General features: G+C 44.3%; 3 protein-coding genes and 2 long non-coding RNA genes across 11 annotated transcripts; 4 read left to right on the top strand and 1 right to left on the bottom strand.

Moving 5' to 3' along the window:
- The first annotated feature begins 37,356 nt into the window (after positions 1-37,356).
- On the top strand, positions 37,357-47,282 carry HMGB3 (high mobility group box 3). The gene is made up of 5 exons (XM_083721501.1): positions 37,357-37,498; positions 40,736-40,894; positions 41,835-41,974; positions 43,234-43,408; positions 46,095-47,282. The coding sequence occupies exons 2-5, from the start codon at positions 40,745-40,747 to the stop codon at positions 46,245-46,247; spliced, it is 618 nt and encodes a 205-aa protein (XP_083577627.1). The 5' UTR covers positions 37,357-37,498; positions 40,736-40,744; the 3' UTR covers positions 46,248-47,282.
- Positions 47,283-93,839: 46,557 nt separating this feature from the next.
- On the top strand, positions 93,840-137,584 carry GPR50 (G protein-coupled receptor 50; the record flags this gene model as incomplete). The annotated part of the gene is made up of 2 exons (XM_083723055.1): positions 93,840-93,996; positions 136,047-137,584. The coding sequence occupies 2 exons, from the start codon at positions 93,840-93,842 to the stop codon at positions 136,910-136,912; spliced, it is 1,023 nt and encodes a 340-aa protein (XP_083579181.1). The 3' UTR covers positions 136,913-137,584.
- On the bottom strand, positions 114,807-217,819 carry LOC310837051. Of its 6 annotated transcripts, XR_014560377.1 has the most exons (6): positions 217,362-217,452; positions 215,928-215,975; positions 166,397-166,493; positions 164,347-164,451; positions 116,908-117,388; positions 114,807-114,967 (listed from the first exon to the last, which is right to left on the bottom strand). It is a non-coding gene; the product is annotated as an uncharacterized lncRNA (long non-coding RNA). The 6 variants fall into 6 exon arrangements; XR_014560376.1 differs by lacking the exons at positions 166,397-166,493; positions 217,362-217,452 and adding an exon at positions 217,788-217,819 and having other exon boundaries at positions 215,928-215,999; XR_014560378.1 differs by lacking the exon at positions 217,362-217,452 and having other exon boundaries at positions 215,928-216,392.
- Positions 217,820-217,899: 80 nt separating this feature from the next.
- Positions 217,900-226,689, top strand: VMA21 (vacuolar ATPase assembly factor VMA21). Of its 2 annotated transcripts, none has more exons than XM_083723157.1 (3): positions 217,900-218,084; positions 222,462-222,571; positions 224,794-226,689. In XM_083723157.1, the coding sequence occupies exons 1-3, from the start codon at positions 218,032-218,034 to the stop codon at positions 224,934-224,936; spliced, it is 306 nt and encodes a 101-aa protein (XP_083579283.1). In that variant the 5' UTR covers positions 217,900-218,031; the 3' UTR covers positions 224,937-226,689. The 2 variants fall into 2 exon arrangements, with proteins under 2 accessions (XP_083579283.1, XP_083579284.1); XM_083723158.1 differs by having other exon boundaries at positions 217,981-218,209.
- Positions 226,690-240,918: 14,229 nt separating this feature from the next.
- LOC310837045 lies at positions 240,919-245,289 on the top strand. Its single transcript, XR_014560370.1, has 3 exons — positions 240,919-241,607; positions 243,269-243,748; positions 244,768-245,289. It is a non-coding gene; the product is annotated as an uncharacterized lncRNA (long non-coding RNA).
- The last annotated feature ends 10,991 nt before the right edge of the window (positions 245,290-256,280 follow it).

The following is a 256,280-nucleotide window of genomic DNA, read 5'->3' as shown; positions in this document are numbered from 1 at the left end:
CTGGCAGTCCTAGGAAATAAAAATGGCCCAGCAGTTTCATGTAGGTGTTAAACAACGTGGAGGATAAGATTGAACCCTGCGGACCCCCACATTGAAGGTTCCACAGGGCTAATTCCCCAAGTAACACACTCTGGGAACGACCATCGAATGAGGACTGGAATCACTGCAAAGCGGTGCCACCCACCCCCAGTTCGGAGAGTCACTTCAGAAGTATACCTGGTCGATGGTATTGAAACTGCTGAGAGGTCAAGAAGAATTAACAGGGACATGTTTCCCTTGTCTCTCTCTAGACAGAGGTCATCACACAGGGCGACTAAAGCAGTTTCTGTGCCAAAACCAGGCCTAAACTCCGTTCCAGGTAATCAGTTTCTTCCCAAAGTGCCTGGATCTGGTCTACGACCACTCACTCCAGAACCTTGCTCAGAAAAGAGAGATAGCAACTGGCCTGTTCTTAGTTAGGCTTTCTGAATCCAGGGAAGAGTTCTTAAGGAGTGGTTTTACCACTGCCTCCCTCAAACAGGCAGGGACCACCCCCTCTTGTAAAGAGACACTGATCACCTCCCTGGCCCAGCCAGCTGTTCCCTCCCTGCTGGTTTTTATCAGCCAAGAGGGGCAGGGGTCTAGAGCGCAAGTGGTCGCCTTGACTGATCCAAGCATCATGTCCACATCCTCGAGCCTTACCAACTGAAACTAAACCTAATGTAGCCAGGGGCGAAGCAAGGGGATGCGGTAGGTGCGGGCTGCCCTGGGTGTCATCGCTGAGAGGGCACTCACCACGGGGCCTGCAGCGCACCTGAGCCATGTGTCTCTCCTGGGAGAGATGTGGTGGCTTTGGTGCACGCAGGCTCCGCGCTGCGCAAATGGTCCACCTGCTGCCTCCCCCCAGCTGTAGGGCAGCTGAGTAGGAGGAGGCAGGCAGACTCCGGAGGCCCCGTGGTGCGCCCTGCCCATGCGCCGTCCCAGGCACCAGAGCGGCTTCTACCCAGACATGTATTTTAATATGCAATTGCATTTTATCATGCACATTCTTAAAACTGCTGATTTTAACCTCTCTCTTTTTCAAGAATGGAACGGGCTTGATGGACATGGGGCAGGGGAGGAGAAAATGCAACAACTGCCAGGGTGTTGCAGCAAAAAGACCTGGAGCAGCACTGTTGGCAACATGTGACAGCAGGAGGATCAAGCAGACCCTGTGCTGCTCAATCCAAGCCCTGCTTCCCACCCCATGGAGTGGGGTGTTTTTGGAGTTCTGCTGGCTTCCAATAGCAGGGATGACACCTGTGGTAGCTTCTGCTATAATTTGGGCAAGCGCATTGGGGTGGCTTTTGTTGTTGATGTTTCCCCACCAATGGTGGAACTTCACAACCGGTAAAGGGTTTGGGGGGGGGGGCTGAGCAGAGGGGCACTTCAGCTCTGCTCCATCCAAGCCCCTCCAGCATGCTGGATCTGGGGGTCTGCGTTTCTCTCCCCAGCCGTTTTGAACTTGCTTGCCTTCTGCATCACATGCAACCATGTTTCAGGAAGCTTTCTGCAGCTATTGCACGTTGCCTGCAACTATAAACAAAACTTGTACGAGAAAATGACAGTATAATCCAATTTCCAACAGGCTCAGAAAGTGATTTATTACACACACAGAGAAAACTAATTGTGGTATTTCTTTATTAACTGAATGTAGATCAATACATAGTAAAATCCTGTGACTTAAATGCCATCTCATATGTTTTAAGGGTATCAAGAACTTTCTCATGAGCCCAGTCAGTTTTTCAATTAACTCGTGTGTTTTCAAAACTGAAATCAATTAAAGTTATCCAGCTGAAAAGATTAAAATTATATGCTAAGATGGATCGTCATGCCACTTCAAACCAAATTTGGGCTTAAAAGTGCAATAAGATTCATACCAAATATATTTTGCATCCCATGCTAAACCCATTCAGGGATAACAGCGGAGTGTTGGATACCAGAGGCATTTTGCTTTAAAGCTGCAGGGTTTTTGATGACCAGACTGAATAAAAACTGGCCATTGTGGTATTCATTCATTCCTTCATTCCTTCATCAAAAACCCACAACAGGAGCAGATGATTTCAAAAAAAAGAAGCAGCCAAGAGGAGGAGTTGCTGAACCCCTTCCATATCTTAGCGCTTCTGTTCTCCAAACCCCACTCACTCCAAGTCCCTCTTGTGCCCCTGCATGGTTCTAGATGAGTATTTCCAAAGGAGGGGAATAAACAGGCTGGAGGAAAATTTGGAATAGAGTAGCAGGGGTGGGGAAAGGGTTAAGCATGTAGCACCACCTCCACCCTCACTGAAGACCTCTCCTCTCCTGTAGAAGGACTTGGGGCAAAGGGGGGTGGAACAGTGAGGAAATGGGTGAGTTGTAAAGGGAGGAGGGGTTGCTCAGGTGTGTGCGAAGAACCCTGGAATAAATACCCTTAAAAAGCATAGGCTTATCCTCCGTCCCAAATAGCTATGGCCTGGTGATATTTCCAAATTTTGTTGCTGTTGCTTTGTTAGTGTGTTTGCTTCTTTGCACAGTAAATGTTCACTGTTCTTAATTTGCCATACAGGATTTGGGTATCATGCCACAAGGCAGCACTTCAGATGCCATGAAATTACATTTTTCGTGCATATTCCCCCCCCCCCTCACTTGGGAGATGTGAACCTTCCCCAGGGAATCTGCTGCTGAGGAATGAGAATCACAGGTTCCTACTGATCTGTATCAGTGACCTCCTCATGGGTGACACGACTCCCCAGCCATTTCTGAAAAAACATCGCAATATTCGTGAGTTCCTGATTCATTAACCTAATACACCCATCCTTCCTCCAGGGAGATCAGGGTGGTTGGTGCCTGTTAAGTCTTCCTCAACCCATTTTACCTTCACAGTAACCCTGTAAAGTATATTAGGCTGAGAGGTAGCGAGTTGCCCAGTAAGATTAATGGCTGGATAGGGATTTGAACCTGGCTCCCCCCAGAACTAGTCTGACACTCTGAGGCAGAGTGGAAAACATATTTCAGCCTCAGGGCTGCAATTCCCTTCTGGAAAACCAGAGGGCCACATTCCAGCGTGGGTAGAGCAACAGATGTGAATTTTTGTGCAGTAGGCTAGCTTTTTACAAATGTGCACCTTTCTCTCTGCCTTCCACCCAGGAGTGAAAGAGGCACAATCAGACTTCAGGGGCACATTCCAGCCAGGCAGAAACACTCAAGGAGGGTGCAAAGCAGGGCCAGAGTGGATGTGGCTTGGGGAGAGTTCCAAGGGCCAGTCCAGAGAGGCATGGAAGGCCGCATTCAGCCCTCAGACCCGAGGTTCCCCATCCCTGCTCTTAGGCTGCACAAAGGAGAAGGGACAGGTCAGTCAGTACAGCATGAGCCTCTTAATCTGTCGTGGGTCAAAAAGGTTCTTGTATGGCAGGCGGTTGGAATAGATGACTCTCATGGTCTATTTCAGCTCTACAGTTCTACAGCTGTGGGTTAAGAAAGATTGTTGCTCGCCCTTTGCTATTGTTGGTTGGAGTCAGTCCCGAAAAAAAGAGGATGTGTTTGTGTGGGAAGAATCACGGGCATTCCAAGTAACTATGCCTAATCATTTCCCCACCACCACCCCTAGGTTTGCCTGGGGCAAAATGGGAAGCTGCTGACCCCTGATGAAGCCTTGCTGGGGGCGGGGAGGGTCGTGGCACATGAGCAGTCCAGCCCTGCTGCCCAGGCAGTGCACATCGATCCATTTCCACTAAGCCTCTATCTCTGCGAACCTTTTGGTGAAAGCCAATGTGGACAGCCATCCTTCGCCCCTGCTTCCTTTTCTCGAGGGGGTGAGAGTCGGGGGTGGGGTGGGGTGTGGTCTGGGTCTCCTGCTAATCATACTTTGGTTTCACCTGTCAGTGAATCGTGGCAGCTTCTTAGGGGCCCAGCGCCTCACCTCTTACCTGGGCACAGAAATTATCGCACAATGGCAGGGGCTGTGATATAAAAGCACCATGTGGAGAGAGGGAGGAAATGCATGCTGGATGAAGCTGGGGTGTTGGCCCTGCAAAAAACACACGTTGCGTTCATTTCTGCAGCCACTCAGTTGCCTCCTTGCTTCAAAGATGCTGATGTTAGCAGTGGGAATGCAGCAAGGCCGGGGAGACTCTCCGCAGAATACAGAGCAGCCAGTGTGAAGGAGTTGCTTGGCAGGTGGTCACGCGGGTTTGTCTAGTGCCTCTCCCCCTTTCATCTCTTTTTATGAAAAAATAATGGGGGTGGAGAATCAAGACTCCCACTTCAGTTCAGCCTAAGGAAACTAGCTGGGCGACATTTGTGTTGCTCCCGTCTAATTCCCCTCCCTAACCTCTGTGTATCCAATTTGCATCTCAATAGACTTTGCTTCTCCCCCCCCCCATTTTTTTCCTTCTTTTTCTTCTCCCCCCCCCCTTCCTGGAGCTTTCAGGAATCACTGAGCAGCCCCTAACAGGCCATTATGCTACAGTCAGGCCAGCTTGTGAGAGCCGAGCAAATAAGAGCATCCAGCAGCAGCAGCTGACAACAATTCGCCAAAGCAGATTGCTTGCTTTCCCCTCTGACACTGTCCTTGTGTTTCGCAACCATTGTTTGCAATTAGAGAATTTGGTCACAGCAACCTCCCCACCCCTGTCCCGAACCATGAATAATTTGAGCAAAAGCACAGTAGCAACAGCACATCCAGTGACCCTGGAGACTAGGTCAAATCTGTAGAAATGAGGAAATACTATTTATTTATTTCAGTTTATGGCCCTGTCCTTCATTATAGCATCCCAGGATGCGTTGCAACCATTGAAGAACATAATAAGAACAGCATAATGGCCCATTTAGTCCAAAATCCTGTTCTCACAGTAGCCAGCTAGATGGCCATTTTGGGAAGCCCACAAACAAGACCCAGGCAAAAGAGCACTCCTCCTATTGTGGTTTCCAGCAACTGATGTTCAGAAGCTTTATTGGCCTCTGTATCGCTAACATGGCTAGAAGCCATATTCAGTCTTATCTCCATGATCGTCCAGACCCTCCTATTTTCTAGGGACAGTCCTGGATTTACAGAAGCTGTTCGGGTTTCTGATTTGATCTTGCTTTTCCTTAGGACTTCCCTATTTTCATCAGAGAAATGTTGGATGGTGTGAAATAGGACGTTCCTGATTTCATCCGAAGAACGTTGGATGGTATGGTCCTCTTGGAATTTGTCCAATCTTCTTTTAAAGCCATCAAAGTTTGTAGCCATGGGGAGCAAGTTCCAAATGATATGCACAAAGAGTAACTTTCTTTTAGCTGCCCTGAATTTAAAATTCAGTGTGAGAAACAGTTTTAAGCAAGCCATGGTTACAGGAACAAAGCCTAGGTGCTCTCTTCAACGTAGGGCAGGATCTCGAAGGTGCCAGATGGACCTTCATGGGAATGGAATTTCACAACTTTATCTGCCATCCTCTTGAGCTTCTGAGGGCAGAAGGTAGTTCTGTTGAGTTTAACACCAGAGAAGATAAGAAGGTGGTCTTTCAGATATTTGGGACCTAAGAAATCTAGAGCTTTAAACCACAGCTTTTTTTCAGCCAGAACTCACTCTCAGATGGGCAACACTGCTGTTTATAAGAGAACAAAGGAGGTGTTCATGGTGAGTTCCAGCACCTCTTTTTCTAGAAAAATAGGACTGCTTTGAGTCCACTGACTTGGGCACCAAAAAATGGCAATCGACTAATTGATTACCTTCAAAAAAACAACAACTACTACCTTTCTCATGCCTCCCAGGCATACAGAGTTGAGTACCTGGTTTAGGAGCCCTTTCACACACATATACAGTATGATTACAACAACCCTTTGAGGTAGGTTGCATTAGGTTAGGCCAGTTTCACTTGGGGAGCTTCATTCCTCATTGGGGATTAGAACCATTTATTCTCACAACAGCTTTGTAAGGTAGCTTAGGCCGAGAGACAGTGGCAATGCAAAGGGTCACCCAGTGATCTTCATAGCACACCCAGTCCTAAACTCCCCCCACCCCCACCGATCCAAGACACACATACATCCCTAGTATATAGTTGATCTTTAAGATCTTCCAAGGAAACCTTGCTAGCTGGTCCAAAATCAGAAGACAGTCACCTGGTGACAAGGAAGCAGCCCTTTTTGGTGGTAACACCCACTCTGTAGAATGCTTATCCTTGTTCCTGAGGTTGGAGACAGTAATTCATAGAATCATAAAATCATATAAATGGGACCAGGAGAGTCATCTAGCAATGCAGGAATCTTTTGCCCAAGGTGTGGCTCAAATCCACGACACTCTCTCTCTCTCTCTCTCTCTCTCTCTCTCTCTCTCTCTCTCTCTGTGTGTGTGTGTGTGTTCCTGGGCCAAGCTTTCTTGGGCTCTGATTTTGTTGTTGTTGCTGCTGTTTTAGTATTGTTTCAAGACCTATTTTTAAGTCTTTCTTAATATATAATTTAATACATTATTGTAAATCGCCTTGCGGCTTATGTGAAAGGCAATTCGTTAATTATCCATTTCTGCTTCTGTTGATTGATTTTATATCCTGCCCTTTTCCTGCAAGCAGCTCAAGGCGACCTACAGGACTGTCCCCCCCCCTTATTTAAGCTCCTTGACAACCCTGTGAGGTAGGTTAAGTCAAGAGGCAGTAGCCGGCTCAAGGTCAGTAGGGGGAATTGCACAGATAAGGACAGAGAGTGAGGCAGAAGTGCAGAAGAAAAACGTTAAGAGCCTGCCCCATCTAATCCAGTATCCTATTTTCACAGTGGCTGACTATATCCCTGTGGAAAAGCTCAGAGGCAGGACCTTTCAGCCCTGGACATCAGAACAGACAAAAAAAGGAAGTATTAATTAAAGGGGTGCATCACTGTTAACTTAAGGAATTTGCTGACAAGAGATATGGAGATAGCTTTAAAGGGGTCTGGACATATATACTAGTCATAACTAGCTATATACAGCTTCCAGGTTCATCCTGACTGGATACTAGTTGCTGTTGAGCACAAACCAGAGAGAGTTCTTACCTTGTTTGTGGGCTTCCTGGAGGCACTTTGTTGGCCTCTGTAAGAAGCAAGATGGACTTTTGGTTTGGGTTCTTAAGTTTTTATCAATGGTGGTGGGGACTTTGGCCTTCCCGATGTTGTTGAGCTACAGCTCCCATCGTCCTTGACCACTGGCCACAGTACAGAGATGGGAACAGTAGGGCACTGTATTCGCCATCCCTGGTCTAAACCACCCAAAAGGCATCAGATTAGGAGGATCTGAACTGCAAACTGCCTACTCTTGTTCATGATACAGATACCTGTGTTTTTTTAAATAGAAATGGTATAAGGCTCCTTCTCTTGATTTGAAGAATAATTCAGAGATAATGGGAGTTGGAGGGCTGCAGGTTACCTGTCCTTGGGATCAGTAGGTAGCCATGTTGGTCTGCTGTAGTCGAAACAAAATAAAAAATTCCTTCCAGTAGCACCTTAGAAGCCAACTAAGTATACGAAAGCTCATACCAATAACAAACTTAGTTGGCAGGAATATTTTTATTTTGTTTTGGGGAAATCACTATATTTTAGCCAAACCTACTGAAATCACACACGTACACATGCATACCTGCTGCTTGGAACTCATGTCAAACATACAGAAGGGCCTGGTGTATTCTCTCTTGATTTCTTAAAAAAAAAACAAAAAACCCAGCCAATCTGTTCTTTATCTCTCCAGTTTCCCCTTAAGGCAGGGAGTCCTGGCTAGCAGCGTGTGCACTAAGTCCAAAGAAAATGTTAGCAGTAAGCTGGCAAATTGCTTTGGGCAAAGTTCAGAGTTCCTCTTCAGCCCAGCGTCCAGCTAAACACTGCAGGGACAGTCAAAACCATTACAGAAAAAGATTAATTTCCTTTTACCTTGTGTTGAATGACAAAGTGCCAATCTTGACTATTTGCATTGTTTATTTCTATGGGTCGTGCCATTAATGCACCTAGCATAAAGTTATATACTGTATAAAATAACTTGATATACAAAGACCCTCAATGGCCCTGGTTCTAGTCCTTATCTTAAATGTGACCTGAAAGGCTATAAGTAAATAGCCTGCCCTCCTAATACTGAATGTAGATTAGCATACTAATCTTTGCTACCAGCAAAGTTTGATTTTCACCCCCCCACCCCCACCCCCCGTAGGAAAGAATTGGGTTCCTCTTAGCCAATGGAATATTCTGCCAAAGGCAAACTCATGCAGCAATAAAGCTGCTAGCACATTTGCAAAGCTAAGCAGGTGTCTGGTCTGGTTTCAGACTGGATGGGGAACCACATGTTGTCATTTCTCACTAGGGTCATGTCCTTGCGACATCAAACTACTGTAAATGGAATAGCAAATAGACAGGATCTTGTAGGAAATAAAACAGTGGTATAAAGGAATAAAGGTGTTATTAACATTCACTCATCAAGGCAGACCTGGCCCCTCTCCTACAGAACAGTTGTCTCCAAATCGTACTTAAACTCCAGCTTTGCAATGGTTGGGTAGTTCATGTCTCCGATGGAACCCCCTCTTTGCTTCCCAAGGAACAGCCGTATGCTTCTCTAAACCACACACCAAGGAATAGGTGAGAGGTTTCTGTTCCCAGGATTTTAAAGGAAGAGCTCAGCTTTTCTTGCAGCTCGGATCTCTGATCCCAGACTTTGTGGTCCATTAAGCTCCAAGTTCAGGTATACCTCCCTTTATCCTCTCTTCTGTTAGTGTGGGTACTGTGGCAAATTGTCACGCTCACTCTTCAGACTCGGATAATTAGGGACTCCTTTACTCTTTAAGGTCAAAGTGTATTTGTTTTGCTCTCTGCATAGATATAGATATAGATAGATGATAGATACATAGATAGATAGATAGATAGATAGATAGATAGATAGATGATAGATAGATAGATAGATAGATAGATAGATGATAGATAGATACAGTAGATGATATAGATAGATAGATATAGATAGATAGATAGATAGATAGATAGATAGATAGATAGATAGATAGATGATAGATAGAGATAGATGATAGATAGATGATAGATAGATAGATGATAGATAGATGATAGATAGATGATAGATAGATAGATAGATAGATAGATAGATAATAGATAGATGATAGATAGATAGATAGATAGATAGATAGATAGATGATAGATAGATAGATAGATAGATAGATATAGATGATAGATGATAGATAGATGATAGATAGATAGATAGATAGATAGATAGATAGATAGATTGATGATAGATAGATAGATAGATATAGATAGATAGATATAGATAGATAGATAGATAGATGATAGATATAGATAGATAGATAGATAGATAGATAGATAGATAGATGATAGATGATAGATAGATAGATAGATAGATAGATAGATAGATGATAGATTAGATAGATAGATAGATAGATAGATGATAGATAGATAGATAGATGATAGATGATAGATAGATGATAGAGATGATGATAGATTAGATAGATAGATAGATAGATAGATATAGATATAGCTAGATGATAGATAGATTAGATAGATAGATAGATGATAGATAGATAGATAGATAGATAGATAGATAGATAGATAGATAGAGATAGATAGATGATAGATAGATATAGATATAGATAGACGATAGATAGATTAGATAGATAGATAGATAGATAGATAGATGATAGATAGATGATAGATAGATGATAGATAGATAGATGATAGATAGATGATAGATGATAGATGACAGATGACAGATGATAGATGATAGATAGATAGATGATAGATAGATAGCTATCATCTATATCTATAGATGATAGATAGATAGATAGATAGATAGATAGATAGATAGATAGATGATAGATAGATAGATAGATAGATGATAGATAGATATAGATAGATAGATAGATAGATAGATAGATAGATAGATAGATGATAGATAGATAGATAGATATAGATGATAGATGATAGATAGATATAGATAGATAGATAGATAGATAGATAGATAGATAGATAGATAGATAGATAGATAGATGATAGATAGGCACCCCTATGCTCCTCTGCCTCTTTCATTTCATTGAATAAAACAACCTTTCTCTATGTCCTGGTGTGTGTGACTTCTTCATGAGGCATAAGGTTATGGATAAACATGTCTTTCATAATGGATGCATGTATTGACTCCAGCAAAATATTCCAGTGCTGTCAGAGTTCTGTGCTGAATGCACATGGACAAGCACGTGCGTTCAGACATGCACCTTGGACCAATGGAAGTTAAAGAGTCTTTATGCCATAGATTTAATAGCAAGTCAGAGGAAGATTTAAGTGGAACAGAAATCTTGCAAACAAATCCTTAATTTTCAGTATTTTTTTTTTTTACTTAGTATGCCAGAATATTGCTTATTTTGATGTCTGTGAACATACACATTAGGTGCTGTCAAATCAAGGCTGTGGATGAGGGTTGTCCCCCTCTTGCCTTGCTCCCCAAGTGTATCTGGTTGGCTTAAATGGAGGCAGGATTCTGCACCAGTGGACTTTATTCCAATCTAGCAGTGCAATGCTAGCCAACGTCTCTGTGCGTTTAAACCCATAGCTCTCATTTCCATTTGGCAGCTTAACTTGAATCCCCATGCTATGCTTTTCTAAACTATGTTTGTGCTCTAATTTCCTTTGAAAAATATGTTTTAAGAGATGGCACTGAAGACAGAAAAGGGGGAGTGTGTGTTCAGACCACAACAGAGTATGCAATGACACAATCACAACGTTGTGTGATGCAAACTTTTCAGCAATGGGGATTTTTACTCACTACTCTCTGTGTTTGGGATTGTTGCATTGATAATGATAACAGGGAGAGAAGCCTCTGGGTAATGTAAAGCAATTGATCAGAACACCTTTATATATATATAGCATACATTGTCATGTGAAGTAGGTAATCTGACCCCTGCTGGTAGAAACGTGTAATGGAGCTGGAAGATAGCTGGAGGTTCAACTTCCAAGGTTTCCCCTCTATTAATGAAGATAATAAGGTCACCTTGATGATAATGCAGTTGACCAAAGCATACAACTTTAGATCCTGGGGGAACTTGTCATCAAAGTGATTGAACTTTACAGGGATCTCAGGTGCTTGTCTGTGTTCACTACTGTCTTTTAAACCAAACCACAGCTTGCTAATGGAGAGCTCCTGCCACCCTTAGGATTTCATTCATTTATATTCTATTTCAGTGTTATCTCCCTCTGTCTTTCTCATGCAGAGATATATGTATATATATGTGTGGGTGTATCTCAAAATGTTTCTCTAAATCCATCTGATTTCCTGTTCAGTGCAAAAGACTGCACGTTGTGTAATTTAATTCAGGTGCTTCAGGGTGAAAGGTGATGAAACGGGCCTGGAAGCATGAACAGATCCTGGCCATGTTCCAGCGGGAGGGATTTGTGGTGAGTTCATCATGCACGTGGTTTGGGGGAGGTGACCTGGGCTGCATGCAGCCCTTCCACATCCTCACCAGCTTTCAAAAACTTCAGGGGAACTTCAAATAGCAGCCTACAATATATTTATTTACCGCTTACCTGTTAAAAACAAACAAACCCTCAAAGCAATCTACAAAAAGAATAAAGCAATGAAATTATCCGTTTAGAAACAGTAAAAAACAACAATTAAAAAACTTTGTTATAAAGATCAATGATAAACTAATAACCAGATTAAAAACACATGTCCATCTTCCATGGGTCAAGATAGGCTTGCCTAAACAAAAATGTTTTCAGCATTATTTTTCTTTAAAGCAAGACTCCTTGGACTCTGCTCTGTTCCCCCTTTCTTCCTGCCCAGGGTTGTCCTGCCCTCTGCCTGCACCTCAGAGCTGGCTCATCGTGCAGGGCGTAGCCTCTCTTGCTCTCCAGCAGCCCCTATGAGCTGCCCAAGGGAGGAGGCCGGCGGCAGCAGCCATGGAGAGGCCATGGAGAGCAGTTTGATGCTCCCTCACCGCTGCCACTGCTGCCACCACCACTCAGGACGAATGCCAGCTCATCCTCCTCTCTGAATTCAGCCCTGGAGGGGGAAAATAGGGATGTTCTGGGATCAAATCAGAAGCCAGGATGGCTTTTGTAATTTTGTGTTTCTCCCTGGAAAATCAGGACGCTTGGAGAGTTTGAGGAAGTTGCAAAGGTGACACTCTTCCCTCACTTACTCTTTTATCTCCATGTGCTTTTCAAGGCACACACACACACACACACACACACACACACACACACACACACACCACCCTCATTCTTAATTGCCCAGTCATCTGTACATATGCAAATTTACATCATGAGACTGTGGTCTGAGTCTTGTAACTGTTTAGCAGCAGCCCACCCCCCACCCACGCCCAGCACTGCTGTTGAACTTCCTGACCATTGGCTGTCAATCTAATTGGTTCCATAGTGGTACATTTTGCTGCTAAAAAGGTATTTGCAAAACAGACGACCCCCCCCCCACGGCCTTTCACCCCTTCTGGTATCTGTTGGGGTGTTTTTGTTCCCCTATACATTGCTATATCCACCCTCTTCCTAAACCGAGCTTGTAAAAAGACTTGCTGCTGCTCCTTCCAAAAGGAACCTGATCATACGAAAGGAAAACAGCTGGGAAGCCATAAATTTTCCCCTTCTCCCCCCCCCCACAGTTGACAATGAATGAGAGTTATGTCTGGCGCTCTCAGCATTGACTCAGAAGCTGCATCAGCATTTGCTGTGGCAGAGAAGCATCTTCTGAATGAAGCCGAAGGAGAGGCAAAAGGCACAGAGAACAGAACGAGCATCTATTTCTATCTCTCTCTCTCTATCTCTCTCTCTCTCTCTACAACCACCCACCCCTGCCACCCACAGCATCCCAATACTACGGTGCCAGTGGAGACATCAACCTTCCACAGCTCCGTGCAAGCTTTTGGCACTTTAAGAAGTTGTGAAAGCCAAGCTGATTACTCCCAATGACTGGTGCTCTACTTGGCGAAACAGAATTGCTCTCCTGTAAGTAAGCAAAGACCATCTGGCATTGCAGTTGATCAAGGTTTCCCTCAAAGCAGTGCTTCCAGGAGAATACTTAAGGGAATGTACAACAACTCGAGCCAAAACCATACTTAGAAAAGACTTGTTAGCAGACGAGTGTTGAGAACAGATTTCCTATGCTCATCCACGCTTCCACTTATCACATGCCTAGAAAACATGGGTCCGAATGGTTCCCCCTTGGCCTGCTCCTTTCGAAGGAAAACCTACTCTTTAATGCAAAATCGGATAAAACATCAATCCAGATTTCCATAACCACCATTGCTAGTATCCATAGTTAGCGTTATATCTCACAAATTTGTCCAATCCTCTTTTACAGCCATTCACCTGAGGGTGGCGTTTTCTACCAGATCATAGTCCTACCTACAGTAGGACTCAAGACAAGTTTGAATCCTTCTGTACTCTTCTTGGGACTTATCAACCTCCCAGGCTTCCACCCTCTTCTTCAGAAGTGGAGCGCCTTCAAGGAATAAATATCTGGCCTGGATCCTAACAGTCTTCCTGTTGGTAGCAAGGGAAAAATAGGTATAGAAGGAGAATTCCTGGATGGCAAGACCCAAATTTGGAGATGGTACTCTTTGGTGAGAGAGCCCCAGTAGAGATTTAAAATTACAAAATATGCAGCAAAGCAAAGGGGGGAAATATAAGCTGTTAGACCTTTTAAATGCCCCCTTCTAAGCTAAAGTTCCCCTTCTCTCCAGCATAGAAAAATAGCATGTTTAGTAAGTTAAAAATGGTTTACTTACAAACTCTCCATAGGTCAGATTCATGTGCTTTTCCATTTAGCTAAGACCTCACACATTGAACTTCCCTGGTAGGAGAACAAAGGCTTGATAACCTAATCGATTCCAAGGTGAGCTATCCCTGGCAGGACAGCTTACTCTATGGTCTTAATTCCTTCACGCATTGATAAGACTTAAGCATGTTGGTTATATGAGGCTGGTTATCCCACACTTTCAGCTCCACTTAACTCCCACATAGTTCATTGTCAGCAATGGCAAGCTGGCTGGAGAGGAGATGGGGCTGATTTCTCAAGGGAATCATCTGGTCCCAGGGCTGAGAAGCCCAGCTCAAGAGACTTCTTCCAGGTGTGAGTACATGATTCTATTTATAATGGTGGAGAGCTGCAGTCAGTCGCTGTTGGCAACCAACAATGGACAATGGCCTTGCCAGAGAAATTATTGAAATTATAGAATGAAAATTGCAACGTGTGAGAGGGACTGAGCAAGTGAGGGTTGGAATGTCAGGGGCATTAGGGAAGGATTGTTTTTCGAAGACACCATGAGAAAGGGACAGAGAGGGCATATACACAGTGGCCTTTTGCATATCCTTGGACAAACAGGAGGCCAGAATGAATAGATAAGGCAGCTCATTGCCATGCCTTGTGCTTGTAGCTATGCCTCGTGATGAACCGCCTCTTCGCTTATTTGAAAAGTATATAAATACTGAATACTGCTGTTTGATATGCTTGTGTGTGTCACACCCTTACTACTTGCTGGTTGCTGAGGTTGTGGCATACTGGCCTTGCAGTGCCTAAATAAACATCCTGTTTTGCTGAGCTCTGAAGTCTGGATTTTATTGACTGTGCAGGCTGAACCCACAAGGTGTAAGGTATTGAACCCAAATATGTCCCCAACGGTACCAGTGTTGTTGAATGCTGAAATGCAAGAGTCCCCATGTGCTGGCATTCCATCCACTTCTGATGACACACTTATTTACACAAGCATTCCCCTCATCTCTTGACCCAAATCTCCTGTTTAAATTGCTGTTTCAATGTGGGGTGTTTTCCCCCCCACTGTGATTGTGTCTCCCATTTTCCTGAACAGAGAGAAGTAGGAGTACAAACGTCTGGATTTTGTAAAGCTTAAAAGAAGCCTACTGCACAAAAGTAATAGTAGCATCAGTTGCTCTGCCCATTTTTTTGTTGCTGGTAGCAGCTCTCTGGGGTTTCAAATAGAGGCCTTTCTTCATTTTGCTGGACATTGTACCTGGGGCGCTCTGCACACAAAGCATATCCTCTGTCAGTGCCACTGAGCTATAGTCCCATTCTACTGAGTTCAGCAGGTCTTATTCTCAAGGAAGTGAGCTTATGGTGGCGAGTTCATACACCTCATTGTTCTGATGCAGCATGATGGATTATGTAGTGTCAATCAGATGGGCCTTATGGAAATTGTAGTCAAAATGTCTGCATGCGCTATGCCAAGGGCATATAATTCCTTTGCATCGATTGTTCACTGTGATGTCTAAGCAACAATAAAGATTGGTGGACCTTTGGCTTCCTTCGTGAGCTTATTGTAAGCATTTATTTTGTGCCCCCCTTTAAAAATACACAATGTATGTACATTTTTAAAAAGATGTCATATGAGAAAGGACACTTGGTTTTTTGTTGCTACTTAACTGAGTTTGTGTTTATTTAATTTTACATGCGCAATGCAAAGAGTGGGGGAAGTTCCTTGTGGTCGCTGGAGTCGCTTTGTGTTAAGAGCCATCAGTGTTATGTGTCTCCCTAGCTAACATTTTATTTGGGGTGGCTGCCCATCCCATCTCCTGTACTTTATGTAACCGCTGAGCATCGCATAAGGAGCCCATTTAATTTTTGACCTTTTGTCATCTGATCTTCCACTCATGCCAAATATCTGTGGGCACCAGAGGAATGCTTTCAACAAACAAAAACAGAAGCAGGGAAAACTAGCAAAAACTTCATCTTCTTTGGGTACATATGTATTTAGCCAAAGCCTTGGTCTACGAAGTTTATTTTTTAATATATAAATTTTATTTTTCAGTTTTAGAGATTTTTTACATACATACAAATTGAATAACTTCCCAATGAACACATTCCCTCCACCCCTTCTGTGGTTTCTTATAATTTTAATTTATAATACTGCATTTCCTATGTTTTTCCATTTATTAGTTACTGCCTTCTTTGTTAAAGAAAAAGTAGGGAGTAACTAATAAATGGAATAACATAGAAAACTGCTTGTTTTACGTTAATCCTGATAATGACCTCAATTGTATATGAAAACTTTTAAGATCTGCAAAGTTGAAAACTACATACAAAACACTGAAGAATGCTGGTGGGTGGGGAGACAGGGAAAATAACAACAACTCATCATTATTTATTTATTAAATTTCTATCTCCCCCTCAAAACAATGCAATTTAAAATAAAGACATATTTAAAACATACTGCAGAGGCACAAAAGCTACATCTTATTTGTTGAGGGCACTTGTACCCTTCTCCTCAAAGTCTCCCAGAATGGTTTACATGCAATCAATTAAAACAAAGCTTAAAAAAACAAGACACTAGCAAACAAGTCACACAAGGGGAAAAAAATAGGCTGGGAATGGAGGGGGTGGAAATCAAAACTCAGGCACCTTTTCTTAAACAGTTTTTCTTTTAATGAATAGCTGGCATGGTTAAGGGGCAGGAGGTACCCAATGGAGCTACTCCTTTGGCAAAGCAGATGGAATGAGCCTTGCTTCCTATCTCTCCCACTGAGATAGTTTGATGGAACAGGTGCCCCCAGGTGATGGTTGCTGGAGAGGTGGCCAATTCTTCAGTTGCTCAACTTCAGTTCTTTCATCTTGTAAAAAAACATGACTTGGAAGATTGGATAGCTAGACCGTGTTGGGAGCAGATTGAATAATAAAGTTGTTTGCATGATGAATTCGGCTCTCAGCATGCAGAATTTTGCTTCTTTTCTTTTTTTAAATGCACCATCCATATAACCTTATTTCTAAGGTTTGAAATTACCAATATGTTTAGAGTAAGCAGTGCTTTTCAAGTTTGTGGACCCCAGATGTCATCAGACTACAACTCTCCAAAATTATGGGCGGTGTAGATGACAAGACACCCACCCCCTCGGCCTCACGGTTTTGGTCCAAAGGAAAGCAGAACAATATGTTTGGCATCAGCTTGGCTGCAGGAGTTGCCAGAAGGAGGCGTACAATGCGTCTTAGTGACTCCACTCAGATTGGTGTAGGGTGTACTCCGTAACTGCTGCTTCTCCCAAAGATACCTTGCAAGGCAATGGGTACGGATTGTTCCCCAGGGTTTATTCCTGCAGCCTTTCTCACAAATGAGTATAGCTGCAAGGCTGAAGATGTTTAGGATCAGATCACCACCATATAATTAGCTACCAGAGAACAGGTGAGCTCTCTCTCCTTTCAACTTGGAAAGGTACTGCTTGTTCTCCTTTGCTTTTTGTTACTCTTTATTGTTACAGTGGTACCTCGCAAGACGAAGTTAATTCGTTCTGCGAGTTTTTTCGCCTTGCGAATTTTCCGTCTTGCGAAGCACGGATTCCCATAGGAATGTATTGAAAATCAAACTTGCAAGACGTTTTCGTCTTGCGAAGCAAGCCCATAGGGAAATTCGTCTTGCGAAGCAACTCAAAAAACGAAAAACTCTTTCGTCTTGCGAGTTTTTCGTCTTATGAGGCATTCGTCTTGCGAGGTACCACGGTACTCAGCTTTGCAGAGGGAAAACATTCTCAGTTTTGGGACATGTTCAAGGTTAAATGGGGGCATAGGTGTTTTAAGAGCATTTATTGGAATGCTGTTACTAATTACTCTGATAATGTTGTTGATCAAAGTGCAAACTAGTAAAAGTGCAAACTTTATCCTCTCTTGCTTTTATATTTCTTTATGCTTTGGGAACACAATTCTAGGCTCATTTCTTTGCTCGGCACAGTTGTCCCTGTCCATGTAGAACCTGCAACAAGAAATATTGACACTATTGAAGAATAAGCACCTGTGGGCCAAAACATGCTGTGTATGTGTTTGTACATACCACCTCGAGGAGTACCCACTAATGGGAGGGGGGAATGTTCTAGTCTTTTTTCTGCCTTTTACAGCAGCCTGGGAAAGCTGCAGATATCCGTGATTGAAGCTTTTTTTTTAGCGCATGAAGATAAAGTGTGACCAGATAAAGCAGCTGAGAAAAAGTTGACAACAACAACCTGCATTCCAGCATGTTTTTTTTTTTAAAAAAAGACTGATAATCTCCCTTCTTGTTTCCCATTTAATTTAATTGGGAGCCCTTTGTACTTCTAGATTGCTGTGCCAAAAAAGAAGAAGGGAAAGGGAAAGGATGGTCTGCAGCTGTGATGCTACTTAATACAGTGTAAAGGACATTTCTAGCTAGGATTCGGAAACCATTAGGAATTTAACAGTCTAGCTGCACTTGCAAAATGTTTCCAGTTACTGTTTTATGCTATCCCACTTCCATCCCTCCCCCTGCTCATCTTTTCCCAATGGCTGACAGAATTTCCTGTGACTTTTTTGGGGGGTGAATCACCCTCCCTCTGTCCCTCTTCTTCCAAACTAAATGCAAAGTGGGCACCTGGACACCTTTCAATCTTGCTTCAAGCCTGGATATGGCACTGAAAACTCCCTTGGTCACCTTGGTCTGTTGGGGAAGTGCAGTTTGATGGTTTTCCTTGACCTCTCAGTGGCTTTTGATACCACAGTATCCTTTTGAAGTGGTTCTGAATGTTGGAAGTTAGGGGTACTGTGCTACAGTGGTTCTGCTTCTGAGGTGGATTTCAGAGAGTGGGAACGTGGGACTGCTGCCTGGCCCTTTGGGAGCTAAATTGTGGGGTTCCTTGTGGGGTTAGCCTTGTCGTCCCCCCATAGATGAAGTTACTAGGAGATGTTGTCAGGGGAAGTTGGATTAAAGTGATGACACTGTGCCCTATCTCTCTGCTGCATCTGAATCAGGAAAGGCAATTAAGTTGTTTCACTGTTTCCTGTAAGTGGAAATGGGCTGGATACAGCCCAATAAATTGAAACTGAACCTAGGCAAGATGGAGGTACTGTGCATTGTAGACTCTCAACTTCAGGAAATAGGGAAATGACCAGTTCTGGACAGAATTGCACTCCTCTAGAAGGAGCAGGTGCATAGCTTGGGGTACTCCTTGCTCCATATATATTGTTTGAGGCCCATGTAGCCTTGGCTATGACTACGTTATTCCAGCTGTAGTTGGTTTGCTAGCTGTGGCCCCTCCTGAAAAGGAATGGCTCAAGCACAGAGCTCCACACTCTGGTAGCTTCCAGATCAGTCTATTCCAATTTGCTCTGTGTGGTGCTGCCTTTGCAGAAGGAGTTCAGAAATTGCAACTAGTACGGAGGGTATCTCTGGCCAGACACTTGTGCTGGTCTTGAAAGATCTGCACTGATTGCCAATTTAAGGTTGTCATATAAAGATCTAAATGTCTTTGACCCAAAATATCTGAGGGAGTGCCTTTCCCCACATTGATCTGCCTGGGTGTTAAGATCAGCAAGGAAACCCTCCATGGCTCATGCAGATGGCAGTACATGAGAGGGGCTTCTTTGTGGTGGCCCCCAGGTTCTGGAATAGCCTAACACCTGAAGTGCATCTTGCTTCTGACAACTGGTGAAGATGCACTTCTTTATCCAAGCCTTTGTTTGACTAGATACCTTCCTTTCTGCTGCATTACTGTACACCGCTATCCTGTTATTCTGTAGTTTAATTGCACGACTTTGACGTAATTTGTACTTATTTTTAATTGTTATTTTTTGTAATGTGCTCTTGGAGCATTTGGTGAAGGGCAGCCTATATGTTTGAGAATTAAAGAAATCTCACCACCTTTTCCCCTGCCCAAACCCACAAATAAGCCAGATTTGGCCAACTAACAGCAAGTTACTTTTAAAATTCAACAAGTTAAGACTGTGCCATCCAATAAACTAACCTCAAAAAAAGTAAAAGGGAAAAAAGGTGTGCATGTGAAAATTCCAACCCCCCCCCCCATTTGATCTACGTCTGGGAAGGAAGTAAATGCTGACACCAGAGACTCATTTTATTTTAATTATGCTATTTCTTCATTAAGAGCTCAAATCAGGAAAGATCTAGTTATGATTTCAGCATAGCAATTGCTTTTTGCTGCAAAGGTAAGAAAATGTGGCAGATAAAAGCCTTTCATCCATAAACACCCTTCCCACAGCAATGGTCAACCTGACGGGACTTAGAGTCCAACCACATTCAGAGGGCCACAGATTTCCCATCCCTGTGTTAAGTGATGGGGAACAATCCATGCAGAACTGAAAGGGTCAGCCTCAAGAACATCTGGAGACTGGATGAGGGCAGACTGACACTGGTGGGGCAGTGCCCTAATGGGACAGCCTCCACTGTTATTTCCTTCTGCTTCTGATGTTCAGTGGTAAGTGTCCACATCCATGTATCCAAAATGGCAGCACCCCCTGGCACATGAGGGGGAGAATCCCAAAGGTTTGCAGAAGCACAGGAAATATAGATTTTTTTGGGGGGGGGGAGAGAATCCCTAGAAGAGGAGGAGACAGTGAAAATTGCCTATTGAGGTTGAGCATACACTCAAAATGCTGACAGGGTTTTTTTGGGGGGGAGGGACAGGAATGGAAAACCAGTTGCAGGAATGGGGCACCTGGAAATACAAACAGAAATGCTTCAAACACCAACATTTTGTTGCAGGTCTCCCCTTGCAGATCTTATATAGAAGTCATTGGATATGTTAAAATGGGGGGGGGGAGCCATTTTCTGGCACTCAAAGATGCTACATAAAGCAGTGACATACCTGTCCAGTTGGCTCTCTTAAACATCACTTCACACATTTCTGAAAAGTGTTTGTTTCTTGAGAAGTATTACATTTCACCAGAGTGTTCAGTCCCATGTATAAGAAAGATCTGAAGGGGTGTTTCCCCCCCCCCTTAAACTGTTTAATCAACTTTGGAAGGAACAGGTCATTGTGGGAACTCATTACCAGCTCTGGTTGGGATCCAAAGGTTTATGTCGTCCCACGCAAGCCTGGTGGGATTTATTTTTAATTTTACTTTCAGCAGCTGAACCCTCCATGTATCGTATAGCAGAGTGCTTTTGAAACTCCCCCTAGTTTGAGTTTCTTTCTTTCAAAGAATTTTGGTGTGCAGTATGGTGTCTGAGAAAAACAGGCTCATTTATTATGGGGAGATATATATAACATAAAGTCTGTAAATTGGGGTAAGGGCTGTAACTCAGGAATGAGGCATCACACTTCATCTGTTTCATTTTACAAAATTTACCGGTATATACTGCTTGATTTTAATGAAGCCTAAAAGCAGTTTACAAAATGAATAAAATAATAAAGCCAACTCTTTAAAAACATCCAAAAACAATTGCAATCAAAGATAAGCTACAAACGAGAACAGAACATTCTACATGTATGGGTAGGCTTTCCTAAGCAAAGATGTTTTAAGTAGGCATTGAAAAAGAGTACACAGTGAGTACAGCTACCCCAACCAGGGTATTCAGGACTGCATTACCTCAAGGACCACCTCTCTCCATATGAACCTACCTGGACCCTGAAATCATCCTCCGAGGCCCTTTTCTGTGTGCCTCCTCCACAAGAGGTCTGGAGGGTGGCAACACGAGAACGGGGCCTTCTCTGCAGTGGCTCCCCATTTGTGGAATGCTCTCCTGAGAGAGACTCGCCTGTTGCACCTTTGAGGCAAAAACATCCCTCTTCTTCCAGGCCTTTGGCTAATTAAACAATCTATGGCCTTTTAAGCTGTGTGTGGTGGAAGGTTATTGGTTTGTTTTGGTTCTTATTTTTATTTTGCATTTTGTGCTGTGTTTTAATATTGTAATTTAATGTTGTGAGCCGCCCTGAGATCTGCAGATGAAGGGTGTTATACTAATTTAATGAATAATAACAATAATACTACACAACTGACCAATTTCTTGGACAGAGGAATTTCTTGGACACAGCACCTCCCTCTTGCCAGGATGCAAGCTCAGCTTGTTCTTCCATGTCTGCCTCACCACTGCATCCAAACACTGAATCAGGGATTGCACAGCCTCTCCTGATTGAGGAGAAATAGAGCCGAGCATAATCAGCATACTGATGGCACCTCGCCCCCTAATGACTGCTCTCAGTGACTTCCTATAGATATTAAATAGCATGGGGGATAAGATAGATAACTTTCCCAAAGCCACTCTCTGGACTTGGTCCCGAAGAAGGAAGCAGAAGTACTATAACACACAGTTTCCCATTCCCCAAAGCCACTACAGGAGGATATCATGGACGATGGTATCAAAATCCAACAAGAGATCAAGAGGCAAAAGCAATAATCACACTCCTCCCCGTTCCACACTTTGCACGCAGATGGTTCTTCGGTCCAAACCCAGTGTGATGGCCTGGGATTTGGACTCGGATGCTGAACCTGAGGGATCCCAGCCTGCACAGGATTCCCCGCCTCCAGGACCAGCTGAGCCGGGGCTGGGGCATGAGCCTGAAGGGTCCTCACCTGTGCTGGATCCTCGGTGCAGGCATCAGCTGAGTCTGCTCTGGCTCCTGAGGTGATGGAGGACCCATTGCCTGCAGGTGCTTCCCCCTCAGTCCCATCAGAGAAAGCTGAGGTTGCCTCGGGTCAGGTAACCCTCCAGTCTCTCCTGAGCTGCAGAGGCTCAGGGCAGAGAGGCAGAGGGAACTAAGTTCCCGCAGGAGGAGTGCTCGCCTCCGGGCCAGGAGAGGCGAGTCACTAGAAGACTGGGGCAGCCCTATGCCTTGGGGCAGATAAAAGCCAGACAGCCCCAGTCCCAAGTTGTGAGAGCAGCATTGTTGGTTGCTAGTTCCTGCCTGAACCCTGTCCTCCTTTTCTGCCTGAGCTCTGGACCCACCCTGGCTCCCTGCTTGCATGCCTGTTCCTGACTTCACCAGACTCCCTGCCCAGCACTCAGCTTCAGCTACTACGGACTGCCTCCATGTTGCACCTTTGACCACGGACCGGACTTGGACCTCACCTCTCAGGTAACCCACGGGACCAGCACACCCAGCTCCTTCTGCATCTGGGATTGTAGAGAAGCATTCCTAGTCAAAGTAGACTTCCCTGGATGAAACAGAACAATTGTGTGACTTTGGGGTGTGGAAATCTCCTACATTCTCCTATGTAGATTAACCTTGAATCTCAGAGGTTGCTCTTATGAGTGGAAGCACTTCTAGACTGTTTGGGGCTGAGATTCAATCACCTATGGCTTCCACAATTATATCTGATTGGGAGGTCTTGCGAGAAGCAGGGGAGCCCGACCCATTAGAGCAAGTAGGGTGTCACCCCACCAACCTCAGTCTGCCTTCAGCCAGAGCTCCACCTACAGGAAAAGCCATAGTTCAGTGGCAGAGTATCTGCTTTGTATGCAGAAAGCCCCAGGTTCAAGCCCCAGCATCTCCGCGTATGACAGAACTCCTGGAGAACTTCTGCTGCCAGTCAGAGTAGAAAATACTGTGGGCCAATGGTCTGACTCAGTGTGCGGCAGCTTCTTCTGCCTGCCTTCTGACTTACACAACCAGTCCAGGAGACAGACTGCTTGCCAGCTTCCTCCTGCTTAATTTCAGTATTGCAGCCCAATAACTCTGCAGAGAAGAGGATGGGGGCAGGACTGGCATTAGTTGGCTCTGCCTGTTTCCATCTACTGCTGTCATCTCTGCCTTCCACCCACCCACCCAGTCCTAATAGGCAACAACCACTGCTGCCCAGAAGCTCAGACTTTTTGAGATGTGGTAACTAATGGATGCGGGTGGTGCTGCAGTCTAAACCACAGAGCCTAGGACTTGCCAATCAGAAGGTGAGTGGTTTGAATCCCCACAACGGGGTGAGCTCCCGTTGCTTGGTCCCTGCTCCTGCCAACCTAGCAGTTCAAAAGCACGTCAAAGTGCAAGTAGATAAATAGGTACTGCTCTGGCGGGAAGGTAAATGGTGTTTCCGTGCGCTGCTCTGGTTCATCAGAAGCGGCTTAGTCATGCTGGCCACATGACCCAGAAGCTGTACGCCGGCTCCCTTGGCCAGTAAAGCGAGATGAGCGCCGCAACCCCAGAGTCGTCTGCGTCTGGACCTAACGGTCAAGGTAACTAATGCGTCTGGACCTAACGGTCAAGTAACTAATGGGAACATGCACTGTGGAAGTGCAGGATAGCACTTGCCTGGGTGCAACATCATCTAAACTCCTCACAAACAAATCAGAGCAAGGGTTCAGCAAATAGTTGACACTGTCAGATCTCTCTGCAAAGAAAAAGGAAGAATGACGTGCCCCAGTAGTTTGGTTGGAATATTCCACTAGTTTTAGCAGGAAAGTACGGTATGTGTCTTTCTCTTTTTCAGCACCAGGAGCTGTTCACACACAAAAAAGTGAAGCCCTTATGGAGTTCCCCATAGTAATGACTTGCGTTTTCATTTTTAACCCTTATGCACAGATTGATTTACAGATGCTACAGTGGCCAGCTAGTTCTTTGATTAATGCCAAAAGTGGTCAGGTGTACACTGGGGGAGCAACTCTATCCTTTCCTGTCTGAGTCCCTTGGCAGTTAGGTTTTTGTAATCAAAAAAATGCAATTTGTAGTAATAGCTGCAGAACTTTTAAAAGAAGAGGAGGAGGAGTTTGGATTTGATATCCCGCTTTATCACTACCCAAAGGAGTCTCAAAGCGGCTAACATTCTCCTTTCCCTTCCTCCCCCACAACAAACACTCTGTGACGTGAGTGGGGCTGAGAGACTTCAAAGAAGTTTGACTAGCCCAAGGTCACCCAGCAGCTGCAGGTGGAGGAGAGGAGACGTGAAACCCGGTTCTCCAGATTGAGTCTATCGCTCTTAACCCCTACACCACACTAGCTCTCCAGTGTAGTGTAGATCCTAAATCCTAGAAGGAGGAAAGAGAGCATTTAAATAATTTGCACAAATTCAGTGCAGTCCTCAATAGACATCCCAGTGTGTGTCGAGTCTCATGGCAGGGAGGAAGATATGGATTTAAGAGGTTATCTGTATTTTAAAATGAAACATCATGTTTAGTGTATGGGGGGTGTTGGTGTTGGTGTGTGTGCTGGTTGAGTCTGAAAAAACAACAAAAAACAGCAGTTCCCAGACTTGAACTGCCATGATAAATACATTAAAGCAGCAATACTAACCCCATTGTGGCAAACTGGATGCTAGTCTGGGACACCTTTGGTCTGATCTGACAGTGCTCTTTTTAATTTACTGAAACTTTTCTAGAGCTCAAGGTGCCTTTCTGAAGGGGAAGCTGCTCTCTACACCCATTGCTCTGGTCTTGGTCCTTTCCAGTTGGGAAGCATATCTGGAGCAGTAATTCACACTGAAGGGCACACTGAAGGGCTAAAATTCTTACCCAGTCTCCAAACTAGCCTTTCCCTGCTTCGGCGCCCTCCAGAAAATTCTGGACTAAAACTCCCCTCAGCCCCAGTATAATGTCCACTGGTCAAGAATGGTGGGAAATGTTGTCCAACAGCATCTGGAGGCAGAGCCGACCCACCCCTTGGACAAGGTGTGGTGACTGCCTCAGGCAGCAGGATCCAAAGGAGGAGGAGATTCTGATAGGAGTTCTTTATTTTCTCTTTGTTCCTGGTGGTGATCTTCATTCCCCTCTTCTTCCTTTTGTGGCTTGCCTCAGGTGGTAAAATGTTTTGGGCTAGCCCTGCCAGAGGACACCAGGTTGGGAAAGGCTGTGCAAAATAAACATTTTCAGGTATAAGAATGAAGCACGCCTCCAATTTTAACTCAGGGTTGGGGGAAGCTAATTTCAGAGATGAATCCACAGCTATCATAATTCTTCAATGTCTCAGTCCAGAGTAATATGTGTAGCTTCTGAGAGGCTAGTGCTATTGTGACAAACCATTCTTTCCCATCATTAAATTTCAAACTTCTCTAACTGTTGAGTGGTCTGGAGGACCATTTTAAAGCAAATAATGGCTTGCTAGAAACCCAGAAGTGTTATTTCTCATTGGGGCTAGGAGGACTCCTGAACTACAGCGTTATCAACACAGGTCAAACAGCTATTTCTCTTTCAAAGCAAGGAGTTGAATGCACTTAACCTATACATCTCAACAGTCCTGATAAAACCAGGACACCCTGCTTTTTCCACAGGAGAGCATGGTGCCCATTTTGGGCAGTGCAATCTCATGTTGCAATCTCATTCGGGCAGGATGCTTTTGGGGGGCTGCAATCCCACACAGCTCACGTGACTTGTGCAGGAGCACTGCCCCGGAAGACGTGCATCCCAGTTTTTTCACCTCAACATGTTTGAGGGTATGATTAGCCCCCCACCCTTACTAAATACTTAAAGTAATATCATACCATTTAAACACTTACAGCTTCCCCCTGAATCTGAAGAAGTGTGCATGCACACGAAAGCTCATACCAAGAAATAACTTAGTTGGTCTTTAAGGTGCTACTGGAAGGAATTTTTTTTGTTTTGACTATGGCAGACCAACATGGCTACCTATCTGTAGCTTCCCCCAAAGAATTCTGGGAACTGTGGGTTGTTAACGGTGCTGAGAGTTGTTAGGAGACAGCTCTCCCATCTCTCTCACAATTCCTAAAGTGGTTTAACAATCAATCAATCAATCAATCAATCAATCAATCTTCCCAGGGAACTGTATCTCTGTGAAGGAAAGAGAGGTTTCCTAACTACTCTCAGCACATTTAAAGACTACAGCTCCCAGAATTCTTTGGAAGAAGTCATGATTTTTTAAACTGGTTATAATACAATGGTACCTGAGGTTAAGAACTTAATTCATTCTGGAGGTCCGTTCTTTACCTGAAACTGTTCTTAACCTGAGGTACCACTTTAGCTAATGGGGCCTTCCACTGCGGTCACCGCGCCACTTCTGTTCTCATCCTGAAGCAAAGTTCTTAACCCAAGGTACTATTTCTAGGATAGCGGAGTCTGTAAGCTGAAGCATCTGTAACCTGAAGTGTCTGTAACCTGAGGTACCACTGTAGTGGTTTAGATGTGGTCTTAATTGTGCAAAAGCATTTGAGGAGGCTGTGGTGAGTAGTGTGGCTTGAGGGGAACATGGCCTAGGGCCAGATTCAGAAGTCTGCATTTGACCTCTGGGTCTGAGGTTCCACTACTCCTGGCTTATGACAAGAGTGATTCACTTAGAACTATAGGTGAACTGGAAAAAAAAGTGTCCCTCATTAATTATGGCACCTGTTTCTGAATGTACTTAAGACGGCTAACTCATTTTACTGCCCCAAGTCTTTGATCGTTCCTTGCCATGGATAAATTAAGCAGGTTTAGCTTTACCTGACTGCCAAAAAAACAAAACAACCCTCAATTGTTTAACTTCTGTTCCCATGTGAAATCCCTTGCTTTTTGATGTTTTATCTTGCTATGTATAACAAGGCATTAGTTCACAAGAAAAGCTGCTTCCCCTGTTTGTAATGCCAAATGAAAAGAAAAGTGTGTCACAAAGCTGATGGTCAAGGAAGTAGGCATTAAATAACAGTTAGAAAAGTTATATACAGTATCACCATTTACATATTGGTACTGAAATTTTAAAGTCTGAAAACATATTTATTTAATTTCGTTTTAATTCCAGCCTTTACATTTGTTCCCTTCCTAAGACATGTGACAGTGCATTAAAGTAAGATACAACTAAAAGGCTAACACTTCTTGGGAGAACCTTTCCACTATTACTTGTTGACATCCGCCTGTCTCGAGAGACAATGGAGTGCATTTCTGGGGGTGAACTCAAAATGCTGTGCGGGCAGCACTAAAGTGACCTCCACAGGGTGCAAGCCTGGGTAGTGTGCATGGAGATCCTGGACTGCCCAGATGACAAGACCCCACTCTCGGCCTTGCTGGTGTGGTCCAAAGGAAAGCAGGGCAAGATGTTTGGCACCAGCTTAGCTTCAGGAGTTGCTGGGAGGATGTGTACAAACTAAACATCTTAGGGACTCCACTCTGGATTTGTGTGGGGGTTACTCCTTAGCTTTTTCTTCTCTTGAAGGTGTTCCATAAGGTTTAGATTAGAGTCTTTCTTCTCTTAGATGGGCTACCTTCCCCAGTTGACAAGTCCCACCTGCCCCTCATTTCCCTCTACAGCACATGCAGAAACCGTGCCTGTGGACATGGTTCAGGTATTGGCAATGGCAATCAGCATTCAATACTTTAGTGTATGAAAGTGCAGTCGTGTGGGGGGTATGCATCATTTACATTTTAAAATGTGACTTTTAAAATATTGTATAAGAATAATCTCAAATGTTTTTGAGTGCCAAAACATTTGAGTGAGGTTTTATCATACTGCATTGCCAAAAAAGGCATAGCTGTTCTATACATTGTATTGTTATTCATATTAACATATCCTATATTGGTGTCTGAATCTAACTTTTTTTAAGAAAGTTGGATTTTTCTTTTTGATTTTGGTTGAGATTTTTTTAAAAATATGCAAAATGCCAATGAGATTGAGGGGTGTATGTGTGTGTGCGCAGTGAAATCTTTGCTAGATTATATTACCATATTGTGAATAGGCAGAGCTGTTTCAGTTGCCATAATAAAATGTAATTTTCCCACAAATTATGCAATCCCAGCTAGCCCTCCCTTCCCAAATCATTTTAAGAAGTGGCCCATTGAAAAATTTACAGTTCAATCCTTTACATGTCTATTTGGATGAGAGTCTCATTGTGTTCAGGTTATTGATTTCAGGTAAAAAGACTGTAGCCTCAAACAGCACGAATCAAAGTATTAAACAAGTGCTTACTGTTATTTTCTGTTCATGCCAAGGAGGCTGAAATAGGCTCAACTTTGGCTAGCGTGGCCTGATTTGTTTTTCTGTAATGGCTTACCAAACTGAGCTTGGACTGGGGTTCATTTGGAGATTCATTACAGACTAATTGCTTTAGTGGTGTTTTGAGTCAAGATATTGCTGAGATCTGCAAACCATTTGTTGATGCATTTGTGAATGGTCAGACTCCTATTAAAGTTAATCAGCTTAAGCTTGCTTTGTGGTCTGTGGTCCCCAAGTATGAAATGTCTTAATGAAACAGAAGTACTTTTCTTTGGCTGATTATTCTCCCACAGCTTTGAGCGAAACACTTTGTTAAAAGAATTTGTCTATATTTTAACTTTTCTGAAAGGAGGCAGTGGAATTTCCTTTAGTATAATTACCTCTGTCTCACCAACCTTCATCCTGGTCTCAAACTGTCTCTGTAAAACTTCATCTCTGGTTTTCTTTCTAATGCACTGAACCAGGACATCTCTTGGCACCTTTCTTAATTTTGCACAGAGTGAGTTGGTTCCGTGTGCCTTGTCTATCTCTCTTCTTAAAAACCGAAGTCCAAGCTTTATTTTTCTTTTTAATCTCACCTAATGGGAATTAAATAAAGGAAAATTATGAGCACATTAAAACCAATTTTAATTGGGGAATAAAATAGCATTTTTATTTTCTCTTTCTAAGTGTGGCAAAAAGCATTTGTTAAGTCTGTTTTGGTGAAGTGATCCAAGACTTGGAGACTGGAAAGCACCTTTTTCATTAGGAATGGAGTACATTTTCATTAGGAATGAATTTGTCACTCGCTCTGACAGATGAAAGGGTGAAATCTCACCCATGTTATATACAAGCATCTTATTAGCAGCACAAGTTCTTTTTTCTGGGGGGATGCAGGGGTACGCAAAACATTGTGTGAATCTAAATTTGGCCTCATTGAGGGGCAGTATTTCAATATGAGTAGGAAAATGAGAGTACCCCTAAACATTTTTTAAGAAAACCCCCCTGAGCTTATTTGCTCTGTTTACATGTCTGTCTGTCTGTCTGTCTGTCTGTCTCCCTCAGTTCCACATTGATACATGTCTATATACAATGATGGTAAAGAAATAGCCAACTTCTGTATTTTGGGGTCCCCAAGATCAAAGGCAGCATGCAATACATTTTCAGCACCTACCCATAAGGGAAGGGCGAGGGGCTTCTGCAACCCAAAATGTTTTCAAGTGCAACCTTCAGGGACAGATTGTGTGTATAGCAAAGGTGTCAGAAGACTGCCCTGGGAGCCTGTCTTTAACTTTGCCTCTGCACATTCAGTTTTCATACAGAGATAATTCTAACCTACCTCAGCAGAACGTTCGTAGTTTTAAGTCCTTGATGGAGACAGTAGCTGACTCACTGATAGATGGAAGGGAGAGTACTTGGCCCCCAAGCAAGGAGGAGGAACGGGTCACAAATCTTGACTTGCCATGTCATCTGAATGTGGTTTGTTTCTTCAGGCCACAATCCTATGTTTGGGTTTAGTGGTGGGTTGTCCCACTTGCGCTGGTGGAGGGGGTGGCTGCAGTGCTTTGGAGGGGGGAGTGGTAGCATGCATAGCTCTGCTGCTTGTTCCTAGTGGTTCGTGGTTTATGGCTTCCTGTAATGTGCAAATGTGGTCGGTGCATTAAGGCAAGCCATTTGATAAAGATGGGCATATGTTTCAGCTCATTTTAATACTGTATTTTTATAGCCCATCCTGGGACCTTAGGGTGAAGCACAGTGAAGAAATCTGATTAATTAAATAATATACAACACAATGCACACCTTTTATCTGTTACCATATGTCCACGAATGGCAACAAGAAAAATAAGATGAGTTTGACACCAACTGCTGGCAGCTTGCACCCCCCCCTCCAAAAAAAAACCTACTTGATAAGGGATGTGGCCCTTAACTGCCCATCCCTAATTGAAATGTCTGGGCAATGTTTTGAAGTCTGTATAAAAGTCCATATTAACCCCTAAGAGAGCAATCCTAACTATGGACAGCTGGTGTAACTTACACTAGTGTAAGTTACACTGGCGTAAATTACCCTTATCCAAACTCCATTCAGGAAGAATGTGGAAGAACTTGACTTGTAGCACCCTTTTTAAGGGCTATGTCTTGCCAGGTTGCTAGGTAAGGAGACTGAGGAAAGACGTTGTCCCTTCCCAGCTCCCGCAGCACCCCTGTTTTGGCATTTATGCAAGTTACACTGGCTGAACCTCAGCAGACTGGTTTCAGAATCAAACCACCTTCTTGGGGAACTCTGCGAATTGTTGCTCTGATCTGAGGAATAGAGGACTCCTAACAATTCTCAGTGCATTTAATAAATGCCCCATCAATTTGTTATCTCAGGATAGGTTTGCAGCATAAAATAACAACATCCAAAAGAGCATAGCAACCAACAGAATGAAATGGCTTAAAGTGTCCGCGAAAATTAAGCCTCAACACTGACTACTAAAGTATCTACTGTTCAAGGACACATTCCTTGAGCAGAAGCCTTTGAAGGTGCAGAGCAGGGCTGGCAGTGTGTGTGTGTGTGTGTGTGTGTGTGTGTGTGTGGCTTAGGCAGCCACCCTGAGACCTAAGCTTGGGTATTGTGTACAGCAAGCAAATCTGCAATGGATTTCTCGAGCCAAGCAGAATCTGACTAACACGACATTCTCTCACCCACGCAAAAGTTGCGAGGGATTTGACTTCCGAAACTACACCACTCATCTTTAAGCTTACTTCTCATATGTAATAAATTCTTTAATTTGTAGTTTGATTACTGGCGCTACTCATCTTGTCACTTCAGTGCAACATTATCCTGTGCTTCTACAGAATATAAATTAGCGACATCTCTCCTCCAGACGGAAGTTTGATAAATTTTCTAACTGATATACATGCAGAGCAGAATCCTCCAGGAGTTGCCCAGAAGTGATTTAAATGACAAGATTTTGGACTTTATTATTACGATTAAGTTCCCACCATCCCTGCCAAAAGAGAAGTTTTTTATTTTATTTTATTTTTTGTCAACTCCTGCACAATCCCAGAGGGCTATAAGTAGTATTGTTTTATGGTGGTTTATTTTACACATATTGCCACTGGATGCAATCGTGTATCTAATATTTGTAGGAAGGAAATAGAGGTTGTGAATAATTTCAGTAGTAGTGCTTCCCCATGACAGCCATTTGTCTGGCCTTGTGCACTTTTGGATCAAGGCCCCCAGAGCTGTCACTGTGCAGCAGGAATGATGCTGTCATCTGTCAGAGTGCCAGGATAATGGACCCTCCTTGAGTTGACAAGTGAATTAGGTGATACAAGACTCCTAAACTTGTTTGTGACAAAACAAAAAAAATTCCTTCCAGTAGCACCTTAAAGACCAACTAAGTTAGTTCTTGGTATGAGCTTTTGTGTGCATGCACACTTCTTCAGATACACTGAAACAGAAGTTTCCAGAGCCTTCTATATAGTGAGAAGGTGGGGAGGGGTATTAATCAGAAGGGTGGTGGGAATGGGTGATTGCTTCTGAGTAATACCCCTCCCCACCTTTCTCACTACAGTGGTGCCTCGCAAGACGAAATTAATCCGTTCCGTGAGGCTCTTCGTATAGCGGTTTTTTCGTCTTGCAAGCAAGCCCATTTACAGCTTAGCAGATTAGCGCTACAGCTGTCAAGCGGCTTCCAGCGATCAGCTGTTAAGCGGCTTATCAGCAGAACAGCTGATAAGCGCTTAGCGGCTTAAGAAAAGGGCGAAAAAAGCGAAAAAAACCCGCAGGGGATGCAAGATTTTTTTCGTCTTGCGAAGCAACCCCATAGGGGATTTCGTTTTGCGAAGCGCCTCCAAAACGGAAAACCCTTTCGTCTAGCGGGTTTTTCGTCTTGCGAGGCGTTCGTCTTGCGGGGCACCACTGTATATAGAAGGGTCTGGAAACTTCTGTTTCAGTGTATCTGAAGAAGTGTGCATGCACACAAAAGCTCATACCAAGAACTAACTTAGTTGGTCTTTAAGGTGCTACTGGAAGGAATTTTTTTTGTTTTGACTATGGCAGACCAACACGGCTACCTATCTGTAACTTGTTTGTGACAGTTTGGTATACAGTGAGGATGGGAGCCTGCGGGCCTCTAGGCGTTAGCGGACTCCAATTTCCATCAGCCCCAGTCAGCATGGCCAATGGGCAGGGGTGCTGGGAAACGTAGTCTAGCAACATCTGGAGGATTCTGTCCCTCTGGCACAGAGCAAGTGTGAGAGTGAGAAAAAATCAACAGAGGTTGGGCTGGGCACCTCTTTCCCTTTCTTTCCTGCAGTTCCTACTTCAGACTAGCAGTTTCAGTGGCAACACTCCCCTGTAAAAATGTTTGCATTTCTAACGAAAAAGCTTTAGGTTTCTGCAATTAAGTTAGATTAAAGCACTCATTCGTCCTACCACATCGAATCCACTTCAAAACAGCAACAGGCTTTCTGCTATTGTGAAAGTGATAGTGCAATCCATTGAAAAGTGTGGGATGGTCAAATGATGAATGGGAAGATGCAGAAACACCTCATAAGCAAATCAGGATGAATGCTCACCATGACTTTGCTTCACAGGGGCCAACCAGATGCTTTGGAAAGCCAGTAAGCAGGACCTGCGCACATCAGCACCCTTATGCACTTGCAATTCCCAACAACTGGTACTCCGAGTAGCTATTGATAGTCTTCTTGTTCCTGACTTTGCCTGATCTTCTTTAAAAGCCATCCAAATGGCTTGTGGCAGCGAGTTCCATAGTTTAACTGTGCATTGTGTTTAGTAGTATTTCCTTTTATCTGCCCTGAATCTTCCAACATCCAGTTAATTGGATGCCCATGAGTTCTAGTATTATGTGAGAGGGAGAGAGAAAAAACATATTTCTCTATCCTCTTTCTCTACCCCATGTATAATTGTATACACCTTTGTCATGTTCCTCCTTACTCAATCTATCTTCAAATTTTAAAACTCCAAAAGTTGCAAAGCTTTCCTCATAGGGGAGTTGCGTTGACAACAATATTATCCTCTCTACTAATTGCTGTGGGACGCGGGTGGCGCTATGGGTTAAACCACAGAGCCTAGGACTTGCCGATCAGAAGGTCAGCGGTTCGAATCCCCATGACGGGGTGAGCTCCCGTTGTTTGGTCCCTGCTCCTGCCAACCTAGCAGTTCGAAAACACGTCAAAGTGCAAGTAGGTACCGCTCCGGCGGGAAGGTAAACGGCATTTCCGTGCGCTGCTCTGGTTCGCCAGAAGTGGCTCAGTCATGCTGGCCACATGACCCAGAAGCTGTAGGCCGGCTCCCTCGTCCACAAGTGTCTTTTGTACAGATCCTGTAATGAACTGGGATTGCAGGTAAGACCTCTCCCTTACAGCAGGAGCTTCTAATCTCAGCTCATTACATACAGTGAAGATACCAGGTAGCCTGACACCTGGCTGGTTGATAGGGGATCAAATACTTATTTCACTCATTATAATGCACATCAATCTCTGACTTTTGTCTTCTGGGTTTCTGGGGGGTTTACCTGTTGTTATTCTGTGTCTCACAGCTACAGTAAACCTACCATTAAAATTATGGACTGGTCATTTCTTCATCAGGGCAAATGGGCAAATTAAGCAGGGCATCAAATACTTCCCCCCCTCCTCACTGTATGTTAAGAGGCTTGTTTATAATATATTTTGGGGGTGTTTCATGTTACTATGTAGCTGCACTGTTTTATACTTTCTGGATGTCCCAAGATCACACTACAAAGTAGTTGTGTTGTCTGTTATAAGTCAAGCACTGCTGGGAGTTGTTTCTTTTTGTTTTCCAGTGGATTTATCCAATTAAAAAATTGGTGTGGCACAATCAAATTTTTATTCTGAAAGTGTGGCCCAGAGAAATAAGTTTGAGAGCCAATGCCTTAAACACAGATTATCTTTTTGAGGGAAAACTGTAGGGTGGGGTGAGGAGACAAGGAATGAAACACAGGGTGCAGGGAGAGGTTCAGCTCAAAGGCCATATTAACTCATAGGCAGTTTGGGGGCACCGTATGACAGTTATGGGTAGAATCAAAGCTGAAATTGGAAAGGGCAGTGGCTCTGACTCTCTTGACTTTTTGAACAGTGGGCTACTTGTCTACCCAAGTCCCAGAAGTAAATTTCATTGAATCCAACAGGGCTTACTCCCATGTAAATTGGGCTAGGATTGCAGCCTGGGTTTTCTCGCTTGCTTGCTATTGCTCCAGTTCAAAGGTTTGGAAAGCTTTGCTTATCTGCTCATGTCAGTGGGAGTTTTGGTGGGAAATGAATGAAAACTCTTTCAAACCACACATGGCAGATAAGCAACTGGCACATATCTCTCCCCCTCACTTTTCAGCAAACATTAATAGGGCAGGTGTGGCAATTACTGGGAATCTTGGAACTACCACTTGGAGGACTGGCAGGGTGAGAGAGGAGGGGTGTTAAATAGAGTGTCAATCCCAATGTGAAAGAATATTTAGATTATTGCCACATTAGGCTTCTCATAGATTTAAATTAGAATCGGATTAACCTCTGGCTTTGTAAGCACATGGGGTCTGGCAAATTCTACCCTGCAGATCACTTTTCTTCTCCATTCATAGGGGTTTTTTTTAGCTACAACAGGGAATATGTTTAGCTATGGAAGTTAAGAGGGAATGACCTAAGTGGCTGGACACCCAGGGAGCTGTTGTACCTAGAACAGAAAAACAGAGGTCTGGCTTGAAAAGAGGCACTGGCCATTCCAAGTGGGGAAATCCTCTAAAAAGAGGATTTAGTACTACAGTTTTTCACTACCCATTGCTTTCCAACTTTTAGCAAGCCAAGGCAGATTTTTCTGAATATATTGCTCCTCTTATTCCCATCCCCTTAAAGATGTGAAAGAACGAAAGGTGTGCACGCAGAGGAGTCCACCTACAAGCATTTCCCTGAGGCAGTGTTCTACCCAGAACAGTGAGTCATGCAGGGTTGCAGCAGCAATTCTCAGAGTTTGTCTTGTACCTGTTTGGAAGATGGATGCTGGATTCATTGGCCAACAGAATCCTTATGTGATGGCTCCGCACATCAATGTCTTAACAAATAGTGCTATGGATACAACCCTGCCTCATATTATAATAAAATGAACACTTAAAACCATTACATATTTAATAATGAGTAATAAATCTTACAAAATACAGATAATCTGTACCTATATCTAGCTTAAAGGTAAAGGTAAAGGGACCCCTGACCATTAGGTCCAGTCGTGACCGACTCTGGGGTTGCAGCGCTCATCTCACTTTATTGGTCGAGGGAGCCGGTGTACAGCTTCCGGGTCATGTGGTCAGCATGACTAAGCTGCTTCTGGCGAACCAGAGCAGCGTACGTAAATGCCATTTACCTTCCCGCCGGAGCAGTACCTATTTATCTACTTGCACTTTGATGTGCTTTCGAACTGCTAGGTTGGCAAGAGCTGGGACTGAGCAACAGGAGTTCACCCCCGTCGCAGGGATTCGAACTGCCGACCTTCTGGTCGCCAAGCCCTAGGCTCTGTGGTTTAGACCAGAGCGCCACCCGCGTCCCTATATCTAGCTTAGTTTGTTCAAAAGCACTTCCAGTGATGTCCTTTCATAAAGCTCAGTAGGCAATCTTGAACCCATCACAGTTTCCCAGCCTAGACTTCCTTACAGGGTTGTTGTGAGGATAAAATGAAGAGTTCCTTGTTGGAAAGACAGGATATACAGTAAATGTACGGTAAGTCCTGTAAACGTGTGAACCCTGCTACTACGGTTACAATCTTAAAAACTGCCTCTAAACTTATTTGGAGGAAAGCTTCACGGAGCTCAGAGGAGCTTCCTTCCACCTGCACACAACTTGGCAGATATACCTTCCTCAAAAAAATATATTTGGTACTTTTATAAACTTTGTTGGGTCAGTAACTTTCTCCATAGTGCCACGCTCATTCGGGGTGACCTAACTGAAGTCTTATTCAGTTAGAATTTGACTTATATTTGGGTGTTGGGGCAAGCTGAAGTTCTGAACTTATTAAAAAATGTGCATTTTTCTAGCTGTGTAGTTTAAGCGTGGATGGGGAACATGACAGATGAACGTTCAACCCCATGGCATCATGCTTCGGTAATAAGGTTGTCCTATTGCTGCCCGGTTCTCTTTTCTCAAAACACCTCCTGCGTGTTTATCTCCCCCGCCCCCCGCAGCCAACAGAATTCGAACCCAAGCGTGTCAGAATAGGACTGCAACCGGGCATCCGAGGAGATCCCATGAATACACACCCCACGTTATTATCAGGGTATGCATTCCTAAATGCCGCTCCAAATCATTAATACGCATTGCCCCATCGGAAGAAAATCAGCTGGGGTGGTTTCTGCAAATGTTCTGGTGTGCTGGGGCGCCATAAAAGTCAGACTAGACTCCGAGAGACAGGTGATTTGCGTACAAGCCCCTTGAACTCTGCGTGGGCTTGACTTCCCGAGCAAACACAGGTAGCGATCTGGATGCTTACTAAGATCTCCGATCTTGCAAATATGAAGATGATGAAGAAGAAGCGCCCTCCAAACCTGTCAGGGTCAGGTGGGCTATGAGACGATCGCCCTGCAGCAATTTTACCTCAGCTGTGTGTGCTGCTATTACTTTACTACTGGCAACTCCACGAACTTCCCACCCCTTGTTTTTCCCCTATTTCCAGAGTGGTTTGTGGCTTGGGTTTTGTGTGTGTGCTCCCATTCTGTCAGGCGGGTGTTCTTTTTGAATGAATGACTTAACCGCTCGCGGCCAATAGGCGCTGGGCCCTGCTTAATATTCAGGAGCCCCTTGTCCAGTGGCAGGGCGAGGAGGTTGTTTTAAACGGCAGAGCCCCGCAGCCAATCAGGCCGCTCTCGTAGGAAGCCAACGCGAGGCTGAGCCACAGCTACTAGCGCTGAGTCTTAGCGCGTCGTGTGTGCGCCTCGCTCTCTTCCCTTGCATATCGCCTAGGTTAAAGCGAACAATACAGGTAGGTTTCGTGGAGCACTTTGCAACTTTTTTCCGGGGGGAGCGGCTGCTTTGCTAGCCCTTCTTTTTAATTTCCCCTTTTAAGAACAAAACAACGCGCTCCATTTTCAATTGGGGGAGGAAAAAAAAATCTTGTGCATTTTTATTTTATTTCATTTCTCTTGTCTCTCAATATCCCGATCAACTTTTATCTCTTGGCTTCCCACCCACCACACCGTTTTTTAACTAAGCGTGGGAAATCAAGACTTGTCCCGAATCCTGGTGTAAATGGAGCTCGGTTTAATTTTTATTTATTTATATTTATTTTTAATGGGGTGGTGGTAGCAAAAAGGAATGGGGGACGGAGGGCGACGGCGCACGGCAAGGCTATATATAATGCATTCTCGTCTCTTACTCTGTAAGGGGGGGGGCGGCGGGATAATAAAGATCCACACACAAAGTAGGTGCCGGGGCGGGGGGCACGCGTGGATTTTCCGCTGGTGCATTAACTTACCCCGCATGGGCTGCGGGGACCTCCCGCTTAACGGGCATGCCAGCCCGGTTCCCCGCTTCTCCTCCTCCACGCGTGTCGCCTCCTGCCCTTCTCTGGGCTCGCCTTCTTGGGGATCCGGGGGGGAGAGAGGAAAGTTGCCTTAGCCGTGCGCATTGCTGGTGCCTTGCTGTTTATTCTGCATTAATAATGGCTGTCGCTTTAGCAGCTGACAGGGATAAGCTCTGCGCGTCCCGGAGAGAGAAGGGAGAGATGATAACATACATCTCTCTTCTCCCTTCGCCTCTTTATTCCTTTCAACTACAATTTTTTTTTTTGAAAAAATGTATATTTTTGTTCCCTTTCCCTCTCCACCGCGCCTTCCGACCCATCCCGAACCTTTCGTTTCCTCCCCGTCTCCTTTTCCCCTGTCCGAAAAGGTGCCCCTCGTCCCCCTCCGACCGCCGCTAAGCCCCGGACCGTTTCCCTTTCGCCCCTTGCTACATTGCTTTTTGAGCTGAGCTCTTGTGTGCATTAATATGGCTGGCGTTTCGGTGGCACCGCTGAAGGAAGAAAGACGCGTAAAGGCAACAGAGAGGCGGGGAGGGGGAGCGGCGCTGGGGAAAAAACCCCGTTGGGAGCCCCCAGAGCCACCAAACCTTTCGCTTCTTTCCCCGGTCCTCCTTCTCTATCCGACCGTGCCCTTGGCGGGCTGTTTCGGGGCCGTTTTGGCTTTTTCCAGCACTTTTATCTCCTTGCGATTCGGCGCGGCTGTGTGCTGAGCCAGGGCTTGTAATGGCTGCATGGCAGTCTTTGTTATACAGGCTATTGCGCTAAGCAGGGACATGGGAGGAGAGGGGGGGTGGCTGCTTCAAAGCTGCTTTTCCCCCCCTTCCCGACCCCCGGGCGCCCCCAGACCCCCCTCATAGGAAAGAGCAGAGCTTTTTCTACAAGGCTGGCTTCTTTTGGGGAGCCTTGGTGCTTCGGTTTCCTTTCCTGGGGGGTTCATCCGAGCAGACGGGTGCCGGTGGCTTTGTTAGGGATAGCAGTCTCGCTGCCTTGTAGAGAAGCCATTTTAGCGAATGGAGCTGGCTGGCTATGGGCGAGGGGGGAACTCCATATCCCTGCCTTAGCAAAGCACCAAGACTATAGAGATAGCTATAGCAAGGGCAAGAACCCCGCCGCCTGCCCCAGCTCCAGCCGGCTTTGCCCCCTAGGGCTAAAGGCACCCCGTAGGAGAGCCGAAGGGATTATTTGAGGGGTACTTTCTTTCATGAGTAAACATTACACAAAATGGAAGATGAATTATTGGTGTCTTTCGTGACCTGTCGTTTTCTCTCTCCCCCCTTCTCTCTTTTCACCCAGCTTACCGGAGCCACTCCAGCAAATATATAGCAATCCCAGGCATATCCCAGCTGCGTTCGCTAAGGCAATAAAAGGGGCTTTTTTAAATGCAAGTTGTCCCAATGTAGTAAAGCAAAAAAGGAGGACGACGCGGGGGGGGGGATTCCCCCCCCATGACCTTGGAGGCGGGGGGAGTAAGGGGCAGAATTCATTTATTTTTTTGAAAAAAAGAAAGGAATAAAGAAACGAAATGTGGGTGGGTTTTTTTCCCCTCCTTCCTCCGAAACTTTTTCAGATAGTCATGCAGCCTTTTAATAAGGGGCTGAAATAGGATTTTTTAAATAAAAAAATATTTTTTTTCAAAGAAAGGAAATTTGAAAAAGGGGGTGTTGAGCTCTTTTTTTCCTGGGGAGGAAGAAAATTAATTCCAACTTCTAAAGACAGCGTAGTACAAATGATTATTTTAAATAAATATTTTTTTAAAAAAAAAATCACAAAGAGTTTTTTCTTTCCTTTTTAACCCCACGAATGGTTGCTTTTTCAGGAAACGAGATTGGAAAGGTGCATTCATATCTAAAAAGTTAGCAACTGCTCTGGAAATTAAATAAACAGCGACCAACCTGACATCAAAAGTATGATGTTGCTTTACCAAGAGAGCCAGTCTTATAACTTGTGCTGTAATAAATAAACTCTTCAAACATATTTTAAGCTGTTTTTCGAGATATGGGTTTTAAAATGCTGACGTGCCTACAGAAGGTGCATGACAGCTACTCTGACATGAAATGCATTTTATTTTATTTTTAAGTTCTGAAGCAGTAGCAAGGGAGTTTTCCTACTGGGTGGGCCAGCCAAGGAATGCAAGTCACAACTATGTGTATTAGTTAACCCTTTTAATACTTTGGTATTATGGGCTAGTTCACACATATGCTTCACATTGGAAGTTGGGAAGCTGCCTTCTGTTGAGTCAAGTCCATCTAGCCCAGTGTTGTCTTCACTGGCTGGCAGCAGCCCTCTAGTTTTTCTGAATGGGGTGCATTCCCAGCCCTACCTGAAGATGCCAGGGATTGAACCTGGGACTTTCTGCATGCAAAACAGATGCTCTGCTATTGAGTTATGATCATCAAATGTAAGCAAATCAGCTGGAAGTTGATGCTCACTCAGGTGAAAATACCATACAATAACGATGTGTGCAAGCCAGCAGAGGACTTGCATGATGTCCATGTCGACTCAAAAAACACACACAACTTCCCAGTGGACAGAAATGGGCACGTTTTGGCTGATAACTTTTAAAAGTGGTGCGTGCATGCATGCATGAAAGTGCAAATACGCTTTGGGCAATGCAACCTATGTTTTCTTGCCTGGTATACGCAACATAAATCGCCTGTTGCGGTGGTAGGTGGTGATTTTTCCCAAATGTCTTTCCAGGGAGTCAAGATGGCTAAAGGTGACCCGAAGAAGCCGAAGGGGAAGATGTCTGCTTATGCCTTCTTTGTTCAGACCTGCCGTGAAGAACACAAGAAGAAGAACCCGGAAGTTCCTGTCAACTTCGCAGAGTTCTCCAAGAAGTGCTCAGAGAGGTGGAAGGTACTGTCTGCAAGACCCAAATTCTTATACCTGCAATAAAGACAGCAGCCTAATAAGAGAAGAATGTGTGCTTCCTGCACTTTAAAAAACACACACACACACTTTCAGCTTTAGGAACAAAAGCAGCCTCCATTAATTCAACTCATTAAGCCCCCACTTTGAGCTTTGTGACACTTGTCTCAAATAACTGCAGAGAGATTTGCAGCCCAAGTCAAGAGGTCTAAAACCCTGCTTGAGTCATCGCTTTCAGCAATGAGTATTCATTGGGCATTGCCAGAAAACTTTCAAGCATTCTTTATATAATCTTAGAGGCTACAAACTTATAAATGAGAATGGAAGCTCTCAGGAAGCTGAATTCTGCATCCTCTGATTTTAAGGGTGGGAAGGAAACGTGGCCCTATAGGGACACTGGCCATGTTGGAGTTAGAGCCCTAAACATCTGGTGAGCACCATGTTGGCTACCCATGCTCTGTTTTGTCTGGAATGGCAGCATTTGCACAGGTCTAGCTACGGCTGACCAGTCAAGAAGATGGTCTTAAAATCAACATACAGTGTGCGAAAGGAGTAAAAAGAGGGTGCAAGTCACCATATCTAGTCTTAATTTGGAGCTTGCCTCCCATGTATACAAAGCATGCATAAGTGAGCTGGTAGTCCTACAGACTTGGGCAGGGGGCACTTGGAAGGTCATTTCTGTGTACACATGACTGAGGGCATCTCAGCCAGGTTTTCGGAACATAGGAATCTGCAGTGGCACACTAGCCTAGTGACGCCTACTTGGGAAGGCAGCAACTCTGCAGGGTCTCTTTCCCATTCAATAAATTTGTGCCTGGGACCTTCTGCATGCAAAGGAAATCTTGATATATGAACCTGCCTTTGTGGCTCTTTTGGGTGGGTGGGTTGTTGGAAGGCAGATGAGTAACTGCCTGCATTTGCCTTTCAGACCATGTCAAGCAAAGAGAAGGGGAAATTTGATGAGATGGCTAAAGCTGATAAAGTGCGGTATGATAGAGAGATGAAGGATTACGGACCAGCAAAGGGTGGTAAGAAGAAGAAGGACCCCAATGCCCCCAAACGGCCACCGTAAGTAACTTCCCTGCATCATTATACATACATAAACTTACTCCCAGATTTGTTAGGTAGCAAGATGCAACCTACATTCAAACAAAGTTAAGAAAGAAACAAGTAGATTTGGCAGTAGGAAGCCAAAACAGATCATTGGTCCACCAGTATTGTCTACACTGACTGGCAGTGGCTTCCAGGGTCTTTCCTAACCCTACCTGGAGATGCTGGGGATTGAACCTGAGACCTGAATGCTAAGCATGTGCTCTACCACTGAGCTATCCTCCCATACCCCCCGGGATATCAGACAAGCAACAATAAAGCACCTCTATTATTATTTTTTAACAAACCCTCTTCAGAGCTGGCTGCAACTTCTCACTCTGCTGCTTTTGGTGAGAGTTAACCCATTATCAACAACAAACAGTTAGAAAGACTTGAGAGTTTTCAAGATAGTCATGCAACTGCTAATTTAAAGCAACAGCAACAAAGTTAATGCTTTTGAAGGCTGCTAATGCCTGATCACTTAAGCTTTAAATCTTGGCACTGAGTAGTTGATTGAGAGTGGCACCATTTGCCACTTACGTGACTATCTTGGAGGTGGGGAAAAGGAGCTTGAAATCTTGACTTCCCTTAGTGACCCTGATCTCCTAATTTTATTATTTAATGGCGCTCCAGAGTGTTCAGTGTGTCATAACATTTAGTGCTTAACAACAGTCCTGTAAGATGAACCAGAAGTTGCGTCTCCGTATGACGGGGTGGGTTAGGGATGTGGGTGCTGAGGACTAGTGACTTGCCAAGGCCCATCTAGTGATGTTTTGTTTTTAAAAAGGTAGAATTTAAACCCAGAAATTCCTAGAAATTCCTAGGTTATATCTTCTCTCACTGGTTTCGTTCTAGTCAAAGTGTTAGGGATTTCTGCTATCTCACCCCACAGCAAATGCCCCGGGACCTATAATAGTGCGATGCTAAAACAGTGCTTATAAGGAGTAGCGCTGTCTCCTGTGGGTATAAGCCTCAGTCTCGTGAACTCCTCACTCGATTCTCTGCTGTGAGCAGGAAATGGGAAGCCTTTGCTTCCAGTCTTGCAGCAGCCATGTCCAGGGGAGCATTCAAGGCTAGGGCTGAGATGTGCAACGCTAAACCTCTGTAGTGTTGCGTCAGAACCAAGTAACTGTGGAGAGGAAGCTAGACCAGTTTTTTTGAAGTGTAGGTAAAAGACCCTTGGCCCACCACACCAGCTCTCAACTGTGGTTTGTCTTCTCCCTCCCACCCTCCACAAGGTCTGGATTCTTCCTGTTCTGTTCAGAATTCCGTCCCAAGATCAAATCCACTAATCCTGGCATCTCCATTGGAGACGTGGCAAAGAAATTGGGTGAAATGTGGAACAACCTCAGTGATGGGGAAAAGCAGCCTTACAACAACAAGGCTGCAAAACTGAAGGAGAAGTATGAGAAGGTAAGGCTCAGGTGGCTTCTGTCCAAAGGGTCCCTTGTTTGCATTTGCTCCCAAAACAAAACTTTGTCTCATGGCAAACACCTCGAAGCAGACTTCTCCAACCTGGTCACTCTCTAGGTGCTTCATTGCACTACTAGTTCCCTTCAGCACTAGCTAGCACAGGTAGGAGGGCGCACTAGTTTGGCGAAGCCTGCTTTAGAGGTGAACTGCGGTGTCACCAGTTTGGTGGAGTATTTTCCAACTTAACAGGGCATTCCAAGCCAGCTCCTTAACTGGGAACGAATTCCAGTGACATCTGCAAATGCAAACTTACCAGGAAAAGGTGCTTACAGGCATCTCTCTTGACTCCAAGGCCTTCTAGCACCGGCAATGTATGTTGGTCTTCATGTCACTGGAGGAAACCTAGGCTTTGGCTGGATTGGAATTAGCCCACCCCGTCCTGGAGGCTCAAGGCAGAAAGAAATTACTGAAACACTCTCAGTACTGAACATTTTAAAGCTTTCCCAACTTGCCCTGGCTCCTAGAAGCCAGCGTGCTTGTTTGCTTTTTAAAAATAAAGTTGTAAAGCTGCAACTTCTTTTTCCATCTCTTCTCCATCAGCCATCGCAAAGGAACAGTGATGGGCTGTGCTAAAAGGCTTGAAAGCTTCATAATTCTAAGTAAGAGAGTAGGGAAAACCCTGTTGGATCAGGCGTGTAGTGCAATATCCAGAGGTTCAACCAGATTCCTATAGGAAGCCTGCAAACAGGACCTGAGTCTCCACAAGAGATGATATTCCCAAGAGGTGGTATTTTAAAACATTTATTCCCCTCCTTTTTCTCTTCCCAAAAGGGAGTTGCTCAGAGCAGCTTACAAATATAAAAGAAAGCATAAGGCACAAGTTATCAAAGCTAAAAATGGCAGCAAACCCTCCACAAATACCAGCATTTGAATCAGTACAATTAAGCATCAACACACAATTCAAAAGCTTGGGGAGTGCTTTCAGTTGTTAGAAGAACACAAATAAATGAAGAGAGGTAAACATTGCTTCTTGCCGCAAGGAGTTCTGCAGATGGGGTGCCACCACATACAAGGCCCATTGCCCAACCTTATTTCAGAACACAGTGGTCTATGCAAGAGATGTGCAACAGCCAGTTTTTAAAGGAGAGGCAGATGTACAAGAGATCCCTAGGAACAATAACACAATCTTGAATTGCACTTGGTAATGGACTGGTAGGAAGATGCGTACATACAATTCCACATGTTAGTGAGCAGAGAACTGATACAGAGTTCTGATCTGTTTTTTTAAAAAACCAAAAAACCCTGTAAGGGGCTTTTTTGGGGGGGGGGGGTCTAAGCTCCAGAAAGTTACATGCATTGGAGGAATGATGCAAAGTTCTTAGGCATATCAGTTAGGTGTAAAATTACTATGGGAGAGGTGTTCTGACTTACGCAAGTCAGCAAAACTCTTAAGGGAAAAGCAGCAGTTAAGATAAGTTTCCAAGGCTATTGTTGAAAGCTTTTGGTTAAATACACACCATTTATATAAAGCACATGACTTCCCCCCACAGAATCTTGCGAACTGTAGTTTAAAGCTGCTGGGGATTGCAGCTCTGAGGGGCAAGCTACAGTTCCCATGACTCTTAAACGTGGTGCAAGTGCGTGTGTTTTTAGTATATGGTGACTGTGTGCAGAAGGGACCAAACATGAGTCAGTTGAAAGGGGCTGCGTGACATGTGTACACATACCTTACCTATCAAATCAGGACCACCAAAGCAGATCTCTTAAAGTAAACCAGTTAACACCCAGCACATTGAATTGGGACAGGGAACATACCAGAAACTAAGTTCTAAACTAAGGCTCTTACTCTAAACTCATGGCTTGCAATTTGGAAAGCAAAGAGGCAGCGGGTGTCACTGATCACCTTGTTCAGGGCCTGAGAGTTCTGGAGCATCTTTGCTCTCTTCTTCCTAACAGTTAGGGCTGGAGATAATGCAACTTTCCTTAGCTCGTGTAAATCTGTATAGCTGGGACAAGGAACATGTGGCTGTCCAGAGGCTGTTGTAGCCCCTAGCCAGAACACACCATTGTCAGGGCTGATGGGAGTTGTTAGTTGAACATCTTAAAAAAGGGGACCACTGCTGCTCTTTTTTTGGAAGGGGGTTTACAGAATTTTGACACCGAATCTTGACTTCTAAAAAGCGCAGAGTGTGACGTTGCTAGCTAGATGCCTAGAGCTCCTTGGGTGAATGGGAGGCAGTCCTCTTCATGCTATGCACACATCTCCAGGTGGAGTGGCATCTTATGGGGGGTGCAAGAGGCTTGGGGCCCCTTGTTCAAGTGGCAACCCACCCACTGTTCTCTGTAGGCAAGCCATTGTTTCTAAACGCAAGTGTTTATAGCCGCTAAGGACCACCACCAGCTTCCAGCTAAAGAAGTTGCAATGTTACAAAGTCAATCCTCCGTACTGACGGTTTTGTTGTGTGTGTGTTGTTGTTGTTTTTTAAAAAAAAGATCCAGACCCACCCTGGGCATCTCCCCACCTCTCGCAAGGTGTCCCATGGGTGACTTGTTCAATAGCGCTCTTACCTTCTTCCATGTGAGAGAGGCTATTCTGAGTCACTGTCCCACTTAAAGGGGGTTTGGGTGGGGGACACACCTGCTGATTATGCCAATGCCAGTGAAACTCACCCTCTTGCTGTTGCAGGATGTGGCTGACTACAAGTCTAAAGGCAAGTTTGATGGTGCAAAGAGTGCCGCGGCTAAAGCTGCTGCTGCAGCTCGGAAAAAGGTAGAAGAGGAGGAGGACGATGAAGAAGACGACGAGGAGGAAGATGAGGAGGAGGAGGACGATGAATGAGAAACTGTATAATATTTGTCTCCATGTGAATACCATAGAGTAGGGGAAACACCATTTGGAAAAAGAGAAAACAAAACAAGGCACCTGTTGCTTAAGACGGTGTCTTCATTTGCCCTTTTTATTAGGCTTAAATGACACAATTTGGATTCTGACCACGCCGTACGTAGCTCCTTTGGGGAAGGGAATTTCGAATAAACGTGCTCTAAGGGGGGAAAAGAAGGAAGGAAAAAAGCTAAAAAGCAACCAAACCACGGTTTACGTTAAGTGGCCATGGGCGCCCTTAGGCACCCTGAAACTGTAACAAAGTTGTACATATTTCCAAACATTTTTGAAACAAAAACGAAACAAAAAAAGGTGGGAGCAAGTCGCTCTTGTGTTCTCCTCAACTCTGTGCACTTTCCTGTTGGTGTAACAAAGCATTTAAAAATGTTTCTCAAGCATCTTATTTTTTAATTTGTAAGGTGGTGTTTTAACTATATGGTTATTGGCTAGAAAATCCTGGGTTATAAAACTGTACATATCTATAGTTTGTAAAAACTAGACAGATTTTTGTGGTTCATGCTTTGAGCAGTGATGCCCTCAAGGTGGGAAGGCATATGACTAACTGAAGGTTGTAATGTTCTTCCACGGAGGGGTCGTGTCTCAAAGCACGCTCTACGAAATTAGATCTATTTACACTACAGTGGGCGTCCATTTAGCTTAAAGTTGTCTTTCTGTATATAGTGAAACTAGCATTCTGCGGCCATTCTTAGTTGTGGAAGGGGAGGGGGGGGACTTCAGCTGGCATGAGAAAATGTATGGAATCTTTTTTTTCTTTCCCTTTTTTTAGTTAAGCGGGGTAGTTTTGAAACGGAAACTGTAGGTCTCTTCGTTGTCAGCTTAAAACGTGAAGAGAGGGCGCAGAAAACAAGTTCAAAAACACTCTGTACTTAAAAAGAGAAACAAATTTGCAAAAACGTTATGTTGGTTTTTTTTGTATGTTTAGAATGCTGAAATGTTTTTGAAGCAAAAATAAACAGTATTACATTTTTAAAACCTCTTGACAATATTCTAAAAAATTTCTGCTTTGAACAAGGTTCCCTGCAGCAGCAGCAGCAGCAGCAAAAGGAAACATTAGCAGTTCTGGCAGCGTCAACTCAGCCAGTGGACCAGTTTAAAACTTATAGCAGATATTTTCCCCCACTTTCCCAAGGATGAACGTGAAGCACAGTTTCAATACTGGTCTAGGAAAGGTGACTACTTGAGTTAAAGATGCTATGCAAGTTTGAGTCTCTTGCTCCTTTGAAAGTAGGAGGCTTGTGATATTAAATTGTGAGAATTTCCACCATTTGGAAAGGTAGGTGACTAAGGGGGAGCAGATGTTTCTTTCTAGCTGTGTTGGGTACCTTTATAGCCCAAATGCTATGCTTTGTAAATATTAAAATGTGCCTTTTTTGTCCTGTGTTTAAACTGTTTCAGACTTGTGGTGTTTTCCTGCCTTGTCCCTTGCCCACCAGCAGCCCGGGTATTGGTAGGAAGAATATTAGATGGCCATAAGTATTCATCGTTGAATCTTGCAAAGGCAGCCTTGGCCACCTTGGTGCATGGGTTTTCAGCACTTCTGCAAAGAGATGGGTTCAGTGCTCTTTGGGTGGGTGGGTGTAGGGGAGGAAGGAGGGTTGTAAGTGCTATGCTTGGTTGAGGAAGCCAAGTTACAGCATAATAACTAGATCTCAGCAATGTCTAGCGACCTAAAGGTTTACCCACACTTGCTGTACAGAATGAAGTTATTGGATGAGGATAGTGTCACATTGGGTTACAGTGGGATGGGGCCACACTAAGATCCAGGGTAAGCTAGGCTCTTTTGGGTCCTATTGGTATCAGCGGAATTTAAAAAGACAACTTCTGTTGATCTTTGTGGAAGTCAAACGCAGCTAACTTGGTCTCCACCCCACCCATTGTATTCAGAAAGGTTTGCTGTGCTTGGGTCACACCAAAATGAATAGGACAAGCTGGTCATGATTCAAATTCAGTTGGGGTTTTTTAGGGAGTCCCAAGTGCAACTAAAACTTCTGTGTCAACATTTAGCTGCTGTTCTGTTAAATTCTCACCGCTCTGAAGTAGATTTGGCTGAAATGGTGATGTGCCCAAGGCTATCCAGTTTGATTTAGGGCTGAGCAACAATTTGAAACCAGCTCTTGATGGCTTGAGTCAACATACTACTTTATTCTGCTATCTAGGTACACAGCTTTTAAAATAAAAGCAAGCGAACAGAGAATTCAAAATAAAATAAAATTGGAATTTAGTTTTAGAAATGCTTACTGAAATACATCTCAATAACCTACTCATTAAGAGTCATTTGTACCACTCTTGGGAGAGTGTTCCGTAATCTGCGATGATGGGGAAGATCCTTTCCATTTTTCTCACTATTTACTCTGCTCTTCACCTGGGTAAAAGAACAGAGACCAAACAGAACTTCAGCTGAGCACCAAGCGGCTGAAAAGTCAACTTTTGGTGGTAGTTTGAAACTTGAAATTTAATTCCTGGACTCCACTCCTCTCTGTCCCATTCTTACCCCAGTAAAGTGTGCTACCTACATGCATGTTTTGGGGGTTTTTTTGTGCAGGAGAGCCAGCTGCATATGTGCAGCTGGGAGTTCTATGAAACTGACCAAATTTGGGGAATCTGGAATCTGCCAAAGCTGGAAAAATGATGCGTTTGTGTAGGGTGAATACATGTGCAATTCCTTTTCTTCCATCTTGTGGAAGAATGCCACTGTATTCACACCACCAAAAATAAACTGGTAAAAACGACGCCATGTTCGTTTGTAGCTGTGGGTAGTTTTAGAGCTCCTACCTAGCATGGTTAAGACTGAGCTGCAAATAAGGAAATCTCCAGTTCAGTCCCTGTTTTTGGCCATCGGCTTGCTAGAGTGTCTTGCCTTACGGCAATCTCACTCCCATTTGCTCTATGGGGAACTTCAATATGTGCTTATTTTATGATGGGGCTGTTTGTTGAATTGAACTCAACAGCCTTCAGGGATACCCCTGACATACCCTGATAGGAGTTGCTGCATTTTGGTACCTTCTGACATGTCAGAAGCCCCAGGTGATCTCATGGGGAACAGTCTTTGATTCCTCTTCCACAGTAGTACAGTAAAAATGAGGTGGAAGATTACAGAATGGGTTCCTCTACCCCCTAGCAGGCTATAACTTCTCCCACTTTTGCCTTGCAGGCTTGGTATGCCTCTAATTTTACAGTTCTGACAGCAATGTGTTTAGCTGATTGCTAGCATGTTGTTTTTAGTTTGATTGGAAAAAGCTTCACTGCCCTAGTAATCAGCAGTGTGAAAAATGCTACCCAAGGGATCATCTAAGAAACATTACTTCTATCCCAAATGAAAGACTTGGCGTATGTGGACACACCGCTCTGCGTGGGATGGTAATGCCCAGAGGTACACAAGCAGCAACTAAAGGCCAGCCCCATGTTTAAAAATAACAAGGCTGCAGCTGTATACTGGGTGGAATAGTGGGATGTGGGTGGTGCTGTGGTCTAAACGACTGAGCCTCTTGGGTTTGCCGATCAGAAGGTCAGAGGTTTGAATCCCTGCGATGGGGTGAGGTCCAGTTGCTCTGTCCCAGCTCCCAATCTAGCAGTTCAAAAGCACACCAGCATAAGTACATAAATAGGTACCACTGCGGCGGGAAGTTAAACGGCGTTTCCATGCCCTCTGGTTTCTGTCATGAGTTTGCATTTCGCCAGAAGCGGTTTAGTCCTGCTGGCCACATGCCCCAGAAAGCTGTCTGTCAACAAACACCAGCTCCCTCGGCCTAAAGCGAGATGAGCGCCGCAACCCCATAGTCGCCTTTGACTGGACTAAACCGTCCAGGGGTCCCTTACCTTTGCTGGGTGGAATGAAAGAAAAAATCATGGGGAAAGAAGATGCTATTGAATAGGGATCAGCAAGTGCAGGGCCCCAACCCCTTAGAAAGGAATGAGGTTTGGGGGGGAAAGCACCATGTATGTAGCCAGGTGACTTCAGAGGGTGGGATTTGAGTTGTCTTTTTCCAGCAGAACCAGTTGCTGACCCAAAACAAAAATCTCTTGTGATGGTGGCGGGGGAATAATAAAAACTAGCGTTTTCCATGAAAAAGCAGTATTCGAAGCAGGATACTTTGTGTTTCAGGAGAACCCAATTTCCCTCCACTGGCCATGCTTCAGTCTATTTCAGGCTGTGTATGATTATGGGTCATTTCTAAAATATGGAAGAACTACTGATAAGAGGTGTGGATTCTGTAAAAATGCGTGGCTGGCAAGCTTTTGACACGGCTTTAAAGTGTGGGGAATCTTTGGCCCTCTAGGTGTTGCTGAGCTGCAGCCACAGCAAGCATGGCCAATGGCCAGGGTTGATGAGAGGTAGTTCAGCAACATCTGGAAGGCCAAAGTTTGCTATATCTAAATCATGGTGCAGCGCAAGAGTTGGAATGACTGCAAGCTCTGGGCTCAAAAACTCTTGACTTGAATCATATTTCAATGAGATTCTTGGCTAAGGACTGGATTGGTTGTCCATACATGGCAATACCCTAGTTTTTGGTTTATTGTGGTGTATGTGTTGGGAGATCTCTAAAGTGCATTGCACTTGCTGCGTGTTCCTCATTGCTTGAAAATCCTCAGGTGTGTCCTTACTTTTAAGTGCTTGCAAACGTTTCTGCCCATCCAGTTACCTGATCTGTTCCTTTTATGGGCTTAGCCAATGTGGAATCCCCCAGATATTTGTCCAGATTCCATCAGCCCCAGTCAGTATGGCCAAACAGTCAAGGGTGATGAAAGCCCAGCAACATAGGCAGGGACCAGGTTGGGTGTCTCTGGCTCAACTTCATACCTCTGCAAAGACCCTTTATTTTGCATGCTAATAATAATAATAATAATAATAATAATAATAATAATAATAATAATAATAATTAATTGGCAGGCTATCCTCTTTGGAACTAATGGCTGGCACCTGAATGCTGCCGGTTTTGAACTGAATGGAAATATATATATGGCTGGAAGGGACTGTAGAGATGGGGCTACCTTTGTATTGGAAGTGACAGGAGCGGTTGACAAGAGAGCCTTTCACCTACATGATTCTATGGGAAAGACCTCCATAAAGCAAACAAAAAAGCCCCATTTTATTCTATCTTCCCAACACTTCCTTACCTGTCAATTTTTGTGTTTTGCGCGATCTTTCACGGGACAAGAAAAGCCGCTTCTGGAAATCCAGCGGGATCTGGCAGACATTTAGCACTCATTACTGTGTTAATTGTTTCCGGGGTGGGGGTGGAAATCCCATTGCAACCCTGTTAACTCAGAAAATCATGGGAGCTTTTTCGTCATCTTCCTTGCAGTTTACACATCGTGCTGTTCCAACACCGTAGAAAAAAAAATTAGTGTGGTGTGCCAGCATACCGATCAAAAGCCACAATTGCATGATGGCTGGGAATTGCTATCTGTAGCCGATCTTCTGTTCTCGGTGGGGCAACTTGCTTCTCCATGGAGTCACATCAATGCAAGTCTCGGGGCAGTGTGTGTGTTCTCAGTGACTTGTCATCCACACCTCTCTCCAACCAAGGAAAATCCCTGGTTCTTCCTGCAGGGCAAATTCCTGTGCAATTAGAAGCCATTCCCATGCCAATTCTGTGTGGATCAATTCTGGGTCCCGAGTATCTAAAATATTGTCATCTTACAAACTTAACAGTGAACTTGTTGCTCCTTGTTCAGAAAATGGCATCATCCATGCACAAGCAGCATCAAGCTAGTGGGGAAGACCCAAGTTTTGCAGGAGAACAAAAATGGTGGGGTGGGGAGCCAGGTTGCTGGGGAGGGAGACAGTAGATGAAAGGGAGTCCGCTGGGAATGGCCATGGCCCTCTGGAATCATGAGCATATTTTGCTGGAGGTCACACTCATCATTTCCAGTGTATGTATTTCTACTTAGCAACAATTATTTGCCACTTAGAAAAATGAAAGAACTATTTACAGATGGGTAGGACCTCCTTGCCATAGCTTTCGTTTTGCGATTGGCTGAGTGGTGCAAAGACTGGCACAACCCTCTACGAATAGGTTTTTTGCAATTACTGTACTCTTATTGGGTGGGTGGGACATGCCTTGAAATGCAATCAAGCAATCTGTTGAAGGAATTATTGGTTGCACAAAGATGAATAAATATAGGAGGTGATGATGAGGGCAAGAGTTCACAAATAGAAAGTGCATAAGGAACAGTGGAAGCTGCCTATATTTTTCTGATAAACTTTCCAGAGCAGAGTTGAGGAAACTGATTAGCTCAAGTGGAACATCTTTGACAGGTGGGTAAACCCACTTATCTATCTCTTGACATCACTATGACATCTCATGATACACGGGTTGCCACACCCATCTATCTAATCCATTGCCTGCCATCCTGTCTGAGCAGGGGAGAGGGAGGACTGAGCTCTTTTGCAGCACTCCCCAGCCCCCTTTAAATTTGCTCTTAGAGCATCTAGACTCCAGAGCCTCAGGCAAGAGGACTTTTTGACACCACCTGCTACCTGATTCCTTTAACTGGAGATTTTTGGGTTGAACCTAAGACTTTTTGCTTGTAAATTAGGTTCTGTACCACCAAGTGATCATCCCTATGAATGACATATATGAGCTCAAATTATCTTTTTGTAAAGGAGGCTGCTTGCTGTGCACCTGTATGAATAGTTGTTCTGTACTACCACTCTCTCGGTCACCATTGGAGGATGTTAATTCTGTCCCATCTTTGCTTCAGGCATGACTGGAACATATGCTTGGTCATGTAGTGGGGCTACAGAAGGAGAAGGTGCCTGCTGTATCTCTGTGTGAGTTACCACGCTGAACTTGCCTTCTTTCAATCATGCAATATACCAGGAACAGTAAGTTACATAGGAACATGGCATGGGGAACTTAATGGATATCTGATAATTCTTTATGACTTCAAAATAAGGTAAGCTAACCTGGCTGCATTTGGGGATCTGCCAGCTCATTCTGCTGGGTGCCTCAAAGCCCCACCACGATGGTACCACTTTGCAGGTGTAAGACTGCGGTGGGTCTCCCTTTTTAATTTTTTTCGGAAAGGCTGTCCCAGTGGTCAAGTGTCTGGGAAATGTCAGTCAATGTGCATTTCAGAGGGGCATCTTGACACCTTTTTTTTAGAAGTTTATAAAACATGCAACTTTCCTCTGTTAATCATTTCCTTTTGTTCTTTGCAAACTTCGGCCTGCCAGCGTTATGCAAGAACCGGTAGCTGATTTGCTTGGAATCATTTTCATTTGAGCTATGGGAACCTCAAGAGACAGCTTAGAGATACACATAGCCCAGACGGTAGAAGCCCCTTTTAAGGTTTGTGCTCACGAGCTGGGCTGATCACTTTCTTTCTTTGCATTATTATTAGGCTTTAACACACTTGAAATTTGACTTGGAGTTGTGGGTTGGTGCTTAATGCCAGAACAGGACTTTGGGGGCAGAAGTCCAGGGCCTCGCTCAGCAGAATGAACAGAGGGCCCTGAAATACAGCAGGCCTTGATAACCACAGGTTGGGTAACCAAGCTCTTGCTTCATATGGGTGAAGCAATGCATGTTGCCATCTAGACCGACTATCAAGTTCAGAGTGTAAAATAACCTGATTGCAGCACTGCTGGTGTTTTTTTTGTATGGAGTTAAGTTTCCTTGGTATAGGAGGTTAAGCTCTTGATAACATAAAACTTGCTACTCCTTGAAATGCAAACAGGAATATGCCTGCAGAGACTGCAGTGGTTTTGTAACACTTAGGTTTGCTGGGCATTCTCAACGATTCTGGTATCAGGTTGTCTCTTGGACAAAATAAGAGGGTGTGAAGGCAGGGCTACAGGAAGCACGATGCTCTGAATCTAATTTTCCGAGCCAATATGATTTTTAAAAGAAAGGAACAGTGCCTTACCCTGAGTTAGTTCGCACATAATGCTAAACAAAACTATAGCTTAGTAGTGTCACTGTACCACTGTTATAAGTCATGGTTTGTTTTGGTATGTTGTCTGAATCTGGGCTTGTAGTTTGTCTTGTTCCGGATAAACCAAGCTTTGTTCTTGGGTTTACAACCTGTAGTTTTGGAGGAGATGACAGTCTAAGCCACATCCATTGTTTAACTCTCAGCAACAGGAGGAAGGAGGAAGGAATATTGCAGAAATACTTTGTAGAAGAGAAAAGGCACCGAATGAAAATAGAAACACCTAAGAACCACAAGTGCAAAGTGTTTTTGGAGGGCTAGTTGTTTCAGTAATAGGACGCAGAAGTATTTGCTTTATTAAGGCGATCTCTTTCAGCAAGACAAAGTAAAATGCTTTTCAGCAAGACAAAGTAAAATTTGCATGTGTTAATTTGCCTGTGTGTGATAATTTAAAGGTGTGCTATTGTCTAGTGCTGGGAGCCTAGGGGCTGATGGCTGAGGAAGACTGGGAAGAGCAGAGGAGGTGATAAACTAAGAAACAGGAGACCTGGAAGGGGTTGGTGGTTTGAGGTGAGGACAGGACAGGAGGCGCATCTGAAAAACCATCATATATACAGGAACCAAGACCAGGGAGAGTTTACTCTTTACAGGGAAGGGTAAACAAATGTGATATTGAGCATTGCTGAACTTGTATTGTACCCGCAACCATCTGGATTAGACATGGGGTATTTTGCAGGGCTGGTCAAAGAAGAGAATTCATGCACTGTCCAGAATACTCTGTTCATGAGAACAGAGCAAGCAGGGTGACCTCTGAACCTTCACGTGCAAAGTGTACATTTAAAGCAGAATTGCGTTAAACCACTAGAAACAGTCGTGGCTTCTTGGAACAATCCTGGGAACCCTAGTTTGTTACGGGCGCTGAGAGTTGTTAGGAAGCACCTCTTCCTCTCGCAGAACTACAGTTTCCAGCATCTACTCCAAAGGATTAGAAGGAGCAGAACTGGGGGAAATTAGTATTTTCTTCTTTTTAAGTGTGAATTCGTCAGCCATTATCTTTGGCTGCCGCTCTGTGTATATGACTGACTGTGTTGCCTAGCAGCCATACTTATCCATCTGCCAATGTTCCAAAACAACAACAACAACAACAACTGAGGGGGAAGGTTCTGGCTGACAGTGCTGGCTGTGGTGGATGGCCTGAAGTTATGCTAGACCAAAAAATCTTATGGAAAGGACAGCCAGGCTGCACATGCTATATACATTTAAAAACACATTTACCACCTTAAAAATTCTGGACATTGTAATTTGTTAAGGGTTGCTGAAAGCTGTAACTCCATGAGGGGCAAACTGCAGTTCCCAGAATCCTTTGAGAGGAAGAATGAGCTTTGAATGTGCTTTGAAGGCCCCAGAAACCTGGTTTATTGTGCTTTATCAAACAGAAACTATTTTATCCATATTTACAGAAAGGCAACTGAGTAGTCATATGCCTCTATTTCACCTGGTTCTAACTGGCTAAATCCTCTGGAAGCTTTAGGTTCCCTTCCCTTCCATGATGCTGCTTTCAAGGAGGGAGTAAGGTCTTACCCACTTCCTAAATTGCATAAAATTTATTCAGCTGCCAGCCAATCCCTTAACAGGCCCTGGTAAGCAAAAGGACTAGCATTGTTATGCCACAGCTACAAGAGACAATGAAGTTCAGGAGCAGAACATGTGCTTTGCATGCAAAAGCCTCAGGTTCAAATCCTGCCATCTCCAGGGCTAAAAAGAAAAAAACAATTGGAGAGCCATTGTTCAAGTGTGAACAATACTGAGCTTTATGAACCAAAAGTTTCCTATATGTCAGTTACAGGAAAATCTCTTGGCTCCGAGGGCCCAGATCCTTGCCAGAATTGGCCTCATGTGCTAAATGCATCTCAATCACCTGATGCTGCAATGATATCAGGTGACTTGGCACTTTGAATTCCTAAAGCTGGGACTTCAAAGCACCTTGCTAAAATGGAAGGGGGGAAAAAACCTTTGTTTTGGCAGAGGTTTCAGTGCAAAATCACTTCCTGATCACAAGTGATCTGCACTGAAACCCCTTTCTAAAACGCAGGTCTGTCCCCCCCACCCCCCCATTTTAGCAGGGTTGTTGTGGAGGCTAAGGGGTGTGTGTGCGTATAATGAATTGTGTATACGACAACAAGCTCTTTAGAGGAAAGGTGCAATACAAATGCAATAAATACATAAAGGATTTTTATAATCTGACCACAACGCCATCCAAGGTATTTTGAAAGGGCATGAAGAAAAATCATTCAGGTGGAGAATAAATGAGAATCTCTTTGATGACCAGAAGATTGTGGAAAGAGCACAGAAATGTTTAACTGACTATTTTGTGAACAATATAAATAAGGAAACAAAAATTAATATGGTTTGGGATGCTAGTAAAGCGGTCATGAGAGGTTTCTTCATTCAGCAAAATGCAATAAAAAACAGATTGAGAGAAAGAGGGGGAAAAGAAATCTTAAGAGAAATAATGGAGAATGAAAAAAAATTGATCAACAGACCTAAGGATGAAAAAGTTAAGCAAAGTATAAAATTACTTCAAACACAATTCGCTATGATAATCAATAAAGAAGTAGAGTGGAATATAAAAAGAATGAAACAAAAGAATTTTGAATTTGCAAATAAATCTGGAAAATGGCTGGCGTGGCAACTTAAAAAAAGGAAAGAACAAAATATAATTAAAAAGATTAAAGTAGAAGACCAAGACATTGATAATCCGAAAGGAATAAGGAAAGAATTTGTGGACTTCTATAGAGATCTATATAAAAGAAAAGAGAAATCTAAGATAAAGATGATAGAAGATTATTTAAAGAAGAAAGGGGTGCAAAAGATCCCAGTGACAAATAAAAATAAATTGAATGAACCAATTGGAATAGAAGAAGTTAAAATGGCTATAAAAGAATTAAAAAGTGGGAAGACTCCGGGACCAGATGGATTTGGTGCAAGATACTACAAAGAAATGAAAGACATCTTACTTGTACCGTTGGTAGAAGTTATGAACAACATTTTGAAAGAAGGACAATGTACTGACAGATGATATTGCTATAACCAAGGGTACAAGACAAGGGTGTCCCTTATCACCATTTACAGATAGGTAGCCGTGTTGGTCTGCCATAGTCAAAACAATTTTTTTTTCTTCCAGTAGCACCTTAAAGACCAACTAAGTTAGTTCTTGGTATGAGCTTTCATGTGCATGCACACTTCTTCAGATACACTTATCACCATTGTTATTCATATCGGTCCTGGAAGTCTTGTTGAGAGCTTTAAGAAGTAACAATTTGATAAAAGGTGTGACAGTTGGTTGCAAGGAATATAAGGTAAAAGCCTTTGCTGATGATTTGGTTATAACAATAGAAGACACTATTAAAAGTATTAGCGAAGTGTTACAAGATAGAGCAATTTGGACAAGTTGCCGGATTCAAATCAAATAAGAGTAAAACGAAAATAATGGTTAAAAATACGGACCAAGAGATAATAGAAAGAATTCAGCAACAAACAAACAGTTTGGAATAAAATTAGGAAGGACCTGGAAGTGTGGGGAAGAATGAAATTGTCATTTTGGGGAAGAATTGCAACAGTAAAAATGAATGTGCTACCAAAAATGTTGTTTTTATTTCAATCAATACCAATAATTAAAGGTGTTACAATATTTAAAGAATGGCAAAGAGCATTATCAAGATATGTCTGGCAGGGCAAGAAGCCTAGAATAAAATATAAGATTTTAACGGATGCAAAGGATAGAGGAGCATTCATGCCAAAGAATGCTCCAACTACCGCACAATTGCACTCATTTCACATGCTAGCAAGGTTATGCTTAAAATTCTACAAGGAAGGCTCAAGCAGTATGTGGACCGAGAACTCCCAGAAGTGCAAGCTGGATTTAGAAGAGGCAGAGGAACCAGAGACCAAATTGCAAACATGCGCTGGATTATGGAGAAAGCTAGAGAGTTCCAGAAAGACATCTACTTCTGCTTCATTGACTATGCAAAAGCCTTTGACTGTGTCGACCACGGCAAACTATGGCAAGTTCTTAAAGAAATGGGAGTGCCAGATCACCTCATCTGTCTCCTGAGAAATCTCTATGTGGGACAAGAAGCTACCGTTAGAACTGGGTATGGAACAACTGATTGGTTCAAAATTGGGAAAGAAGTACGACAAGGCTGTATTTTGTCTCCCTGCTTATTTAACTTATATGCAGAATTCATCATGCGAAAGGCTGGGCTGGATGAATCCCTAGCCGGAATTAAGATTGCCGGAAGAAATATCAACAACCTCAGATATGCAGATGGCACAACCTTGATGGCAGAAAGTGAGGAGGAATTAAAGAACCTTTTAATGAGGGTGAAAGAGGAGAGCGCAAAATATGGTCTGAAGCTCAACATCAAAAAAACGAAGATCATGGCCACTGGTCCCATCACCTCCTGGCAAATAGAAGGGGAAGAAATGGAGGTAGTGAGAGATTTTACTTTCTTGGGCTCAATGATCACTACAGATGGTGACAGCAGCTATGAAATTAAAAGACGCCTGCTTCTTGGGAGAAGGGCAATGACAAGCCTAGACAGCATCTTGAGAAGTAGAGACATCACCTTGCCAACAAAGGTTCGTATAGTTAAAGCTATGGTTTTCCCAGTAGTGATGTATGGAAGTGAGAGCTGGACCATAAAGAAGGCTGATCGCCGAAGAATTGATGCTTTTGAATTATGGTGCTGGAGGAGACTCTTGAGAGTCCCATGGACTGCAAGAAGATCAAACCTCTCCATACTGAAGGAAATCAACCCTGAGTGCTCACTGGAAGGACAGATTGTGAAGCTGAGACTCCAGTACTTTGGCCACCTCATGAGAAGAGAAGACTCCCTGGAAAAGACCCTGATGTTGGGAAAGATGGAGGGCACAAGGAGAAGGGGACGACAGAGGACGAGATGGTTGGATAGTGTTTTCGAGGTTACCAGCATTACTTTGACCAAACTGCGGGAGGCAGTGGAGGACAGAGGTGCCTGGCGTTCTCTGGTCCATGGGGTCACGAAGAGTCGGACACGACTAAACGACTAAACAACAACAACAACAACAAGGATAGAGGAGGCTTTGCCCTGCCAGACCTAAAGTTATATTTTGAGGCTGCATGTCTTTGCTGGGTGAAAGAATGAATAAAGTTGGAAAATTCAGAACTTTTGGATTTAGAAGGATATGATAATAGATTTGGTCGGCACACATATTTATGGTATGAGAAAAAAAGAGTGCATAAAGGTTTTGAAAATCACATTTTCCGACGTCCGCTGATGGAAGTATGGAATAGGTACAAAAATTTATTAGAGTTTAAAACTCCATATTGGCTATCGCCATTGAAGGTAATGAGTGTTAAGAAGATCAATATGACGGGGAGCTAGATTACATATGAGAATTTAATCATAAAAGAAGGAAATAATTGGAAATTGAAGCCATATGATGGAGTTAAAGAATATGTGTTTGATTGGTTACACTACTTCCAACTGAATGCGATGTTTAAAAAAGAGATGCTGGAAAGAGGTTTTCAAGATGAAAAATCTAGATTTCAAAAAGAAATTGTGAATGATGTTAAAATTTTATCAAAAATGTATAAATTACTACTTGAGTGGCATACTAAGGAGGAAGAGGTTAAAGCTGCAATGATTCAGTGGGCCAAAGATTTTGGTTATAATATTCAATTTGATGATTGGATAAGATTGTGGAAAGAAGGAATGAAATTTACTGCATGTACTACAATAAAAGAAAATATTATGAAAATGTTATATAGATGGTATGTTACACCAGTAAAACTTGGAAAGATGTATAAAATGAGTAATAAATGCTGGAAATGTCAGGAGAAAGAAGGAACATTCTATCATATGTGGTGAGAATGTAAAAAAATGAAAGGTTTCTGGGAAATGATTTATAATGAATTGAAAAAAATGTTGAAATATACCTTTGTTAAAAAACCAGAAACTTTTCTGTTAGGAATACTAGGAAATGACATAAAAAAGAAGGATGAGAAGTTGTTTTTATATGCAGTAACAGCGGCAAGAATTTTGGTGGCACAAAAATGGAAACAGGAAGAAATTCCAACAAAAGAAGAATGGAGAATGAAGTTGATGGAATACGCAGAATTAGACAAGCTAACGGGGAGAATTCGGAACCGGCGAGACCAGAGATTTACCGAGGACTGGGATAAATTTACAGAGTATATTAAGAATATATGTGAAGGTCAATTAATGTTTGTAGGTTTTCAAGCAGCTCTGGGATAATAATGGAAAGAAATATTGTTTTATAATAATTGTTAAGATTAATTTGGTTAAAAAAACAAGACAATATAGATGCAAGAAATGCGAATAATTGTGAAAACATGAAAATTTCCAGATAGACTGAAGGAAGTCTGAAAGTGGAAAGATTAGATTTGGATATATAATTCAAATGGAATGTTTTTTTCTCCTTTATTATTTATTGTTAAATTTGAAAATTTTATAAAAAATAAAAAAGATTTTTATAATCATAATTGTTGTTGTTGTTGTTATTATTATTTATTTTATAGCCTGCCCTTCCCAGCCAAGACCGGGCTCAGGGCAGCTAACGCCAAGTATAAAACAATTGATTAAAATACAACTTAAAAACAAGATTAAAATACAACATTAAAATGCAGCCTCATTTCAGGAGAAATTCAAATCAAAAACTTTTTGGCGATTAAAACGTCAAATCTTCACCAAGGCCAACTATCCAGACTGGTCCTACGTGGGCCAGAAAAGAGCCGGGGAAGTCCCCAAATAGGAGTTCCATCACAGAAGGAGAAAGGATAAAAGGGAAGGGGATTAAGTTGATTCCAAGCCAAAGGCCAGGCAGAACAACTCTGTCTTACAGGCCCTGCAGAAAGAAATCAGATTCTGCAGGGCCCTGGTCTCATGAGGCAGAGCGTTCCACCAGGCCGGAGCCAGAGCCGGCCTGGCTATACCAGGCCTTATACCACCTTTCTTAGTAGTATCTCATGACTGTTCATTCCTCCCAAGGAAGAGGTGTCCATAGGACTGTAGCCTCAGTTGAATGGGGTTCAGTCCTCTTAAATCTGTTATGTTTCTGTAGCTCTTTAATTCAGCACATATTGGAAGAGGGACGTTCTGAGTGGCCAAATCTTATCTAAAGCAAGTGCAAAACATTATCTTGCTCCTGTGGTTTCAAAATGACCCACCACTTTCTATGGACCTCTTAATAGTATTAAGTGCCAAGACTGATACTCAGTGCAAAGTGTCAAGTGTTTTCTTTCCCTTTTTAAAAAAATGATCTTATCGATGAAACAATCTAGTGCTGAATCAAAGCTATGCACATGCTGTGCGTCCCCATTTCCATTGTATGTTGAGTGGCTGGGTACATTTGGTATTGAGTGACTGGGACACACACACACACTGTGTTCTGAAGACATTTCACACAGTTCCTGTGATATTAGGCTCTAAGGAGCACTTGGGTTGCTGGAGCACACTGAAGTGAGCTACTGCAGCGAGTGAAATATTGGAGCTGTTTAAAAAGGTGACCCCTTTTCTCGCGCACTGAAATAGCATGACCTACAGCAAGGAGCAGCTACTTAGCCTGCTGCGAGCTTGGTGTAAAATAAACCAACAGAGGACTCTTTCGTGCTCTCTGTGTGTTTAGAGGGTAAGGGGAGCACAAAATCATGTGGTGCTGGGTTCCGAATGAAGCAGCTAGATGTGCTACCAGAGTGGTCCCTTCCAACTCTACATTTCCATGATGGTGGCTTTTGTTTTCTGCAAAGTGCATGTGCATTGCCGGCAGCCAACCAACTCTCGCTTGAGCTTGCCACTTTCGTCTGTCTCACTCTGGCATTCATGCCTTCTATTTCGTCTAATTAATTAAACCAAAATACTGATATGAAAGGGACACGGGTGGCGCTGTGGGTTAAACCACAGAGCCTAGGACTTGCCGATCAGAAGGTCAGTGGTTCGAATCCCCGCGACGGGGTGAGCTCCCGTTGCTCGGTCCCTGCTCCTGCCAACCTAGCAGTTCGAAAGCACATCAAAGTGCAAGTAGATAAATAGGTACCGTGCGCTCCTCTGGTTCGCCAGAAGCGACTTAGTCATGCTGGCCACATGACCTGGAAGCTGTACGCCGGCTCCCTCGGCCAATAAAGCGAGATGAGCGCCGCAACCCCAGCTAATGGTCAGGGGTCCCTTTACCTTTACCTTACTGATATGAAAAAAGAACTAGCTTAGCTCCTTCAACAGTGATGAGAAGGTCTCTAGAGAGGAAGGAAGGTGTATGGGGAGGAGGGAGAGACTTTAGATTATTAATTGCTTCATGTGCACCCTGAAAAGGGCCAATGCTTCTGCATGCATCTGTTTTGCATGCAGAAGGTCTCAGGTTTAATCTCTGGCACCTTCAGTTAGGGCCTCGGTGGTGCACCTTTGGAGACTTCACCTAGGGCAAAAAGCATGTCTAGCTCTCCCCCCCCCCCCCCAGCTACAGTTCTGCCCAGCCCTAAGTGAAGGTGCCAAAGATTAAAGCTCCTTGAAGCTGTCAGCATGTGACAGTGGCCCCTCCCTGGGAATGGCTTTTGACTGGCTGGCTATACCAGGTGAGGGTAGCCAATGGGTCTTAAGCCCTTGGTCAGTTAAGGACTTTCCCTGCAAGCAAAGACAGGTTCTGACAGATTGAGCGAACAAGACTCAACAGTAGGTCCAATGGTCAAGAGGGCAGATTCTGCATGTGGTTTAGAGGGAAGTGAGGGGCAAAGGGGACTCGCCCATCTAGGAAAAGGAAATGAAATATACTCGAGAGTGGATTTCATACTCTTTATTCAGCTCATAGTGGTGAGGAGGAATGGAAGTTCCCCCACAGTATCTGCTTTATATACATTATTTACACAATGGGCTGCACGTGACTGGCTAATTCCGGGATTCTCCTGTAGGCCAATCAGGTTGTGGATTCACTTCCACCTGGAGCTGGATTGGGTGGCTCCTGCAGACCAATCAGACTGCTGCATTGTTCTAGGACCAGTCAGACTGCTGCATTTTGGATCCTATTGTTCTAGGACCAATCAGACTGCTGCATTTTGGATCCTATTGTTCTAGGACCAATCAGACTGCTGCATTTTGGATCCTATTCAACTCAGTACATAACAGGAAAGTTCTGGTCCTAAACTTCTGCTGCCTCGCAGGATATCTTTGGAAGAAGAATAAAGCTAAGGAGTAAACCCTACACAAATCCAGAGGGTGGGGGGTTGTTATCTGGGGAGCCCAGGACCTCCATACACACTGCCCAGGCTGGCTTGCGCCCCCTTGGAGGTCACTTCAGTGTTGCTAATGCAGCAATTTGACTTCAACAAATGTGGTTTGTTACGGGGACTGAGAGTTGTTAGGAGACCCCATTCCTCAGTTAGAGTGTCAGTTTCCAGAGTTCTGGGAATGTTAGCTCAGGGAGGGGCATGAGGGTCTCCTAGCAACTCTCCAACAACCCTAAACAAACTACAGTTCCCAGGAATTTTTTGACACTGCATTAAATGTAAGCTGCAGATGTGGCTATGGTTGTTGCGACTATTAAATAACTGGGAGTCAAAATGATTGCTGATCACCTGCAAATCACCCCAAGGTAGATCCAGGAGAACTTCTGCTCACTCCTAGATTAGAGGATGCAGGCAGACTGAACAGTACACATAGCTCTGTCACCAACACCTTGCATTCAATTCCTACTTCCTACAATATGCTGTCTGAGGTAGCTGCTTCACTGTCTAACAGTAGGGCTGGTCCTGCTGCTGTCTGGAATTTGTACCCCTGCCCAGCTAAGGATGAAGTAGACAGAGGTAGATCCCACCAACTAACACCAGTTGTTTTGCGATGCTTTGCAGGATGTGGGAAGGGGAGAGATCCTTAGGAAGCCAGCATAAAGTGTAAATTAGCTGCCCAACGGAGCACTTCTCTCTCCTCAGCTTGGAAAATGCAGCGTTCAGAAATGCCCAAACCAAGGCTCTGTAATGAAGAGGAGGTGGAGGGGAAATCTGCATATGGTGTGTGTAATGCCTTTATGAATTGGGTCTTTAATAATTTACATGACCAGTTTAATATGTTGAATACAAATTATTCCTCTCATATGCTATGCTGACAAACATAAAAATGGAGTAATCAAAGGCGTAATAGCACTACAGCAAAAAGACATAAAATGTCACTAGAAGGCTTAGGATAAGTTATTGCAGGCAGAGTGTGGCTCTATGACTCCCTGGTGCAGTTGGATGCAGTGCAATTTCGTCTTCGCACTTTGCATGCGGGTTCAAAAAGCCACTGCAGTACAGAAATACAGCATATGTTTTCACATGCCGTCATTGATAACAGTATTGGTTTTTTTAAAAAGAGAATTATTCTCTCTCTCTCTCTTTTATTAAAAAAAAGGCAAGAAGAGTGTCATAAAAAAAGGTAATTACAATGTTTTGCTTTGGCATCTTGTGGGTTGCAAAATAAAATAAAATAATTCCACTCCTATCTGCTAAGTGCATCCAATTCCCCCATCCCCATGATTTGACGGATTTAGGAGTGTGGTATTATCTTGCCATCTTCAGGTAGTTGCTGAGAATTGCATGTTGCCCTGACAGCCATCAGGAATACTGGGGATGGCAGTCTGTTAACAGTGCAATGGGATGTGGGATGTGTTAGGGCTTTTCACAGTTTCACACATCAGCTGGGGGGAAATGTGTGAGTTATCCTTTCATCTCCCAATATACTGGAAACCTTTGTTCCAGGGACATAGGAATTCTAAAACTATCTAGTCACATGTCCTTGGCTCCCACACAGAGTGCAAATTGTATTTGCTTAATAATAATAATAATAATAATAATAATAATAATAATAGCAAGAGTTGAGTAGAATACAGAACTGTGGAGTTGGAAGGGGTCCCAAGGGTCATCTAGTCCAACCCCCTGCAATGCAGGAATCTTTTGCTTAGTATGGGGATCAAACCCTGAGATTAAAAGTCTCATGCTCTACCAACCAAATTATCCGAGCTGTTGACCCGAGTTAACAGTGTGATGAAGCAGCAAAAAAAGCTAATGCTATTCTAGGCTGCAACAGAAGTATAGCGTCCAGATCAAGGGAAGTAATAGTCCCACTTTATTCTGCCTTAGTCAGACCACACTTGTAATGCTGTGTCCAATTCTGGGCAACACAATTTTAGAAGGATGTTGACAAGCTGGAATGTGTGCAGAGGAAGGCAACCAAGATGATCAAGGGTTTGGAAACCAAGCCTTATGAGGAGCACTTGAAGGAGCTGGGTAGGTTTAGTCTTAAAAGAGGAGACTGAGATGAGATATGATGGCCATCTTAAAATATCTTAAGCAACCTTGTTGTCTCCTGCTCCAGAGGCTAGGATCTAAACCAATGGCTTCAACTTACAAGAAAGGAGATTCTGACTAAACATCCGGAATAATTGTCTGGTGGCAAGAGCTGTTTAATAGTGAAACGGACTCCCTTGGGAAGTTGTGGGCTCTCCATCCTTGGAGGTATTTAGGCAGAGTTTGAGTGGCCATCTGTCATGGCTGCTTTATTTAAGATTCCTGCATTGCGGGCGGTTGAACAAGATGACCCACTAGATGTTAAGACTTTGGGTCTATTAAGACCCCTAGATCCTTTTCATATGTCCTACTGGCAAACCAGGTGTCCCCCATCTTATATTTGTGCAGCTGGATTTTCCTACCTAAGTGTAGAACCTTACATTTATCCCTATTGAAATTCATTTTATTAATCTGGGCCCAGTTTTCCAGTAATATTGAATCCCAATTCTGTCTTCTGCGGCATTAGCTACCCCTCCCAGTTTGGTTTCATCTGCTAATTTGATGAGAATCCTCTCAATTCCTTCACCCAAGTTATTCTGGGTTGATGAGGAACCATTAGTGAGCATTGTTGGGGTTCGGTCAGTCAACCAGGTACAAATCCAGCTAACAGTTACCTTGTCCAGCTCACATTTTACCAGCTTCCTCGCAGGAATATAATGGAGGACTTTATCAAAAGCCTTACTGAAATCAAGATACAGTACGTCCACAGAATGCCCCTGATCCACCAAGCTTGTAACTCTCTATCCAATGGAAGGGAGGGAAGGAGAGTCATCTGGCATTACTTGTTTTTCAGAAACTTGTGCTGGGTCTTAGTAATCATAGATAACAGGTAATGAATTCCATATGAATTAAAGAGATCTCATTTTTTAATATATTAAGGAAATAAACTATTTAATTCACATTTTGGAAAGCATGGTTCTTCTCTTACTCATAGTAGTGGCATGTTATTTGGTAGTGTTTTGTAACAGAATTCTTACAGACACAGAACAGGTATTACGTGGCACCTGCAGTAGTGCCAATTCTACTGATTGAAGTGGACGAGTTTGCATATGCGAGGTAAAGTAGTTAGGTTATTGCAAGACTTGGAATATCAGTGCAAACTAGACAACAAACAAACAAACAAAACAAACAAATAAACAAACAAACACCTTAAATAAAAAGCAAGCAACAAAATGAACAGGGTGCATATTATGTGAGCCTATGTGTTTGAAAGCTCACATTTAATACACGTACCTTTTGACATTTTATGAAATGTCATAAGCACATAAGTAGAGCCTGGCTGGATCAGACCGGAGACCCATTTAGTCCAGCATTTTTGTTCCCATGGTGGCCAACCTATGGCAACACCGGGACATGAGTGCAATAGCATCCCTCCTGCTTGCGGTGTTCAGCAACTGGTAAAAGATACCCAAGAGGTATCTTTTATACTTCCTGCTGTTGCTGTGCTGTTACGATGTTTATTGTGTAGGTAAAGAAAAACCTTGTAGTGCTGTGTAATATTGGCCAATCAAACTGGAACCCCTTGTAAAACATGTCCCTGCATGCAACAGGTAGCCATTTATTCCTTCTTATGGAGAAGGTGCACACTGCCGTTGTGTGGAACAATGTTTTATAGCTCACTAAAATGGTTTATTATTAGATCACATAGTCATGTCTAAGAAGGAAGCATTCATAGCTCCATTCCATAGTGATGTCTTTAGAGAGAAAGGGGGAAATCTCTCACTCAGCCCTTCGCATTCCTCCCCACAAAGTATTGTGAGAATTGTAGTTTTCTAGCAGGAGGGGCTAGTGCCAGGCTAATTTGTGCCTCAGGCAAGCCTAACTAGTCCCACCTTGTCCCCCTATATTGCTAACTTCAATTTTCAAAAACAGATGTCTTATGGGGGGAAAAGGAAACCACAAAGCTTGAAACTTCTAAATTTACAGTATTTTTCGCTCTATAACACGCACCCGACCTTGACACGCACGTAGTTTTTAGAGGAGGAAAATCCGTAGGCATGCCACCCGTAGGCATTTCCTCCATAACACGCACAGACATTTCACCTTACTTTCTAGGAGGAAAAAAGTGAGTGTTATTGTGCAAAAAATACGGTATTTTAAATTGCAAGAATATGTAATACAACAGCCTTTTATTATCTTTCTCAAATATGAAAGAAAATGTTTTAGCACACAAATCATTTTGAATAATCTTGTGATGTTAAGATTTAAGCCTCTTCAAAGTTTCAATTCCAGGCACATCAAAATGTCACTTTGTGCATTGTTTCCTCTGCAAATTTTGCCACCCATTTCTTCGGGTCAAGTGCTGATGCTTGGGCATGTTCAGCAGGTAATAGTTGCCAAGCCAACTAGTCTCTTTTGCAATATTATTCAGCGCATGCAGGTTTTTATAAGGTTTGAGAAACTGTGTTCCCCACTTGCCACTGACGCTGCAAGTGTGAGGAAGATCCTAAGAGCAACAGAAACATTTGGCGTGCTATTCAGGAGATTATGTTGTAGTATGAAGACAAGCATTCCTTGTGGCAGCATGGACTTTGGGAGTCTTCGAGCAATTGCTATATATTCACGGTACAGATCTTCAGCATCAATATCTTTGTTTCCATTGTGCATCAATGGTTTTTACAAATTCTTGCAGGCCTTAAGTACATCTTCAGTATATATAATTTTTGAAGATGCCAAATACAGGAAGCCAAATAGAGAATTACCATGGAATGCCAAGAACTCTGATAAAGCAATCAAGCAATCCATATATATATATATATATATATATATATATATATATATATGCTTTCGTAGATTTTCACGGGTACAGGAATGCAGGTTTTGGTGTCCTCGGGTGTCTTCCCGTGTAAAAGTTGGGGTGTCTAGGCGACGTTTCGACGAGGTCTCACTCGTCATCTTCAGGCTGGTGCTTTCGGCTTCTTGTTACTGGAACAGAGCTGTTCCAGTAACAAGAAGCCGAAAGCACCAGCCTGAAGATGACGAGTGAGACCTCGTCGAAACGTCGCCTAGACACCCCAACTTTTACACGGGAAGACACCCGAGGACACCAAAACCTGCATATATATATATATATATATATATATAATTGGTTTTCCATGGAGCGGTTTGTCCTGCAGGAGAGCCATCAAGAGTGCAGTTGGATCCCACATTCCCCTTTGGGTTCCGAGGTCCGCAGAGCCTTTGTGTGACTCCCCCCCCCCCCACAAAGCTTAAGGCTTCCCCGGAGGGCTAGCCTTGTGCTCCTTTCTGATGGCCACGACAAACCAGAAGTCTAAGCATTCCAAGATTTGTTGCCAATGTTGTTCTTGCCTAACTTTCTGCTAGTTAATAACATCAGCTGTTCTCTCACCACCACCCCCATTGATAAGTGCAATTCAAGTTCTCTCCAAGTTTGATAAATGGTCAGAATTGTTCTCATGTGAAAACAAAATTGCACCAATGTTCTGACAGTCTTTCGAATCTGTTTCTTGCAGGTTTGATGCACCTTTTGTGTTTTGCTGAACAATTTACAGCAAAAACAAAAACGAAAAACATATCTCCTTTGAGATTGAATATATCAACCATTAATGGCACATTTCTTCACCATTTACTAGTCTCCTAGAGATATCACCTTGCCAACAAAGGCCCGTATAGTTAAAGCTATGGTTTACTCAGTAGTGATGTATGGAAGTTGGAGCTGGACCATAAAGAAGACTGATCGCCAAAGAATCGATGGTTTTGAATTATGGTGCTGGAGGAGACTCTTGAGAGTCCCATGGACTGCAAGAAGACCAAACCTCTCCATTCTTAAGGAAATCAGCCCTGAGTGCTCACTGGAAGGATAGATCCTGAAGCTGAGGCTCCAATACTTTGGCCACATCTTCAGAAGACTCCCTGGAAAAGACCCTGATGTTGGGCAAGATGGAGGGCACAAGGAGAAGGGGACGACAGAGGATGAGACGGTTGGACAGTGTTCTCGAAGCTACCAGCATGAGTTTGACCAAACTGCAGGAGGCAGTGGAAGACAGGAGTGCATGGCGTGCTCTGGTCCATGGGGTCACGAAGAGTTGGACACGAGTAAACAACAACAACAGTCTCCTTTTCTAGTCTATAGGAGAAAATCTTATTTTTAGTCTTTGGGGAAATCATGTGATAGAACCTGCTGCAGTCCCATGTTGTATTATAAGCTGTTGCAAATTATCACTGCAATAGTTAAACCAGCCATAGCTCACTAGAAAAATGTAGACATTTTCTAAATAAGATTAATACATGACTGTAAGATTTAAAATTAACATACAAATGCTCTTAATTGTGTGTGTCTTCAATCAAAGTTCTGCAGGGTGGCAACATGAGAAAGGGCCTTTTCTGTGGTGGCTCCCCATTTGAGGAATGCTCTCTCCAGGGAGGTTCATCTGTCTCCTTCATTATACACCTTTTGGTGCTAGGCTAAAGAACCACAGGACCACAGGTTCCCTATCCTTGCTGTGCAGTCACCAAGTGGGGTTGGGCAAGATCATGGCTGAGGAACCTGTGGCCCTCCAGAATGTTGGATTCCAAGTACTATCAATTGCAACCAGCATGACCAGTGGTCAGAGAAAAAAAGAATTCTAGTCCAAAACATCTGGAGAGTCATAGGTTCTTCAGCCCTGGGCAGTATAAACATAGGTCGCTTCCTCTTCCATGCTCAACTTCCTCAGAGTGGTCAGGTGACAGCAACTGAGCTGTGATCGCACCTTCCTCTTGCTGCAAAGTGACATGAAGTAAGCTGAGTTGTTATTATTTATTGATAACATTTATACACTGCTTACTATGCAAAATTCATAAGTGGCTTGCATAAAACCCAGTAAGGTCAGTACTAAAGAAAAGGGAAATCCATACATAGCATTGTAAGAATGGAAAACGAAAACAGAGAATCCATCAATAGAGCATTCAGTAAAGCATCAATAAATAATGAAACAGACCAGCTTGTTGATCTGCTGGTTGTACAGCTAGGGCTGCTTGGCTGATTAGGATGATGACTTGGTCCAACAGGAGAAGCAAGGCTGGACAGAGAAAAGTGACCAGAAGCAGTGGCTGGCCTGGCAATCTGCTGTTGCAGCTGCCACCATCAGTCCCCAGGCCGGCTTACCAAATTTTCTGGCCACCCTCCTGCACCGCTGCTCCTGGTGTGCATTCTTTCTCCTACTTCCTCTTTATTTATTATTTTGACAATTTATACACCACTTAATTACAACGCTTTCTAGGTGGTATGTACATAAGGTAAAGTTAAAGGTAAAGGGACCCCTGACCATTAGGTCCAGTTGTGGCTGACTCTGGGGTTGCGGCGCTCATCTCACTTTATTGGCCGAGGGAGCCTGCGTACAGCTTCTGGGTCATGTGGCCAGCAGGACTAAGCCACTTCTCGCGAACCAGAGCAGCGCACAGAAATGCCATTTTCCTTCCCGCTGGAGCGGTACCTATTTATCTACTTGCACTGTGACGTGCTTTCGAACTGCTGGTGGGCAGGAGCAGGGACCGAGCAATTAGAGCTCACCTCATCGCGGGGATTTGAACCACAATCTTCTGATCGGCAAGTCCTAGTCTCTGTGGTTTAACCCACAGCGGCACCCATGTCCCCTGGTATGCAGGTAACTCAGTGCAATAAAAATAAAGGCTATAAAATCAGAATTCAGTTAAAACATTGCTGGAATAAAAAAGTACGCAGTAGGTGCCAGAAGTCCAACCAGGCGTGCGTGTGTGTGTGTGTGTGAGAGAGAGAGAGATCTGACCTCAAGTGGCAGGGAGTTCCACACACACACACACACACAGTTTTGGGCACAGAGTACTTGAAACCACTTGGTGGATTCAAGCTGCACTTCCAAGCCATGGCAATGCATCTGCCTCGGGCAATTTTCATTTTTGAATCCTGAAATGGCACCATATATTTTTTTGTTATTTAATTTCTGATGAACTTGTTTTTACTGAAAAGCAGATGTGCTTGTTGGATTTTCTTCCATGGCCAGGTTTGACTAATTTGGACCTTGATGTTGGGGAGAGGGTGGGGTTTCCTGTTTCACTTCAGAAAGCGGGGGCATAGTGTGGGGACTGCAGAGGGGTGGGGGGAGTCGTGACCTTGGGCACACAGTTTTTGAGGGAGTGCAAACCAGGGCCCCCCAAACAGGTTTCCCCAGCCTGGTGTTCCTGTCTGTCCGCCAAGGGCCAAGTCGGCTGGCCAAGCTCTTCTCTGCACAGGTGGGCAAGCGGCTCAGTGCAGCCCCTCTTTGCTCCGGTGATGGTGGGGTCATTCCGGTGGCATCAGTGGTGACAGCAGGGCTGGCATCCCCCTGCCCAGTGTGTGTGCGCCCTGCTTTCTCCCAGCATGTGAACATGCTCCCGCCCTGGGCACTGGCAACCAATGCTACACCACTGTCAGAAATCAAAATATTTTGGGAAGATGACACGCTCACAGTGTTCATGGCAAACTAGTTTAGTCATAAAGTATTTGCTGTTTTTTATTGTTTTGTTAATCCCAGAAACAACGTGCCTGCAGTACCATCAGCAAGACACTCCTCAGGCACACACAGAAAGCTCTGGGCTTGATCACTTTCCTTAATAAAGTTCAGATGACTTTACGCATATTGTTGTAAACCTCTTCATGCATGGAGTAAATGTCAGAATGTGACGCATCAATGTCTAGAGCTGGCCACCGTCTGTTTGCTGTTCAGCACTAGGCATTGGAAGGCTTGCATTCTGACAGTTAGTGCGAGATCTCCACGCAGGAAGAGATTTTTAATTATGTGTGTAAAGCTATCAGAATGTTATTAAGGAAAAATTCAGTAAACAAACAAACAAACAAACAAACAAACAAACAAACAAACAAACACATGCAACAGTTTTGCAGCCTCTTCTGCTTCAAAACATTTCCAAAGAGTAAGGAAACCTTCAGAAGGAAATACAGTTATCTATTCCAGTCAAAGAGCAGAAATGAAAAGCTTGCTGCTGCCCTGTTTCCCAAGCTGGCATGGTCTTATTTCTTCAGGGGAGCTAGAGGACTGCATATTGGCTTTCTGCCTTGTTTGGATAACAGATGGCAGATTGCTACTGCTTGCACCAGAATCTAAGCTTGGAAGTCTCTGGCTGTGGTGTAGGGCATTTTCCTTCTTCATGCAGGAGGAAAGACAGAATTGCAAAGCAGGGGTAAGGAACCTCAGGCCCAGCTTCTGAGACTCTGTTCCACGTGCTCCTTTACGTGCGTAAGATGTGTCATGAGACAAATTGATTAATTCACCGCTGTGTGACAAGATGCACTCTTGAACTGGGATCACAGCTCTTGCTTGCCTGGGTGAAGATTGAAGAGATGTGCAGATAGACATCTCTGGGTCTTGCAGGACTGGGATGGAGCCAACTCTGCGAAGGTAAGAGCTGTGTAAGTTGCTCCACCCAGTTTTTACCAGTTGTAAACCTGTGGTTTACAGGAGAGGAAAGTTGCTCCTGCGCTCAGGTCCTCTTTGCATGCATCCTGCAGGGATCTGGGTAGCTGCTGTAAAAACAGGTTGCTGGGTTAGAGGCTCCCTGGGCCCTGATCCAACAGGGCTCTTTTTACATTACACATGCAAGGCTTATTCTCTGCTTCCGAACGCCACAGGGACAGTTTGATAAGGTGGGGCTCAACAGCATGGATGTTGTTTCTTCTGTTTCTTTTAGAGTGACTTTGCTGTTCGTTGTCACTATCCTCCCCACACCCTCGCTTGTCCCCCATTTATCTCTTCTGACCTATGCATTTTCAGCAATGCCTTTTAACAGAGCCTGCTGCTGAGAACATAATTATGTTCTTGTGTACGTCCATTACGCTCTCACAAAGCAATTTGTTCAGGGCCGTAAAGCCCAGTTCTGTAATTGATGGAGCGGTTGGGCAGGGGGGCTGCAGAGGGAGGATCAGCAATAAATTCCATAAGAGGAAACCTCTCCAATAAAATAATAGTCACCTGCTCTTATCAGGTGGATTCTGATAATAAAAAAATCAGCATTGGAAATGTTATGCAGCCAGCCCACATTAGGGTCCCGTTTACAAGCACACTCCCTAATTAAGCGCTCAGGGTCTGTGAGTAGGGAGCGTGTAAATATTCTTCGCCTTAATTTCTCTGGCATGTTAGTGGCAGCTTTAAAACAGGATGCACGCTGCCAGGTCCTCATAAAGTTCCCAATAAACGGTTCCAAATCAGTCACCGAAGTCACTGGTGGTGGTGGGAATTCAGTGGGAACTGTTATCATTTGCCTGGGAAAATGAGCCTACACAAGTTGGCTGTTAGGCAGCTCTGCACCCCCAGGTGACTTCTGGGGGCTCAAATGCTGCCATAAGGTAAAAAAAAAAAAGGTAAAGGACCCCTGGACGGTTAAATCCAGTCAAAGGCGACTATGGGATTGCAGCGCTCATCTTGCTTTCAGGCCAAGGGAGCCGGCGTTTGTCCACAGCCAGCTTTCTGGGTCATGTGGCCAGCAGGACTAAACCGCTACTGGTGCAACAGAACACCATGACGGATGCCAGAGCACACGGAAATGCTGTTTACCTTCCCGCTCCTGTGGTACCTATTTATCTACTTGCACTTTGATGTGCTTTTGAACTGCTAGGTTGGCAGGAGCTGGGACAGAGCAACGGGAGCTCAATCCATCTTGGAGATTTGAACCACCAGCCTTCTGACTGGCAAGCCTAAGAAGCTCAGTGATTTAGACTGCAGTGTGTCATAGGGGCATACCAGTGCTTCTGTGCAACCTGCTTGTCCTGTTTGTTCCCCTTCGTGTGGCAGGGAAGCTGACCATTCTTTTGATTTTCCCACAGTGCACCTGATATAGCCTTGCTTTCTGCCATTTGGAAAATTGAAATTGGTGTGCGGATTCTCAGACCCAGGCACTGCCTCCCATCAAGGGAGTGGGAGTGTAAATCGACAGTCAGCCTCACTATTACAGCACTTTGCCAGGGACCTAGCATAGACCCTGCTGTTATGTATGAGGCCCCATATAAAGCATTGCCGTACACCTTTAAACAGTCATGAATCCCCTCCCCAAAAAAATCCTACAAACTAGTCTGTTATTCCCCTCAGAGAACTACTACATCCAGAGTAGCTTCACAGGCAGTCCCTCTTTCCAGGGAATTCTGGGAATTGTAGCACAGATGAGGGGAAGAGTAGTCTTTTACCAGCTCTCTGCACCCACAACCAACTATAGGGATTTTTGGAGGGAAGTTGTGAATACTTTCAGCAGTATGATACTGCTTTAAATGGGGCCACACATTCATACCCAACCTCTCCTCCAAGAAGCTCAAGGTGGCATATACAGTTCTCCCCCTGCTCCATTTCATGTTCACAACAACCCTGTGAGGTAGGTTAGGCAGAGAGACAAGAGGCTGGGCCAAGGTCACCCAGTGAGCTTCATGGCTGAGTGTACATTCCTGGTCCCAGCTTCTGGTACTGCTAGCCATCGGGGTCTCCCCTAATTCCTTGGAGTGGCAAAGGTGGACAAAGTCTCTGAGCACAAAGAGGCCATGCTATGTGCTTCTTGCCAGATGTTTACCAGTTGGAAGGTCATCAAACCCAACCTGCCACCAATGCAATAAATCTGTAGCCAGGATCCCTGAAAGGTAGCCATCCAGCCCTTCTCTAACGGGGGAGAGCCTACCCCCTTCTGACGCAGCCTCTTTTGAACACCTTGTATCATCAATAAATTATTCCAAGTGTCCATTCTTGCAATTCCAGCATATTGGTTTGGGTCCTAACCTCAGCATGGGACGCGGGTGGTGCTGTGGTCTAAACCACTGAACCTCTTGGGCTTGCCGATCAGAAAGTTGGCAGTTCGAATCTGCATGATGGGATGAGCTCCTGTAGCTCTGTCACAGCTCCTGCCAATCTAGCAGTTCAAAAGCACACCAGTGCAAGTCGATAAATAGGTACTGCTGTGGCAGGAAGGTAAATGGCTTTTCTGTGTGCTCGTGCACTTGTCATGGTTGTTCCATTGTGCCAGAAGTGGCTTAGTCATGCTGGCCCCATGACCCGGAAAGCTATCTGGTGGACAAATGCCAGCTCCCTTGGCCTGAAGTGAGTTGAGCGCCACAACCCCATAGTCGTCTTTGACTGGACTTAACCGTCCAGAGGTCCCTTACCTTTATCTTTACCTACCCTCTACAGCAAGTCTTCATCCATCTGATGCCCTTCAGTTGTTGTTGGACTACTGCAACTCCTATCAGGCACAGCCAACAGGCAAAGTTGATGGGGCTTGTAGACCAAATCATCAGAAGGGCACAAGACTGTTCCGAAACAGCATAAAACAAAATTGTTGTTTGTGTGTGCATCCCTCGGCATGTAACTTTCTGCCCCAAGTGTGTGTCTCTGACGGGAAGGAGCAACAGGGTACGTTCTTGCTACCTTGCCCTGTAAAATATCCTGGCGAGGCAGTTGCATGTTCATCTTCAGAGGCGGTAAAGTACTTCTTCAATTGATGGAATAGTTGATTGACTGTATTTCTGTGCTGCTTTTCATTCAAATGCATCTGAAAGCGGCTTGCAAACAATAAATAACAATAACAGAACAAAACAGAACAAATCTGGCATAAATCATATGAAATAATTTACAAGTCATCATTAAAATGATTGCAATCTATAAACCACTATTAACAAAAATAAGCTAAACATCACAATTGCAGCAAAAGTCATGTTATATTATTAACAAATCAATACGGCATTTATCATCTCTTGGGATCCGCCCCCAGAGAGGCTGGGGGAACCCAGCCGAATGGGAGGCATATACTAATAATACCAATACTGTACTACATACTACTACTAATAAGCCATATGAACAGCATTGCAGGTCTCTGTGTGATAACTGTATTTTTGTGCACATGGGGATGAGTGCTTTTCTTCCCTCAGGTAAAAGGGCCATGCCCACTGCAGAAGCTGTTGAAATATTTTTGCGTTAAGAGAGAGGAGCCAGGGAAGAAGGCAGGCAGAAGAAGAAGAAGAAAGGGAAGCATGAAAAAACGGACAGGCCTGTTGTGAGTCCTGCCTCCACACAATTGCTCTCTTGTCTCCTTGCCTATGCTCTTTGCATTCCGCTTATAAATGCATTCTCCTATGATGCGTCATGAAAAAGCCGAGGGAATGGGTAGCAAGCTGGTTGAAAAAGCTCTCCACTTTCTCTAATTGGAGACAGATCTTGAAGACAAATGGAGCCACTGTCCTTTCTTGTTGAGGAGAAGGAGGAGGCAGCCTTCTCATGTGACCAGCATAGCTTTCTCAGGCCCTCACAACTGGGCCATGTTGACAACCAGGACGCAAATTAAGTCCTGCAGTAAAATCCATTGTCAGGCAATTTATGAGTGGGAAAGAGAAAGAGAAAGAGAAAGAGAGAGAGAGAGAGAGAGAGAGAGAGAGAGAGAGAGAGAGTTTCCCCTTGATTTATATAGAACCATGGCTTGTTTTAAGCTTTATATGCCAGCCACAACTTTTCGCACTAGGCCACAGTGTGCCTTTTAATATGAGTAACCTTTAGCCTGTGCAATCCAGCAGTCTGCTATCATTCAGATTGCAGAACGTGAGGGTTTGTGAGTGATTGAGATGCTATCCATTCACTACTCTCCTTTCAAAAGTATGAACAGGCTTATTTTAGAGGCAACTGGCTCTTAGCAGTAACACCAGGCAGCTGGGAATCCTGAGAATTACACGGAAGAATCCACAGAGTGATTCCATCCTAAACAGTTTCCACCCTCCCCCTCAGTGTCAAACACATGCACTTTCGTATCTCTAGCCTAGAAAATTCACATTTTAAAACATTTAATTGTTTTTTGCCAGTTGCATAACAATCCCTTCCCTTGATTCCCAACCCCACCGACACAAATTAACGAAATAATTTTCGATCCAAAAAGCTACACATATGTCGGTGTGAAGGATGGGAAATCTTTAGTCCTTCAGGGTCACTTCCAGACTGTTGCCATTTTAGGTTGGTGATTCCGTCACATACCTGCAAATTCAGATTGTGCAGTTAAAACTGATGAGGTGGTCTTACACGACAAACCTCCTTCTCCTGCCAAATACCTGACTTTTTGCAGTAAGGAAAGTGATGGGGAAATGCACTGAAAAGTGTGGGATAACACTTGCTGTGATGCAACGTCATCTAGCCTTCTTGCAAGCAAATCAGAGTGAATGCTCATTGAAGTAGGTCACCTGGAAGCACCTCAGACGTAGCTGGACTCCCATTTGTAATGGAATAATTCCATCCCTGAGTGTCTGCGGTCTTGTCCATTCTTCTGCTTCTCCTATTGCTTTCCCCAGAAAAGAAACCTGCTGCCTACCACTGAAATGGAACAAACGTCAATTCCACCCACCCACCCCCATAGCTTGACATTTATTCTAATTCAGCGGTAAACAGCGAGTTTTTCCCAAGTAAAGCTGCAGGACACATGTTTTCTAAGCCTGGGTCAAGGGGAAGTGTGAGCGAGCCTTCTGTCAGCTCTTTGAAACAAATACTATAGGCAGAGGACCTAACTGGACCTAATACTCCATTCTGATGCACAGACTAAAGCAGACATTGACAGCTTCTCTATTTTTGTGGGAAACTGGAAGTCAGCATTCTGCAACCTGGTGTCCCCCAGACATCTTGCACTCCAACTCCCATCAGCCCCAGCCATCATTGCCTCTGGTCCAGGATGATGGGAGCTGTAGTCCAAAAACAGCAGGAGGGCACCAGGTTGAGGAAGTCTGGTGTATATGCTATATCTCTCACATGCTATTTTCTATTTGTTGGGAGCAAAAGTGTAAAATAATAATAATAATAATAATAATAATAATTCTACGTCTTTATCAAAAGTTGGTGGATTCATCATCAGAGACCAGATAACAACAGTATCTCCTTGACCAACTGTTAGCCACCTCTATGTCTGAAAATTGGATTTGCAGAATCTGGATTCGAATTTCTGCTCTGCTGGCATGTTTACTAGGCATCCTAATGTTTGGCTTGGCCAATTTTACAAGGTCGTTGTGAAGTTCAAAATGCTGCTCTCAGCTCTGTCCGGGAAGTGAAAACGAGGCAAACATTCCTCTGTTTAGCAGGAAGAATTAAATATTGAAGTTACTCTAGCAGCTAGCATGACCCTTGACAGAGAGAAATCAGAGAAACTCTATGTATAATTCAGCCATCACCTTACCGACTCTTCAATCAGTAAGAGCCTTTTGGAATGAAATACTAATTTGAAACATTTTGTCCTCAGTGTGCCGCCCACTGCGATTTCAGTGTGTCAGTTTGTAAAACTTCACATTAGAGCTGCTGTCGCTTCCTTTTAAACTCATCCCCTTTTAAAGTGAACTAAATCTGGGTCATTCCAAAAAATTATTTCTAATGGTGCTAATTCAAACCCACCTCCATAGACCAGGGGTGCTTCAAGACTGTCACCTTTCTGTGGCATTCAAGTGCATAGTTATTTTCTGCAATTAAGGTGGAATACAGCACTCTGTAGCTCTGTCACAACAAATCCTCTTAAAAACGACAACACTGTCTTTTTGCAGTTAGGAAAGTAACAGGGAAAATGTTCCAAAAAGTGTGGAATTAACAAATTGTTAATTAGAAGGTGTATAAATGCCCCCAAAGAAAATCAGGATGAATACTAATCAATAACCACCCTTTAAACAAATAATAATGAATGCTCAATAAAGACCAGGCACAGGACAATTCTGGACTGAGACTATTTTTGAATGGGATTCTGGCAAATTCAAGTTGCACAATTATAGTCGATGGGAAGGTCTTTATTGCAACACTCACTTCCTCAAAAGATTAGACTTTATGCGATAAGGAAAGTGACAGGAAAATGCACAGGAATTTGCAACACTTGCTTTGACATAGTACCATCTAACCTCCCCACAAACAAATCAAGGCAATGCTAATTAAATAGGCAACTTCATCTAGTCTCCCGGAAAATCAATCAGGATGAATGGATAAACAGGTGGTCTGGAGAAGCCCCAAACCTCAAGGGGAACAAACAGAGGAGTGTGGCTGTAGAATAATGATTTACAAAAGCCATTCTCCCTAAAACGACATGCATCATTTCAGAAATCCTGAGCTATATTTTATCCTTTATAGTCTCATTAAATGTGGTATGTTTGGCGTAGAAGAAGAGACAATGGCAGATTTTTCTGTTTTGATTATGAATTGTTCAGTGAAATGTTATGCTTGTATACAATCAAGTACAATGTCTTCTCTAGTGGGTTTGTTTAGGGCAGGACTGGGCAAACCTGTGGCCCTCCAGATGATGTTGGACGACAGCTCCCATCATCCCTGGCGATTGGCCATGCCGGCTAGAGCTGATGGGAGTTGGCATTCAACAGCATCTGGCTCCACATCCCTTGAATAGCCAAGGAATTGAGAGCCTTAACCTCAACCAACTGAGCTAACTGACGATATTATATACAAATGCGTTCCAAATGTCATTAAACTTGTCCACGCGAGGAGCACATCTATAAGCCGCAAGGGTCACCATAGCTTCCACCCATTGATTACAAATAGAGCCATACACTTATCTTTCCAGTGCATCAGTATCAGTTTGGCACCTTCATTGTACAGCTTTGTTGCATGCTGAAAATGCACCTCCTTACCTTGACCTTTTGACAGTTTCTCTCTTTTGTTTTGATGGGCCCACTTCTTCTGCTGAATGTATGTTGCTCTGTCCATTTTACAATTGCATCTGTTTTTTATCATTGTTGTTTTCTATTGCTTGCAACCTGCCCTGGGACCTTGGGTGGGTAAGAAACCTTATAAACAACAAACAAACAAACAAACAAACAAACAAACTTGCAACTTGGAAAAGACTGCATGGCACTGTGAGCTACTGTATTCTAGCCCTGGTCGGCTTGCCCGGGCTTTTAATTAGCTCAGATGTCTGTAGCGGCAGAACCAACATCTTCCCAGTTTGGCTACGAAGGCAGTGCTGGGGTTTTAGAGATGCACATGCCAAGCCGCTCATTTTCACAGGCGATTGCCCCACTGAGATACTGTATTTGTGAACTCAAGTGTTCCTCCAGTGTGTCTGTATATGAATGTAGGGACATTCTTTTCCTGGGAAATCTGCAGTTAGGGGAAAGGAATGTGAGGGCTACTGTCTACTGGAAGAGAGGGGGCTCATTGTAAGTTTCGGTCCAGCTCCATGTTGCATCAAGGTGGTGGTGAGTGTGCTAGCAGCAGGCTTAATTGTATGGGGTCTGCATTACTGCAGGGAGGACACACACGTATCCATGCAATGCCTCAGCACATGCGTCTCTGACCTGACCTGCTTGCTAGTTCAGCATCTCTTCAAGCCTCAAACTCTGCATCGGCCACCTGATTCTCTCTGCAGTTCTGCTCATCCCTTGGCCTTCCTGGCTAAGTTGCCGTAAACCTTTTAGGGTGTTGAGCAGTTAAGAGACTGGAAGCTGGCAGGGTTATATTTTGAGACCCTGGATCAACCTCTCTCTCTCTCTCTCTCTCTCTCTCTCTCTCTCTCTCTCTCTCTGCCTTCTTGAGAGACAAAGAAGGAGTGTAGCTTTGGGGTGAGGTCAAGCTGTTGGAATGTTGCAGCGCCTGCTTTGGCTGTAGAGACTGATACGGGAGAAATATGCTTTGTTGCAGCTGGGGCATAGGAAGGCATGCAATTGTGCTGCTGCAGATGCACCAGGGCGTTTCTTCTCTAAGTGCTCCTGCGACTCCCCACTTAATCAGAAGAATCCTACTGTTCTATTAACCCAGTAGGTTGGGATAGGGAGCTTTTGGCCATCCAGATGTTGCTGATTGACAACTCCCAGCAGCCCCACCAAGGATGGCCAATGGGATGGTGAGAGAAGAAGGGCAGAGGTGTTCCCCACCCCTGCAGAAGTTTGAGGCAGCTCTTGATTCTTCAGCTTTTTTATGCCAAGGTTAACTAGGGTACTGGGTAAGGATGAAGTCTCTCTAAAGCAGTGCTTCTCAACCTTGGGTCTCCTCCTGCTGTTGCTGGTCTACAGCTCCCATCATCCCCGACCAATGGTCCTGCTAGCTTGGGATGGTGGGAGTTGTAGTCCAGCAACAGCAGGGGACTCAATTTTGAGGAGGAAAGCTGTTCCAATGTAAGGGTGGGGAACCTCAGGCCAGTGTGCTGAATGTGTCCCCTCCCCAGCCTCTCTGTCTGGCCTTTGGGACTCTCCCAAGATCTAGAACACACTCCTTCTCCATGGACGCAACACCTCTGCTCTGCATCCCCTTTGAGTGCTTTTGCTTCGTTGGAATGTGTCTTTGCACTCAGATAGCACTTCTAGCTTGCCTAAATGGCAGATATGGAGGGGGTGTTTGTGTGTCATTCAAAAACTTCCAGATTTTATGATGCTGGAACGTAGCCGGTTGCACAAAGCTAAGAGTTCCACCTGTTCTTCCACCCACTTTTGGTTGTAGCCCCTCCCACTTTGCCCTCTGGCCCTGCTCCCCATTGCCAGGTGGCACCCCCAAAAGGTTGCACGTGAGGGAATGTGGCTCCCTGGCTGAAAAAGCCCCTTAAACCTGCTGCGAACCTCCCTGGGGACATCAAGGAATCTGAAGGAAGGTCACGGGCAATATGTTCAGGGAAGGAGTTTAATTGAAATTGATTCAATGGCACAATCTGCTCAAGGAGCAGTTTAAAAGGTTTAGCAACGGCACAAATAATGGCAGGGGTGAAACAAAGGTCAGCTAACGATTGCAAGATGCAGTCCTGCTTCTAAAAAGCGAGGGTAGGTAGACCCCCCTCTGACGCAGATTAAATTGCGGCAAGCTTTCTTTATATGTTTGTTGTGAAGGATTTGGGTTTGGACAGCAGAGATTTAAGACTGCTAGGATGAATGCTTTGATGTTCCTTAATGGTACGTGGTCCAGACACATCTTTTGCCAGGGAAATTACAGGTAAATGGCCCAGAAAGACTAGGAAATACTTGGAGAAGCTGACTGACCCCTCTACCAGCACTTGCAATGAAGGGTGATGTAACCCAATCTGTATCTGTCCTGGATTTGAAATTGTTTTTACCTATGAAATGTATCTTATTTTTTACATATGGAAGTGTTTTTAATTGTTTTTTAATTGTCATAATTGTGTAAATATTTTTATTGCCAAATTGTTTTGAGATATAGTCTGGGAAGCAATTTATAACTGTAAATGAATAAATCGTGTGTGTGTGTGTGTGTGCGTGTTTGTGCGTGCATGTGCCTGCTTGCAAATATCTCTCCCCCCACGCATAACTTGCTTTCTTAATCCATTCTTCTCCCTCTTTCCCCCCCAGTCAGTTCCAAAACTGAAGACTTCCTTGTCTGGCTACGTTATGACTGCCCAGACTCTTTTTCTCCAGCCCCTACCCAAGCAGGTAGGGAGATTTCATAGCTAGTAGGCACCAGCCATCACAAACCAGCAAGGAACATCTTTAGTTTCACTCATTAGCACTGAAGGAGAAAACATCACCAGCCATCAGCTGAAGAAAAGCCATCTGAAAGGTCATGCTTTTGTGGTTGCCTAGGCAATAGGTACACAAAATCAAAAAGGCATTGGAGAGCTGTCAAAGAGGAATTCCTGGTCTCCCCCTCCCCATAATTTCATATCTTTCCTATTTCTTTCCCATCTTTTTTTATCTGCTCCCACCCCCCCACCAAAAAGTTGCACTAATGTATGCTAAACTGTTTTCTCTGCCCTTCAACCTGGATTTTTATAGATGTTATTTTTCTTTGATTAGATAAGGATTTAGGATCAAAGGGAGGTATAAATAGCTGCTTACTAGATGGATCTAGATTTTGCGGGTATTGCAGTCATTCAGACAGAAAGCCCTACAAGTTGGACTAATGCAGCTCTGCATGTCTTGTGTGTCTTTAACTGGGGTTGTGGGGGGAGGGAGAAAGAGACCTTTGATAAGATGTAAATTGCTTTTCTTTAAAATAATAGTTAACAGATAGATGCAGATTTTCCATTCATTTGGCCTTAAGTAATACTTTTTTTTAAAGTCTGCTGCATTCTGTGGCTTTGCATTAAAAAATGGATTAACTCCACATCAGATGAAAAGGACACCCTTATTTTATTTTTCAAGCTTGCATCTTGGTAAACGTCATACTACGCAATTTGGCTACAATAGATTTCTTTAGATTCCAGTATATTCCTGCCTCAAGTTATCTCCTGCTTTTCTGATATGGGTTGCCATATTTTGAAGAGCAAAAAAGAGGACACATTTGCTGACTTCTGCTTTTAGCACTATGAAAACTCTGCCCATGAAAAAGAGTACATGTCCTGGAAAATGACAACATATGGCAACCCAGATATAAAAAGCTGTTGTGCTTCTTTTTACATCTGTGTGGGTTGAGGTTGATTTGGAGGCTTCAGCTGGTGGAAGAATGCTGTAGCTAGGTTGCTTGTGGCTACTACTGCCAGCGGGACGCGGGTGGCACTGTGGGTTAAACCACTGAGCCTTGGACTTGCCAATCAGGTCGGCGGTTCGAATCCCTGTGACGGAGTGAGCTCCTGTTGCTCGGTCCCTGCTCCTGCCAACCTAGCAGTTCGAAAGCACGTCAAAGTGCAAGTAGATAAATAGGTACTGCTCTGGCGGGAAGGTAAACGGTGTTTCCGTGCACTGCTCTGGTTCGCCAGAAGTGACTTAGTCATGTTGGCCACATGACCCGGAAGCTGTATGCTGGCTCCCTCGGCCAATAAAGCGAGATGAGCGCCACAACACCAGAGTTGGCCACGACTAGACCTAATGGTCAGTGGTCCCTTTACCTTTACCTTACTACTGCCAGCATGCAATTCCTTGCTTGTGGGATTTGCAGTGGCAGCCAGTCTGCTACTGGATCCAAGTACAGAGTGTTGTTGGTATTAATATGAAAGGCCCTATACAGCTCAGGATCATGCTGCTTGAGAGACACTTTCAACCCTTATATAAGCCTAGTGGGTCACTGCAGTATGTGGGAGAGCTTCTCCTCCAAGTCCCAAAGATATTGGAAGACCCTTTCACAGTGACTTGGAGCAGATCTTTCAGTGTGGCTGCCATTGTTGAGATAAGACAGGTGCCCATCAACTTAACTTTACAGAAACAACTGGAGATATTTTTGTTCTAATAATAATAATAATAATAATAATAATAATTAATAATAATTTATTATTTATACCCCGCCCATCTGGCTCGGTTTCCCCAGCGACTCTGGGCGGCTTCCAACAGAATATTAAAATATAATAGTCTATTAAACATTAAAAGCTTCCCTAAAGAGGGCTGCCTTCAGATGTCTTCTAAAAGTCTGGTAGTTGTTCTTCTCTTTGACATCTGATGGGAGGGTGTTCCACAGGGCGGGTGCCACTACCGAGAAGGCCCTCTGCCTGGTTCACTGTAACTTGGCTTTTCGCCGCGAGGGAACCACCAGAAGCCTCTCAGCGCTGGACCTCAGTGTCCGGGCAGAATGATGGGGGTAGAGACACTCCTGCAGATATACTGGACTGGCTTTTCCATGAGTGGCCTCTGCCATGGGCATGGTTTTTATCTAATGTTGCTTTTAACTGTTTTTGTTGTTGTTGAATTTTGTAAACTGTATGTGTGGAAGGTGATTAATAACTAACTAACAACATACATAACCTGATTTCTTCCTAACTTCCACTCCAACCATGCACCTGTGACTCAGGTTCATGCATCTGATGAAGTGCATTCTGGTCTATGACCACATATGTGATAATAAATTTGCTAGCTTTTAAGGTGGCATTTAAGGGACGTGGGTGGCACTGTGGTCTAAACCACTCAGCCTCTCAGGCTTCCTGATCAGAAGGTCGGCAGTTCGAATCCCCACAACGGGGTGAGCTCCCCTTGCTCTGTCCCAGCTCCTGCCAACCTAGCAGTTCGAAAGCACACTACCTTCAGCAGGAAGGTAAACGGTGTTTCCATGCACTGCTCTGGTTTCACCAGAAGCGGCTTAGTCATGCTGGCCACGTGACCCGGAAAGACTGTCTCCGGACAAGCGCTGGCTCTCTTGGCCTGTAAAGTGAGATGAGTGCCGCAACCCCAGAGTCGCCTGCGACTGGATTTAACGGTCACCTTTACCTTTTTTTAAGGTGGCATAAGATTCTTTGTGGCTTTTGTAGAAAGGGACTTTGCAGGTTCTCACCTCGGATTAAAAGGCAGGGGGAAATTAAATTACCGTAACCACTGTCCTCCTTAAAGCTTTTGAGTAGGCATGTTTCTTGTCTTCCAAGCAGCAAAAGAAAGCTCCCTGTCTCTGCTGTCACTCTCCCTTCCACCATGGTGTGGGTATATGTGTGGAGGCTGCCAATGAGAAGCCGAGATGATCAGAAGCCTCTTTTAATGGATCCCACCCCCACCCTCTCTCAAATCCCCTGGTGATTGTTTGACAATCCTGACCTAAATTAGGAAGCCATAGTCTTTGTATGCTTCATTCTCATGACTTCAAAGATAGGCACAGAACTCAAGCGCCTGAGAAAGAACAGAGGTTGCCAGCTTGATATAAAATCATAGCACTAAGGGACCCTGGTGTCATCTAGTCCAATCCCCTGCAATGCAGGAATCTTTTGCAGGATCCATAGTTCTGCTCCCCAGCAGAGATTGCGGGCTCTTTCTGCTTTTAAACACACACACACACACACACACACACACACACACACACACGTAGAAGCACAAAAGAAGCTTTCCTTCCTTTTTCCTGGTCAATACATTGATTGACTTAGGGATTTCCCCCTGAAATGTAAGCTTAGCGTAGAGTGATTTTTTTCAGTGGCTGCAAACTCTAAATTTAGAGGTGGTAAGTGGAGGAGACCTGCAACGAAGGTCACATCTGCACCAAGCATTTATAGTTCTCTTATACAGTGTTTTTCAACCACTGTTCCGCGGCACACTAGTGTGCCGTGAGATGTTGCCTGGTGTGCTGTGGGGAAAATTGAAAAATTCGAAAGATTTAAAAATAAAGTATTTTATAATTTTTCATATTTCTGTTTACTTACTATTTCATAATAAAGTAATTATAAAATACTTTCTTTGTGTTTATTTGATTCCTATTCAAGAGAATTACTTTATATATAGTCAATATAGGCACAGAGTTAATTTTTTAACATTTTCTAATGGTGGTGTGCCTCGTGATTTGCAGGGTTGTTTTGAGGATGAAATGGAGAGAAGAACTATATACGGCTCATTGGCGGAAAGGTGAGACAGAGATGCAACAAACCAATAAATATAGAAATCAGCTCAGCCCATCAAAAACCTGGAGGGAAGAAGGTAAGGCTTTGTCTGACACCGAAAAGATGTTAGCAACGGCACCAGGCGGGCCTTACCAGGGAGAGCATTCCCTTATATTCTTCACTTGTTTATTTTATTTCGTTTACAGGTGAAATAAACATACACCTGTTTATTTTATTTCATTTATTTCATTTCATTTACATTTAGATCGGGGCCCTCCAATCCTGTCTGCGGGGATACCCACTTTCACCAGGTCTTTGCTGCGAGTGATGCTGGGGTTCTCCACCTCTGTTTCCTTTATTTTCTTCTGCTGTTTGCGCTTCTGTGTGGTGTTTTATTTGTAATCCCTTCCAGGGCAGGGTCCTGTCCTCTTGTACTTTGCAAGGCACCACGCACACTCATGGAATGATGCTGACAATAGATACATAAGCAACACTTCTTTTTTGTAATTCTGCCAGGATGGACTGGTGCATTGTCATCTCAACAGTCAGGTGCAGAGGTGAGTCAAGGAGGCTAGATAAGGATGAACAGGGTGGCCCCAGTTGGAGGAAGAGAGGTGGGTAGGGGACACTGGGGTAGGGGACACTGGGGCTTACCGTAATTGATGGAACCAAGCAGGCAATGGCATGAACATTTAGGGACCACCAAGCAAGAGAACTCCCAGAAGTGCAAGCTGGATTTCGAAGGGGCAGAGGAATCAGAGACCAGATTGCAAACATGCGCTGGATTATGGAGAAAGCTAGAGAGTTCCAGAAAGACATCTACTTCTGCTTCATTGACTATGCAAAAGCCTTTGACTGTGTCGACCACAGCAAACTATGGCAAGTTCTTAAAGAAATGGGAGTGCCTGATCACCTCATCTGTCTCCTGAGAAATCTCTATGCGGGACAAGAAGCTACCGTTAGAACTGGGTATGGAACAACTGATTGGTTCAAAATTGGGAAAGGAGTACGGCAAGGCTGTATTTTGTCTCCCTGCTTATTCAACTTATATGCAGAATTCATCATGTGAAAGGCTGGGCTGGATGAATCCCAAGCTGGAATTAAGATTGCCGGAAGAAATATCAACAACCTCAGATATGCAGATGACACAACCTTGATGGCAGAAAGTGAGGAGGAATTAAAGAACCTTTTAATGAGGGTGAAAGAGGAGAGCGCAAAATATGGTCTGAAGCTCAACATCAAAAAAACAAAGATCATGGCCACTGGTCCCATCACCTCCTGGCAAATAGAAGGGGAAGAAATGGAGGCAGTGAGAGATTTTACTTTCTTGGGCTCCATGATCACTACAGATGGTGACAGCAGTGACGAAATTAAAAGATGCCTGCTTCTTGGGAGAAAAGCAATGACAAACCTAGACAGTATCTTAAAAAGCAGAGACATCACTTTGCCAACAAAGGTCCGTATAGTTAAAGCTATGGTTTTCCCAGTAGTGATGTATGGAAGTGAGAGCTGGACCATAAAGAAGGCTGATCTCCGAAGAATTGATGCTTTTGAATTATGGTGCTGGAGGAGACTCTTGAGAGTCCCATGGACTGCAAGAAGATCAAACCTATCCATTCTTAAGGAAATCAGCCCTGAGTGCTCACTGGAAGGACAGATCATGAAGTTGTGGCTCCAATACTTTGGCCACCTCATGAGAAGAGAAGACTTCCTGGAAAAGACCCTGATGTTGGGAAAGATGGAGGGCACAAGGAGAAGGGGACAGAGGACAAGATGGTTGGACAGTGTTCTTGAAGCTACCAGCATGAGTTTGACCAAACTGCAGGAGGCAGTGGAAGACAGGAGTGCCTGGCGTGCTCTGGTCCATGGGGTCACGAAGAGTCGGACACGACTAAATGACAACAACAACAGCAAGGGACTCTGCTCTATACAGGATTAAAACAAGAGTAGCATAAAGAAGAGCCCAATTATCTCATTTTACTCATCAGATTAAGTACACAACCAATAAAGGCCACATCTGTTTATTAACTGAAGCTAGATTAGTTATTGCGAAAAACTAGAAAACTTTTAATGCAAATCTTTTTGATGCATGAGTTTTGCAAGCCTGGGATGCTGTGCTTATGGACAAATTAACGATTTCACAAAAAGAATATCGATCTTGGGGGGGAAAGGACTCACACCTTCTGTACGACATGGTATCCTTTTATTGACTTTGTTAAGACAATCAAAATGGTTTTCACCCTCCATCGACTCACGGAACACGATGGAGAGACACTTTTATTTAATTGCCTTTCTTGAAACATCGAAAACTACAACCACCAGCCTCTGTTTTTCTTTCTTTTCTGTAAGCTGCTAAACTCTGTATTCATCATACAAGTATGTTTTGCTGCTGGAAATTAAAAATCAATAATAATAATAATAAAGAACAAAAGAAGAAGGTGAGCTAACCTGTAGGCAAACCTTTGTCATAGCAACTTAAGGAAAGAAGGAAAAGACAGCATTTATGGGGCTGGCTTCCCCAATGGTGAGCCAAGGAGTGAAATACTGCAATTGACTTAAGGGGGATGGTAATTACACAACTGATGATAGAGAGATTAACAGGGAAGAAAAACTGCTTTAATAGATCTCAGAAGAGCTCTAAACTGCTCTGAGTGAAGAGTTCTCCAGGGTTCCGTCCCCCCTCCCACCCAAGGCAATAGAATCCCCTAGGGCCCCAAAGCCCCTTGGGAGAGGCTCTCACAAATTTTATGCTGAATAATAATAACAATAATCTAAGAGCAAGTTTGCTAAAGGCCACACGGTGGCGCCATCAAACAGCTTCCTTCCTAGGATAAACTATCCTGTGTTCTGAGACTTCCAGCACTTTTGCTTGGTGAAATGTATATTCCCTCGGGGGCTCTGAAAGCTGCCTCATTCTTTTCTGATCTGTTTTATGGGTTACCTCTTCCCATTCACGTCTTCTCACCACTGCTCTCCTCTCTCCCCCATTCAGCACCACAAAACAGCTCTATGGCCAAGTGCTAGAGCAATTATTAAGGCAATAGGTGTTTTTGTGTGTGTGTTTTTTTAAAGAGAAGTGTATATTAGATTATGCTGAACAGCACCTGCAAACGAGAAACAAATGCTAACTTTCTCTTCTGGGAGAGGGGGAGGGGAGGACTAGGTGCTAAATATAAGTGCCAGCATCCTGGGTGATGTGACCCGTGCTTTGAAGATGAAGATAAACACTGGTGGTATTTTTAGCTGATGATTAATTAATGCAAATTAGTATCTGGGAGTAGAAGAGAAGTGGAAGCAGCAACATGAGAACGAGAGAGGGAGCATGTGCTCAAGGGCATGCTGTGAAATGTGCCAAATTTCCTACAGACAATTGCGGGAGGGGAGAGGAGCAGGCAGGGTGCGGCAGCTGAGAGAGGGGTGAGGAACCTTTTTGGCTTACGTGGGGCAACTTTGACAGGTGCATAGGACCACCACCCCTGTCCATCATCTCATGCCATAATGAAGTACTGATAAGGACTGAGCGGAGAGTTCAGCCCTGATCTCTGCAGTGGTCTGAGCAGGATTTAACCAGTTGAAAGGTGGAGATGAAGCTGTTTTGGCTGTGCACACCAGTTCCCTGATCACCCCATCTGCTGATCTCACCCCCTTATAGAAGGGACGCTACTCGATTGACAGTTGGGCATGGGTTTAGAAAAATGGCTTTACGGGCCAAATTTAGATGCCCTGGGGACCATGACCAGAGGTTCCCCACTCCTCCTCTACTTGTGAAGATAAAGACTAAATCACACAGGTGATATTCAGACTTGTTGCTCCAAATTCATTGTGCCCATCCCTTATCTTCCTAAGGCCCACCATATTTATTGATCATTCATCCTGATTTCCTGGAACAAAACTTAGGCAGAGGTTAGATCATATCTGGACATTACTGAGCAGTTGTACTGATTTGTTCACAGGGTAATCATATGGGCATTCCTTCTGATTCATTGGCACACTTTTCATCCCTGTCACTTTCCAAACTGCAAAAGTCCTTTAGAAAAAGTGGCTTTGTTTCAGCAAGACAACAGAGGCCTTTAATCCACTTTAACTGTACAAACCTAACATTCCAGAATGCACTAGACTCCCTCCTACAAAACACTGATAATCTGGAGGCAACCTTAAATGCTTTATGAGGGCTGCCCTGGTTAATTGGGCTCAAGTTTGTTCATATGGAATTTTAATTCAAATATCTACAAAGATGGTAGGTGCCAAAACACTGTCTTAAAAAAGAGATCTCCCTTTTTCTTGCACACAACAAAGTAAGTTCTTCTGAGATATGCCTGATGGCACATACATATGTATCTAAAAATAAAAAGGCTGCTTTCCCCCCACTTTTGGAATGTTTGTTTTACAAATATGCAAGTTTAATTGGTAGGCCGGTCCTACTATGAATCAGAATAATTCATCTGCCTCAGGTGGCAAATGCTGAAATTCAAGGAGTGGACAGACCTGTGTGTGCCTCCCTTCACCCGCTAAACTAGCCTACCGCTCTCAGGTGCAGCAGACAACATGGTCCTATTGCTAAGGAGAGTGTCAAAGGCCAATATGACTGGATTTGGTATGTGCAGTGGAGAGGCTTGCCCTTCACTTCAGGTAGCAAAATGTCTTGGACCAGCCCCTGTTAAAATTAATTTGGTTGGTTGAGCCACCCCAGTCTCATCTCACCATCTCACAAGAACAAAAGGAGAGCCCTTCTGGATCAGGCCAGTGGTCCCACATCTATCCCAGCTTTTCACAGGGGCAAAACAGAGGCTTCTGGGAAACCTGCAAGCAGGACCTGAATGTAGCAGCGTTCTCCCCTCCTGCAAGTAGCGTAGGGACAACCCGATCCAGAAATTTATCTCATTACCTTTTGAAACCATTTTTTTGTATATATAATTGTTTCCATTGAAAGATTTTCCACGGATAACAAAGGTACATCTAACATCTCTGTTTTTCGTTCATAGAGTCCTGTCTATAGGTCAGTTACATTTGGTGTTGAGACACTGGTGTGACTCGTTGGGAAGATGTGGGGAGAAAGAGGTGTGGGGGGGAAAGAGGTGGTGGTAATTATTTTTCCTTCTTCTGCATTGTGCATGCGTGGGGTTCTTTGGCTGATGGAAGCCAAAACATCAGTTGAGGAAGGCTGAACTAGATGGATCTAGATGGATCCAGCAGGGATCTTATCTCCTCCAAGGTTTGCACTGGGTGGCACAGCTGCAGCATTTGGGTTTGCAATGCTTGCTTGTGTCGCAAGCTTGAAGGTCTGCTGGAATCCGAAAGGACGGAAAGCTTGAAAGAAAAAACCTTTTCTCCCTTTTCTTCTGTGGGCCTCTGTCACCAGAGCCGTCTTTCCCATAGGGCTTAGTGGTGCGTCGTGCCAGGCCGCCGGCCTCTCAGGGGTGCCCCAGCAAGTGGGGGAGCTGCATGGCTTTGCTGGCAGCCTCCCCTTTCCCTGCACATCTGCCAGCTGCGCCCTGCCAGCTGCGCCCGGGGGGGGGGCACAGCTTGCCTCCCAAGCCTCCCAAGCATCTGCGGGGATCACTCTCCTCCCAAGGTGGCTTGGGAGGGGCGCAACTTCACTCCTAAGCCTCCGCGAGGATCACTCTCCCGCAGTGGCATGGGGGAGAGTTGCGTCCCCCCAGATGGCTGGCAGTGTGCAGCTACAGCCACCCCAACACTATCCATGATAATTTGGGGGTGCTGGGTGGATATTTGCACCCCGGTGCCATATCGGCTAAAGATAGCTCTGTCAGTTGCCTTCAACTGAAGTTGCCTTCAGTGTCGCTATTTACTGTGTAAGTATTCCTGTATCTGGTGCTGGATGTGCCCTTTCACTATTGATCCTCATCCTGCATTTCTCCTAGCGAGCAGACCTTTTGATTTCTACTCCATATTAACAAAACAAAAACAAAAAGGGATCCTGAGGGCGATCTAGTCCTACCCCCTGCAATGCAGGAATCTTTTGCCGACTGCGGGGCTTGAACCCAGGACCCTGTGATGAAGAGTCTTGTGCCCTACCAGCTGAGCGCTGCATGGCAATAAAAATATATTAAATATATTAAAACAATTAAAACACAACTCTAAATATTAAAAAAAAACCAGTTTAAAACTTAAAATCAATTCAGATTGAAGACAGATACCAACTGAGATTTTAGAAGGCTTGTTGGAAGAGGAATATCTTTAGCAGGCATGGAAGAGTCAATATGAAAGGCACTTTGCCTCTATGGACAGCATTCACATTTCACATTATTATTCCTGTTGTTATTGTATGGCCAGCCCCCTCCTCCAAGGAACTCAAGGAGGGTGTCACATGGGTCCCCTCCCACTGCCCATTTCCCCCTAAGAACAACCTTGTGTGGGCAGGTTAGGCTGAGAGGCAGTCCCTGGCCCACGGTCACCCAATGAGCTTCATGATGGCTAAGTGGCGAACGACCAACACTCTTAACCATCCTGGCTCTCTCCCTTCCTTTCTGTGGCAGAGGAGGAACAGGTAGAAGTGGGAAAGCATATTTGAGCCTGCAATCCTTGCAGCTGGCTAGAGAGCAGTAGATCATCCCCAGCTCCGCGCAACGCGGAAAGCCTGCAAGGCGCACGGCAAACTAGCGTTTGCCTTATTCCAGCAAGCTTCTCCAAAGTCCCCATTTTTACGCACGGCTCAAGGATAGGAAAGGAGGGCACAGCCGCGCTGTCCCAGGAGGGTAGCCCAAGGAGGCGCCCTCTGAGGTGGGAGGGTTTCCCGACTTATTCGACGCTCCTGGAAATAGGGGCGTGAGCGTCTGTGTGCGTTTTTGTCTTTTTTTGCCAGCCCGCGAGAGACAAAAGCGCAACGTTTGGGTACCTCCTTCCCGGCGCTTCGGGAAAGGCAGGTGACGGGAGAAACGCCCGCCTCCATGCTACCCCGCGCAGTTTGAGACGCTTACGGAAAGAAGGGGAAGGCACAAAGGGGGAGGACCCGTCGCTCTTCCCAGGCTAGCTAAACTTTTGGAGTTGGGAACCGGGCGGCTCAGGCTTTGCAGGCGCGCCGCGGGCGGGCAGTCAGGCGCGGGTGATTCTTTGCCGATGGGGTGGGAGTCCCGGGGAGGGCTTTCCCTTGCTCGGGACCTGCACGGCGGCGGCGGCGGCGGCGGCGCCGGAGCTGCATGGAGATGCTGGACAACAACGCGAGCTGCCCGGAATGCCGCTTCCACCCTGAGGCGCGCCACTCCCTGGCGGCCGTGCTCATCTTCACGATCGTCGTGGACATCCTGGGGAACGTCTTGGTGATCACGTCCGTGCTGAGGAACCGCAAGCTCCGCAACGCCGGTGAGTTTTGGCCCATGGGAGGGAAGGGAGAGTCTTGGCTCCAGCCCGCTGATTAAGGGCCTCTTGCTAAGACAGGGAGGGATTATGCGGGAACCAGCACTTCCGAAGGCCAGCACGTGGTAAGGTGCCGGAGGGCGCGGGCCGTCTGTGTGGCCCTGTTAGGGCAAATGCCCCCTGCATTTCTGACCGCCAGCTGTACAAAAGTATGGTAAGTGTCTCGTCTCTTGGTAAGACAATAATGTACATCAAGGGGAGACAGGTCATAGTGGTTTACTGCATGTTTACTGCAGTAGTTGGCTTTTAAAGTGTTTAAAGTCATTCACACCTACTTGACTTGATAATCCTTGACAGCAATTCTGTAAGGCAGCCCAGGTTTATTATCCTCCACTCCCATATTACGGGATGGGGCGGGGCGGGGAAGAGAGTTGAAGCTCAGAGTAAGGTTACCAGATTCCCCCCCCCCCCAATGAATCCGGGGACACTTTTCAACCTCAGTGGATTTTGTATGGGGGCTGATTTGTAAATCCGGGGACTGTCCCCGGGAAACAGGGACGTCTGGTAACCTTAGCTCAGAGGGAATTTCCTAGCGAAGAGCACCTCGTGTGTTTAATGATACAGCCGGTTTTCAAACCAAAGGGCTTCCGAAAAACCCATAGCTGACAGCGCATGCCTATACGTAGAGAAGCAATTCCCACTTTATTCAATGGGGAGCTGCCTGAGTCCTAGGAAGCGCATTTACGATTGCTCAAGGTTACAGGCACGTTTACTCAGAAGAAAACTCCAGGGCTCTGCTTTCGCGTACGGGTTTATAAGAACACCCAGGTTCTTCCCTCGAGGAATCCCGAGCACTGCAGTTTACTCCTCACGGAGTTACAGTTCCCAGCAGCCTTTCACAAACTACCGTGTCCAGGATTATTTGAGGGAAAGAACGTGACTTAAAGGTATAGGAGGGTGCATGCAACATCCCCGTGCAAACAAGACGAAAGAAGCACTATGCTGCTGCAGCAGCAGCTATCAGTCTTAAGTTGCCATTTGTCTATAGGGACCCCTCCTTTTAGCTTGGCCTGGAAGTTTGCCCTCCTTCTTGGAGTACTCAGTGCTAACCACACAAAAAAGATGCACGTCCCGTTCCAGGAAGGGTCATAGCCCAGTCCTGGAGCACCTTCTTTACCTGCAGAAGGTCCCAGGTTCAATCCCTGGCATCTCCAGGTAGGGCTCAGAGAGATTCCTGTTTGAAACCTTGGGGAGCTGCTGCCAGTCAGTGCAGACAACATTAAGCTAGATAGATCAATGATCTGACTTGGTAAGGCAGTTTTCTATGTTCCTTATGTTCCACTTCGGGGCTTCTTTGAGTGCGCACGTTCCAGTTCCTCCTTTCCCTTTATTGTTGCCTTCTTTGTTCCCAAAAGAAAGTAGGGAGAAAGCACCTTTCGCTTAGGGCATCACTGTAAATTTGCCCACAAAAGTTTCTACCCCACCCCCAATTGCAAACCTTTTGGCAGAGGAGGGACACAGAGCTGCAGAATTGGAAGGAACCTCAGAGGTACTCTAGTCCAACCCCCAGCCTGTGCAAGCAATCTACAGGTGATAGGGAAAGTGATTTGGGCTGCACGCCCAAACACACTTCCTTGGCAGTACGTCTCACGAACTCAGTGAAATTTATTCCTCACTGTATATGTATAAGACTGTGCAGCTCCAGTTCATGCCCCTGAGTTTGTGCAGAGCGTTCCCCTCATTGTCTGGGGTACCATTAGGAAAACAAGTCTTCAGAGAAACCTCTGTGTGCCCAGCCATCATTTCTGGTTTTTAGAAATAAAATCCTGCCTGCATGTAGGGTGAGAGCTGAAAAAGGGGCTTTTTAGAAGAAGATTTAGGCTCAGAACAGTCTAAGGACCCTGGATCTGTAGGAAATGTAATAGCCGGAACGCACAAGCATGAATTGCAGAGACAGTGCAATGCAGAGAAACGTTTCCTGGCGTGTGTGCAATGCATATGATCAGATCTTTAGACAGGGATGAGATCCCTAAGAGGGAACCAGAGTTTCTCGACTCCAACTTTCCTCCAATAATAAATTGACCATGAGATTGCTTTGAGGATGGCAAATCGGAGTAGGTGTGAAAGGGAACTTGTCGACAACAGCTTTAAAGTCTCTGTCTGGGTGCAGATGTGTGAGGGAAAACCAGACTGGTGGCAAATACCAAGAATGTTAATTTATTTCATTCATTTTTCTGTAGGTATTTATTTGATTTAACTAAGCTTAAGTACAGATGATTGAAATAATTTGCATATTCTTCCCCTGTTCATGCCGTCTAAACTTTTCTTCCTTCTTGTGTTGAATTACAGATTGAAACGCCTGCGTGTATGTTGTAAAATGCCACACACATATGTCTGGCAGAATAATAACAACACTTTTACTCAAACTGATACTGAGGAGAAAGAAACAACAGCACCAAAATTAAACAATAAGAGTGAAATAAACAATTAAAACACAGACATGAAGAGCTTAGAAAGCTCTGCCTTAGGGGACCATTTTAAAGGCTTATGGATCACACTAAGCAAGCCAGTTTGTCTTTGTCTCTGGGATGGGGAAGTCTCAGCCCAGGGGCCAAATGCTCCCCATCTCGTCAAGTGGCCCTTGTGATTCTTCCCAGGTCACAAACCCTCCAGAACCAGACCCATTATCAGCCCTCACTCTCCTGGAGTAGTCCCCCCCCCCGGCTGGGAACACCCCCCCCCCGATACAGTGGTACCGGGTTAAGAACTTACAGTAATTCGTTCTGGAGGTCCGTTCTTAACCTGAAACTGTTCTTAACCTGAAGCACCACTTTAGCTAATGGGGCCTCCTGCTGCCGCCATGCCGCTGCTGTGCGATTTCTGTTCTCATTCTGAAGCAAAGTTCTTAACCTGAGGTAATATTTATAGGTTAGCAGAGTCTGTAACCTGAAGCGTCTGTAAACTGAAGCGTATGTAACCCGAGGTACCACTGTAATGAGTTGTACGTACCTGGATGGAGGATAAAAAGGTGTGTGCCTGCTTGTAGAAACCTAACCAACTGTACAAAGGTAAATTTTGCATTGATTCCTCTGCCCACTTTTGCCTACTCCTGGCACATTGCCTAGAGGGGAATGTGTTCTTCAATCTGAAAAGGTTCCTACCCTTGTTCTGTCCCGTTTGCTTTCAGTTCTCAAGGCTTCAGGAAGAGCCTAATTTTTGACAGCATGGCAGTGTCAGCCACCAAGGGCCTTCTCACAGTAAACCCCTAAGTAATTTGAAGAAAGGCCCATAGCTAACCAAGGAAACTTGTGTGTGCAGCATGCCTGTGTTTGCAATACACAGCTGAGCATCTCAGGACTAGAGAGTAGGACCCATTCTGCTAAGAAGGTGTGCCTAAGGTTGAAATCTCCTGGATGATTCAGGTTTTAAATCACCGGGAAGCAGTAAAGAGCACGGGGCAGAGACAGGGAGAGAGAGAAAAAAAAGCAGACATCAAGTGAAAGCAAAGAAAACAATGCGGGGGGGGGGGGAATTGTAGGGAGTTGATCTTAGGGTATATTGAATGTTTCACTGAGTTGAGGAGCCTCAATGTGATGAAATGGGAACTTTACTTCTCTGCAGAGACACTGGCAGAGGACAGGGGTGCGGTGGGGGCAGTCCGCCCTGGGTGACATCACCCCCGCCCCCTGGGATGCTCGCCCTGCCCCTGCGGGCAGCTAGCCCCACCTCCGGGTGCACAGCATGTGCGCCACTCCAGGTGCCGGAGCAGCTAGCTCCGCCTCTGTGCAGAGAGCCCTCGCTTGTTATCTTCCTCCAGCAACTCCTCCCAGGCAGCATTTATTTTTTATGGCAAAGGACTAGCTTGTGGCAAAATTGTGTTTTTATTCTCTTCAGCATCTTCTCTTGCCTTTCTCCTTTTTAAAAAAATAATAATAACAGAGCATATGGAAGGCTGCAATTGTTCCATTTGTACACCCAATAATGAGGCACTCCTCTCCAGTTTAAAAACCCTTTGGAGAGGTATATAATCAGCTCACTTCTTAGGAGCAGGGTTGGGATTTCAGACTGAAGTGCCAGTGTACCTTATCCTTCCTCAAGGGCAATTACAAAGTTCACATTGCTTTGTAGACTTTGAAAGGCACTGTCTCTAATTGCTTCGTATAGTTTTGTTTCCTGGGAACTTTATATGTGAAACTTTTTGAAGTTGCATAAGTGTAAGGGGTTTCTCTTTCTTTCTTTCTTTCTTTCTTTCTTTTACTGAAGCAAAAGACAATTGAGCAAAACAGAGCAGGAGGTGCGGACCTTAATTCCCTGTGTATATAACATTGCTATTATTTATTACATTTGTTGGGAGCATTTTGCAAAAAAGAGTAGAAAAAAGAAGGCTTTAACTGAACAAGAGGTTAAGCAGTGGATAAAAAACACGATTAAAGCCATAAAATTTAAAACAAGGTTTAGTAACATAATAATGACAAGTGTTATCCATCCCACCCAAGGGGGCAGGGGGGGCAGCTTCCCCCTAGATCAAGTAAAACAATAGAAATATTTAACTAGCTAACCAATCACATCGGTTCTGTCCCCCACCCCCACAATCAAGTCCTTCTCCCCCTAACAAAAATCCTGGCTATGCCCATGACTGCCATAGAGGCATCTGTGCTATGCATTTGAAGCAGTGCCACACCCCTTTTGACCATGGGGGCTTCCACAAATAATCCTGGGAAGTATAGTTTGTTAAGGGTGCTGAGAGTTGTTAGGAGACCGCTGTTCTCCTCACAGAGGGTCAGAATCCCGAGAGTTGCCTAAAAAGAGGGATTGATGGTTGCACCACTCAGAATCTTAGCTCTCTCTAAGTGCCGTTACAAACTACAGTTCCTAGGTTTCCCTGGTGGAAGCCATGACTGTTTGAAGTGGTATGTCACTGCTTTAAATAATGCCGATGGGGCCTTAGTTACCAAAGGCTTGAATGAAGGAAAAAGTCTTAGCCTAGTGCCTAAAACCCTGATAATGGTAATGGCAGGCGTGTTTCCCTGGGGAGAGTATTCCATAGATGGAGCCAGCACTGAAAAGGCCATGCAGCCACCCTCCATACCTAACTTGGGTGAGCCACACAGAGAAGGGCCTCTGATATAGACTTCAAGATCTGGACTGCTTCACCTGGGCAACATTTATATCCTGCCTTTCCTCCAAGGAGCTTGCAGTAGTATACCTGCTTCTTCCCTCACCTCCATTTTATCCTTCAAGGTAGGCTAGGCAGTCACTGGCCCGTAGTCACCCACTTAGTTCCATGGCTGAGCAGGTCCCAATTTAGCACTTTGCCAAGGGTGAAGAAGTGGGACTGATGAGAGCTGAAGTGGAATGGCATACGAAGGTCCACAGAACCCCTCCATCCCTGCACTGTGCCACCTGGTTTCTCGTATTCTGTAATTATACACCAGCTGTCAAGTCCAGTGATTGTAGCATTAGAAGTTGCTTGGCCCCTTACAGTTTTTCCTCTGTTCTAGCCATTGCATCCAGGTCTGAGCACAAGTTCCTCTGTAAAATCTACAGCACCAGGGAAACGTGGGATTGAATTGCCCACGTCCACCACCACCCCGTTGCTTGTTGTCACTGCACTTGATGACTTTCAAAGGAGCGTGTGAACCGACAACCACTGAAAACAGTCGGTGTTCATTATCAAGGGTACAGCAACAGTAATTGCAATAAGTTACCAGATCCAGTAGGGGGCGGAAGGCATAAAGGTATCCTATTCCCTGGCTGATTTGTTCTTAAGTGACTACCTGTAGATTGTTTTCTTAGGCATTATTTCCTTCCTCCTTCAGTCGGTTAGCGCTGTGCCTTCAGTTGGTTACACTAATGACTTCATGATGGCCACATATCAGCTTGTACCCAGAATGGCTTTGTTTGCCTGGAGTATCACGCCTTCAGGTTATTTATTCTTTCAGTTAGCCGTCTTACCAGACTGTTTATTTCTGCACTTTGCTGCAATACACACACACACACACACACACACACACACACCAAACTCCAAAATTCATATTGTGTGTTTCAGAGTTCTACATTGTCCTAGGCTGGGCCTGTGCATGCAGCAGAAATGGACTGTACCACTTTGGATATTGTTTTGGAATCCTTCTCCCAACTGGGGGAGGAAACAATTACCTGCAAATTGAAAAAACACTGGGTGGTGGGGAACCCCCGGCTTCCTGGCCTTTTGGCTTCTGTGCTGGTTTTCCCTTTTTATGGGGAGGTTTTTGCACTGTGGAGTATCTGAAAATATAACACACACACACCCTTTCCACCTGGGCTCCCCATCTCATCCCACCTTGTTCTGTTGCTGCATGTGTTTAGACAAAATCCAGATAATCCCTGCAATAATTACCTGGGAAAGTAGGCGAGTTTCCTTATCACTGTATTACAGACAGGGAGACTGAGGCTGAGAGAGAGAGTCTGGTGAGGCTTGAATCTGGGGCTTTATTGCTCATGATCCCAGCTACTTCAGCAGACACAAGACTGCAAGGCAAGGTGAGAGGGAAGTTCTGCTAGGCCTGGCAACGGCCCATTCACACAAACAAATCGACACTGGCTGTCGCAACCTCCTTGGGCAGCCCTTGGAAACTTTGCATTTGTGCAAAAGAACTTTGTTGGAAAGGTGATCGAAAGTTCTGGCCCCACATGCAATTCGTCACTCAACATGGCAGTCACTGAGCAATGAGAAGATTCATAGGTGAAGTCCTCAGGCCGGAAGTGCTTTGTTTCTCTTGTTCTTTGAAGTGGGCTTGACTACTAAACCAGAGGTTAAGGCAACTACCTGCTGCCTATTCACCCATGGTTGTTTGGAAGGCTCTCCATCCTAACTCCTAGTTTGAGTTGGTCTTTAGCATGTCACCTCCTCCTCCACATCCTAATTATATCTGCTGCACAGGCAGATAGGCTCTCCAGGTAACAATGAAGAAGATGAAGGCAGCTCTTCTCTGATATGTACCTGGCAACCACAGTTCTTATTTCCTGCAGTGCTCTGAAACACAATCAGTCCTGGGCACTGTAGACACTTCCAATGACAGCTGTGCATTAGAGTACTGGAAAAAGGGGCCAGGCACGGGCAGCAGTGACCCTTACCTGAGAATACTGCCTGTTGCCAAGTTTCAGTGGACTGGGTGGGGAGAGGGAGCCCAGAGGTGGCTCTTGCACTGAGAAGCTGGCAGTAGCAATTCAGTGGCCCACCACACAGGGGAGCTATGCAGATGAGTCTAGTGAGCAAGGATACAGGTGTGTGAAGATTGATGGGGAAAGCCCTGGCTTTTATGCCTATTTTTAAAAACTTGATACTCAGTTGGGGAAGGGGGAATACCCAGGTGATAACCTGGTCACTCTAGGTAGGGATTATTATAGAGCAGGTGGAAGTATTGACCTGGAAGAGGTTTAGATGATGGATATTGTTGACCATGGCCATGGGAAAGGGATGTGGTTGTGTGTTTTCTGCCAAGGAAAACACACCTTCTGCTCATGAGTTGAAGCTGGGCTGGCAAAGCCAATTATCCTCCCTCCCCCTTTGTGTCATTGGTGTATGTAATAACTTTCCAAGTAAGATTCAGTTGCTTTTCTTGGCTGAGCTAAAGGAAAACGGATTAGAGTACATTCAGAAATAGTCACTCTTGGAGTTAATATTAAAACAACTGAAATGCATGCTGTCACAAGGTCGGAATATCCCATTATTTTTTCAGGACTTTTGCAGGCACCTGCTAAGCTTGAGATTGCTCTGGTAGCATCTGCCATTGAATTGTTCCTTTGCCTTGTACAAATTAAAACCAGAATGTGACAAGTTAGGAGGTGGGGTTGTGGGCAAGGCAGGTCCAATGGCTAACCAAAGAGATCTTGTTGCCCCAGTGTGAGCAGGAAGATCCAGTGGTCAGCTGGGTTGGGGAGAGTCAATCCAGAGCCTAAAGGTCTTCTTCTTCTGAGAAGCTGTGTGCTGCAGTTCAATGGTTCACCACACAGGGGAGCTGCACACCGATCTGGCAGCTGTTAACAGTCATACAGTAGACCTGGAGGTGGAGAAGGGAAATGCCAGTTTGTGTGGAAGCCAGTTTGACTTTCTTGTCATGGACAGATACTTTCTTAATGTTGATTTGGATTGTTAGTGACTGGCTGAGAGGATATCCTGGTAACAAGGAGTTTGGAGACGAACCACAAGAGGGCCAAGGCTAGGCCCACTTCAATACTTCCTATTCTGTCCCTGAATTGAAAGATGGGGAAAGGCAAGCTACATTCTTCAGGGGGCCAGGTTCAACACATAGGCTGCCAGTTGCTGACCCTTAGTTGAAATCTCAGTTAAATGCATCCCAGTGTTTATCACATTACAGTAACAACAACAAAATATTTGAAGATGCTAAGCTCTTTTAATTCAGAGAACTGTGGAATCCATCTTTCAAAAAAATCCTTCATTTATTCAGATACTTAATTTTATTACATTTTGTATATTTTTATTCTTGGAGCAAAGCATGTTTGAACAATGCCTGATTCTAGAAGGGGAAGAAAATATTTAAAATTTTGTAGAAATGAGTTGGCAACTATGGGAATTAAGAGGCAGGTTTCCTTCAATGCCAGTGTGTTGGCAAGTTCAGTTCTCAGACAAAGCATAAAATAAAGCAGATCTGAACAGAGGAAGGAACAAGAAGCAGCTAGACCTCAGGAATTCAGATCTACCTACCTGCTCTGAAATGCACAGTGTCCCTTTGTATAGGCTCTATGGTGATGGGAGCATCAAATAACCTTTTAATTGGACCTGCTTCTTTTAATAGCCCCGTCCAGATGGCAGTGAAAGCTGATCACCGTTTGCCCTTGTGATATCCTAAGAGCAGAGTTATCAGCTGCCATTACTGCGAAGGGGAAGGGAGCCTGAATCGAAACATCACAGGTCAGCTGAATGGCAACAGCGGCATATCTCCCCCTTCCCTAAATTAGATTACCGAAAAGAGGAAATTTAGAGGAGAAACAGGAGTTGATTTTCACGCAAAAGAGCTGTGTGAGCTTAACTTTATGGCACTGAAAACAAATCCCTATGCAGAGCACATCCACAGAGCCACTCTGCTCCTTAAAATTCGGAATGCATTTTTGTTTTCTTCATCTGGAGCAAGGCTGGGGGGACCCAAGGGCCACATTCTCAACAGGTCAACCTGTTGAGGGCCACATGCCTGTGCTGAGCGGGCCAGAGGCAAAAGTGGTCAGAGCTACTAATGTAAGCTTCCCCTTTGTGTAGTGGGCTGCAGAATTATACACAGAATCGCAGAATCGTAGAATTGGAAGGGGCTGCCAAGGACCCTCTAGTCCAACACCCTTCAGTGCAGGAATCACAGCCAAAGGATCCCTGGCAGATGGCTGTCCAACTTCTGTTTAGCAACCTGCAATGAAGGAGAGCCCATCACCCTCTGAGGGTGTCAGGAGAACCCAAGCACTTCCCCTTCCTGAAGTTTTTCAGCAACGGGCGTCCAGAATCATCTCTGCCTCCAACCATGGAGGCAGAGCGTAGCCATCAGGGCCAGTAGTCACTGACCGCCTTACCCTCCATGCATTTGTCCAATCCTCTTTTAAAGCCATCCAAGTTGGAAGCCATTGCTACATAAGGACATAGGAAGAACTTACTGGATTAGACCTGTTTTCTCAGTGGCCTCCTTGTCTCGATCCTCCATCCAGAGATGGAAGAAGCATCAAGGACACATCCCAGGCAGGCCAAAACCCTCAGGACCGAGCCCTGTGGGGCCACATTCAGGCCCTGGGAATGCTATTTCTTATCCCTCTATCACAGCTTCTGGGCTGCTCTGGTGCTGGAACTCCTGAGGAAGGTGGGGTGGCGAAGGCTGCGCCTGGTCTGAGATACACTCCTCTGTATTCCCAGCCTCTTCCTCTAAGGATGGGGAGTTGGGAGTCCTGGGTCATGTCAGCCGCCCTGAGAACTGTCATTAAAAGTGGATATAAATAACTCAAATAAACAAATGAGCAGGCACGGCAGCTATTTAAACCCTACCAATAATCCCCTGGAATCGCTCTCATCAAACAATGCATGCTAGTCCAGCGGTTTTCATGATGGGTAATCTTTTTATTAGAGGATGTTTGATTTCAAATCAATGTGCAGTCTGCAAAGCAGCACATACTGTTCCAGGTGCATTGAGAGGAGGTTTTCAGGAGGCAACGCTAGAGAAAAGCATAAAGATGGGCTTTAGCTCAGTGGTAGGGCAACTGCTGTGCATGCAGGAGTTTCCGGGTTCAGTCCCCATCATCTCCTCCAGGTAGGCCTGGGAGGGGCAATACTGAGCTGGATGGGCCAGTGGTATAAGTCAGCATCCGATGTACCATATTATAAGGCAAGCAAGTCCTTCCCAGGATTGCTGAACAATGCTTCCTAATGAAAGCCTGGCTAGCAAATGTCAAAAAAGGGAGATTGGGGCAGAGCCAGTCTCACTTTGCATGGGGTTGGTATCTACTTGCAGCCTCCAGTCATGGGCGCTTGGCAGCAGCAGTGCTTCTCTGAGAGAAGGGAATCCTCTGAAGATAACCAACACATTTCAAAGCTACAAGTATTGGGATTGTCAGCAGCTTGTAAGGAACCTATAGCACTGTGTGTGTGTGAGAGAGAGAGCGATAGAGAGAGAGAGAATTAACAAAGGCAAAAAAGTTGTTTTTCGTTTCAAAAGCTTTCCAGTCCCTTGACCTTTCCGTAAATAATAAGCACCCCACTTTGCAAAGCGGCATATCCAGTCATTAAAATGCATTAAACTACTTTAAAGAGAAGGAGAAGATGCAACAGTAAATTTACAGGAATAGAACAAATGCTTGCCCTCTTAACAGGACCTTTGAAATAGTTTGCTGCACACCAGCAAGTCCTTACGGCTTCTCCAGAGAACTCGCTCAGGAAGAGAAGCCTCCTTTTTGTTTCCCAGTGGATGGCCCTGTAAGGACTTTTTCCTGCATGGGAAACCCATTTTTCTACACAGAGGATTTCTTTTGTCCCTCTTCCCCCTTGGCATGGAGAGAAGAGCTAGAACAAGCAGAATTTTTATGGTCTGCTGAGAGTCCAGCAGGAGGTTTGACAGACCTAAATGTAGAAGTAGAATTGGGGGAGCAAGCTGGTTCCCCTTTAAGCTTTTGTATCATGTGCACAGCTCTCATTTCAGCATATTTGATGAGTTGATATCAGTCCAATGCCCCATCTCATGGATGATCTATGGCAAAGGTAGCCAATGTGTTGCCCTCCAGATCTTGTTGGACCACTGCTTCCAGCATCTCTTAGCATTGGCCAAACTGGGTGGCTTTGGTCCAAAATCTGCAGGAAACCATACTTGCTACTCTAGATCCATGGCATGCCCAGATCATGACTCACTATCATGGAATCAGTAGCGTGGCAATTGTTATCTTGGCTTGTTCATTATCATATGTATATATCCCACTCTTCCACCAGGTAGCTCAAGGCATTGTGCATGGTTTCCTCTCTCCGGTTAATCCTCGCCACAACCCTCACACAACGTTTAGTGATCCAGAGTCACCCAATGAGCTCCATGGATAATTTGAACCTGGGTCCTCCCAGTTCTAATCCAGTGCTCTGAGGCCAATGCCTGCTTGGTTCTCAAACCCCTTGGTACTCAAACAACTTGGAACCCAAACACTGCAAACCCGGAAGTAAGTTTTCCAGTTTGCGAACTTTTTTCAGAAGCTGAACGTGCTCCGTTTGGAGTGTTATGCTTCCAATTTGAGTGTTAAGCTGAGGTTTATCTGTTTTTACTATTTATTTTGCGTTTTTGTGGCTCTTTTTTGTTTTTGTGACTGCGTGGAACCCAGTTCAGCTACTGATTGATTGATTGATTGATTGTGTGTGGCTGCAGTACATTGTTTATTGCTTTCATTTTATGGATCAATGGTCTTGCTAGATAGTAAAATTCATGTTTCTTTTAGGGGTTGTTTTTAAAAGCCTGGAATGGATTAATCTATTTTGTGCTACTTTCTATGGGAAAGCGTGCCTTGGTTTTGGAACACTTTGGTTTTGGAACGGACTTCCGGAACGGATTAAGTTTGAGAACCAAGGTACCACTGTAACCTAAATTGAGCCTACACTGAACTTGAACTGAAAGGAGAATCCACACTTTTTAATTATAAGCTGACTTTTCCTCTAGCAGGGTTATACACTGTGGAATATTATATTTTTATATATTTTTACCGAAGTGGTTCATCAGGTGGGGCAGAGCTACTCTAGTGTCTGAGTAGGTGGGTCACTGCTGCTTACCAAGTGAGGAGGTTGACACAGTGCAAATGATCCAACAGTAGCACTGAATGGGCTCTGCTGGTGTGTTTGTACCATGCAGGCATTCCCACATCGCCCTCCTGCTAAGCAGCAGCAACCCACCTGATAGGAAGCTAGCAGAGGGGCTCTACCCCATCCATTGTGGTTTATCCCCTCAACAAAATAGAATTTACTCCAGGTTTGCTGCAGCTACATTGCTGGAGTAAGACTGGAGGAGAAATTTGATGGTTCACATTTAAAGGTGACCTTGCCTAGTTCATGCTTCCAGAAAAAATATACAAACTGAAAGGCAGCCTCCCTTCAAATTATGCACTTCTCTAAATTTTGCAATGCAGTTCCCTAGCCAAGTAATGAGCACAAAAATGCATATGCTAAGGTATACTGAAAAGTGCATTTTGTGTGTGAAAATAACATACAAAAATGCAACACATTAGGGAAAATTTCTCTACTAAAATGTATATATTAGGCAAAATTGCACAAAGAACAGTGTATATTAGGACAAAACTGCACTAATATGTTGACTATTCTTCTTTTAAATAATAATAATAATAATAATAATAAATTGATTGAATTCATTTATGAGGGGTTAAAAAAACCCTGCAGATTGATGTGGAAATATGTACAAGGGAATTTAAGATTGGAAAAATGAGAAATGGAGAGAAACCGAAACTGAAGGATTCACCCATGCCTATGAGTAAAGCTGAAATACTGAAATCTAAACTAAAATCTACAGAATTTTTAACACTCAGGTTCAGGTCTTGAGATGTTTTTTCAATATGATCCCCCTGAGATTTAGGTCCTGGCAACAGAATACTTTTGCTGTGCACTTGTTTTAGTTTCATCACATCCTAACCATAGGGTATATGCACTCGCTCCATCCAAAGATTGCATGTTTATGTGTACACTGAGGCCACCTTAGGCGTGTGCACCCAGAAAGGTAATGCATGAAGAGACGCCAAGCTAAATGTGGCGTGCATTCGCGTCTTGTGTAATAATCCGCAGTCCAGAAGACAACACAATAGCAGCTGGATTTACCATGCTAGGAGAGATCCCAGACACTAAAGGCACACAAAGCAAAACAAAAGAACATCAGGGTTTGATATTTATGTGTCATAATATTTTGACAATGCATTTCAAGAATGCTATGCTTGCTACTGGAATCTGCGCAAAGACTTGATTATTGCTTTTTATTGAATTTTAATGGGATAAATTGTTAAGTTTGGCTGAGTCACTTCTGCCTAGCGGGGTTGCCAGTCAAACTCTGGTGCTTTTGCACGGCTGTTTTTGTTTAGGGCTAATAATGCGTGAAGAGCAGGTTCCAGTCTTTTGCATTCCAAGACCAAAGCAAAGGCTTTTTATAGACATATCCATTTGCACAGAGGTCCATGGCATATTGGTCCTTGTTACGCACATAACAGAAATAATCATTCTGTAATGTTCTGCTTTGGGTGCTGTGTAGGAATGACCAGATGCACACCTTGGGATTGCTGAGTGGCAAAAAACCACACAGCTTTATTGCGATCCATAGATCCAAAATACACAGTACAACAATGATATCAACAGTTATTAATGTGTAAGAGTGGCCTTGCTAACCAACAGAGGAGCTTTAGTCCACATATACTGATTTCTGATCATTACTGCCTGTGAGAGAAATTTTGCTACAGCCAGAGTAATAGTATCAGTCTTATCCTCAAGGAGCACCTTAACATAAAAGGATTCAATTACAGTTAGGTAGCCGTGTTGCTCGGCCTTGGTCAAAACAAAACAAAACAAAACAAAACAAAAAATAAAAAAATCCTTCCAGTAGAACCTTAGAGACCAACTAAATTAGTTATTGGTATGAGCTTTCGTAGTGTGCATGCTACTGGAAGGAATTCTTTAATTTTATTTCATAAAAGGATTCAGCAATTCCAGGTTGTTCTGTTAATCTCGGTTTGATTAGAAGCTGTCTAACCTGTATTTTTTACAGATGACAAAGTAATAAAATGTGTTCCATACATGCAACATCCTGGGAACATGTGCACAGCTTAGCTTTGGTATGGTATGCCAGCCAATCCTCCACTCAGCACTTCAGATGGAGACATTTAATTTGGCTTTAGAAAATAGACGGTGATAGTTTGGTACGGTCAGATTCTTAAGTTAGGGAGATAAACAGAAATGCCTGCAGATATTGTATTCCTAAAACAGATGGGTCGCAGGTCACATATGAGCAAGGTACAAAAATACTTTAAAGTCTTTGAAACATATTACAGTAAAGGTAAAGGGACTTCGGGACAGTGAAGTCCAGTCTGGGGTTGCGGCACTCATCTCGCTTTCAGGCTGAGGGAACCAGCGTTTGTCCACAGACAGCTTTCCGGGTCATGTGCTCAGCAGGACTAAACTGCTTCTGGCGCAACGGGACACCGTGATGGAAACCAGAGCACACAGAAATGCCATTTACCTCCTCGCTGCAGTGGTACCTATTTATCTACTTGCATTGCTGTGCTTTTGAACTGCTAGGTTGGCAGGAGCAGGGACAGAACAGCAGGAGCATACCCCGTCGTGGGGATTTGAACCGCCGATCTTCTGATCGGCAAACCCAAGAGGCTCAGTGGTTTAGACCATAGCGCCACCCGCGCCCCTGTATTACAGTATATAGCACCATTGCCACTATCGCCAACCTTAACTGCACCTACTTTAAAACTACCAGATCTCATCTATTACTTGTGCTTGCTGCTTTTTACTCATGCATTTGGGGATAGAGTAGCTCATGTGCTGGTGTGCTTACAGTAGGACTTGCATTTTGCATACATACTGTTGTGTTGAGTGGTTGTGGCTTTATTGTTTAAATATTGATTTCATGGCAAGGTAGCTTGGATTAACAATGTTATTGAGCCATCTCCAGCACAGTATATTTTGCATAGCTGTTTATACATTTGAAGCTCAAAAGTTAGTAATCACTAATCAATCATACCCGCCTGCCCACCTGCTGTGTAGCCTTTGGTCACACTGGTCCTTGTATTGTTGCCTAGTCATCCAAATAGAAGATCAAATAACTCAGGACTAGAAAGAGGGAATGTATGGGATGGACGCATTATGTGGCTTCAACAGGCTTGCAGTCCATGGCATGCGCCACTGCGGTAGTGTTGTCTAATCTCATCTGATGCTAGTAGACCCTCCAAGTGTCCCTGTTTTCCAGAGACAGTCCTGGATTTACAGAAGCCATCCCAGTTTCTGATCTGATCCCGGAATCCCTCCTTTTCCTTAATGAAATATACTCGGAGTCGAGAGTGGATTTCATACTCTTTATTCAGCTCATAGTGGTGAGGAGGAATGGAAGTTCCCCCACTATATCTGCTTTATATACGTTATTTACACAATGGGCTGCACGTGATTGGCTGATTCTGAGATTCTCCTGTAGCCAATCAAGTTGTGGATTCACTTCCACCTGGAGCTGGATTGGGCGGCTCCTGAGGACCAATCAGACTGCTGCATTTTTCTAGGACCAATCAGACTGCTGCATTTTGGATCCTATTGTTCTAGGACCAATCAGACTGCTGCATTTTGGATCCTATTCAACTCAGTACATAACACTTAGGATGTTCCTATTTCCATCAGAGAAATGTTGGAAGCTATGAGCTACATGCTAGTATTCAGTAATGCAGGTCCAGATTTTACTATCAAAGGCTTGCAGTGCATATGGATAAGCATGGCCATTTTGCCCATGCCCATTTTGCCCATTAAGTCTCTGGTCAGCTGGGAGGCATGGGGCATTCTTGGCATGACAGCATAGTCTGGCAGGCTCCTGGCAGGGCCCCCTGGTTGCTTAGCTCTCTGAGGCCTGGGGCAAGTGTAATTGGTTTCTCCCCTAGCCTGCGTGGTCCTGAGGCAGCCAGTGAAAGCTCTTAAGCACTGGTGATAGTGTCTCGGTAGCTGCCGTGTTTTGCACCAGATGGAACTTCTGGACCAGGGCCAAGGGCAGCCCCACATAACAGTGCATTGAAACAATTGAATCTTGAAATTACCAATGCATGAATCACCATTCCTGGGAACTGGGCACTCCTGAAATGCCACAGGTGGGTTCTTTTAAGGACTGTAAAAGGTAAAGGTACCCCTGCCCGTACGGGCCAGTCGTGTCCGACTCTAGGGTTGTGCGCCCATCTCACTTAAGAGGCTGGGGGCCAGGGCTGTCCGGAGACACTTCCGGGTCACGTGGCCAGCATGATGAAGCTGCTCTGGCGAGCCAACACCAGCGCAGCACATGGAAATACCGTTTACCTTCCCGCTATAAAGCGGTCCCTATTTATCTACTTGCACCTTGAGGTGCTTTCAAACTGCTAGGTGGGCAGGAGCTGGGACCGAACGATGGGAGCTCACCCCGCCGCGGGGATTCGAACCGCGGACCATGCGATCGGCAAGTCCTAGGCTTTTTTTTAAGGGCTGTACAAAATGCTTAATATTGATGGCATGGAAGTTGAAAAATTCTTCCTGCCACAAGTGAGTGGAAACAGAACGTGCTTAAATTAGCACGACGTGAGTGAGTACTCTGCTGTAGACATGAGTCTGCCTGAGCATTTTCAAAGAAATGTGTGGAAATCCCTGAGTATATATATAATTAGGGGATTAGGATTCTATTAGTATCACTCTCCCTCCCTCCCTCTCTTTCTCTCTCTCACACACATGGATAAAGATCTTCAGTTTGACTAATATTATGATTTTATTGTTTGGAGAAAGGCAGGAGGTTGGCTTATTTTTAGTTTCACATCATTTCCATGTATTGCTTAATACCAAAGTAGGACTATGCCTTAATAGGAAGACTTACACTTACACACACACACACACACACAATCCTTTTAAGTCATCTTCCTAGTAATTGTCTTCTCTGTTGTCGTTGTCGAATCCTCCCCAACTCTCTACCAGTAGCAGGATGAAAAAGCACACCTTGATTGTACCCTGGATGACTCTCTGTCCTCTATCAGGATTGCTGATAGATGGTGGATTCAATGAGGCCAGAATCCAATTTGATTTATTGCCTTTAAGCTGCAGGGGCCTTCTGGGTTTGGACTGCTGTTCTAGGAAAGTAGGCATTCCCTGTGTAAAATGATATTGCCAGCGACTGACATTTTGATTGTCTCTCAGCACTTGGGCTCATAGAACAAATCTTAGTGGGTGATCGTAGGAAAATCTCTGCTTTCTATAAAAATAAAGTCACAGTCCTTTGTGTGCAAATTAAATTCTGTGCTGGGATACTCATAAAAAGGGGGATGCACACATATAAGATAAAGCTCCATAAAATCTGGAAGAGGGCAAGGTTCAGTGATGGAGACCATAGGCGCTGACTCCATGGGGCCTGAGGGGGCCCGAGCCCCCTCAAAAATTCGTTTGGGGGGGCTCTGCCCCCCCAATAATTTAAGAAAATTGTTAGTTATATTATGCTTTGTAAAATCACAAAATTATGTTGGTATTTTTTATTTTCCTTGTTTGACGATAGTTACCTTTTAAAATACATTCAGTAATGAGTTAAAACAAAGCCACTCCCGATCTAGAGAGGGGGTGGGGTTGTGGGCTCTCGACCCATCAACAATCTCGCGGCCTGCGAGAAGCGGGGATTCCCCCTAGCTCATTAATATTCACCGCCCACGGCGGCAGCCAATCGGCTGCCGCAAAGGGCGGGCCCTCACAGGTTCACTTAAGGTCGGGGCAGCCCGGGGCTCGCCCCTTTCGTTCCCCCAGCAGCAGCGGTTTGGAGGTCTTGGGCCCACCCCAATATTTTTTATAAGTCGGTATGGGCCCCCGCCCCCCCAATATTTTTTATAAGTCGGCGCCCCTGATGGAGACCATAGGTTCAGCCTCAGAAGTGTTGGAACTACAACCAGGGAAACACAGGTTTGAATCCATATTCATCCTCCTTAGCATAAGACTGCACTTGCCCTCAGTGAAGTGTCACGTTACCATGTGTTAAATTCTGCGCTGGCATTTCTGGCCTGGTGGCTGGTCTTGTGAATGTGTCAGGACATGTCAATAAGAGGCCCAGTGCAACAAAGTGGTTTAGGACTGAGGAACCAGTCGCTCCCTCAGCTGAACCCACTTCATAGGATTTTGGGTGTTAAATGGGGTGTGTGGAAGCAGAATCATGTCCTTTGCTTAGGTTTTACTAAATGCAAAAAGTGTTGATGCTTGAGCGTGCGTAGAATCTGGGACACATGCATCCTGTCTGCCTGGTTGTCATTTTGAAACGGAAATGCTTCCTTGTAAAACGATCCCCATCTATTGCAATAGCACCATCATTCTTCCAAAAAAATTTCTAGCCAGTGATCACATGGACTGAGAGTGGCATAATGAGCTTATTAATTCTGAATAATACATGGTTTCGAAAGCTTCTGTCTAAAATGAGATGAGCTCTTTTATAGCGATGACCTAGCAGTACAATAAACCAAGAGAATTTATGGGGAATACTTTAACAGACAGAACGGTGGCTTGACCCATGAATAAATCAATTTGTTTGAATCAACTTGCAGGCTGGGGTGGGTGGGGACAAAATCTGCAATGAGCTGAAAGTTTACAAGGTAGCATATTGGATAAATGTGTAGTAGGCAACAGCTGCTTCTTCAAACTTCAGGGTTTACAGCTGTGCTGCCTTTCTGTCGAATACGGAATCCAGTTCAGACTTAATGCCAAACAATAATTTGCCATGGTATCTTCTTGAATGCTAGCATCTGACAAACCATGGTTTGTTAAGAGCCCACCAAATCAGGACCTGAAACCATGGTTTGTTTGAGGCTTGTCTGCAAATCACAGTGTCAGCTAACTGTAGTTTGGCATTAAGCTGAACCAACAAAACCATGGTTTGAGATGCTCTTCCAGCTGCTCCAGGTTACTGAGATTCATAGGGGAGTCAGTGAAGAGAGAGACTGCATAAACCATGCTTTACTTGGAACACAAATTATAGTTTGGAGATCTACATGTAGAAAGTTTCCCTATAGTTTCCCCTTCAGTATAAGCTGCTGCTTCAGGCTTGGTCACTCATTGCAAGCAACTGGTAGTTAGAGTAGTCATATAGGTTGTGGCCATTTGAAGCCCAACCTGCCCCCCTGGTGACTGCTGTTCACTTCCATGGACCTCAGCCTCACCTGGACTTTGCACACTTATTTATTACATTCATAATTTTGTGATTCCTCCCATGAGTTCTTCATGTCTCTACTCCTCAATAAAATTAAAATAAAATAAATACTATTCTGAGAGATAAATAATACTCGAAGATAACACATCCAGAATAAAACACACCTAAAATGTAAAGCCATATAGAACAGTGCAGGATAACATCCCAGCTGCTGGTGAGGACACACCCACACACACATATGTAGTTTGCATTCTCTGACATTTAGGTCATCTTGGGGACCATCCTTAAAAGTAGCATCTCCTGACTCCAGACTGCAGTTACACATTTGAATTTTTTGAGTCCTAAATCTGTATATACGTGACTGGGAATTGTGTCACACTCTCTTCCCGATTAATGAAAGAAGTAGTAATACCAAGGTTTTCAAAATGAATCTGTTTCCTTTGGGTTTCTAATGTGACATGTCAGTTTCTCCTTTATTACTAAATCCTGAAGTGTGGTGCACCAGTTCTAGATATTTGGAACTAGAAGCATTTCCCCATTGCTGCACCATCATTTAATTTGTTGCCACAAGCATAAACCTAATCAAGTCTTTAGAAGGTGCTTCTACATTACCATCAAAAGATACAGATAATAAGCATGGGCTGCAGCCTTTAACCATGTTCCCTCTGCTAATTCTATCCTTACACCCTGTGAGTTAGGTTATGACGGAGAAAAGAGAGAGCGTCAAGCCCAAAGTCACACCATCCTTAGCTTTGTGGCTAAGGAGGGGTTTATGTGTGTATCTCCCTGATCCAACCTTCCACTACGCCCCTTTCCTCTAACAACGGGAGTTGTACTTCAACAATATCTGGAGAGCCACAAGTTCCCTGTTCTGCATTATCTGGATGAACTAAGGTAAAGGTAAAGGTACCCCTGCCCGTACAGGCCAGTCTTGACAGACTCTGGGGTTGTGCGCCCATCTCACTCAAGAGGCCAGGGGCCAGCGCTGTCCGGAGACACTTCCGGGTCACGTGGCCAGCGTGACATCGCTGCTCTGGCGAGCCAGAGCCGCACACGGAAACGCCGTTTACCTTCCCGCTGGTAAGCGGTCCCTATTTATCTACTTGCACCCGGAGGTGCTTTCGAACTGCTAGGTTGGCAGGCGCTGGGACCGAGCAGCGGGAGCGCACCCCGCCGCAGGGATTCGAACCGCCGACCTTTCGATCGGCAAGTCCTGGGCGCTGAGGCTTTAACCCACAGCGCCACCTGCGTCCCTATCTGGATGAACTAATTACTGGCAAATCAATGTTTTGGGCAGTGTTCAGCAGCAGTCCTAATAAAGGCTATATTCTAGCAGAGCCAAAAGACACAGGTTGACGATAGCATGTTGGCAAGCTATGCCCTCTGGGACTCACGCCTTGCTTTTCAGTGTCTGGTGGGTATCTGTTCTTTTTTTGGAGGGGGTGTCTCCATTTAAGTCATTGGCTGAGTGTCAATGAAAACAGTTTGTTCCATTGCCTTTAGCTTCTTGGTTGCCAGTTCCAAAGAGATCCTTGGCTTGCTGCTTTCAACTGCTGCGGCATCTTGCTTGGATGAATGCGCTGGTGCTTTTCCTAAGCATATTTAAAAAACAAAACACTTCAAGAAACAAAACAATGTCTAAGTAATAATTGCTGAAAGCATTGTAGTGTTGATGGAAGGGCAAGAGCCAAATTTGAAGGGCAGAAATATGTAAGCAACAACATCAAGTGGGATATTTCTTGCTGTTGTGGGTTGTATATCTTCACTTTATTGGACTGGCAGTGATGTCAGCCAGATTACTGTGTCCCTCTGTGAACTGAGACCAAATCCCATAAAGAGAAGGGAATGTAAGAGAACAGTTATTAAAAGTTAGGTCCAGTAAGGTTTTGGTTGTGTGTGAGCTTTGGAAAAAACCCTGCAGTGAAGTCTTGTGGCACATTAAATACTAACAGATTTATTGTGAGAAAAGCTTACTTGGTGCCACCTGGTATTTTATGAATTCTGTAGTTGACTTGGCATGAGGAAAAGTGTGTGCGTGTACATCTGTGTGTTTTTAACAAGGTGTCACATTTTTGAACTGCAATCAGTTTCAGAACTTGCTCTACCAAGTTACACTGGGTGCACTTGCAGAAATTTAAACAATGCTAAAGAAAGGGGGGGGCACATTTTACATCCAGGCAGTTTAAATGAATGTAGACATTCTATAGCCACCAATTTATATGTTATGTAAACTGAGTAAATTGCCTGAGGTCTCTTTCCTTGAATAATTTAGATCGCATCTGCACCACACATTTAAACCAGTATCATACCACTTTAAACAGCCATGGCATCTCCCAAAGAACCTTGGGAACTGTAGCTGGTTGAAGATGCTGAGCATTGTTAGGAGACTCCCTATTCCCCTCACTGAACCACAGTTCCTAAAGTAGTTTTCCCTTTTTTGGGGAATGGTGAGGAGAATGGTGCAAAACTTGCATTAGCTGGCTCTGCCTCTTGTTGGGTTTGGCTCCAGCTACTGTTTGGGCTCCCTGTTTTCTGCCCTACTAGCCACAGCCACACAAGACCCAATGATCAATAAGCTCCACCCACCTGTGGGGTGGTGGAGATAAGGATCTTGCCTGGTGACTGGATCTGGTTCCCCACACCAATTTAGATGGCTTCGTAAACACTGTGCCGTTTGCACGCAGTGTTGTTTGTTTGCTGGCAGCCGTTAACAGTCTGGCAATGGCAATGACTGAGAGTTACTGCTATTCCTTCCATGTGGGTTATACATTTTGTAAGGAAGTGGTTTTCTTATTTATTTATTTTTTTAAAAAAACCCATTAAACCAAGCTTGCTTAAGTGAGAGTGTGGGCCTGTGCCATTTATGAAACCACAGGACTCAGTCCATCAAAACTTAATGGATGTGTTGAAGGAGTCTGCCTAGCTGAATTCTGAGTATCATTAAATAAGATGAAATGCTATAATCTGGTGCGCCAGGCAGCCCCCCAGAATTACACTTATGCATGTTAACTTTCCAAGTGACGCTGCAAAGTAAAGAACTCTTAATTGGATTGTCTCGCGCTGGCAGCCTATGCATGCTCATCTGTTATAATGAAGACTTTGTGTTCTGAGAAATGTTTTCTCCTAGGACTGGAAAGTAGTTAGGCTTTTGGGACAGGCAACGGTGTTGCCATTACCATGGTTAAAATGAGTTTTAAAATATCCTTCCCCACCCCTACCCCTTTTTTCCTTTTTTTAGAGTTCTACACCCAGTTTTGGACAAAGATTTCCCAAACTTCTGACAGATGAGAACCAAACTAAAAGACACATGGGAGATTTAGAAACACTCTCTCTGCTTACAGCCCTGCCCCTCTGAACCTCAAACTAAATGTTAATAATTTATAGCCCACTGACTAGAAATAAAAAGTTATAGGATGTAAAATACAGAGAAAATTCAGAGAAATACAGAGAAAAGGTGTGTGTGTGTGGGGGGGGGGAAACCTCAGAAAGCAATAATAGATTAATGGAAACAGTGATAATTTTTGCAACTTACCTGATAAAAAACCAGAGCTCTCCAATAAAACGATCAGAGCCTCTGAAGACGAGCCTGGGATGGTCTGTGTAATGGAGTATTATCACAGTTTCTCTGCCTCTCTCATCACCCCAGGATAAAAAAAATTAATCAGTTTTTTTAAAAGTGCTGCTGAGTCCATCTCTCTGTTATTACAAGGACAGTGTTGTTTGCAGGAGTTTTTGGTATATATATACCCTGTAAACTTTTTGAGGGAAATGCATTGAAGCCTGCAGAGGGGGTGGGGACCCACTTTCCTGTATCTGGTAATAGTCAGTTCAAATTAGGCAGTCTATTCTGAAAACCGGAACCTGGCAAACCTGGAGGGATGCTTTTTTGTTTGGTTTTCAGTTGAAAAGCAGTTGTGTGAAGCTCCTTGTTTCAGTGGACTGCCGAGAGCTGCGTAGCCTCCTTCCCTGCTTATCTTCCGTTCAAAGTCACCATCTCCAGGTTGCTTTTCACTCTGCAGGGGAAAAGACACAGGGATTCTGTTTCAGGACAGTTTTGAGTTGGGGAAAGAGGTGCAAGAAGCACCCTCAGCCCTGCAGCATCTCTGCAAGAGGAATAATGAAATGATGGAGTTGCACCTGGTGTAGAGATAGCATCAGAATCACCTGCCTTCTACACCTCCAGCACAGGCAAAAGTAGATCTGTGGCCCTTGCAGAGAAGCAGCAGAAAACACTCTTCCATTCTTTATAGCACACAGCTTTGGGTGAGCAAAGAAAATTGAGCAAAGGTATGGAATTAGCAGACTTAGGAGTCCTTGTTAGCACAGGTGTCTTTAGAAGCACCTTCATCCTTGCTAGCTTTATTTGAGCTTGTTGGCTTTATCTCACCATCTTCTTATTCCAGAGAAAAAATTGGGCACAATATTTTGTGCTGAAGCTTGTTTGTCTCTTCCTCCAGCTTCATATGCCTTGTTGGCTATTGATTCTTTTGAAGAGAGTTCGCATCGAAAGCAAGATATCATTATATTATAGGATGGAGTGAGGGGTTGGTTGCTCTAGATATTACCTTTGAGTCCCCTCTGTAGTTTTATACCTGTATAATGTTGAAGGAACTGTTGAAGTGGTCAAACCCATCTCTTGGGCTTCATACACACTAACCTATCTGTAGCACCAAAATGTAGTTTTTCTTCAATCCAGAATCGTTCATCCACAAGGTTGTGTGTGGTTACTTGATATGTCTTTGATTATGTTTCCCATACCTTTCACTCCCTGCCCAGGTGAATGAAGAAAGAAGTGGTAATTGCAGTCTTGAGGTATGCCCTCCCACATCATTGTGCAGGTGTAGGTACACATGTGTTTTCAAACAGGTACAGCCAGTGCTACTTTTCTAGAAAAAGAGGTGCCAGAGCTCACCGTGAACTTCTCCCTTCTCTTAGAATGGCAATAGTGCCCACCTGACAGGTGCCGTTGCTGAGCTCTGATTGATGAGCTCTGGCTGAGGGAAAATACCCTGAGTACAGGGCAATGCAGAATTAATTGGCAGTGCACATTTATTTTTGTAATGCAACTAGTATCTCTTGAAGCACTTTTCAGGGGCAAGAAATATGCAGTAAACCTAGTGTGTGGACTACATAGAAAAAAGCAAGTACTCAGTCTCCAATGATTAGGTTATCCATGTCTTTTCCTCCCTACATACAGCCCAGGTGAATGAAGAAGGAAGTCATGACTGTAATCTTGGTATACACCTGGAGTCAAGCCTTGCACAGCTATTTGTTGCAGCAGCACTGGCTATAAGCTGCCCAGGTGAATGATGCCTCTGGGACTGGCCAGGGGGTGCTGGCTGCCAGGAGATGAGTAAGCAAGCAAGCAGAGGAGGGAGCCCAGCCAGCTAGTCCTCCAGCCCTTGCTGTTGGGAATGGACAGACAAGTGCACTGGCCTTTCATGTGCTTGCTGTGTGCAAGGCCTGCCTGGGAGCTGAGTGCCTGGTGCTGAAGGGGAGCCAGTCTGCCTTGGCAGTGCCCACTGCTGCCTCCCAAGGTAAGGTGCTGGCCTCACGTTCACCTCTGGCCAGTCTCTGTTGGGCCACTAAGGCTGGGGGGCATTTTCTTCCCAGGCCCCTGTGGGGCAGTGTGAGGAGGCACCTCTTTTGGGGGCAGGGAGGGGCAGCTCAGTGACCAGGGGCAGCAGCAGCTGCTGCCCGGAGGACTCCCAAGGAGAGGGCAGAGGAGAGGAGTCTGAGGGAACCTTCCACAAGGGAGGGTGTTCGAATAAGGGAGAGAGGCTGCCAGCTCTGCAGGCAAGGGGTGACATAACTGGGCTCCTGAGCCCCACAGGAGTGCCTCCTCACATTGAGTGCAGAAAGAATGTAGGGAGCCGTAGACTCAAAAGGTTTGAAAACCTCTGCTGTAGGGTAAAGGAGAATCAATATGCAGCGAGCTTTTATTTTAGGCATGAAGTCAATTTCTCAAGAAGCACTTTTCAGGGGCAAAAAAGTATGCAATAGATCTTGGTTATATGTGGATTACATGGAAAAAACAAGCACTTGATCCCCTTTGATTCTAGAAAAAAAAATGTTGTGTAAATGCAGCCTTTGTTAAGTTAATGGATGTAGCCAAGCCTATCATGTACCTCTTTGAGGGACTAAAAAGAGTTGACCGAGAAAAACTGTGTTGTCATAGAGACTACTTGCTTGAGATGCTTCCAGAAGAAAAGAGAAAGGCCTCTCCGCCACCTTCCATGGCAAGAGGCGATGCAATCCTGTAAGGTGTAGGAGAGTAATAGGCCAAGGATCAGTCTGGTGTAAACTCTTGCAGGAGTTCAGCAAGAGGACGTGCACCAGTTGGAAGCAAAGCAGTATGTCTAGCCCAAACCTTTTGCAGGTGCAAATGGCATCGAAACCAGATTGCATGTAATCACCTTTATACCATCATGAGCATAAGTCAAGATGTTGGCATCTGTCTGTCTTGGGAGGCAATGGAAGAGTGTGTCTTCAGGGGTGAAGTCAAACTGTTGGAAGGTTACAGTGCCTGTTATGCCTGTGGAGACCAATACGGGAGAGACATGTTTTGTTGCAGTTGGGGCAGATGAACGTGTGTGGCTGTGTTGCTTCAGATGCACCATGGCATTTCTCCTCTCTGCGTTCCTCCCAGCAGTCATTTCTCCTCTGGTCACTGTTGTGGATACAAAACCTGCCTTGTTTTCAGGCACTGTGGTTGTCTTGCAAGGGATTCCCACACAGCGGGGTTGATGTTGCCAGCCTTCACATGTCTGAAGATGAGTGCACAGTGCAAATGGCGTCTGAAGGAGCCCAGAGAGGCTTGACCTGCTTTCTGTGCTGAAACCAAAGCTATAACTTTGGCGAACCCTGGAAACCCAGTAGAGAAGCAGAGTCTGCTGGAGTATTAATGCCATGAGCCATCATACACTCAGTCTGCATAAGTGTGTAAGTAAAACCATATACAGTGGTACCTCAGGTTAAGAACTTAATTCGTTCTGGAGGTCCGTACTTAACCTGAAGCACCACTTTAGCTAATGGGGCCTCCTGCTGCCGCCGCGTTGCCACAGCATGATTTCTGTTCTCATCCTGAAGCAAAGGTCTTAACCTGAAGCACTCTTTCTGGGTTAGCGGAGTCTGTAACCTGAAGCGTATGTAACCTGAGGTACCACTGTATCACCAATGACACAGTAGTCTCCAGTAACCTGCATTCCAAGGAAACCCAACCTCAGGTCTGTGCAGGCACCTCAAAAGTATCTCACTGCTTGGAGATTGGAGTGCATGCAACAGTGACATTCCTTGATTCAGTCCAGCTTTCCTTGCTTCAAAGCACAGCTCCAAGCACATGAGAACCCTTCTCTTCCAAGGAACATTAATCCATGACTGGCAGAAAAGGCTTAACAGGCAGCCTAAGATTCTGGGTGGACTGTTTATGTGCAGGGAAAGTAGGGGGTGGGCAGTTTTCTTATTTAATGGTTGTTGCCACTTCAAAAAAGAAAAGAAAAAGAGGATGCTTAAGAGCAAGGGAAGGATACAGCTTTCCCAGCAAACTTTGCTGCTCTTCTTCACTGGACAATATGATCCTTGGCGGAAGATTGAGTTACTCAGAAAGGGAAACCAGAATCAAAGCCGGGGGCTTACTCCGCATGACTGACTGGCTGATCCCTAAAAAGGATTCCATTCTCAGTTCCTGAAGGCATGTTCCCAAGCTCAGCTTCTCATGTGAGCTTGGAAACAAGCTGGAGGTAAAGTGAGTTAGACTGGGCTTTCCCACTTGCAGAATGAGATACCGTAGAGAGAAGCTCTTGCTAACCTGGTCTCATAACTTGGTCTGTTACAGACTGTTTTATCCCGTGCTGCAAATGTGGAGAATTCTGTCTGCCCTGCCCTTGCAAGTAAGTCTAACAAAGTCACTGGCACGAGAAAATCTTTATCGACTCCTCTGCCCACCCTGTGCCTGCACTTAATTCACTTGTAACTACGGTACTAATATGCTTACAGAATGCATATATTGTTTTTCAATGCTGTGCTATCAAAGTAGCGCGTAATTAAATCAATTACATACAAGCAATTTAGAATCAATATATAAATAGCAAAAACCCCTAAAGCCTGCTTTAAAAAAACTCTCACACCACAAAAATAAGCAAGATCAGTTGTAGATGACGAAAATAAGAAGCGGTGCAAACTCACAAATGCAGAAGGGCACAGAATGATATTCACTTGTTTGCAAAACACCAGTACATCTTTTCAAACCATCTTCCCAAAGGTTGACTGAATGCATGGAAGAGGAGCAACCTCGGCTAATGAATGCATCTGAATACCACTTGGTGAGGAACAGACATTGAGCATGGCAAGATCTGTCAGAAGAAGAGTCAAGGCCAGGCATAGGCAAGCTCAGCCCTCCAGATGTTTTGGGACTACAATTCCCATCATCCCTGACCACCGGTCCGGTTAGCTAGGGATCATAGGAGTTGTAGTCCCAAAACACCTGGAGGGCCGAGTTTGCCTATGCCTGGGCAAGGCATCTGATCACCTTCAGAAGATGATTTGTCTTCAGCAGGATGAGGAGACAAGGGACAAGCTTTTCTTCTGTGCTTCCCCATCCCACTGCATTACTTTCCAACTTTCTGTGGAGCAGGAGAGGAACCCCCACCAGCGTTTCGGGAGCACAACACTTTCCGTGGAGCCCTGGCAGCCACCACTTTGTTATTGTCCACATTCTCGCTGGAAGGACAGATCCTGAAGCTGAGGCTCCAATACTTTGGCCACCTCATGAGAAGAGAAGACTCCCTGGAAAAGACCCTGATGTTGGGCAAGATGGAGGGCACAAGGAGAAGGGGACAGAGGACGAGATGGTTGGACAGTGTTCTTGAAGCTACCAGCATGACTTTGGCCAAACTGCAGGAGGCAGTGGAGGACAGAAGTGCCTGGCGTGCTCTGGTCCATGGGGTCACGAAGAGTCGGACACAACTAAACGACTAAACAACAACATTCACACCCACTGCTGTTCCTTGTGACACATGAACCAAGACATCTGAAATTAGGCTGTATAGATCTTTCATGTGCAAAGCACATGTGCAGCAGCAGCAGCAGTCCAGCTGTGTGTGTGTTACTGGCATGGCTCTTGACACTTACTGTAATATGAGAAACAGATATCAGAAAGGCAGCACAAGGCCCCTGAATACTTAACCCATCTCTCACTTGCAGAAGCTTCTTCTATCCTACCTAATGACCCAAAAGCTTCTCATTCCCAGCCATTGAGATAGATTGGGGTGTGTGTGCATGAGCAAATGCTCCAGAAGGCATTGACCACTAGTAATTGCTTGGATGGGAAAAGCTGCCATTGCCTTCTGCCCTAATAAGCCATCACCTACCACTTTCTGGTAGCTAAGGCAGGAATGTGGGATGCTGTGGGTTAAACCACAGAGCCTAGGGCTTGCCGATCAGAAGGTCGGCGGTTCAAATCCCTGCGACGGGGTGAGCTCCCGTTGCTCAGTCCCTGCTCCTGCCAACCTAGCAGTTTGAAAGCACATCAAAAATGCAAGTAGATAAATAGGTACCACTCCGGCGGGAAGGTAAACGGCGTTTCTGTGTGATGCTCTGGTTCGCCAGAAGCGGCTTAGTCATGCTGGCCACATGACCCAGAAGCTGTATGCCGGCTCCCTCGGCCAATAAAGCAAGATGAGCACCGCAACCCCAGAGTCGGTCACAACTGGACCTAATGGTCAGGGGTCCTTTACCTTTAAGACAGGAATGCTGGGGGTTTGCATTTGCTGAATGACCTTCTTCCATCTGTAAGGGAGCTGTCAGAGAATGAGGTCTTGGACCAGCATGCTGTGCAGGTGCCAAGGCTCAAATATGCAAGCAGCTCCTCAGAGTGGAATCCCAAGTGATGTGTGAGACCGTGGCTGTATTGGGACTTGAAGGGCCAGAAGACAGGGAGTCCCATGGTAGGTGGACCAATGGTAGGTGGAATGGGCTAATTCTGATTTTGTCCCCTGCTGTGTTCTACAGGGGCAAAACAGAGACTAAGGAGGAGGAGGAAACTGACAGTAAAGGGCTGCCCATTGTGGTGGGTTTTTTTTTAATAAAAAAAATGATCCATATTCTTTATTTGTTTCCACCGTTTTCCAAAACTGGTACAAAAATGAAAATAGCAAAGGGGAGGGGAATGCAGTTGGGGGGGTTGATGTCGCCACCAGACATAATCAGCAAGATAGCTGCTTGCTTGAACAGAGTCCTGCAGCTCAGACATGACCCTCCCACCTCTGAAAAGAACTCCACACAGTCACCCTCTCCCACCCACCCACCCACCTGCTTCACAAAAAGTGAAAGAGTTTGACACAAAACAAGCTTTGGTCGCTAGCAGTAAACATGGGAGTTACATTCGCTTTGTCTCCTAGTACACAATAATGTAGCCACCCAAGAAGTTGCCATCATCCCCCCACCCCTCCCACCCCCAATATATTCAGTGCTCCCTAGTCCACAGTGACCCTGAGTGCAGACTTGGCACTGGCCTGACTGCAATGCACACGACTTGCCCCTAATGCATAGTGTCCATCACTGTCTAAAATGGTAATGATATTGCCTATTCCAAGCAGGGATTTATTTGCAAGACCAAGCTGAAGAGTTTTAGAAACCATCTTGTCATTTAAAAAAAGGCCTGGGAGACTGACCTAAAGAATTTCCAAAACAATTCTGCAAACTAGTGGGTGGAAGAAGCTGCAATCAACATCCCCCCCACCCCTGAAAAGAACATTGTTCCTCTTGGCTTGCAGATAAATCACTGTTATTTCAGAAGTCCAATTCTCTCATTGGTTGTAGGAAGATAGGGAAATTCCCCCCACCCCTTAACCAGCTCTCATGGGGCAAAGTTGCAAAGTGGCAAGGTGCAAAGGCGGTGCCCCCCTCTATGCCCCTCTGGTGCAAATGCCCACCACATGCTTTGGCTATTTCCCACACCCTCAAGTTTGTGAACAATCATCAAAAAGGAAAACTGGAAATAAGCCAGAAAGATTTACATAAGATATTTACACATACTAAATATCAAAGAAGGGAATAGGGGGGAAACAATGCTACTGTATTTTATTTTATTTTTAAGATGGGTACAAAACTAGAAGGGGTAGCATTTAAATCTTTGGACACACTCTAGGGAAGCATCCCTTTTCTTCTGGCAACTATATAAACCAATGCATTTGGCCTCATTGACACAAGGCACGTTAACCTGAGGCAGCCTCCCTTCGTGGTCATGGAGAGGAGGCCGAACCCAATCCGCACGTTGAACCACTTACAGATCCCGGCGCCATGCAGGAGTGGCTGGCTCTCCTCATCTGGCCGGGGCGCAGCCACCTGCAAACTGCTGGTTAGAAACAGACCCCATTCTGCACACCCAGTGGAAATGGTGGGCTCTGGCTGGAGCAGCCTCCCCTCCTCTCTCCCTTGGGGTTGTTTTATGGAAGAAACAGGCAGATGGGGTTTGACTAAGCACAGACTGAGGTTGGTGAGGCAGGGCTCCACTTGTAAACTTGGAATTTAACCTTTGTACCTGTTGTATAGTCAGAAAGATGGGTGACAGACACAGCCCTTTATTAGAGCAGTTAGCACTGCTCTAAGTCTCTGAACAACAGCGAAGCTGACTGCCTTATACAATGCTCAATAACTTGTAACAGTAACGATTTCCAATGAGCTACCCAATCAGTGAAAACAACTCTAAATCCTTCATTTGCATACTGGTGGCCCAGAGTGAGAACTGCAGCCAGTCTGAATACTTAACAGCACCAAAGAAGAGAACTGCAGCCTGTGCAGGCCAGAGTGGCTCAGGTGATACCCCTGGGGGCTGCCATCTTTTTTTTGTGGTGGCCATCATCTGCCCCTCAGCCCTGCAAGTTCCTTGTCAAAATAGGGCATTCTGGGGCATTAAGATAGCAGCTGCTACCTTGATGGAGCTTTGAAGAGCTCCAGTAAGCCCCCCCCCCCAAAAAAAACATTTCCCACAACCTCTGGAATTAGCAAAGGGTGGGGTTGCTCCCACTGATTCTTACACCATGCTCCCCAACCCAATTTGGATGGAATGTTTGGTTTTCCAAATTTTAGCCAGCTCTGTTCTTAACTGCATTGGAGTTGGACCTGACAGCAAGCAGTAAGAGAAGCACTGGTGATTCATCTTGTCACCAAAACCTCTTGGATGAGGAGGTAATTAGAGAACTGTCCATCACTATTTCCCAGTTTCACCTGCTTCTCTAATGTTTCTGTTCATGTCTGTGAAACTTCTCCATCAGCCCCCAGCATCACTGATCACGGACTGGTGTCTTTGACATCCTTCTGCACTGCAATCATAAAGGACTTTTAAACTTTAAGCAGTGGAGGCTTGGTCCATTTGGGCAAATTAGGCACTGCCCCCAACAAACTCAGTCAGCCTCCACCTCTCTTCCTCCTGACTTACAGCCAGTTCATGGGTGATAGCATTTAGTGTTACCCTTGCTGAACTCAGACAAGAGGAAGATGGGAGCAAAACCAGAACAGCCTCTCTCTGTTGTACGTATCTGGATCTGCCTGCTGTCTGTTCTGGCTCTGTCTACTCTGCGTACTCCCTGCATCCAGCCCCACTGGCCCCAAACGGGCACCAGCCACCACGGGCAATTGGTTAACTTCCATTAATGCTTAATAAGGCATATTTTCCAGGTGCTCAGCATTACCCAATACTTATGCCTCCCTTGATCCCAGAACTGATCTAAAAGGGAATGAGAAGCACGTGGAACATGCATCCCAGTGCTACTCTGGGATGGCTTTGTGCTAAAATTAAAGACCTCTGTCTGGTTTGCATAATTCTTGGACTCAACAGAGCAAAATGGCTTCATTTTGTTTGTGTTGGGTTCCTGCCATCCTAAGTAGCGTTCGTTGCCTTGGCCTCCCAGTTATTCCCAAGTGGGGAAAAGTCCTTTTAAATACTAACATACACAGAAAGGTGCTTAAATGTTTTGGACGGATGGATTAGGAATGGATTTCTATGCGAAATGAGCCACTTTGGTGGTTTATGCTCCACCACAGATGCTGTTAGTGGTTTAGGCAGCTTTAGAGGCATGTATTAATTTGGAATTGCATCCCACTGTTTCCCACTCTTAATTGTTTTAACTGCTTTTATGTATGTAATCTTTGTAGATGTAAATTGCTTTGGAATGCTTCATGGGAAGCAATTTTTCAATGAAAAAAATTATTATTATTAACAGAGCAGATGGATGGTGTATATTAATATATATCAGTGATGGCTGATGGATTATTCTTATTGTTAATGTGAGCTGACAATATTTATTCTTATGTATTCTTATTATTTTGTATAAATTTAAAGAGGACTTGGGTTGACTGATTCATGGATCTATTAGCATATCCATCCCTGATTTTTACAGATCTAATTTATTGAGTTGTTCTGAAGATAAAATGGTTAGTACAAATAATTGTAATAGAGATGGGATGGGATGCACAGATGGGGTGTAACTGTGGTGGATTATCTTCTTTGCATGCAAAAGACCTCTTCTTTCAATCCACGTTGGATTGGAAGACACCCCTTTCTGAAACTGTTAAATAGTGGGAAAGATGGAGGAAGGACACAACTCTGTTGAATTCACAGCTCTTTATTACAGCAGTTAGAACTGCTCATGGAGTCAGACTGACTGCAGCCTAGCTGGCTGCTTTAAGTAACTTGTAACAGTAACAACTCCCAACTAGCTAACCAATCAGTGAGCGACAGTTCTCAGTCCTTCATTTGCATACTGGTGGCCCTGAGTGAGAACTGCAGCTAATCTTAATACAGTGGTACCTCTGGATACGAACGGGATCCGTTCCGGAGCCCCGTTTGCATCCAGAAGCGAACGCAACCCGCATCTGCGCGTCTGCGTGGGTCACGATTTGCTGCTGCTGCACATGTGCATGATGTCATTTTGACCGTCTGCGCATGTGCAAGTGGCGAAACCCGGAAGTAAAGCGCTCTGTTACTTCCGGGTCGCTGCGGAGCGCAACCCGAAAGCGCTCAACCTGAAGCAACTTCAACCCAAGGTATGACTGTACATAACAGAAACCCGGAAGTGTCTAGACAGCACAGGCCACTCCCCCTGCTTTCATTGGGGTTATGTTGTGGGCCTCTGCATGCATAAGTAAAATGAGCACCATCTAAAGCCTCTAAACACCTATTTTTTTAGCTGCTCTCCATGCTCTTTGTCTTCAGATGGCCAGAAAGGACAGGGAACAATGCGTCTGAGCAATACAGCTTCCTGCCCAACAGCTGCCACAGTTGTGAGAGCTCCCACATGCCATTTTGGAGCCCATAAGTTTTTTTTAAAAAAAGGAATTTAAACCCTTACTTCTTGAATTTTGGCTCGCTGAGATCCTCTTCAGGTTCTGGGGAGGGTCTCCTTATGAACCACGAGCACTTTTCAGCTCTCTCCCACCACTTCTGGGTTTGAATGTATTTATTTATTTATTTTGTGACACCGTGCATGTGTGCATGAGTTGATTCCGCTCAAGTGGGGAGTTGCCAGTACTAAGCTAGAGGGTCTCAGGATCAGGCTGCTTCCTGTGTTCTGTATAAAGGATGGCTGTAGCTTTCCGTTCAGTGGAAAAGGGAAACCTATAAATAATCCAATTTTTATGAGGACTCCTCAGAATTGTTATGAATACTTCTGCAAATGAAATAATATGCAAATCTATTATAAAATGTCAAAATAGGTCCTTCTGTCCTTTTGGCAAAGCTCAGCATATAATAAGAAGGCCTATTTTGACTGACAGCTGATTAGAAAACCACGATTTCTTTTTCAGATTTTATGGCTGTCAAAATAATACAAAACTGGAGATTGGAAAAATCTGATTGACAGGAGAGTAGCCAGAAATTAGTAGCAGAGATGTGCTGGCTCACTCATCTGAGTCCAGCCTGGTGTTTGAGGTGATGCAGCTGTCTCCAATTTCCTTTGCTGGGATGTCATAATGTCACAAATCCAGCTGAAAACTGAGCAGGGCTTAACTACTTTCTGCAGGGGTTTGGAAAATCGTCTTGGTAGAGCAGGAAAGATGGGTGATAGCTTGTTTTAAGCTAGACAGAAGCTGGACTGCAGACAATATTAGAGGTGGGTTGCTAATTCATTTAATTGGTTGTTAATTTGGGGAAGAGGGACGTGGGTGGCACTGTGGGTTAAACCACAGAGCCTAGGACTTGCCGATCAGAAGGTCGGCGGTTCGAATCCCCGCGATGGGGTGAGCTCCTGTTGCTTGGTCCCTGCTCCTGCCAACCTAGCAGTTCAAAAGCACGTCAAAGTGCAAGTAGATAAATAGGTACCACTCCGGCAGGAAGGTAAACGGCATTTCTGTGTGCTGCTCTGGTTCGCCAGAAGTGGCTTAATCATGCTGGCCACATGACCCAGAAGCTGTACGCCGGCTCCCTTGGCCAATAAAGCCAGATGAGCGCCACAACCTGAGTTGGCCATGACTGGACCTAATGGTCAGGGGTCCCTTTACCTTTTTTTTTAATTTGGGGAAAAGAGGTAGAGCATTTGTTTTGAATGCAGAAGGTCTCCAGTTCAACCCCCAGTATCGCCAGGTAGGGGTGGGAATGTCCTTCTGAAACCCTGGAGAGCTGTTTCCAGTTAGTGTAGATAATAATGAGCTGGATGGACTAATAGTCTGACTCTGTATATGGCAGCTTCCCATGATCCTAGTCCTCAGTGGTTCATCTGAACATTATGTTTTTGCCAAATATTGGCAATGCATCTGTAATGGGAAAATCTCGGTGCAAGGCTGCTCAGTCACCCAGCTCGTCGGGCAGAGCCCACGGGTCCCTGCGGAATAAAGGAAGGAGTCCAGCCACCAACCAGAGCAAATAGCTGTAGACCAAAGTTTATTGTGCAACAGGTTCAAAGAGGAATTTTGAACCCTGAGTGATAGGGTGGCAATGACGTTTAAAAGTTTCCCACCATATCACAGAATACAGTTCGTTTAGCATCATTGATACATTATTGCCACATCACTGACATTTCACAAAAGGGGAGGGGTAGACAGGGGTTACACTAGTTTAACCTTGGCAAAGATGTCCGGACAAGTCCTTGGTACAAGATTAGCATAAGCAGACATGTCGGTGCAAGACCCAGATATAAGATTAGCACAGGCAAACACCTCTGAAGTCCCACCACCCAAAGTACAATAGAACTTCCTCTGCATGTCTGCAGCCTGAGGCAAGTCTGGTGATGAGAGTTGGCTTCCCTTGGAGAACAAGGAGCCCAGCAATTGTCACCTCCAGGCATTTCCTGGGGCAAGAGGTGTGTATACATGTCTTCAAGCTTGGGGAGGTGGCAGGGAAAAGAGTCCTTTTTCCAAGGGCAAAATGGTGTTGGAATGGAGGAACTTGGCAAAGGTGTTGATTTTATATGATTCATAAAGCTAGGTATATTCCCTGACCTGTAAAGTCGAAAGGATACATCCAGGCATAATATTTGTAACTGTTAACAACTTTAAAGATATGCCCTGCCCCATAATTTCCATAACACATCTTTACTATTTCTCTGCTTATATATAATACGTAACGAGTTCAAGACATGATATGTAACAGCCATACAAGGGTTATGTGGCTGCCCTTGATTGCAGCAGCCCCACATCTCCTCCCCACGTATTCTTCATAACATCTAGTAAAAGAAGACACATGGCACGAGTTCCCTGCCCACTCAAGGAGCTGCCAGAGACATGTGAAAGTCTCAGCACAATGATGCCACACCAGTGTTTTCTTCTGCTGGCTCATGCCAGGGAGAACCAAGGGCTAGGAGAAGTGGGTCTGTTGCGGGCCTGGTGCCAGCATCTGACATGATCAGGCAGGTGCCAAGACCCATGAACATAGGAGAGGTCACTGGGAGCTGATTCTGGCTATCAATCTCCTTCCCCCTTTTTAAAAAACCTTTTTACCAGGGCAATGTGTATGCCACAGAGAAACGTGCTGGCTGAAACTACAGCTGCCTACCATCTCCATTTCCCCCAAATGCCTCTGGAGCCAACCACATCAGGGGCCCGAGGCAATATAGGGGAAAGGAAGTTCCACTCAGGGCTGCTTTGCTTCTTACTATAAAGGGACCCTTGCTCACCACTGGGCGGAGGTGGGGGGGGCATGGCTACCAGCCTAGCAATGCCTTGTTTGTCCCTAGAGATCCCAAAGATACTGGTGGGAAAACCTGCCTCCTCCTATGTCTTCAGTTACAGATGTCACACTTGTGGTTCCAAGGGATTTGAGAAGATACTGGTTTTAGTTCAGGAGGCAGCTGTGTTCTATCAAGATAAGCTTAGGTTTTACACCAAATGCATGTGACTTTTCCTAGAGGGAGCTGTTCCAGTTGAGATGGCCCAGCCCTGAAATGTTTCTAAGGGTGGGTTCCCAATGGAAATCTCCTGCAAGGAAAGGGGTTAATTGCCTGAATTTCAGTATATTAAACTTGCATAGCAGTGATGAGCTGAAGTTTCTTTGTGTGTGTGTGTGTGTGTGTGTGTGTGTGTGTGTGTGCTGAATCTAACTTCTGTTGGGCAAACCCCCTGGGAAAACAGTTCTAAAAACTTCTTAGCCAGTTCCAAACTTACATTACCCCACCCCCTTCTCTTTCCCTTCCAGTTATCATCTGGCAGTGGTAACTAGGAATACTCACAACATCCCCTGCCCCTGAATGCCTTCGGTGCTGCTCTAGTAGAACCACAAGCACACAGACATTGGGAAATGCAATCTTCCCAGAGCACGCGAGTGCTCACTCTGATCAACAGGCACCCTGGGAATTACATGCTCCAAGGCTCCTTGCATGTCATGTTGCATGTTGTAATGTGAATGCTCAGGAACAATGAGTCCTGGGGCATGTGGTCTCGTGAGGGCTCATCCAGATTTCTGCTCGTCCTGCCACTTCCCCTGGGGAAATGTAATAAGAGTAGCTTCAGTTCTCACTCAGGGTCACCAGTATGCAAATGAAGGACTGAGAACTGCAGCTCACTGATTGGTTAGCTAGTTGGGAGTTGTTATTGTTACAAGTTACTTAGTATTATATAAAGCAGCCATATACATATGCAAGTCTGTCTGTCTCCAGGAGCAGTACTAACTGCTGTAATAAAGAGTTGTGAATCTAACAGAGCTGTGTCCGTCCATCATTCCCACTATTTAACAGGAAACCCGTCCCTTAATGCTGAATCAGGGAAGCATCAATTGGATTTCCCCCGATTGACGCTTGCTCCAATTCAGTGCTACAGAGCAGTTTTCCCAAAGGAAGTGGCTGGGACAAGTGGGAAACTGCTTGATCCCATGCCTTCTAGGCACGGGAGAAGCAGAAGTGTGGGTAAGCCTTAAGATGCCTGTTGCAAATAGTAAGCCAGGCATAGACAAACTCCAGCCCTCCAGATGTTTGGGACTACAGTTCCCATCATCCCTAGCTAACAGGACCAGTGCCAGGGATGATGAGAATTGTAGTTCCAAACATCTGGAGGGCTAGAGTTTGCCTATGCCTGGACTAGGCTCTTAGAAGCCCTATAAAACAAAATTCCCAAGTGTCCCTGGCATTAAGATGTTACCAGTGCAACACTGAAGACACCAGAGAAAGAAAGACTCATTCCCTGTATGGGGCTGCTGCATATTCCTGCATTGCAGGGGTTGAACTAGATGGTCCTCAGAGTCCCTTCCAGCTCTACAATTCTGTAATTCTTTGATTCCAAATTCTAAGTGCAAGAACTTTTTTTGGGTGGGGGAGGGAGGGAATGCTGCTCGATTTGTAACACAGCTGAGCAGGAAAAGTTCATATGCTGAGAAATGTAACTGTGAACTCAGGTGACAGCATTATTTCTAACCTTTAACACTTTCAGAGTTCAGAAAATTACATTCCCTTTCATTGTCTGCAGCCTCTGCAAGTCTGCCTGCCCTATCAGTCCATCATGAGGCACATAAGACACATTGTGGTATTCCTGGGGAAGGCTGCCATAAGTTATGCAGCAGAAGTATTTTCTAGTCCTTGCTTCTAGAGAGCTTCTGCCACTTGGGGGGAGGGGTACCCAGCAGTGGGCAAGATTCACCAGCAACCTGAAGGGCTCATGCAGTCTTGTTGCTTTCTCCCAGGGAAACACAATATTTACTGCTGAATCAGAACAAACGTCAATGGGGTTTTCTCCCATATTGTTACGAAAGTTTCTTGTCACCCGCAGTCTCTGCCAAACAGCAGCAAGATTCCAGGGGTTCCATGCACTCAGCCAGGGTTGTCGTTTCCTTTGGGAAAACTGAGGCACAGTGGAGGCTAGTTCCTTTAAGAAATATGGGGTTTATTTTAAACATATTTGCACGTAAAGTCTTCAGTAGAGGGAGTGCAGAACATTATACCCCAGTAATATCTCTCATTGTCCCTCTCATAGCTTCAGCAAGCTTGGCTCCAGAGCTGCAGTCAGTCATGGCACCTGGTCTCTCGGTGCAGCCTCTCCAGGTAGAGCCACTTCTGCCCACTTCCTCCTCCTTGTACCCAGAACATCTTTAGATTTCAAAAAGGACACCTGTTTTTGTGACATCATGACCCCTGTCACCTTGGCAACCTCCCAGATCTCCTGGTTTTGTCCACTCCTCAGAGTGGTAGCTTTCTGCATTGCCAAATGCCCTTTCAATGGCCCAGTGCTTCTCAATGGCTTTGCACTTAGCTAGCCTGACCAGGCTGGTTTGCATAAACTAACCCAGGAATTCCTAGTCTGGCACAGTTCTGCAGCTCGCATTTCCCCCCCCCCCATGTGCCAAATGTTATCTAAATACTAAAAGGTAAAGTTAAAGGTACCCCTGACCATTAGGTCCAGTCACATACTACTCTGGGGTTGCGGTACTCATCTTGCTCTATAGGCCGAGGGAGCCGGTGTTTGTCCGCAGACAGCTTCCGGGTCATGTGGCCAGCATGACTAAGCCGCTTCTGGTGAACCAGAGCAGATCACGGAAATGCCGTTTTCCTTCCTGCCAGAGTGGTACCTATTTATCTACTTGCACTTGACGTGCTTTCAAATTGCTAGGTTGGCAGGAGCTGGGACCGAGCAACGGGAGCTCATCCCGTTGCAGAGATTTGAACCGCCGACCTTCTGATTGGCAAGCCCTAGGCTCTGTGGTTTAGACTGCTTTTTATTAATTTCAACCTTTCATTAACAGACTCTGGTACTCTAGATCTATGACATTACCAGCTTCTTACAGAAGACCAGAAACCATCACTGACTGCTGGTTTGGAGTTAAGCTTGCTGAAGTTATGGGAGGGGTAACAAGAGACACTATTGGGGCATAATGTTCTGCACCCCCTCCATGGAAGACTTCAGGTGTTAAATATGTGTAAAATAAACCCCATATTTCTTAAAGACATTAGATTTTGCTGTGCCTCAATTTTCCCAGCAGAAACACAACCCTGGGTGAGTGCATGGAACCCCTGGAATCTTGCTACTGCTTGCCAGAGATTGCAGGTGGTGCAGAACATTCACAACCATATGGTCATTCCAGACTCTCATTTGAGCAGAATTTATAGAGAGTGTTGTCAGTGCCAAGTGGACTGCTGTAGCAAACCTTCATCGTTATGTCAGCTTCTTGTGAATGCTCCTTGTCTGCTGCCTTCAGTCATTCTGATGGTGATGGATGGCATGTGATCCCATGAATTTTATGGTTGCGTCTCAAGTGACAAGTACTTCCTCAGTGCCCGTCCGTGTTTCACTTCAGCGCTATGTACTAGGAAATCCCACATGCCAGACTCACTTTTCTCAGTGTCCGTTGACAGAGTGCAGTGTTTGAATAAGAAAGAGCATTATCTTCAAGTGGTTGTGAATCTCTGCTTCTCGTTTGCCCTCTGGCAGGTTAAACATTTGCAGTGTTACACTAGATGCTGTCAGGGGTTTCCTCCGCCTTGAACAGAGAACTGTGAGGTCCGAGGTTGAGGCCTTTGTTTGGTGAGTTCTGCCAAAGGCTCAGACCTCTGTGTCCTCATCATTGTGGAACAGCCTCTGTGATTGATTGGGAGGCTGAATGAAGCCTCTGGATTGGTCAAGCCTAGGATAAATACTTGAAGAATTATATTCTGCCTATGCAACAGAACAGTATCTTGTGCCTGCTCTACTTCTGGCTACCAGATTGGAAAAATTGACAGATTTGCCTATCCTTTTGATAGTGACATAGACCAGAGCCCTAGAAAGTCCTCAAATGCTACCTCCCAGGTCATTGAGCCCAAGGCATTGAACAGGAATGAATGAATGAATCTTTATTTGTGTCAGGCATCAGCCCTAGCAATAAAACACCAATACGATATACAAAGGATAGAAATCAAAAAGTCAATTATATAAAATACACTTTAGGGTTTTGAATCAATAGTCGAATAGTGGATCTTATTCTGATTGCCCCAGCTAAAAAACCTTGCAGCCTTTGCTGTCACCTGCTCATCTGAGCAGGACTTTAGGGGAGAAGTCTACAGCTCCACTCAACGGAATGAGTGGGAGGGCCTGCTAGTGTAGCAAGCCTGACTTCTTTATTACTTCAGACAGCACAGTATGTTGGGTCTGCCCTGGAAAAGCCTAATTCTCTCTACACTCTCCTGAACTTAACTCCTCCTGAGCTGGGCTACTTCTTCTCTCTCACACACCCTGGGAAGCACCATAGCTCAGTGGTAGAGCATCTTCTTTGCATTGAGAAGGTCCCTGGCCCAGTCTGAGACACCTCCAGGTAGGGATGGGAGAGGCCGCTGCCTGGAACCCTGGAGAGCTGATGATCAGGGTAGACTTGGTTGAGCTAGAAGGGCCCCGTAGTCTCAGTATAAGGCAGCTTCCTACGTCCTTACCCATCTGCACAACCAACAGCACAAGATCGGAACTGTTGTGGCTTCCTTGTTGTTGTGTTCCCAAACAACGGAAGGAACTTTATAGTTCTTTCCCAGCTGAATACTTGAAATGTGTGGGCAGCAGGAAAGTGAAGATCAGTGATGGGAAGGATCTGGAGATAAATATGTTTTCTGTAAATTTTTCAAAGTTATAGTCCACAACAAGATTCTCGTGTTTATCTTTCTGGGGCTACAGGAGCATATGGCAGGGTTATTTCTGTCTGTATGCCAAATTCTATTATCTGTTTGCAGAACACTTTTATTGCCTCCCCAACCACGCTAAATATTTACTTTTCCACTTTCTTAGCTTTTACCCCCTTTGCTTTCTTAAACTCAGTTGACCTTTCTATATATTTTTATTAGCTCTTGGCCCGCATTTTTCAAAACCTGTGTATGTGTGTGTGTGTTTACAAAACTGGTATGGCTTCTAAATAACAATTTCAACTCAGAAGTTATATTTTCAGATTCTTGGAACGGATCCATTTGGCAAGCCAATTGAAGGAATCAGAAATACCCAACTGGAGTGATCTGGGTGGCCAAGGGAGTGGAGGAATTTGCAGTTGATTGAATTGATCACTTTGTATTGAGTAGAATTCTTCCCTACTCCTGCCCAGAATTACCACTACAAAGCTATATTTCCCATAACTGAAGTTTAAATCTGGCTGAAGTTTAAATCTGGTGCAATTTTATGCTTCAGAACTCTTCTGTAAGCTGGTGGTGTGCCCTGAAAGCTGGGTCAGATGTTCTTTGGATATTAATATTTACACAAGCAAGGGGTTTAACTATTTCTTCATTTCTCTCCCCACCCCCCACCCAGGCAATATCTTTGTGGTCAGCCTGTCTGTGGCAGACCTGGTGGTGGCTGTCTATCCCTACCCTCTTATATTGACCGCCATCTTCCACAATGAATGGACCATGGGTGACATCCACTGCCAGATCAGTGGCTTCTTCATGGGCCTCAGCGTGATTGGCTCCATCTTCAACATCACAGCCATCGCCATCAACAGGTACTGCTACATTTGCCACAGCCTCCGGTATGACAAGCTCTTCAACCTGAAGAACACCTGCGGCTACCTTTGCCTGACGTGGCTGCTGACCCTGGTGGCTATCCTGCCAAACCTTTTCGTGGGCTCCCTGCAATATGACCAGAGGATTTATTCATGCACTTTTGCTCAGACAGTGAGCATGTCATACACCATCACTGTGGTGGTGGTCCATTTCATCATCCCTCTCTCCATCGTGACCTTCTGCTACCTTCGGATCTGGATCCTCGTGATCCAGGTCAAGCACCGGGTGAGGCAAGACTGCAAGCAGAAAGTGCGTACGGCTGACGTGCGGAACTTCCTGACCATGTTTGTGGTCTTTGTCCTGTTTGCAGTGTGCTGGGGGCCATTAAACTTCATCGGCCTGGCGGTCTCCATCAACCCTTCGAAGATCATCCCGCAGATTCCAGAGTGGCTTTTTGTGGTGAGCTACTTCATGGCTTACTTTAACAGCTGCCTCAATGCCGTGATATACGGCATTCTCAACCAGAATTTCCGGAAGGAGTACAAGAGAATCCTCCTTGGCCTCTGGAGTCCACGCCTGCTCTTTCTCGACGCCTCGAAAGGTGGGACGGAGGGGGTTAAAAGCAAGCCATCCCCAGCCGGAACAAACAACAACCAGGCTGAAATTTTATTGTAAATAGAAGGACTATTTATTCCGCTCTGTCCATATGCACTATGTAAAGCTCATCTTCTACATGCTATCACAAGGGCCAAATTTGACTCGTACAAATGATTCCACCACCTTCTGTCTCATTCTCTCTCTCTTCAAACAATGGGCTTGTTATTATGCTTTGTGAGAGTCGGCTTATGGTTTCCTAGGTTCTGCTGAGAAAGAGCATACACTTTTGAAGCAAGAAGCATTCTTTGGCTACCAGCTTACAAGGTTGCCTTGAGGCAACTGCCTTAAGCTCAATTGGACACTTTTATCCAGGCCAGGACTCTCTGCTCTGGCTGACCAAACTCTTCAGCATCTGGGGCCAAGAGGTCTATCCCACCCTCTCAGCGAACAATGCCTGGGATTGAACCTTCTGCGTGCAGTGCATGTGCTCTGCCACTGACCTGTGGGTTTATCCTCTCTCAGCATTAGTGCATGCACACATGTCCGTGCACGCACACACACCTCATTCACATTCCCACTGAAGTCATGGATTTGTGTAAAGATTTGCAGGATGATGCTTGCCTGTCTTGTTGTTCTCTTCAATGCTGCTTTCCACAGTGTGCCTGATCAATTTGGGATGCATGTGCTGCACATATGCGATGACTCCCTAAGACAAGAAGCATTCCAAGAAGGGTGCATACAGCCTTGAGAATGTGCATCCAAGAAATCGGGGGGGGGGGGGCAGACTGCATTGTCCTTCTCTGTAGTGTTCTACCGACAGATGTGCCACGCTCTGTTCCTTCTGGTGTGCCTCTGCTGGAGTGTGCAAAAGCTCTAGGCCACATGACCAGCTTTGCGCTATATTAGATTACTGTATGTGTTAACCAGTGTTTTGCCACCAACCTGATGATATATCTCCAGCAATTCTTCTTTAAAGCTTAGCAACAAAGAGCTGTGTCCTTGCCAGGCTGGATACATTAGTGTGTCATGAGATGGCTGCTAATGTGGCATGCAAGGTGAATTACAGGCCATTAAGGGCTCATGTAACCTCACGGCAATCATCCTGGAAGGAGGCTGCCCATTGGGCTTCTGTATGAGCCACTGTTCTCAGCTTTTCCAATACAGAGGATGCCCAGAACAGTGGCTTGTGCAGTAAAACAGTGAGGATGAGCTCACCTGTAGAAAGGTCGTTTTATTTGTATATGCTCTTAAGAACAAACCTTTTGCAATGTATTATTTAAGTGTGCCTATTTTTTAAGGAAATAGCAAAAAAACACACAAAAAAGTATGCCTGTGCTGTTAAAAATTGAAGTGTCTTAACCAAAAAGCAGGTCAAAAAGCAAAGCAAATCAGTTTTTAACCTGCGGTTGATGGGTTGCTATTTAAATGTGAATACAGCAGTGACATGTTTAGAACAGCAGGATCTGTGGCAGTCCATCAGAATGTACCTATTCCTCTAGTGTCTAATTCAGCCTCAGCGGCGGGGGGAAGAGTCAATTTAGAAAGTCTGAAACAAAAAGCAGCTTTGTGTGGCACAGATTGGCTGGCCCGTTGTGATTGTCTGTTCCCCTAATACTTGGGCCGTGTTTGCACTGGGGTGGGAGTGGAGTTTGCACTTGGAAAACAAAATAAAGCCACAGATGGATGAATGCATATCGGCATGACTGTCCGTGCACTGCATCTAAATATAAAGAAAGCCAGCCAGCCCTCCCACCAGAGGAATGCTGGGAAAGGCAAGACCAAGGACTGGGCTGGCATATGATTTGCTGGTATGAATACCTAGCATGACAAGTTCCAGAGCTGGGAATAATTGAGGTTCACTGGCAGCTGAGGGTTATGCTGTGGGTTCTCTCTTTATATCCAGGGTGAGGAATCTGCAGGTGTTGCTGGACTCTAACTCCCATCAGCACCAGCCAGGACAATGAATTTCTAGGATGCTGTAGTCCTGGCAACATCTGGAGGTCATTTGTCTTACTTTCTGTGATGTGTGTCTTTCTCCTAAGCAACACTGTCTCTGCAAGCCCAGGTATGGGTAATCCTATCATTTGGGAAAGACCGGAAGTCTAGCTAGTTCTGCAATGTTTAATCAACAAATGGGTTGAATTAATCAGTTGAGATCAATTCTGATTGACAAAAATCAGAAATTGGGGAGAAATCAGAAATTGGGGAGAAATTGCTGTAAAATTGGAGAGCAGTTATTTTCCCATAGGAAGAAATGTATATTAGGAGAAGCTCACACACAAAAAAGGCTGATGAATTTTCATGAGGACTTTTCTTTTAAAGCAGCTCAAGCTGATGTGGAAATGTGGAGACTTGAGAACGAGGCTGCAGAACTGAAGAACAGAGAGAAACTCAAATTGACAAATTTGCTGGCACTCTACCCTCAGTTATAGGAAATTTATGAATATGGCATTGCTACAGAGGTTTCGATTTTTAGAGTGCAGAAAAAAAAATGGTAGGGCTCTACCTCACCTTATAGACTTATAGAATTGTAGAGTTAGAAGGGACCACAATGGGCCACTGGCCCAACTCCCTACAATGCAGGAATCTTTTGCCCGACCAGCCTCCCCTTTGTCCATATAGATATATAATCTGCAATACAGCAGTCTTACTAAAACTTGAATTTTGAACTGGTTTACAGCCACACACACAAGGGCAAACTGCAGGTGATATTAAATACGTCTTATCTAGCCTGCAAAATGGTGTATTTGTTTTTTGTTTCTTTAAAAAATGCAATTTGCCTCAGCAAGGGGTGATAATTAATGGAACCAGAGGCTGAACCAGAGGGAGACTGAACCCTCCCCAATGTAATTCAAACAGAAAGGACAATTATAACAACAGACAATAATTAAAATATGAAAACCATAAAATAGGCATGCAGAATGAGTAGTAGCACATGAGTCAGAATAGCAAAGTCTAAGTAAAGACTGTCAATTTCATCAGATTATCAAGTCTAGTTCCAGATTTGACAGGCTTGTGACAAGGATTGTCTTGAAAGCAATGTTGTATATGTTGTAAAGAATTTCAAATCATATAAAAGGTGTCTGGAGAACCTAAAGGTAAAGGTAAAGGACCCCTGACAATTAAGTCCAGTTGTGACTGACTCTGGGGTTGCGGCGCTCATCTCACTTTACTGGCCGAGGGAGCCAACGTTTGTCTGCATGACTAAGCCAGCATGACTAAGCCACGTAGCCAGCATGACTAAGCCGCTTCTGGAGCAAAGGAACGCCGAAACCAGAGCAGCGCACAGAAAAGCCGTTTACCTTCCTGCTGGAGCGGTACCTATTTATCTACTTGCACTGGTGTGCTTTCAAACTGCTAGGTTGGCAGGAGATGGGACTGAGCAACGGGAGCTTACCCCGTCGTGGGGATTCGATCCACCGACCATCTGATCGGCAAGCCCAAGAGGCTCAGTGGTTTAGACCACAGCGCCACCCGTGTCCCTGAAGAACCTAGACCTTGTTAAAATCTCAAATTATGTGTGATTTTCTCCACTACATCTATATTCCAGAGTGAGTGGCATCAAATGCCCAGTGTCAGATTTTGGGCTGGTTTCCACTGAGTTGCAATTACTATTTGTGCTGCCAAGATAATATATAAGACCCATTCTTTCTGACAATATATTTACATTGGTATCCACAAAAATATTCAATAACATTAGATTTTGGCAACAAACAATAGTTTCTTTAGTAACATCTATTATTTCTGTCAAAATCAAATTCCTAAAATCTTACACAAATGGACATTCCTACCCTAAATGACAATATGTACAAAGTTTATTGCAACCCCTCCAACAATTAGGTGATACAGAAGAAAACATTTTTTTTACCTTTGCAAAGGAGTGTGATACCATCTGTGTAATAATTTTAAGAAAAAACGGAAACAGATTTTAAGGGTCATAATTCCCAAATTTTATTCCAATCCTTGGGAATACAGTCATACCTCGGGTTGAAGTAGCTTTGGGATAAATATTTTCGGGTTGCGCACTGCGGCGACCCGGAAGTAACGGAGCGTGTTACTTCTGGGTTTTGCCGCTTGTGCATGTGCAGACGGTCAAAATGCCGTCATGCACAGAAGCGGCGAATTGCAAACTGCGCATGCGCAGACGCGGGTTGCGTTCGCTTCTGGATGCGAACGGGGCTCCAGAACGGATCCCGTTCGCATCTAGAGGTACCACTGTAATTTGTGTGCCAGTATCTAGTTCCCATATCTTTTTAAGTTGTTCCATAGATCCATAAGCTAGAGTACAATTTAGAAACTTATCATTCCACCTCCATTGTGCTTAATAAAGTTGCCTTAAGAGTCTCAAAGCTTGTATTTTTAAATGTTCTTTTGTACTAAAAGTATGAATTTGATTAAAATCTAGTTTGTGTAAATGTTTGACAAAGTTAATGTTATAAGGTTAATAGATATTGGTTGATTATTCGTATATAAATCTTGTAATGTGTCTAAACCTTTGGATTCCCAGTGTTCAGATTGCCTTGCTGGAAAAAAATCTGGGTGGTACGATAATAGGATTAATGGAGACATAATAGGTGCAAATTTACATTGTCAGATTGTCCATATTTGGATAGTACAATTAGTAAATGGATTTGTTAAAGAGTTCAATTGATTTGGTTTAAGATCTTCAAATGCAAGAGCTTGTTAATGAGAGATGCTTGGAAAGTTTAATTTCAGTGTCTATTCTGTGTTGAATCAGTTCCCCTTTTATTATATATAATAATTGTCTCAGCTGAAATGCAGAGCAGTAGAAATATAAATTAGGTGTACTCCATTCACTGGATTTAGGTCTGCTTAATAAAAAAAGGATTTACCTTAGTCTAGGTTTTCGGTTTGGGAAAATAAAAGTCATTATTGTAAGTTGCCGTGTTTTCAATAATTTATAAGGTTTGGAATAAAAATAGAAAGCAAGGTTAAAAAAACATTTTGAGAGATTTTTGGTTGAGAGATTTTTGGTTTTCCACATTTTTATTATATGTTCGTAATTGGATTATAGTTCATGTGAAATAATGTATGCATGTGTGAATTGCTAAATTTTAGGTCCTAAATTTATTTTTTAAATGGTTCATTAAGAGAAGTTGACTGAGCAACCAGGCAGGGAAACCAGATAGAAACCAGATTGCATTGAGTTAGAAAACACCTCCTTTTAAGCTAGTATTTGTGTGGAGGGGAGAGAATGCCTATGCAGGATTTCCCCCCAAAGTCAATGCCAATTTTAGAAGAAGAGTTCTCCTAAGGACTTCAGTAGAGCTAAGAAAAGAAAGAGTTAGATTCTTTCTTTACCCCTGGTCTGATAACTACAGCCCTCCTGGCTGATGCAATCTAGCTTTGTTTTGGTTGTGTGTGTTTTTAACCAGGCAGGTTGGAATGAGATTTGTATTTAAAAATTCTGTAATACAGTAAAATAGTGACTAAAGAAATACAAATCAGATAAGTGGAATATGGATCCTCTCTTAAAAGTAATTATTAGCCCTTACAGACTGTAGCTCCTCCCAGCCTTTCATCCCGGGAAACCTACCTTTCCCTCTCTCTCACCCAGGGCCCTCCATAAATCATCCACCACCTCCATGAGTATACAATTTATAGACTTTAATAAAAGGCCCCAGACATGGAACTCCAGAAGAAGAAGAAGAAGAAGAAGAAATAGAGAGAAGGCAAAAGAAATATTAGAGAAAGATACAAAAAGAAAACTTTTGATGTTCCACCTGCCAGCTACGTAAAAGAAAGAAAAGGGATTATTAAATGCAAAGTCTCATTTAGAAGCAATTGATGTTTGGGCCTTCTGAAGAGCACTGCAGCTTGTTTGAATCAGAAGTGAATTGCCAAATGACTCTTTGGCAGCTCCCCAAACCCATCAGAGGCTGAGATATAAGAGCCCTCATTTCGCTCAATAGCTTCCTCTAGGTGTGAGGTCAAACCGAGCCAAAAGCTGGAAGGGTTATTGCTACAAGCCAGAGTTCCGTGGGGCACAATCATAGAATCATAGAACTGCAGAGTTGAAAGGGTCATCTAGCCCAACCACCTGCAATGCAGGAATCTCAGCAAAAGCATCCCTGACAGGTTGCCACCCAACCTCTGCTTGAAAACTTCAGAGGAGGGAGAGTCTACAATCTCTTTCCACTGTCAAACAGCTCTTACTGTCAGAAAGTTTTTTCCCTGATGTTTAGTCGGAATCTCCTTTCTCAGAGATTGAAGCCATTGGTTCGAGACCTACCTCCAGAGCAGGAGAAAACAAGTGGTCTGTTTTCTCCAAAGTTGATTTCCCCTCAACATATTTGAAGTAGCCTCTTTTGTGTGTATCCTGTAGCTGCTGGAGCAGGGCTTCTGTATATCATATCCATTAGTTACAAAGTGGAATGCACAATATGATAATGCAGTTTTTTTTTGCTGCATCTATAAGAGCCAATGCTTGTTTGTTCTGAGCACTGTGCTCCTCCAAGTAAATGCGATCTTTAATTCATCTCTAGCGCCCACCTTTTCTAGTAATTGTGCCAAACAATTGCAGCATCTCAGGAGCTGGTCACCACTAAGTGGTCTGAACAGCATACATCTCAGGACACATCAAGTAGTAACCAATTGATTTTTATTCAGAGTGTGCCTATTAAAATTAACGGGCCTAACTTAGTCATGCTCATTAATTTCAATGGGTCTATTCTGAGAAAAACTATTCTGAAGTATCACAGTAGTAAGATAATATACATCGTTTTGTGCCAGAAGGACTTGGGAGTTGGAAATGGCTGGCGCAAGGCACAATAAACCAGTGAATCTTTATTACTAGGATCACAGATCAGCCACTAAGTTACAATCAACAAATACAGTTTTACAGCTTACAGGCCAGCAAAAGACTATGTAGAATTAACAGCACAGCAAAGTGCTAGGAAGTGTGTCTTTGTGTTGTTGCACATTCAGTCACACTAGAATGGGTTGCTAAGTGCTCGTGCAGTTGGCAAGGAGATTTAAGCATCTGGTTTCTAGTAGCACGTGCAGATGAAGTTTGCCACTTTGGTGGTGATTTAATTAGTGGAGTTTGACAGAAAGAGGGAAGGGTTAAAATTATCAGATCTGCCTGGAGGTTTGGTTTAAGCAGGTATAATCAGTGCTTTTTTTCTGGGGAGACGCAGGGGTACACATAACCCTCCCTAAACATTTTGTCCATTTACTGTATTTATTTCCCCCGATTTGAACTATAAAATAGTTCTTTTCTTGAGTCAAAAAGAGGGTACCCCTAAACATTTTTTTAAGAAGAAAAGCACTGGGTATAATATATATGGAGTTATTGTCCACATTAATATTAACAGTATAATAACACGTGCACAACTGTTTCAATGCACGATCGACTAAGACCAGACACATTGGTTGTGAGGAATGCATGAGTATCTCCCATCAAAGCAGAGGGTAAGGCGCTAAAGTGTGTCAGAGTAAAAGCTCTACAGCATAAGACACACTGCCCTCATTTGTTCAGGAGATGAGATTCCAGTTGCTTTGCTCCTCCCTGGTCATTTTGCTGCAGTGCTGCACTAAACCATGGTTGGCTTTAGCATGCCATCAGAATCTGGGTTCATAGTTTAGCTCTCCCAGAAAAAAACATTAGGTTTGTGGTTTGTCTGGAGACAGATCAACCATGAGATTCAGATGACATGCTGAACTAAACCATGGCTTATCTCAGTGCAACACAGTGGCAAAATGACCTTGGATTATTTTGACTGCAGCTCTACCAGTCTACAAAGGGGCTGCAGAATGCATTTCTTAATTTCAAAATCCGATTGTGATTGCTCAAAACAAGGAGACTTAATTTCTAATCCCCAGGGAGTCCAAAGTCTACTCCAGGTCCTTGGACCTTCCCACCTTGAAGCTTGGGTGGTCATGCCTGCACAACTTTTCTGTGAGTTGTGGATGAATGGGGATCAAAGTGGCTCTTGGCCCAGTTGCTATGTGTATGCATGGAATCAACATTCAGGAGCCCGCTCAAAGCACCAAGTACAGGGCAAGCCCTTTGAACAGCTGGTTGTCTGGCATGCAGGAAGTGCTGCAGAAAGCCCTTTGCAAGACCAGTGCTCAGCACTTGCAAGGTCCCGAGCACAGGGCTTGTAAAGCACTTTGCACTCAGCACTTCCAAAGCACCCAACAATCCACAGGCTGTCAGGCAACTGGGAAGCACTCTGCTTTGACTTGTGTTGGTGATCTGATGTTGTTATGATGTCAGATCACTGACCAGCAGGGCATCCCACTCATTTGTTAAAAATTGGCCGAAAGGGGTGGGGGACATAAATATCTGGCCTCTTGGGCAAAAAGGATTCCCCACCCCTGATGCGGAAGCACCCTCAAAAAAGGGTGGTGGGGTGAATATCTTGCAGTTAATGTCGGCCAAATCTGGTGAGAATACATTTGTGTTGACTTAACCTCAAACTATGTTGACATCTCTGGAGAGATTTGCACAGGTCCACCCAGTGCTTTTTGCACAAGAACCCAGTGAGCCTTAATTGTTAATTAGACTCCAAAGAGCCTAGTGATTTCAGGTTAATTTATAGCTAGGACTGCAGTTTGGAATCAGTTCTTGCTTATTGCTTGTATACCAAGAAACCTGATTTTCCTTAGCGCTGATTCTCACACACAGGTCACCTTTATTTTCTCCACCTGGTTAGTGTGCTCAGAGGTAGGCAGATTTGTGGTGATCTGGACTGGTACAGGGAGACAGTCACAGAGACACCATTGATCCCAGCACTTATCTCTTTACTGATAAACAATTACATGGAACAAATAAGCAGGGCTAACATGTGTGAAATGGTCCATAAATGCCCTTTGCGTAAAACTGCTCAAAATTTTATCTATTTTTAAATTAGCGTTACAAATGAGAAAGAACAAATATGTCACAGGGTGAAGGTAATTGTATCACACTTTTTCTTAGAGGATGCTGATGACTGTTATTTAGAAGATTTTTAAAAAAGAAACAGGGGGGAACTATATATTGATCTGCACTGTGAAAAAAATAGGAAAATGAAATTATATATTGATGTTGTGTCTACCTGAATACAGATTGTTGCCTTCAAAGTGTGATTGGTGGCTTTGTTAATAAAGATATATTTATTCCTTTTACCTAGCATGTGTCTGTTGCCTGTATTTTGTGCCTTTGGGATTACTGCTGCATTGATACAGGGGAAAGAGCCATTTGATTTTAAATCAGGGGGTCGTCATCCTCATTTTGAGCAAATGCTTCTCATATTCCTCCTCCCTCCTCCCCAAGAATGGGGGGGGGGTGGAGAAGGTGCATAACACTTCACTTTTAATGGATGATTCCAATCCTATTTGTGGATTTCTGTCCTTAAAAAGAATTTTTATGGTAAAGACTAGTTCATTTCCAGTTCTTAGCCTGCGTATAGACAATAGCACCCCAGACTGCAGATGGGGGCTAACCTAATATACCTCTCTGCAGAACAATACCCTCTGCATAAGACAATAACATGCCAAGAAGTTCCCAAAGAGAGTGGACAGACTCCCAAGTCTGAACTGGTACCATAGTCCTTTCAGGATGAGGAATCTAGAGTTACAATAGAGATGTTTCCGAATTACTTTGGAAACTGAAGCAGGAACGGAAAATTGCCAGTTATTGCTTATTTGTCCCATCTCTAGAACGAAAATCAATCCTGCAGGGATCTTTGTTTGCTGCTGCTGCTGCTTTAGTTCACAAACAATGCTATGAGATTAACCACACTGAGTGGGCCAGAATGTGGTCTAAACCCCCCTTTAAATCCATATCAACGAAAAGGAAAGAACTCACTCTAAAACTCACCTACAGGTGGTACCTAACACCAAGAAAACTAGGGCTAATACACCCAGGAACCTCAGCAAAATGCTGGAGAGGGTGCACCTCCACAGGCACATACCTCCACATGTGGTGGGAGTGCCCCAAAATCCAACTATTCTGGACAACAGCCATAAAAGAAATATGCAAAATAACTAAGCAGGTATTAGAAATAACCCTAGAACTGGCCCTACTAAACATCTTCCAAGATAATAATGCCCACTCACATAACAAAGAACTCATAACCCACATACTCTCAGCAGCCAGAAACACCATAACCAGACACTGGAGAGACCTGTCAGGAATAAGCATGGACCAATGGTACCAAACAGTATGGGAAACAGCCTTACTAGAAAAATTAACCAATAAACTGAAACTGACACGGGGACAAATAGAAGAAGACGCCTTCACCCTGGTATGGCTCCCCTTTATCACATACACAGCCCAACAAGACAACGACAAGAATCCACTGACAGCATACAAATTAATATGGCTAACCTGATCCAAAACACCCACCCACCCCACACATACATGAAAACAAAGTTCACCACAGCCAATCACAAATGAACAAGCACACGCTAGGCCAACCCCCAACCTCTCTCAACACCAAAGGAACACAAGCGAATAGCAAAGAGAACCTGAACAAACAACGCTGACACAAAACCCCACACATACATTAAGTAGAAGAGAAGCATTGCCACCCCACCCCACTCACCATGCCCCCTCCACCTCTTTCCCTTTTCTTCCGAATGTAACACTAATGTCTCAACAAATGAAACTGATCTGTAAAAAAATGTAATTTGTAAAACAGAGACATTGCACATACTTTTGTAAACCAAGAAATCTTTAATAAAAATACATTTTTAAAAACAACTGCAAAATACCGGTATATAAAATATTATGAGTGCTGTAACACTCAACTCATCAGGAAATCAATTAAAATTTAACAAAATAAAAAGAGAAACAGAAAAGAACAATGCGTAATTGTGGACATCTCCCACTGTTTTTCTTGTGCTGAATAGCGTAATGATAATCATGTAAAAAATTTCTCAGAGGCTGAACTGCAGCAGAATGGAGACAGCTCTACATGAAAATGGTCCAGAGCAGAAATCTATACCTTCTTATATCAAGTCATGAAGCCTGTAGGGATCTGGCTTGAATTGACACAGGAGAAGGGAGTAGAGAAAGGGGCTAAGTGGTGGGAACCTGGGTTGGAGGTGGGGAAATCTCCCCTTCCCACCCCAACTTCAGTTGCTTTGGAGGTGGGGAGCAGGGATGCCAGCTCTCCCCACCCACCTTCATGTGGACTGGAGAGCCCCGTGGAGGATCATGGGAGGGGGGGTGATCAGGTGAAGGGTGAGGTGGGGCAGAAGCCGGGACAGAAAGGTGCAGTCTTGTCTCCTATAACGAGGCTCTTTTCATTCCTCAGTTTATTTGGGACTTCAGAAAGCATAGAAAGAGTGAGGCCAGGAGACCTGGTATAGGAGTGCCAGCCTAGCCCCATGACCATGGGTGCCTGGGGCAGCGTGTATGGCCCTGGCACTGAAATTTGTGGGTGCCCGGCCCCTTCAGGGGGACTTTTGTGGGTGCTCGGGCACCCAGGGCCCCAGGGAGCAGGCACCTATGACCTGGTAGCACACCACACATGCAGAACGTTCTGGCCTTACAATGTACATATGGAAGTAAGAGACAGGAGCAAAAACCTCAATCCCACACTTCCCTCTCTGTATGTTCAGTCAAGACATGCAGAGGACATTTACAAGGGATTTTTAAGCAGCTCTGTTTACTCAAGAACTGTGATTCCCTAATGCTGTCTCCAGGTGGCACTTTTAATTTTACTGTTCCATTATGTTCAGTGGGGCTTATTCCCAAGGATTGCACCCTTGGTCTTTTTGCTGCTAGTTAAATGATTGTTTCTGCACTCTCACACACAAGGCAGGTCCTCAGATCTGGCTGGCTGCCAGCTAGAACCTCATTAAAGTTGTATCAAGCAATTAAAAAGGGATTGTAGCCATTAGCATTTATGAATATTTACGGCTGATGGCATTATGTAGCTATTTGGGTGTGAATGTTGAATGTTTTAATGATCATGGAGTTTGCTTTAGTTCTTGCGAATATATTCTGTTGATAAACTGCACTGCGAAGAACAATAAACATAAAGGTGGAGATTTAAAGTGCACTTCAAACGTTGCACTCCGACCACTCACCAAATTATACAGTGTTTTAAAAACACAGCAGATCAAGAAAATATTATTCATGTCTATCCAGTTGTTTGAATACCAGTTAGGTCAGCCTTCTATCTGGAGCATTCCAGATGCTGCTCATCTACAACCCCCATCAGCCCCAGCCAGCATGGCCAATGGTCACAGATGATGGGAGTTGTCATTCAACAACATCTGTAGGCCTGGAAGTTCCTAACGGGTGTCCTTCCTCAACATTCCATGCTTACTTGAGATCTAGGATCAAGCTCAATCCTTCTCAGGCTGTTGTTTTTTTTTTTTAAATTTGCAAATGAAGGAGCACTCTGAATACATGGGGAGTCACCACCCTTAAGTCTGCAGAAATCACAAACGTGCCTGCCAGTTTTGCCCAGTTTTGCTGTCCTGATGATCTTCAGATGACTTCTGTATTACATCTTCATCCCCATTTGCACAAAGCTTGCACAAAAGACAGACTATATCTGGTCTTTATAGATTCGTCTGCAGGCAAGTTATGCAAAATCACACTCATCCTGATTTGCTTATGGAGGTGGTTATACGTCTTCCTGTTAATCATTAATTCATGCCACATCTTTCAAAGCATTTCCGCATCACTTTCCTACCTGCAAAAACCTGTTGCTTTAAAGGGGGGGGGGGGCGGTTGCAGTAGCATCACTGAACACTTTAATCTGCTTTAATTGCACAAACCAAAATTCCCCAATGTGTGGTCGAATCCTTCGCACAAAATACTGACAGCATGGAGGTGTCACATGTTTGCTATTAGATATAGGAATAATGAATACTTAAGTTTGGATTCCAAACCTTCATTTGTCTTCCCCACTTTTGTAATTTTCCTTTGTGTATTACTGCAGGATAAACAGTAGCAATTATTACATTATATAATCACTTGCCTTTAATACAATATTTATTTTGCCTATTTACTACCTTTTAGGAAATCCAAAATTGTTCTATGGTTATGCTAGATGTTGAACTGTTCAATTATAAGACTACATAACAGCAGGGAACCTGCACAAGCAACACTGACACAAAACCCTACATATATTAAGTAAAATAGAAACATCACCACCTGATCCCACCCCTAACCATCTTCCCTACCACCACCTCTTTCCCCCTTTTCTTTCTAATGTCTCAACAAATGAAACTGATCTATAAAAAAAAAGTTACATGGAAAAAAATAGAAGAGAGAGACATTGCACATACCTTTGTAAATCAAGAAAATATTTAATAAAAATACATTTAAAAAGATAGAGTTATAAGAATACATGTTCCTAAGATTTGCAGATGACACCAAACTGGGAGGGGTGGCTAACACCCCAGAGGACAGGATCACACTTCAAAACAGCCTTGACAGATTAGAGAACTGGGCCAAAACAAACAAGATGAATTTTAACAGGGAGAAATGTAAAGTATTGCACTTGGGCAAAAAAATGAGAGGCACAAATACAAGATGGGTGACATCTGGCTTGAGAGCAGTACATGTGAAAAGGATCTAGGAGTCTTGGTTGACCACAAACTTGACATGAGCCAACAGTGTGATGCGGCAGCTAAAAAAGCCAATGCAATTCTGGGCTGCATCAATAGGAGTATAGCATCTAGATCAAGGGAAGTAATAGTGCCACTGTATTCTGCTCTGGTCAGACCTCACCTGGAGTACTGTGTCCAGTTCTGGGCACCACAGTTCAAGAAGGACACTGACAAACTGGAACGTGTCCAGAGGAGGGCAACCAAAATGGTCAAAGGCCTGGAAACGATGCCTTATGAGGAATGGCTAAGGGAGCTGGGCATGTTTAGCCTGGAGAAGAGGAGGTTAAGGGGTGATATGATAGCCATGTTCAAATATATAAAAGGATGTCACATCGAGGAGGGAGAAAGGTTGTTTTCTGCTGCTCCAGAGAAGCGGACACAGAGCAATGAATCCAAACTACAAGAAAGAAGATTCCACCTAAACATTAGGAAGAACTTGCTGACAGTAAGAGCTGTTCGACAGTGGAATTTGCTGCCAAGGAGTGTGGTGGAGTCTCCTTCTTTGGAGGTCTTTAAGCAGAGGCTTGACAACCATATGTCAGGAGTGCTCTGATGGTGTTTCCTGCTTGGCAGGGGGTTGGACTCGATAGCCCTTGTGGTCTCTTCCAATTCCATGATTCTAGGATAAGATATAAATGATGTTTAATATATATTTTTTTAATGAAAGCTGGCTTATCTAGGAAGGGATACAAAACACAGAAAGTGTGCACTTACACTCAATTCTGTGAGAGGTCTAGGCTTTAATTATTATTAAAAGCAAGCTCGCGGGCAGTATCAATGCCTGTGAACAGATATTGGAAGCAAAGGATGATTTAATAATCCAAAGGTAATTAGAGAAAAACAAAAGTATTGCAGATGGCTTGCTATGGAAGCCATTTCAACAATGATATGAAGAGACAAAAGAGAGCTTGATGAATGAAAATGGGCTGAGTTGTGGTATGGTGATGAATTTAGATGCTGGCAGCAGCCCAGCTGGACACATATATGAGGCTGAACGTTGCACCTTATTCACTTTCATCACTGGGCACCCGTGGCTTTATCATATCACTTTCTCCCCCAAACCTGCTCTTTGGGGGACCTTTGGCCCATAGATGTTGCAGAACTACAACTCCCATCAGCCCCAGCAAGAATGGTCAATGGCCAGGGATGGTGGAGGTTGTAGTTCAGCAATATCTGGAAGGCCAAAGGTCCCCCACACCTGCTTTACTGTAACAAGGGGCCTGCTCTCAGCACAACTGTACAGCTAGGCAAAAGGCTTTACTCTAAGCAGAATGTTCAAGCTGCTAGCCCTTCCAGGAGGCAGACTGACGCAGCCACTTTGAAATATACTTGGAGTCGAGAGTGGATTTCATGCTCTTTATTCAGCTCATAGTGGTGAGGAGGAATGGAAGTTCTCCCCAGAATGTCTGCTTTATATACATTATTTACACAATGGGCCCCACGTGATTGGCTAATTCCAGGGTTCTCCTGGAGCTGGATTGAGTGGCTCCTGTGGACCAATCAGACTGCTGCATTCTGGGTCCTATTGTCCTAGGACCAATCAGACTGCTGCTTTCTGAATCCTATTGTTCTAGGACCAATCAGACTGCTGCATTTTGGATCCCATTCAACTCAGTACATAACACACTTCAAGCAGTGGAATCCAAGTAGCATGTCCAAAGAAGCAAGGAAAAGTGGCTGGGTTGGGTTACGGTGAGATTTCATGAGAGCCCTGTGAAATTTCATGGGAGTGCCTCACATGTGTCCGGGGCAGATCTTTGAAGTTAATGAAACTTAAGCTTCAGGGCCTCTGATCTCAGAGGGGCACCAGAAGCAACTTGCTTAACATTTTTGGGTCTAGTAGACCCAATTGGAGTCACACTGAATTGAGTGAAACTGATTCATTTTGTGTTGTATATATTTCAACAATCCCAAAGTTTGACAGTCAGTAGCACAGATGTGGCAAAGTGTGATGATCAGCCATGGAACAACCCCATTGAAGAAGACAACAGTGGTTGCCCAGGCCTCACTACTGCTTGCAAAGGGGGTCCCCAAGGCAGTTCAAGTTTCAGGGCCCCCAAAATGTAGTTCCGCTGCTGCTTGGGTCTCAGGAAGGTTGCATGAGAACTCACCAGACCCTGGAAGGAGCTGCTATGTGACCTCAGTGCTTTGGCGGGGTGGCAACTCACAAGGCAACACCTTCCTGTTTCACCTTAGGTGGCAGAATGGGCTGGGCTGCCCTTGCCCTGGGGGAGCTGTTGAGAGTGTAAGCACTGTGTACCACAGGTGTATCTCTGTCTCCACTTGTGCAGTGGCATTCATACCATATCATCAGGTTACTCAGATGTAGGGTTGCAGCTGATGATTGGTCATCAACACATTTGTTCTTCTTAACAGCATCTCTCCCAGCAGATACCTCATCTGGAAAACCCAGCTTAGCCTTCATTTTTACACTGCTAAGCCATCTTGCACTAATATTATTTCAGGGCTCCTTGGGCACATAGGAAGTTGCCTTATAGTGATTTATACCATCAGTCCATCTAGTTCAATATTGTCCACACTGACTGGCAGCAGCTCTCCAGCATTTCAGGCAGTGGACATTCCAGCCTTACCTGGAGACACCAGGGATTGAACCTGGGACCTTGTGCATGCCAACCAGATGCTCTACCACTGAACTACAGCCCTTCCCCTGACAGCAGCCCTGTATGGTAGGTCAGTGTTATTATCACCAAGTGACCAATTTCTTGAGAGTAGGGCCAGCTGAACACAGTGTGACATATTTACAAATCAACAGGCATAGGATCAAGACAGTTGCTTGCTTAAATCCAACTACTGTATCCACAGCTGAAATTATTTTTGAGCTAGGAACTTCAAACCTCACATTCTTAGCTACTACTCTGCACCAGCTCTCAGTGATTCATTGTGTATACGCACAACATTTATTACAGTTCGTAGAAAGTGCAGAGTTAAATAATTACCAAATTAGGCTGATTCCTCCCCACCCCTCCAGGCTGTCTAAAGGCCACTTACAGATAGGTAGCCGTGTTGGTCTGCCATAGTCAAAACAAAAAAAATTCCTTCCAAGGCCACTGTAACTATTCCTGTATGTTCTTTACCATAGTCAGAATGTGGTGTCGAACCATTTGCTATCTCATCTCCTATTCAAATATTTGGAACAATATCTCTTCCATAAGTTCCCTTCCAGAAGGGATCAGAGATCAGAGTGGAGATTGTAGGCTCATTTATTTCCTCTGTAATCCAGTTCATGGTGTTTGTTGGAACGATATGAATATCCCCCCACCCCTCCCAAAAAAGATCCAGTGGCCGAGCTGCAATGCTTTTGCTGTTCCTTGAGTTATGCATCTGTCATATTTAAAAAGCGTAATTCTTTCCCTCTCGCTCGCCTCCTCCTCCTATGAAGTATGACCTTAAAGGTCTACCATCACTTTTTTCTTCTGATGTGTTAGCAGCTAATGTTTCAGACAGCCAAAGGTGAAACCTCATTCCTAAGACAACGTCAGCTTTGATTTCGCTGACTCCTTATATGAGCATTGCTTCAACCAACGCCATCAAATATTTGTCTGCTTTTTCTTTTACTTTTTTGCTGTTCCAAAGAGTTTGTTAACTGAGTTGCGGAGAACTGTTGCTTGAGGGCTGAACCATATTAATTACAAATAAAATTGCCTTGCGCCAGGGCAGAAAATGACACAGATTAATTTGTAGAGCAGTTTAGAAGCAGCATTCTCGAAGACATCTGCTCTGCAAAATACTGAAATCAATGGGAAAGATAGAGCAGAAGAACACCAAACACTGAATGCCCATTCAACAAACGTCTAAAGCAGATGACATCACCAAAAAGAATCATGGGAACAGTAGGCAAGGGAAACGGTAGCCCCTGTGAGGGGAAAACTATGGTCCGGTCCCCAGCATTCTTTGCGGGGGAAGCCATGTGCTTTGAAAATGCACAGAATGTGCTTTAAATGTATAGTGTAAACCTTTCCATAGTTCTTGCATAAGGAGAAGGCTGGGTTTTTAAGGTGGTTTCATACCAGAGTTATCAACCATTGGCATAGCATGGGGAAAGCAGAGGAGCGGTTGCCTTGGACACAACATTGTTAGCAAAACTTGAACACCCTGTGCTGCCTCAATACAGCTGCGTGCTTCTGTAGCTGGTCTCTACTGAAAAAAGCTTCTCCAGGCGAAGCAGTACGTGACATCTCCAGACAACAGAACAACTCCTCTTTTCTTGTTTCTGCGGCTCCGATCTCCTGGGTGACACAGACACTATTAGGCAATTGAATGCGCATGTGTACTCTGCCCATTTTCCTCCCTCCCACCCCCGCTCTGTGCGCTGGCAACCCACACTTTGCCACTGGTACAACCACCATTTGAAGGGAGACCTTTTTGCACAGGCCATTGCCGTTCCATGTACAAACATACTCAGACCCTGGGATTGGCATCTGACCCTCTCTGTGAGTCTCCTTCCAAGGGTGCTCAGAGGGTGGTAACATGAAAATTGGCCTTTTCTGTGGTAGCAAACTCCCCCACCCCCAACTTGCAGAATGATCTCCCTAGGAAGCTGGACTGGCATTAACTTTGCCAGTCCTGCAGTGACAAGCAGAGACATATTATTCTCTCAGGTATTTGGATAGCACTGGTGGTCAGGCTGTTGGGGTTTAGGCTGTGTGGAAGGTATGTATGTTTTGTGCTGACTGAGGTGCTGATTCCCGCCCCCTTTTGATGAACACTTTTAGTACTTTGCATTGTTTTATTGAACTTCTTAATGCATTTTGAATTTATTACTGTGAAATGCTTTGGCATACCCTTGGGTGTGTGAAGTGATGAATACATATTCAGAGTATGAAGAAGAGTGCAGAAAAAGAGATGATGGGTGGCAATTAATAAAATAAAATGAAAGTGTCTTCCTGGGTGTAAATTGACAGTTATTCTGGAGAGCTGGTTTTCAACTTGTAAGGTCCAGCAGCACTACCACCCTGCACAGAAATTCAGAATCGGGTCCTATAATGCATGTTTAGGGTAAAGGCATGTCCCAGGTGTGAAAATGTTTAAGACTGCTGCTCTAGATTATTTGACTTCTTGGTTAATCCAACTCTGAACACCTCTAGCATTTACAATTTCCTAAAAGCTGAGCAACAGAATTTTAGTCAGGGGTAGGGACACCCAGCGAAAGGAACTGACAACAGATTCAGGATTGACCAAGAAGAAAATGCTCCTTTATGCACCACAAAGTAGCACAGCACCAAATTCAGGCTCTATGAAGGCTCCCATCATAGAATCATAGAGCTGGAAGGGACCCTGGGGGTCATTGTAGCCCAGGCATAGGCAAACTCCGGCCCTTCAGATGTTTGGGACTACAATTCCCATCATCCCTAGCTAACAGGACCAGTGGGATGATGGGAATTGTAGTCCCAAACATCTGGAGGGCCGGAGTTTGCCTGTGCCCTTGATAATCACAACCATGCCACCTCAGCCACACACCCTTCTTGATTATTTTATAATTATACAACAACAGTTAGAGATGTATTGCAACGATCAGTGTGTCTCTCCATGTGCTGCCTCTCATCTAGATCTATTTTCTGTGTTCCTGCAAGGGTAAATGATTTGGAGTGCTCTAATATCTTATTTTGGAGTGGCTTCAGTTGTGTTTTCCTTGAAGTTCCATTGTACAGAACAGAACTTGCACACCATTCCCTGGAAACTGAAGCACCTTGTGTTGCCAGTGGTCTTAAAATTCTTCGGAGCATATAGAACAACCGCTCCATCATGCTGCACACCTTCTCCAGAGTGACCCTAGGAACCAATCCTCAGTGGCTGACTCACCTCCTTTCACTCTGATTGGCTCCAATCAGCACAAAAGGTAAGCTCCCCTTTCAAGCTGACTGGGTGGCTCTGGGGCATTGGAGACCATGCTGCAGAAACAGTAATGCATCTTTGAATGCTTGCAACCCCAGACCACTGCACCTTTGCTTGTGTGGCACTGATATGGAACCAGTGACCCTCTAGATGCTACTGGACTCTAGCACCCTGCATCTCCGGCCAGGGATCAGGGATAATTGGTGTTGTACTTCAGCAACACTTAGAGGGCCACAAGTATCCTCTCCCCTCTGGTTTTAGTGGAAGAAGGTGAAGGGCTTCTCAGCTGGGAGTTTGAATGCTTTCTGGAGTTAAGACAATATATGATACCTGTCTAAATTGCATCTGTTTGGTGTGGAATTTATGTGTGGCATCACTTCTGATGGGCTTGGCTCTTGCCCAGATAATGTGATGGATAAAGCTGCAGTTGCCACTTTGGGCTTGTGACAGAGGATTCACAGGGACTGTTCAATTCTCCAAATGAGTTTTGAAGGTAATGAGCAACATAAAAGTTTTAGGAGGGTCATTTCCTTCCTATTGCAGGTTTTGAAATAGCGTCAGACTAAGAGAGTGGCTGTTGTCTCTAGGAATCAGAGCCAGAATGGGAGCAAAAGGTAACAAGTACAAAAGATAATCCAAAGAAGTTGCTTTATTGCAGGTCAGCCCTTGGGTCCACCAAAGTCAGTATTGTCTACAATGAGTGGCAGCAGCCCACCAGGATTTCAGACAGAATTATATTCCAGCCCTGTCTGAGGGTGCCAGGGATCAAATATGGGACCTTCCACATGTTCTACCACTGAATTATGGCCCCTCGGTTAAATCACAACAGTTACACCCTCCATCAGAGTTGAGCAACAGTGAATTAGTGCATGTATAAAATACTTTTGGAATGGCAAACAAAAGATGAGGAGATAAAGTCGGTCATGATTCAATGGGCCAGAGATTTTGGTTATAATATACAATTGGATGATTGGGAAAAGGTATGGAATGATAATATGAAATTCACTGCATTTACGGCGTTAAAGGAAAATATTATGAAAATGGTTTACAGATGGTATATTACACCTGTAAAGTTAGCAAAAATGTATAAAACATGTAATAAGTGTTGGAAATGTAAAGAAAAAGAAGGTTCATTTTTTCATATGTGGTGGGAATGTAAGAAGGTAAAGGGTTTCTGGGAAATGATATACAACAAATTGAAAAAGATGTTTAAATATACGTTTGTTAAAAAACCAGAAGCCTTTTTGTTAGGAATAACAGGAAGAGAGATAAAAAGATGTGATTATAAACTGTTTCAATATGCAGTTACAGCGGCAAGAATACTAATGGCCCAAAAATGGAAGCAAGAGGAATTACCGACTTTGACTGAGTGGAGAATGAAACTTATGGATTATGCAGAATTGGATAAAATGACTGGCAAAATTAGATATCAGAAAGATCACAAATTCATTGAGGACTGGGGAAAGTTTACGGAATATCTGAAAACTGTATGTGATGAACAGACAACGCTAGTGGGTTTTAAAGAGGCTTTGTGATAAACCAAGGTATATTGTAAGAAAGAAACTGAGATGGAAGGTTATTATCAAATCGGCAATACTACATAGAAAATGTGTAAAGATATGAAAAATGGATGACTGAAGGAGGTACTGGTGGAAGTTCAAAAACTGTAAATTGGTAAACATGGTTGTCAAAATTATTTGTTAAAGAAAAACTTAATAAAAAATTATATATATAAAACAGTGAATTAGTGCAGTGGATGAGGGTCAAACTAGATGTTAACAGACACAGTAGCAATCTCTCAATGGCTAAAAAGTAAGAAAAACTCCAATTGGAAGTGGAAGAAGGGACTGAATGCTCAACCCTTTCCCTCTGATTATTTTGCATCTGAAAATTTCCCTTCCCCAGTTGCTTTCCCACCCACAGAGGAATATAGACAGCACCAATAGCTTTTCCATCACAGGTGGAACAGCAGCTTAAGTGTGTGTGGGTGTGTTTGTTTGTGTATTAACAATTTATTTCGCTAAATATAATTATTTTTAAATCTCAGAGCAGTGTGCAATGAAAATACCATAATGACAGTGGAAACGCAAACAACATTAAATAAAACCATTTTTTAAAAACAGGCTATAAAGCAAGATTGAAACACAGACATGTGCCATCGATACAGCTGAGCAAAATACAAAACAAAAATAAAACATTTAAGAGTGTCCAATGCAACTTGGGTAAACATTTACATTTTTGAGAAGCAATGAATGGTGATTACTGTTTCATCCTCACTAATTATCCAAAGGACGTGGATATGCTATCACCAAGGAGCCCCACTTCTGTGTTGTCACGAAGTGACAATCTGCAATGTCATGGACCAACCAAAAAGGCCACATTCACAACACACATTTAAAGAGCCATGAGATGCAGCTTGTTAAGGGTGCTGTCTACAGAGTTGTTAGCAAACCCATTTGCCTCTCAGAGCTAAATTTGCTGGACTTCCCTGGGAAGAAAGTTTGTTAAACCCTTTTGGGAACTGGAAGGAGAACAGGAGTCTCCTAACAACTCTCAGCACACTGCAGTTCCCAGGATCCTCTGAGGGAACCCATGACTCTCAGCAGGCTCTGCTCCCCGCCCCTTCTCAGGCTTTTTTCATTGTGCATCCTGGAACAAGAGAAGAAAGAGCCATGCGGCTTGGCTCTCAGTTCATCAAATGCTGTAAGTGAACTGAATCTCTCTGAAAGGAGATTTTATAGCCTGCATCTTTGCTAATCCAAAGATTCCATTCTCCTTTTTGTAAGGACAATTTTCCTGCCCCTCCCCCCATATAAAAACTGTCTGGAGCAACAACTGAATGGGGTGACTCTTGATGACATATACATAACACTAGAAGCTTGGTTTTCTCTCACTGTCCAGGTCCCAGTGAAGGCCTACTTGCCCCCTTTCCCAGCTAGGCCTTGCCGGATGGGTCTTCAGAAAGGAAAGGAGAACTTGAGATAGGAAAGGAAAGTTAACGTGCACAGCTTAAGGCTGGGCCTTCTGAAAATACATGATAAATTTGGGTTTCCTTCCCACAAAACTCATCCCTCCTTATGTTACTGGACTACAGCTCCTAGCATTTCTGACCAGTAGGTATGCTGCCTAGGATGATGGAGTTCAACAGTATTTGGCAGTCACCCTATCCCTGCTTTGCATTTTGTGCAGCAGAGGAGGTGGAGGATAAAATGAAAGTGACATGGCGACTCTTGGTGATCAAAAGATTTAATAATTAAATTTTCTGTTTTACAATTTCAAATACTAATTTAAACATCCTTAAAATATCAATGACTTCTCTTCTTCTCTTTCCATGATTCTTTTTGCATATCATAAATCCCTGGATATTTTACAAAAACTAAACCATTCAGTATTCCATTATTGCATCCATCAAAACTTATTTACACTGTTGAATTTATCTTAATGCTGCCAAAGTTTTCAGGTATACACAATTCCCTCCCCCCATATATTCAATAAACGTTTTCCACTCTTCTCTAAATGTATGTTCTTCTTGTTCTCTTATTCTATATGTTAAGTCTGCAAGCTGTGCATATTCCATCAGCTTAAGCTGCCATTCTTCTTTAGTTGGGACCTTGCTCATTTTCCATTTTGGGGCTAAACACAGGCCGCAGGAGTGGCATACATAAATGTCCTTTTGACACCAGGAATTTTTTAGTCTGAATTATCCCCAACAAAATGTTTAAAAGTACTTGCTTACAGGTTTCCTGCAGGTGTCTGGTTGGCTCCTGTGAGGACAGGATTCTGAACCAGAATTGGCCCAATCCAGCAGGCTATTCTTACGTTCATACCTGTAATGGGCTAAGCACCTCCCCCATATGAAAATCAGTGTGTCTCCTATTATAAGCACTGCCATCTCCACCTGTGGCAAAATGTGAATGAGTTTCTTTTCCATGCTAATGGCTTCTTTCATACACTACTTCTTTCCCATGGGAAATTTAGAAATTACAGCAGCAGTTAAGAGGTTGGCACTAAAGCTCAGTGCTATAAAACATCTTTGTTTAAAAAAAACCCCAACTTTCTAAACCTGTTTCAGTCTGGATGACAAATATATATCATTAAGCGCGATTAAGATTTCGTGATGGCCTATGCACCACGCTTAATTGTCCTGCGTTTATACTTTCCATTTTTATCCCATTAAGGCCAGGGACTGTGATTAAATGGCACTAAATTAACTCCAAGGCTCGTATGCCAGGCTGTGGACCTTCCTATATTTTAATACATCTTCTTCTTGTTTTCTAGCAATGTGTAAGTGAATCCCAATTTTCATTTCTGTTTTGTGCTGGGTCAGTGATGGGAATTCAAATGAATTCTCTGGCATGTACATTTGAATTCTTAGTAGCCAGGGACAGAAAGTGGCAATGCATCATATGATTTCTCTTCCAGTAATTTCCCACAGCAGAACAGACGAGGAGGTACCATTTGGGGAATGATGCCCCCAGAGCAATGGGCAAAGGATATGCAGGATATATTAGGTCCTGTATTCCAGAGTAGTATTACAAACTGAGGCATTGTATATACGTTTGAAACAAGAGCTGTCCTTCCCACAGGCTTACAACATAAAGATAGACATAAAATGCATTGGGGGAGAAAGGAAAGGAGTGTGCTGTAGTGGTTAGAGTGCTGGACTAGAGTATGGGAGATCTGAGTTCAAATCTCCACAGCCATGAAACTCTGGCTTTGGCCAGTCACTTCCCTCTGCCTAAGGGAGAAGCCAAGTAGCACTGGATCTCTGACAGGCCACTGGGCAGGGCTGTTTGGCCTTGACCTCTGAAGCAATGCAGCTGAATGACCATTGAGAGAGAAGCTGTTCTGGAAAGAGAGGAGCCAAGTGGCAGTTAGCTGCTGCCAGGCTGATGGAGGAGGCTCTTCTGCCTCACCTCCCCATTGCAACCTATTGGGCATGTCGTTGAGGCAAGCTATTTGGGGACTGGTGGTGCCAAATGGCAATTGGCTAAGCCAGTGGAGGGGGAGATGCTTTCTCACCATTGCCAGGTGGGATGCTTGCTGAAAAGGGCAGTTTATTTGGGACAGGAGGCCAAAGGGCAGCTACATCCTAATTTCAAACAGATACAAAACTAGGAAAAAGAACATGAGAAGAGCCTTCTGGATCAGGCCAGTGGTTCATCTAGTCCAGCTTCCTATTCTCACTACAGCCAACCAGAGGCCTGAGAGAAATCCCCAAGCAGGACTTGATCAGCAACTGGTAGTCAGGAGCATCACCACCTCTGACCATGAAGGCAGGGCTCATGGCCATTGATAGCCTTGTCCTCCATTAATTTGTCCAGACCTCTTTTAAAGCCATACAAGTTGTTGACCATCACTGCCTCCACTGGGAGCGAGTTCTATAGTTTAAATTATGAAGGATGACTTTCTTTTATCTGTCCTGAGTCTTCCAATGTTCAGATCCATTGGATGTGCTAGGTGAGGGGAGAACAACTTTTCTCTACCAACTTTCTCCATGCCATGTGTAATTTTGCAAACTTATATCATGCCATCTGCCACTCATTCCCACCCCCCTCGAAACTAAAAAAAGTCTCAAATGTTGTAGCCTTTCCTCAGAGGGGAGTCATTCCATCCCCTTGATCATCATTGGTTGCCCTTTTCTGAACCTTTCCCAACCCTGCAAATATCTGCCTGGAGGCCCAAACTGTACACAGTATACCAAACACAGTCACGCCATAAACTGGTGCAACAGCATTATGATAGCAGTAGGTTTTATTTTCAATTCCTTTCCTAATGATCCCTAGCATGGAATTTGCCTTCTTCATAGCTGCCACACACTGGGTCAACACCTTCATCAAGTTATCCACTATGACTCCCAAGGTCTGTATAATAAAATTACAAACTGGAGGAGGACAAAATCTATCACCAAAATAAAAGGGACATTTAAAAGAGAAAGGAGGAGAATAAGTTTAGTGACTATGTGTTGTTGTTGTTTTTTACTAGCAACAGACAGGGAGTGATAAGGGGGAGGAAAAGAATAAAGATGTGATGTCTAGGGAAATACTTGGGGTGGGGGTGGGGTGGGGGGTTAACAAGAAAGAAAGAACCCACAGCAGAGACCAAAGAAGGGAACATAGAGAAGAATCAGAGATGAAAGATAAGCAGGAGCTGCTAAGAGAATGAATGTGGTTGAATGTGCTTAAATTGAATAGGAAAAGGAAAAGATAGTGAAATCAAACAGAAGGAGGTGATGCTATGTATTATTCAGCAGTTGTTAACAACACCAAATATGCCTATCTGTCTATGTTAAAAAAATGCTGAGGCTGTTGGATGATAAAAATTGTCTGCATCCCTGCTTTTAGGACAGGTGATGTATCCTCTCCTTGGACCATTTTTTACTTGGATTCATCACCCAGCTTTCCTCAGAGCTCAGCTTACGTAGTATACAATATGAAGATACAGTTCCCTGTCTCTAAAGTATTATGGTCTGATATAATATGCCAGCTATGTTGATATGTGTGCTATTATTTGAGCGATTTCCATTAATGGCAATGCTGTTTGTCTTCTAGCGGCTCAGCAGGTATCCATGATGGATGATTTCTGAGCTTCACTCAACCTTGAGGATCTTTCTTCATCATGTTTGATCTGGACTATATTTATCAATTACCGTACTTTTTTCTATTTTAAAAAAGCCTCCTTTCTGAACGGAGCTCATCCTATTTTATCTTCATGATAACCCTGTGAGGTAGGTTAGGTCAACATGCCCCTGTCTAAGTTCCCTGTTTGCACAGAGCTTTTATGTGCACCCACAAATGTGTGTGCATTTTTTAACTCAAGAAAAATTGAGGTTGTGGGTGTAACACAAGTACCTATGGACATTTTATTCTTCTGTCCAATCCTTATCGCCTTGCTTTGCTCCTAACCTCCTGAATCATGACTCCTGAGCTCTATGTCTGCTGCATGGCTACTTGCCTGAATAATGATCTCTTTCTTACTTCCAAGTAAGAGTCTCTGTCTGCCTGTTTTGGGACAGAGGAACCAGGACACAACCATTATTTAGCCTTTGGAGAAGATTAAAGTAGACACATGAAAGCTACCTTCAAGTATCTGAAGGGCTGTTACACAAAAGATGGAGCAGGCTTCTACTCTGTTTTTCCAGAAGGCAGAACTACTGCCAACAGGTGGAAATAGCAAGAAAGCAGACTTTGATGAAACACTGATGAAACTTCCAAACACTAAGAACAGTTTAACAGTGAAACCAACTGCCTTAGAAGGTTCTGGGTTCTCCTTTGATGAAGGCACCTTAAGCAGAGCCTGTTATCTGTTAGAATGCTGTCATTTCATACTACATTACAGATTCCTCACTGAGCAGGGGTTAAACTATATTACCTCTAAGCCCCTTCCAAGTCTAGGTTACTATGACTCTGTGATTTCGGATGAATTGGAAATGGGTTATTTTGCATTGATCCAGTAGGAACTTAAGAGTCATCTGACTCAAGTGTGGCCATATAGATTGTGATGACTCTTTTGTTTTGAATTTTGCCAGGGTTCCAGCTTATTAGCTCCAACATCCTCCATAGCGCAGAATCAAACTCTATGAATAATACATGGGATCCTGGGAGGCAGCTGTGAAATCCAATTAGTTTAGCTGAAATTTGCATATCAATCAAGGGCAAAATATTTCTTGCTCAGCTGCTGCAGAAGTAGCCTTTTAAGAGATTCAGGGTGCACACTTGTAAATTCTGCAGGCAGTTGTAAACAGCAATAGCTTTATTTAAACGCTGGGAACTTTTAAAAATATACACAAGTCATCTGGGGGAGGAGAAACCTCTGCACTGGATGCACAAGTATCAGTTGTAAATTATGAGCTCCCAGATGATAGCTGAGAGCCCAAGGGTTGGAGAGATAGTGTTCCCAGGTGACAGCCAGGTGCATGGAGTGAGTAAAGGTAAGTTTGGTGCTAAAGAGTTCTGTCCTGAGGAGAAGTTAGGAGTGGAGTCATTGCGGCCCTAAGTGAGAGGGTGGGGAGACAGATGTGTTGGTGAGGGTGTTTGTTATGATTTAGTGCCTAGAGCCCTGGATGGCATCATTCTTACCTCAGTTTGTTTGGATCTTCAGTTAGGAAAAGGCCAATGGCTTGCTCCAGAATTCTGCTCACACAATGACCAACTAGATGCCTCTGGAAAACCCTCTAGCAGGATCTGAGCAGAAGAAGAAGAAGAAGAAGAAGAAGAAGAAGAAGAAGAAGAAGAAGAGGAGGAGGAGGAGGAGTAGTAGTTTGGATTTGATATCCCGCTTTATCACTACCCGAAGGAGTCTCAAAGCGACTAACATTCTCCTTTCCCTTCCTCCCCCACAACAAACACTCTGTGAGGTGAGTGGGGCTGAGAGACTTCTAAGAAGTGTGACTAGTCCAAGGTCACCCTGCAGCTACATGTGGAGGAGCGGAGACGCGAACCCGGTTCCCCAGATTACAAGTCCACCGCTCTTAACCACTACACCACACTGGCTCTCTCTGCTCCAGTGGCTTCCAGCAACTCGTATTCAGAAGCATTGCTACCTGTAGCGCATTGCTAAAGCATTGCTAAAGACTGTAGAGGCAGAGCACAGACATCCAGGCTAGTAGCTATTGATGACCTTCTCCGTGAATTTGTCCAATTGTCTTCTAAAGCCATCCAAGTTGGTGACCATCCCTGCGTCTTGTGGAAGTGAGTTCCACAGTTTGTGTACAGCATGAATAAGGGTCCCCCCCCCCTTTGCCTGTTCTGAATCCTACAGCTTCACTGGAAGTTCATGAGGTCTAGCGTTATGAGAGAGGGAGAAAAACTTTTCTCTATCCACTGACAATTTGTTAATGATTTGTTGGCTGGTAGCAAGCAGTTGGGACATGGGTGGCGCTGTGGGTTAAACCACAGAGCCTAGAACTTGCCAATCAGAAGGTCGGCGGTTCGAATCCCCGTGACGGGGTGAGCTCCCGTTGCTCGGTCCCAGCTCCTGCCAACCTAGCAGTTCAAAAGCACATCAACATGCAAGTAGATAAATAGGTACCGTTCCGGCGGGAGGGTAAACGGCATTTCCGTGCGCTGCTCTGGTTTGCCAGAAGCGGCTTAGTCATGCTGGCCACATGACCTGGAAGCTGTACACCGGCTCCCTTGGCCAGTAAAGCGAGATGAGCGCCGCAACCCCAGAGTCGGTCACGACTGGACCTAATGATGAGGGGTCCCTTAACCTTTACCAAGCATTTGTTTTGCATGATATGGGTTGAGGGAGTGGGGGATCCAAGAGTGCACTGAAGTGATTGCATGCTGTGGGAAGGGAGGGATTGTGTGATAAATGGTACTAAAAAGTAGAGACCAAGAAGTAGTGTGTGCTGTGGGACTTACTCCCTAGTAGTGTGCTGAGGATAGCCGCCTAAAGCCTGCATCCCTAATTCACTCAGCTAATGTTTATTTTGTATCATTTGCCTCCTGTCCTGGAAAGCCAGACCAGCAGGCGTCCGAAATTATCCCCACCCCCAGACTGTTTGTTTCATTTGTTTGATAATTGGGGGGGGGGGGGATGGAAAGTTGGTGAGAGCCCTTTAATCCCCTAGCTTCTGAAACTTTTCCTTTGGCTCTCGCCCTGCGATGAGATTTTGCTGATTTGCAGCACAATTGAAATCCAAGATCCGCTGGGATAAGAGAGTTTGGATTTGGCAAATCTTGGGCCTTCCTAGATCAGCCAGGGTTCAGTTATACCTACACTGGTGTAAACTCCTCATGCTCACTGAGGCAGAGATACTGAGTCCCTCTTGACTCAGTTAACAAAACATACAGCAGCATAGGTCTCCCCAAAGGCCCGTGTTGGTGTGGGGCAAGGTAATGGTTAGACTAATTCCAAACTCTGTTCATTACAGCTATGTGGCCTAGTTCCAAATCCTTAAAACTCGGACCCACACTAATCTGATTGCTCAGTCAGGGACTCATGGTTGGAATTTGAAATAGAGTATCTACGGTAATCCCAGCCTAGACTTTGCTGACTTCCTATAGTTAGGATTCATCAGTTACATGTTTTTGCTTGCTATGTACATTTTATTGTACTCCATGGTAATTTTAATACGCTGTTCAGCAGAGCTGTTTTTCTAGAGAAAGAGGTGTTGGAACTCACCATGAACACCTTCCTTGTTCTCTTATAATGGCAATGGTGCCCACCTGAGAGGTGCAGGAACTGAGTTCTGGCGAATTCTGGCTGAAAAAAAGCCCGGCTGTTCAGCATTTGGGGGAGGTTTTGGGTGAGAAAAAGGTGTTATATGAATTAATTGGATTAGTAATTCTAATAATACTGCAATGTAGGTTTTCCACACATGCTTTGGGTTTGGGGTGTGACTTTGCTCTGTACTGATTATGGTAACATCACACAGACACTCCTTCTACATGCAGACTTACAACAGGAAAGCTTCACAGTGATATTGTGTAGGCAATCCTAAAACCATCCTTTGGCCATTTATAAGACCTTTGGCCATTTATAAGACCTGGCTGTTTTCCAGCAGAAGGAAAATGAATCAGTTTCAGCCCAATTGCCTTCTCCACCCACCCCACCCCCAGTGACAAACAGAAAAAAGCTTCTTAACATCCCTACAGGGCTTAGCAATCTGAGCCAGAGGTGGGGGGGGGGGGGATAAAATAGAGATGGAACGGTTCTGCAGAGAAAGGTCAGCTGTTGACTTAGCATGCTGGCTGATTGTCTTTGACCCCAAAGCCTTTGTTTGGTGATGTGGACATGGTACATAGAAGGCTTTCTGGAAAAGCAGACCAGACATCAGATTCAGAACTATGAGTCTGTTATACACTCAAGAATGATAAAGCAACTGAAAAATGGGAGGCAATGGCTGTGTCTGTTCTGCAGGCACTTTGGTAGAGCATGAGACTCTTAACTTCAGGGTCATGGGTTCAAGCCCCATATTGGTCAAAAAGATCCCTGTACTAGATGACCCTTGTGGGTCCCTTCCAACTTTACAACTATATGATTCTATGACTCTGTGCATTTGTGTGTACTGTGATGAGGTCTGAGAGCCGGTGTTGTGCAGTCAATAGAATGTTTCACTACAGACTCATCCTCACTTCCATTTGCCCTGTCACTTTCCCTTTGGGGAAAACCCGCTGTTTACTGCTGAATTGGAGCAAATATCAATTGGGTATTCCCCGGACTGGAGATTTAGCACTAAAGAGTGGTTTTTCCAGGGGAAATGATGCGTCAAAGGTAAAGCTGCTCAGACTCTTGCCTAGAAAGCACGGGGAAAATGGGAAACTGCTCGGACCTGTGCTTTCTAGGCACAGGACAAGCAGAAGTGTAGACAAGTTCTTAGGTGGGTCAGATCCAGGTTTGAATGTCGGCATGCCCATGAAACACTGTGGGGTAACCTTGACAAAGTAATAATAAGGTTGTTCCTTTGAGGCAAACCATCCTGAGGCAAGCAGGCCTGCAGAAGGCATGAAATAAACATGGAAACAAAAGGAATAACAAATAACGGGGGAAGTTATTTGGAGGACTAGTTTGACATCTCTTGACCATAAAGCGAATGACCGTGAAGTCCATTGGTCTTTAAGGGTGAGCCATAACTACTCTTGAGTAGCAAGTGGCCACCACTGCCTGCCTCTTACAGTATGCAGCTCTAAATTATAACCATGCCATTAGCTAATAATGGGTTGGCATGTATATTTTGCTACCCCAGAACAGTGAACGGAAAGGAGGACTTGCATCCCAGTAAGATTCTCTAGCAACTATTGCAGTTACTAGCTATTATTGCCACATTAGCACCATACATTTAATGTACATTTAAAGCACATTCTCCACCCACAAGGATTGGGGATTTTATTTTTTCAAGGATGCTGGGAATTGCAGTCCTGTACCAGAAGTAAACTACAGTTCCCAGGATTCTTTTGTGTGTGTGTGTTCATGCGCGCGCTATAAATGCATGGTGTGTATGCATTCTGAGTAGTACTATAGCAGTGAGCACTATTGCTATCATACTATATTATCTCTCCTCTACCCAAACCTGTTGCAAACCTAGCTTTTACAACGCAGGGCACTTAGCCTCTACGAAGACCTGTGCTGTGCTCTACAGGGAAGCTGTCACACACACAAAAGAACCATCATGTTCTACTAAATTGCCAATTCTCCGTTTTGAATTACCTCCTGAACTTTTCCTCCTCACCCTAGCAGGGGCCTGGAGACAAGAAGTCTGCTTTCTCTTGTCAGGCTCTCCCGCCTGAGCCTCTTCTGACATGAATCTGAAATATCTAGGCATTCAGCTTAGTCTGAGGCAACATCAGAGCCAGTGAGGCAGGGAAACAAGACCAGAGACATTTAAAGGACATTTGCTGGGTTCTGTTTCACTCTTCTGAGCTGTTACCCTGCTTAATCAAAAGTGTTCTTTGGACACCATAGAGCAGGGGTCTGCAACCTTTAAGACAAAAAGAGCCACTTGGACCCATTTCCGAAGAAAAAAAAAACTGGGAGCCGCAAAACTCGTCATTATAAAAATAACTTTTTTGTCACTTTTTATTATTATTTCTTTGTTTGACCCCTCAGAATTACTCCTCCTCATAGAAATAAACGTTAAATTAACAAGTTACCTTTTTGTGTGTGTGTGTTCTTCACTCCCCTTCAAAACAGTGACCAGCTTACAATGTAGCGGGCGGGCGGGCGGGCAGGTGACGTCGGGACGGTGTGTGACTAACGCACACACTGCCCCCATGCGACGTCACAGCCAGTACAGCGCCCACCACAGTGGGGAGTGTTGGGGCGCACAATGCGCCTCCTCCCCTCGCTAGTATGCGCCCCGGAGCCGCGGCAAAGGTGTAAAAGAGCCACATGCGGCTCCGGAGCCGCGGGTTGCAGACCCCTGCCATAGAGCATGATAATGTGCATTCAGTGCTGGATGCAAATGCCTTTTTTGAGGTGCTGTGCACATTGAATTTAGCTGCACATTGCATCATTCCCATCCCACACTATTTCTCAATCTGAAACACAACCTGTGGGAATTGTTATAATTTGTTGTCTGCCAAGAATGGACTTCTTTTTCTAGAAAGAGAGGTGCCAGAACTCACCATGAACACCCCCTACCTTGTTCTCTAATAATGGCAATGACTCTCACCTGAGAGCTGCAGGAACTGAGTACCAGTGAGTTTTGGCTGAAAAAAACAAAAAGCCCTGGACTTCTCAAGCATTTGCTATGTACATGTGTACACAGAAAGGACTTCCTATTGAGGCCTATCATGTTTAAGTTGTCTGTGAACAAAACAGGCAAAAGAGGAAGCAGCATAGTAACTTAGCTGCCTCCATATCCCATTATGTATCTTCTGTATAAAGGTAAAGGCCCCCTGGATGGTTAAGTCCAGTCAAAGGTGACTATAGGGTTGTGGCACTCATCTCACTTTCAGGCCAAGGGAGCCGGCGTTTGTCCACAGACAGCTTCCCAGGTCATGTGGCCTGCATGACTAAACAACTTCTGGCGCAACTGGACACCGTGACAGAAATTAGAGTGCACAGAAATGCCATTTGCCTTCCCTCTGCAGTGGTACCTATTTATCTAAAGTGGTACTTCAGGTTAAGAACTTAATTCGTTCGGGAAGTCTGTTCTTAACCTGAAACTGTTCTTAACCTGAAGCACCACTTTATCTAATGGGGCCTCCTGCTGTAGCCGCACCGCCACTGCATGATTTCTGTTCTCATCCTGAAGCAAAGTTCTTAACCAGAGGTACTATTTCTGGGTTAGCGGAGTCTGTAACCTGAAGCGTATGTAACCCAAGGTACCACTGTACTTGCACTGGCATGTTTTCGAACTGCTAGGTTGGCAGGAGCTGGGACAGAGCAACGGGAGCTCACTCTGTTGTGCAGATTCCAACCGCCAACCTTCCGATCAGTAAGCCCACGAGGCTCAGTGGTTTAGACCACAGCAGCATCTGCATCCCATATCTTCTGTATATCAGTATATTAACACAACTAACTCACTCTCTCTCTCTCTCTCTCTCTCTCTGTGTGTGTGTGTGTGTGTGTGTGTAAAACACAAAGGACTCAGCTATACAGCTGCAAATAAAACGTTTTAAGTGTGTTTTAAGTTCAATATACAATGTGGCACAGATTGCGATGGTGAGCCTCATGGAAAATTAAATGCATTTTTAAAAATGCTTTTTTAAAAAAGCATTTTCACAACGGTTTTTATATGTGTGTAGATTCCATCTTAGTGCCTGTAGAACCACTAACTGAGCAGAATAGAGAACACAATTTTTGTTGTGTGCTAGTTTGAAAGCATGTCTACCTGTGTGTACACGGATAGGTCCTGCCACTTTGGGTGCTGTTATCGTACAAATGTGTGCACAATCTCAAATCACTATGTACAAAGGTGCACCAGGGAAACCTCCCCCCCCCCAAATGCTAAGTGTGTAGACAGGCTCAATATCTGGAAAACAAACAAACAACATTTTTAAAGAAGGGGGGCAGAGGGGCAAATGATTGTGGCTGAATCTGTACCAGGGAAACCTGCAGTCTTCCATATTTTGCTGGCCTCCCTTAGTGACCAACTCCCAGTGACCCTGGGTCGCAAAGCTAACACAAGACATTTTAACACCTGAGGTGGTCCCAAAATGGCACACACCCCTTCCAGGGAAGAAGGTGTGAGGGAAAGAGGGGGAGGGGCGATCAACCTGTCACCTTGCCTTGCTTTATGGGTCGGCCGTCCCTGCTGTGTTCCATGCTATCTGAGAGGGATAGTGTTCCTGGCTAGCACAGAGTGAATCCTCTACTCATGCCTACTCTCTCCCTTTAAAATCCACAGCTGCTACTAGACAAAGGATGAATAATATACCCACCCATTATCAATTAGCTGCCAAATTTTCCTGGGGTCTCTTTAGGTAGTGAGGCAGATCAAGCATGAGGGTGTTAAGATACAAAGAGGCTATGCCAGGTTTATGGAACAAGTTCTAAAGTTTACTAAAACAGGAAAAAAATGTGGATATTTTTCTTTAAAAGAAAATGTTGCGTATGAAAGCAATAAGAGCCCAGAAGCAGAACCTGCTTGCAGGCTTGCTAATGATACAAGTGTTGCAAGTTGGTCCTATGCTGCCTGCCCAAATATTTCATTTCTCTTCCCTTTGAAAATATGCTGCTGTGTTTATTATTGAATCTATACTCTGTGAATGGAGAAAGGGGTTGGGGAGCATGGATAGTTAATAGCATTTCTCGATTTTAATGAAGGAAAGTCAATTCACCTTGAAGGAAATTCCCCTGGACTAAATGAGATTGAGCTATGTGTTCTCCCCTGAGAAATTCCCCATGGTAATTTCATTACAGAAAGAGATTGTGGGGTTTTTTTTTCTGGTGCATGTTTTTTTTAAACCCTCTCAAAGTCAAACTCTACTGCAATTGTTGTTTGAGCTGAGCTTGACATAGATTGTATGCATTACTCTGTAGTGGATTTCATCCCCTTTCAATGAGCTTGGGAAGTCAGATTTCAGACTGTGATACTGAGCAGTGGCGTAGCGTGGGTTGTCAGCACCCGGGGCAAGGCAAGCAATTTGTGCCCCCTAACCCGTGGATTTGCACCCCCTAACCCCCAGATGTTGCACCCGGTGCGGCCGGCCCCCCCTGCACCCCCCACGCTACGCCACTGATACTGAGCAGCAACATTCATAGAGTAAAAACAGAATACAGTGGTACCTCAGGTTACATATGCTTGAGGTTACATACACTTCAGGTTACAGTCTCCGCTAATCCAGAAATATTACCTCGGGTTAAGAACTTTGCTTCAGAATGAGAACAGAAATTATGCTCTGGTGGCGCGGCAGCAGCGGGAGGCCCCATTAGCTAAAGTGGTGCTTCAGGTTAAGAACAGTTTCAAGTTAAGAACGGACCTCAAGAACAAATTAAGTTCTTAACCCGAGGTACCACTGTACTTGAAGATAATGAGATAATAGTAAAAATAATTTATTTTTTGTACCTGCCCATCTGACTGGGTGGCCCCAGCCACTTTGGGTGGCTTCCGATAGAATATAAAAGAACACATAATACACCACACATTAAAAGCTTCCTGATACAGGGCTGCCTTCAGATGTCTATGGAAGGTTGTAAAATTATGTATCTCTTTGACATCTGGCAGGAGGGTGTCCCACGGGCGGGTGTCACTAGCGAGAAGGCCCTCTGCCAGGTTCCCTGTATCTTGATACTACCTGCACGTGGGGTTCCCTGATAATACATGGGATTCTCAGTGCCTTTACTTTTTCTTCTCTCTAGTTTTCCACCTAGGCTTCCACTCTTATTTAATCTGGAAATGGCATCCTCCATTCTCTCACTTTTTATGGAGAAACCAGACCATGTAACTGCTAGCCTCCTGCACCTCAGCTTTGTTCTGCATTTCTCGAATTGCATAAACTAAGCTATGACCTCTTCTAAATGTATGTGTCTATGAAGCTGTTCAGTGCTCTCTTCACTGGCTAGCAGTGGCTCGCCAATGATCTCAGACTGGGATCTTTCTTACTCAAACCTGCAGATGCCAGTGATTGAACTTGGGGTCTTCTGCATACCAAACATGAACCTCTGTGCTACAGCAAGCAAGAAAGAAAAGCAGTAAGTCAAGCCCTAACCTTCACCCATCAATAACAGGAACAGGCTCACTAGGGTAGGGTTTCCCAAATGTGGGTCTCCAGCTGTTTTTGGACTACAACTCCCATCATCCCCAGCTAGCAGGCCCAGAGGTCAGGGATGATGGGAATTGTAGTCTGAAAACAGCAGGAGATCCAAGTTTGGGAAACCCTGCACTAGGAGACAACCAGTAGCACCAAGACTAGTGTAAATCAATAAACAAGATTAAAATTCTGTATAAAGAACTTGGGAAATAAACAGGTTTTTGCTGGGTGATGGAAAGATGATCAGGTAGGTGCCTGATGGCTTTAAAAGAGGATTAGATAAATTCATTGAGAATAAGGCTAACTTTGGTTGCTAGCCATTTCTGCCCCCACTGCTGGAAGCAGAATGCTCCTGAATACCCTTTGCTGAAAATCATCAGGGCCCTGTTGCCTTCAGGGCCTGTTTGGGCATCTGGTTGGTCACTGTGTGACCAGGATGCTGAACTATTTGTCCTTTGGCCTGATCCAGCATAGCTCTACTTAAATTCTCAAGTGCTGGATTTAATACGATAGCAATGCTCAATCCCAGTTACTAATCAGGCAGCTGCATACTGAGTTTTCCAAAGAGTCTTCAAAGGCAAATCTAACAGCTACAGTTTTGCTAACATAAGCAGAAGGGAATGGCCCTAATGACCTTTGAATACTAGTGTGATGCTAAATCTACAGTGTTGCATCCTTGATATTCAAGGAATCCATTTTATAATCCAAACTGATAATGGGCTGCAGTAATCCAGGGAAGCTAAATCGTGCATGTGGCTCTTTTACACCTTTGCCGCAGCTCCGGGGCAGATACTAGCGAGGGGAGGAGGCGCATTGTGCGCCCCGACACTCCCCACTGTGGCGGGCGCTGTACTGGCTGTGACGTCGCATGGGGGCGGTGCGTGCGTTAGTCACGCACCATCCCGATGTCACCTTCCCGCCTGCCCGCCCGCTACATTGTAAGGGGCATGTACACTGGTCACAGCATTGAAAGGGGGCATGTACGCTGGTCACTGTTTTGAAGGGGAGTGAAGAACACACACACACAAAAAGGTAACTTGTTAATTTAACATTTATTTCTATGAGGAGGAGTGATTCTGAGGGGTCAAACAAAGAAATAATAAAAAAGTGACAAAAAAGTTATTTTTATAATGACGAGTTTTGCGGTTCCCAGTTTTTTTTCCTTCGGAAACGGGTCCAAGTGGCTCTTTTTGTCTTAAAGGTTGCAGACCCCTGAGCTAAATCAATGCTGTCAACAAGAAAGCCTCTGAATACAGAGAGTATTATAAGAGATTTCCTTTACACCGGCTGGAGATTTGGAACTGATCTATCACCTTAGTAATTTCCAATGTTATGCCTGCAATCTTATGCAGTCTTACCTAATAATAAATCACTTTGAACTTAGTGGGTCTTATTTCTGCATGATCATGGGTAGGATTGGGCTGTATGTTCCCAGCTGTTGTGTTCTTTTACATTATATTCTGAATGTCGAAAATCCAAATGCAATGCCATGTTTGTTTTAAATAAGCCTTTCTCAATCTTAGGTCTCCACATGTTGTTGGACTACAACATGGACAAGTGGTCAGGGATGCTGGGAGTTGTAGTCCAACAACCTCTGGGGACCCAAGGTCAAGAAAGGCTGTTTTAAATAGTGTTGTGTGGTGATCAGCACCATGGATAGCACTGTGGCATAATAACAGACTCTTCTGTGCCATTCTGGTCCTATATGATCACAGAAATAAACAGTTTTCATCTGTGGTGATATGGGTATGGGAAGGGTAGCTGCATGGTTTGGGCAAGGAAAGCTTGACGTGATACAGGAAGGAACATCAGCAAAGTGTTTTGGAATGAGTGTTCCCAAAGAAAAGCATCGCACAAATGTTCCATCTTGCTCTCTCTCAAATAAATCACAAGAGGCTTTTGTGACCATTAAATTTAGTAGAAATGGTGGCTTTAAAGTAAGATTAGACAAGTTTGTGGAGGATCATGGCATTAAATAGCTGTTAGCCATGATAGTTGCATGGAGCATCCAACATCAGGAGCGGTATGCCACTGAGTAAGTGACTGGAGGTGGCAACAGCAGGGAGGGCAATGACTTTATGCTCTGCTGAAAAGCTTCTCAGCAAGCATCTGTCTAACCAGCTATGGGAAATGGGTGGCTACACTGACATTGCTTTGTCAAGGCTGTTCCTTTTGTTGGCATCCGTCTGTCTCAGGAGACAATGGAGGAGTGAAAGCTTAGCCCTGAAATTGCCAGTATGGCACCCTTAAACACCCTGGTGGTGCCCAGCAAGACCGACTGTCAGTTTTTGTCCGCATTTTATTTGTTTAGCGGTGTATATTGCTTTGCCTGTTTATTAGGTTCTGCCTTTTTTTGTCTGTCTTGTGGTTCTTAGATTTCCTAATATGCCCCCAGACCTAAAAAGTCGAGGAGCCTTGGCATAGGCACAGGCAGGTGCATGGACATTCTCATTACAGACAATCAGGGTAACTCCTGGGTATCTAATTGTGGGGCCAGACAAGGTGCCCAACACTGGGAGCAGGGCCAAGAGCAGTGCCCCACTGCTCTGCACTTGTCTGATGTCCCCTTCCACCTTAGGATGCTATTAGCTCCAAGGTGGGCTAATAAAATCCCTCAACAATTGTTTGAGGTTTTACTGCAGGACTGGGGAACGCTTTTTAACCCAAGGGCGACATGCCTTCCTAAGCAGCCTTCAGAGGGACACAGTGGTGGGTGGAGCAAAAGGCAAGAGTGGGCAATGGACATACTGTTAATTTTACCTTTTTGAAGTAGGCTGATTCCTAAGCACACTCACACACCTTCCCTGTTCTCCACGCAGACAAAAAAAGAGTCGTTTTCATAGCTGAAGAACAGATTCCACCCAAGCAGAACAAACAAAATAATACTTGAGGTGTGAAGAAGTGGAGGCTGTTACCTAGGAAGAGATCTGAGCACCAGATAGAGGGGCCTGGAGGGCCACATCAACACCCACGCTGGAAATTCCCTTCCCCTGCTTTCTCTTGTACACAGGAATAGGGATAGAATCATGGAGTGGGAAGGGCCATCTGAGGGCCATCTATTCCAACCCCATACAATACAAAAGTATGTTTCCTTTATTTTCTGTCCAATCACAAAGTTATGTTCATTACTACACAGGCTTCAAATTCTACATGCAAGTTATGTTATAATTCCCCCTCTTTGACGAAACTTATAAGCTGGCAGAAAAACTGGGTCAAAAAAAGATTTAAAACTCGGATTGGTTAAGCAACATGCTTTTTTGTGTCACCAAAAACCTGTACTGAAATTGAAAGTGTTGTTTTGTGAAGCACAGCACCAATAAATAGGTTCTTAGTCATGTGACGCCTTTATTTTCTAGTCTTGCATCTCATAGTTTTTTTGGGGGAAAGAGAGTTTTCCGCACAACTGCTAACTCAGTGCCCAAGCAATGACATATATTTATGGGAGGTGATGGCCATTGTAAAAATGCTTCCTAGCTGTCTACAGCCTTCAAAGGAACCACAAGCTGAACAAACACAAAAAACAGGTTGTGCCTTCCACAAACAAACAAACAAAAAGCAATTTGCAGTACTTGGGGGGGGGGACTTTTAAAAAGTAAGCATACTTCACAAGGACAACATTATTATTACGGTTACTGCTTAAAAGCAAAATTTGTCAGTCACCTGATGACATCATTTTTATTGTATTTTTTGGCTGCATTATTTGATTTCAAAAATGCCTTGGGCCCCACTGTGATCCTGATCAGAATCCACCCCACCTATTTGCAGTGGGAATAAAGTGCTGCTGGCGGTAATGGCTCATTCCTCCCGTCATACATCTGTGGTTGCCGGGTTCCTGTCCCAAAACATGACAGCAACTCTCACTTGAAAATAAGGAAGGAATATTTATTCGGGTGAATGGCAGCACAAGCTCAGCAGCAAGCATGGAAAGTCAAGATTCCAAGGCACATGAACAAGGCAAGAGGTTCACAACCAAATGGAAGCTACAAAGTTGTCCCAACAGTAGACAACCCATTTCCCTCCCAGCCTTTAACAATGAAGCAGGGTGGATTCACTTATAAGGCTTTCTCTCACTGGATTCTAGACACATCAAAGAAGCATTTCAGTTAAACGCGTTGTAAACTTTGTACGAGAAATTGGCAAAAACAGAACTCCCATAGCCCCATCTGGTGTCAGAGTGTTATAATGTATATACAGCACATATGAAGCGCTTTTTCTTTGCCAGTGTAGCTGAGTCCCCTGTCCCTAGGGTTCTGCACTACAGATTACTCCTCAGAGTTGCAGTTCCTCACTACCCTTAATAAATGGCAATGTCCTGAATTCTTTGAGGTGGGGGAATGTGCTTCAAAGGTATGGCATACACAGCCACTGATCCAGCTTTCCCACCCCACTTTTCCATGCTGGCTACATACCAACCAGCAAGCAGGTACACAGGGCTGCACTACATGAAGAGCATGGTGACTTGCTTGACCTTGAGAAAGCCAGTAGTAGCAGCCAGTACTGCTTGTTAGATCCCTTGGTCAGTGATGGCTGGTCCCCCTATTGTGAAAGACAGAGATTGGAGAGGGGTGGGGGAGGATGAACCCCAGGACAGGAATACAGGAAGCTGCCTTTTACCAAGCCAGACCACTGGTTCATCCAGCTCAGGAATGTCTACTCTAACTGGCAGCCAATCTCCAGGGTTTCAGGCTGGGGTTGGGGTTGAACCTGAGAACTTCTGCATGCAAAGCAGATGCTCTTCTTACTGAGCTACAACCCTTCCCATAGCTGGGGGGCTGGCCGAGGGCAGGCTGAGATTAGTGGGGCATTGGCCTAATGGACCAACCTCCACTATTTGTTCTCTTTCCTTTTTTAAAAAAATAGGTTATTCAAAAAAGATTTATTCAAAAGTAACAATACAGTTACAATACATTTTCAATCAATACATTCCTCTCCACAGACAGCTCTGTGATAATGGTGGCATTAAAATATCCTGTTCTTCTTCAGTAAAAGAGAAAAGCGGAGACACGATCTGGTCTCCCTTCTTTCCTTTCTTTTTACCCCACCCCCACCCTCCTTTCCCCATCTCATTCCTCCCCAACCTACTCTTTTTAGAAATGAAGTTAGATTGTACACAAGAGGAAGTAGATGCTGTGCAACGTGTACCGGACATCAAGCTATGTGGTGTTTGAGGCACCATAAACCCCAAGTTCCTGATGTACAGGCTGATAACTTGACCTGGAGGTCCAGCCAATTTCTTTTGAATCCAGTTCAAGACACTATTAACACACTCCCCAGAGCACCGAGAAGTCTCTTTGAGTTCCAGCAATGTCATCTCTGAGCAAGCAATAACAGGAGTAAAGAGTTAGAATTGTGATGTCCGCCTAAAGTGTGCTCTGGTTGGTGCATGGGTTGGGTCCAAAGGGAGGCGGTAAGCTATACTGCGGCCCTAAGTGGGACTTTCAAATCAGAATGCCAAAGGTGGGGCCTGAACAATGGGACCTTGACCTGGTGCGGCACCTAGGACACCATCCCTTTCCCTTGTGAGTAATGCTGCTTTAATACTGCATCAACCACACTGACCTGTTTCCCAGTTGAATTAAGAAAGGAGCTTGATGCAACTTACTCTCATGTAAGTAGACAGAAGATTGCAGGCAGCAGACATCATTCACCAAAGTAGAAATCATAGCAGTTGCTCCAGGGTCACAGAGTGGGCTTAAAGGCTGAGTGAGGTTTTGAACCCAGGTCTCCTTAGGCCCTAACCTGTACATTGCAGTACCTCTGTAAATCACGGTACAATATACCATATTTTTCCATGTATAACACGCCCCCGTGTATAAGACGACCCCTATTTTTGGGGACCCAAAATTAAGAAAATAGGGGGAGATTTCCCAGAGTTCTTAAGCTTTTTGGGGGGGATTGCCCAGAGTTGTTGAGATTTTTGGGGGGATTGCCAAAAATCACTCACCCCCAATTTTTAACATTCATTTACAATAAAAAAAAACATTGTCTTATACACGGAAAACTACAGTACTTAGAACCCTTAATGAACTACAGCTCCTATAATTCTTTGAGGGAAACCATGACTGCTTAATGTGGTATCATAGTTGGATTATGCCTGGCATTGACTCTGGCTGCAGCTCCTGTTGGCTCCTCTGCCTTCCAACCCACCAGTCCTAGTGATCACCAGATACTACTGCTGGGAGCTGCCCATTGCTGGCCCAGTAAACCCAGATCCTGGGTCTGAGAATTATTGCTAAACTACCAGTTTTAGCCCAGCAGCTAAAAGTGATTGCAAAATAAGTATTTCCATATTATTGTTATTATTATTTCTCAGAATTGCTTTTTTAAAAGAGAGCAACAGAGGTGGAAAGTCTTGAATGCTATCAAGAGGGTGCTGAAAATTTCTCCTTTCTTTCCTTTCCCTTTTTTCTTTCTGAAAGAAAAGAAGTGCTTGGAAGCAGAAGGTGCATTTTGAAATACTGCTCCTGTTATAGTTGAGTAGGTCTCTCCAGCATTGATATTCATAAGTCTTTTTGTGTCTGTGTACCCAGGTTTCATTTCATCATATTTCTAATTGCTTTGCAGGAAGTTGTGCATCCATAATGCCTCCAGCTGCAGGTTTTCTTTTAGGAGGAAAAAACATATATTGCAAAATGTTAATGATTACCTCAAAGCCCCCGCTCCCAATTGGCTAATTTTAACGCAGTTGGTGGGCCCCAGCTACTAGCAGCAAAACTGGAACATAGGAAGCACATTCATTCATTCTGTATACCATCTTTCATTCAAAGATCACAGGGCAGTTCACAACATAAAAAGTACAAAATGAGAATACAAAATACAAAATAACATAATAAAACCAAACCAAACCATTAACCTCCCTGCCAGAAACACATTTAAAAGGACATGGAATGTTAATCAGCCCAAGGCTCAGTTGAAGAGAAACGTTTGAGCCTGGCACCTAAATATATTTAATGAAGGAGCCAGACGAACCTCTCTGGGCAAAGCATTCCACATATGGGGAGCCACTGCAGAAAAGGCCCATTTTTGTGTTGTCCCACCCCCAGGCCTCAGAGGATTATTTGCAGGGTCCAGGTAGGTTCATGTGGAGAGAGGTAGTCCTGGAGGTATTGCGGCCCTGAGGTGTTTAAGGCTTTATAATGCAAAACCAGCACTTTGAATTGGTCCAGGAAGCTAACTGGCAGTCAGTGCAGCTGGGCGGGGATTGGTGTGATATGTTCAAACCATTTTGCCCCGATGAGCAACCTGACTGCTGATCTTGCACCAGCTACAGTTTCCAAACCCGTTTTCAGGTAGTACCAGTTATCTAACCTAGAGGTTTCCAGAGCATAGACAACAGATGTTAGGCTATCCCTGTCCAGATAAGCACACATCTGATGGAAGGCACTCCACTCCATTGGGTTATTTAGCTCAGTATTGTTTTCACTGACTGGCAGTGGCTTACAAGGTTTGCTTTGAGTTAATCACCCTGCCAACAAAGGTCCGTATAGTTATAGCTATGGTTTCCCAGTAGTGATGTATGGAAGTGAGAGCTGGACCACAAAGAAGGCTGATCACTGAAGAATCGATGCTTTTGAATTCTGGTGCTGGAGGAGACTCTTGAGAGTCCCATGGACTGCAAGAAGATCAAACCTATCCATTCTGAAGGAAATCAGCCCTGAGTGCTCACTGGAAGGACAGATCCTGAAGCTGAGGCTCCAATACTTTGGCCACCTCATGAGAAGAGAAGACTCCCTGGAAAAGACCCTGATGTTGGGCAAGATGGAGGGCACAAGGAGAAGGGGACGACAGAGGGAGAGATGGTGGGACAATGTTCTCGATGCTACAAACTGCGGAAGGCAGTGGAGGACAGAGGTGCCTGGCGTTCTCTGGTCCATGGGGTCACGAAGAGTCGGACACGACTAAATGACTAAACAACAACAACAACAACCTTGGTAAAACAAACAAACAAACAAACAAACAAACAAACAAACAAACACCCTCTTCCTGTAGCCTTCTGAGAGCAGTACTAATGGGAAACGTCCCAAAAGGTATGGGAGTCAGGCCACGTTTATCTGACAACAGAGTAGGCATTATGCATTGCTATTTCGCAAGGTACCAGGACCTTCCTGTAATTCCCATCTCATCTTGACACGTGCTGCTTGTTTTTCATTTTTCGTTTTGCTCCCCCCAACCTATAATGCTGGCATGCAGCCATCTTGACCTGCACTCAGTTTGCAAGATTAACAAATAAAATTGTGGCTGCAAAAGCAAAACTAATGATGAGAAATGTAGCCAGTGCACGGAGGAAGCAGGGCAAGAGAGGGGTATGTAAATAAATGTCTGGCTGAGGTATGAGGAGCCTGCAGACATTTAATCAGAAAGGGAAAACACTGCTACGATAAGAATTACCTTGAGTCATTTGTGACAACGTACAGTCCCCGTTGCTACTCCGACACATTGAAAAACAAATGTGGCGTGGTAAGTAAATCAGGAAGAAATCTCTGCATGGGATAAGATCTGAGAGTATATGATGCAGCTATCCAGGCCTGGCGTCAGCACCTCCTGACACGAGCAGGCACCTGCCAGGGCTCCAGGGCTCCTGGAAGATCCCAGTGGTGCCAATGCCAATTCTGGGGTTCCCACTCCAGGTAGCAGACAGTTCATACCCGCCAACATTTCTCTGATGAAAATAGGGATGTCCCATTCCATAATGATAATTTTACTATTTATGCCCCACACACTTCACTGGGTTGCCCAAGCCACTCTGGGCAGCTGCCAACATATATAAAAACATAATAAAATATTAAATGTTTAAAAAACCCCAAAAACTTCCCTATACAGGATTGCCTTCAGATGGCTATGGGGTTGGATAATTCCATACGTTTCTCCAATGAAAATAGGGACGTCCTAGGGAAAGCGGGACATTCCAAGATCAAATCAGAAACCGGGAAGGCTTCTCTAAATAAAAAATGTCCCTGGAGAATAGGAACACTTGGAGGGTCTGTTATGAGCTGTCATTATACATTTCCCCAACTGCCCTGAGGTGCCTAGGCATACAGGTAGCAAGCTGAGTATGGAAGCCCCAGGACTCAGAATTGAATTTAAAATGTAACATTGAATTTATTCTAGAGTGAATCAGAAATCTCCCAGAAAATCAGGACTCTTTCGACCCCACTTCCAGCCCTGCCAATGTTATTGTCGCACACTTTGATGACATCACCTCAAGCCATGGGAAGGTAGAGGGGGAGACTTGCTACAGATCTATCAGCATTGCAAATTTAATCAACCTTAATAACAATCAGATGGATTTTCTCATCCAGCAAGTGACAAGCAATTGCTTAAGCATCAGTTGTTGTTGCTTGTCCTTCTTACAGCAAACACAAACAGGAGCTTTGATTAAAGACTTCAGTCTTTTTCCAAGCCAAACTTCTCTTTAGGAATTAGTGTCAGGTTGCATGCATGCCATAAAGCACATCAAAACCACTAAGAATCCTGAGAACTGTAGTTTACTACTTGGAGAGCTACCATTCCCAGCATTCTTGATCACCTACAGTTCTCAGGATTCTTTTGAGTGGGTGTGACATGCTTTTGATGTCCTTTAAATGTATGGTGCATACATATCTGAAGACTAGGAAGAGAGGGACCTGAGTTTAAGTCTCCAGTCAGCCATGGAGCTCACTGGGTGATCATGGGTTGGTTACTTTCTTCAAGACAAACCCATCTTACTTGATTGTTGTGAAGATTAAAGGACTGGAGGGGAAAGTGTGTATGGTACTTAAGCAAAGGTGAGATAAACAAGCAGTAAACATCCCTCAAAGAAAATCAACCATCACTTCCTGGGACATCTGTTTCTTCTATCGATTTACCAGAATGATAGATCCTTCCCTTTTATATTACAGTGATAAGAAACACAACATTTTTTCTTTTACGTCTGCTTATGAGATGAGTCACAAAACCTAGTATTCTGCTTTTCATGTTTCTGGGGGAATTTTAAAATTTATTTTCTAGGATCATAAAATTGTGTGGCTGGAAATGACCGGGCTGGTTTTGATAGGTACAGTAACAAAGGCAGGTTCATTCTTCCCCACACAACATTCCTAGATCAACCCAGATAATGGAAATGAGAGCAGGGATCAGCCACATTCCAGATGGACAAATTCAAAAGAGCAGAAGGATCAAAAGCATCCTATTTCTAACATCCGTAGAGGGACAAGTGCAGAGCAGGTTCTACCCTGTACTAAATAGCAAACATTCTCTCTGAGATTGCTTTCAAACAGAGATAGAAGTATCTGTCCATTTTGACCCTGTCCGTTTCTCATTTTCCCAGACTTAGATGTGGTTCTCTGCAATTTGTGACACCCACCCTACCCCCACCATTCTCATTTTCATATAGTTTTAACTCATGTACACTTTTTTGCAAGCTGTTTCCCCATATACAATGCATTTTGTTATGCCATTGTTTAATGCATACTTTCCCCTAATATTTTTGTACCCATAGTTTGACCGGACAACTACATCACAAAATTCGGGTTACAGAGATTTCTAAAGGATAGCTCTGTTTTCATTCATGTATTATTTCACTGTGATTTTTTTTTTGTAGATTCACCATTAAATGCAAACTGAATCAATCTCTCCCTCACCCATACTTTCAGACCACCTGTTTAGAATCAAAGAATCATAAAATCTTAGAATTGGAAGGGACCCAAGGATCATCTAGTCCAACCCCTGCAATGCAGGAATCTCAGCTAAAGCATCCATGACAGATGACCATCCAACCTCTGCTTACAAACCTCCAAGGAAGGAGAGTCCACCACCTCTCATGGGAGTCTGTTCCACTGCCAAACAGCTCTGACTGTCAGAAAGCTTTTTCAAATGTTTAGTTGGAATCTCCTTTCTTGTAACTTGAAGCCATTGGTTCAATTCCTACCTTCCAGAGCAGGAGAAAACAAGCATGCTTCCTCTTCTATGTGACAGCCATTAATATATTTGAATATGGTTTTCATATCTCCTGTCAGTCTCCTCTTCTCCAGGCTATTGAGGATTCATTCTGATTTATTTGTGAGGTTAGATAATGTTATGTCACACTTTCTACTGCACCCTCCTGTCACTTTCCCTACTGCAAAAATCATATGGGGGGCGGGGTTTGTTGTATTGTGTGGGATCTCAAAATCAACCATCTACAACTCCCTGGGGAAGCCATAACTGTTGAAAGCAGTATGATACCACATTGCATGTACAGTGCAGATGGGGCCTATGATGCTGTTGGCATCCATCTGTCTTGAGAGACAGTGGGGTGCTACTCTGGGGTTAAAGTCACACTGCTGCATTAGTAGCACCAAAGTGACCTTCCCAGGATGCAGGACTGGGCAATTTGTCTGGTGGTCCTGGGCTGCCCAAATGACAAGGCCCCCCTCTCGGCCTCACTGAAAAGCAGAACAATATGTTTGGCACCAATTTAGCTGCAGTTGTTGCTGGAAGGATGCGTACAAGGCACCATCCAACTGCCTTAGGGACTCCACACCAGATTTGTATAGGGTTCACTCCTTAGCTTTTTCTTCTTCTGAAGATATTCTGCAAGGCAGCAGAGGTTTAGGATAAGAGTTTTCCTTCTCCTAGATGGGCTACCTTCCCAGGTTGATGAGCCCCATCTTCACCACTGGGCAGAAATTGCCTTCTTGACCATTGGACCCAATATTGGTCTTGTTTACTCAATCTGCCAGAGCCTGTCTTTGCATGCAGGAGAAGTCCTTAACTCACCAAGACCCACTGCCTACGGTCAACTGGTTTAGTCGGCCAGTTGAAGCTGTTCCCAGGGTGTGGCTGCTGTGGCATGATGACAGCTTCCAAGGGCCTATGATACCGACAGATTAATTATAATCATTGAATCACAGAATAATTGAGTTGGAAGGGACCACAAGGGCCATCTAGTCCAACCCCCCTGCAATGCAGGAATGCATCTGAATAAGAAGGGATGGCAGGCATTATTAAGGGAGGAGGAAACCAAGAAGAGAGGTTCTGGGGCAGCCTACTTCAGTGAGGAGCTAAGTGGCAGAAATATAAGTAAACCTAAAAGTGTGGCTGGGGATGAAAAGGACCATAATCTTGAATAACCAGTTGGCTTTGACACAGTGGGACTCTTAAGGTACTTGAGGAAATAAGATACATTAACTCTGATCCCTACTGCCTTTGTTCTCATGCTCACAGAGCTACAATGGCCAGAGTTCCTTAAGAAGGGAGTGACTTTATTTAAAAGCTACAGAAGATCCACACTACAAGTTCAAGTGTACTGAGGTCAACAACTGAGAAACAGCACATTACATAAAACCTATACATTTCCCACCTTTACAATGGTTATTTTCATAAAGCTTACTTAAGATTTTATTTGGAAAGGCTGTTACGTACCTTGGAGAATATGGCGTTTTAGGTATACTGGGAATTTAATGCCTTTTGATCTATTATATATCTGAGTTTCAAAAAGACCACTCTCGTCTGAAGCCATAGATTTATGAGGTCTACCCCCATTTGTAGAGCAAATATTTTGATTCAATTACAAGGAGAAGATATTGTATTGTTCTAAGGTCTGGGATATATTTGTGGTGTTTGTTTTAACAGCTTTCTCCCTTTTGCAAGAAAAATCCACACCAGTCCTCATCTCTTCTTCCTCCTGGGTTGCTTCAAGAAATGTTTTAGCTTGGATATGCCAGATGCAGAAAATTCCTGGAACCAAATCTTATGCCTCAGTAATATTATTGTAAAAGGATGGCAACCATACAAATCACAAAACACCTTCTGTTGGTGTAAAAAGCAGCAAGGCTCCAATGTCACAGTAGGCAGCCAAGAAGAACAGATCAATATTTGTGTATGTGGTAAGAGAACTGTCTGTCTTCCAAAAAGAAAATACAATATTAGGAGCTGGGACTTCACTCTGAGTACTTTGTGCTATATGTCACAAGCTGTTTCGATTTTCAGGGGGAAGCAGTTAGCAGTGGGAAAAGAACATCCAGGGACTCACGATCTCTGCTTTCCTGGGTACTTGCTTTAGATTTCACATTTTTACCTTTTTTGTGGAGTGGTGTGTGTGTGTGTTGTTCTTCCAAATGTGTTTTTGTTTGTGGTTGAATTTATTAATCCTGAGGGTTCTATCCAATGCTCAAAATGATGCATAGGTGGTATTTAACACCAGTAAAATTAGCGAAAATGTATAAAAGTGCTTCTAATGTTTGCTGGAAATGTAAGGAGAAAGAAGGCACATTCCACCATATGTGGTGGACGTGCAAGATGACTAAAGCATTCTGGGAAATGATTCATAATGAGTTGAAAAAAATGTTTGAAATAACATTTGTGGGGAAAAACAGATGCATTTTTGTAAGGCATTTTAGGTACAGAGATTCCGAGAGAGCAAAAAAGATTATTCATGTATGCAGGGACAGCAGCGAGAATACTACTGGCCCAGAGATGGAAAGAAGACGAAGTTCCAACCAGAGAGGAATAGCTGATGAAGATGATGGACTATGCCGAAATGGCGAAAATGACTGGGAAAATCAGAAACCAGGAAGAGGAAATTTTAAAGAAGGAATGGGAAAAAAATTATAATGTACTTAAGAGAACAGTGTAAACAAGTAAAAAACTTTGGCAGGATTTGAGTAATGCTTGTAATGTACAAAAAAAGAGGAAAATGGACAATATACTTTTAAAAATTAGAGAAAATAAGATAAGCAGATAGAAAATTGGATTGATAATGATAACCATGGAAGGGCAGAGGGACGTCAAGGGATTCAGAGAATCCTAAATGAGGAGGTGATGGATGGATGTGAATTTAAATTTGTTATGTAAAAAATCAAGAAAAATATTATCCAAAAAAATAGACCCACTGAAATTAATAGACTATCTCAGGTCCATTAATTCCAATGAATTTACTCTGAGTAGAAAGTAGTTGGATGCAACCCTTAAACGTCACCATGGAACGTCACCAATTTTGGAAATGATTGGTCATGTTTGTGACTCTTGGGCTGCTGAAATTTTGCTTATATGCAGATAGAGTTTAAGCAGCAGGATTGCAGCCTGCATAATTACTTTTAAGAATGAGGGTAGTTTGAATATTGAAATATTCTGATATTTATAGATACACCAGTATATATCATTAGAAAGAAACATACACATGTATCTTCATTTACTGGTCTTCCAAAATATGCTGTCCTTAGGTTAGGGCTTCTTTGTCATACTTAGCTTTAAAATGGGAAGTAGTCAAATTAATGAAGAATCATCTATGAATGCCCACTGGCATTTACACATGGAACCTGCAACCCAGTGTTGCAGCATAAAGTGCTCCTCTTCAGAGTTGCAGCCCCCCCCCCCCCCGTGCCATGTTCCAGGATTATGTTCCTTGCATTATTTCCATTCTCCCTTCTAACAGGCAGAGTATTCTGGGACCCATGAAAATACTAAGACCCCTTTGTACTGTTGCCGGGGGAGTGGGGAGTGACCTTATGAAAGGATTTTGGCACTTACATAATATTTGGGTTTCCCCTGACCTTGCAGACACCTCTCTTTTGTTTCCCAGAGTCCCCATTTTGACTGTCCCTGGGACAAGTGAGACTGCTGATCCCTTATTTTCGAGGCTGCTGATCCCTTATTTTCAAATCTGAAAGTTGGCAGCTATGGTGTGAATATTTGAGATACCATTGCACTTGTGCAGCCAACAACTTTGTTGAAAAATAGTTCAGGAGGCTGCAGACGTGGGGAAACAAATCAGGTAATGCACATTTGATGAAGACACCCTTGCCTCTCTCAGATGTGTACAGCAATGTGAAAATGCAACTTAAATAGCAGCATGAATGGAAACAACCCCACTGTATTTTTGCCACTAATATGTACAAACCCTGATTTGATTAAAATGCTTTAAGGAAGGGCTCTCTTCTCAGGGATAGAAAATGTGCTTGTTTATTTTCATATCCCTCCTTTTTAAGTTGGAAGCTGACAAGTGGATGACCACAGCAAAAAAATAAAATAAAAATCATTTTGTTTTTTTTAAATATTTGTCTACAGTGTACAAATAATCAGGGTCTAATTGACTTCAAAAGCTTCTCTGTAATATAGAACAGTGGGTCATTTTCTAAAGTGGGTTTTAAAATTTGTTTGCTTTTAAGACATGTTCTGCAGCAAAACATGTTGTTGTTCAGTGTTGTGGCTAGTTTCAAATCTCTTATTCCTATAATCTGCAATGGAAGGATTTAATGGTTTATTATTAATGTCTGCTGAGCGATCCTATTTTGTACAGAGATAATCTGCTACCCTCTTTGGCACTTTGAAGTTCAGCCTTGTAGGAAATTAGTTTGTCGAACAGATGAGGATTCAAGTGCTGCAGGTGAGATGTCATTTGCAACCCCATTTGAGACTATATTGGACAGATGAAGTAGATACAAAGAGCTGTCTGCATTTAGAGCTCAGGGTCACTTTCTACCAAAGACAGCTTAGGGACGTACTCCCACAAATATCTCTGTAATTGGAAACAACGGTACTACTACTTCTTCAAATTCGGTTGCATTAGCATTCCTCAGACTGAAGAGCTTTTGCTTGAAGATGGTAATAACATTGCTACTTCTTGAACTTTGGCTGTTCCTTATTTTTCAAACAAGATTTTCAGCCTGATGCTATGTTTGTTTACTTGGAAGAAAGTTCCACTGAGCTCAATGGGAATTATTCCTAAATAAAGGTGTTTAAGATTATAGATATACACTGCAATATCATACATGCCTACTCAAAGGTAACATCCATTGTGTTGAATGGGACTTTTCCCTAGCTAAGTGTGTTCAGGAGTGCAGCCTGAGGAGCACAAGTTAAGAACACTGAGGTTTATTCAGGATACTTTTAAAAATGAAATGTCCTCGACTTTTTTTTCTTTCTTAAAATTTTGTTAGGTTAATTTTTTCTATACAGTGGTACCTCAGGTTAAGTACTTCATTCGTTCTGGAGGTCCGTTCTTAACCTGAAACTGTTCTTAACCTGAAGCACCACTTTAGCTAATAGGGCCTCCTGCTGCTGTCGCGCTGCCGGAGCACGATTTCTGTTCTCATCCTGAAGCAAAGTTCTTAACCTGGAGCACTATTTCTGGGTTAGCGGAGTCTGTAACCTGAAGTGTATGTAACCTGAAGCGTATGTAACCCGAGGTACCACTGTATATAAAATCTGATGACTGTTTGCACATTGCAAGTAGTTGTAAGCAATACCCCAGCTTCCTTGCTGCTTTGAAAAGAATGTTACAAATTGCATGTTAAAAACCTTTTCTCTAGAAAAACAGGCCTATTCACCTTTAAATATTCTGCTCTGCCTCCACTCCTAACTTGTGGCTTTTGCAGCCAAGGGGTGTGAACCTGTTGCCAACCAGATGTGGTTGGACTGAAACTCAAACTCCCATCAGCTCCAGTCAGCATGGCCAATGGCCAAAGACAACGGAAGTTGTAGTCTAACTACATCACATTACCTAACCCTTTATGTGTGATGCTTTTCGTGCCCTTAGTCTTCGTTGGGTGGAGTGGACCTGTAGACCTAGAGATATTGTTGGACAGCAACTCCCATCATCCCTGAGCATGACAGCTGAGGCTGATGGGAGCTGGAGCCCAACAACACTTGGAGGGTCCCAGGTTCCCCATCCTTGCTTGGAAGGGGCTATCTTAACTTGGCTCTCTTTCTCTCCCCTTTAGATGCACTCCTTCAACTGGAGTGTCAAGATGAACTCCATCCTCTTGTAAACCACCTGCATGAAATTCCAGATTGTTTGATGAGACCTCTGTCTAACATCTGTCACAAATGCAACCAGGAAAATCAATAGCAGCAAAGAGAAGGGTCAATAGAATCATAGAATTGTAGGGTTGGAAGAGGTCAGTGAGGGTCATCTAGTCCAACCCCCTGCAATGCAGGGATATTTTGCCCAACATAAGACTCAAACCCACAGCCCTGAGATGAAGAGTCTCATGCTCTACCCACTGAGCTATCTGCCAAAAAATCACATCACTGATTTAATCTTTGTTTGACAAATGTCAATGCAACTCAGATCTCAGAGCCGCATTGACATTTGGCCAAACAAAAAATTAATTTGTGCCAGAAGAAATTAGAGGAGCTGCCAAAAGCACAGATACACCAACCAAGCTCTAGAAACACTCCGTAACAGAGTGTCAGCAGTGCTCCTGCCTCTTTGTTCCTGTCTCTGTTCAAATAAATTCACCTTTGTTCCCAAACGAGCTCTGTTACGTCAGCCAGGTAGATGCCTAAACAGGGGTCATGTGGAAATTTTTTGAGATCTATAATAAGCAGCTGATGGCATAGGATAACGAGGTTCCAGTAACTAAAAATGGAACAAAAGAGCTATTCTGAACCCTTAACAGAGTTTCATTCAGCAGAAGCTGCCCCAGCATTCTCAGCATCAGACAAATAAATGGTTGGCTTCATGTGAACTTTTCTGAACGCTCTGGGGATGTTTTATCACCTATGGATCTTTCCCACTAAAGGAACATAGGAAACTGCCTTATATCAGCGGAACTGTCAGATCATTGTCCCACCTAGTTCACTATTATCCATATTGACTGGAAGCATCACTCCCATGGGTTTTGGACAGGGAGTTTTTACAGCCTTACCCAGAGATGCCGGCGATTGAAATTGGGACCTTTTGCATGCAACACAGATGCTCTACAACTGAGCTATGGACCTAACCCATCTTCAGGGGCACGAGCTCCAGCTTCTTTGCCCCCCCTCTATATTTTGGGAGTTGGGGCTGCCCCCCATGTCCAAAAAGAGCAGAGGCGAAGCACAGAGCAGAAGGTGGTGCAGCTCCAGTGGCTGGCTCCTTCTCCTCCTCCTGCAGTCTCCCGCAGGTGTGTGACACAGAGCTGAGCTAGAAGCAGGCAGAAGCTGGTAGAAGCCAGAGAGTGAGAGCCATGCATGATTTCTGCTTAAATCTAAGGCTATGACTATGGGAGAAGCAATACCTTCTGGGGTGTTAATGCTGTGAGCCCCTCTATCTTAGGATCAGGTTGTATATATGTGTAAATATCACACAGACATATCACATAGACATCACAATGTCCGCTGTCCTTCATTCCAAGGAAACCGAACCTGGCGTAAGTATCTGGTAAGTACAGTATCTGGAACACCTGCAATTGCACACCACTCAGAGATTGGGGTGGCATGCAACAATACATTATCTTTCTGCCCATGGGGCTTCATCTTCCCCAGCTTTATAAGCAACAGAAAACCATTGCTCAAAACAAGGCTGCAGGAAAACATGGCTTAAGTGCGCAGTAATTATACACAAATTATGTTTACTTTGCAGTTGTTGCCTCCCACCTGCTCTTCTGGAAATCTGGGCTATAGAAAGCTTACAGGTGGGTGGGAGACACCGCCAAAGCTTTTAGTTATGTTCTGAAGACAAGTCAACAACAGGAGGTTAGCTACCTGCCTGCAAGTGTCATTTAGGTCAAACATGGCCGGAATTGCTAGTAGAGTGGTTTGCCATTTTTGCAAAAGGACACGGCAGGTTTATATTTATATGAAGACCTGTTTCCTATTATCTATTCTGCCCTAGGGCTGAAACCCAGCTGGCATTTCCAACTAGCTCAAATCACATTTACTTTGTTGCCAAGTGCAGGTCCTTAATGGGCTGCTGCACTTTAACAAGTTGTATAAAAGGGTGGCTTTTGCTAAATGCATTTTTTTCTTGGCACTATGTGCTGCAGTAGTAGGAAAACATGGAGCTATCTATCAGATTGTGCAACCCTTAAAGGTTCCAGAGAATTCTCAAGGTTTGAACCCAATTTTTTTTTCATCAACTGCATTTTCATGTACCATATACTTGCTTTCTTATGTTTCCTTTAATATGCAAAACAGCATATTCTTACTGTCCATCACATTTTACTATCAGTCCAATTTAGAAACCAAGGTGACCACATATGTATCACCAAAAGAAGAGGACACAAACTTGCATAAAATAGTATATGCTAGTTAATTTTATATATGCAAACTTAGAAATAATGGCTGAAATTTAACAAGAAACAGACTACATCTCACCATAGCAAAAAAAGGACTGTGGTCAGGTTACCTGTCTGCCTACTCAGAGCTGTATCCAGCTTTCTCTGTCCACTAGGGGAATTAGAACATTGCACAACACAGGAATCCAATGCAAGAGTTGTGCCCATGGAAGCTCATTGCCCAATAAACTGCGCAGAGATTGCAATCTGCTTATGCATTTTCTTGTGCAGCTGGTACAATACTGGTACACCACTGTAACAAGCATGCTGCTGAGCGACTTTAATTTAGCACTACAGGATACAACTCTCAGTCCTCTGTCCTGAGAGTAACAGTTGATGGACAACTGCTGCTGCTTTCCCTACTATAGGCACCAACTCTATGGGGTTGGGGACAGCTCAGCCCCCCCCCACAAGTATGTGGAGATAGAACTGAGCCTCCCCAATCTTGAGTGGCCAGGCCCTGTCCATGGTGGTGGTGGAGGGCCCCGTCGTGCCTACCCACAGCAGCAGAGGTCCGCCCCGGGCCTCGTGGCCTCCTCCCGACATGCATGGTGTCATGTGTGACATCACACACACAGACAAGCAGCCAATGTTATTCCCCAATGTTGTGTGGAACTCAGTGCCTCAGATTACTCTTTATCTTGACTAGACAGCCCTTCAGAGAGAGGAGAAGGAGTGGGCAGACAACAAGGTTGTTGAATCAACTTGGGGTTTTTTAACTGGAAAACCGCAACTGGAGCCAGGTGCAAAAAAAAAAAAAAAAAGGTGCAGGAGAGCAGATGTTAAAGTACAGGGTAGATAAAGGTAAAGGTAAAGGGACCCCTGGCCATTAGGTCCAGTCGTGGCCGACTCTGGGGTTGCGGTGCTCATCTCGCTTTATTGGCCGAGGGAGCCGGCATACAGCTTCCGGGTCATGTGGCCAGCATGACTAAGCCGCTTCTGGCGAACCAGAGCAGCGCATGGAAATGCCGTTTACCTTCCCGCTGGAGTGGTACCTATTTCTCTACTTGCATTTTGACGTGCTTTCGAACTGCTAGGTTGGCAGGAGGTGGGACTGAGCAACGGGAGCTCACCCCGTCGCGGGGATTCAAACCGCCGACCTTCTGATTGGCAAGTCTTAGTCTCTGTGATTTAACCCACAGTGCCACCCACGTACCTCTAAAGTACAGGGTGCCTCTGAGCAAATGCTTGGCCCAGGATTTTGTTTTCAGTACCAAAACTGAGTTCAGACCCACCACACAAAACGTTCTTCATCTCAGCAGCTTAATTTAGCAACAACAGAAATCAAAAGCTTAGAATGCACACTCCCATTGCTAGTTTTTAAAGCAGCGCTCACCCTAAGAATGGTACGTACACTTGAGATAGCCACTGTGCATGCTCAGGGGAGCGTTTAATGAATGTTGTGGTGTTATTTGTGCAGAATCAAAAGGTCTACCTTCTGCATACCCTAGAAACATACCATTATAGCATGTGGGATGTTAGCATCCAAAATGCATATGTAAAGGGTTAATTGCAAGAGCTGTAGAATTCATTTACCTGAGACAGTTATGCCAGTTGATATAAACAGTCTTAGCAGTTAGAGCAGCAGGTATGTTCTGATGTGCTGCTGTCTGCCTCAGTTAGTTAGTCTGCAACAGTTTAATCTATGAAAGACATATTAGAATTTTAAGAAACATCCACCTGCACAGTATAATTAATCTGCAACTGCAAGTACAATAAGTAAAAGCTGCATGTTCTTTTAAACTTTAAAAGAGAGTGTCTTGCGTAGTTTTTTAAGGTGGGGGAAAGAGACCTAATTAAAGGGTGAAATGAACCAGGGCTATTTTTCCCATACTTTGCAAATGGGAACCAGAGTCCAATTCCCACAGTTACAGGATTGGTGGGTCAGACTGGATGATTTCTAAGGGTCCCTTCCAGTTCTATGTTCTTGTATCTGTGGGGTTAGAATAAGAGGAAACATACTAAACTAGTCAGACCAGTTTCTTTGTAAAAATATTTCTTTTATCTGGCCAGTGAAGAACCACCATTTACGTGTCCAAAGAGTTTGCCCTGTTGCCATAGAGAAAAATGGAAGTTGGAAGTGGCATCAACTTGTAAGGTGGAAGAATAATAGCCACAGTTTGTGTGGGGGTGAGTTTGACTGAAGCTTGGGAGTGGAAAGGAAAAAGAGGATTCTTCTGCTCTGTGCTTGACCCAAAGCAATGATCTGGGGAACTCTGTGGGAACCTAATGGGGAATCAAGATCTATTGGAGTGTTAATGCTGTGGGCCCTTCCTTCCGTGTTATGCTCAGGTTATATATGTGTGTAAATAAAACAGTACCATATTTTTCCGTGTATAACATACGCCCCATGTATAAGACGACCCCTTTTATTTGGACCACAACAAAAAAAATTGGGGAGGAAATTGCCCAAAGTTGTTGAGCCAATCGCTCTACAACCTGCCCACCAATGCAAATCGCACGCATCACTGCAGCTGCCAATTGTATGAATGCTTGCTGCCCAAAGCTCACCTGCACATTCAACGCAACAACATATGATTGCACCCATGCCTCGCCGATGCCGTAAATAGCCCACCCAATTGATGCAGCCACACCCAATTGTCAGCAGACCTTGCCACAGCAACCAATCACACCCCCAATCGGCGCTGAAAATCTCCTGCTGACTACTGCCACCAATTGCCCATCCTCCCTCTGCGATCTGTGTATAAGACAAAACACAATTTCTGACTATTATCTCTAAGGATAAAATATTGCCTTATACACTGTAAAATACGGTATATTCTAAAGACATCACAGTCTCCACGGACCTCCATTCAAATGAAACCGAACACTAGATAAGCTGTGGAAAACATGGAGTATCTCACTGCTTGGAGATTTGGATGCATACAACAATACTTTCTTCTGGAAAGTAAGACACATGGATATCCTAACAGAGACATTTAATGCTCACTTGACCCCCTACTTGTGCTATCCCTTGGGATACCATCTTATTTTCCCCGACCCTGTTCCAGTGCCATTAATACCCAGCATACCAGAAAAAGCCAATTAATCAACATAATTTCTGTCTTTCAGTCTGGGGCTGTTATTTTTGTTTTGACACCCCTACTAGCAAACACTATGAATCACTTCATTTTTATTACCCCACAAAACCATTGCACTCAACCTGTTACATCAAGTAAATGCAAACTGGACTTTATAGAGAACTAAATGCATCTCCAAAGAACATTCAATTCCACATTTCGTTTAATTTACGGATGTGGCTGAATGTTCCCTACCTGAAAGGGGAGTAATTTATGAGCTGGCATTAGAATGAATGTAAATGGGATAGATGCTGGTTTCTCTTTCTTTCTCAGAATTACAATTTAATCCACCAGGTTGCTTCAGCATGTTACTTAGCTATAATTTTAAAAAGAGAAAACATATTAAAACTATATCTTGTCTGAGCTTTTCACCGCTTGGTTGCTCGGCTAGTTTCTGAGAAATGATCAGACAACCACTTAACTCCAGCCACAGCCAAAACTAGGGCAAATTTAGAGTGGCTCCTTCCCACACAACTCTCAATATCTGCTTTGTGCTGTAAGCATTCAAGCGGCAGGGTGGATCATGCTCAGATTAAGAACATAAGAGCAGCCCTGCTAGATCAAGCTAGTGGTTTATCTATTTCAGTGTCCTGTTTTCACAGTGGCCAACCAGATGCCCACAGGCAGGACCTGAAGGCATTCCTGATCTCCCTTTCTGTGATTTTCAGAAGCTGCCATTTAGAAACATAATGTATCCAGACTGGTGGGTTTGTTCCCCCAGGTATTCTGCAACAGCCATGGGAGAAGCAAGACTCTCTTGGGTTGTTAATGCTGTGAGCCCTTCCATCCTAGGCTCAGGTTGCATCTATGAATGTTTATAAATCCTAAAGACACCTCTGTTGTCCCTAATTCCAAAGAAACCAATCCCTGGGTAAGCACCTGGAACCTCTGGAATTTCGCACCACTCAGAGCCTGGGGTAGCATCCAACAATGTATTTCCCATTTGCAATGAAAAGGCCTGTCATAAAATCACACTTTAAAGATATTATCACAGAGGCTCTAGTCTTTGTTATTAAACTGCAGCAATATTACATCTATATTTCCTAAAGTATAAAGGTTGTTTTATTGAAATTACTTGTGCTGGGCTGATTCTTTCCAGAAATAATTCACTGGGCATGTAACTAGACTGATGCAGATGGGGCGTAATAAACTTTCCTGCACATGCCAGGCTTGATGCAAAGTTAAAGATTAGTGAATAGAATGGGGAAAGTAAAGCTGGAGATAATAGGGAGAAAATAGAGAGGCAAAATTCAGTGGCCTTCCAAGGTGGGACTTAAGCTGATTTGGGTGATCTTAACCTCACTTACCTGGAAGCAGGGAAGGGAGAATCTGCCAATTTCAGTTTATGCCAGTTTTCCATTTTATATACTGTATGTTAAATTCACAATCGTGTGAAGTTCTCCTAATACACTGGTGCCTCTGGATGTGAAAGGGATCCATTCCAGAGCCCTGTTCGCATCCAGAAGCGAACCCGCGTCTGCTCGTGCCGCGATCCGCTGCTTCTGCTTAGGATGTCATTTTGACCGTCTGTGCATGTATGAGCGGCGAAACCCGGAAGTAACATCACCACAGCGCACAACCCAAAAATACTTATCCCGAAGCTACTTCCACCCAAGGTATGACTGTATGCACATTTGTGTGCAATTTTGCCTTGTGTGCCCATTTTCACAGTGCCATTTATCCTAATATAATGCATTTTGTATGTTTGTTTCATGAATGTGTTCACATTTTGAACACATTTCACGGCTGGAGAACTGCACTGCAAAATTCATAGAAGTGTAAGTATCAATGGAGCGCTGTTTCAGTTTGTGTATTTATTTTAATTTTCATAAAATGTGAGTTAGGCAAGTCTGCCTTTAAATGCAAACTGAACTGAACTGAATTTCCCTCCTGCTCTTACCTGAATTCAATGTGATTTACGTCTGAGTAGGCATGGTTAGGATTGCTCTACAGGTTCTAGAACCAATTTTTCAACATCCGCACCACACGTTTAAAGCACTATTAAACCACTTTAATAGTCATGGCTTCTGCCAAAGAATCCTGGAAGATTGTTAAATTGCTCTGAAAATTGAAATTCTGGAAGGAGAAATTGAGTCTCCTAATAACTCTGAGTCCTTAACAACATACACATCCCAGGATTTTTGATTTTGGAGGGAGGACAGCCAAGACATTCAAACTGGCATAATAGTGCTTTGAAAAATGTATAGTTCTCCAGCAGATGATGATGACAACAGTGATTTTTACCTCCTCTTCTCCATAAGGCTCCAGAGCAAATTACAGTAATTTAAAAATGTGATGTTAATGAAGACTTTTTTCTATTCCAGCAGGCATCTTAACTGAATTCTGATTTTATAAGTTATAACTGTACCCCTCATTTTTTAACTAATTGTACTCCACTTAGAGACAATTGCAATTAAGCAGTATATAGATAGATAGATGATAGATAGATAGATAGATAGATAGATAGATAGATAGTCTAAAGTAATAATGATAAAGTTGTAAAACAAACAAGAATAGGGTGGGTACTAAAACAACTCTCAGGTGTTCCAGTAAAGAGGGCTGGAGTAAAGAGAGACAGCTTCAGCATGCAACAGAAAAGTTAATAATAATAATAATAATAATAATAATAATAATAATAATAATATGCTTTTCATTTATATATACATTACAACAATTATTCAATCATAATTTTAACATTTCAAACTCCGACTCCCTTACCCCTCTTTCTGTGGTTCTTTACATTTCTTTTCATCTTCCTGCATACTCAAATTATCTTAACATTCTTTTATATATTTTGAAACTGCAGGTTTTTACATTAATCCTGCCAATTTCTTGATCTGTTTACAGTTTGTTTGTAAATACTCAATAAACCATTTCCATTCCTTTCTACAAAAAATTGTTATCTCGATTTCTTATTCTCCTGGTAAGTTTTGCTATTTCTGCGTAGTCCATTAACTTCTGTATCCATTCTTCTCTTGTTGATACCTCTTCTTCCTTCCTTTTTTTGGGCAAATAACATTCTTGCAGCTGTGGCTGCATACATAAATAAATTTCTATACTGTTTCGGTGGTTTTGATCCCATAATTCCCAAAAGAAAAGCTTCTGTTTTTTAAATAAATATTATTTCAAACATCTTTTAAAGTTCATTATATATAATTTCTCAGAAAGATTTAACCTTACTACAAGACCACCACATATGAAGAAAGGTACCGTCTTTCCCAGCACATATTCAATTTGGATTTATACATTTTTGCCAATCTACTAGGTGTTAGCTATCATCTATATAACATTTTCATATAGTTTTCTCTTAAACTATAACATGCTGTAAATTTTAAATCCATGTTCAATAAATGTTCCCATGCATCCATTTCTATATTATAACCAATATCTATTGCCCAGGGTATGACTGAAGATTTCACTTGTTCATCCTTTGTCTCTCATTCCAATAACTTCTTATACAGTTTAGACAGCACTTTAACATTTCAGTTTAACAGGTCTCTAGTTGTGATGTTTTGACCAAACTGCGGGAGGCAGTGGAGGACAGTGGTGCCTGGCGTTCTCTGGTCCATGGGGTCACGAAGAGTCGGACACGACTAAACGACTAAACAACAACAACAAGTTGTGATGTTTGTTCCCCAAACCCCTGCTTTATATCCTTTTTAAATACTTTACTCAGATGATGATATTGTAACCATGTTGCTAACATCTCTGGTATTGACTGAAACAAAAATAACATCTGTGGCAATACAGTGGTACCTTGGATTAAGAATTTAATTTGTTCTGGAGGTCTTTTCTTAACCTGGAACTGTTCTTAACCTGAAGCACCACTTTAGCTAATGGGGCCACCTGCTGCTGCTGCGCCACTGCTGCACGATTTCTGTTCTCATCCTGAAGCAAACTTCTTAACCCGAGGTAATATTTCTGGGTTAGCGGAGTCTGTAACCTGGAGCATATGTAACCTGAGGTACCACTGTACATTCATTTTAATGGTCAACACTCTATCCAATAATGAAAGTTTCATTCTACTCCCTATTTGCAAATTCCTTTTAATATACTCCCAAGTTTTCAAGTACAGTAGAACCTCAGCTTATGTTACCCTTGGGTAACATAAACTTCGGGTTGCAAAGTGGCATACCCAGAAGTATTTTTCCGGGTTTCACAGCTCTCATATGCACAGAAGTGCTCTACATGCAGTCTACATGCAGCACAGAAGTGTTCTACGCATCGTGTGCATGTGCAGCCACTGTCTATCATGCTACACATATGCGCAGAACAGGCACTTCTAGTTGCAGAAACCTTGGGATCCGACTGGAGCTCCAGAACAGATCCGATCCGCAACCAGAGGTACCACTGTAATTATCTTTATACAAATTTATATTCTTTGCTGTTAACCACATACGCAAATATTTAATATTGTTTTCGATCTTTAAGCATGATAAACTTTGTAATTTATTTTTACTCTCAACCTTCATATTTTTTACCAGGAGTTTGGTTTTATCTTTATTAATTTTAAGACCTGCTATTTCTCCGAATAAAGCTGCCAAATGCACCCCTTGCATTGCAGCTCCGATGCTCCCAGTGGCTGTGTGAAAAGTCTCCTGCCATATTTGCCCTTTTAGAAACCAATAAACACATCAAGACTTGACACCAATGGTTGGTGTTTATAATACACTGGCTTGTTCAGCCCATTCCTCTATAAGGTCATGATCCACCTTCTCCCTAGGGTTTTGGAAACTGCTGCTTGACTCCAACTATGTCATCTTAGGAACTGGGATGAATTGCCAGGTGGGATGATTGACATTTATTGGAGCAACCTTCTTGCAAAACAAACAAACCTGATTTGGGCAGCCTGCAAAATATATTGCAAGGGGAGGAAGAAAGTCTGTGGCTTCGTTAGAATTTTCTAATTTTCACTCTTTTTAAAAACTCTTTGCAAACATCAACACATGGCTTGCTACCTCTCTTGAGATACTGAGGGAGCAATGGAGATTCCTGCCGTTTCAAGCAAGCTGGCCTTCATTTCCTTCTTAGCAGCTCCATCTAGAGGACCTTAGAGGCAAGACTACAACCAGGATAAGACAAGCAGTTGCCAAACACCCCACCCAACGGCACTTGAAAACTACTCATGGCCTTCTCAGAGCACAAAATACCTGTTGCAGCAATTGCAGTGTCTTGTGCTATATTCTGTGTGGTTTTAAATGTATTTAAATTGCTTCTTTTGTTCATTGTACTACAATTTACATTCAACAGAATTCAAACAGTAATACAGTCGGACCTTGGTTGTCGTATGTCTTGCAACTCGAACGTTTTGGCTCCCAAACGCCACAAACCCAGAAGTGAGTGTTCCGGTTTGCAAACATTTGTTGGAAGCCGAATGCCCAACGCGGCTTCCGCTTGAGTGCAAAAAGCTCCTGCAGTCAATCGGAAGCCGTGCCTTGGTGTTCAAACTGATTCCGTTTGAGAACCAAGGTACAACTGTACAATAAAATAGGATGGATTAAAAGAAGCAATACAAGTACAATTAAAAATTGATATTGATATTTAAGGTGGACTGCATGAACAAACCTCATAGACTACTGGTAGTCCATTTAGCACAATCTTGGAACGCCTTGCCTAGGACTAGTTTGGGCAATAGTACAATATATGAAAATTAGGGTGTTTTTCCCTATTAGGAGGAAATACAGATATATGAAAACAGGAAAATGCTTGCAACACCCAAGCAGCACAATCCATGTTTATCCAGAAATATGCCCCAATGAATTCCACTTCCCAGGTGAGTAGAGAATTGTGCCCAATCATATTCCAAGGATTCATGCCCAAGCCTCACCTACACACGTATGTACAAGCACACGCACAGATGGGTGTAGCCAGGGAGGGAGTAAAACAATAGAAATACTTAGCTGACCAATCACGCTGGTTCTGCCCCCCCCAACAGAAATACTGACTATGCTCATGCACACGCACACACACACACACACACACACAGAGAGAGAGAGAGAGAGAGAGAGAGAGAGAGAGAGAAGGCCCTACTCAACTGTTATAAGTTTTACTGCCTTTGTTTTCTGACTGATGTATGGAAATACACATAAATCTGACTTTTGGAGAGTTTCTAAGTAAACCATTTTTAACTCACCAAGCGTGTGGTCTTTTTCTGTACTAAGGAAACGGGAAACTTTGGAAGTAACTCAGAAGGGCATATTTTAAAGGTCTAACAGCCTACATTTCCACACTTTACTTTGCTACGTTTTGTGATTTTAAATCTCTGCTGGGGCTTTCTAACCAAATAGTGCTTGCTCCAAACCTGGATCTAGGTAAACCAGAGAATTCTTGTTTTATTTTACCATATTTATTCTTTTCCTTTTACCATAAACCAACAGATGCAAGAGAGGGACAGGGTAAGTGTCCTCTTCGTACCACTGTAATCACATGCAGGGGAATGCCTCAAAAGGGCTTATTACATCTCATAATGTGGTCATTATGCTTCTGTTAATGCAGTCTGGTGGAAGTTTTTTGTCTGGTATATTATGCTACATATCATTGATGCAGTAATAGCACTTTAGTTGTGGGTTTATACTGGGACATCCACACAACATTCCTCTTTATAAGTTGGTCTGTGATGCTTCCCCATTGTTATTGTATTATTGCCACTGGGAGGGTTATTTTTGCACTATGGCACAGCAGAAGCAGGACAAAATAAATACAGAAGACCCTTGGGTTATGTTACTCTCGATTAACATAAACTTCAGGTTGCAAAAGTGGCAAACCCGGAAGTATTTTTCCGGGTTTCACCACTCGCTCATGCGCAGAAGCGGCGCCTCTGGATACGGATTTTATGGGGTGCACACGGACTCCCAGAACAAATTAAATTCGTATCCAGAGGGTCCACTGTAAATAGATAGATAGACAGATAGATAGATAGATCTTCTGTGGTATAAAAACTGGACTTTTTTTACTGGAAGTTACAGGACTGAAACAAGTTACGCTGATTGGAAAGAAAGTAGTGTGTCCATCCCAAAACCTTTGCAGCTCCAAACAGTATTGAAAGTGTGATGGCAGGTAACTATCCCAATACCATCATGAGTACAAATAATCATGAATGCATGGATAACAAGGACATCTGGAGGGCACCTGAGATTGCATTAGCTTTATTTGCAGCTGCATTACACTGCTGGGTTATATTCAAGGTAATCATACCACTGCGAAAAGCATCTCTCTCCCATCCTATACATATGCCTTTGATTTGTTCTCCCTAAATGCAGGGCAGTGTGGAAGTGAAGGAACATACCTCTCTGCCTTTTTCCTGTGTTGTCTCTGATGAAAAAGCACTTTCTAGGCAGGGTTATTACAGTAGTAATATCAAGGAAATTTTATGAAAAGGGAAACAATTCTTAGCATTTTTTTTCCTACTGCCATTACAGAAGATGACAGCTTCAGAAAACGGCTCACAGGCTTCTGTTTTCAGTTCTGATATACAATGTGCTATTTGGATAACCATCACATACACAACAGTCTGTATGGAGAAGCAATCTTACTAAAATATGAAAATAATTGCTAATTATTTTCCTATTTCCAGTTAGATTGTTTCTCTGTTAAGACTGATGTACAAGAAATGTCTCATCCCAATGCTTTTCTTGCTGGTCAGAATTGATCTTTGAAAAGCATGCAACCCTTATTTTCAGTATATTATTTACTCTGTTGGCAGTAAAACATTTGCTGCTAAAGTAAATTATTTCAGATGGAGTCTTCAAATCATTATGAAGAGTGCAATTAAAACCCAGGCCCAATTAGCAAACTAAATGTACACTGCTAATCTAGCTTGCATATATTTAATTCCTTGTAATTCCAGATTGCTCTGAAGATATTATTTTTTTAAAAAAAATAAAAATTGGCAAGTGTAAATAACTGACCTGTCGCCACAATGATTAATAGCTTTAGAGCAGAGGAGGGGACGTGGATCAGGTTGTTACTACCTTCGTGCCATGTATTTCAGCTAAGTAAAAGAATCACCCTGATAACGCAGAAATTTCTATACACTCTGCCACAATAAATAAACGTTATGGCTTTTAAACGGGGATAATTTGACTGATTATGTTGCTGGTTTATTGGCTTTGGCTTAAGCTGTGTTTTGATATCATTTCATATGGCATATATATCCCACCTTTCGTCCAAGGAGCTCAAGATGACATAGTTCATCCCTCCCTACATTTTCTCCTCGCAACAATGAGGTTAAGGTGAGAGACTGTGACTGGCCCATCTCCACCCAGTGAATTCCATGGCTGAATTCCAGTGAATTCCATGTGTGCTCGTCCTATGGGGCGAATGCAGGCTTTCGCTGAAGCCTGTAGAGCGAGAGGGGTCGGTGCGCACCAACCCCTCTTGCTCTCCAGGCTTCAGGAAGCTATCCCCCCAGCCCGGCAAGCTCCCAGAGCAATGCCAAAACTATGTGCAGCTTCGCCATCGCTCTGGGACCCGTTCTAGGGGCTGGGGTCGGGGGAAGCTCCGGCTCCCCCCGCCCGCAGCCTCGCAAGCTCCGAGAGCGATGACGAATGTGCGCGCACCTTCGCCATTGCTCTTCGACCTGTTCTGGGAGCTGGGGTCGGGGGAAGCTCCGGCTTCCCCCACCCCCAGCCCCGCAAGCTCCAGGAGCGATGGCGAAGGTGCGCTCACCTTTGCCAGCGCTCTCCGACCTGCTCTGGGGGCTGGGGGAAGCTCAGGCTTCCCCCGCCCCAGCCCCGTGCCTGGGGGGGGGGGAGAATAAAAATGTTTTCCTTTATTCCCCCCCCCCCCCAAATCTAGGTGCGTCCTATGGGCCGGTGCGTCCTATAGGGCGAAAAATACGGTATGTTAATGACCAAAACCAAGATCTTGTTATACCAGCCGCTCAGTCTTCTCAGTGGAGAGGTTACATTAACTAATAGATTTGAACACTGAATGTGTGAGCTTATGTCTAAAGTTAATGGATAGAACAAATACCATAAGATGTACTGCTGGATAAGTGTTTAATGGTTCTTGTATTATTATTATTTTTTAAAACCCAGTAAATATTTGTTTAAAAACATCACATAGTTATAATTCTGTGAGCTTAAATTGTGTTGTGTTTTTAATATTGTGATTTTATGGTCAATAACTGTTATCTTGTCATGGTGGATGATGCAATTTCAGTAAGTGTTGCCAAAACTCCCTCTTTTGCATAACTATTCAAGGTGTCGAAGCCCTGCCCTCTTTTGCATCCAACCACCTACCGGTAGCTGCTTAACCTTTCCTCTAAAGCTGGGGTGCTTAATGGAGCACCCTCAGGCATCCTCCTAGGACCTAGGCACACCTCCAAGGCCATGCTCCCAATTACTTTTAAATGAGTATATTGGCTTTGCGGTGGGAGGGGGTTGCTTGCTTGGGAAGCTGCCTGTTTTGGGGAAGATATTGCCAGTTTTTCTGTCGGTGTTTTTGTCTTTTGTGGGGGTGTAGGTATTTTGCCTGGGGTTTTTTGGGGGGGGAGGGATGTTGAGCATTCTTAGGTTTTATTATGTGAAATATGCATTTACTACAGTTTCTTAGGTTTCCAAATATGCCTCCAAAGTTCGAAAGAGCCGTGCTGTTAATTGCATTGGTGTGTTTCCACCCTCCACCCCACTCAGAAGCAGGGCCATTTAAGCAATTGTTTTATTTAGTACATTATCAGACAATGTTCAGTGAGTAGAATCTGCCTTCCAGCTTCTGGGCTTTGAAAGAGTAACTGTTATAATTTCACCTGCACAGTAATGGGTATCACTACATTAATTTTTTTTATTAAAAAAAACATGCCAAGAGCAACAGCTTGAGAGACGTTTATGGGCTGGGATGCATAAAGGAATTAAGAGAGTTCTAAAATGACTGGGAACCTAAAAGCTTTCCATCAAAGCAGGCTCATTCACAATGAAGAGGGTAATGCAGATTACTTCCACAACTTGAACTGCATCCACTTGTATGATTAATAAGAACACTATTGATTGTTGTCTTAGCATTTCTTGTACTGATGGCTCTTTCATTTGGCAACAGAACATTTTGTTATGCCTAAAGACAAGCAGAGAAGAGGCTGAAGAATCTCAGCCCTGATGGAACTGCTTTTAAAGGATGTTAAGTAACTTCCTCCTCTCAATTTTTACTAAAAAAGAGTGCTTCTTAGCAACTCGGAAAAGTGGTTGCTCATCACCAGCTTTGTAAATAACATTCACAAGCAAGTTACTAGCAGAGTCTTAAGACGAGTTGCCTGTGCATTTCTACATTACGACCTAAAGCTGAAATCCTCTTCTGTAAAGATTAGGAGTACGTGAATATTTGTTGTTTAGTCGTGTCCGACTCTTTGTGACCCCATGGACCAGAGCACGCCAGGCACTCCTGTCTTCCACTGCCTCCCACAGTTTGTCAAACTCATGTTAGAAGCTTATATGTGAATATAGGAAGCTACATTATACTGTTACAAAAGTTGGGTCCCTCCCTCTCTCTCTCTGCTGAGTGGTGGCAAGAGACTATGGCGCTCCAAGCACTCCCCCAGAGTCTGTGGTCCTTTGGAGAATTAAGACATAGAGGAGACTGTAGTAGCTTTAAGTAACATGGCTTGTTCACCTCTTTTACACCTGAAGTCTGCACAGAGGGAGTCCAGATCTTACAGCATGGTCATTTCAAGAGGGACTTGTCCCTGCAGCAGTGCACCCTGCCTTCAGCTAGCCTGCGCCAAAATGGATCCCAGTCTCTTCTTCTTTCTCATAACCCCTTGCTACCAGTCTCCCTTTTCTTGTCACCTCAAACACAACCTTCCAAACCCCTGTTTCTGTTCCCACCTCAGGGCAGGAGGGGAAGGACAGTGCTCTTGCATTGCCAATGGTCCTCTTTTGTTTCTTAATGGCCCCAGCCTGGCCAGGTCGTTTTGCATAGACTAGCCCAAGAATTCCTCTGAAGTTTGTATTTCTCCCTTCACGTTACAAATCATCAAAAATCCACCACTGATTAATTTCTTGGGTTGCTTTGGAGGGGGTGTCCCTCTCCCAAATCTATAACACTACTGAATTAGACCACTGGCCCATCTAGCTCAGTCCTGTCCACATGGACTGACAGCAGCTCTCCGGGATTTCTGAACCATCCATCCTAGCATTGTCTGGAGATGATGGGACCTTATACCTGCAAACCAGATGCTCTATCACTGAGCTAAGGCACTTCCCCAAATGTTGGAGGGCATGCTTGAGCTTCATGCCAGGAAATGCTTCACTTGCTACTTTATACTGAGTCAGATCATTGATCTATCTAGTCTCCTAACTCCTCTCAATACCCTTAAACTCCTGGGGCAGGGGGAGTCATGGCTGTTTAGTGGTGTAACTCTACTTTAAATGCATAATGCAGATGGGACCTGGGCTAGAGCCATTTTGCCTGAAGAGCCTCTTCATGGGTGTGTGTATTCTGCTATGCATCTAGACCAAGCATGCCCTGTTGAATGAAATGCTACTTGAACCACATGTGGACTGGTTGCAATTCTTTCAGGAACAAAGCAACCCACTTGACACATACACTTATCTATGCCACTTACTTGCTGTCTTCTGGCAAGGGGCTTTGCAAAAAGGTCACATTCTTATGAAATATAATTACTGTATAATATTGCACTCTAATCCTAATTACAAGTGAATTATTATTTCTAAAGGCACTTGGCACGCAGCACAATACCAAAATAGAAGACAATCCCTGCTGGCAGGCATGCCTGTTAAAATGTCACAAACATTTGCAGAGAAATGTCACAGTCTGTACCTCTTGCATCTCATGACCTTTTGGCCTCACTGTTAACACCCCCCCCCTCCCAGCTATACATATGTAAAACCTGCTAGGGTCTATGGAAGCCTCTGCCAGCGTATGTGGTGCTCTGGCACTGCACCCAGCTCCCCTGTATAGTCTTCCCACTCTTAACAAAATGTACAGTTCTGATCTGGGTTTCAACAGATATTTCTATAGCCTCCCTTTATTCCTGCTGCCACCACAGATTCTATTTATCTTAATATTCCACTCACAGCATAGCCAAATTTGAGACATGTGGTATAACACAGTCATTTGTTAAACATCAATAACTGAAAGGGTTTTATAATTACTTGGTGTAAAGTAGAGGTTCACAAACTTATTTGGCCTACCGCCCCCTTTTTAGAAAACAAACTTCAGCACCCTCTTGGAAATCTACCTTCTTTAAGCAAACTAATAAAAAGATGCGGCAACAAATTTGCGCTTCCTTTAGGTAACTATATTTCTACCTATGTCCTACACATAGTAAAGAAAGATGTTGTTGTAAATAAGACACCCTGAAGCTAGAAGAATCCATGGGGTGGACAGGAGCGAAGTCTGCTAGTTCAGTCTGATCCGCCCCAGGGGCAGGGCTGGCACCGCAGCCCACCACCCATTGGCCAAATAGGTAGGCAAACTGCAATCCAATTCCTGGGCTTGAGTGAAGCCAAAAAGAGTTCACCCTAGGCTGGGAAACACCCACACCCCAGCATGACCGCTAGATCCATGGGAAGTGTTGTCACCATTCCACAACAGATGCCCGACCTGGCAGTAAGTGTCATTACACAACAGATGAAACATGTTTTTTTTCTAATTTCTCTTCTCTTCTTTCTTTATGCTTCCATAGCCCCCTTATTTTTATTCAACGCCTCCTGATTGCACCTGAGGATACTACCGCCCCCCTGAATCGTTCCAGCGCCCCTGGGGACAGTATGGCCCACTTTGGGAAACACTGATGTAAACCGTATGTTTTCAGTTTATCTTATTACCTTGTTGTTTATACAAAATGGCTAATACACTACTAACCCTATTTTAGATAAAATAACTTTGCTCCCCATCCACCACCAACTCTCACGCTATCAACCATCCACTCCCAAACTCAACTCCAGCTCAACTGACTCCAAACTCAACTAAACTGAGCCTCCACTGTCTTGCCATCAGTAGTCAGACTTGCTTTTTAAACTCCAATCCAAACACCATTCACGACCAACATTCCAAACCCACCCTCTCTCATTCTCTGCATAACATTTTCCTTACTTCCTCTAATATACTTACCTGTGCATTAGTTGCTCTATTAAAACACATGCACACAATTATTTAGTGGTGTCCGCCCTGTGGAACGCCCTTCCATCAGATGTCAAAGAGATAAACAACTACCTGACATTTAGAAGACATCTGAAGGCAGCCCTGTTCAGGGAAGTTTTTAATGTGTGACATTTTAATGTATTTTTAATCTTTGTTGGAACCCACCCAGAGTGGCTGGGGAGACCCAGCCAGATGCACAGGGTACAAATAATAAATGCAATCCTAAAAAATGTTTATTCAGAAGTAAACCCCATTGAGTTCAATGAGAGCTTACTCCAGAGGAAGTGGTTTAGGACTGAAGCCTAAAAGAGCACCTTAATAGACTTGCAGGAGAATCATATAGCCATCCACACAGAAGTAAGTTACATTCTGTACAATGGGGCTTCCAGTGTTAGGCTGCAATCCTGTGCACATTTACTTGGGAGTCACCCCCCTTCCATACAGTGACTTCTGAATTCATTGCATATTCTAAGCATTTTTGCTGAGAAATTTCATTGAGTTTAACGGGTCTTAGGTTGCAATCCTCACCCCACTTACTACATAGTAAGCCCCACTGAATTAAATGCAACTTATTTCTGAGAAGACATAGGACTACAACCTTTCTAACTAGTAAGCGTGCTTGAGGTATAGGTTCGCTGTGTGCATAACGTATTATATCATTCACATTGGGACGATGGGTGCATTTCGGGTTGCCAGGTCAGGAGCATCCCAGACCCTGAGATTTCATGGCCCAAACCTGAGAACGAGAGTCAGGCCCCAGTGATGCCATTAAGCATGATTATATTAAGTATTAATCACAGTCTCTGATAGCATGTCATTCCAATAAGAAACACAAAATCAAATACAAATGAGCAAATATGTCACAGCCTGGAAATTAAGATCCATAGCAAAAATTGATCTACCCAGGTCCAGCTGAAGTGAGGGGATCATTCCTTCTGAGCCACTTACAGAGCCTATGCTTGCCATGAACGGTGCTTGTGAACAGCTGGTGCTAATGATGCAATTGGCAGTCAGTACCTTATGCATTTAATTTCCTTCTGACCTGACTAACTATACCCTCCTCACAAAAACTTATGCCAGAACTTCCCAACCCAAAGTTTTATTTTCTTCTGCCTCAGAGGCAGCCCACACCTCTCCTGTTTTCTCCCTTAAATGATTCACGTCATCCCCACTCCACTCCACTCCAAATGAAAATAAATAATCAATACCTCCTCCAGTCCAGACTTCAGTTTCCATGGTCTCTCAGCATTCTGGTCTCCCCTGATCAATCTTTCCGCTTGCTTCCTCCAGCTCAGTTGATAAAAACAAAAGGCCATCCAGGAGTTGCTGTGGGCGGCAGAGGCAGCACAGCTCTTGCTCTTTATGCGTCCCTCTCACTTCACACCAGGTGCCTATTAGCACTCATGGCTCCCTCCACTGGAGCCCATTTTGGTCACATTCTAAACGTACCCTTGACACCTGCAAACACACACCAGCTGACTGCCATGAAGAACATCTTGGACTGTGGCTATTCTTATTGTAATTATTTGTATGTTTTTAATAGATTTTAGATATGTATACTATATGCTAACTTAGCAGTTCAAAAGCACACCTGTGCAAGTAGATAAATACATGCCACCACTGTGGGAAGGCAAACGGCATTTGCATGCACTCTGGCACTCGTTGCAGTGTTCTGTTGCACCAGAAGTGGTTTAGTCATGCTGGCCACATGACTGTGGACAAACACCAGCTACCTCAGCCTGAGTGCCATACCCCATAGTCAAATTCGACTGGATTTAATCATCTATGGGTCCTTCACCTTTACCTTTTAGATATGTATACATTTGTTATTCTATCAATGTCTTTAATGGTTGGTTGTTTCTGAATTTTCAGTGGTTCTCATTTTTGTCTATAAGCTTCCTTGAGTCCTTTCAGTGAAAACGGCAGGGTATACAGTGGTACCTCGGGTTAAGAACTTAATTTGTTCTGTTCTTAACCTGAAACTGTTCTTAACCTGAGGTAACACTTTGGCTAATGGGACCTCCCACTGCCACTGTGCTGCTGTTCTCCCACTGCCACTGTGCTGCTGTTTCTGTTCTCATCCTGAAGCAAAGTTCTTAACCCGAGGTACTATTTCTGGGTTAGTGGAGTCTGTACCCTGAAGCGTCTGTGTTATGTATTGGGTTTAACACATTTTATGTTACAAGGCACATTCTAACCAATCGTATAAGCATTGGTAGACGAACGTTCTAATGGCAAGTAAGTGCATGCACTTTCAACTGTCAACTGTCAACAGTCAGTTCATGCTCGTTATTATTATTGTATTGTCCAGTCAGTTCGGTTCTTGTTTTCCTATGAGTAAGCTGTTGTCGCTGACAAATGTTGAATAAACGTAGTTGAGGAACTTATACTGCCTTGGACTTCTGACTTTTTCTGAACATTTAACATTGGCGACTAGGATGGGATAGATGAACTCCCGCTGGCTGCCAGAGGCCCAAGACCGCACCGCAGCACCATTGCCTGCAGCCTCACAGTTAGCGAGAACTTACCGCCACGCTGGACTCAGCAAATAGTCCCGGAAACGAGACCGCGCCTGCTGCATCTTCGCAACCACACACAATCACACAAGTGACTGCTCCTGTCCGAAGATGGCCACCAGTCATAGTCGGTCGCCACTGGACTTCAATATGAGCCATCCTGAAGAATGGCCGCAGTGACTCCGCCGAATAAGGAGCTACGTCCGACTACAAAGCTTCACTAGGGAGGCAGACAAGGTGGATGTGCTACTGACAGTGCTGGGAAGTTCCGCCATCACTCTACTGGAAGGTCTGATGGCACCCAGGGACATAGAGGCATGCACTTTCAATGAGCTGACACAGGCTATGACAAGACACCTCGCGCTTCAGCCAACTAAGAACCACCACTGCTACGACTTTGCGCACAGAGAGCAACAAGCACAAGAGTCAGTGAGTGAATACATTGCAGTGCTCCGGGCGATTGCGATGTATTGCCAATTCGCTGACATCAAGCAACGACTTCTCGAAAGGTTCATCAGTGGCGTGTGAGACAGCCATCTCCACCACAAGCTGTTGGCAAAAGACAACATCACGATGATGGAAGCAATGAATATGGCCACTGCCTTTGAGAAGGATAACGCCCACGAGGCAGCCCACAGCCCACGTACCGAAAAGAGAACTCACCGCACCCAGCGAGACGGGTCATCTTCCGTAGATTCCTACAATGAGGATGTCCACTGAGCTTTGGACCAATCCGACCGACACCACCGCTCCCAAGCTACTAGAGCATCATCGAACCAGCGATTATCTGACGCACCTGACATGCCAGCTGTGGAGAAAACCACGAGCGTCGGACATGCAAGTTTCAGGACACCACATGTCACCACTGTGGGAAGACTGGCCACATTGGTCGAGTCTGCCGCTCCAAGACCTCCAGAGCACGACCCAAGCAACATGTGCACGAGACCTACATAGAGGAGTTACAGTCCACCTCTCTAGCTAGGGTACTTCAACTTCCGTTCCTGGGGTCCAATAAGCTTAGGGATAGAGGGAACCCAGGGGTAACTATGGAGTTGGATACTGGCTCATCCTACTCCATAATATCTGCTAAGACTCTGAAAGAGCTTTGCCCTAATGGTGGTCCTCATCTTTGCCCAGCCCCCATAGTGCTGTGGGACTTCCAGAGAAAAAGAATCCAGCTAAAGGGGATGGGCACCTTCAAGGTCCAATTTAAGAAGTACACCAAGAATTTGAACCTCATCATAACTGAAGGCCCATTCACTAGCCTTCTAGGCCTAGCATGGTTTGGGCTGTTAGGCTTAGGTATTTCAGGGCTTAATCAGATTTCCCCAGGGGCAGATTTCAAATCGATCTGCCAGGAGTTTCCATCAGTCTTCGATGGAACCCTGGGCCTGTACAACGGACCCCCGATTTGCCTATGGCTCAACCCTACGGTGCAACCCATTTGGGTCAAGGCCCATAAAGTCCCATCTGTGCTTAAAGCCAAGATTGATGAGGAGCTTGATCGCTTAGTCACCCAAGGGGTCTTAGAGCCGGTAGCTCCGGGAACCTGGGAAACTCCAGTCATCACACTGGTTAAGCTGGATGGCTCAGTCCGTATCTGTGGCGATTACAAATGCACCCTGAACTGGGCCTTACAAGACCACATGTACCCAGTTCTGGTGGTGAGCCACATGTTAGCAACCCTGGCTGGAGCCAAGATCTTTGGGAAGCTGGATTTAGCGCAAGCTTATCAGCAGCTAACTGTTGACAAGGCCACCGCAGACACCCAGACAATCATGACTCATGGGGATGCTTTCAGGGTCAAACACCTACAGTTTGGAGTTAGCATGGCTCCAGGGTTATTTCAGAGTCTAATGGACCATCTCCTTAAAGGCATCCACGGAATCACACCGTTTTTCGATGATGTGCTGATAGCCACATCCTCGAGAGAGGACTTTTCTGCCAGATTACGGATAGTGCTCCAACGGTTCCAGGCGGCAGGACTTAAGGTAAAACAGAAAAAGTGCCTGTTGGGAGTGAGCAGCGTGGATTTCCTGGAGTTCCGGGTTGACACGGACGGCCTTCATCCAGCAGAGGACAAAGTCCGCACCATTTGCGATGCTCCAGACCCAAAGAGCAAGGCAGAGTTATAAGCCTTCTTGGGACTTCTTAATTTTTACCACGTGTTCCTGCCACACAAGGCAGCCGTAGCTGAGCCTTTGCACAGGTTCCTGAACAAAAAAGTGCAATGGGTCTGGGGCCCTCGACAGGCCAAGGTGTTCTGAGGGGTCAAAGACTTGCTTGTGTCCAACTCAGTGTTGGCACACTTTGATGAAATGCTCCCGGTGGTGCTGGCTTGCCCTTATGGGGTAGGCGCAGTACTGGGCCACCAGCTTCTGGATGGGAGGGAAGCCCCAGTGGCTTACTTCTCCCAAACTCTCACATCGGTGGAGTGCAACTATTCCCAGATTGACAAGGAAGGTTTGGCAATAGTTAAGGGAGTCAAAAAGCTTCATGACTTCCTTTATGGTCAGCCTTTCACTATCGTTACTGACCACAAGCCACTACTGGGACTCTTTGCGCCCAACCACCAGACACCCCAGATGCTTTCGCCATGATTATTGCACTGGTCCATTTTCCTGGCTGGTTACTAATACTCGCTACAGCACTGACCCGGTAAAGCCATGGGTCACACAGATGCACTCAGCCGCTTGCCGTTGTCAGAGAGCGGTCCTGACCCTGCTCCTGCCCACCAGATCCTGCGGCTGGAAGACTTAACGGACCAGCCCTTGCATGTGAAGGACATTGCCGCCACAACCGTGAAGGATTGTCCCGCATCTCGGACTGGGTGGGGAGGGGGTGGACCAGAAAGCCGGGTCCAGAATTTTCATGCTACACAGCCCGCAAGGACGAGCTGTCTACTCACTGAGGATGCGTGTTATGGGGTAGCTGTGTCATAGTCGTCCCCCCTCCAATTAAGGAAAAAAGTCTTAGAAGGGCTGCACATGTCTCACCCGGGGATCATCCGGATGAAGGCATTGGCCCATAGCTATGTGTGATGGCCAGGCATAGATGTGGAGATAGAGGGCTGGGTGAAACATTGTGAGCCCTGCCAGGTCTCCTGGCCAGATCCACCCAAGACACCATACAGTCCTGGGAGTCCACACAGTCCCCATTGTCCTGGGTGCACGTGGATTTCGCAGGGCCTTTTCAGTGCCAACACTTCCTAATAGTGGTTGACTCTCAGTCCAAGTAGCTCGAGGTGGTGCCAACCTCAACCGTGTCCGCTAGAGCAACTATAAACGCGCTCAAGAAGCTATTTGCGGCACACGGCTTGCCAGACACACTGGTGAGCGATAATGGGACCACTTTTACTTTGGTGGAATTCAAAGAATTTGTAACCAAGAATGGAATCTGCCACATTTGTTCCACTCCTTTTCACCCGGCCACTAACGGCCAAGCTGAACGCATGGTCTGTACTACCAAAGATGCGCTTAGGTGCAAAGTGCATGGAGACTGGACTCTCCGGTTAGCGGAGTTCTTACTGGCCCAACACATCACCCCAAGCACAGTGACCGGCCGGCGGAGTTGCTTATGGGGAGGAGGCTCACTACCCTCCTTGATCATATGCACCTTGATCGGGCTCTTGAGCAACGGCCATCCACTGTCGTGCAGGGGGCTCCAAGAGGGTTCTCCCCGGAGGACACTGTGTTATGTCCAAAACTACGGGCCTGGACAGGGTTGGGTCCCTGGTATCATTGCTCGCTGTACAGGTCTGGTTTCCTACGGGTAGGGTTAGAGGGGGGACTGGTTTGGAAGAGACACCTTAACCAGATCAGAGTCAGGGCACCTCCGAAAACGGAACTTCAAGCAGAACCATAGAACAGAGAAATGGGTACTTTGGGAGATTCTGTGCCCAGGCCAGGGTGGGAACCGCCCCACTCAGACCGCGGGTACCAGAGGAACCTCCTGAGTCACCCACTTGGACACATGAACTGCGACGGTCCCAGTGGGAGCGGAAAAGGCCAGCACACCTTGATGACTATACTTTTATGTTACAAGGCACATTCTAACCAATTGTATAAGCATTGGTAGACGAGCGTTCTAATGGCAAGTGCATGCACTTTCAACTGTCAACGGTCAGTTCATGCTCATTATTATTATTGTATTGTCCAGTCAGTTCGGTTCTTGTTTTCCTGTGAGTAAGCTGTTGTCACTGACAAATGTTGAATAAACGTAGTTAAGGAACTTATACTGCCTTGGGCTTCTGACTTTTTTCGAACATTTAACAGTCTGTAACCTGAAGCGTCTGTAACCCAAGGTACCACTGTAAATATATAAGAACACCTTCACTCATCTTCAGTGGCAAAGCTGCATGCTCCAGCACCGGGGGGGTGGTGTGCATCCCGGGGGCATGACACCCGGCACGGTGGGGGGGTGCCCGGCATGTGTTCGGGGGCGGCGGCCGCAATGGTACCCCCCCTCCCCAATGGTGCAGGGGGCGGTGCGCTCCTCCTCGTTCCTCCGCCAGTGCTCATCTTTTGTTCTCCATTCATTCACAATCATGACCCAACTTCAATATCCACCTGTTTTTGTTGATTGGCTTCCAAAGCTAAATGCCAACCAACTGACATTCACAAACATCAGCCTGCTTCAGCCTTGAGGCATCTACGTACCTGTTTCTGAATGCTGACTTTATCAGCTTCCACCCACTAACATCTGCTGAGTCCATCAATAGACATCAACCAGCTTATGACCATGGATTATCAGATGCCTTCAAGACGTGATCCTGCTCAGCAAGTAAACTTGCCTTATTATTGCTCCACAGCATCCCACAACCAGATGATTGCCTCCATCCACCTGCCAATTCACCTTATCCAAGTGGAAAAAGACTGGGCAATCCTGCATCTTACAGCCGTTTCTGCTGTGTTCTGTTGGAGAAGAGAAAAAGGCCCACCTTTATATCCAGTCAGTTGCCATGTACAATTATGATGTCACAGGTAGTCTGCAACTGACGACAACCCTGGAGTCCAGTGCATCACCATAATCTCCTGAGGTTTCACAATGGTGGGTGCACATCAGCAGGGTTGTATTCATGTGCTTGTTTAATATTTAAAAATACAGACCAACCTTCATCTCTACAAATACCATGGGGGGTGTGCACCACTAAATGGTTTTAGGGGATCATTTCAGCACAAGGACCACATTTGTCTGTAGGCAGACACTGCTGCAACCCCCCTCTGAGGGTCTGTGCAATAATTTGCAGCTGGCTCTTGCCGGGTTGAAACTTGCACAGTCTTCTTAATAATAATATAATTAAAATGTAAGGTGCTCTCACCTACCAGGATATACAAGCTCTCCTCCTGCCACCTGGGAGTGGCCAGGCAAACCTGGAGAATTCAGTTCTGGCAAACCTAGGTGTGTTACACACACACACACACACACACAGAGAGAGAGAGAGAGAGAGAGAGAGGTTGAAAACATGGGAGCCAAAAGGCTATGAAAAGAGATACAGCCTGACAGTTATATGCAAGGCTGATATTGTTAAAAGCCACCACAGTGTTCTATTAATGCTTATTATATCGTATTGCATAGTAGAGTGTTGCACAAACATAGCCAATGTGATATTAGGCCAGTAATTAGCTGTCAGCCTACACCACAGAGTTGCTATAAGGATAAAAGGGGCTAGGGAACAATATATGCTACTTTATGAGTTTCTTGGAAGAAATGCGAGACATAAATGTCCTAAATAAATAATACAGTTGTTGTGATTACTTTTTAATCTTATGGCTTTGATTTTATGCAGTGTTAACTTCTAACTCTTCACAACATCCACTGTTTTAGTAATAATTGTTGCTGCTAATTGGATGTTTTAAGAGCTTGATTTTAATTGTTACCTGCTCTGGGAACCCCATGTTGAAAAGTGGCAAGCCTGCTCAGACATCTAATTTTTTAATGCACTGTTTTCAACTACATTTTGGCCAGTCTGTTATATCTACCATTTTAAAATCTTTTTTATTGCTGTTTTAAAATGCATCTTATACCATTTCATATCACCCACTTATGAGATTGTTTTAAAGCATTCTATATATAAATCTTTATATTTGCTTTCGTAGATTTTCACGGGTACAGGAATGCAGGTTTTGGTGTCCTCGGGTGTCTTCCCGTGTAAAAGTTCAAGAGGTCAAGACACAAAGACTTTAGCAACTAATCCACACCTAATGACCCACCTAAGTGGTACTCAGGATATCACTCAAGAAATCACTCAAGGTATCTCTCAAGTAATTAAGGAACAAAAGAAGAAAAGGCACACTAGCCTGGGAACTTCCTCTCTGCCCAGAACATTGGAGGCTAGACACCACACCCCCTCTACAGTATTTATAGGAACTCAAACATTGAGATCCCGCTCTGTTCCAGTAACAAGAAGCCGAAAGCACCAGCCTGAAGATGACGAGTGAGACCTCGTCGAAACGTCGCCTAGACACCCCAACTTTTACACGGGAAGACACCCGAGGACACCAAAACCTGCAAATCTTTATATGTATCAATCAATCAGTCATTCTTGACACAGCTTTTTATTTATTGAGAAAATCTTAATTGCTATTTAAGATATAGTGTATTAATATTTTCCCAGTGAATTTGTACTGCTGCTGGGGGGTTTTTTAAAGTACGAATGATAGCTGCAGATGAACCTGTATGAAACAGGCTACACTGGCCACAAAAGTAATTAAAAATTAATAAAAATTAATAAAAAATATAAAATATTGGGTTATTACCACCTAAAGCTGTGTACACCACGGTATCTCAAAAGCACAATTGAAACGAACAAACACAAGGATTCTGGGCACTGTAATGCATTAATTGCTGTTGAGAATTCTGTGAGGGACAAACTACATTTCCCAGAATCCTTTGAGGGAAAGAAGCGCACTCTGAAATATGAGGTGCAAACAACATTTCCCATAATACTTTGAGGAAGAGGATGTGCTTCGAACGCGTGCGCACGCAGCCTAGACTAGCCCACCCCACCCCCTCCACCCCGATATTAAAGGGCCCCCACCTCCATATTAAAGGATTCTTTAGGCGGGTCTACTCCGAGTAGGACTAAAACCGGTTACATCCGCTTGCCGCTTGCCGCCCCCAGTCCCTCACAGCCCTATTCACATCCGGAGAATCCGAAGGCTTTTCATCATTTCTACTTCTACCTGTGGTGCTCACAAGAGGGCGCTCTGGGAGAGACAGTCTAGGCAGCTCTCTCGCTCTCCTCCCTTCTGCAAAGGGACGCCAGCGAGCCTTTTTTTTGCTCGCCGTCACGTGACCGGCGGCCGCGGTGGAGGATGGGAAGGGAAGGCGTCAGCTGACCAGGATGCTCTCTGCGCGCGCAGCTTCTCCTGTTCCCTTGCCGCTGTCGGAGAGGCAGGGAGTAAAAAGGCTCATACCGTCCCTGTCATGGAGCGCTACGACAAGGCCGCTCTGAACGCGCTCTCGCCTCCCGATCCCAGGTTATAAATTAAAACAAATAACATAAAATGAGGGAGGGGGGAAGCGGGTGGGAATGGAGGGGGAAAGTGCTGGGTATGCCTACTCAGAGGTAAGCCCTGTTGGCCTCGATGAGGTTTACTCCCAGGTAAGTGAATGTAGGATTGTGGTCTTCGCTTGCTTTGACGGGGGCGGGGGGCGACGTGCGTGTCTTTCCAGTGACTGATATGGGGGAGGCGGGTTGGGAGTTCCCTGCATGTCAAAATAAGGAAGCGAAACAGGGACATAGGAGGCTGCCTTAATACCGAGCCAGGCCACTGGTCTATGTGGCTCAGTGTTATCGATTTATTTGCAATAAAAAGTTAAAGGCGTGGGTGGGTGGGAAGGATTTTCTTTTTAAAAACAACACCCAAAAGGCTGTTATTGGGGGGGGGAGCTCTCTTTGATTGCCTGGCGGAGTAGCAGAGATTGGTACAAGAAGGCGCCCGCTGAATATCTACTGGCGGCAGGGTGTTCATTCAAATACCTGAAGGCTTGGTTTCTACAACAGCTCTTTGGGGTTTCAGATGTGGGCCTCCTCAGCCCTACCTAGAGGTGTCAGGGATTGCTGCAGAGACTTCTGTCAAGGGGAGGGGGATGGAGTGGAATGTTCTCTCATAAGAGTCGGGAGAGTCATCTTGTGCAACCCCCTGCAATACAGGAATCTTTGCCCAATGTGGGGCTCAAGCCCACGGCCCTGACATTAAGAGTCTCATGCCCTACCAACTGAGCTATTTATCTTACCATGCTAGTTTTTTGGTGCAGCCCATAGGCATAAGTGGGGATAGTCACTAGCTATGATGGATTTAAAGGGTGATTTAGGCAAACCTAGAGGAAACATTTTTATCAGCAGCTACCTGATGATTGGCTGTACGGAACACCCATTTGGTGGAAAGCTGAGATGATGAATTTAATAAATAAATGACCATCCTGTAGAATTGGAGGCAGTATGCTGCTGAATACCACAGTAGGGGCAGGGGTACAGTGGGATAGGGTATTCTCTTCATTTTGGGCTAGAATGTGGTTTGGTTTTGGCAAGGTGTGTGTTGTATTTCAGTTTGATCATGCAGGCCTTTGGAAAACATGAGGAGGAGAAAGAGGGTTGGATATGATAATCAAAAAACCAGAAGGGCTTTTTCAAAGTTATCTTTTAAATATGTTAATTACTGAAATTAAAATGATCAAAACACTGTTATTTAAAACAAAAACAAGTGTTCCTGTTGCCACATGTAGTTTATGACAAAACAAAATTTCTCATCAATTTTAACTTTGACAACTGATCATGACTGGAATTCATATTACCTCTTATTCATGGTGGCAGCCTATAGCTCTTTAAACAGTATACCTTATGGATATACTGGGCAAGGTCACCCAGTAAGGTTTGTAGCTGAGTTGATGTTTGAATCCAGTTTTTTCCAGCAAAAGTCTGCAGCTAAAACCACACCATTCTGGCTCGTTACTTAGATCTCAAGGAGCAAGTGCTGTTCAGACAAGTCAGCCCAGAGTACCTCTATATGTAAGCAGGAGGTGACCAGTATAAGCCAGTTTACATTATCTAAAAGCACCTGTTTTTGACATTTAGATTTGGCCAGGTCACTTTATTTTGGTATAAACAACTAACTCAACAAAGCAAGCATTGACTAGTGGAAGCCCACATAAAAATAAGCTGTGATTGGTGTATCAGATTGAATGTAAAATCTAACATAACAAACCAAATGCTGTATTTGCTTATGGAGCCTAAAGTACTGCTAAAATGTGCTCGCATTTGTGATTCACAGTAGCAGCTAAGAAATTTCCAGTTTCCACTAGGTTGCAGTGTTGCATCATAGGCATTTCAATGCTGAAGCAAAATCTTATTAAAACAGTATCTTTATTTTATATTTTTCAATTGTTTTTGGTTAACAAAGACTTCTATAGAACTTGGCCCTTTTGTTGCAGAATGCAAGGGGCTGAAAGCAAACAAAAATATAGAACAATGTTTCTATACAGAGTCTCACTCCACTATACTGGCTCCAATATAACTTGTGAATTGTTAAAATGTATTGGATTTCTTACCAACCCTTCTCCATAAGCTCCCAGAGAGGACTACAACAATATAGAAACAAAAGATCAAAATCTGTTAAAACAATATGCAATCAGAAGAAGAATTTAATGGACCCCCTCCCTTTTAGCTGTTCTTATGTTATCTATAAGCCACTTGGAGTCCCTGTTAGGGAAAAAGGCAGAATATAAGTAAATAAATACAACAACACTACCACTCTGGTCAAGAGGCCAGAGTAAAGAAATGCATCTTCAGTGTATGATGAAAGGTGCCAGAGTGGGAACAGCATTCCACAGTTTAGGGGCTGCTGCGGAGAAAATCCTCTTCTAGGCTGCCATTCCCCACATTTCAAAAAGTGGGGGAAGTACCAAGAGGGCTCCCTTTGCTATTCTTAATAGCTGAGAGGGTATGTAGGTAAGGAAACTTTCATATATTTGGGTCCTAAGTCATTTAGGTCTTTAAAGACTAAAGTGAAAAATTGGATGCACACAATTCCCAGCCATTTGCCTCATCCAGCAAATCATGCCTAAAATAAAGATGCTTAGTGTAAAATGCCACATAGGGTTGCACACAACTAAGTTATACTCAGTGTAGAATTACTGAAATTAATGGACCTAATTTAGTCATGTTCATTCATTTCAGTGGGTTTAGCTCTGAGCAGGACCAGCACTGGATACAACCCATACTCATCTGCGCATGCAGGTTGGCTCCTCCATCAAATTGAATGGAGATTCCTGTGTGGAAAAGAGAGGTGCTGGTATTTTTCTGCACACATGGATCTCTGTGCTGGGTCACCAGTTGTGCAGTTGTGTTAAATTGGTTGTGAGATTCATTCTCACAGCAGCATCTGAAATAGCACTTGATTCTGTGAAAACATGCCCTTTAAAATGCAGGTGATCTATGTTTAAATTACCGTATTTTTCGCTCTTTAGGGCGCACCGGACCATAGGGCGCACCTAGTTTGGGGGGGCACGGGAAATAAAGGGGGGGGAATTATCCATCCCGTTGGCTGTCTTGGCTTCTTCTTTGGTCCTGGGGCTGGGGTGGGGGAAGCCCGAGCTTCCCCCGACCCCAGTCCCCAGAAGGGGTCTGGGAGCGGGGGCAAGGTTGTGTGCAACCTCGGCTTCACTCCCGGAGCTTGCTGCTATCCGCAAGCCTTCTGAGCCCGGCGGGAACTCCCGCACCAACCCCTCTCACTCTCCAGGCTTCAGCGAAAGCCTGCATTCGCTCCATAGGACGCACACACATTTCCCCTTCATTTTTGGAGGGGGAAAAGTGCGTCCTATAGAGCGAAAAATACAGTACATATTTTCCTTCCTCAATATGTATGCAGCTGGTATCCAGAGGGAGCTGTTTGATCACTTGTTAATCCATTGAGAGGTATTTGATTGCTTGTTAATTCTGGTTGTAATACTTGCCAGGAATGCAGCTTTCACTCGATAGAAAACTTTAGTATTAGCATTAGAGTAAATGTTATCTTGTTTGTAGACTTTGAGAATTTTTAAATTCCTATCAATAGTCGTTAAATTGAACAATATGGCATACATATTGGCGCATCTTCATAGTGTCTGTAAAAAACAATAGCCTTAATTGTTTCCCATAGACAATATTAATTACCAGTAGTAGACTTGTTCAGCAGTTCTGAGAAGTGTGTGTAATTCCACAAGTAAATCCATCATTTATTGGTTGATTTCAGAACAACTAAAAGTAGGCTACAATCCTAAACCCTGACTTGCAGTGGCAGGCCCTGCAGGGCTGCACTGTGAAGCCCTGCTATTCATGTTGGTCATGACAGCAGAAACAGGAAAATGCCCCTTCACTACAGCAGCAGCAGCAGGGCTGGTACAGCAAAGAAGCCTGGATTGGGCCCGTTATCATCATGTGAGGGCAGTGGGGCCAGCTAAGGATCCAGCAGATCCGGTGCTGCCTAGTCTGTTTCTGGGTGGGACTAATACAAATAGAGTCCTAACTCTAAAGCAAAAACATCTTCATTACTACCGCAACAGGATCCCCTGACCACCCAGGGTGTGGTGGGATGAAGAGATGCCGCATGGCACAGTACTAAGACATTGTATTATTACCTTCTTCTTAGCATTCTGATTACTGCAGTATGAGCCTGCTTAGTTATTCATTTTCACTTATCATTTGTTACACTCCTAACATGCTTTTTCAGCAAACACTGTTTTGCCTCCTTCCTTTCTTAACAGTCTTCCTTGCACCTCATCCATCCTACAAATGCCAGGTTAAATGAACATTGGACATTCCATATGTCGGGCCTGGCCCTGCTCAAGTTTCTCACACTGTGATTTGTTTCTTGCAGAAATGAAACTTCATTAGCTTCGACCCTAAGAACGCTCCTGTTCTTCACTACTTTAATGATTATGTTACCCATTGGGCTGTATTTCTCATCAAAGGTATACGTATTTGAAGGTAATTTGCTTTATTACTACCTGCTTCTTTTTGTTATCTTTGCTTTTTTATCTTAAAAGTAAATCAATTATTTGGATTATCTTTTAAAATTACATATTGTTATACGGTAAGCAGCATTTCTTTGGGTTTTGTATTTTCAGGATTTGAATAATAGCAACAATCACTGAATATTTTGTTGAAGCATTTGTCAAGATGTTAAAGTATCAAAACACTGAAGGAGGAGGCTTTTCTGTACCATTCTAAATTGATTGTGCAATGGAGAAACCAAATTCTTTGTAAAACTTGTTTTGAAAACAATTTATGGCAGTGTCTCCCATAAAATTGTCTGTGACTTGTCAATGGTTTTGTGGCTGAAGTTGGAAGACAGGACACCCATTGCATTAAATATTCATATTGATTTTTCATTGTGTTTTTATTGCTTCTTTCATATCTTATATTTTTATGATAATACAATGTTAACAAAATAAAAGAAATAATAAAAATGCAATTAAAAGCATCTAGCACAGTGCATTACAATTGGGACTGTGGGCTGAAAAACCCCTAAGTGGCTTCTTATAGCTCAGTCGATAGAACCTGAGACTCTTAATCTTGGGATTGTGTGTTCGAGCTCCAAAGATTCCTGCATTGCATTGCAGGGATTTGGACTAGATGACCGTCAGGGTCTCTTCCAACTCTAAAATTCTATGATCCTCAACAATGTCCCAGTGCTCCACAGGGGGAAAGTTGGAAAACCACTTTTTTGGTGGTGTCTAGATATATATATTTTGTGTTGGAGATAGAGCAGTGCTCCTTGTAGAAACCAGAACTTATCTTATCCTTTCAGCTAGAAAATTGGCACAAGCAGAGCTCCTCCTAAATTACTAAAGTGAGTTTTGGAAATTTCCAAATACAATTTATTGGATGAAAGGGCAGTTGTCATTACATAGCTGAACAGAAGCAGCTTACAAATTTTCTCCGTCCTCTGAGTCATCCTCTGGTTTAGACTCTGGAAATGGAAAAACGTACTCACGAAAATGTACCCAGAAATGTAACATCTGTTTTCTTGGAATATATGTGGTCTCTCCTTTTTATGTATGTTTTCCAAACAGCACTGCAAAATCTGTTCTCTACATTTCTTTCTTTATATTATTTATATCCCACACCTTCAGTGCAAATACTCCCAGTGTGTACTAAAAACAATTTTAACTGCAAGCAAAAACATTTTAACAAAACATAACTTCACCCAAGGAGATTCCCTCTCTGCCTGGCTGGCGTAGTGCCATTGGCAGACTGTTGTTCCTTGGCACACGAATTATCGGGGGCTGCTTTTTCCCACGGCTGGTACCCACTGCTAAGGTGCCCTGCCACTTAGCAGCAGCCCACAGGCACTTGGCCTGTGATCTTGCTGGTGTCAAAAACTTGTGTTCATTTTTTTTAATTTATTGTAACCCATCTTGAATGTTCGGAGCATAAACACTGAAAATAAGGGCGTGGCTGATATATTTGTATATGTTTTGGTAGGGCTGCTAAGTTGTACCCTCTCTCCCTTCCCAGTAATAATAATTTTAAAATGTGCATAACTTAACTTCAGAGCTTCTGTTCGCTTCTATTAATGGGCAGAAAAAGGTATTGAATATAACTGAGGTGGTGTGTGGCAGAGTCTTCACCAACCTTGTGCCCTCCAGATGGTTTGGATTACAACTTGCATCAGCCAATGGGAGTTGTAGTCTAGAACACTTGGGGGCACCAAGTTAGTGAAGGCTGGCATGGAGTAAAGAAGTCCATTTTATTTGCATATGTTGATCATGGAAGAATGTCAATATACATGATTTACCTCTGTGTGTTGCTTTCTTCATAAGTGAAACTTATCATAACTAAAAACATTCTTGCAGCACAGTCTTTGCATGTCTACTCAGAAGTAAGTTTCATTTAGGCTTACTGTCTTGTAAATGAGGATGAGATTCAAGACTCAAGCACTGATACTCTTCTCTAGGTTGCAGCTGTTGTGTGAACCATAAAAAATCCTCAAATCAAGGACATATTTATGACACTGGAAGAGTTTTATTGAAGCCGAGGGCCTTAAAAGGAAGACATAGTTTTACTTTAGCCACTTCTGCCCAATCTTTTTATCATTTAAATAATTTGGTCACTAGAAAATATGAAGTCATTGGCTGATTTTTTTACTGGCTTCCTGTAAGTTTTAATGCTTCTTTTCTCTCCCCCCCCCCCCCCTGTTCTTTTAGGTTCCTTTGGAATGTCAAGCAGAGACAGCTATTTTTATGCCGCAATAGTTGCTGTGGTAGCTGTTCACGTCGTGCTCGCTCTTTTTGTCTACGTGGCATGGAACGAAGGCTCACGGCAATGGCGGGAAGGGAAGCAGGACTAAAAGTCGCCACTGCAGCATGGCAGGCAAGCAGGGGATGTTTCCAGGTGGAGCGAAGCCCCAGAGTGTAAAGTCTAATAGTCGGTGTTTGAAATGGGACAAGATGGAGTTGCATCATTCCCCCATTCCAGTAGCATTTTTAGTTTTTAAATTACAGCTCTGACTTCATGAGCCTCAAGACCTGGCAGAGTTGGGAAGACTAGAAGGGAGCCTCAACAGGAGTACCCTGGAATCAATTTTCACAATCTGTCTGCAGAGAGCTCCTGGGAAACATTTGCTTGCTTAGTAACCTGCCTAGAACTGCTTTGAAATGAACATCTAGATAATTCGTAAAGTCGAACATGAAGAATTTCAGAGCTTCGCCAACAGAGTTTGGATCAAAAATGGTTGAAGTTCTTTTAAATAGATTTTATTCCTGTGTCTTTTAGATTGGGGGGGGGGTCAACTTCAGGAGCCTTGACTGACAGTATGCTGGCTACACTTCATGGTTAAACAGAACACCAGGTGCTTGAAAAAGTGGCTCTGTATACTTTTTGATGGAGAAGGAAGGATGCATTGAGTCCTGTCCAGGAGCTTGTAACTTCAGTCCACCTGTTAGCACATTTTTGCATGGTGGCTTTTAATGTAGGATACCTTTCCCCACAAAGTATAGAGTCTACCCTAATCTTGACTCTTAATTCAGTTATCCCCTTCCAAGAAATGCTTTTCCTCAACAATGGAATGTTTTGCCTAATTTCCAAGAACTGTGGTAGAATTAGCACTGACAGCTTTACCACAGATTTCGGTAATAGCGTTAGGCAGTCCTAAAAATGTTTGTGCATTGTTTGTTGAGACCCAGGAATGTATCTGTTTGTTAGTTCTACTTGGAGTAGGGCCATTGAATTTAGTGGACTTGATTAACTTAGACCCATTAATTTCAGTGGGTCTGCTCTGACTAAAACTTGAGTGGATAACACCCCCACAGTTCGTTTTAATAAATGTACCTGATTTGTGTTGCCCTCTCACAACTGATACTTTTAAATATCTTCAACATTTAATACTGTCACCTTTTCCATAATCTTGCCAGATAGCCATTGCTCTTCTTCCTCAACCTGTGTCTCTTTGTTGATAAATGAGTTTCTTAGTATAGCTACGAATGCATGTGTAATGATGGACAAATGCACAAATCTTTTGAACAAATTGCCACTTTTATTGATTAGACTGGTGGCAGCACTAATCCAAAATCACTTCTTGATTTCACTGCAACCTGCTACACAGGATTCAGCACACAAGCACAGCTGAAATGCAGCAGTGTGCAGCTGGGAATTGTACCTGTTTCAGTAGCTAATGTGAAGTGCTGCTTAAGGACAAATTTTTCCTTAAGGTGAAATTAACTTCCACAACTTTCCTGAATCTTGAATATTTTATCATTATGCTTCCAAAGTTTTTACTCTGTTTTTAAATCCTAACCTAAGAGATAAATCCTGGGATTGAAAATGTTTACAAATGAGAACCTCCTACTTGTGTTACTATTAATCACTAGGAATATTTTAAAACGTAAGGATGTAGAATAGTGACAGTGTCTTAAGGGAGTCTGTAAATAAGATGTATCCTTTTTAAAGGAGGAGGAATCTAATGTTGGGCAACATGCTGCTGGTTCATCTGAATTGCAAATTTATTTTGTGGTATATTGTGTTGAAATTTCTCTTTCCTTCCCTTATCTATGGAATTGATGTATTATGAACCTTTTTAATAAAACATAAGCATATAGCATAAATTAATTGTGGACTCAAAAGTAAATGCAAAAAATGAAATGGTTGCTGTTGAATCATCACTTGCTAGCCAGCATGTTTGCAAAGTAATATCTTACCTTCAGTTCTGTAGTTTTCCTGATTACTTTCTATACGTTGGCTCTTATGACACACTGGGTGAGGATCCTTGGTGCATGCCTGTATTAAGCCCTGTCCACCAGAATAGGCTTCCTTCAAGTGAGAAAACTTCTTTCAGCGTAGCCATGTTGTCAAGTTCCTAACAGCATACTGTTTGGGAGAATGAATGCTTTTCTCTTACAGTGAGTCTTATGTGATTTTTCTTTTTTCAGTAATTGGCTCCTGTACTCCTTTCCATAGACAAAGATTTCTGCTTGCTGCTTGTCATTCCGTCCTGTTCCAACACACTCTTAATAATGTAAAATACATAATATGGCATACATGTTTGCTTATATTCTGGTTTCTTCTGATCTGTGTATGTGTTTGGGACAATGGAATGACAAGCAGCAAGGAGGTACACTTAGATGTTCTTGGAAGTATCCTTATATTGGAAACTGAAACTTTGAATCATATCAAAACAGTTGTTCTATGTTATTTCATTCTTCAGAAGTCATAGGAAAGACCTTTGATTTAACACTGGAAGAATACAAGTAGTGTATTCTTGCAGATGAAGGAGCAGGAAGGGGATTTGCCTAAACTTTTAGCCAGCTTCTAAATGAGCTTGGAAGAACTGCAACCATTTGCTTTATAAATGTGCCTATTGCTGCCTACAGTATGTTATGATAATCGTAACAGTGGCTGGTGCTGACAGTGTTGGGCACTAACTGGGGTCCAGACGCAGTTCTTAAAATACCTTAAAATACCTATTTCTGGGATACAATTACAAAACTCTTGAAACCAGAAGTGGTCCTTGGGTGGACAATGTGCTGTGTTCTTCCTCTGCTTAACCCACTCCAGTAATAAGGTTGAATGATGGCTCCTCTTGTTCTTTTTTTGAAATAGGAAGTTTTACTACACATACTTTATCTGCTAGCTGGCAAAGGATGTAATGCATCTTTTAACACTTTGCTTTCTGCCATTAGATCAGGAATGCCATGCTTGTCTGTTAAAAGAGTCACTCAAATGGAGGCAGAGGAATTAAGTTGAATAAAAACCCTTGAAGCTCGATTCCATTTTTAATACTTTACACAGCAGTCTCTTATGTGTGACTAAACAGTCATAGCTCAGTGCTGGAGCACCTGCTTTGCATGCAGAAGGTCCCATGTTCAATCCCTGGCATCTCCTGGTAGGGCTGCGAGAGAACCCCACTTGGAAGCCTGGAGAGCTGATGCCAGTCCAATACTACTGAGCTAAATGGGCCAAATTTATCACTTGGTATAGGGTAGCTTCCTATATTCCTTCTTGAGTACTGAAGGTCCCAGGTTCAATGCCCAGCATCTCCTTGTAGGGCTGGGAAACAGTTGGTGTGGACAATGCTGAGCTAGATAGACCAGTGGTCTGACTCTGTATCAAGTAGCCTCGTATGTTCACAACATTTTTTTAGTCATGCAAGCAACTTCCTCCAATGCATCTTGGCCTGAGGTGGTGAGAGCTCACCCACCTGTTCCTCCTACCAAAACATTTTCTGTAAAAATGCTGCCTTTTCTCTACCATTTTCTCTCTTTAATTGTTATTTTTATTTATGTATTCAGTTATGACTTGTTTATGTCTCTCTTATGGGCAAATATCTGTACACAGCAGCTTACAAGTAAAACAAAAGTTAAAAGTGCAGAATTTAAAGTGGTACAAAGGCAACGGTAGGGACAAAAAGTATGGAATCACAGAGAACCTAATTGACTCAGACTATCGCCCAGTAACATAGGGATTGATTAGTGACCGGCACCTGGGACCTTCTGTTAAAAAACAAGCCTGGATATATGATAAATTCCTTCCTGCATTCACTTTTTTTTCTATTTTGTGACTTCTGGTCAATGGCTGCTGATTGAGCTCTGAATTTATCCTCTCTCCATGTTTTCAATGGGAGAACAGCAGCTTTTACAAAGAAAGAAATGAGTGGAGCTGCTGTACTGAAGTGCTCCACCACTGTTCCGAGCATGCTTGGCAGTAGCGACGCTCAGCAGGAAGGGAGAGCAGATGTTTAAGCACGATTTTCATTAAGCAGCTCTTAGACTTTTCTAAAAGGAAGACGTCATGAATGAGAACGGTGACCTTTCTCTTCATCATGTTCCAGCGGAACAACAGTGGGAATACAGGCTCCTCAACTGAGGGCAATTCTCCTGGAGGACATGTATGTCTTGTGCATCCTAAAGACAAATGGGCTTTGTATGCTTGTTTGTGGTCCAATCAGGTGCCTATACCAGAAGGCTGTGTCTTGAAAATGAGATTTGGTGGGGGGTGGGGAGTTTCTAGTGCAGGGATGAGAAACTAGTGGTCTTCCAGACATTGTTGGACCACAGCTCCTATAATCCTTGCCCACTGGCTGTGATAACTTGAGACTAATGAGAGTTTGAGCCCCAAAAGCATCTAGAGCAGGGGTAGGCAACCTAAGGCCCATTGGCCACAAGCGGTCCACGGGGTCATTTAACCAGCCCACAAGCTGCCCCCAAACCGAGCCGCCCACTCGGCGAGTCCCCGTGCGCTGCGCTAAACTGGCAGTGCGTGGGGACTCTGGTGCCAGAAATCGTGTGCGCGCTCACACGCACGCAATCCCGCCCACAGAGAGATCTCTGCTGGAGTGAACCAGCCCAGGCGAAGTAAACCTTGCCGACCCCTGATCTAGAGGGCCAGAATTTCCCCATCCCTGCAGTAGGGAATAGGAATTAAGAGGTTGAGTGTCCTAGAGAGCGGGGTGTGGAGAACCTTTGACCTTCCACATACGCCCAACTCACATCATCCCTGTGTGTTGGCTGTGATAGCTGGAGCTCAACAACAGCTGGAGAGCTGAAGCTTCCTGATCCCATATCTATTCCAAGGTAACGGTGCTGTTGTCAAAAGTACGGGGAAAGACACGTCCATCAGTCTTACATCTCTCAGCTACTCCTCAGTGTGCACCCGATGAGGCCGTTGTCCCCAAAAACCCTCTTTGAAAATAAATAAATCCCCAAACAGGCTCACATTCTGCTGATATTTTCTTCATTATATTGGGATGTTCCTCCCTATGTTCTTTAATAATAAAGATGCATTCCCATCTACAACCCTAAAAGTTCCTCTCCACTGTCCAGTTTTCGCTGAACAACTGGTGGAACAGTCTGCCACCCCCTCCAATCTCTTTCATCCTCAAGAACCTTTCTGAAATGTACAGCAGAAGCAATCAATTGATTCTGAGGCACAAGCCTGAACTTCATATCCTCTTACAGCAGTGACTCACATGTTAAAGCCGAAACTTATCTCTATTCCACCCCCAGCTAACAAGTTAGAAGTGAGATGTGACTTCTTCTTTAAAAAAAAAATAAAAGGTGACTTGCCCAGTCATTGAGGTTCTTGGCATACTGAGTTCTCAGGATAAGAAAATTCAGAATTTCCTATCTCAGTGGAAATCGATATGTGTTTGTGCCTGTGTCAGAGGAAGACAACCACTTCGCTATTTGCGGTAAGTAAAGTGCACTTTTGTTTCTTACACAGCTACAGAGAGCTGTGGTGTAGAGTGCTCTTGTTGAGGCTTCAGGACAACTCTGCCATTTTATAGAATGTTCTATTTACATCCCTTTCATTTTCCAGCCCCCTTCCCAAACGATGAACCTTCTGTAGCCACTAATCATACTCTGCCCTCACTGTTGTTATTTTTGCGGGGTTGGGGTCTCTCCAGTCGTCCCCGTCCCCCTGTATAGTGGTGGTGCTGCAAAAAACTTGGACTTCCTCCAAGTCTGCTAATGCATCCCTCTGTCTTATGCGCGCAGGTGGCACCATTTTGCCTGCGTCATCTATAGCACTCACAGCCTGAATATTGGAAACAGAGGGAATGATAAAGCTGGGGGAGGAGAGAGAAGGATCTAGTTACTGGATTTGTGAGGATGCTTCTGAAATATTTTTCATCCAGATTTCTCAATTTTTGAAGTTCCAAATCACCATGGCTTCCATTCAGAAGTGGGACCAATGCATTAGGAACCCCCCATTTTTATTTATTTCCAGATTGTGTACAGTGCACGCTGCATGCACAGTTCACCATAGCTTTTGTCTCCTTCATTTCTAGTCCGCCAGTAATATTACCAATGCACAGAGCCAGCCCTACCAATATTAGGCAGATTGAGGGAATCACCTTGGATAGCAGATACATATAGCCCTAGCCGTTCCCTTGACCCCCTTGACCAATCCATTTCTGATGGAAGTCAAAGCTACGTGTTCCACAGAGCCTTGTCATGCAAGTCTTAAAACTTGCCTGCTCTCCCTCAGGGCAAAGAGTCACCAACCAATCTAATCAGCTTCTGGACACACCACGAGGGGAGGGCACCATCTTGTCAATTTGCCTCAGGCAGCAAAATGTCTAGGACTATCCCTGCCCTAACATGACAAGGGGGGTGGGCATCAACCTTGCTGTGATGGTACTTTGGAATCTTGCAAACATACAGCAGGCTATATGGACTTTCTTCTGATCCAGTAATGCTGCTTCAGTGCTCTTGTGTCTATCTTGACAATTTCTGACTTAAGGAGCAGCAAGTACCCCTTTTTTGCAGAGCTCAGTAGGTTCATAGGTGTCCCTATGGTTTTGCGGGGGAATCTCAAAACTGGGGATGGGGTGTGGCTTTCCAGGCCTCTGTATCTGGCCTTCAGGACTCTTACCAGAGCCTGCTTCTCACCCTCCTTGACTGTTTTTGCCTGGATGTGGAAGACAGACAGGGGTATGTGAGCGTGTGTAAAAACTATCCACCTGTATAAAGGTTAAAAAACAATAATTCATTACCCCACCTATTTTCCCTCTGGTCAAATCCACAACTAGCATTCAGTTCGCTGAAGTTTATGCAGCCCTCATGCAGAGAAACATTCCTCACTCCTGTGCTATGGTGTGCTTCTTCTGTTGAAAGGTGAATCAGCAGAGGTTTAAACTTCTGCTTAAGAAGAGTCCTGCTAGATCAGACCAACTTGCCCTATCTGCTCTAGACATTTAAAGCAGTATCATTCCACTTCAAACCATCACGGCTTTCTCAAAAGAATCCTGGGAGATGTAGTTGTTAAGGGTGCTGAGAGCTGTTCAGATATTCCTATTCCCTGCACTAAGCTACACTTCCCAGAGTGCTTTAATAATAAATCCCTCTTACCAAGGAACTCTGGGAATTGCAGCTCTGCAAGGGGTAAACTACAGTTTCCAAGATTCTTTAGGGAAAGTCATGTGCTTTAAATATGCATTTCACTTGCAGTTCACTTGCGCAATTTCAACCTTGCATGGTTGAAAGCTAGCCAGTTGAGATTGCATAAATCAATTGCATGCAAAATGGGAAGATTAAAAGCTCCTTTTGCATTGGGTTCTCTTGGCTTTTAAGCTCTCCTCCTTGCTTACCAGGACGCGGGTGGCACTGTGGTCTAAACCACTGAGCCTAGGGTTTGCTGATCAGGTCGGCGGTTCGAATCCCCGACGGGGTGAGCTCCCATTGCTTGGTCCCAGCTCCTGCTCACCTAGCAGTCGAAAGCACATCAAAGTGCAAGTAGATAAATAGGTACCACTCTGGTGGGAAGGTAAATGGCGTTTCTGTGCGCTGCTCTGGTTTCACCAGAAGTGGCTTAGTCATACTGGCCACTTGACCTGGAAAAACTGCGGACAAACGCCGGCTCCTTTGGCCAGTAAAGCAAGATGAGTGCCTCAACCCCAGTCATTTGCAACTGGACTTATCTGTCAGGGGTCCCTTTACCTTGCTTACCAGGCTCTTGGATGCTCTCATGAAATCTCAAGGAGAACTTGGACAGCTCCATGAGATCCAGCAAGACCTCTGTAAGGGCCGCTTGGCATGCCAGCTCTGAAAGGTACAGATTGTTGTGCAGGGGTGGTTCCAAGGGAGCAGTTCAAGTATACATGTTTTTGTGCAAGCATGCCATCTCCAGAAAGTAAACCCTGTGCAAGATGCAGGTGTATGCAACCTAAGGGACGCAGGTGGCGCTGTGGGTTAAAGCCTCAGCGCCTAGGACTTGCCGATCGAAAGGTCGGCGGTTCGAATCCCTGCGGCGGGGTGCGCTCCCGCTGCTCGGTCCCAGCGCCTGCCAACCTAGCAGTTCGAAAGCACCTCCGGGTGCAAGTAGATAAATAGGGACCGCTTACCAGCGGGAAGGTAAACGGCGTTTCCGTGTGCGGCTCTGGCTCGCCAGAGCAGCGATGTCACGCTGGCCACGTGACCCGGAAGTGTCTCCGGACAGCGCTGGCCCCTGGCCTCTTAAGTGAGATGGGCGCACAACCCCAGAGTCTGTCAAGACTGGCCCGTACGGGCAGGGGTACCTTTACCTTTACCTTTATGCAACCTAAGGGACAGGTGTTGTTTCTTCCATTTCTCCTTCTGGCCACTAGGTGTCACATAAGAAGCTCACCCGCAGCAGATTCAAAGCATCATCATTAAAAAAAACTTTTCCTTTAGGGAGCATTCTGGCACCATGAAGCATGACATGATGGGAGATCTATGATTGTGATTGCCCACACCTTTTTAATAAACTTAAGAAGCTGCCTTTTAAGGAGCCAGATGGTTGGCCCTACCCAAGTCAATATTAACTACGCAAGACTGGAAGCGGTGCTTTATAGTTTCAGGCAAGTCCTTTTCCTGCAACCTTAAATGGAGATGTCGGGGGCTGAACCTGGGATTTTTTTTTGCATGGATAGCATGTGCTCCACTACTAAGCTATGGCTTATGGGCCATATGAATTGGGATCACAATGCTGAGAGGAGGTATTTAATCCTCTCCCCTCCCACACATCATAGAATCTCCTCTCCCCTCCCACACATAATAGAATCATAGCATTGTAGAGTTGGAAGGGACCCCAAGGGTCATCTATTCCAACCCCTTGCAATTCAGGAATCTTAACTAAAGCATCCCTGACAGATGGCCATCCAACCTCTACTTAAAAACCCCCAAGGAAGGAGAGGCCTGGTTTTACTGGGGCAGTTGAGGGGTATGCCAAAGCATGGGATGAAACAGAATGGCTGGGGAGCATGAGAGAGAAAAAGAGAAATGTTAATTGTGTGCTTCACAACTGACATAATGCACATGGCCATCTAAAGCTGCCCCCAACGACCATTAAGTCTAAAGTCTAAGATTACCAATTTGTTGCCACTTCTCAAATAATGGATACCAAGCAGGTAAATAGTTTCATATAACACAGGGATTGACAAACTTTTGGCCCTCCAGGGATTGCTGGACTACAACTCCCATTAGCTCCAGCAAGCATGGCCCATGACTAGGGATGATGGGAGTTGTAGTTCAGTAACATTCCAGGCGTTCCCCACACCTGCTCTATGCTAATCCACTACAAAGGAACCTGGAATCCTTCACTATTACCTCATTCACTTGCCTGAAAAAGGAGAGTTCACATCACCATTCTTGCTCTGGAAAAATATATATCCAGGAGCTGTGTTTTGCCTGGTACATCACTGCTGTGTAAATTGTGTTCATCATCAGAATATGTTACATTGAGGATATGCAGAACTACAATTCCCTGGGGATATGCTCATCCACCTCATGAGAAGAGAAGACTCCCTGGAGAAGACCCTGATGTTGGGAAAGATGGAGGGCACAAGGAGAAGGGGACGGCAGAGGACGAGATGGTTGGATAGTGTTTTCGAGGTTACCAGCATGAGTTTGAGCAAACTGCGGGAGGCAGTGGAGGACAGAGGTGCCTGGCGTTCTCTGGTCCATGGGGTCACGAAGAGTCGGACACGACTAAACGACTAAACAACAACAACATGCACATCTTATATAGGAGCAAGACACTGAACAACTGGATCACAAACTAAATTAAATAGGGCACAGTATATACAATACTGTCCTCCTGGATCAGAGGTGGCGCTGTGGGTTAAAGCCTCAGCGCCTAGGACTTGCCGATCGAGAGGTCGGCAGTTCGAATCCCTGCGGCGGGGTGCGCTCCCGCTGCTCGGTCCCAGCGCCTGCCAACCTAGCAGTTCGAAAGCACCCTTGGGTGCAAGTAGATAAATAGGGACCGCTTACTAGCAGGAAGGTAAACGGCGTTTCCGTGTGCGGCTCTGGCTCGCCAGAGCAGCGATGTCACGCTGGCCACGTGACCCGGAAGTGTCTCCGGACAGCGCTGGCCCCTGGCCTCTTGAGTGAGATGGGCGCACAACCCCAGAGTCTGTCAAGACTGTCCCGTACGGGCAGGGGTACCTTTACCTTTACCTATATACAATACCTGCTGAATCCTGTGGATGTCATCTGTGAAGGGGGGATTCTTTTTCTCTGCTTTGTTCATTATTGTTATGTGTTTGGCTTTGTTTTAATCAGACTTTGCGCCTTGGAGAAGGCCATGGAAATCTCCTTCATGAAAAGACATCAGAGTTGAAGGGAGGAAAATAAACTTGACAAAACCAGGTCACTACACCAGCAAGAGAAAGAAAATATGAGCTGTCCTCCTGGATCAGAGCACAGCATCTGTTGTAGTGCAACCACTGAGGTGGTGCCGATTCCAGCTTAAGAAAGGGCATCGGTGGCTGGTGCCCACCGGGACTGGCAGCGCAGAAGGCAGTGAGGTCAAGAGGAGGAAGAGCCAGAGTCAGGGACAGGAAGATGCAATGAATTCTAATCTAAGTAACTACCAGCCAGCTGTCAATCTCCCTTTCTTGGGCAAGGTTCTTGAGTGGGCGTTCATGCCAGATCCAAGGACTCTTGGAGGAAACTGATTTTCTAGATCGATTAAAATTGGGGTTTAGGCCCAGTGTTGGCATGGAAACTGCTTTGTCCACCCTGTATGATGACCTCTGCCAGGAGAGATGCAGGGGAAATGTGTCCCTGTTAATTCTCTTCAACCTCTCGATGGACTTCAGTTCTATCAACTATGGCAGGCATAGGCAAAGTCGACCCTTCAGATGTTTTTTAGGACTGCAACTCCCATCATCCCTAGCTAACAGGACTGGTGGTCAGGGATGATGAGAATTGTAGTCTCAAAACATCTGGAGGGCCGAGTTTGACAGTGCCTAGACTATGGTATCCTGCAGCAGCAGCAGCTGTCTGATCTCGTGGTGGGTGGCACCACTTTGTGGTGGTTCTGGTCCTACTTGGAAGGTCATTTCCAGAGGGTGATGCTTGGGGACTGCTCTTCAGCCCCATGGAGACTTCATCGTGGGGTTCTTCAAGGTTTGATTTTATGCCCTACGCTGTTTAACATCTGCATGAAACCACAGAGTGGGGTTATCTGGAGTTTTGGAGTACATTGTCAGCAATATGCTGTTGGCACACAACTCTACTTCTCCTTTACACGTGGGGCAGGGGATGTGCTGGACCATGCCTTGCCTTAGTAATGGACTGGATGAGGGCCAACAAACTGAGGCTCAATCCAGATAAGACAGAGGATACTGCTAGTTGGCGCTTCCTATGGATGAATGGATGGATGCATGGATGGATGGATGTGAGGGGAGATACACTCCTTCTCAAGGAGAGGGTATGCAGTTTGGGGGATCCTTTGTTGTCACTTGTGGCCCAGGTGGCCTCAGTGGCACAGAGTCCCTTCCATCAGCTGCAGCTGCTCCCCTGTCTGGACAGGGATAGCCTAATTTCTGTAGTCTATGCTCTGGTGACCCCTAGGTTAGATTACTGCAACACATTAAATGTGGGGCTGCCTCTGAAGATGGCTTTGACCATAATCAGTGAAATTGCCAGGTCCTATGTCAGGCCATTTTCACATCTAGCTCACTGCCATCTCCTCTGATGGGCAGCCATCTCTCTCAAAGAACGTTTTCCAGCACTATGACACAAGCTCCATTGCTGCTCCTATTCCTGTGACTGTAATTTGTTATAAACTGTTTTTAATAGCGAACTTTAAATTTCTGTCACTCACCTTGGAACCTGATGGTGAAGGGCCAGTAAAGAAATCAGATAAACAGTAATGAATAATACGTTCCTAGCAGTTTTGGGGCACTTAGGAGGGCTACACATTTGAGATCTTGGCAAGACTTACAACACCTGGTAGGGTGAGCAACACATGATCTTTCTTACCCTGTGGGCAGCTGTGATGATAGCAGCTTGGCTTGCAAATTTGTCACTGGGGGAAAGTATGAACCAGAGTGATTTAGGAGAAGCTCTAGTTTTCGGGGGGCTGGTGGTTGGAAATTCTAGCTAATGCTCTTTGCCATTACGCTGCACTTCCTAAGCTATCATCAGCCACCGTGGTAAGGAACCCAGTGTGGGAGGAACCAAACTGAACTGGCCCACCCAGTGATACAAGGCACTAGGGCTGCATAGGATTCAGTACTGAGAGTAGCTTTGATGTGGCAGATGTGTCACTAGGTTGGCATCAGCATTGGCTTGCAGATGCATAGACTAGAGCACTTGGAGCTACAGGAGCCTTCCTCTCTCTGGGGCCTCCAGATGTTCTGAGCTACAACTCCCTGTCTGGTGTTAATGGGAGCTGTAGCCCAAAGCACCTGGAGGGTTCTAAGTTGGGGAGGGCTCTCTTACAGTAAGGTGTAATGGACTGGTTGAATGCAGAGGGATGAGGAGAGGAACCAGCTGGGGAACCCCCAAGGGAAGGAGGCTTAGAGCTCGGGGAGTGGTGGTGGGAAAACAAAGAGGGAGAAGGGGGAGAAGATTGGGAAGAGGAGATTGTCAGAAGAGGTAACAGGTCTTAGTAAGCTGCGGCAGAGAGAAGTCCAGAATCAGAGGCAGAAGAAGGCGAGTGGGAGGAGGGAGGCCAAGAGGCAGAGCGGAGTCTGGCTGGTGAAGAGTCACAGGTGTCTGTCCCTCCTGCTGCAGCAAGCTTCCCTTCCCCCAGGTCTCCAAGAACCAGGAGAGGCATGAAGCGGGAGGAGCAAAAGCAGACACTCAGGTGCTTGGAAAACACCCTGGAGAAGAGGAGACATAGCCTGCTATGGGGAGGCAGGGACCAATTGCTTCATGGGGGCAAGACCTGAGTTGCTGTGCAGATCCTGTTTTGATAATAAAGAGTTAATTCCAGGTTGCTCAGTGTGATTTACTGCTGGCTCACTCCTGTCACAGGGATAGTGAGCCTTTCTCAACCCAAGGGCCACCTTCTGAGGGTCACATGCTGGTGGTGGGTAGGGCCAGAGGCAAAGTGGGTGGAGCAAAGAATATTAGTTCTACCACTGTACTATTGTCTGCACACACACACTCACCCACCCCTCTCTGTGCTTCATTCAGGCAGGCAAGAGGCATTATACAAGTTCAAAGGCACGTTCCAGAGGGGCAGAAATGCTCAAGAGCAGGTGAGAAGCAAGGTTGGTGAGGGGTGTAAACTGGTAGACTGGGAAGGCTACACTTGGCCCCTAAGCCAAAATGAGGGTTCTTGTGTTAATTCACAAAGCCCTAAACAACTTTGGCCCAAAGGACCTTAAGGTCCATTTGATTCCTGATACTCTGCCTTGATCACTAAGATTCTCTGATTGGGCACTTCTGGTGGCTCCCCATACCCTCTTGTTTGGTCCATCTTTAGTGTGGAAGGCCCTGCCCTGTGCATCTACCTACCAGTAGAAGTCCAGCAGGAATCAGCCTTGCCTTCTTTTAGACCTTACCTGGAAATGTGGCCTACCTAGTCCAGCATCTCACAGTGGCCAACCAGATGCGTGTGGGAAACCCAAAAGCAGGAGCTGAGCACAAAAGGGTTCTCACCTGTGGTTTCTAGCGGCCACTGGTATTCACACTGCCTCTTCAAGTAGAGATTAGAACCTAGCCATCAGGCTCAGTAGCCATTGATATAACCGTATCTTCCGTGAACTTGTCCCATCCTCCTTTAAAGCAACGTGTGCATGTGAATCTCCTGCAGCAGGGAGTTCCACGTCCTGGGTCCCCAACAGAAAAGACCCTTTCACCTGTCTGTGCTCTGAAGGGGGAGAGATGCACAGAAGGGTCTCACCAACCAGCATTCTACCCTCCTGGAGGAAAATAAGTTGTGAAAAGGCTTTAGTATTCCCATGCAACCAATGGCAAATGCACCAGCGGGTTGTACTGAGGGTGATGTGCATTGGTTCCATGTCTGATGTGTCACTATCACCCACATCTTATCTCATCATGAGCTCACCCTGAAAGTGCCCCGTGATTCTGATTGCAAATTTAAGTTGCTATGGAGCAGGGTGGCGGGTGGTGATGAGAGCAATAGGAAACCAGCAATTATTTTCCAGCACAATGCTGTATAAAACAACAATCTCTGGGCACAGAGAGGAGAAATGTTGCAATATAATTATTATGCTATATTGCCTCCCGGTTGCGTGTGTCAGCCCATGGCTGCAAAGGCAAATGAGTGCAAATAAAAGGTAAGGTTCTTTTGTTTTCACAAAGGGATGGTGAGGATACAAATGATTAAAAGGCTGCATATGGTTTTGGTTGCAGAGGCTATAAAAGTGCTCGTCAATTGCAGCAATCTACCACCCACACAGTCTTTTTAAAATTTATTTTAAATTTAAGAGGGAGGGGGAAATCAACCTTGCTCCAAGAGAAGTGTACCTGGATTCTGGCTGGGCACAGCATACCAGCATGCAAGATCCCTCTAGTTCAGTTTTGTCTGCACTGACTGGCAACAGTTCTCCAGGGTTTCAGGCAGGGGCCATTCCCAGCCCTACCTAGAGACACCAAGGATTGAACCTGGGACCTCAGGGGCTGGGTTACAGCCCTTCCCCAACACCCACTCAGTTCTGTGATGCTTAATTTTTAGGATGGCTTTGCAAGGGGATTTATTATTATTATTATTATTATTATTATTATTATTATTATTATTATTATTATTATTAGAATTTATATACCACCCTACACCTGGAGGTCTCAGGATGGTTCACAGAATAAAATCAAAATATAAAACCACAAAATACCGTACCTAATCAAAATAAAAACAACAACCCAATAACCCCACCACACCAAAAAACCCAAACCCACATTTTAAAAGGACATAGCATGTCAATGTGCTATCCACTCCCATAAAGAAGCAGGGTGAGGAATATAGTCCATATAAACTATATTTGTTTGGCTATATTTGCTTTGTCCCCTTCTGGGTTGTGATGTGAACCTTCCAAAGTAGACACAGGAGTGATGCAAGCTACAGATTTGATTGACAGGTCACGACAACCTTTTCCAATCCACTTTCCTGACAATTTGCAAAGGCACAGTGACCTGCAATCTGTGCACGTCATGAAGCTGTCTCTTGAGCAAGAAGAAAACTAGCTCAGCCTGCTTCTTTCTTTGGCTTGCCAAAGAGGTTTGAATATGCTCTTTTTTTCCTGTGAATGAAGCTCACAAGATTGCTTCACATCACAATAAACTAATTATATTATTATTATTTTATAATAATATTACCTTTCCCTTACCTTTACCCTTACCCTTACCCTTACCCTTACCTTTACCTTTACCTTACCTTTCCCACCCCGACCTGGCCACAGTGATCCATGCGACGGTCACCTCCAGGCTTGACTACTGTAATTCGCTCTATGCGGGGCTGCCCTTGAAGCTGCCCCAGAAACTCCAGCAGGTGCAGAATACTGCAGCCAGGCTCCTCATGGTGTCTCTGCCATGGGAGCATATTCACCCAGTGCTTTTCAAGCTGCACTGGCTCCCGGTAGAGTACAGGGTCAGATTTAAAGTGCTGCTTTTGACCTTTAAAGCCCTTCACGGCCTAGGACCCTCGTACCTATGGGACCGCCTCTCCTGGTATGCCCCACAGAGAGCCTCAACACCCTAGTGGTCCCGGGCCCTAAGGAAGTTAGATTGGCTTCAACCAGAGCCAGGGCCTTTTCAACTCTGTCTCTGTCCTGGTGGAACGCTCTGCCTCATGAGACCAGGGCCCTGCAGGATCTGATTTCTTTCCGCAGGGCCTGTAAGACAGAGTTGTTCCGCCTGGTCTTTGGCTTGGAGCCAATTTGATTCCCTCCCTCTCTTACTTTTCTTTCCCTTCTCCTCCTGCTATGAGGCTACATTTTAATATTTTAATGTTTCAATATTTTAATGTTGTATTTTAATTTTATTTTTAAGTTGTAATCATTCAACATGTTTTTATTATTGCTTGTTAGCCGCCCTGAGCCCGGCCTTGGCTGGGGAGGGCGGGGGATAATTATTATTATTATTATTATTATTATTATTATTATTATTATTATTATTAATTCGCCAATGAGAATACAAAATACATAATAAACAAAAACCAAAGCAAAACCAATAACCCCCTCCTACAAACACATTTTAAAGGCTATAGATTGTTTAATCAGCCCAGGGCCAGGTTACAAAGAAACATTTTTGCCTGGTGCCTAATTATACGTAATGAAGGCACAAGGTGAATCTCCTTGGGGAGAGCATTCCACAAATTTGGAGCCACTACAGAAAAGGCCCGTTCTTGTGTTGCCACCTTCCAGACCTCTTGTGGAGGAGCTTATCTTCCAACATTTCTCTGATGAAAATAGGGGTGTCCTATTTATTATTATTAATAATAATAATAATAATAATAATAATAATAATACCCCTCCTATATGACTGGGTTGCCCCAGCCACTCTGGGAGGCTTCCAACATATATAAAAACATAATAAACATTTTTTAAAAAAACTTCCCTATGCAGGGCTTCCTTCAGGTGGCTCAGGGGTCAGATAACTCCACACCCTCCAACATTTCTCTGATGAAAATAGGGATGTCCTAAGGAAAAGTGGGATCAAATTCCTGGATCAAATCAGAAACAGGAATAGCTTATGTAAATCTGGGACTGTCCCTGGAAAATCGGGACACTTGGAGGGTCTTGAAGAAAGGCCTCAGATTGCGATCACAAGGTTTGGATCAGTTCATATGGGGAGAGGCAGTCCTTGAGGTAAGGCAGTCCTAAACCCATGGGCAGACAAACTAAGGCCCAGGGGCCGAATCCGACCCGATCTCCTTCTCAATCCAGCCTGTGGATGGTCCAGGAATCAGTGTGTTTTTACATGAGTAGAATGTGTCCTTTTATTTAAAATGCATCTCTGGGTTATTTGTGGGGCCTGCCTGGTGTTTTTACATGAGCAGAATGTGTCCTTTTATTTAAAATGCACCTCTGGGTTATTTGTTGGGCATAGGAATTCGTTCACCCCCCCCAAAAAAAATATAGTCCGGCCCCCACAAGGTCTGAGGGACAGTGGACCGGCCCCCTGCTGAAAAAGTTTGCTGACCCCTGCCTAAACCGTTTAAGGCTTTACAGGTTAAAACCAGCACATTGAATTGGGCCCAGAAACTGATGGGCAGCCAGTGCAGTTGGGCCAGGATCAGTGTAACATGCTCAAACATTCTTGCCCCAGTGAGCAGCCTGGCCCGCAAATTCTACACTGGCTATTTGCTTTCTGAAAGGCAGCAAAGACGAGAAAAGTATTAAGGCAACCCTCATGCAAGCTCTGTAGGAGACCGAAATGAGGGGAAAGTGAACACTAGGTACATAGGAATCTGTCTTGGACAAAGGTAGTACTGGCAGAAGCTCTTCAGGTTTTCAGGCAGGACCTTTGACCATCCCCACTGGAGGTCTGCAGGGCTTGAACCTGACACCTTCTGCATGAAAAGGCCAGCTGCTCTGCCACTGAGCTATGGTCCTACCCAACAAGCACATACAAGAAATCCGGGGGGGGTGGGGGTGGAGTGTGGAGGAGATGCCTCCGTATTAGCTTGTTTTTCATTTGCTAAATTGCAAAGGATTAATTATCCAAATTAACTTGCATTGCTTCAGCTGCATCTCTTAGGTACCTGGCCAGCCATTTATTATGAAATGATTTTTATCCCTTGCTCTCTTCCTATCTTACATCTCCTGAAGGTTTTTGAATGAGGGAGTTTGGTCCTTCAAAGTCCCATTGATTTAAATGTAAGATATTTAAGTATGTGCTTCATGCAGCTTTGCAAGCCTACAGAGTTACTAGCTCACTTGGCCAGACGCATCAGGTAAGTCATTTGTGCCACATCAATACCCCAAGGGGGGTGGTGGAATCCAACATGCTTCCTTTTTGCAAAAACTTCCTGCCCTGGTCACTTGGCATCAGTTTTGTATCTTAAGTCTCTCTTCAATATCCTTTGGACTTCAAAATGCTCAACTTTGGCTGGATCATATTATTATATGTTACAGTTACATGCTTTGGTAACCAGGAAATACCTTTTTTATAAAACATTTTGCAGTTTTTTATTTGCAGAACATCTTATTTCTTCACATCATGTTTGTTTTCTCTGCTTCTGTTGCAAAGTGACCACATGCAGGAGCATTTTTTAAAGTCAACACAGTCTTGGTGTTTTTTGTTTTTTGTTAAGAGCTCTAGTCCTCCTTTTTATGAGATTTATGGCTTTAATTTCCTTTTGTGATGTCAAAAAGAGAGAGAAAAGAACAAAGAGTAACCCCTCCCAAAACAATCCCTATTTCGTAAAGGGCATTTACAGGATGGTTAATATGAGTTGTATAACGGTGTCTAATTAAACTGCGGCTGTGCAGTGTAAATTTAACATGATCATCCTTTGCCTCGGCAGACGACTTAAGGGCAGTGATTTAGTTGGCAGTAGATGAAGACAGCAAGAGACTCAGAAGCTGCAACAAAATATTAGTACCCAGAAGCACTTCTCTGCTGTTGCTAATCGGCCAGGTACCAGACTTTCTTCACAAAGACAACCGCAGGTGTCAATGAGAAAATTACCTGGCAGATAGAATCTTACTTCTTTCTTTAAAACACACACATGCATGTGCAAACTGAGACTGGTTGCTGTGCCACAGACCTTAAAATCAGCGAATAAAGGAGTCAGTGAGAGGATTACGCCTTACATAAGAGTTTTAATGTCTGTGCTGAAGGTTCAGGATTCATTTGTACTACGTCTTGCAAATTGGCATTGGACTTGGGCAGGAACTGAAACAAATTGTTTGCAACACTTATGGATTCCTTTCCTCCTCCCCCCGCCTCCACCCACCAAGAGTGAAAACAAGAGTTTGCTGGGGCTGACTTTCAGTTCATTTCAGTAAGCAACAAGTTCATAAGACCATCACGGAGAGATTGAGGGTGTTAGATTGGATTTCTATTTGGTGTCATGCAATTAAATGCACCCCTTTATTTCCCCTGCCCTCTGCCACCCTCCACTATAACTGCCAGAGTTATAAACTTTCGCTGGACAGTTAGGAACAAAAAACTATTTGACCCAGGTGTTATTTTGAGGGAGGGCTTTGATGTATTCTTAGGCAGCTGCTTTCATTTAAGGGAGTGTATTAAGTAGCAGGTGTGTTTGTATACAGATGAGCAGCTATAGTTCATATCTGGACATTTTTAAAAGATCGCTTCTTTATTTAGGGTGCAATCCTACACCCACTTACCTGGGAGTAAATCCCCAAACTCAATGGGATTTACTTACTCCTGAGTACACGTGTATAGGTTTGTGCACTCAATGTAGTATTTATACCCTGCCTTTTAGAGCAAACCCATTGTAAGGTGGCTCACAGCAAAACAGCGAGCAATAAAACATTAAAAACAAGATCAGCAAGTTGGCAGTTGAAACAGCAGCATCTAAAATTATTGTTGTTAGAAAGGTAACTGGAATATTAAAGTTGTTAACATTCACTTGAAAGAGAACACATTTGGGGAGTCTTTGAAAGCAGGGGGTGGGTGGGGTGGGAATCATGGCTTCCCCAATCCTGGGAACTGCAGTTTGTTAAGCGTGCCTTGCTCACAGAGCTACAACTCCCAGCACCCTTAGCAAACTACAGTTCCCAGGATTATCCATGACTTTCAAACGGCTAGGTGGGCAGGAGCTGGGACCGAAAGACGGGCGCTCACCCCGCCGCGGGGATTCGAACTGCTGACCATGCGATCGGCAAGTCCTAGGCACTGAGGTTTTACCCACAGCACCACCCGCATCCCCTAGCATACTGTATATATAATAAATTTAAGCACTCCCCCCCCAAAAAAAAATTCCTTATGCTTCATCCTAACAGCACTCTCTCTCTCTCTCTCTCTCTCTCTCTCTCTCATTGCTAACTTTCCCAGATCTTCTTACTCAGTTTAAGTGTTTCACTGAAGATGGGCACAAGGCTATCCAAAGGTAAAAGTAGAGAAATATAATTTCTGGCCTGCTCTTGTTTTTTATTTTAAGAACCAGAGTGCTATAAAAAGTGATGGATCCCTTACAATTTTACAGCCCACTATGATTTAACTGAACTGCAATGACTCATTAGTCAGGAAGCTACTAATATGCCCTAAAGCAGCACGGAAAAAAATACTTACCAAAACCATCTGCAAATTTAAAATAAAAATAAAAAAATTGCAGGTCTGCAAAAATTTAGAGCTTTGAGGCATTTTTTGCACATTTCATCTCAAACTGAAACAGTTTGCTGTGTTTTATGCCTCCCTTCCCACCAGCTAATTTAGTAGTACTAATAAATGTCTTCCAAATGTATAAAGTGGTTTTCTTCTCTCCCTGTCCCCACCACCACCACCTTGCCTCACATCTCAACGAGCTTTCTTGGCAAAAGCAGCTTCAAACAGTCAGTCCAACATTCTTCAGCCAAACAGAACAGCTAAAAGATCATCTCATCCCAGCCCAGAATTAAGTTTAAGATATTAACAGATGCAAAAGAAAGAGGGGGCTTTGCCCTGCCAGACTTAAGGTTGTATTATGAATCAGCAGCTTTCTGCTGGCTAAAAGACTGGCTACTTCTCGAAGACACTGATGTATTGGATTTGGAAGGTTTTAACAATGCTTACGGTTGGCATGCATATTTATGGTATGACAAGGTTAAGATTAACAAGGTTTTCAAGAACCATATTGTCAGAAAAGCAGTGTTTAATGTCTGGACAAAATATAAAGACTTATTGGAAAATAAAACTCCAAGGTGGCTTTCACCATTGGAAGCTAAGGCCCGAAAAAGACTCAATATGGAGGCCAATTGGCCGAAATATTGTGAAATATTAGAAAAAGATGGAGATAATTGGAAATTGCAGAGTTTGGAGAAAATGAAAGATAAAGTGCGAGATTGGTTACACTATGCTCAGATTAAGGAAGTTTTTAAACTTGACAAAAAGTTAGGATTCCAGGTGGAAAAATCGAAGTTAGAAACGGAATTGTTAGAGCCTAGACTAAGGTACTTTCAAGAATGTATAACTTGCTGCTAAAATGGAATACACAAGATGAAACGGTAAAATCGGCTATGATAAAGTGGGCACAGGACATTGGGTATAATATCATGTTTGAGGACTGGGAAAGGTTGTGGACTACTGGGCTGAAATTCACTGCATGTAATGCTTTGAAAGAAAATGTTATGAAAATGATATATAGATGGTACATGACCCCAGTCAAACTCGCAAAAATATACCATTTGTCTGATAATAAATGCTGGAAATGTAAAGTAAGCGAACGAACGTTTTTTCACCTCTGGTGGACTTGCCCTAGAGTGAAGGCTTTCTGGGAAATGATATATAATGAGCTGAAAAAGGTATTTAAGTATACCTTCCCTAAGAAACCAGAGGCCTTCCTCCTGGGTATTGTCGGCCAGAGAGTGTTAAAGAAGGACCGAACATTTTTCATGTATGCAACAACGGCAGCAAGGATACTCGTCGCTAAGCACTGGAAAACCCAAGATCTACCCACACTGGAAGAATGGCAGATGCAACTGATAGACTATATGGAACTGGCCAAGATGACCGGCAGAATCCGAGACCTGGGAGAGGAGATGGTTGAAGAAGACTGGAAGAAATTTAAGATCTATTTACAAAAATACTGTAAATTGTATGAATGTTAAGAAGGTTGCTAGATCATAAATAATTTGGCACCATTAACTTAGATGGAATTATGAAGATAAGTTAGATTTAAGAAAAGATAAATTTTTGGATAATTACTAGACTACACTAAACTCTTAGGATCTGAATAAAGGATATCTAAAATTAGAGAAACAACATGGGAAAACTAGATAAATAAGATTGGAAACAAGGTGATAAATTGCTGGCAAAATTTTATTGTGAGGAACGCAAGAGCGTGAGGGAGTCCAAAGATGTCAAGAAACTACGTTAAGATATATGTTATATTGTTTCTTTGTTGTGTATTGTATTCAAAAACTGTTAATAAATATTTATAAAAAAAAAGATCATCTCATCCCAAACAAGGTATAACCAGTGCTACATTTTTTGAAAAAGAGGTGCTGAAACTCACCATAAACAACTCCCTTGTTCTCTTATTATAGCAATGGCGGCCACCTGAGAGGTGCCAGAATTGAGTTCCAGTGAGTTCTGGCTGAAAAAAGGGCCTGATTATAACCCACTGGCCCAGCCTCAGTGCTCAGATCTAACTAACAGCCAATAAAAGGCACATATGAGTATCACCACTCCTGCCAACCTAGCAGTTCGAAAGCATGTCCAAGTGCAAGTAGATAAATAGGTACCGCTCCGGCGGGAAGGTAAACGGCGTTTCCGTGCGCTGCTCTGGTTCGCCAGAAGCGGCTTAGTCCTGCTGGCCACATGACCTGGAAGCTGTACACCAGCTCCCTCGGCCAATAAAGCGAGATGAGCGCCACAACCCCAGAGTCGGCCATGACTGGACCTAATGGTCAGGGGTCCCTTTACCTATGAGTATCACCAACATAGCTTATTTTGATTCAGAGGCCTTTACCAATACGTAGGTGTCTTCCGATGATCTTGGGTATGAATTAAACATTTGACTGTGTGTTTCTCTTTATTCTGTGCTCTTCCCCAGAGATCTCTTTGTTTTTTGGGGGGAGGGCAGAAACCAGAATATAGAATGAAAACACTTCCACAACCCAGCCTCCCTGCCTCTACCTCCCCTTGTCTCATTTCCTTTTTGACACCCAAGCAAGCAGCTGACATCAAAGAAAACATTCTTTTTTTGGAAGCATTGCTAAACAAGTTCACACTGAGCTTTGCCCTATGTGGTGTTTGATTTTTTAAATCCTTGCTCTCATGTGCATCAATTTATCAAAGACAACAGTTAACCATGTCAGAGGTACAGCATAGCTCAGGGACAGGTGCACTGCATGCAGAAGGCCTGTGGTTTTCTGGTCTTGGGTCACACACCCAAGTTGGAGGAAACCAACTCTAGGATGAGTCTAGAGAAAGCTCTGGCACTCTCTTCATTTCCACTCTGGTGTGGCTGCAAGGAAGAAATGGCAAGCTTTTGCCTCCATGCAGCACAGCCTAGTGTTGCATATGAACCCTAAACTGTGGTTATTCCTATGCTTTATTTCTTTGTTGAAACAGAGCAGCTTCATAAACCGTGGACATTGGCAATGACTTGTTTCAGTAAACCAGGGATGGGGAATATGTGTCCCTCCAGATGTCATTGGACTCCAACTTTTGTCAACCCTATCCAGGTCTAGAAAACTTTAGGATAGAGAGCTGAGGTGCCAGGCTACTGGTTGGAATGGGCAATATTGAGCTTGATGTGCCAATATTCCAACTTTGACCAATCCATCTGAAGTACCCGCTACCTAATTTCAAAAGAAGATGGATGCTTTCAAATATTTTTTAAAAATATTTTTTATTGATTTTAAGAAATACAGAAAAAAGAATAAAGGATAGTTATAAAAAAAAATAGAATAGAAGAATAACAAATTTCCATATTCTTTTTCCATCCAGTCTAAAGGACTTCCCCACATCCTCCAAACCCTGCGTTCTCTGTCATATAAAACATCAGCAATTTGTTAACTTATTTCAAAACTTATTGTTTCTTCCATTTTATCATGTTCCCTGATTTCAATTTTACTATAACCCAATTCTTGTATGCTTTGTATTAAACACAATAAAGTTATTTCATTATTTTACCTCTAAATTCTTGTGTCTTAATTTTCATTTCATTAACTTACATTTGCTGAAGCTAGAGTTTCCTGAAAGGTGCATTTTTTTTAACATTCATACAGCTTATAGTGTTTTTTCAAATAGTCCTTAAACTTTTTCCAGTCCTCCTCAATTGTTTCTTCTCCCGAGTCTCGGATTCTGCCAGTCATTTCAGCCAATTCCATGTAGTCCATCAACTGTGATTGCCATTCCTCCAGTGTGGGTAAATCTTGTGTCTTCCAATATTTTGCAATCAGGATCCTTGCTGCTGTGGTAGCGTACATGAAAAAGGTTCTGTCCTTCTTAAGCACTCTCTGGTCTACCATGCCCAGAAGGAAGGCCTCTGGTTTCTTAGGTAAGGTAAATCTCAGTACCTTTTTTAGTTCATTATGGATCATTTCCCAGAAGGCCTTCACTTTCGGGCAGGTCCACCAGAGATGAAAGAATGTCCGTTCCGCCTCTCCACATTTCCAACATTTATTGTCAGACAGATGGTATATCTTAGCTAGCTTGACTGGGGTCATGTACCACCGGTATACCATTTTCATAATATTTTCCTTCAAGGCAGTACATGCCGTAAATTTCAAACCGGTGTTCCATAAACTTTCCCAGTCTACAAACATAATGTTGTGCCCCACGTCCTGCGCCCATTTTATCATGGCGGATTTGACTGTCTCATCCTGTATATTCCACTTGAGCAGCAAGTTATACATTCTCGAAAGTGGTTTACTTTTTGGCTCTAACAATTCAGTCTCTAGTTTCGATTTTTCCACCTGGAATCCAACCTTTTTATCTATTTTAAAGACCTCCTGAATTTGCGCATAGTGCAGCCAGTCTCGCACCTTAGTTTTCAGTTTTTCCAAGCTCAGCAACCTCCAATTGTCTCCAATTTTTTCAATTATTTCCCAGTATTTAGGCCAATGGGCCTCCATGTTAAGTCTCTTACGTGCCTTGGCCTCCACCGGTGAGAGCCACCTCGGAGTCTTACTCTCCAATAAGTCTTTATATTTTGTCCAGACCATCAAAATTGCTCTTCTGACAATATGATTTTTAAACAATTTGTGCACTTTAACCTTGTCATACCACAAATATGCATGCCACCCAAACGCATTGTCAAACCCTTCCAGATCTAGGACGTCAGTGTTCTCCAATAGAATCCAATCTTTCAACCAGCAGAAGGCTGCAGATTCATAATATAACCTCAAGTCTGGCAGGGCAAATCCCCCTCTTTCTTTCGCATCAGTTAATATTTTAAACTTTATTCGGGGCTTTTTGCCCTGCCAAACAAACTTAGAAATATCCTTCTGCCACTTTCCAAAACATTCCACCTTGTCCACGATCTGTAGGGCCTGAAACAAAAATAACATTTTCGGCAATACATTCATCTTTACAGCAGCTATTCGGCTTAACAAGGAAAGTTTCAATCTTGACCATGTTTCCAAATCTCTTTTGATTTCTGACCAACATTTCTCATAGTTATCTTTAAACAAATTCAAATTTTTGGAGGTCAGGTACACCCCTAGGTATTTTACTTTTTTAACCACATTCAACTCCGTTTCTTTAGAGAACTCATCTGTTTCTGTAACTGTCAAATTTTTTGCTAAAACCTTGGTTTTTTGCTTATTTAACTTAAACCCCGCCACCCGACCAAAGTCAGAAATTAATTCTAACACTCTTTTAGTACTGGAGACTGGTTCCTGTAATGTTAATACCAAGTCATCTGCAAATGCTTTCAATTTATATTGTTTCACTCCGACCTCAATTCCTTGAACCAACCGGTCCTTTCTAATCATGTTTAGCAACACCTCCAGAACTGAGATGAACAATAGGGGGGATAGGGGGCACCCCTGACGTGTCCCTTTTTCAATTTTAAACTCCTCTGTCACCACATTGTTTACTATCAATTTAGCTTTTTGTTCTGTATAGATTGCTTCTATACCATTTTCAAACCCCCGCCCCACTCCCATCCCTTCCAAATTTTTCTTCATGAACATCCAAGAAATATTATCAAAGGCCTTCTCTGCATCAATAAAAATTAAGGCCGCTCTAGTATTAAGATTTGTTTGTAGAAGTTCCAAAATGTCAATAATGTTTCTTGTGTTATCAAACAAATGCCTACCAGGGAGAAAGCCAGCCTGGTCGTTATGGATCACTTCATTTAATACTTTTTAAAGTCTACTTGCCAGAATATCTGCAAAAATTTTGTAATCCACATTTAGGAGTGAGATGGGGCGGTAATTCTTAAGTTGAGTCTTTTCAGTTTCTAGTTTAGGTATCAATGTGATGAAAGCTTCTTTCCACGTTTCCGGTGCCTTCCTTCCCTCCATAATCTGGTTACAAACCTCCATCAAGGGTTGTATCAAATAGTCCTTTAAAACTTTATAATATTTGGAGGTTAGACCATCAAGGCCTGGAGACTTGCCCAATTGAAGATTCTGAATGGCACTTTCAATTTCTTGCTGTGTGATGTTACAATTCAGGTTTGTTCTCATTTCCAGGGGTATTGTCAGGGAACTGCCATCGGAGTTAGAGGTGCTGGACAGGGTCCAGCAGAGTAGGAGAGACTCTGCAGCAGAAGCAGGAACCAGCAGGGGGAGTGCAGGAGTTACAGCGGAGGGGAGGCTCTCAGACGCTTCTAGTGAGAATAGTGAAGAGGTAACTAGACCCCCTTTAGGAATTCCCTCCCTTCGCCGGAAACTGTCACGCAGAGAGTCACGAAAGCGCATGTCCGTCAAACAGCTTTTATGTTGGCGTAAGTTCCGTAGACGCCCACTGTCAGATTCTACCAGCGACTGACGGAGTCATGCTTTTGGGGGCTCCGTTAGTGCCTGGGTTTGGATGACCGGCCAAACCCCAGCGGGATCAAGCTTTTACGCACAAGCAGCTCATTATCCCATCACAGCAATCTGACAGTCTCCGAAAGCTGTTTGTGCAAGCAGAGGGCATCATGAGTGAACCAGCAGGAACCGGGGCAGCTGGAGCTGGAGCAGATCCAAGCCTGGAAGAAAGGTACAGGGCGTTGGAGGTCTAGCTCGCACTGCAAACGGCGAGGCTGGAGGAGAGGAGGGCTCAAGATGCAGATAAGGGGAAAACCACCCCACTTGCCAGAAGGGTGCCTGGATTGGTGCAGAAATTTGGGGGGAATCCCAGGAACTATCAAGCCTTTAGAACAGAGATGCAATATGCTCTCAATCTACTGTTTGATGACTTCCCCGATGAGAACTCTAGAGTGGCGTACGTGATTGGCCATCTAGAGGGAGGGGCGAGGGACTGGGTTCGCCCCCTGATGGCAGCCAATAATGAAATCTTAAAGGACACAATGAAGTTTTTTCGCGCCATGGACTTGATGTTTTCCAGCGAGATTGAGCAGGGGATGGTGCGCAGGGAGTTGATGGCTTGTAAACAGGGGAGCCGATCTGTACGTGAGTACTGGACTGAGTTCACCATGCTGATTCATAGACTGGGGTGGAACCTTGCTAGTGAACCTATTCAAATGCTATTTGAAGAAGGTCTCTCTCCGGCAGTGAAAGATGAACTTTCCCGGGCGCCTAGGGCGGAGTCTATGGACCAGCTGACTAAATCAGCGCTGTCCATAGGAGCACGCCAGGAGGCTAGAGCTTTGGAAAAGCGGGAAGGAAAGGGGGAACGTTGGAAGGACTTCCGCATTCCAGAGATTCCGGAGCAGCCTTTCCCGCCAGCAGAGCCGATGGAACTTGGAGCAGCGCGCGCACGCGCACAGTTTCAAACACCAGTGAAGGGCGGAAGAAGGAGGGAAAGAGCGGCAAGAGATGCTATCTCTGCCAACAGCCAGGTCACTTTGCCAGAGTCTGTCCGCAAAGGAAGGAATGGCAAGGGATGGCAGGAACTGTTGGGGGGAAGGAGGAGGATGAAATGAAGGAGCAAGTAAAAGCCAACGCCTGGTTGCCAACATCGGGGCACAGCAGCCAGGCCAGGGAGTAGTGAACGTGCCCACGCCGGAACCCCCAAGACCAGCACTTGTGATAGAGGTGTTGCTGGAACTGGCAAACGGACACCCACTAAAGATAAGAGCGCTATTGGACTCAGGTAGCTCATGTAATTTCATGAGTAAGGAGTTTGCAGCTGAGCACCAGATACAGACTATCCCATTAAGTAAGCCTTTGCAGGTTACCACGATTGATGGGAGGGAGCTGTTGGGAGGAGAAGTGAGCCAACAGACTGTACCAATGATAATGAGGGTGGCACGGCACACAGAACTGATAGCGTTTAACGTAGCCACCCTGGGAGGAGCCCCTATTATCTTGGGAATGAGCTGGCTGGCACTACATGATCCGCTAGTAGGCTGGCATCAGCGCGTGGTTTCCTTTGGATCAGCACATTGCCTAGAACACTGCAAGGAGGGAGAGGCCCAGGCAGGCAGCAGGGCCACTCTAGCAGGGGTGGAAGTGATGGACAAGGGGAAGGTGCCACCACAATACGCTGACTTGATTGACGTATTCAGTGAAAAGGAAGCGGATAAATTGCCCCCGCACAGACCCTTTGACTGTCAAATTACCTTACTCCCAGGAGCACAATTGCCAGTGGGGAAGCTGTATGCAATGTCAGACAGTGAGATGCAGGAGTTAAGGGAGTTCATTGACAAGAATCTCAAGAGAGGTTTCATCAGAGAGTCACGAGCGGTGGGGGGCAGTCCAGTGTTCTTTGTGGACAAAAAAAACACGGGCAAGCCCAGACTTGTGTGTGATTTCAGGTCCCTGAATGCAGTGTCAGAACCAGTGACTTTCCCTATGCCTAGAATTGATGACATTCTGACACAGGTGAGAAAAGGGAAGATTTTTACCAAGCTGGACCTTAGGGGGGCATATAACTTGATACGTGTGAGGAAGGGGGATGAGTGGAAGACCACTATGTTCACCCCTTGGGGGCGTTTGAGTACCTCGTTATGCCTTTCGGATTACAAGGAGGCTCCGCCTGTTTTCAATCATTCATGAATCACGTCCTGGGGCCATTGCTCTACAAGAACTGCGTAGCGTTCTTAGATGACGTCCTGGTGTACTCAGAGAATGAGGAGCAGCATGTGCGAGATGTAAGAGAGGTACTGAGCAAACTGCGAGAAAACCGGCTGTGGGTGAAACTGGAGAAGTGTCAGTTTCATACTAGGGAGGTGGAATTCCTGGGGTACCGGTTGTCTGACAAGGGATTGGCCATGGATCCCAGCAAGGTTCAAGCGGTACTGGAATGGAAAACACCAAAGACCAAGAAGGACGTGCAAAGGTTCCTGGGGTTCGGAAACTTCTATAGGAAGTTCATCAAAAACTTTGCCCATTTGACCGCGCCCATCACAGATTGTCTTAGTAGCAAAAAGAAATTTGTTTGGACGGAAGAAGCGCAGCGGGCGTTCGAACGCCTAAAGCAGGCGTTTGCGTCGGAAGAACAGCTTCTGCACGTGGATCTACAACAACCAATGAGAGTGGAGACTGACGCGTCAGACCGAGCAGTGGGGGCCGTGCTTCTCCAGCCGGGAAAGGATACGTCGGAATGGAGACCGTGTGCATTCTTTTCGCGGAAATTGAACAAATCCGAGAGGAACTACACAGTGTACGACAGAGAACTGCTCGCCATTCATGAAGCATTCCGGAAATGGCGGCACATGCTGATTGGGGCGCAACACAAGGTTCAAGTCCGAACTGACCACAAAAATCTGGAATATTGGAGAACAGCCCGTGTCCTGAACCAGAGACAAGTGCGATGGGCCCAGGAGTTCTCCAAATTCCACTTTGAGATTCGTTACGTGCCAGGTTCAGAGAACGTGAGAGCGGATGCCCTTTCCAGGAAACCTGAGTACTTAGAGGGGGAGGGAGCGCCTGAGGCAAGGCATGTAATCTCCGAAGACCGCTGGGTGTGTGGGGCGGCATTGGTGGGGCAAAGGGAACTGATGGAAGGTACGGAGAACGATGAATACGCCCAAGAGAAACTCAGAGAACTCAGGAGGACAGAAGAGAACACAGGGGGATTTGAAGAAAAGAACGGGGCGTTGTATTACAAAGGGGCACTGTACATACCAGATGGGGAACTGAGGGGCAGAGTACTCAAGCAGTTGCATGACAGCCCCACAGCGGGACATTTTGGACAGCACAAAACCATGTGGTTGGTTACCAGGGATTTTTGGTGGCCCAAGGTGAGGGAGGACGTGCGGGAATATGTTAGGGGTTGCGACAGGTGTCAGCGAGCAAAAGGAGAGAGGGTGGCGCCAGCGGGGCTATTACAACCCTTACCCACGCCAGAAAGGCCTTGGGAGGCAGTATCCATAGATTTTATGACGGACCTGCCAAAATCCAAAGGCAAAACAGCTGTCATGGTGGTGGTAGATCTATTAACCAAAATGTGTCATTTTATAGCCTGTTCACATGCGGTTACAGCGGAGGAGACCGCCAAGTTGTTTGTAGAGCATATTTTCAGGTTGCATGGCGCCCCCTTGAGGGTGGTCAGTGACAGAGGCAAACAATTTACTTCCAGGTTCTGGAGGAAACTTATGAGCTTACTGCAAGTAGAACTCAATTTCTCCACTGCCCGACACCCAGAAACTAATGGGCAAGCGGAAAGGGCAAACAGCATTTTGCAACAATACCTGAGGTGTTATGTAAAGGACAGAGAAAATGATTGGGTAGATAAGCTACCGCTGGCCGAATTTGCCTACAACAACGCGGAGAATGTGTCCACAGGGATGAGTCCTTTCCTGGCAAACTATGGGTGCCATCCCCGGGCATTCCCAGGAGAGGGGGGGGAGAGGTGGAGCGTGCCGGCAGCGGAACATTTTTTTGAAGAGATGGAAGCGATCCACCGTCAGCTTCAACTTAACTTAGAGAGAGCCAAGGAAGAATATAAGAAGCAAGCAGACAGAAATAGGAGGGAAGGTGAAATCATAAGGGTGGGAGACCGAGTGTGGTTGTCCACCCAAGGACTACCGTTCAAGGGTGGGAGTAAGAAATTGAGACCCAAGAAATTGGGACCCTTTGAGGTCATACAGCAGGTCAACCCAGTAGCATTCAAACTCAGACTGCCCAGTCACATGAAATTACACCCAGTATTTCACAGGTCATTACTGTCGCCGTACCGAGAGGGACGTGAGTGGGGGGAGCGTGAGAGAGAGGCCACCCAAACGCTCGTGATAGAAGAGAGAGAGCGCGACATGAACGTGGCAGGAATCATTGATTCCAGGTGGAAGGGGAATCAGGTGGAATATCTGGTAGAATGGGAGGGGGAAGTAGAGTCGGAAAACACTTGGGTGCCAGCAGAGGTAGTGAATGACGAGATCTTAATAGAAACATTTCATCAGCTGTCAGGGGTTCAGAAGGAGAGACACAGGAGGGGGAGCAAATGGAGAGTGAGGAGGAGGAGTACGAGGGGGGCGCAGGCAGTGACAGTGGCCAGAGTTATTCCACAAGCCTCTCTAGCGAATCGGAGGACTCACAGAAGGGAGCGCCGGTGGCCAGAGCAAGGGAGATTCCAAGGGAGAAACCTCAAGAGGGAGGGGCCAGCGGGGAGTCTCTGAACAGCAGCTGGAGATCAGGGCCAGCGTCTCCACCAGAGCGCAGTGGGGAGGGGGAGTCCCAGGAGTCGGGACCAGTGTCCTCACCACCAGAGGGAGGAGAGGAGTCAGGTTTGGCAACACCCACATCAGGAAGCGGGGAAACGGTCAGAAGGAAAGTCACCGGCTGGGCGCGCGCGCCAAGTTCAAA

Source organism: Podarcis gaigeae (genome assembly GCF_964106915.1).
Source record: "Podarcis gaigeae genome assembly, chromosome: Z".
Lineage (NCBI taxonomy): Eukaryota > Metazoa > Chordata > Lepidosauria > Squamata > Lacertidae > Podarcis > Podarcis gaigeae.
The sequence above is the reverse complement of the archived record's forward strand: the minus strand, read 5'-3'. Positions and strand labels throughout refer to the sequence as shown.

Bases quoted from the DNA above. Each gene is read 5' to 3' on its own strand.
- HMGB3 (XM_083721501.1), top strand. From the start codon at position 40,745: ATGGCTAAAGGTGACCCGAAGAAGCCGAAGGGGAAGATGTCTGCTTAT. The intron at 40,895-41,834 runs GTACTGTCTGCA...TTTGCCTTTCAG, and splicing joins AGTGCTCAGAGAGGTGGAAG to ACCATGTCAAGCAAAGAGAA. The intron at 43,409-46,094 runs GTAAGGCTCAGG...TTGCTGTTGCAG, and splicing joins TGAAGGAGAAGTATGAGAAG to GATGTGGCTGACTACAAGTC.
- VMA21 (XM_083723157.1), top strand. From the start codon at position 218,032: ATGGAGCGCTACGACAAGGCCGCTCTGAACGCGCTCTCGCCTCCCGAT. The intron at 218,085-222,461 runs GTTATAAATTAA...TGTTTCTTGCAG, and splicing joins CTCTCGCCTCCCGATCCCAG to AAATGAAACTTCATTAGCTT. The intron at 222,572-224,793 runs GTAATTTGCTTT...CTGTTCTTTTAG, and splicing joins AAAGGTATACGTATTTGAAG to GTTCCTTTGGAATGTCAAGC.